The sequence below is a fragment of the Pelodiscus sinensis genome, chromosome 14, assembly GCF_052426305.1.
Source record: "Pelodiscus sinensis isolate ZL-2025 chromosome 14, ASM5242630v1, whole genome shotgun sequence".
Lineage (NCBI taxonomy): Eukaryota > Metazoa > Chordata > Testudines > Trionychidae > Pelodiscus > Pelodiscus sinensis.
Genome location: NC_143065.1, coordinates 11,239,859 through 11,515,595, shown reverse-complemented (window position 1 = coordinate 11,515,595; position 275,737 = coordinate 11,239,859). Strand labels below are relative to the sequence as shown.

Here is a 275,737-nt window from a genome sequence, read left to right as displayed (position 1 = left end):
AGCTTTAATGCAGGCTCTCCAATTTAGGGGAGGATCCCTGAACCTCGTGGGCCACATCCGGCTCACAGCTCTGACTTTCCCCACCCCTGGAGTAGGTGGACGTTCTGTAGTCATAGATTTTAACCAGAAAGGGACTGTTCTCATCTAGTCTGAGCTGTGTTACGCAGGCTCCAAGACTTTCCTGAGTTAATTGCTGTTGGAACTAGTTTCGGGAAAACCTCCAGTGAGTGTTCACACGGGACTCATACCAAACTAACTACAGAATAGCTATTTCAGTGAACGTCCACATGGAGACAAGCCCCAACTGTGCACGCCCCTCCCCCCCCCCTTTCACCTTCGCCACTTGGTGTCTCCTGATCTGATGCACAATGCGCTCCACACTTCTGGCAGTCCTGGCCTAATTCATGATGGCCAAATTGTGGCTCTGACAACAACTTGGGGTTCGTTGTGCATCTGAGGTGGTTAATGTGGCATATGCAAAAGGATGGTGTTTGGAACAACAATGCAACTTGCATCACAGAACAGGGGCTCCAGTGTTCAGCTTCTTAGCAAGCACTCCAGCAGATGTTTATTCTCCCACAAAAAGCATTGAGCCTTGCAATTTTTCTCATCCCAGTGCAGGGTAGAAAGTCAACAGTTCTGAAATGTTTCATGAAGTGAAAGTCCAAAACCTTCATTGTGGGGCAAACTAAATTGTTTTTTATTGTGACCATTTTAAAAAATTGTCAAATATTTTATTTTGGTAAATAAAACACCAACAAGGGACATTCTGACAACTTGAAACGCTCTTCAGTTCTACAAACTGTAGATCGATACAAGCTGGTGAAAAAAATTCAGGTGAATCCAAGCAGCATTGACTGAAACTGAGTAAAGAGGATGCTTTCGGGGGGTATACGCCACATCTACCCTAGTGGCCGAAGAGCCAGGCTTCTTGAACGGTGTGTGGTGTGTGAGCTTGATGGTCTATCCACTCACTTCACGCTGACAGTTTATGAAGCTGTGATGTCAACCAATTAAATTTGGGAGTTGTTGCTCTAGTCTTGCCTTACCCCGAGTGCCCGCAGTAAGTACAAAATGCTGCCCGAGCATGTAACACCATAGGAGCGGCTATACCCTAACTCTGATCTGAATCGGGATGCTTATTTCTGAAAATCTGGCTGTACCGGTCACCTAGCAACACGGCAGGGGAACTTCCTGTTGTATTTAGTCTGTGGCTAATGAGCCTATGAAAAGCTAACTTAGCTAGGAGGTACAAGGGAAACAAATTAGTCTCTCCGTCTTCATTGGAGAGGGGGAAGAGGCCACCGCTCTCGTGCCCCAGAGAAAATAAGGGGGAGAGGGGAACCAAGGTTAGGCAGCTTGCAGTGCAGTTTCGTACATGGCCCCAGCAGCCTTGCTTTGGGATCGCTCTGACGGCTTGCCAACAGGTCACTACCAGAGAGTGGGTCTCTGTCCGCGTAGTAGCGAGCAGTTGATGTCCTCAGTGGGACTCATGTGCTCTACAAACCTTCGGGCCAGCCAGGGCCGTCGCTCCAGGGTTGCAATGTACGCGAATGGTCAGGTGAGGGATGGGAAGTGCTTCTCCCCCACCGTGAGTGAGTAGAGAAACCAGAAGCTTCGTGCAGAAAAGGCAGAGAGCACAGAGGCATAGGTGGAGAGCGGAGAAGAGCAAGTACCACGGCTCAATGCCTTGTGTGCCATCTAGGCCAAGGGTACCAATTTACCTGCTTCGCTGGTTTCATTGCAGCACTAGGGCTCGGGGCCTGTGCTAGCCTATGCTGAGGTACGTTGATAATTCCTGGCTTTTAAGTGACTTGGTAATGGATAATTTTACCCATGCCTAGTGAGGGGAGGGGGAGTATCGGTTACTTAATATAGCAAAAATATTTCAGCAGTCTCCTAAGGGTAGTAGGCCATCTCAGCCTGCTCACAGTGTGTTCTCAGACACCCTTCCTCTCGCTCTAGTCCAGCATTTCTTAAACTGGGGGGGTCTAACCGAAAAGGGGGTTTTGAGGCTCTTGTGGGAGGATGTGGGGTCATTACAGAAATATTTTAAATGGGGAGCCCAGCAAAATTCTGTATCCCTACTCTAGTCTAAGGCAATTGGTTCATTTTAGGTCCAGGGTTTGGGTGCAGGGCTGTAAAAAGAGGGTGCAGGGTGTTGTTTACAGGCCGCTGTATACATAAAAACTGGACTGTGCCTTAAATAAATCATTCATTTTTCAAAGATTAACAATGCAGGTAAGTCGCTAGCTGAGCATCTAACATTTTAAATAGGTGAAGCGCAGGGTTTTAAATGTCAGTCCAAATCTTTAAAGCAGAGGCAGGGGGCCTTTTTTGGGTCAGGGGCCACTGACCCCCAGAAAAATCAGTTGGGGGCTGCACACAAGTGGGAAGAGTGATCAAACCTCTGACTGTGGCCCCTGACAGAGGAGAAAGACCCTCCCCACGTTCCCCTGGCACACCAGAGCCTGGGGAGGGGCAGGCTAGTAGATTTCGTGCGCACTAGCCCGCAGGGCAGCAACAGGGGACTGGAGCACCAGCATAGGCTCCCTGATGGTGGGGGGGGCCCTGAGCCTCGGGGGGTCCAGATCCAGGCAAGCTGCGGGCCGCATCCGGCCCCCGGGCCTGAGGTTCCCCACCCCGTCTTAAAGGGACGCTGCTCATGCACAAATCGCTGCGTGTTTGACTTGCTGCGCTCACAGACAACACCCGCATTCGCTGCGGCGGCAGGAGCCCCCCATGAGATCTCCCCTTCGCCAGTTCGCGTCCAGCCCCCCCGGCCAGCCGCCTTCACCCTGCCCCCCGGCCCTGCGCCCTTGCGCAAAGCGCCCCGCTGACAGCAGGGACCGAGCCGGGGCCCACGCGCGTACGCGGGGCCCGTGGGTTCGGCTCCCGCGGCGGGGCCTCGCTCCGGGTTTGCTCCCGCCGGGGGGGGGGGTCTCCGGCTCCGCTCTGGCCCCGGGCGGGCGGCCCCTTTAAGGGAAGCCGGAAGCGGGCGGCCGGCCCCGCCCGTCGGGGAGCGGGCCGGGATGGCCGGGGCGGGCTGGGCGCCGCCGCGCCTGGCCGACTTCATCCTGACCGAGCGGCTGGGCAGCGGCACCTACGCCACCGTGTACAAAGCCTACGGCAAGGTACCCCCCCCCCCCCCGCGGGCCCCGCCCCCCCTCGCGGGGAAGGGCCGAGGCTGGCGGGTGACGATCCTGCGGCAAGGCGTTCCCCTGTTCTCCCCCGGCGCGTCGGGGCTCTCCGCCCCCGCGAGGTTTCCTGCTCCAGCGCCCCCCCCCCCCCTCCGTCCCATCCCTAAGCCGGGCAGTGCCTAGGCTGGGAGCGACCTCAGGAGTCATCCAGTCCAGCCCCCCGCCCGAGGCTGGACCAACCCCAGCTTGACTCCTCCCTCCTCTTGCCCCCCACCCGCAGCGCTGCCCCCTTGGCCGCTGTGGCTCCTCTGGGTTCTGCTGCCATGTGGGATGGTCTCAGGAGGCCTGGCTGATGCGGGGTTGGATCCTACATGGCCCCATTACCACAGTGTCTGTGCACCCCTCCTGCATGTATTTATTGCCACACCCCCGTGGGGTCTGGCCATGCCATTATCCCTAGTGAATGGGGGGGGGGGCGGCACTGAGGCACAATGACACTCGCTAAGGGTATGTTGACACTGTACTCTAAGCCTGGGCTCTGCAAGTCCTGCTTGCACCCCCTCCCCACATCAGTCTGACTTGAGCCAGCAAGCTCTGGGGATCCAGGCCTTGGGCGGGATGAGGTGTGAGGGTGGGGCGGGCCCAGCAGAGGGAGGGTGAGTGGAGGGGTCAGGGAGGTGAGTCAACACTGTGCCCTTGTAGCCAAGAAGGCTAATGGCATATTAGGGTGCATTAGGAGGAGCATTGCCAGCAGATCCAGAGATGTCATTATTCCCCTTTATTCGGCTTTGGTGAGGCCACATCTGGAGTACTGTGTCCAGTTCTGGGCCCCCCACTACAAAAAGGATGTGGACGCATTGGAGAGGGTCCAGCGGAGGGCCACCAAAATGATTAGGGGGCTGGAGCACATGACCTACGAGGAGAGGCTGAGGGACTTGGGTCTATTTAGTTTGCAGAAGTGAAGAGTGAGGGGGGGGATTTGATAGCAGCCTTCAACTTCCTGAAGGGAGGTTCCAAAGAGGATGGAGAGAGGCTGTTCTCAGTAGTGACAGATGGCAGAACAAGGAGCAATGGTCTCAAGTTGTGGTGGGAGAGGTCCAGATTGGATATTAGGAAAAACTATTTTACTAGAAGGGTAGTGAAGCATTGGAATGGGTTACCTAGGGAAGTAGTGAAGTCTCCATCCCTGGAGGTGTTTAAGTCTCGGCTTGACAAAGCCCTGGCTGGGTTGATTTAGATGGGATTGGTCCTAGAGCGGGGGGCTGGACTTGACGACCTTTTGGGGTCTCTTCCAGTTCTATGATTCTATGATAAGGGGATGGTTGGATGAAATAACATGATCTTGGTAACTAATTGACCATTCATTATCAGTTGAAAATAGGTCAATGGAGGGATGATAGGAGTTGCTATAGGGAACTTTCTGGGTGTCTGGCTGGTGAGTCTTGCCCACATGCTCAGGGTTCAGCTGATCGCCATATTTGGGGTCGGGAAGGAATTTTCCTCCAGGGTAGATTGGCAGAGGCCCTGGAGGTTTTTCGCCTTCCTTGTAGCATTGGGCACAGATCACAGCTGAAGGACTCTCTGCATGTTGGGTCCTTCAAAGTATTTGAATGCTTCAATATCTTTGATATAGGTGAGAGGATTATTCTAAGAGGGGTGGTTGAGATTCTGTGGCCTGCACTGTGCAGGGGGTCAGACTAGATGATCATAATGGTCCCTTCTGACCTATGGGCCTACCTAGTGTGTTAGCATGGCAGGGGGCTCCCCGTCTAGCAATTGTAAACCCAGGTTCACAGTGCAGTGTGAACGCACTAGCAAGGGCTTGAAAACAAGGAGTCCGTGAGCCGGTGTCCTACAGACCTGGGTTTCCAGTGCCATGTAGACAGACCCTCAGTGACTGCTCACCGTTATGCAGGAAGCCTGGGGGGGGACAGGGATTTGAACCCAGGTCTCCGTGTAGGGTCCTAACCACTGAACCATCAGTCCTCAAAACATCCCGTCATTGCATATGCCTCGTGCATGAGAAGGCTCCTGAGGCCCAGGGCTAGTGCCCAAGATGGTTAGTGGTGCTACTGTCTAGTGAAACACGCCCCCCGCTCTGGGGTTAAGGCTGAGACACCGTGTCAGTGGCAGGTGTTTGAGTATCGGGATGGGTGTTCTCGGTATCTCGAGATCCCGTGGGAAGCTTCTGGATGTTGATTCCCCCCCCGCATGGTTCCCCTTCCCTTTCCAGAAGAACACCAGGGAAGTGGTGGCCATCAAGTGTGTGAACAAGAAGAGCCTGAACCGGGCATCGGTGGAGAACTTGCTGACTGAGATCGAGATCCTCAAGACCATCCGCCACCCACATGTTGTGGAGCTGAAGGACTTCCAGGTGAAGAGCCGCAGTGCCAGGGCAATGGGGAGGAGTTGTAGAAGAAGGGGGGGGGGGTTGCAAGGCTACTGGGGGTCTCCAGCTTTCTAAGGGTTTGGAGGGGTCCTGGGGGGACGTGTGACTGAAGTGTTGGAGCAAGGGGCCCCCTGAGCCAACTCCCGGGCTGGCTCCATGAACCAGTTGGCAGGAGGCACCTGACCAATGCTTGGCCACATACTTGAGCCCGGTGCAAGCCCGCTGGCTTCCATGGTAAGTGCCTAGGGATCCAGGCAGGCAAAGGCCGGTGCCCCCACCTAGGAGTCCCTGTGCTGTGACACATGGCTACAAGCTAACCCAGCCCCTGTCGGCGGGATGGACTGTGTGTGTGTCTTGCAGTGGGACAGTGACAACATTTACCTCATCATGGAGTTCTGCGCTGGGGGGGACCTTTCCCGTTTCATCCGGATGCGGAAGATACTCCCAGAGAAGGTGGCGCGGCTCTTTCTGCAGCAGCTGGGTGAGGGGACCCCCGGCCCACCCCTCCCGCTGGCCCTTGGCTGCAGAACCGAGTCCTTACGGGGCTAGTTGCAGCAGCTTTTGCGAAACTGACTAGAGTGGCCCTGTGCTGGAATTCGTGCAGGACTCTAGTGCGATCCCTCTGCTCCTGTGACGCATGCCCAGGGATCCTGGATGCCGGGGGGAAGCAGGGAGCACGTGGATGAGGGTGGGGAAGCAGGAGGACTTGGGTGGAGCTGTTCAAGGAAGTGGAGTTTTGGAGGTGGGGCAGTGGCAGCAGCAGCAGATTGGCATGGGGATATGGGTGGTGGGTAAAGGTAGGTCTGAGGGTGGGAAGCCCTGCCCCTTTTTCTGAGGCTCCGCCCCTATCCTGCCCACCTCCCACACTACAGGGAAGTGGGCAGCATGCCGCACCCCCGTCCCAACACAGGGAGGGCAAGCGGGTGCAGGGCCTAGCCTCCCGGGCCTGGAGCACAGGGAGGGCGGGCACCCTCGGGTCTGTGACACTCCACCCTCAGGACGCCTACAGCAGGTGTTCTGGGGGCGGAGCGTGGGCGGGGCCAGATGAGCGGTTTGAGAAGGAAAAGCCTCCCCCTGCCTAGCATACCCCCCACCTCTACATGGGGATAGTGCTGTGCTGGCCCTTCCAACTCCACCTGGGCCTGTTTGTCCTACCAGCCTGGGCCCTGAAGTTCCTCCACGACAGAAAAATCTCCCACCTGGACCTGAAGCCTCAGAACATTCTCCTCAGCTCCCTGGAGAATCCTCATCTCAAGCTGGCAGGTGGGTTTGGAGGCGGGCAAGGGGCTGCGGGGCGTGTCAGTCCCAGGCCTCGCTCCCTGGGGGAGTTGTCCTGCTGATGAAGGGCTTTGGAATCTGGTGCCCGTGTAGCTGATGGTCCCCAGGAGCCTGGAGGTGGGTGGATTTAAGGGGAAGGGAGGTCTCCGATCCCCAGCGGGGATGGGGCAGAGCCCCGGTTTCCCTGTCTGGAAAGGGAAAACCCCTTTGTGGGCTCTGCTGAGTCCAGGTGGCCGCGTGCTAGCTCCCTCGCGTGCTGACCTCCAGTTATGGGGGGTTGCCTCCAGCTTCCGTTTGACCCTTGGATCCTTTGCCAATAAGGCGCCTGGTGGCGACTCTCCAGTGTCGCTGGACTGGCTCCACGCAGGCCAGGGTGGTAACCGCCAGAGGCGCTCTGGGTCCGGGCTGGATCGGAATGGAATGAAAGGCTCCGTGTCTCCTGACCTGTCCCCTGAGCCAGCCGCCCCTAGAGAGCTTCTAATGCGGCCTCTCACGTCCCCTTGCCTGTCCCTCCCCCCTTCTTTCTGCTCCCCGCAGACTTTGGCTTTGCGCAGTACATGTCTCCGTGGGACGAGAAGCACGTGCTCCGAGGATCCCCGCTCTACATGGCCCCCGAGATGGTGTGCAGCCGGCAGTATGATGCCCGCGTAGACCTGTGGTCCACAGGAGTCATTCTCTATGGTGGGTTTCCCTGCCTGTGCACTGGTGGGTGACGGGATCGGTCTGTTTGCAGAGGGCGGATTCGTCGGCCTTTGCCTTCTAGCTGCCTGTGCATCACAGCAGCACCTGCTGGAGTCACGGCTCTCGTAGCGTTGCCATTACGCACCTTGCATGCAGTGCTGGGCAAACCCCAGGAGATCTGAAGTTGTCTAGATAATCTCCCAGAGCTGGGCAAAATGCAGCCCAGGGGCTGGATCCGGCCCACCTACCACTTTGATGCGGCCCATGGACTTCATCTGGCTGCTTTCTATTTCTATCCTGCTGCCCATGCCACTGAATTTCCAGGCAGCGGCTTAGGCAGCAGGATCCTTTTAAATGGCTCCTGGCCACAGTGCTACCCTGACAGGGACCAGAGCCATGGGCCCTTTAAACAGGCACAGCAATCCTGCACAGCTGCCAGGCAATACGGTAGCGGTGGGGCCGTGAGCCCATTGCTCTGTCTTTAATTCAAAGCCTTCGGCCTCAGACAACTCAGGAAGAACTGGGCTGCATGGAGACAAAGGCCCAGATCTGTGAAGGTTTTGTTGATTTCAGTGGAAGTTAGTTGAGCCCTACAGGTTTGCAGAGATCCACTTTATAGCCGCAGGCCTGTTTGCAGAGCGCGGACTAGATGTGGATACAACCCTCCTTCCCCCCAAAATATAGGGCTGTAGGAGGATCAAGGTCTAAATAATTTTCCCAAGTCACCCAGAAGGAGGGAGTGTGTGGTAGAAGCAAAAACGAAAGCCAGGTCTCTTGGGGCACGTCTACACTAGGAAATTATTTCAAAATAACTATATTTGAAATAACTCCCGAAATAACTATTTTGAAACTAGCTTATTCCCAGAGGAAAGCAGGAGCACAGATTTCAATATAACCAGCCCGTTTCTTTTTAAATAATGGGGCTTGGTAATGTGGATGCTCTACTTATTCGTTTGAAATAAAGGCAGGTTATTTTGAAATAAAGTCCTAGTGTAGACCAGGACTTTAGACCCAGTCCAGTGGCTGAACTATAGAGACCCAGTCCAGTGGCTGAACTATAGAGACCCAGTCCAGTGGCTGAACTATAGAGACCCAGTCCAGTGGCTGAACTATAAGACTGTTAGAGAAGAAACAGGAGACCCAGGAGCGGATGGGGTAAAAGAGACAACCTACACACGTTTCCCTCGGACATTCAACACAATGTCCGACTGTCAACAACCTGGCAGTAGTCAGAATCTTTTATCTATTTTAGTACGTTAAGTCACGTGTCTAGCACTACTTTTCCTAAAGCCTTATTTAGTAATGTTAACTCCCATGAATTGAATATTAATAAGCAAATAATGAATACAATTATACCCATCCCTAATTACTATTTACAGAATTTCTAATTGAATCAACACTTTTCTACTGCAAACTAACAAATCACAGAGATTACAAGGAAGTTGACCCTAAAGATGTTATGCAGATCCCATGAGGATAAGCTAGAGACACAACAAGGTAGAGCAGCCCGGTACTTATCTGGTTTCCTAGGCTACAGAACAGATAGAGAGCAAGGTTATATATATCAAAACATAATACTGGTCTCAACCAGACCCTATCATCCCAAACTACAAAACAAAAGGAAAAAACAAGTCCAAGGGCAGTGCCTGCTGTGGCTGAATTCTTAACCTCCAATGCAAAAAGGCAATTCCAAACCTATTGATTTTTACACCCCCCCCCCACCCTCACAACAAAGACCACCTAAGGTCATTGTACGAGCCCTTCCATTAGAAACAGCCTTGGGGAGTCTTCAGAACTTGGGGTGGGGGAGGGGATCACTCCATCTCCCTTCACCAGATGCCCCCAAGTCTGAGCTGCATATCTGTGCTGAATGAGGCAGCCGCCGCACCCCGCATCCTGTACGGAAGGACTCACCCGCCATGTTTCTTCCACCTCCCAGAGGCGCTGTTCGGGAGGCCGCCATTTTTCTCCAAATCATTTGCTGAGCTGGAGGAGAAAATCCGCAGCAACCGCGTGATCGAGGTAACGCCGCTGGGCCAGCCAGGGTGTCTCAGGGCAGGGTGGAGGGGGTGGTACCTGAGCATGTGGAATGAGGACTGGCAAACTGGAAGTGCTCTGAACCAGCTGAAGGCATCGTTCGAATGGAACAAACTAGTCAGGGCAGGCAAAACCCTGGTGGCTTTCTCTGCGGAGCCTGCCCGGGTGGCAGGAGCGAGTGTCCCTCGGGCGCAGACAGTCCTTGCTGATGTAGATTTGCTCCGTAGGTTGCTTCTTCCTGCAGCACTGTGTGGTCTAGAGACCTCGGCCTGCAGTTCGGGCCTGAGAGAGAGGGCTTCAGGGGGAAGGAAAGGGCAGACACGGGAGAAGAGCAAACAAGCCATATAAGACCCTGGAAGGGGAAAACAATAGACAGGGATGGGGAGGAAGCTGAGGAGATGAGCCAGTCCCAGATGCGTGGGAAAATCATAGAAACAATTGATCTAAGGAGGACAATGACGGGAAAGAAACAGTGTTTGGTCAAATTTGGTCCAAAATGTAGAGTCTGTGTTTAAAATCCCACTGAAACCTTTCTACCAAACCTAAGAGCCGTAGAAATATTTCTGCGAGGTTAGAAAAACTCCTTCCAAGGGAAGGAGGGATTTAGAAACCAGCAGCGTTCCCAGGAGGCACCTGCAAGGTCAGCCGCCTGGTGCTTGAAAGTGAAACTGACTAGGATCAAAAGTGAAATTGACTCTAAGCAGAAGTGGAAACAGCTGATCTTGTATTGGCTGAGCAGAGAAAAAGGTCAAAGGTAGTTCAGTGTGGAGTGTCAGAATCCTCTTCATAAGCTTGGGTGTAACCCAGGGAAAGGCAGTTGGAACAACCTGCAGTTTTTTGGCTTGACGACCTCCAGTTTTGCCAGCCCGGAGGGTTTAGCACTAGGGGTGTTAAATAGCAGTTAGTAAGCTAATTGACGGTTCGATAAGTTGATAAGGGGGTTTGCTGTGGCTCTGCCTTTTAAATGTAGTAAGAGCTGCCAGGCTTGCACTGGCTCCCCCACTGCTCCTCTGCCTCCCTTGCTCCCCTCTCCCCCCCCCGCAGAGATGGTGCTGTGGGGGACTGGCTTTTAAGCCGGCTCCTCCCCCCCCCCGCCTCCCTCTGTATTAGAGGCAGCAAGGAGCAGGGGGAAGCGACTGGTTGAGTAGTGACTCGACTAATCGCTTACATCACTATTCAGAACACACCACTTGCGCCCAAGAAATTGTGAGAGGAGCTTGAAAATCAAGAGATTGGTAACCCTAACACATGCTACGTTCTGTTGGTTTCTTTCCTGGTTTGGATGACTTGACACTTTCAAGCTTTTTTTCCTCCCCCACCGAAGGGCTAGGGCTTTTTGGGTTTGTTTTTTTAATAAAATGAAAGTTTAGCTCCAGGAACTGGGGCTTTACAGAAACACCAGCTACGGGAGTTGGCAAAGCTGCTGTCCGAGTCTGAGCGCGATCTCGCCGCATGTGGTCTGTCGGACCGGGCAGCGTTCAGCTGGGTCTTGGAGTTGGAGCAGGCTGCAGGCCTGAGTCCCTGTAATCAGCCCTACACACCTCAGGATGGCTCTGCCTAGCAGGGACGTAAAATCCCATTTGATTAGTTAACCCCTGAAAATGTACATTGTCCTCAGTGGGCAGGAGGCTGCTCCTGCCCCTGCTGGTGAACAGTAACTGCTTAACTAGTTAACCATTAACATCCCTACTGCCTATTGCTCCTCAAAGCAATCCCCCATTTAAAAACCAGACCAGTGCCTGTCCTCCACCTGTGGCAGGCAGAGACGTGCCTGGCTTTGCCGGAGGGCAGCCCGAGGGCTTATAACGCAGCAGATCTGTTCCAGGCGAAGCAGAGTGCCCCAGGGGAGGGAAATGACTCTCGCAGGCAAGTCACATGGCTGTGGCCACAGGAACCCGCATGGAGATGATCTTGTCTCCCCTTCCTGTGCTGCCCATCATCTGGAGGAATCACAGTGCGTTTCCCCGGCCGCCTCGACCGGCCTCGCCTCGGTGCTGGGCGGAGTCCAGCTGTGCCCCCTGGGGCCGTCCAATGGCACCAGGCAGCGCTGCCCTAGAGGGGCTCTTCGGGACAGCTAGAGAGGGGCAGGGATCATCCGCCCAGCCTTTCTGCTGCTCGCCCGCCTGCCCCATCTTGTGCCTCTGCCATCCACTGGCAGGCCTGCGGTCAGCGGGCCGGTGGGTGAGCGAGGCCGGGAGGGGGCTGCCCAGCTCGAGGAGAGTCCATGCCCAAAGCAGGGGGTGGCACAGGGCCGGAATGCCCCCCCTCCTCCCTGGCAGATGTGGACTCACCTGGACCCAGGCAGATGTGAGGTTCAGCAGCATTGTGTCTAGATAACTAAAAGCCCCAAGAGAGGGTGCAGCCCGGCAGAGAGTGGAGCCCCTGTGCTTGGCCCCGAGCTGGCGGGGGCTGATGCCTGCGGAGCCCTGGCATTGCAGGGAAGGAGCAGCTGTGTCCTGCTCTGTTGCTGGCTCCAGGGCCCCCGCTGCAGGCCTGGGCTCTGGGGCCCGGTGTCTGCCTCCAGCACCACTGCGAGGTCGTCGGGCCCTGATCCAGCAGCCTTGGGGCGACACATCCAGGCGTGAGAGGCCATCGGTGGGTGGGCAGGGGAGGACTGGCTGGGAGATCTAGGGAGCCTCACTGGACCCCCCTCCCATGCAAGGGCAGAGGTGTCTGCAGGGGTGACCCTCGCTCCTTCAAGCTGGCCAGGCCTCAGCCATTCCAAGGCACCGTGGGCAGCTGCCTGTTGCCTCTCTCTGCTCCCCAGCTGCCCAGCCGGCCCCGGCTTTCCCAGGAGTGCCGGGATCTCTTGCAGCGCCTCCTGGAGAGGGACCCGCAGCAGCGCATCTCCTTCGAGGAGTTCTTCGCCCACCCCTTCGTGGACATGGAGCACATGCCCAGCTCCGAGAGCCTGAGCAAAGCGGTGAGTCTGGGAGGTTGCTCCCCCTGGCACCACGGTGGGGTCGCAGACCCAAGCCTGATCTCTGTGAGGCTGCACAGACCCTCACCCCTTCCCCTGCCGCCTTCTCTGTGCCAGACCGCCCTGGTCGTGGAAGCTGTAAAGAAGGATCAGCAGGCAGACCCCGCGGCGGCCCTCTCGCTCTACTGCAAAGCCCTGGAGTATTTTGTCCCTGCCCTACACTGTGAGTGACTAACCCTGTTACTCCCCCATCTGCCTCTTGTTCCCCCGTGGCTGGGCCCCATCAGGACGCTGCCCCCAGCAGGCACTGGAGACAGGGGCAACTGGCTTCATTGTAAAGATCCCCTCCCCGAGTCCCTTTTGAGCCTGGGATCTGGGAATGGTGTGGGGATTTGGGGTTGCTTTAACACTCTGGTTTGGAGGGCAAATGGGAGTATTTAGAGTGTGGATCCTCCCACCTCAACCCCGCCAGGTCTGGAGACTCACCTTAAGTAAAGGAGCTCCATGCGGGCCAAAAAAGGCCAGGGCACGGGCGCGGCTCCCTGCCCCCCAGGTGTCCTGGAAGGGGGGATGCCACGTGCTGAGGGTCAGTAGACTTAGGGGAGACGCTCTGGGCCGGGGGCTGGCACTGTCAGGGTGAACGCTGATCACGTCATCTCCTGCAGATGAAACTGACGCGCGGAGGAAGGAAGCGATCAGGTCAAAGGTCAGTGTGAGAGCAAGGTTGGGCCAGTGGTTAGGGAGCTACCTGGAGACTTGGGAGACCAGCGCTCAAGTCCCTGCTCAGCCAGACTCCATGTGACCTTGGGCCAGGCTCTTTGCCTCAGTTTCCCCAGCTGCACAGTGGGGGTAATAGCACTGCCCTACTTCTTGCGGGGGGTGAGGATAAATACACGACAGGCTGTGAGATGCTCCGAGTGAGGAGGAGGGTGGAGCGATTTCCTTAGCTGGTTGGATGGGCTGGGTGAGGCTGGCAGGGGAGGTAGGTTGGATGGGTATGAAGGGGAGGGAGTAGCTGGGAATTAAAGGAGGGCTGGCCAATGGAACAGTGGGCCCAGCATTATCTGTGGGTGTATCTGGCGATCTGGTCTCCTGCTGCCTCCGTTCTCCTCCACACCCCCTCCTGTGAGAGCCAGCGACCAGTGCTGTGTCCTTGGGGCCAGCCGGACAGGGGGTAACGTGCCAGGCACCTCAGGGCTTGCGGCTCCAGGCCTTCCCCTGCTTTCCTCAGGTGGGTCAGTACATCTCGCGAGCGGAGGAGCTCAAGGCCCTGGTGACGTCCAACAACAAGACCCTCCTGCAACAGGGCAGCCCCACCCGGAACATCCTCCGAGGTAACGCCCTGCATGGGCCGAGCCACCCCAGGGATGGGCCCAAGACCACTTGCCCCGGGGGGGGGAACGACACCGCATCTAGGCTGTACCATGTGACCAGGGGCTTGAAAGGGGGAGAGAATGCTGACTCCACATGGGAGGGCGGGGCTTGCAGCGATGCTCCTAGCGGATTGGCTGCTCCGTCTCCCCTGGCTTTGCAGGAGTGAATCCGAGTTTCCCTCCCTGGTGGTGGGGTATTTGGCCTCACCCCTTCTTGGGAAATCTCCTTGCAGAGATGGCCAGGGACAAACCCCGCCTGTATGCCGCGCTGGAGGTGGCCTCGGCAGCCATCGCAAAGGTGAGTCCTAGGGGACAAGGCGGTTGGGGGGTTCTGTGCGTGGCCCACGAGATGTTTGTTTGCCGGTGCCCACGCTCAGGGTTGCCGGACTCCGCTGGTTTCCATCCAAGGCGGTTTTTTCCTATCTGTACAGCTGCCGTGACACACACGTCGCATGAGGGCAGGGGAAGGGAAGGGCGTGGTGATTGCACACAGCAATGGCTGTCCGAGCTGGGCTCTTCTGCGGTTCAGTCGGCTCCCGCTGCCAGCGCCAAGTACGCGAGCGCCGTTGGCAAAGCTCCTCTATCCCGGGAGACCAGCTTGCAGCCCACTGAGGTGGAGGCCACTCATATGGCCCACTCACTAGCCTACGTTGGCTGGGATAAGGGGAGGGGGTGGTTTGTCCTGGAAAGCAGCACAGTGCCGGGAAATGGCTATCCCTCCGAGCCCCCGGGCACATTGACGGTGGAGAAGGCTAGAGATGGAGTGAAGCCCGCTATGTTATATTAACAGGGGCCAAGTTAAAAATTGAGAAGGTCACTGCCTGGGAGGAATCGGGGGGCGGGCATAGACGGGTTATTGAGTAATAATGTATGCAGTGGCTATGTCATTCTCCCCATTTTACAGATGGAGAAACTAAGGCAGAGGTTGGTGAAAGAACTTGCCCAGAGTAACCTAGCGAGTCAGTGGCAGAGTCAGGAAAAGAACCCAGGAGTTCTAATGCCCAGGCCTCCAGCCAATAGGAAATAGTCCCTCCTTGTGACATCACCCACTACATCACTTCCTCTTGTCGAATTTGCACCAATGTCCAGCCTTAAGGGAACTGCCCTCCCGTATATTCCCTGCCTTGGGAAAACTGATCCGCCTCGCCTGCAGATCTCTTTCAGCCCATTGTCTTGCTGCCAGTTGTTCTTTCGTAGCAAACCTAGAGCAAGTGACGCTGTAGAAGGCACCAGTTGGTCCCTGGGCCACAATTGCTGGCTGGTTAAATGGTGGGTGGGGGGACTTGGTGCAGCAGCGGTTCTGTGTTGACTTCCAAGAGCCCTCGGCGAACTAGCAACCCAGCTACGTTTGGGAGAGGGGCAGAAACGGGCATGCAGAAGCCAGGCTCGTACTGTATTTCAAGCGCAGAGCTGCTGCGGGACCGCCCCCGGGACCTCTGTAGCTCTGCCCCCCCTCCCCCACTCCCGCACTGCAGCCTGCTCCCCCCCCCCCACCTTGCTGCCTCTGATACAGCAGCAGCGAGGGCAGGAGAAGCAAGTAGTTGAGCAGTCACTCGACTAGTCGCTTACATGTCTAATCTGACCCTGTCTGAACGTAACCTTGCTGCACAGTCTGATTTGTGTCCATCATTGTCGGGACTGGCGCAAGAGCGGAGACCCGCCTGCCCCGTTCTACCCAAGGCTCCCATTCAATCCAAGATGTAGTGGCAATGCACTAGAACCGGTGGGGGGAAGCAATGGCTCCCCTGTTACCTGCACACATTTCTCTATCCCCTCCACGCTGTAGGGACACACACCTTTACCCAGTTCCTAGGGCTCAAGGTGCAACCCTGTTAACTTACACACCCACCCGTACCCAATTCCTAGGGCTCAGGACGCATCTTCCTGTGGATTTTGCAGGATCTTTAGCCGCTGAAAGAGCCTCACACAGTAATACCCTTCTCCTCGCTTCACTGACAATTCCCAAACAAGCAGAATACACCTGCTAAGCACACAGTGTCATGCTCACCAATCCGGGTGCAGGCAGACCTCCCCTGTTGGCCAGGCAATATTAGTCTCTCTGGTCTTAGGCTGTCTCTCGCAGATGAGTTCTTCTTTTCTAGGTCTTTCCCCCTTCTCTTGGGCTACGTCTACACTGAAGGCTTTTTGCGCAAGAAGGACTATTCTTGCGCAAAAACTTGCCGGGTGTCTATACTGCACACGTGTTCTTGCACAAGTAAATTTACAGTACAGCGTCAGAAAACAGGGCTTCTTCCGGAAGAGTTATTCCTCTCCCCATGAGGAATAAGCCCTCTTGAGCAAGAGCTCTTCCACAAGAAGGCAGTGTAGACAGGCAACATTGATTTTTCTTGTGCAAGAAACCCCTATGGCTAAAATGGCCATTAGAGTTTTCTTGCGCAAGAGAGCGTTCACACTGCCATGGACACTTTTGTGCAAAAGCACATGGCAGTGTGAACGCACTCTTGTGGAAGACCTTTTGCACAAGAACCCGTGTGCAAAACAGTTCTTGTGCAAGAAGCTGCCAGTGTAGACGTAGCCTTGGTGTTTCTGGTCTTCTTCCAGCTTTTCTTTCCTTCTGCTTCTGTTACTTCCAATCTTCTTGGTTTCCTCCTTGGACCCCAGTTTATATAATGAAACCTGAGTCCTGTTTAGCTAGACCTTAACCAATTATTTTAGTATAATTTTACTAACCAATCATAACAAAATTACCTAACCAATCAGACCCCACCATCTTAATTGATTTACACCTAGCAAAATTAATTAGACAGCTTACAAACCAGACAGAGATCACACAGTCAAACGATGGGAAAGTGTAATGACAATGATCATAGAATGCGGATTCCACAACATTCTCCATTGAGAAGCAGTTTCTTGCCAGACAGAATGGGATGACTTAAGTTTTCTTTGCCCATCCTGAGAGCTGTTTCTTCGTCTGGTGACTGGGGGAGCGATCAGGACAAAGTCCCCTCCTCACAGCTTGGTGTGACCCTTTTTTTTAATACAGTTTAGATGGAATGTGAGCATGTGACTCCAGGTCTTCTAGCGAATGGCTGCTGCTCTTCAGTCAGGCTGCAGAAGGCGGCTTTGGTACAGGCCTTCCAACATGGCTACAGAAAAGCCGTATCGTTACACCCCCTGCTGGCGGCCCAAGCCCCTGCAGCTATAGATGCTTTCTTTTCATCAATGCAGCTTGGCGCTGAAGGACCCAGGTCTGATCCCTGCGGAGACTTCTGGTCAGGACTCCATACAGGGGCGGCCCGTGGCTATAGGCCGACTCGGCCGTCGCCTAGGGCGCTGAATTCAACGGTGCCCTGTGATGACATCATGTGGCGCCCAGGGCGCCCGATGATGACATCACCCCATTGACGGACATGCAGGCGGGAGTGCGGATCACGTGTTCCTCCTGGGACGCCAGCTGCTGCAGCCCACCTCAGGCCGCTCCTAACTCCATATGTACCTGGCCACTTTGTTACATGGTGTCAGGGTTCAGGGCTAGCTTCACCTTTAATCCCTTGTTCTGGCCAAGTGCACCCCCCCTTTGGTATCAGGCCTCTCAGCTGGGTGGAATCCCAGGAGTCTCCACTTGGACCAGATCTCAGCCGCAGACCCCCGGGGCCCCGCAGACCCTAGTGGGGTTGGCCACCTGCAGAGCGTCCCTTTGGGAGCTGTGGCTGGTGGGAAAACCAGAGCCTCAAAACCAAGTATTGCCCTTTCTCTCGCTGCCCTTTGCTCTGCTATGGAGACTGAACAACAGCTCGTTCCCATGCAGTCACTGAACACTAGAACTGGAAGGGACCTTGAGAGGTCATCAAGTCCAGCCCCTGCCCTCATGGCAGGACCAAGCACCATCTAGACCATCCCTGGCAGGTGTCTGTCCAACCTGCTCTTCAGTATCCCCAGTGATGGAGATACCACAACCCCCCGAGGCAATTTATTCCAGCGTGTAACCACCGTGACTGGTAGAAAGTTTTTCCTAATGTCCAACCTACACCTCCCTTTCTGCAGTTTAAGCCCATTGCTTCTTGTCCTATCATCAGAGGCCAAGGAGAACAATATTTCTCCCTCCTCATAACACCCTTTTAGACTCCTGAAAACCGCTCTCATGTCCCCCCTCAGTCTTTTCTTTTCTAAATTAAACAAGCCCAATTCCTTCAGCCTTCCCTCAGAGCTCATGTTCTCTCGACCTTTCCTCACTTTTGTTGCTCTTCTCTGGACCTTCTCCAATTTCTCCACATCTTTCTTAAAATGTGGTGCCCAGAACTGGACACAATCCTCCAATTGAGGCCTAATCAGCACAGAGTAGAGTGGAAGAATGACTTCTCGGGTCCGGTTCACCACACTCCTTTAAGTCCTGGCTTGACAAAGCCCTGGCTGGAATGATTGAGTTGGGGTTGGTCCTGTTTTGGGCAAGGGGCTGGACTCGATGACTCGAGTTCTCTTCTAGCCTTAGGGTTCTATGAATGCATCCCAGAATCAGATCTGCTTCCTTTTTTTGCAACAGCATCCCACTGCTGTCTCGTATTTAGCTTATGGTCCACTCTGACCCCTAGATCCCTTTCAGCAGGACTTCTTCCTAGACCATCACTTCCCATTCTGTATCTGCAAAATGGATTGTTCCTTCCTAAGTGGAGCACTTTGCATTTGTCCTTATTAAGCTTCATCCTATTGACCTCAGACCATTTCTCCCGTTTGTCCAGGTCATTTTGAATTATGACCCTACCCTCCAAAGCACTTGCGTGCTTATCTGTGCTGGCTTAGGTAGGCTTAGCTTCTCCAGACACCTCCGCTTCCCAGACTGGGTTCAGTCGGCTTCCCCGTAGCCCTGTGTCTGTCTCCCCCTGTGCTCCAGGGGTTCAGCTTTTTCCACTCCAAAGGTCTTTGTTTCCGTTTTCTCGTCTGGATTTCCCCCTCCGCTCTACCAGTCCAGGGGCTGTTAAGCTCCGCATGGGCAGAAGCAAACTTCAAAGGGACTTAAATCTGCATTGTCCCTTTAAGTGTCCAGGCATGGAGGGCTGTCAGACACATTCCTGCTTGCAGGGCCAATGAACGCCTGAACTAACCCTTGGAAATCCTAGAACAGCCACACAAACGGACTGTAGTAGCCATGAAATATTACAGGCATCCGCCTTTACACACACTCGCAGAAGCAAGTGGCCTGTGCTGCCAACTCTGTCCATTTGAGCATCTCTCTCTCCTTGGCTCCAGAGACTTTGATTCAATTCCTGACCTGCTGGGTGACCTCAGTCAAGTTATGCCACCACTGCCTGCCTCAGTTTCCCCATCTGTGAAATGATACAACCTTCCCTCTGTACAGTGCTTGGGATCTACGGCTGGTAGGGGCTACATATGTGCTCGGGACAGTCGCTGTCTGCGCTTTCTTGCCTGCGTGTCCTCAGCCACTGATGTACTGCAGGGCTGGGCCTGTGCGCTTGTCTGTAACCTCCTGGCGTCTCCGTTGCAGGAGGAGGAGGGCAAGGATGACTCGGACACGCTTGATCTCTACCAGCAGAGCCTGGGCGAGCTGCTGCTTATGTTAGCTGGTGAGTTACAGCCCGTGGCGGGGTTCTCGCTGGCCGTGCTGGGACCTCGCTCAGCCACGCAGCCCGGGCACACGGCTCTTCTGCGCAGTGCTGGAGGCTCACGCTGCCTGTCCTCTCTCCAGCAGAGCCCGTGGGCCGGAGGCGGGAGCTGCTTCACGCCGAGGTACGTCCCAAGGGGCAGCCGAATGGGGGGGGTCAGTTACCGGCACCCTTGTTTTTAGCATTCGCCTCCATCCTTCCGGCGAGGGTTGGTGGGATGACCCCTGGCTGGACACTGTGAGCCTGGGGCGAGATCGCGCCCCCCTCAGGGGTGTGGCAGCCGGTTCATTGCTGCGGGCGGCCTTCTGAGGAATGCGAGCCTGTCAGGAGCAATCCTGCTCTGAGCTCCTTGGCCACCGGCTAGATCAGCTGGTGGGGTGGAGCCAGGAGGCGGGGTGGAAGCCAGGGGAGGGGCTCGTGGTGGGAGCTCACCTGAGACAGCAGCTAGATCAGTGGTCCCCAATCTTTTGGGGCTGCCGGGCGCCCAGGGGTGGGGACGCCTATATGCTGCGCGCCCGGGGCCGGCACAACCCATGCATTGTGTGCCCGGGGGTGGGGCCGCCCCTGTGCCGTGTGCCCGGGGGCGAGGCTGGCCCCAATCACTAGGCGGGTGCACAGAAATGGCCTGGCGGGCACCGCGTTGGGGACCACTGCGCTAGATCCCTGCATCGGGGAAGATCTGGTGTGAACCCGGGCGGGAGATGGAAGGAAGCGCTTCCTGCCTCTCGGTTCTAGAACAGCCCCATAGCCCCCCTTCTGCCTCTTGGAGTTGGAGAGAGAAGGAGCAGCCTCCTCCCCTTCCCTGGCTTCTTCCTATGATCCAAAGCCCACAAACCTGGGCAGCTGCAAGGGCTGCGGGGCATGCTGGGTTGCCCCATGTGCCAGGCTAGTGCCCTAACCACTAGACAGCGCTATCTCCCTTGAACTAATCGAGCTGGGTTGGTCCAGATCGGCCTCCTGCAGATCCCAGCTCCTTCCCCACCTCCAGTCCCTGCCGGGCGACTCTCCTGAGGTTAAACATGTTGCGTTCTCCCAGGGAACCAAGCCTGGCTCCCGGCCGCTAGGCTGCCGGTCGTCCCCCACCTCCTGAGATGGCCGTTAGCCGCCGGCTCGGGCGTGGCTGTGACTCGGGTGGCGCCGTGGGGAACCGGGTGACTGACCGTGTGTGTTTCGCCCGCAGATCCAGACTCTTATGGGCCGGGCGGAGTATCTGAAAGAGCAGATCAAGGTACAGCGGGACCGGGGGTGGGTGGATTCAGCGTGTGGGGTGAGGGCCGGGGTGTAAGAATGGCCTGGGTGGGATTTGGGGTGTGGCTTGCTGGGCGTGGGCATTAGGGCTCTTTCCAGGTGCTGGGAGGTGGCGGGGGGGAGTTGGGGTGTCTGGGATTAGACAGCGCCCGGCCCCCGTGTGTGACGAGAACCCCCCTCTGTGTTCCAGATGCGGGATGCGCAGTCCATGGGCAAGGACATGCTGTCGGAGTCTGTCCGGAGCTGTGAGTGTGATGGCGCCTGCCCCATGCCGGGCCCCTGCCCTCCGCCCCTCCCGCTGGGCAGCACTTCCAGTCCCTCCGTGGCTCCACGCCAGCCCCCTCCCTTCTCCGCCGAGTTCTCACGGCTCTGTCTGCCCTGCTAGCCCCTCCCGAGGGGCTCCCGTCCTGCCCCTTCCCTCTGCTCTGCCTCCACCTGGAGCCCATCCTCCTCCCTGGCTAAGCCCCTCTGCTCACCCCATTGCCCGGTGTCCTGCCAGCTCCCACCTCCGTGGGACCGGGGCTGGGCTCCCTCCCGCTGCTGCCGTCTTCCCCTCCCTCCCTCTCCTGCCTGTGAACTCCCCCCCCCCCCCCACCACCGCCCTCCGACAGCCCCTCCTGCCTCTCTCCCTCCTCCGCCCGCCCCCTGCGGCTCTCACTGAGATGGCCCCTGACCTGCTCCCGGTCACTTCTACCGGCCTCTTCAGTGGGTCCCTGGCCCCACGTCCTGCCATCCAGCCTTGTCCTGGGCCCCCTCCCTGCTCCGTCCCTGGGCCAGCCCATCTGCGCTCAGGCCATCAATGGCCGGCTCCTTGCTGACAGCGTCCCCATGTGCCTCTGTTGGGCCCTGCATCCGCTCCCCCCCTCCCCCCGGACACCCTGCCCTGGGCCCCATCCTGTGTGGGCTTATCCTGTCCTTGGCCTGGGTCTGATCCACCTGCGGCCTGGCCAGCTCCTCGCCCCCATCATCCCCTCCCCCTTGCACCATCCCCATGGCCAGGAAGAGCCGCCTGGATGTGGTCGGGGCCTCTCTCCCCCTCCCCGCCCCCCAGCCATCCACTGTGCGGCTAGAGCACACACAATTCACTAGCCTGGGCCCTCGCAGGCGCTGATGTGTGAGGGGGAATGTGGGGAGTGTCTGTCTCCTTCTCACTCAAGGGTTTTGGGGTTTTTTTGGCTTGTGCGTGGCTCCCGACTAATTTTTCAGCAGTCCCGGACCCAAAAAAGGTTCCCCAGCCCCGTAAGCCTTCGCCCTGTGAGCTGCATGTAATCAGGGGTGGTAATGTGTGCCGAAGTCTTTGGGCAGTCTGAAGCAATAGCTCTTAGCGGTGAGAATTGCTCCCATTCTTTTCTGTGGGCCGTTGACTCTGAAACCTAATGGTGGTGCACGTGTCCCTGTTGTGAACTGGTAAGCTGCTGATCGAAGCTGCTGATCAATCTACTGTGAGTAGTATCTTTGTTCAGTGACCAGCAGGGAGCTTATTCTTCCAGCCTGACCCTGGTAGGAGGAAGAAGAAAGCGTACGCCCTAGTGTGCTTTGACTCCACGTGAGTCTCTGTGTGTGTGTGTCCATTTTCCAGGCCCTGTTTGTGCCTGCCAGCCAGGTCTGGGTCTTTGTGTTTTAATGACACCAGACAAATTCTTGGCCTCCTGTCTCGCCAAACTGTCCCCTCCCTGTTACTGGGCAATGTGTTAGTGCGAGTTGGTTGCTGCTCCCCACCCCAGAGGTGGCTGCATTTAATGGTAAATTGCACATGGATATGGTCTAGAAATGGTGTCTCTGGCCTCTGTTTGTCAGAGGCTGGAGAGGGACGGCAGGAGACAAATCGCTTGATCATTGTCTTCGGTCCACCCCTTCTGGGGCATCTGGCAGTGGCCACTGGGCTAGATCGACCTTTGGTCTGACCCTGTACAGCCGTTCTTATGTAAGTGCTTTAGGTTCCTTGGCCAAGGAAAGCCCTGCCTAAATGACAGACCATCTGTTGTCCTTGCCGGGTATTCTGTGAGGGAAACGGCCCCTTGCCCATCCAGCCGGGCCACTGACTCTCAGTGCAGCTCTCTTACTTGTCTGCTACTGGATCTGAAGACACAAGTGAAGACCATGATTTTTAGATGGACTCGAGTTTTCTCAGAGGGGCACCAGAGTTGAGACGCCTTTAAAGGGATGCTAAGTACATCTCCTCTGAAAATCTCATCCCTTTCGATGTGTATTGGGTCCAGCACCCAAACCCACTACAGATTGATTGAACCTCTCTAGTGCTGAACCAGGGGAGGTGGATATTGTCTAGCAGCATGACCAACACTTCCACTGCTTACTGGGCTCTTAGAAGACAGTTAGGCGTCAATTAGAGCTAAATCACAGCACAGACCACTGAGCGCCAGGACTGGTGGCTGTAAACAAACTTCATGGGACTGCAGGAAACTTGGCCACACTCTGGCTGTGTCTAGACTGGCCGCTTGAATTTCCGCAAGAGCACTGACGATCTCATGTAAGAAATCAGTGCTTTTTGTGGAAATACTATGTGGAAATACTAAAAGTCCTTTTGCCCAAAGCTTTTGCGCAAAAGGGCCAGTGTAGACAGCTCAGATTTGTTTTGCGCAAAAAAGCCCCGATGGCGAAAATGGCAATCGGGGCTTTTTTGCGCAAAAGCGCGTCTAGATTGGCACGGGCGCTTTTCTGCAAAAAGTGCTTTTGTGGAAAAGCGTCCGTGCCAATCTAGACGCTCTTTTCCGCAAATGCTTTTAACGGAAAACGTTTCCATTAAAAGCATTTGTGGAAAATCATGGCAGTCTAGACGTAGCCTCTGTGATCAGTGGACATCCGGCTAAGTAACATCACGCCGGACCATGGATGTTGCCGGATTAGAGAGGTTCAACCTGTCGTGACTCAGGAGATGCTCAAATAATGGTGTCTGTGGCTCCCATGTGTCTGCCCCCATGTTATTGGCGCCTCCAAATAGGAGGCTGGGCTTCCAAAGGGACTGCAGTCTTTCTGGGGCCCTCACCTCTTGACCCCTGCGTGCCCAGGCTGCTGCTCAGCATGTGGAACGGGGGCTGGGTTGTGGGCATTTAACATTGAATGGAGGAAAGTGCCCTTCCCTCTTTCCCTGCACTTCTGTCTCTTTCTCCTCCGCACTCTTCCCTGACATGCTGACAGAGGAAGGAGGTCAGGGGCTAATGGAACTTGCGAGCAGAGTAGGTTTTCGGCTGCAGGCCCTGTGCAGCCGCACGGGAGCAGATGGGGAACGGGGATTTGGTTTGTAATTGAGAAGGTTCCGATGGGTAGGAAATGAAGGGCTCAGCCCATCGCATTTGACACAAAAATCCTTCCTGGAGGCCCGGAGGGGGCTTTTTATGATGATGATTGTTTTAATCCTACATCCTTCCCGCGGTAAGCTCTTGAGCGCAGCCTAGGCGAGTGGGGAAGCCGGGGGATTGCGGCATGCCAGTCTGCAGCAGGCACGGTGCCATCAGCTGGGCTGTTCCAGCAGCAGCTGTGGGGCTAGTCCTGTGGGTCGGGCCCGCTGACCCCCAGTGACCGTCCACCTTTCTGTGCACAAGAGCTCTCTTCTCCCTCCCCCCGCCCCCAGGTGCATCTGATTAGCAATCTCCGGAGGGTGTCGCTGGGAAAGTGTCGCTGTATTAGAGGAGTATCTTCTACTGTCCACTCACACCCGTACGGGTGGATCTGGGCGTTGCAAAGTGGAAACAGAGAACTGGGGGCGAGGGTGGAGTCTTTCCCCGTCCCCTGGATCTCGAATGCTTAAGATCACTTGATTGTCGGCCCAGTTGGGAACTGACCAAACGCGGTTTCCGCCTGACGGGTAACTGCTTACATGTCCTGACGTAAGCTATTCTTGAGAACGGTCTCCGTATGACAGGAGCCTGCCTTCACGACTGACTCATGCTGCTTCGTAGGTAGCCTTCGAATCCAGTGGTCAGACACCCCCATGATCCTGTCACTCCTACAGGTGATCCCTTTGGAACAGGGTGTTGGGAGCTTGCCCTGCATGCAATGTACCTGTTCTCGAAGTTAAACAGAGTTCAGGGCTGGTGTTCTGTGGGAAGTGAATGTTTAAGGTCACTGAAAGGAAACAGCAGCACTGTCAGCTTGAAATCTTGTCAAGTCCTGCTGTAGCCCCCACTGCCACATGTTATGATTGGTTAATAATCACACCTCCCAGTTTCTCACACCCCACACCCTACCGCATGAGACTCCCAAAAAGGGAGGGAGTGACATAAACAGTCTGACCAAACAGGGTAAAAAGTGAAAGTGACTTCAGAATGTCCTGACAAAAGCACAAAGCAGAGAAAAAATAGAGAATGATATTTCTCTTTAATCTCTCGTTATAAGTAGCCTTGGAAGGGTTAGATTTGTATTGATAAATGTTAAAATGTCAATTTTTATCTCTCTCTCTCTCTCATTGACAACAATTAAAATTTACAGATGGGCAAAGTAACACAGCATGCAGCTTGAGAAATTATTAATGGGATTCCAGGGTGTTTACTTTGCATATTTGAATGTCATGTTGACAGTTTGTATTTTCACAGTTATAAAGCTTTAACTTTTTGAATCCACATCTGTTGTCTTTCAGTAATTGTCTGCCCTGCACTTTCCCACAGGTCTGACAATTTAAACTGATAAAAGTAAAAACAAAGCTGAAAACCCATAATTTTATGCTAGTGAGAACATTTTGTATAGATAAAACTCTTTTAAAGATCCTTTAAAATCAACATCTGTCAAAATGATCAAACAAATACAGTTGAATTCCAGCAAGCCTTGTTACAATGGAGAGGTCACTTGTAACGTAACATTTCTTACAACTGCACGTAAACCAGTGGCTGACCGAAGTGATGGTTTTTAAAGTCGATATCCCTTTAAATAAAGGAACGGCGCAGTGGCTTGTGTGGGTGGATCTTCCGGAGTTTCCAGGGACTGCTCGCATTGAGGGGCCTGGCAATCCAAACCCAGCCCCCTTGCACTTACATCCCGCCCCATTTCAAGTTCATAAGGGCCTGATCCGGTGGCCGTCCAAGCCAATGAGTCTCCGCTGTGGCTTCAACAGGTGGGGAAGGGAGAGTAAATAGGAGCAGCTGTCTCCACAGAGATCTGTGTGCTCGGGGACTGCAGCTTCCTTGGCTCACAATCCCCACAGTGCCTGGAAAGGAGTTGGCCGGGCCGTGACCTTGGGCGTGCTCTTCAACAGCAGAAGGGAGATCTGGGGTCTGATCCAACACGTGCTGAAGCCAGACGCTCATTCTCGCCTCTAGGCATCGGATCAGGTCTTTCGGGCTCTGCATTGAGCTAGGTGGGGCCCAGGCTGGAAGTGAGCTGTCGTAAAGGAAAGTGGCGAATTGCATTGCCCAAGCAGTAACCTTTGAGCTCCTAGTGCTCTGGCAGGACAGTCGTTCCTCCTGGCCATTGGTTCAATGCTGGATGAAGAAACACCGCAATTAGTTCATTCTAAAGGTTAATTGGTAAGCATCTGCCTAACCGGGTGATGCTTACTAGGGATGTTAACTATCTGGCATTTGTGTAAACATGTCGCCCCTTGAAATTTTAGCAGTGACACATTTACACGGGGGAGGGGGAGCCAGTGCTTGCGGGGTGCTGGCTTAAAAGCTGGCTCCCCAGGAGCGCTGGCTTCCGCCTGCCTCTGATAGAGGCAGCAGCGTGGGGAGCAGGCAGCTCCACGGGAACCAATACACATGGCTTAAAAGGCTCCCACCTCCTGATACAGAAGCTTATTGGTTAATTGTGTAGTCAGCTACATGTTGACATCCCTAATGCTTACAGGTAACCGGGGGGGAGGGCTGGAGCAGCTCGTTGCCTGCTCTGGGCCTGGATTGGGCCAGGGGCTGCTCCGATGGAAGCTGGGAGCTGGCCGCCAGCCCCAGCTGGGGGCAGGAGCCCTGCAGGCTGGGGGCTGTTCTAGCTGGGCTGGAGCGGTCCCCAGCCCGGATCCCACTTGGTGAACTGGTTAACTGCTTACTGGGGATTTTACATCCCTGGTTCATCCCAAAGGCCCTTAGTCAGTGATCTTTCAGGGAGTCAGAGTGGGAGGGAAAATAGAACTTTTCTTTCTGTTGCTCCCTGTCTTCCGAGCCCTCTGGCTGCAGCAGACTCAGCACCAGAGTGTCTTGCGCTTGGGTTTGCTTTAATTGGGATGTTGCTAAACCTGGTGGCAGGGAGGGGTTGCCCTTCCCCACCACTGTCTTCCGGGCTGCAAGCCCTAGAGATCAGAAAAGGGTGGGGTGTATCACTCTGTCCACTCGCCTCCCCCCACCCCCCCGAGCTCTGCCAGTTTCTGCTCCGTTCCTCGCCCTGGCACGGAGCGCGGCGAGGTCTGAGTGGCTCGGAGCAGCGTCTTTCCTGAGGGAGCTGGGCCCCGGGTTGTTTTTAAGGCAACAGCCGTGTTTGCAAGACAGCTCTTTCCTTGATGAGCAAAGCTGGAAACAAATGCAGCAAAGCCCCAAGTTGCATGGCACCTTGGTTTTAAACCATCCTTGTTGGCCAGTGTTTTCTGATGCTGCACTAAAAATCCAGCAAAAAAACCAACAACAAATGGTCTGATAGCACTTTATAAACTAACAAAACATGTAGATGGTGTCATGAGCTTTTGTGGGCACAGCCCACTTCTTCAGATGGTCGGAGTTATGAGTAGGGGATATGAAAACTTGAAATAAATAGGAGAGGGGGGAGAAAAAGGGAAAAGAAGGAAGGGTGTGTGAGAGACAAGGCATCATTAAGTATCTGGAGAATCGGTACTTAAACCTAAGCAGATCAAAGTACATAGATAGATGCTAAGACAGGAAGGATACCACTCACCGAGCTGTTAGCACCTTCAGTGGTTATGAAGTAGGTAGTGTCCTAGCCAGCCCATATCTCGATTGAGTCCATTAGCATGTATATTGAATTTGTGGATGAAGTGACGTTCCAGTCCTTCCCTATGTATTTGGTTGTGGAGCTGGCCTGTGACAAGACAGCACACGTAGAGCAGTCACTGTCTAAACTAGCACCATGAGGTCCTGATCTCGCTTGGTCTCTAGGCAGAACCGTAATAAACGTGATTAATTGCCAGGGAGTCCAGTAGCAAACAAATACTCTCTCACCCGTGGAATTTATTATTTTTGCGTTTCATGGTGTGTGACACCCTAGTGCCTGCTCTAGTTCACAAGTAAGTAAATCATCTTCTCTTCTGTCCCCCACCTTTGTTTCCTCTGTCTCAGCCTGTACTCTGCAGTGATCCTCAGGGACGTACGGACCCCCGCGGGATCGGGACCGCACCCACGGCGCTGGATATTGACCGATCTCCTTGGCACCAGCTTTCTCATCCGACTTCCCCTCCAGAGAGCCTGGGCGTGCGTAGCGGGCTGGGCGCGTGTGCTAAGGGACACACGGCTTATCGACAGGCCGTGCTACTGACAGAGCACAAGTTGAGCTAGAGGGTTCCACTGCCGTGCCCTGGATGGGGGATCTTTGTAACAAAGGGGTAGGTGGTGGCATTGTATATTAAGCAGACAGAGTTCTTTCTAAAGAGCTTTTAGTATTTAATGTCTAGGTGTAACCCTATTTCGGATGCTGACCCTGCCTGGAGAGCTTAGGGGTAATGGCAAGATTTAGAGCTTAGAGAGTTGATCGTACTAACGGGGCATTTGTGTAGAGGCCGTTAGGGCCCCCGGGAGGGATGTGATGACAAAAGGCAGGGCGTTTAGGGCTGCCTGTCTTAAGGATTCCCTCTCAGCTGCTGCCTCTTGCTGCTTCAGCCACGGGCGAGTCGTGGCACTGAAACGGGTTTCGGGGGGGATCCGTGGAAAGGGTGCGAGTCCCATCGCAGGCTGGTGTAAATGTATTTCTGCCCAATCCCCCGTAGTCTTTCACCCTGCCGTCAGGGGCTCTGGGACTGCCGCCTGGTCTGCCCGCTGGTCCCCTTCGTGGGACCAATATTATTTCCTTCCTTTTAACTCCTGCAGATTCCTGCCTCACCCCCCCACCACAAACGCTCTCCCTCTTGCTCTGCAGACCACGTGCTCCCCGTTCCTTTGGGCCATACGTCTTCCTTTCCCCAGCGCAGCCTTGTCTAGGATGTCTCTTACAATGACCCTGTCTGTGTGCAGCCGCTGATGTGCAGCAGCTCTTGGCTCTGTCTACAACCTGAGGGAAGGGACGGGGGAGGGATGTACAAATATAGCCGGCCTCCCGCGGACTCCAGCGGCCTGAGCTCCTCTTGTCAGGGGCATGGTGTCTTTCCAGGAATCAGCGACCGTGGACAGCACTCAGCACCTTGCATGATCAGGGCCCTTAGGATCTATGGAGGAAAATCTCTTAGAGCCTGATCCAAATCAAGGCACTTGCATTGACTTCAGGGGGTTTTGGATTGGGCCCCTAATTCAAGTATTGACTACTAGGCACCTTTAACGCTGGTAAAAGCTCTCCCCTCTCCCTCCCCCCGGGACTGAAATCTATTGACTAGGCTTTCATACATTGTTTAATTATTCAGGGCTCTGGGTTTTTTTAATTGGATCCCAATCTGACTGTTATATAGACGCAGCAGCAGCTTGTCGGTGTGAGAAATCCATACACCTAAGATTGCAGCTGAGTGGGTGGAAGATTTCTCGTGGGTGCTGGGGTCTGATAGCTGAGAGTGGAGGCAGATGTGCCAGGCTGTCCAGAACACACACCGGGTGCCAGATGGATCAGGATTAGAGTTGGGAGAAGAAACTTTTTTTTTCCTCCCCAGGCACAAATGCAGATGTGGCAGTGCAGTTTGTTTCTTGCACGTGTGCTGATTCTGCCAAATTGTTTTGGCCTTTAAAAAAGGAGGGAATGGGTTTGAAATCTTGAATTCCAGTCTGTCGGTGTGATTAAAACCGGGTACAAATCCAAATAGAATGTTTTGATTTTTGTCAACACAAACTGTCATTTGCCTTGGAACAATTTTTTGTTGACTTCCCCAGAAGGGCCAGTCAGCCGAAAAAAATCTATTTGCCCAGCTCTAGTGCTGACTTTAGTCCAAGGGTGGACAAATACTGGCCATGGGCCACATCTGATTCCCCAGCGTTAGCCCCTGGCAGGCCACCGCTGCTATATTTATCTGCATCTCTGCAGGTACGGGCAATTGCAGCTCCTGTTGGCTGTGGATCGCTGTTCCTGGCCAATAGGAGCCGTGTCCCTGTCCACATGACTAACCCTGATGAATTGCTGCTGTTTTATTCCCCTCCTCCCCCCCTCGCAGACTTATACTACACATGTGCCTTCATCAACAGATCTGTCAGCTCCCAGCTCTGATATCTCAAATCAGTCCATCCCTTCCTGGTTTTGAAGGAGAATTTTACTGTGTTCATCTTGTTTCCTGCCCAATCTCTTCCTGTAATACTGTGTCTCTAATCAGCATTGTCTCGGTCTGTAGCAGCTGTCCTGAAGTGACTGGGCAGAAGTTAAGCAAGCTAGGAGACCAGAAAGGGTTATTCCGACGCTAAGAGCATTGGTCCTAGTTCTGTGCACTGTATTGTCTCCAGGCAAATACGCCAGCTTGAATTTATCCTAATTTCCATGTCCTTTATTTCTGCCTATCTCTCTAGATCCTGAACTATCCCACACCCATTCTCCCTTGTCCACTGGGGGCTAGACGAGGGAGTCATTTGCTGTGGGGCAAATGGCGCAGTTACTCCTCTCAGACCTTATCTGCCCCTGTGCTCCTGACTTTTCATAGGTCTGTGTGTTCCATTTCCCCCTCCCCCACACCTTTGCAGGACACGATATAGTGACGTACAACATGTATGTCAGACTACATGGTGGTCCTCATGTTTCCCTCCCCCCCTCCCCCCCTTCCGAATGCTGCAGGCCTCTGAGCCTCACTCATGCACATGACAAAATTGGATTGAGATCCTAATTCCCATGCCCATACACCTGGCTACTGAATTGCTCAGCTCTGGCCCCTCTGCTGGGTTGGATTAGTTGATCATCAACACCTCTCTAGCACTGGCTCTTTCTGCTTGGAGCGGCTTTTGGTCCCAAGCCTGCCTGAGACCCTGATCACATTACGCCCTGTCTTCATGGAGGGATTCACACTGGTGAAGCTTAATCGAGTCACGTTCCTGAAAAGATGTGCCACTATAAACCCTGGTTTGCATCCGAACCACCCGAGGGCCTTCTAGAGCTGTAACCGTGATGTGAGATCAGGGTGAATATCCTTAATATTGGGCCTTTGGGAGACTCCTGTTAGAAGGGGCTGATCCTTTCCTCCCTGTGACAATCGTAAATATCACTGGACCCTGAAACCCCCAATGTTATTTTGTACCGAACTGGGGCTTATGTCCCTATGAACTGACTGGAACCTCATCTCTTGTTTCTGGATTATGATTTTTCTTTCGGTTGTTTGTAGAAGGCTGTAGCTACGCACGAGCTTCTCCGAGCCGCAGGAATCGCCTTTGGCTCTGTGCAACGTTTGTTTTGAATTTGGGGGGGAGAGCATGTGACTTGCAGTAGTTGCTGGCCAGGAAGCCAAGCTCCGGGAACGGGTCCGGCGCTGCATGGAGCGTATCTCAAAGGCAGCTGTGTTGAATGAGAATGTAATTTATTGTTGGCTTTATTAAATAATTTTCCAAATACTCCAGTCCCCATCATTTATCTGGCTGGACCCAGCCCCTGCTCTGCGACCTGGGAAGGGAAGAGTGAAGCCACCAGCCCTCATTAGCTTTTACACCCCTCTCCCCCCAAGAATAACCTTGCCAGGGGAACCCCTCAACCAAAAGCCAGCCTTGGGCACTTGTGATTTATCTATGTCCACTCCCCTCTCTCACCCCTCCAGGGAAAAGTCTAAGGACAGTCAAGACACTCAAACCAATATTCTAACTTTGCCAAAAAATTTTATCAAAATTGCACAAAAAAGACATGAGCTAAAGCTCAATTAGAAAACAAAGCTTTTACAATGTCACCGTTCTGTAGGTTGCCCCCTACTTTCTGTACAACACACACGTGCAGGAAAAATTCCAAACAATATACATATTCACAAAGTCTGTTTGCACGTGAGGCTTTGTGCGTATTAAAGGTGATGGGGGCCCCTGGAGGCAGACAGAGTGGGTTCTTGAAGTAGATCCAAAACATGAGTAACCCTTGGACCGGCTCAAACCTATGGGTACGTTTACACTGCAATAGAAGAGCCACCTCGTGGTTGGTTTGACTCAGCTGCCTTGGGTTCCAGGATTAACAACTGCAGTGTAGACATTTGGGCTCTATATCCCTGTGGGGGCAGTAGGTCTCAGTTTGGGCTCCATCCCAGATCCCAAAGTTGACACAGCCAAGCGCTGTCAGCCAGTACAGTCATTTTAGTTAAAACAAACAGAGCTGATATAGAAGTTAGGTGTAACAAGTGTTCCCTGTAAGCTGTGCACTGGGGTGGCCACCCAGGAAGATTCAAATGCTGCCCAGCTGATTAGAGCGGCCCCAGCATGTATTTCTACTGGTGGTGCACATCCACACATGCCTTGGTGCACAACACAAAATTTATTCCACTCACAAATGGAAAACGTTAGAGGGAACATTGGGTGTAATCCCTGCACACCTGGGGGAGTCGTCAGCATGCCTCTGTTCTAGTACATCAGTATGTAAGCCCCAGGGAATTCATCGTTTATACACACAGGGGTCAATCTGGAATCATTAGAAAGCTTTGGCCTACAAGAAACATGCTCCAGCAAGACAGTGTTTTGCAGCAGAGTCCCAGGGGGTGTGCAGGGAGGTGCACAGCACCAGCGCCTATGGTTAGTTACCAAGTAGACCTGCAGGCCTTGGCCTGATTGCTGTCCAGTTTTGCCAGGGGTGTGAACACTGTGCTCAAATTAATTTATACCAAGAAGTTCCCAGTCTAAGGACTCAAGAGAGCAGCAGAGAAGAAGCCAAGTGCTCAGCATGGAGGGCAAAAGGAAGCTCACATTCACCCTGGTCTATTGAATTGTCTTCCACCTATTTCCCTAGGTCTGCAATGGCCAAATAAGGGTGAGGGTCTGCCCACCCACTGATGGGCTTTTAACTTCCCTTCATGCCCAGGGCTGTCAGTCCCAGCAACTAGGCAGGTTCAAGAGCAGGTATTGCCATAGGCTGCTAGTGGGACCAACCAGCTTTTGGTTCATTCCCCCAATATCAATGCAAAACCTGAATTATTGAACCCATTTCACAGATGGGATAACTAAGGCTGAAAGGGGCCAGGCCTCACTGATACTGGATCTGGAAAATGGGCCTCTGCTAACTCTGTTTTGCTGCCCAGGTGCTTTGGAAGCCACTCTCCCTCTTGGTGTGCAGTTTATGGACTTTTGCTTCCCTTCAAGCGGTGACATGATGGGCAACAGAATCCAAGTCTCCAGATTCCTCATCTTTTGCTCTAAGTGGCAGGCAAGACTCTCTAGTCCTGACACAGCATGGCCAACTCATTCCCAGACTGTTGCCACTGTTTTAACATCTGGATCACACCAGACTCTAGACACTTTCATTTTTTGGTAATGGAAATGTCTAGTCCCCGTGGCTGGGTGTAAACGCACAACCCTTGAAAGACTCAAAACCCAAAGGACAAGGAAAAATAACTCCCTGTATTTTGAACCTCAGAATTTTTTTTAGCCAGTCACAATTTCTTGGAGCCTGATCTAGGAACCCTGAACAGCTGGGGCTGTGGGGGGATAACCTCCATCTCCTGCTTTATAATCAGGTGCCTGGGGATTTCCTGGCTTCTCCTGTTGCCCCTCGGGTGTTTGGAATGGAGATCTCCCCTCTGGGTGAATAGGTACCTGCACAGGTATGTGCCACACCTAAGCACGAGAATCGGGTGGGGATCAGGGCATTTTTAGATCCCTTAGCGCCCCTCACCCTCGCTCTTCTCCTGCAGCACAGTTCAGGGTGAGCCGGGTGCAGAGAACAGACGCAGGCCCTGGCTGGGAAAATGCTGCTACCGTGATGCAAGGGAAAAAGTCGCATCTCGGCCCCTCCAGCCACCGCTAAGTCCATGGGAGCCGCAGCCCGGGGAGGAACACGGGACAAGCAGTCGGAGGCCCAGGGCTGGGAACGGCGCCTCCTGAGGCCTTCTCCAGCGGCCAGCGACCCTGAGTGTCCGCCCGGGCCCTGTTCCGGGGCACCGCAGCCGCCTCCGACGCCTGGGGGCCGCTCCGCCTGGCCCTGCGCGCCTCGCCCGGGCCCCCTGAGTCAGCCCCGAGCAGCGCGGCCTAGGCCCCGGAGAGGAGCCGGAGTCCCAGCGGCAGGGTCCCCAGGGCCAGGGCGCGCCAGGGTGACGCGCCCCGAGGGCGGCCCCCGGAGCGCACCCAGGCGCCACCCGCGCCCGGCCCCTCGTCCTCCTCCCGCAGCAGCCGCTCCTCGTCCCGGTAGTCCTCGTCCGGGCCCGGCTCGGCGGGCGGCCCGGAGCACAGGCGGCCCATGTTGGCCTTGAGCACCTGGCAGAAGGGGCGCTCGGGGCCGTCGCAGACGCAGCGCTCCAGCGCGGGGCCCCCCGGCGCGGCCAGCAGCTGCCCCATGGCGGCCCGGCAGGGAGCGGTGCAGCGCCGCCCGTTGAAGAGCTGCCCGCAGCGGGCCAAGTAGGCGGCCAGCGGCTCCTGGCAGGCGGGCTCCTGCTGGCAGCGGAAGCGGGCGGCCGTGCAGCCCAGGCCGCTGCGGGAGGGCCGGGGCAGGCAGGGCTCGATGGCCGCCTTCAGCCGGCGGCAGCGCGCGTCCTGCCCGCACTCGCAGCGCTCCAGGCCCGGGCCGCTCCGGCTGCGGTTCAGCCGCACCAGCGCCCCGATGCAGTGGCTGGGGCAGCCGCCGGGGGGCTCCCCGCCTCCGGCCCCGCTCAGCACCGGCTCGCAGGCCGCCTGCGACTGGCTGTAGGCGGAGCCGCAGTCCGGCTCGTCCTGGCAGCGGAGCAGCGCTTCCCAGCAGGGCTCCCCCGGGGCGTCGCTGCCAGCGCGGCCCCAGCACAGCAGCAGCGGCAGGAGTAGCCACATGGAGCGAGCAGCGCCCCGGGCTCCATGCGCTCCAGCGCCCGGCTCCGCCTCCAGCCTGCGCGCCTACCCCAGGGCCCGGCAACAGCCGCCGCCTGCTCCTAGCGGGCCGGCTCCAGGTGACTCGAAGGACCCAGTGCAGGGGCCGGTGGCGGGTCCTCGGTCGTGGGGCAAGGGGCCGTCGGATCCTAGTCACCCGGTGGCACGCCCCGCTGTGCTGTGCACGATGGAGTCAGGCCCTCGGTTGCGCGCCCCCACTTGCGCGTTCTCCCCTGGTCCCGGTGCACTCCGCGGTCAGCTCCCCGGTGCGAAATGCAGGCGCTGCGCAGCGCTTCTACCACCCCTCTGGGTGAGGAACACAACCCGCCACCCCCCTCTCCCGCCAGCCCAGTGACGGGGAAAGTCTTTGCCATTCATCTTCCAGGCAGTTGCAGACCCATTGTTCCCTTTCCCCTCCTGTTGCAGCCCCTTCCCAGAGCCCCCCTCTACCTCCCCGCCCCCTTCCCCTCTGCTCTTCCAGTTCCTCCAGCTGCTAGTGTGATCTCCAGGCTTTCCCAGAGTGGGGCAGGAAGAGGTTCTCCTGGCTAGGTGCTGCAGAAACCCTGCACACTCACATTTCCCTAATACTCCCACACAGTTGTTCTTGCCATGCCTGGGGTGGGTCCCTTATGCTCAGGGGGTCTCCATTCCTGGAGGGCTAAAATGAGAATGACAGGCGGAGGCAGCCTTTTGCACTAGGATAAGTGCAAGCCACTGGGCGGTGGTGAACCAGGCCGGGCCGTGGTGACTGTGAACAGAGCCCAGACTAGCAGGTGGGCACCAGCTGGCTCTAAGGTGGGTCACGCTGCCATGCACAATTATGCTTCCTTCCAGGCCAATTGATTGTTGAGCCTGATCCAGGCAAATGTCCCTGGGCCTTGCCAGGCGCCTGTCTGGGGAGGACTGGCGACGCAGGGGTGTGCAAGTGAGCCCTGGGCCTGGAGAGGCCGGTAGCAGCCTGGGGGGGTTGCTGTGGATGTGGTAACAGAGCGTGAGCAAGCGTGTCTGCGGTGCAGAGCTGGTGTGTCGGGGGTGGTGGTAGCCAGGACTGTGGGGGGAGGGGCGAAGACAGGGCTTGGCTCTGGGTTTTAATCGCTGCAAGTAAAAGGGCTGAATAGCATTTTCTGGGCTGGTTCATTCCCTTTGTCTCGGGTGGGCCATGCAGCGAGCTGGTGCCTTTATGGCAGAGAAGATTGTTCACGCCTTGCAGGCTGTCAATAGGGGCCTTTTTCAGATGGCCTCTGTTTTACTGCCATTGCCGTGACAAAGCGCACTTGAGAGCCTGCAAAGAAGTGCAGTTCACTCCATTTCCCCCAGCTATTGAAATGGAAACGAACCTGATTTCCCCACCCTCTGGGCTTTCAGGAGGCAGGGGGTCGGGGCAGCTCCAGCCCCAGGATTCTGGCCAGCTGCACAATAACACAAAGCCTTCCTGATTTCCCTTGGGGAGTGTTGCAGGGAGGAGAGAGGAATGAAGACGGATTCCAGAAACAACCTCATCCACCCCCCCATCCATTAAACTAAAGAATCGGTCAGGACAAAAGGTCTGATCCTGGGAGGTGCTGAGAACTCTCCGCTTGGGTCCCAGGATGCTGCCAGCCATGTCACCAAAGCTCAGGGTTGCGTTTCCCTTGACGTCACACCCTGACAGCGCTTGTTGGCACCGGAAAATTCCATTGTGTCACACGTTCACCACGTGTTAGCACCTGGTGTAGCCCCGGACTGCTGTGCTTAGCACTGTGGCAACAGGCTGTGGTTAACCCGTGGCAAGCTGAGAGATACCAACTATGACCGTTCTGAGGCCATGCCGATGCTTCCCCTAAAGGGTTCAAATCCAAGTGTTACATCAGCTTGGGATTGAACTCAATCCGCAAACACACCACTGGGATTTTAGCTTGTGTTAATGTGTCACGTCTTTATTCCCAGCAGGCAATGCCAGAATGTTAAACCCATTACGTCCGTTCCTAAGATTCCTCAAGGCCGCATTTGGCCATGTAGCTGTCCGGTGCGTACACACCTTTAGGTGGGCGGGGAAGGTTTTTTCTTCATTGATTTGGATTGATCGCTTTAGTCATGAATGGCAGAATCAACTCAGACTCGTGGCTTCTGCTGGATTTTACAGAAAAACTACCCAGGAAATGTCATGAAGAATTATTTTCACTACTATAATTCTGTTTTTTCTATCCCTCCTGTAAAATTTCTTCCAGACAGGGACTCCAACCATTCAGGTTTCAGTGTGGGGGTTCTAGTGGATTATCATGTTCCCAGTGTGCTACTGGCCTAAAAAGCTATGAGTGAAGAGGGAAATCTCAGGTAGGTGCAGAGAAGGTATTTGACCCTGCATCTGGCTCTGGTGCTGCTGTGGACGATGGAGTCCAGTTCTGGTGCCCACAGTTCAAGAAGGAAGTTGATACATTGGAGAGTTCGGAGGAGAGCCAGGAGAAAATTAAAGGGTTAGAAACCTGCTGTACAGGGCTTGGCTCCAAGAGCTCAGTCTATTCATCTTGGCCAGGATTGGGCAAGATCTGGCCCACCAAGCTGTTTGATCCGGCTCATGGCTGCCCTGTTGAGCCCCTACCCCTGGGTCAATCGAGACCTGGAGGCAGGGGGGTGCGCGAAGTCATTCAGTCTTCAAAGCGGCTGGCGGCTCCCTCCCCCCTCTAGGACATGGTGCCTAGAGGCAGCCATCAACTATTTTGAACAGCAAATGCTGACTGGCCGTTCCCTGTAGGTACCACGTGCTCCTGGCAGGGTGAGGAGGTGAGAGACTATGCCTGCTCCTCTGCCCCCAAGCTCCAATTGACCTGGGTGGTGGGGGTGCAAGTGAAATCTCCTTGCCCTGCCAGGGGTACGCAACACCTAGAGGGAACCACCCCTTCCACCCAGGGCCCCGCTCTTTCTGGGGGCGGAGCCAGCCCTTCGACTACCGTACTTTAGCAAATATAACCCGCGGGTTATATTTGTTTATACAAACCCTGCCCCCCCCCAGGGTATACTTGGATGCGGGGTATACAAAACTTTTTTTACTCACCTGGGGGTGAGTGCGGCTGTGCGGGAACCGGGCGGCGAGTGTTTCTCCCGTCGCACCCGAATAAACCCCACCTCCGCGGGCTATACTCGTGCGTGGGGTATACAGGGATTTCTAAACTCAAATGGCAAAAACTGCAGGGTATATTCAGGTGTGGGGTATATACGCGAAAAGACGGTACCCACCATTTGTGAAGTGGCCTCCCTGCAAAAATGATTGCCCACCTCTGATCGTAGCAAAGAAAAGGTTCAGCGGTCCCAGGGATCCCAGTGCATGCCTGTCTCTGGGGGGAACAAATATCTGAGAACAGGCTCTACAATCTAGCAGAGAAAGGCCTGACATGATCCCGTGCCTGGAAGTTGAAGCTAGATGCTTTCAGACTGGAACGAAGGCCTACTTTTTAACGGTGAGACGCACCAGCCGTTGCAGCAAGGGTCATGGTGGATTTGCCATCGCCGGCTATTGTTAAAAGCAAGAACCGATTTTTTTTCTTCTAAAAACTCTAGAAATGATTGTGGGGGAATGTCTCTGGCCTGTGCAGAACAGAAGGTCAGACTAGATCACATGGTTCCTCCTGCCCTTGGCACCTAGGACTCAATTCTAAGTAATGCCTTTGACCAGAAACAGCTTTTCCATGCATGAATGACGGTAGGATGTTATGGCCTGACATGATGTACAGCACCGTGCAGTTAAAAGACTCTGGAAGCAGAAGGAAGGATGAACCAGACTAGGACTTAGGAAACGAGGGTTCACCTCCCAGCTCTTGTGGTATAAGTCACTTAGCACTCTGCCTCTATTTCCCAGCTGTAAAATGGGAATAACAGCCCTGCCCTACTCCACAGAGTGTAGGAAGGATAAATGCATTCAATATTATGAGGTGTTAGGAACTAGACTCATGGCCATGTAAGTACCATGATAGACAGATCTTCCAGGCTTTCTGACGGTACAAAGTGCCTCTTTTTAGCCTTGCTAAGTGATGAGATATTGGATCTGAAATCTGTTACTGGTCCAGCACTGAATATTACATGTCCCCGGTCTCAGGTTAGTTTCATTGTGGAGGAGGAGAAGGGGAATTTCACATTGCCGCAAAAGAAGGAACATTTCTCTGGCAGCTGATAGTTTTTAAATGGCCACAGCTGAGCTGCACAAGGGTCTTGTGCTAGTGGAGCTACACTGATGACTGAAGTCAGGGCAAATCTCCCATCTAGACAAGACCAGAAATAGATGGAACTGAGCTGAACTGAAGAATCTGGTTTCAGCCGAGCCTTTGTTACACACCCCCATGCACAGAATCTGTGCACTTCAAGGAGCTATAGTCCAGCTGTCCCGCAAACCAAACTTTGCTTGGTCTCAGTGGCATGGCCAACCTAAGAGGCATTTGAAAAATGTGAGGAGCATTCAGGTGTAAGGAGGACTTGCAAGCACACATCTGCCCTGGAATCATTTGCCTCCCACCAATAGAGTCGTTAGCAGCTGTTCTCTAAAAACTAAAACAGCTGCTCTTTAGCAGTTGAAAACTCTTGCGTGAGTGCCGGGTCATGTCACAGTAGAAGAAGATACAAACTGCATTAACATTGTTGTAGTGCAAAAAGGATTTTATAGCTTAGGTGGAATCGAAATCCACCCCTACTGAAAGACTGGGAGACAGATTCTTAGCTGGTGTAAATGGGTGTGGCTGTATTAAAGGCAATGGGGGTAAATTGGCTTTGATGGCGTGACGCCAATTATATCACTGGATAATGTCATCTTGGCAGGAGTGTGTGAGAGAGGTAGAAGACCCAGCTCTTTTGGAATCAACAGCGCTGCCTTGATTTCCACCAGTGGAGGATCTGGCCCGTGCCTTTTCAGGATCTGCTGCCCTGACCGAGCAACGTCTCAGGAGACATGGGAGAAAATGTAACTGACGCAAAGAAGAAATACGAATGTCTGTACCTGTAGAGGAGTGAGAGAGTTTCTTCCTCTCTGTGTGCACAGCATCCTGCACATGAGGCATGTAGATTGGGGCTTCTGGATGCCACCGTTATATACATAATTATTAATTAATGACCCATTTTTCTTTCCTCATTTCTGCCCACAATCAAGGAGTTGTTCGGATCTGTGTGTTTTTTCTTCTATTGTACAGCTGCACAAGGTGGCACATCTGCTTGGGGGGGAAGGGAGCGTGCGTGGCACGTGTGTCTCTAGTGCAAAAAAAATCCCAGTGTAGATGGGCCTAAGTAAGTTAAACAAATCAAACCTCCTGCTTCAGGGCCCTCAGCTTGCCACTAGGGGGATCAGGAAGGAATTTCATTCTCTGATGTATAATCGGCTACGTATGTTACCAGCAGGACTAGATTAACCACTAAGAACAATAGGCCCACGCCGAGGGCCCAGAACTCAGGCCATGTGATGATGCTAAAGCAAAGCCACCCAAGGCCCAGGCGATGGTGTGTCTAGGACCCCGTTTGCCTTAACCCCGCCCTGATGTCGAAGGCATTTTGCTTTTTGTGAAATACCATGGAGTGAAAGCTTTTGTGGTAGCCGTTCTGAATGCCAGTGAGATCTCTAAATGCTAAAAAGTGTGTCAGGGCAGTATAGTTTTGTAGCCAGTGACTCTCTGGCCGATGCCGGTGCTGGTGTTGAGAACCAAACGTGCACACGCATTGTTCTCTGCCTGAGGTGTGTGGTGGCTGAGAGGGAGCTGTGTGTTCAGACCGATAAGCCTGTGCAAGCCCTGGCGAGCATTTGCAAGACTTAACCAAGTCCATGTTACCAAGTAAAGTGGAAGAGGAACCCTCTGGGCAGGAGAAAGATTCCTCGGCTGCCTTTTGAATCCATTTATTCACGGGCTGAGGAGCACTGACAAAGCTTTGCTTTCAGAACACCCTCGGCAGATCCACAGACCTGGGACGTGTGTGCGGTCAGCACTGTGCACCTGAAAGCTAGGAGAGGAAACGGCTCTGGAATGTCAGTGGAAGTCATAGAATTGTAGAACTGGAAGGGACCTTGAGAGATCATGAAGTCCAGTCCCCTGCCCTCACGGCAGGACCAAGCACTGTCTAGCTCATCCCTGACAAGTGTCTGTCCAACCTGCTCTTAAATATCTCCAGGGATGGAGATTCCACAACCCCCCTGGGCAATTTATTCCAGTGTTTAACCACCCTGACAGTTAGGAATTTTTTCCTAATGTCCAACCTAAACCTCCCTTGCTCAGGTCCCTGATATGCTGCTGGAGGCCAAGGAGAACAATTTTTCTCTCTCCTCGTAACACCCTATTAAATACTTGAAAACAGCTCTCATGTCCCCTCTCAGTCTACTCTTTTCTAAACTAAACAAGCCCAGTTCTTTCAGCCTTGCCTCCTAGCTCATGTTCTCAAGATCTTTCATCATTTTTGTTGCTCTCCTCTGCACCTTCTCCAAATCTTTCTTGAAACGTGGTGCTCAGAACTGGGCCCAATACTCCAAGTGAGACCTAATCAGCGCAGAGTAGAGCGGAAGAATCATTTCTCGTGTCTTGCTCATGCAGCCCAGAGTCATGTTTGCTTTTTTTGCAACAGTGTCACACTGTTGACTCGTGTTTAACTTGTGATCCACTACTAACCCTAGATCCCTTTCTGCAGGTCTCCTTCCTAAACAGTCACTTCCTCTGCAGCTACCATGTGTTTAGGGTGAGAATAACAGGGCTGGTGTTCCCTGTGGCTCAGGTCCCTGATTTGCTGCTGGAGGCTTTCGATCCATTGTCTTATCTTCCCTGTGCTCCACTGGCTTGCCCAGCATAGGTGTTAAGTGGTGCCTGCCCCGTGTCATTATGTGACTCCAGCAGCAGTGTCCTGGGGTTCCTTGGCCAGCCTTGTGTTTGGGTTGCTTCCTCTGTTGATCGGGTGTGGGTGGCTTCTTTTCAGGTGACGTTGCTCCCTTCCTGGTGGGTTCCGAACCGAAGATACGCTGGGAGCAGCCTGCTGCTTGCGTGCGAGATACAGAGGTGGTCACCTCGTTCCCAAAAAAGATACCGAGGCATTAGGAAAAGTTCAGAAAATGAGGAGGGGTTTGGAATGGCTGCCAGACTAGTAGGTAGCAAGTTAAAAACAAACAAAAGGAAGTTTTTCTTCACACAGCGCACCATCAACCTGTGGAACTCCTTGCCAAAGGAGGTTGCGAAGGCCAGGACTTTAACAGGGTTCAAAAAAGAACTTGATAAATTCATGGAGGTTATAGGTCTATCAATGGGTATTAGCCAGGATGGGTAGGAATGGTGTCCCTGGCCTCTGCTTGTCAGAGGCTGGGAATAGGTGACAGAGGAGGGATCACTTGATGATTCCCTGTTCCTGTCAGACCACAACACCCCAGAAGAAGGATGATGGCGGTGCGCTTTGTGTAAGCCTGCAGGGATAATCAGTGTCACTGTGATCGCCTCCTACAGCTCACTCTGCCTGATCAGGCCTGTTTAGTGAGTCCGGTTGTTACAGAACCAGTCAAATGTATTAAACCCCGTACTCAGCCTTGAGGTGTAGTAGCCACCATCCCTGTCCCTGGAGGTCCAGACTCTACAGTCAGAGGCAGCCCATATGACAGGGTGTGTCTCTTGCAGAGACTTACAAGGCCCTACTGGAAGCCCCGTTCCCAGCATTAGGCAGCACTGCCTAACTGGGCATCTCGTTCTGATCTCCAGCTTGGTGGAGCAGTGTTGGAATCGTTGTTGAATTAAAGCCAGTCCTCAACGTGTGTGTGTGTGTGTGTGTGTGTGTGTGTGTGTGTGTGTGTGTGTGTGTGTGTGTGTGTGTGTGTGTGTGTGTGTGTGTGTGTGTGTGTGTGTGTGTGTGTGTGTGTGTGTGTGTGTGTGTGTGTGTGTGTGTGTGTCTGTAAAATCCTCCCTGGAGGTGCCAGCTCCAAAGCAGAAGGGAAGTTTACTTGCCACGACCTGTAATTTTTTGAGTGCTTTGCCTCTGCAGCGCCACCCTCTCCTGCCCCTCTTCCTTGGAGCATTTACTCCAGAGCGCAAGGTGGCGGAAGCCCCGCAGGGAAGGTGTGTGTGTGGGAGGGGCCTTCCCTCTCTATTTGTGCCAAACACACGGGCCCATAAGAAGAGGTTGAAGTGCAAGGTGGTCCCGGCCCCGAAGTACAACGTACTCAATACACTTGAAGAACGGCAGTTACTGGTACAGGATCTTACTCCCCAGAATTCAGACTTGGACTGGTTAATATGTAAAAGCCTAGATTCCATGGCCAGAAAGGATCGTCTCGTCCAACTCCCTGTATGACCCAGGCCAGAGACCTGCCCCCCAATGATCCCTGGAGCAGATCTTTGAGAAAAACATCCAGTGTTGCTGTATCAATGCAGACCGAAGGGAAGCAAGCCCCTCTGCTAGCCCTCCCCCTCCCCCAACCAAGTCCTGGCCACTCTGTGATGTGGTGGGAATGGACGAGAGGCCATGTCAGGTGCTGGCAAGAGGGGAGGCTGCCAGGCCTTCGCACTTCCTGTATCGTGACAGTCACAATGTGTCGCTTCAGCAGCCTGTGCCCCGGGCTGCAGAGGACGCTGCTCAAACCCCTTCCTCCTGACCCCTAGACACCCAGCCATGGGCGCCCGTCACCGCTCATTGGTGAACGGGCTAATGCTCCCTCGGAAGCTGCTGCCCGTGTGTCACTGCCCCCTCAAATCCGGATGCACGAAGCCAGGCTGCACTGTAACCCCCATTCCTCAGAACCTGCTTTGGAATAAAGGCAGCTTGTGAGTCGAACGGCGCCTCGGCACGGGGCTGTTGTCTTCCGCTGCCCCGCGGTGAATGTCAGCAGCCAAACGGAGCTGGCTATTTTTAAATCTGAGGTGACTGTGTCCTCTCTCAGTGTCACTAGACCTCGACGTCGTTTTGCAGACGAGTCCTGAGCGCCGACCAGCGTGGGCTCACAATTCACTCGCCCGCGCTATTAGCGATGGAACAGCGAGTGATATGTTGCTTGCCCCCAGAGCACGGGATTCCCAAGGCTGATGCAAATCGGCATCGGTCATTTGAGGTATTAGAAACAATTGTTTTGCCTGACGGAGCGTGGTGTGACACAGCGGCAGTTGCAGGCCTGTACGCAGGAATTTCTGGGAGGGTGTGAGCTGTGGGAGGGGCTGGTGGTTGCCCCACCTCTGTGGTCCAGCCCCACCCCCAGCCGTACTCCTCGGGGAGGGGGGCGTCAGCCCCAGCCTTCCCCCAGCTGGCTGGAGCTTGGGAGGAGGGTGGCTGGGACAACACACTGTCCCAGTCTCATGCTTACTCGGAGGACCATGGGAGAGGTGCAGTCGCACTCCCCCGCCTACAGGCCTGAGTTGTTCACTTAGTATGATGGATTTGGGCTTTCTGACTGACTGGAGTGCGCAGTTGTGCCATTCCCTAAGTCAGTCGGAGAACAGTGATTCTGTGAGAGTACAGTTCCTTTCAGCATGAACAACTCGAATTGGCTGACACGTGCGTGTGTGAGTGTGTGTGTGTGTGTGAGAGAGAGAGAGAGAGAGAGAGTACAGTTCCTTTCAGCATGAACAACTCAAATTGGCTGACCTGTGTTTGTGTGTGTGAGTACAGTTCCTTTCAACATGAACAACTTGAATTGGCTGGTGTGTGTGTGTGTGTGTGTGTGTGTGAGAGAGAGAGAGAGAGAGAGTACAGTTCCTTTCAGCATGAACAACTTGAATTGGCTGACGCATGCGTGTGTGTGAGAGAGAGAGAGAGAGAGAGAGAGAAACAGAGAGCACAGTTCTTTTCAGCATGAACAACTCAAATTGGCTGACCTGTGTTTGTGTGTGTGAGTACAGTTCCTTTCAACATGAACAACTTGAATTGGCTGGTGTGTGTGTGTGTGAGAGAGAGAGAGAGAGAGTACAGTTCCTTTCAACATGAACAACTTGAATTGGCTGACGTGTGTGTGTGTGTGTGTGTGAGAGAGAGAGAGAGAGAAACAGAGAGCGAGAGAGTACAGTTCTTTTCAGCATGAACAACTCGAATTGGCTGGTGTGTGTGTGTGTGTGTGTGTGTGTGAGAGAGAGAGAGAGAGAGAGAGAGAGAGAGAGCGCAATCCAGCTGGCAGACTGGCTGTTTCAGGTTCCATTTGGCGTATTTCTGTACTTCTCGTTATCAAATGATAGTGGAAGTCATCTCCTTCAGCTACAAAAATGACACGTCCTTCCTTAGAATTCATTTTGTCATCATTCAACTTTTGTTTTCTGGCTTAAATAGAAAATGGAGGAGAGTTCCTTGCCAAAGCTGCCATGTCTCTGGTTTTTGGATCAGGGTGGTTAGTTCCACCCCCGGGTTCCTCATTCGTGATCCCTAATACAGCTGTTGGCTTTTCACTCTGCTATCCAGGCTAGAATTTACTTCATTGGCCAGCCCCCTTCTCCGATTTGGACCCACATCTGCCTAGGGACAGTGGGCTTCTGGACAGATGCATTCTTAACTCCAGGTGGTTTCTTGCATTTTGGGGTTTAAAGAGCTTTCTGATGCTAGCATACTTGTCTGTCATTAATGCAGACATGACAGCTGCCCTGAGAGCTATCTGAAAACAGAATTAGGTCGATCAATTGATAGGCTACCATGGGGGTTGTTTTCAAGGTACTTGTATCATCAGAGAACACAATCTGTGGGACAGAAGGATAAATCTGAACCCAGATCTGGTTTAAAGGGGAGATGCAGTCATCAGCCGCCTCCCCCCATGTTTGATGATAATTGGCTTACAAATATGAATATGCATCACTCAAAGATGTTTTATGCAAAACAGGAAATGTAATAGATCAATTTTACAGTTACAATCTACTGAATCTGCATGTCCTATTTCTGTGCAGGTATCATTCTTGTATGTGAAGTTAGAAATATGAAGTGTGGATCTGTTGATAGTTCTACATGTGCTAAGGAGGCCCATCTAGTGATACTTCAGGTATTTAATGACTCAGTACCCAAGTCAATGACCTGTGAATAGTCTTGTTTGTCCTCTAAGCCCAGACTGTGATTGGTGCTAGAAAGACATGTAACCACATCACTTGGTATTGGAATCCATCTTGAATGTGGTATTTTTCTGTGGAGATGGGGGATGCCAAACAAAGGATTCCCACTCTGGGGGAAAGTCTGTTTAAGCAATGGGAAGTAATCAGCTTTTGTCTTCCGCTGGCATTTGAATCTGCCTGGCCCACCCTTTGAATAACTTTGAAGAAGCAGTAGACCCAAGTCAGAGTACAAGATCAGCTGTTTAGGGTGAGAATTTGCATGTAACAAGTTCCTTAGGGGAGTAGAACTAGCTAAGTATCTATTGTTCATTTAAATGTAATAACTTACTTTGATTGGTCTGTTTTCACTTGCAACCACTTAAATCCTACTGTTTATACTTAATAAAACATTTTTGTTTATTATCATGCCCAGTATAAATAATTGTTACCTGGGGGGAGCAACCACTGGGCATATCTCACTGTCACTAATAAAGGGAGTGGACCACCTTATGATCTTTCTCGGTATATCTATGCAGCAGGGCAAAAGTCAAATTAAGCTACACAACTACAGCTACATCTATAGCTGAAGTCGAAATAGCTTAATTCGGCTTTTGGCGCTATCTACATAGCAGGAAGTCAAAGGAAGAGCACTCTTCCTTCGACTTCCCTTACTCCTTGTGAAATGAGGGTTATAGGAGTCGAAGTAAGAAGTCCTCCAGCTCGACATTATGTTGAAATAATGGATTGCTATGTAGAGGCACTCTTTGGGTATGTCTACACTAGCCCCCTAGTTCGAACTAGGGAGGCTAATGTAGGCATTCGAAGTTGCAAATGAAGCCCGGGATTTAAATATCCCGGGCTTCATTTGCATCTTCCCGGGTGCTGCCATTTTTAAATGTCCCTTAGTCTGAATTCCGTACCCACGGCTACACGTGGCACGGAGTAGGTAGGATCTCTAATTTGAACTACCGGTACATCTCGTTCGAACTAGGGGGCTAGGGTAAACATACCCTTTGTTATTTCAAAATAATGTCACTTATTCTGAAATAACGCTGCTGTGTAGTAAGGATGTTAAATTTCGATTAATCAGCTAATTGAGTAGTCAATGGAATTTCCATTGACTACTCGATTAGTCGATAAGGGGGGCGCTCACTATCCCACTGTGTCTCTCCCTTTGAAATGTACAAGAGCCGCCCATGGCTCCTATACATTTGGAAGGGAGAGACCCAGCAGGTTCCCTGCCTCTCTCCCTCTGAAATGTACAAGAGCCGTGGCAGGTCGTGTACAGTTCAAAGGGAGAGAGGCAGCGGGAACCCAAGCCAGGAGCAAAACAGTCCACAATGGCACAGGTTCCCCTCTGTGCCTCTTCCTTTGAAATGTACAAGAACCGCAGGCAGCTCCTGTACATTCCAAAGGGAGAGGAGCAGCAGTGGGACCGGCACAAGTTGGACTGTTTCATTCCCCATTTGCACTGTTTCCCCACTGCCCCCTGTCTCCTCTGCCCCTCACAGAGACAGTGCTGGGGGGGGACCAGCTTGTGCTCCCCCCCCCTGCTGTCTCTCTCTGACAGAGGCAGCAAGGGGAAGGGAAGCAACTAATTGAGTTCCTACTTGACTACCCAATAAGCATTTGCTTATCGGGTAGTTGACTGGTTGCTTACATCCCTACTGTGTAGATGCCCCCTCTCCGTGTAAGTCTTGTACACAGAAGAAGATGGATTTATTTGGGGGTTTGCTCCCCTTTGGGGCTTGGTTTCCTGGGTGCTGCGCCCTGAGAACTGAGTCCTCTCAGTGCTGAACTAGTTTAGTGTCTGTGCTGCTCTGCAGGGGGTGGTAACCCCAACTCTGTGCCTTGTCTGGGGAAGACCGGAGGATGTGGGTGGGGGCGCCCCAGAGAGCAAGAAGGTATCAATGGCATGATCAGCACACCGGGGACTAACCCAAAGGGAACTGTGATTTCAACCTGTCACAGCAGTCAATGGCAATTCTCCTCCGGGTGTTTTCTTTCCACCAGCGTGGCTTGTTAAGCTAAGAGTTGCATGTTGCGTGGGACACCGGTGTCAGGTGTCCTCTTGGCTCTGCGATTATCCTGTGTCTGACCCTGCAGCCCCTTCCTGTGCTCTGCTCAATTGACTATAATCCACGGTCTGCGCTGCGGGGCCGCGTCAGAGGTCCCTGTCTGGGAAGATCCCAGTCAGCGTGCGTCAAGGCCCGAAGAAAAGCGTCCAAAATGTCACTGCGCATCCCGAAGCCAGTGACGTGCCGGGCCTGGCGGTGCAATGAGCATTGCCTTCTGCACCAACTGAGCAGTCCGCGGTGTGACAGCGCCGAGTCAGCCCAGGTGGCGGGCACGCTGGGCCCCTGTTCTGCCTGCGGCATCTGTCAGTCAGGATCACATCAGGCTCCGCAGCACAGATTCCTGAGGATGGAATAATAGACCGCCTGGATTATCCGGCCCAGAGCCCCCGCCCATAGCAGGACTAACCCCAACTAAATCATCCTGGCCAGGGCTTTGTCAAGCCGGATCTGTGATGGGGGGGGTGTCATAGACTCCTTGGGGGGTGCTTCCCAGTGTGCTGACAAGGCCGCTGACACTCACCTTCTTGCTCCCTGGGGCTTCTCACTACCCTGTACTGCTGGGCCAGCTCCCTGGTCTCCCCCAGCCATGGCACAGAGCTGAGCTCCCTGCCCCCCTCCGCACGCCGAGGCGCAGTGCAGACACCGGAACTCTTCAGGTCCATGGAAAATGCAGTTTTGGGCCCAACTCCATTGGATACCACTCCCCAGATGGGATCAGAGCCCCCGATGAAGGATTTGGGTGAGCTCCCTTTAACAGCGAAAGGAGGATGTGCACACGGAGTGCTCCCCCAGGTACCAGTTCTTTTCTCTGGGTTTGATAGTAAATAAAAGTGATTTTATGAAGCACAAGCAGCAGGACTGACGTGATCATGAGCGAGAACAGGCAGAGCAAAGTGGATTACAACCTTAAAATGACACAAAACGCATCGCTAATTCCGAAACGAAACCCTCCGTAGGGATCATTACAACCTCACCCTGAAACTGCTCTTCTTCCAGCTGAGCCTTCAAGCCAGGGACGTTCCCTCTCCCGGAGGCCGTTGGTTCATTCTCCTGGGAGTGCCTTGTCAGGCAAAGACAAAGAAACTCCCAGCTTCCTATTGTTTTATAGATGCCATCTTTCCATGGACAATTACTTGGTCTGCCCCTACCAGTTGGGGTGGACCTGTGACTTCCTAAGACCAGCCACGGCTATGATTTCAAGGACAAAAGAGGCTGTTTACATATGATTGCCCAGACATTGAGGCATCCGCCCATTGGAAACACCCTTGATGGCTTTCCTTTGCACATTTAAAATCATAGACCATTCCATACGTCATGTCTCTAACTTTACACACAGAAGAGTGATACATACACCAAAATAAGACCAACCCAGAACCTAATCTCAGGGGCTGGGTTAAGGCGCAGTGCTGTGTAGAGTTGCACCCTACAGGATACAAAAGCTACGTGCATTTAGGGACAAGTTTTTCCTTATTATTTCTTGCTTTGCAGAATCCTAGAATCTTAGGGCTGGAAGAGATCTCAGGAGATCACCAAGTATAATCCCTGCTCAAAGCAGGACCAACCCTGACTAAATCCTCTAGCCAGGGCTTTGTCAAGCTGGGATGTAAAAGCCTCTAGGGATGGAGACTCCACCACCTCCCTAGGAAACCCAGCCCAGTGCTTCCTAGGGAAATAGTTTCTCCTAATATCCAACCTGGACCTCCCCCACTGTAACTTGAGCCCATTGCTCCTTGTTCTGTCATCTGTCACCACTGAGAACAGCCTCTCTCCAGCCTCTTTGGAACCCCCCTTCAGGAAGTTGAAGGCTGCTCTCAAATCCCCCCTCACTCTTCTCTTCTGTAGATTTTATAAGCCCAAATCCCTCAGTGTCTCCTTGTAGGTCATGTGCTCCAGACCCCTAATCATTTTGGTTGCCCTTCGCTGGACTCTCTCCAACGTGTCCACATCCTTTCTGTAATGGGAGCCCAGAACTGGACACAATACTCCAGATGTGGCCTCACCAGTGCCGAATAAAGGGGAATAATCACTTCTCTAGATCTGCTGGCAATGCTCCTCCTAATGCAACCTAATATTCCATTTGCCTTCTTGGCTACAAGGACACACTGTTGACTCCTATCCAGCTTCTCATCCACTGTCATCCCCAGGTCCTTTTCTTCAGAACTGCTACCTAGCCAATCAGTCCCCAGCCTGTACCAATGCTTGGGATTCTTCCATCTCAAGTGCAGGACGCTCCACTTGTCCTTGTTGAACCTCATCAGATTTCTTTTGGCCCAATCCTCCAATTTGCCCAGGTCACTCTGGACCCTATCCCTGCCCTCCAGCGTATCTACCTCTCCCCCTGATTTAGTGATGATCTTACCCTCATAGACATTTCTAGGACTCTCATCCCCAGTCACCTGTTACTCCTGGTGTTATTATTAGCACCAAAGGGGGTTGCCCGATGATATAAAAGGCTGCTAAATGTAGAGCAAGCACCCTAACATCCCTGTGTTTCAGCCTGTGGATTAGTCGGCCATAGCAGGCAAGAAGGCCAAGTAATATAACTGAGTTTAAGACGAAGGGTGAGAGAGGTTAGATAATTTCATAGCTGCACAAGCAACCGTGGGATCTCCCTTAATTCTAAATAATCCTAAAGCGCTTTAGAAATGATAGATGCAGCAGAACTGAAACGCGGCCATCTGTGAAGTAGAGCGCAGCAAGCAAGCAGCACTCGGCACCCGGGTGAGAGGAGGAAAAATGTCACCCAGGGATAAGACCGACACCATTTCACTCTAATCAAAAATGCTGTGAGAGCTTTCCTAGCCTGACAGGTCAGAGAGGTTTCTAAATCTCATCCTAAAGCCGTCTGTGTGGCCAACAAAATCCGGTCCTATGAGGGGGCCATGGTTCACTGAAAACCAAGTTAACATTGCAAGTTCTTGCTTTAAGTCTTTAAGGAGTTTCCTGATCCTACCTGTAGACAAAGGGGCTCTGTAGCGGAGCTTGCGAGCTGGGTCTTTCAGCAAAGAGTCGGCCTACAGCCCGTAGAGGTGATCAGTGCTTCACTGCCTTATGGAGCAGCCAGCTTTGTCTCCCAGCTTTTGGTGCTTGCGTGCAACGGGTCCGGATTTCAAGACATAAAGTAGGGTATCCACCTACATTCCAGAAAGAGCATTGTATGTTTCTCTGTTTATGTGCCGAGAACGTCACAGATCCTGATTTTCAGGGGTCAGGAATCATTTTTGTCCCCAAATAAAGCATTTTCCAGGTGCATTATGGATTGGCTGTTGGTTTATTTTTAAACTATTGACTTAGGAAGTGGAAATGAATTTCCAGACTCTTGCTGGGTGAAAATCCGAAATGAAGCAATGATTGCAATAGAGAGCTGTTGTTTAGAGCCTTCTGTTTAACATGATGTTATTCTATTATTGAGTGAGCATCATTACAACACCAATGTCATTTCTAGAGATTTTATTAAACTGAGTGAAATCTCTACAGACTCATATTTAACAGGCTGCTATGTCCATCGAATGTAGGGGAGGTTGTTTATTTGCTTTTGCAGGTGAATGTACGTTGTCTGAGTACTGAATGATAGGCAACCAAATATTTTAGGGTCCATCTACAAGGACAAGGTTGAATTAAGATACGCAACTTTGGCTACGTTACTTGTGTAGCAGAAGTTGAAGTACCTTCAGTCAACTTCTGGCGCTGTCAACACTGCAAGAAGTCGAAGGGAGACCCCTCTTTCTTCAACTTCCCTTACTCCTCGTGAAAGCAGGAATACCTGTGTCGACTGGAGCACCCTCTCAGCTTGAATGAGCATGTCTTCACTAGACCTGCTCAGTCAAACACTGGAAGATCGACTGCGGCTGCTTTATAGTGTAGACCAGTGTTTCTCAACCACTGGTACGAGTATCCTTAGGGGTACTCGAGAGAAGTCTGGGGGGTACATCAGCACAACTGAAACTTAGAGAATTCTTGTTTTAAGTTTTACAGCGTTTTATTGTGTCTGAAAACTGTAGGTACTGCGGGTACTTATATATTTAAAGGGGTACTTTATAAAAAAAGGTTGAGAAAAACTGATCTGGACAAACTGGAGACGGTTTGAGGTAAATAGGATGACGTTTAATAAGAACCAATGCAAAGTGCTCCACTTAGGAAGGAACAATCCGTGTCACACATACAGAATGGGAAGTGACTGTCTAGGAAGGAGAACGGCAGAAAGGGATCTAGGGGTCACAAGTTAAACATGAGTCAATTGTGTGACACTGTTGCAAAAAAGGCAAATCTGACTCTGGGATGCATTAAAAGGAGTGTTGTGAGCAAGACACAAGAAGTCATTCTCCCGCTCTGCTCTGTGCTGATTAGGCCTCAGTTGGAGGATTTTGGCCAGTTCTGGGCACCACATTTCGAGAGAGATGTGAAGAAATTGGAAAAGGTGCAGAGAAGAGCAACACAAATAATGAAAGGTCTAGAAAACATGAGTTATGAGGGGAATGCTGAAGGAATTGGGCTTGTTTAGTTTAGAGAAGGGAAGACTGAGGGGGGACATGCTAGCAGTTTTCAGGTATCTAAAAGGGTGTCAGAGGGAGGAGGAGGAGGGAAAATTGTTCTCCTTGGGCTCTGATGACAGGACAAGCAGCAATGGGCTTAAATTGCAGCAAGGAAGGTTTAGGTTGGACATTAGGAAAAACTTCCTGCCTGTCAGGGTGGTTAAACACTGGAATAAATTGCTTAGTGGAGTTGTGGAATCTCCACCTCCAGAGATATTTAAGAGCAGGTTAGACAGACACTTGTCAGGGATGAGCTAGACGGTGTCTGGTCCTGCCGTGAGGGCAGGAGACTGGACTTGATGGCCTCTCAAGGTCCCTTCCAGTTCTAGTGTCCTACGATTGTATGATCGTTTTATCCCTGTTTCTCAGGGCAACAATTCCCGCAGCCTGATGCCCAACTCTGGATTTCCATAGGTGCTGCCCACCTAGGGAGCAAGCCCGGAAATTCTGGCGCCTCAGTGATTTAATGGTCCTTGCTAATTACACAACCAGCGCATTGGTCCCATTTGCCGGAGTGCTGCTCTTGCCGTCCTTCATCCTGGACTGGCTGCCGAGGAAACGCAAGGGCATGGCCATGAACCGGTGTCATTCGGTGAGCCCAGGAAGCAGGCGTCCCTTTCCCGGCTTGTCGTGGTGCTGACAGGGTGTAAGGCAGGCGGCAGCAGCCGGGAATAGGTCCCATGCTCTTCGGTGGCCTAGGGCAGGCTTAGAGATTCCCCCGAGAGTGTCGTCGTGTCTACGTATCTATGTTTAGCACCATTATCGGTTCCAGCCAGGATAACGTGCTGCTTTCTTTTCACACGACCGGAGGTCATATTGCCTCCGAAAATAAACCAGAGGCACATCACATGGCCTTGGCAGAGCTGAGATTTCAGAGCTACTGTTAAAAAAACAAACAAAAACCTGAACAGAAAGCAGAGAGGATAAAATGAAACAAGAGAGGCAGGAGAAAAGCAGATTGGAGAGAGACACGCACAGGACTAGATTTTCAGCGAGTGTGAATTTGCGGATTGCCACTGAAGGAATGTCTGTACACCAGCTGAGGCTCTAACCAAGAGGAGGGGAACATATGGCCCCGGGCCAAATCCGGCCCCCAGCTTGCCTGGATCTAGCCCTGACGGCTCCTGCACCCTCTCTCCCGTGCTCTTGGGTCCCAACCTGTCATGGCCTAGTCCAGCTCTTATAGCTGCAAGTGGTTGCTTTATTCATGTTCTTATTCTTGCTCCCTTGCTCCAGCGGATGGGGGCTGGCCAGCTGGCAGCCCTTGGGGTTGTCCTGCTCAGTACAGCCTCAGGCCTCACAGATTCGGCCAGGCTGCTCCTCCAAGGTGAGGTGGCAATTCAAGGTCTAGGCCCCGTTTCGAGGCTGGGCTTGCAAGTGGGGGCTCTCGGTGGCGCTGGGGAAGGAGGGGGGGGTGATGCTTATGCCTTTGTATGGTCCAACCATCCCCTTCTGCAGTTGGAAATCACAGTTCACCCTGATTCCCACAGATCAGGGGGCTGGACCTCTCACACGGGCGGCTGGTATGGTAGGCCAGAGAAGGCATTGCCTTCCCAAGCCGCCAGCTTGGCTCTGCCCACACTCCGCCCCCAGAACGCCTGCTGCAGGGGTGGAGTGTTGCTGCCCCCAGTGTCCGCCCTCCGCATACTCTGGGGAGGAGGGGCTGGAGCCTCATGCCACCCACCCTCCTGTGGTGCTGGGGGCGGGGCCTCAGCAGAAGGGGCGGGGCTGGAGCTTGCCTTTCCCAGCCCTACCTTCACCCACCACCCAACCCTCACCAAGACTATTTCAGATTTCCCTGCCTCTGCTGGCCCTCTATCACAGGTCGTTCTGATCCTCTGGACACGTGTTATACAGACGACTGGTGACAGGTGGTGCACCAGAGGCTAGAGTACCGTGGTGAGCAGCAGTCAAGATGCAGGGAGGTTATTAAGACTTGGACCCTTGTGAATGCCCTAGAGAAGGAGGAGCGCTCTTTGCCTCCAATACAGCCTCAGCACAAGGGGTGGAGTGACTCCAAACGGCAGACAGATACACTGGGGTGCCCAGGTTTCCCCGTCTAGGAACAGTGTGAACTCCCGAGAGGAGTTTTCAGTTCAGAGGACTGCTCAGGTTTGGACTAGGCCAGCTGCCACGGTCGTGGTAAATCCATGTTGTCAGATGCAACCTCTTCCCTGGCTGAGTTCCAGGCAGCTTTGCTTTGTTCCCCAACGTCCCTAGAACTTCCCTAGCTGAGTCCGAAGCTCACAAGCTGGGGGGGATGGTCCCTCTCACCTGGGAAGGCCAATCAGAGCAGATTGCTGGGGGAGATGATCAGGGCAGAAGTCAGAAATGATCGTTAGATCATCTAATCTGACCTCCTGTCCATCACAGACCATCAGCATCGTCCAACCACTTCCACCCCACGCCCAGTAACCGGAATGAAATCAACGTCGCAGCCCTTCGGGACACTAAAATAGAACCGGGACTGCCCCATAGTTCCCCACCCCAGCCTCAATGAGCGTAATGGCCTCAAAGCACCTTAACAATTTAAGAATGCTCCCCGTGCCTCAGTTTCCCCACCTGCAAAATAAGGGTAGTGACACGTCCCTCTCCCCCAAGGGTGCTGAGGTGTACACAAGCGCCGTCCTTTGAATGGCAGGTACAAAGCATTTGGGGCAGAGTTGCCTGGAGATTTAAACGTCACCCACCTGCCGCTGAGTTCAATGTTTTCAAAAGGGCTCTCGGTCTATTGCAGTTCACTGAGGCCGGCCTCAGACTGTGAGGGGGAAAATGACCCACCCTGTCCCATGCACCTTTTTGGATGGAGATATTGGCGAGAAAGAACTGCATAGAGATGTCCTGGTATTTATTCCATTGGTACCATAGGATAAGGAGGGTAGATAAGGGGTAGATAGTCAGACGACAACTTGGCAAGGGTACATCACAATGGACAGGTAGATTTCCCCCTCACTATATGGTGCTGAATTCTGCTCTCTCCTTCAAGGAACACGATTAACAGTCGGTCCCAGACTGTGGACGTGACATGGCAGCTGAACGTGTTTCCTGCAAGTGACGTTCCTACGCGGAAGGGCAATTGTGGTCTCAGACAACTGCACACCCACCAGTCCTGATCCTACTTCTGACCGGGGTGTAACGGCTCTGTGCCTCAGTTTCCCCCTCTCTAAAACGGGACGGATATAACTGGCCCCTCCTTTGCCGAGTGTTTGGCGAGGGATGCCTGAAAGCTGCTCTCGGGAGTGTTGTTTCTTGGTGGTGCTATGGATGTGGGGATTTCCCTGTCACAGCTTGTGCCTGGAAAACAGGGGATACTGACCATCGCCTCCGGGGGCTTTGCTCCAGGCCTGCGTCACCGCAACAGGAGGGAAGGCAGAGGAGGCGAGCGATCTGCTCCTCTGCAGAGGTCTGCATGCTCCCATTCACCGGCCTGGCTCCGTAACACACATCACATGCCTCTCTCCCTTCTGCGCGAAAATACTAAACTGGGATGAGGAACTCGGTCAACCAATGTCACAAGCGGGTTTAGATCCCACCGCAGGACTGGCGCCTGGGGGAAGGGCGGACGGGACAATGCTGCCTCCTGACTCTGCCCTTCTGCTGGAAACCACGCTTCACGAGAGGGACAGGACACGTGCATTGGTTTCAGGGAATCTAGGCCGAGCATGGGGGTAGAAAAGGTCTCCAACTCACACAGGTAAGGGTGACAAACTCAGTGGGTCTCCCACTGGCTAGTTTTCCTAAACCACGGCTGCCCCCAGACCACCCGTCGCATCCCTCCTCCCCCCAACATTACACGGTTAAGACTGGGGTGTTAGATCGAGGGAAACAGCCAGGTCACATGACAGAACACTTTTCAGCTGACTGCTTCAGGTCCTCCAGTGTGGCCTGGGCTTTATCCTTCAGGGAATCAAGGTCCAGGCTCTGGATATTGGTCAGCTGTCCGATAACAGAGTCCTTTTCCTCTTCCTCCTCATTGTCTTGCTCGATCATCTTGGCCAGCTCCTTCGGGAGCTCCACATCCCCTCCTGCCAGCTGGATCTGACTGTCGTCCGTTTCATTCTACAGGGCGAGACGGATCAAGGAGAAGATGAGAGTCAGGCTCGGGAACAGAGATAAGGGAAGGAGGGAACAAGGAGGAGAGGAAAGAAAACAGACGCCCCAGGTCAGCATTGTTCTTAATCACTTATGACTCAGGACCCCTGAATCAAACAGACTGGAGCACATGTTTCACTGTTTTGTTGAGTACTGCTGGATTTCAGCATATGCTTAACTTTACTCAGGTGCTTATCACTTGCTGAACAAGGACCAGACCCGGGGCATTAACACACTGATAAATCCCAGGACAACTGTGAAGGCACAATAGAGGGACAGGACCAACAGCTGCAGCAGAAAAGATTCATGAAAGAAAATTGTCTCTCAATTCCAACTGAAACCTCACCTCTAATAGGAGCTGCATGAATGAGGCAGAGAGCCTCATGAATCAATACAGGGGCATTCACTTTGGACATGTTTCCACCACTTGTGTGTTTATGGGAACAAACCAGTGATCCAACTACCTGGCACTAATATGGGTAGACGATGAATTTTAGCTTGCGTATAAGAATGCATCTGTTCTTATCCAGTTGGGTTATTGAAACAATATCAAATGACTGATCTGACCTTTTAAAACTAAATCAATCCAGGGGCAATTTAGAATATTGACAGTCAAGTCAGAGCATTCACAATAGCCCTTTTTGTTGTTAAATGAAACTAAGGAAACTGTGATGCTCTTGAATTATTCCTTGAACAAAGAAAGAGGCTGAATTATTGGAGATTAAATGGTTCCCAGTGAATCATTCATACAGCTCTATGCAGACATACCAAAGTAATGAAACAGAGAGGGAGACGGTGCCTGTTGAAGGAAGATGTTCTTACAACTCTCTTAATGAAATCAATGGGAGGTAGGCGTCGAAATACCTTGGAGGATCTAGGCGCAAGTGATTGACTTCAGCAGTTCCTTCTGATTTACTTTTTATACTGAGGGAGCAACCAAAACACTGGTGAAACTGACATCAGTGAGAGCGGATGCCCAATGGGGCTTTGCAGACAGAAAGCCATAAAGAGCAGAAGATGAGTGACAGTCCAGCAGAATGGTCACATGACAGACTGCCAGAAAAAAAAAAAAGCTGGACAGTTAAGCCTATTGCTAATTGCCACTCAGAGAGACGGCTTCCTTCAGGCCAGCTGGACAGGCGTTTGCCTAGCGAAGTGGTACTGCTAGCTGCTAGGCAACGTGTCAGGTTGCACTGTGGTATACGAGTCTGCAGAATTGGTATCGTATAGAATCCACCAGCCAGCCAGATTTAGAAAGAGGTCTGATTAATGAGTCGGAGAATTCATCAGCTAGAAAAATGTCATTGCTGTCAAATCAGGCACGTATCTGGTGGTCCTCACCAGGGCTGAAGGAGATGCTAGAACTGGTGCCGTTTCTCTATACCACATTAAACATGAATGGTAAATGGCTAACCGTTATCCAGTCTGACAAAAAAAACCATAACCGTCACAAAAAGAGCCATCACTAGACGAAACATTGGCTAATTTTGGCCAAAATTGTCAGAAAGTTTCTTAATACAATTGCTAGTGCAACTATGCGCTCAAACGAGTACTGGTCTGGGAAATATTTAGCCCTGGGTGAGAGAGGTGATGCATTTTCCTGGTTTTTTAGGCCTTTGGGTAATGCAAAAATCATTAGTCACACAAGAGTATGAGCCTGTTTCCACCAGGAAGTCCATTGATATGTTTGTACTTTTTAGCCTAGACTGATAGGGAGGGGTTTTTCTGTTTGTTGGTTTATAGTTTATGACTATTGGCTACTGTCGAATGATTCCTGTACTGGCAATTGATGTTAATGTTGTGCGTGCCGTGATGATGACGTATGAGGAGATGTTCTGCTCTCGGAGCCAAGGCGGAGCCTATGTTATGTGTGATAGAATCGTAAGACCATAAGAACGGCCATATTGGGTCAGACCAAAGGTCCATTGAGCCCTGTAGCCTGTCTGCCGACAGTGGCCAATGCCAGATGCCCCAGGGGGAGTGAACAGAAACAGGGACTCCTCAAGTGATCCCTCCCGTCACCCATTCCCAGCCCCAGACAAACAGGCCCCGTACATCCCGACCCAGCCTGGCTAATAAGTATGGATGGACTTAACCGCCATGAATCTAGTTATTTTTTGACTCCTGTTAAAGTCCTGGTCTTCACAACATCATAGAATACTGGAGCTGGAAGAGGCCTCGCGAGGTCATTGAGTCCAGTCCTCTGCCCCCACGGCAGGACCAAGCACCATGTAGAGAGAGGCGTAGGGAGGGGAGGTGGGGGGGCAGTTGCCCCCAGGCGCTGCGCTAGGGGGGCACCGGGCTGGGGTAGGAGCAGAGTGCACAGCCCCATGGGTCGCGGCGAGTAGCAAACCCGGTGCAATATCGTACTGTATGGAACTACTCCTTGTAGGAGTGTGCTACTTCTGGTAGCAGTTTCCTGTAGGAGCATTTCCTTACGATCGTACGAATAGGAAAATGCTACTGGTAGCACATTCCTATAAGGTAGCACCTTTCTACATTACATCCTACCAGTAGCACATTCCTATAAGGTAGCACCTTTGTACATTACATCCTACCGGTAGCACATTCCTATAAGGTAGCACCTTTGTACATTACATCCTACCGGTAGCACATTCCTATAAGGTAGCACCTTTGTACATTACATCCTACCAGTAGCACATTCCTATAAGGTAGCACCTTTGTACATTACATCCTACCGGTAGCACATTCCTATAAGGTAGCACCTTTCTACATTACATCCTACCAGTAGCACATTCCTATAAGGTAGCACCTTTCTACATTACACCCTACCGGTAGCACATTCCTGTAAGGTAGCAGCTTTCTACATTACACCCTACCGGTAGCACATTCCTGTAAGGTAGCAGCTTTCTACATGACACTGGTGTTGTCGGGGCCATGTGCTCCCTGTGCAATCAAGCCTCCAAGGCAGGGCCAGCCGGCAGAAGCAGCCACTTTAATGGTAGAGTTACCTGTACCTCCGGTGCCTGGCTCTACAGGAGGGAGAGGGAGATTAGGTTAGAGTGGAGGGAGGACAGGGGGGTGGGTGGGACTGGGGGTTCTTGGCTCTGGGGGAGGGGCATTGGGTTAGAGTGGGGGTATGTGTGCACGGGAGGGGCATTAGGTTGGAGCAGGGAGTCTGGGGGTGCCTGGCTCTGGGGAAGGGGTGGGTGCATTAGGTACTTATAATTTTTTTAAAAGGAGTACTTTATACTGCTCTAAACCAGTGTTTTTCAACCAGTGGTAGGAGTACCCTTGGGAGGTAATTGAGAGAAGTCTGGGGGTACATCAACACGACTGAAATGTGGAGAAAACAGAATTTTTGTTTTAAGTTTTACGCCGCTTTATTGGTTTTGTACGTTTTACACCCCAAAATTTCATCACCTGTCTGGTTACGATTAAGTTGTTTAAACAAATGTGTTGCAATGGGAGAAAAAAATGGTGTGTCTGAAAACTGTAGGTATTGGGGGTACTTATAATTTTTTTTTTTGAAAAAGGGGTACTTTATTTAAAAAAAAAAGGTTGAGAACCACTGCTCTAAACCGTTCCTTTTGGCCTCCCTGTTTCCTTTCTCTTTTGGTGAGTTGGGCAGTAGTTTTGGTAAAAATAGATCAGACTTTGTCCGCTCTACCTCGGCTGGTGCTGGATAATCCAGGCCTCAAGTCTAAGGGAGTTGGCATTACTGAGGTGATCGAGTCCCTCCAAGTTTTGTTGTGGATTTTCCAAAGAAAATGCTGGTGTTTTTATAGGTCACCCACATCTCCCAGTCATGGCAGAGACCTGGGATTAACGTGGCTTTCTCAACTAAAAGTCTTATATGTGTTTGGATGCTGGGATTGTGAACACCTGGCGGGGCAGTCTGCCAAAGGCAAGGCTGGCCTTGAATCTCGACAGCTATGGCTACAGTTGAATGGCTTGTGTGAAATTTGGAAGAGCAGCTCAGAGAGACCTCGCTCCTTTACTAAGGATAGAATTTCATGGCAGCCTGAAGGACAAAGTTCTCGTGGCAGACAGAAAGCCAGGCTTGCAATGTAACCTCAGCCTTAGGCTACTTATTGCTTCAAGTGCTTTCAAGAAAGTGAGGGTGATTCTCGTGCTGTGCTTTTGTTTTATTTAAAAGTTTTTCTGAGTGTTATTTTAGCAGGTAAATTAATCTCTTACATTCACTGAGGGTATGTCTACACTACCACCCTAGTTCGAACTAGGGTGGTTAATGTAGGCAACTGAAGTTGCAAATGAAGCCCGGGATTTGAATTTCCCGGTTCCACAAGGAGTAATGGTAGTTCGGAATAGGAAGCCTAATTCGAACTACCTACTCCGTGCCGTGTGTAGCCACGGGCACGGAGTCCGAACTAGCGGGGATTTAAAAATGGCGGCGCCCGGCAAGATGCAAATGAAGCCCGGGAAATTCAAATCCCGGGCTTCATTTGCAACTTTGGTTGCCTACATTAACCACCCTAGTTCGAACTAGGATGGTAGTGTAGACATACCCTGACATAGCAAAGGGTGTATAGGGGGGTAGTTTCCCCCGAGCACCACAGTAAGGACTAATTTAGTGCCTCTCCACTCCCCCTGTCATCCCTCAGCTTGCCTGCTCCTCCTCCACCCACCACTGCCAGCTGGAGCCTCCTCCCCACCTCTCTGCCCCCAACCCTACCCTCCTCCATCTTTTGATAGTGTGTGGGGTTGGGGAAAGACGTGGTACAAGCCCCCTCCTCCCCCGTCCTCCCAGGGTTGGGCTCAGCTGTGTGCCAGGTTCGGGGCCCTGCCACATGGTGGCAGTGTGTGTGTGTGTGTGTGTGTGTGTGTGTGTGCAAATTTTGCTTTTGCCCCCAGGCGCATAACACCCTTGCTATGCCTCTGCATCTAGATCATCTCTAACTGGTGTCTGTCTAACCTGCTCTTAAAAATCTCCAGTAATGGAGATTCCACAACCTCTCTAGGCAATTTATTCTAGTGCCTAACCAGCCTGACAGGAAGTTTTTCCTAATGTCCAACCTAGACCTTCTTTGCTGCAATTTAAGCCCATTGCTTCTTGACCTATCATCTGAGATTACAGAGAATATTTTCTCTCTCTTCTCCTTGTAACACCCTTTTAGATACTAGCAGTTTTCAAGTAGGGACAGATTTGTAATGTTACCCAAGGAACAATGTGTTCAGATACATTTCTGCTCTGGGAGAGCTAGAGAACGGATTTCTCCCAGCCCCTGAGGGATTGCAAAGCAGCACAGAGAGATGCTAACAAGGCGATGGAGATATTTGCAGTGTGGTCATGTGAATTCTATTGTGGGGTTGGGGTAACTGTAGCAGAAGACTTCTGAAGGAGGAGAAGCCAGATCTATATCATGCCCTGGTCAAGGAGTTGTGTACCAGACTGCCAGACTCTTCAGTGGTGTATGGTATGACTTGGCCATGGAGTAATCTCTCTACAAAGCCAGTGGGAAGGTGCTGAGTGAGCGTTACCTGACTGCACTTTTGGGGGCAGCTGTAATAGTGATGACAAACCAAATATGTGGGTTGCAGTCTGCAGCCACAGAGCTCCACTAAGAAGCTACCACCCAGCGCATGGTGCTGTCCCAGCTTTGAGAAAAGTTAGGGCCTGAAAGAATGACAGATCCCTGGAGCTGGGATGCCCACTGGGCCCTACCGGAAATTGCAGCAAGTTTGTGCATAGGCAGCGAGCGTGGCGGTCTGGGCTGCAGAGGAGAGAGGGGGGCCCGCTGTACTTCCAGACAAAGGGCGAAACTCAAATCATTTGGAATCTGAACGTGACCAACAAGAGCAGCAGATGACAGCACACGGGGCAGCTGCCAATTGTCAGCTGTTCTGCAAGCTGGCTGTGACGGCCTGGCGCAGAGATGAGGGTAGCCAGGGTGTATGACGTGGGAGCTGGCACCTGGCCAACGTGGATGGCTCTTGACGAGTGACCCGAAAGAGCAGCCCGATGGCTTGGCTGCAGGAAAATCTGTCAATGGTTCAGCCTCCTGGAAGCCCACATGAGCTGTTATTGACGTCATGGGGATTCTGACGATGGTGTTTGATCAGCCACGGATCGCGTGGGTATCCTAGCCAGTGGGGGTACGAGTGATTCACATATTTTTGGTGGCCCAATATATATTGAAGAAAAGGGGAATCCAAGATCCCCGTTCAAATCAGAAGAGAGCTGACCCAGGATCTTCCACAGCCCTGCTGCCTGCCCTAACCACGGGGCTAGAAGGGGCTTTTCATGCCAAGCTCTTCTTTTGGCCCTGTTTGAATATTGAATTCAAGTGGATCTGCTGCAACAGGAAAGACTGAAAGAGCCTATGGGCCATCTTGTTTCTCCTAAGGCAGCTAGAGGAGCTGAATAGGCCTGCTGAATGGGGGGAAGGTCAATTGCCCCGGGGCCTGGCAATTCAAAGGGGCAATTCAAAGGGGCTACCACCGCTGCGGCAGCAGTGCGGCTGGAGCCTGGAGCCCTTTAAATCTCTGCTGGAGATGCTCCACGCAACTCTGAGGGCGGGGGAAGGAGGGGTGCGCTGTGCTCTGGGCAGCGCTGAGGGCTGGCTGCCCAGCCCCGCCCCTTCCACACTAAGTCCCGCCCCTTCTGGGGCTTCAGTAGGTTAATCACTCCGGAGGCCGCACTTGCTTGGTTCTGTGACTATTGAATTAAAGCCCAGGGGCGCTCACTGTTCCAATTGCTTCGTAAGCTGGAAGACTTGAATGAGGGTCTCCAACGGCCTTGAAGAGCCCCAAACGCTCTGACACCCAGTGCGCCTCGTGGCAGCGTCAGCCCAATTCAGAGCTCAGTAAGGTGGAACAGCTGCAGCAGGGGCCGTGCTGCGGAACAGGTCAGGGCCCAGCTGTTAGGACAGTCCCTGCAAGGTCGGAGACCCCCGTTCAAATCCTGTGTTGTCAAGAAGCTGGGGATTGACCCAGACTCTCTCCCAGCCTGGGCAAGGACCCAGACCGCCGGCCAGCCGCACGAGTCTCACATGCTCAGGGCCTAGCTAATTATGGAACAGCTTCTGCCAGACAGGAACCTGCAGGAGATCCCCCATTCAGGGCTCTCGCTAAAGGGCAGCTCTCCAGCCAAATCCGAACTCGTAGAGGGAGGGGAATAGAAGCAGCATCTAGCACAGCCCATCTGGCTACCTCAGTTGCTGGGCTCAGGCTGTGTGTGGGGAAGCTGCTTCTCTCAGGAACTCGGTTGGGAGGTGGCAGATCCTTCCGAGTGAGCACCTCAGCCATTGAATTATTGTATAAGGGTGGCTGTTTTCCTTCCCCCCTCTCTCTCCCCCTCGCCTAGGCGGGCTCTTTGCATGGCTCCCAGATCGAGTCCCAGAGGGAAACTATGCACTGTTTGCCCCCAGTTTGAGACTTGCACTGGGCATGAGCAAGTTTCTGGTACTTGGCAGGTGGGAGCGGTGCCTAAACCTGGGATTTAACCTTGTTGGAGCCGGCTTTGTGGGCCTCAGTGCAGTCTGTGTGTCCCTGCTTAGTGCCTCTGACTCCCGGGCTGTGTCTGTGAAAAAGGGCTTAAAAGGATCCCCAAACTCTACCCCAGGTGCTATTCTGGGTCACCTCTCTGGCATACCTGTTCTCAAGCCAATCCTGCTCTGCACTTGCATTGCACAGCACTTCAAAATTAAACACAGACCCCTTCCTGGGAAGGGAACTGTATGCCTGGAACCCCTTGACCATGGCCCCAAATTTGCACCAGGCATGGTCCCCAAAGCCGTCTCCTAGCTTCCCAGGCCTGTCTGACTCTCTCTGTGGACTGCAGAGCGCTTTGGAAGTAGACTTTTAGGAGAAACGCTGCTGCAGCCCAGTGCTCCATGGCTGGCTGGCAACAGCAGCACTTTGTAGAACACTATGATGGTTGGATTCCTGGGCACCGGAGCTGGGGCTGGTCAGCACAAGGGGAGGCTGGCACGATACATTCCATTAGCTCTGCGCAAAAGAAAAGGGATTTCTTGCCCTCCCCTGAACAAGCGTGAAATGTCAGCTGTGGTGGCAGTAACCTAGTGGCAAGCTGTCTCATATATAAGCGTCCTCTCATTAGCCACATGCTAATGACTGGGTCACATTGTAGTCGGTGAGACTAAGACATTAATGATCACTTGAATATTGCATGCAGATGTGATCACCTCCGCTTTAAAAAGATTTTAACTACCTGGAAATCACTGGGACTGGTTTGGTGAGTGCGTATCACTCCGGCCCGTCTACACAGCAGGGCTTAACTCAAAATAAGCTACACAAATTGAGCGATGTCAATTGCGTATCTTATTTCAAAATAGCTTATTTCCAGTTTTGGTGCTGTCTACACAGCACTTCTTTCGAAATAGAGCATGTGTCCTCCAACTTCTCTTACTCCTCATAAAATGAGACCTACAGGCGGTGGAGTAAGAAGTCCTACAGCTTGACAGTATTTCGATGTTATGTTGAAATAACGGCTGGCTGTGTAGATGTGGACTGGTATTTAGAAATAATGTTGCTGTGTAGACATAGCTGAAGGGTGCTGCATTAGCCATTTTGTGGTTCATAGTTATGGGGGGAGGGGGTTATATAAGAGCACATGATTATACTTTGTTATATACACAAACTATCAGACAAGATTTTCTACACCCCTATAGCCATTAATGATCTATAGGCAGTTTACATTGTAGTCAGTGAGAGATTAAATCTGGCTTGAATACTGCATGCAGATGTGACCACCCCATCTTTAAAAAGATATAGTGGAATTGGAAGACTACAGAAAGTGCCAACAAAATGGGTTACAGTCACAGAACAGCTCCCATATGAGGAGGGATAAATAAGATTGGGAAGTTTGGAAAAGCGACACTCAGCGGGGATAGGATCGAGATCCAAGAAATCATGGCTGGTGTGGAGAAAGCAAATAAGGAAGTGTTATTTACTCCTCATAACACAAGAACTAGGGATCACTAAACTAAATTAATGGGCAGCAGGTTTTAAACAAACAAAAGCAGGTACAGAAATCTTTGCCAGAGGCTGTTGTGAAGGCCAAAGCTGTAACAGGGTTGAAAAAAGAACTATAGATAAACTGATGGAGGACAAATTGATCAGCAGCTTAGCACCAGGATAGGCAGGGACGGTGTCTTTGGCCTCTGTTTGCCAGAAACTAGGAATGGGCAACTGGGGATGATCACTCAAAAATTGCTTCTTCTGTTTATTCCCTCTGAAGCACCTGGCATTGTCCATTGTCTGGAAGACAGGGTACTGGGCTAGATGGACCCAGCATGGCTGGTCTTATGTTCTTACCATAAGCACTTTATACTTACAGTCTCCAGCAGAACAGATAACATCAAAATCTATGTTTTATAATTAAAGGGTAGGGCTCTTATTATCTGTGCATCAGAAAAATAGTCAGAAACACTCCCCTCTCCCATATTAGTCCATTCTCCAAATAGTGACAACTATTTTGATGACTTCCATGGTACAAATTAGCTCATACTGTCCTGTGTGACTACAGAGTTTTGGTTTAGCCTAAGAGCTGGCACGAGGATCAAACCCACCCACATGGAGCTAAATCTTTCCAAACCAGTACTACTAGCTCCAGTACATGGTTGCATTAACAATGGTAATTCAAAGCTTCCAGCCATAGTCCTGTATTTTGTTTAAAATTAGTGTTTCTCTGGCCCTTTTGGTGAGTTTCTGATCCCCCCCCCCCATTGGATGCCCCATAACCATAAAGGGATATAGAAAACTATGGTTTCTCCCTGATGGTTACCTCCTACTGCCCCAAATGGCTCTGGGCTGGCACACGAGTAGGGAGCCTAAGGGGCAGTAGCATGGGCTGCAATCGCAGTAGGAAGGCGTGGGGGCAGGGGAGAGGATGGGGCTAGAAGCGCAGGGTGGAAATGCTACGTTCCTGCAACTGACCAGAGCGGGTCTTAGTGCAACTCGGGCACGTTCTGAAACTGACCAGAGCGGGTCTTAGTGCAACTCGGGCACGTTCTGAAACTGACCAGAGCGGGTCTTAGTGCAGCCGGGGTGAGCGCGCCTCGCTCTTTACCTTGGGGAGCCGGTACTTGTCTCTAAAGTGGGTCCGGAGCGTGGCTCTCTCTGCTTTGCGCTGGGCGAACTGGGCGTCCCTTTCCATCCTGGAAACGAGGGGAGAAAACAACGGCGGTCAGCCAGGCTGCCCCAGCTCCGGGCGCCGGGCAGGGCCGGTCAGGTCACCCATAGCCGGCGCGCCCGCCCGCGCTGAAGGGAAGCCTGGATCCGACAGGGACAGGCCTGAATGCGCCAGATGGGGCTCGAAGGCTGCTCTCCAAGTCGCATGCGGCTTTCTCCACCTGAGCCCCTCTCTGCTACAGCCACGCCAGGGGAATACAGCACCGGCAAGGGAGCGAGTCCGGTTTCTGTTGCTTACGCATTATATTCCTAATCATCACGTAGCACACGGCGGCGGCGGCGGGAACCCCTCTGTGTTTACATTCCAGAACAAATACATCGAGGAATCAAACCAACTGGGGTCTGCGGCTCTTTTGGCCGGCGGTCAGGCCCCTCCTCACTTTGATTTATTTAATGGCCAGGAATTTGGAGGCTAGAAAGCCGGCTGGAAATGAACACAGCCAGGTCCGCGCTGCTTTTCAGCCTGCTCCTGTCTTCAAGTCAATCGCCTTTAACTGAGTTCCATTGCCTCTCTCGTAACCGGCTGTGACAATCCCTGCACGAGTCCGGGATTAATGGTTGGAGAAGCCAATGGGCTGCAGCTAAAGGGATTGGCGAAATTAAGAGATTAAAGACCTTTCAGGAAGGTGGCGGCAAGGGAGGGTCGCCCTCTGCGCTTGTCTTTGGTCAGGTGTGAAGGCTCGGAGTGTGCTGAAGAAGCCTAAATACAATTTGATCCGGATTGCGGTAGAGCTCGTGTGCACGCAATTTCCCAGTGAATTCTCAGGGCCTTCACCATGTATAAACATTCGTCCAAAAACGCAGGAACGAGGGACCCTAAAAGAAACTTCGGCGGAGAGCCCTAAACCCCCACACTCAATGTGGCCCAAGAGGCGAACCAAGCCCATCGCGCCGATGCGAAAACGGATTAAAAGATGATGGGTTTCATTCAAATTACATTTCTAACGTCCCCCGCGTTCCGCAAGGCATTGATTGCAGTTTCTCCCTCCTTTGCGTTTCCTTTGAAAGGGCGGCAGCTGTCAGCTCTGGGTGCAAACCAGCCACCCAGCCCAGGATCCCGACCAGCTCCCCGAATGGCCGCGCCGGTTCGCCGCTGGTTTCGCTGAGAGCAACTGCGCGTTTAAACCCAGGGTTGCCCCGGCGCTGGGGCACGCGCTGAAGTTAGTTCCAGCCCAGCCGCGCGCTCTGCAAGGGCGATTGTCGGTGGGTGTGCTGAATCGGGAACGATTCGCCTAATTCGGCGCAGCCATCGGGTTCGCTGGTTTACGCGAGGTAGGCAATTCAAATCCGGGTTGCTACAGGTGGAGACGCGGGGGGAACTTCCCCCTTCCAGGCTCCCTTTCCATTTGGGGGGGCTTCCTGTCCGGCACCTCGCCTGAGGGGCTGGCCAGGGTCCCATTGAGCAAAACCCGGCTTCTTTAGCGAACGCCTCTGACATTTTTGCTGGGATTAAGGGGAGGTCCCCACAAATCTAGCAGACCTGTTCACCCGGTTTTGTTTAAGCTGATCCCGGACTGGATCCCAGCGGGCAGCGGAGAGGGCGGGTGAAGGGCCCCACGGAGAGGGGGTAGCTGCCCTGGGGGGGGGGGGGGGGGTAAGGGGGCAGAAGGGCTAGCAGCACACACCGCCCCCTCCTCCGACCCCCCGGCACTTACTTTTCCTCCACAAGCTGCTTCTGGTATTCCTCGTACTCCTCGCGCGTCATCCCTTGGGCTTCGGCCGGGGATTTCTCCCCTTCGCCCTTCTCCTCTCCGCCCAGCCCCCCGGTGAGGTTTTTCAGCTGGCCGCCCACCATGGACTTCACCATGAACGCCATCGCGGGCCGGGCCGGGCCGGCAGGCGGACCGAGGAGCAGCGGGGTGGCTGGAGCGCTCTGCGGCCGCTGGGCTCAGACCAGCCCCGCTCCGGCTCCCATGGGTGTGCGGCTCCGAGCGCCTCCCTGCCTGCGCCGGGCTCAGGCACCTGGTTCAGCACCACAACGCCTGGACAGCTCCCGCGGGGCGGGGCGGGGCGAGGCTCCCTCCTTCTCCAGCGGACGCGCGAGTCTGAGCTCCGCTCGCAGCCTCCCCGAGCTTAACTCTGCCCCCCGCCCGCCGCCGCCCCACCCACCGCTCCCCTTGGGCGCGGAGGATTAACTTGTTTATCGGCGTGACGACACCAGACCACATGGCCCCAGCCCCAGGCTGCTGCTCGCAACCCCTCGGCTCCGCGCGGCTAAAGCAGGGGGCGCAGGACAGCGACGAGGCTGGGTCCCCCCCTCCCCCGGCTGCCTCCTGGCAACGAGTGAAGAGCTGGAGCTGCGGGAACCCTGCGGGAGAACCGGGGCCCAACGCGATCCCCAGCCAACGCTGCTGCAGGTCCCCCCGCTCCCTTATAGGGTTAGCATTGAAGCCGAGGGCCCTAGATTGCCCCACCACGACCGTGCTCACCATGGCGGCCAGGAAAGCTGCCACTGTTTGAATCCAGGGGCCGCTCAAACTGCATGGCACTGTGAACCCTCCCTCCGCCCCCAACGCGCAACCTGGGCAGGTCGAGTGAAGGCTGAGCCTGCTCCAGGCCTGTGCCCCGAAGCTGGGGAGAGCTGAAGTCTGAGAGCTCCAGGGCAGGATCTTAACAAGGTGGGGAAAAAGAGCTAGAAAAGCCCCTGGAGGATAGGGCCATCAATTGCTATTAGCCAGGCTGGTCAGGGAGGCTATTAGCCTGTGGCTAATTAGCCTGTCAGTCAGAGGCTGGGAATGGGTGACAGGGGACGTGATGATTCCCTGTTCTGTTCCCTCCTTCTGGGGCACCTGGTGTTGGCCACTGTAGGCCGACAGGACACTGGGCTGGAAGGACCTTTGGCCTGACCCAGGATGGCCGTTCTGCTATTCACCCTGGGCAATGGGGTTTGGACTTCAGCGTTGGCCTCGGGATGCATGTGTCATCAAGGATCACTCCCAGGGGAGCAGAGTCCTAGCTCAGCCTTGCTAGGCAGCCAGAGGGAGACACAGCCGGAGGGCAATGCAATGTGATGCACGCCCGAGCAGGCCATTTGGAAAGATGCGGGGGCAGGAGGGAAGGAGGGGGGGTGTAGACCTAGAGCTGTCTCAACGAGCCAGCCAAATCTTGCTGCCGCCGTTGCTTCGATGGAGACAGGGCAACCTTCAGAACGAATCAGCGGCTTCCAAGACAATGTGGTTTCCAGACAGCAGCTTCAGCACCATCATGAATGTAATCACCCTGGCCACACATCACCCATGGACTCCCACACGTCCACATGGGACACTGGCTCCCTTCCTGCAACGCTATTCCCTGTGTCAAACGGAGAACAGAGTAGGTGCCAGAGGTAGCAGGGCCTTGCCCCAAATCGATAACAATCAGACTAACATAGGTGCCAGCCAGGTCATTGAAGGACACAGAGAGCCCAAGTTATGTGCAGGAATAAATGAAGTCCCCAGCAGTGGGTTTTTCCTGATTTTCTCTGTTTAAAAAAATCCTTTCTTTATGTCCCCATCTGCCTTCTCTCTGCAGCGAGCGACTACAAGGAAAGCCCTTTCAAAGACATTCAGAGAACAGAGAGAGCACAGAGCTACAGTTAAAGAAACCTTCATTTAAAACCTCACTCAAAGGGAACAGGGAGGGGGGAAAAATCCCAGCTGCAGTCAATAGGAGTCTTTCCACTGCCTCCAGTGAATTTTGGAGCAGGCCTATAGTAGAGAGAGATACTTGAACCCAAAAGTGGGGAACTTACGGGCCCGAGGGCCAGATCTGGGCCCCGGCTTGCCTGGATCTAGCCCCCAAGGTTCAGGGATCCCACTCCAGCATCCTCCCTCCTGCCCAGACCCCATACCTGCTTCCCAGCAGCTCCCTCCATACATTGAACTCCTCATTTTTGGTCCCACCCCAGAGTGTATGGAGGGGGCCCACAAAATCTACTAGCCCCAGCCCCCTTAAGCTCTGGTGGACAAGGGGTATGTGTGTGGGGGGGGGGGGAGAAGGGAAGTTGCTTCTCACTTTTGTCCAGCCCCCGACTGATTTTTCTGTGGGTCAGTGGCCCCCCCAAACTCAAAAAATGGTCCCCATCCCTGCTTTAACCTAAAACCACATATGCTGTCATTAAAGTGCTCGCTTACGTCAGGAGGAGGCATAAGGGGGAAAATCTTTAGTTTCACTGTAAAAAATTTCCCTCCCTTAGTTGTCACACATAATAATCTTATTCCAGTCCCTCTGTTAAAGCTTCTACCTACCACAGTGTCACAGGCTTGGTGTGTGTGTTGTGGGTTTTTTTTTTTTTTTTTTTGCCATTAATGCATCTATAAAAAAACGCACCTGACTTCTGGTTGGCGTCATGGTGCTCAACCCACATTCCCTTCTCTCTCCAAACTATGTCACGACTGTTTTATTTTCAATAACAAAAACCCCGTTTGTGGCAAATCATACAGTTGCCTAAGTTTAAAGACAATCTCTGGAGATTAAAATGCCTGAACAGCTGTGACTCCACAGAGCATGAGGAAGGGGGAGGGGAAGCATCTACCCCTCCCTCCCCCTGGTATAGCTACTGGCAAAACTTTCTCTGTTAAAAATCTGATTTTTTTTTGCTTGAATAGTAATCTGGGATTTGAAGGTCACTCATTAACTAGCAGGCAAGGCACATTTAAGGACAGCGGGGTTTGGAGCTCTAATCAGTCATCGCTGTGCTGATGTGGCCCGATCTATGCTGGTTTTCTGACTAGCAATTTTGTGTGCCGCAATTTGCCACTGTTGATCTGGCCTCAAGGAGGCGGCGTTTCGATGAGGAGGGTCCCGTGCTATCTGAAAATCAGATCCCATTAAGGAATTTCATGTTGGGCCCCCCAAAATCTTTAGATAATTTCACAAAAAAATAGGTCCTTTTTTCTTACTGTAGGAGGCACCCTTGTCAGCTGTCCAGAGATGCTACGCAAACCATTGTCACTGGCTTGTGGGCAATTTTTCTCTGGCAGTAATGCCTAGTGGGCTCAGTCAGACACAGGGCCCCCATACAGCCTGTAGCCAGACACTGGCCCTGGTGTGGGGGTCTGACCCTCTAATCTACATGACCACATGTACAGAACCAGCACGTAACTTTGTTTTAATTTCCCCAGGTGACCAGTCCTTACTCCTGGTTAGGAAATAGCATTAGAACAATGGAGTCCCTTGGTGCTTTGGGGCTGGCTGCTGGCGATGTCCTACCCAGCACTGTAACGGCCAGGGCTGACTGGTTTCCTTGTGTGCAAATTACATTGCACAAAATCCAGGGTTGCTTATCTCCCCCCATGCTGGCCTAGATCCGTTATCATAGGCCAGAAACATGCCTGTGCTTATTGGGTCCTCTGGAAGAGACCTCAGAAATCATTGAGTCTAATCCCCTGCCCAAAGCAGGACCAACCCCAACTCAGTCATCAGTCAATGATGCACTCGTGGCCAATGAAAATGACTGATTAAGCAACAGTTTTGGAATCAGGTGGGCCTCAAACCAGCTGAGCTGTGTGTGACATGGGACCCAAAAGGGGGTTGGAGAGCGGCAAAGATGGTGGTACATCGCCTCTATCTCCCCCAACCCAATCCCAGGGCCTCTTTGACTCCTGGCTCAACTTCAAGCAGCCACGGGCTGTAACTGAGTCAAGGAGCTGGGTTTGTACAAGCCCCAGAAAGGGGAACTTTTGCTGCATCAGGCTTTCTAGGAACAGGTTTATAAACCCCGCTGAACTTGTCATTCGGTGGTAGCAAAAGAGCAGCAGCCGGAATCTACCTTCCAGTGGCTTTAATCACAGACACGTATCCCATTGCCCTGTCTTGTTTTGCACAGACCTGAGACTGGCTGCTAAGTCTGGACCTAGAGGTGAGGCATCCGTCTGGTACAGAAGTGCTTGACTCTAGGACTTTTGTTCTGGCCTCTTTCTGGCGTTGTTAATTCAAGTCAGACTCCAGCACTGAGTGGGGGTCTCCATACCTGGTTGAGTTCACAGTACGCTCATTAGAAATCTAGGGCATGTCAAACGCCCGGCTCTGCTTTAAAGCATCAGACGAGTCCTCCAAAAGCAGCCAAGAGGGAGCAGGGTCTAGCATTTGGAGCAAGAGACTTGGAATCGGGACTGGTTTTTCTTTCCCCCCAGCTGGATCAGAAGCCTCAACTAAAGCGTAGCCTCCTGGACTGAGAAACAAAACGAAAGAGCCATCGGGTGAGCTGAATTGCTTGGGCTGACCCCGTCGGAGTCAGGTGTCTACCTATGCTGAGAGAGCAAACCAGTTCCCAGGAAACCTCCATGGACGATGTGCAGACACAAACCACATTGCAGTGAACCGCAGCTGGCTAGGGATGTGGGTCAGACACAGATTAATTCCACCTCCTTCTGGGGTTCAAACGAAACAGCTCACAGCACTTCGACAATAGCACTCACTCACGGGCCTGGCATGAAGCGTCATTAGAAAATAACATTTGGGGTCCCAGCTTGCCCCTCCACCTGGCTCCACTCCACCGTCTGGATGCAGCTAAGCACTGGTAAAGGTGCGGGATAATTTATCCAGTGCAGAAGTAGGGGAGGGTGCTGAATGCCGCTTGCTCTCCTCAGTACTTATCTGCCCTCCGTCACTATAGTATCTGATCTCCACTCAATCTTTACTGGATTTCATCCTCCAGACCCCACCACAAGGTACTGCGGTTCTGCTGTTCCCATTTTACAGCAGCAACTGCCCAGATCCTCAAACATATGTACGCACCTAATGCCCATTGCACTCAATGTGAGTTAGGCACCTAAATATCTTTGTTAGTCTCAGTCTTCGAGGCTCACCTGGGATGTTTGTGATGGAGCAGGACGTGAGCCCAGTAGCCCAGTGAACGCTGCCACCGGCCAGCCATGCCGGGCCGGAGCAGCCTCAGCCCTGGAGGCGCTCGCAGGCCGGGCAGTGGGACCCCACCTCTGTGGCTGCGGTTAGCTGCTTTAAAACCCCTAACGGAAACCATATTCATGGCCTTCCTGGCCGTGCGGGGAAGCCAGGCTGCTGTGTTGCAGCCTTCAGCAGCGGCAGCGCCGGCCGGGCCTGTAGGCAGCTCTGGGAAGGCTGTGCCTTTCCTTGCCTACATCACCAGCCGCCCGTAACCTCTCGTCTTTCTGACAGGCCACATGTTCTCCAGCTCAGTGCCGCCTTTCTTCAGGCTGGGGACTGGGTCCCATTCCTTCGGATTAGAATACTGTCCTGGCAACAAGTTTCATCTGAGGACAGGAGGGGGGTCCTCCTCTCCTTGAACCAGTCAGTAAGGGTTGTGAGAGGGGATCAAGGCTCCTCCATCCCTACACCTCCCCTCTCAGCGTCTGCAGGAAAGCAGGCTGGCTGCTGGGGCTAGAACTCACATCCCCCCCGGAGCAAGGCCGGGGCTGCCCCATGGAGGACAGTGTACCATTCTCTTTTCTCCGGGTACCAAGCTGTTCCATAGCCACTAAATATATTCCAGTGAGCCTGAATCATCCTTCCGAGAGGACTCTAACCTGTAGTAATTAGATGTAAATCCTTGCATGACCCATTATATTAGCTTATGCTATATCACATATCTGCCTGGATTATAAGGAGAGGGATGAAACCTCACCCAGTGGACGCCAACCTAACACAAGCTGGCAGAAGTGAAGAGCTTCCCCTCTTCGTTCTGACATACGATTTGAATCAGAGGCAGGGCTGGGGCAGAGCCGGTTGCTTCCCAGGCATTTGCAGCTGAAAACACTGGCATTCAGGAGCCGTTCAGCACAGCGACGCGTAGAGATGTAGGGCTGGAAGGAACCTTAAGAGGTCATCTAGCCCAGCTCCCCTGCACAGAGGCAGCGCCAAGAAAACCCAGAGCATCCCCGGCAGGTGTGTGGCCAACCTGTTCTGAAAAACTCCAGTCATGGGATGGCACAAGCTCTACCTGCGTACGGGTGTCTAAGGAGAGCCAGCTCCGCCGGGCCATGAGGAGGGGATGAGAGACGTAAGTCAATAGGTCGTTGTTTCCAAAGGTCACACGCCACGGCTGCTCCGTCCCTGGTCTTTCAGCAGATGGGTGGTCAGACGCTGGATCTCAATGAGAAGCTGCCATTAGAACAGGAATTTAGAACCTGAAGCCCTAAGTGCTGCACACCCTGTAGAATAGAGGTGGGGAACCTCAGGCCCAGAGGCTGGATGCTGCCCCTGGCTTGCCTGGATCCGGTCCCTGAGGCTCAGGGGCCCCCCAGCATTGGAGAGCCCACATGGGACTGGAGCGCACAAAATCGACTAGGCTGCACCCCCCTCCCGCCCCCAGGCTCTGGTGTGCAAAGGGAATGAAGGGAGGGAGGGTCTTTCTCCTTCGCAGTTGGGGGGGGGCGCATCAGTGAGGGGTGGGGGTTTTGTGCTTCTCACTTGTGTGCAGGCCCCGACTGATTTTTCTGTGGGTCAGTGGCCCCCAACCCAAAAAAGGTTCCCGCCCCTGCTGTAGAAGTTAGTCTCTGGACGGCCCTTGGGAGCATCCACCAACTCATTTCAGCCGGCGAAGGGGTTCCTGAGTGGGGTGAGTTATCCGCTCAGTTATGTCAGTGCAACTTCACAGATGTCAAGTACGTTGCACCAGAGGGAGAAGTTTGTCCAAGAGGCACGTAGCACCATGTCCAGTGGCCTTGACTTCTCATAGAATCATAGAACTGGAAGGGACCTTGAGAGGTCATCGAGTCCAGTCCCCTGCCCTCGTGGCAGGACCAAGCGCTGTCTAGATCATCTCTGACAGGTGTCTGTCTAATCTGCTCTTAAATATCTCCAGTGATGGAGAGTCCACAACCCCCCCTTAGGCAATTTATTCCAGTGTTTAAACCCCCCTGACAGGCAGGAAGTTTTTCCTAATGTCCAACCTAAACCTCCCTTTGCAGTTTAAGCCCATTGCTTCTTGTCCTATCATCAGTGGCCAAGGAGAACAATTCCCCCCTCCTCCTCCTTGTGACACCCTTTTAGGTACCTGAAAACCGCTATCAAGTCCCCTCAGTCTTCTCCTTTCCAAACGAAACAAGCCCAATTCCTTCAGCTTTCCCCTCATAACTCATGTTCTCTCGACCTTTCATCATTTTTGTTGTTCTCCTCTGGTCCTTCTCCAGCATCTCCACATCTTTCTTGCAATGCGGTGCCTAGAACTGGACACAATCCTCCAACTGAGGGCTAACCAGCGCAGAGTTAGAGCGGAAGAACGACTTCTCGGGTCTTGCTCACAGCACTCCTGTTAATGCAGCCCAGAATCATGGTTGCTTTGCTTGCAATAGTGTCACACTGTTGACTCATGTGTAACTTGTCATCCACGCAGATCCCTTTTGATGTGATCTTCAAAAGCATTGGCCCCATGCCCATAGGAAGAAAAAGGAAGAGGCATTAGACGATGCTCACTCGCTCTCCTTTGGGCATTTCTGAAATCCATGGGGAGGTGTTTAAAGAGGTGGGTGCCAGTGTTTAGGCCTGGAACGGCAGGTGTGTGGAGTCATTCAAGGTGGGGAGAGGATGAGACCTGAATGCTGAAAAAAGGCAGATCTTTCAGGCTGGAGAAGCAACACTTACACAGCGGAGGTGACTATTTCTGGTGCTCAAGAGACTCACTGTAAATGGTGGAGCCGAGATCGTCAGCTGTGTCTACAGGCATGTCAGCACTGCAACATAAGCCCGGCGTTTGAACTCAGGCTCAACCCCCTCCCCCCACGTCTGTCTACTCTCCAATCCTGCTAATACAGGGCTTGTGGGAGCTCCGGAGCCTATAGAGGAGGAAGGTCTGAGCCGGAGTCAAGCTGGGATCCCGGTTTCAAGCCGTCTTGCTTTGCAGTGTAGATACAACCCCACTGACTCCTGCTCTGCGAGTCTGCCAAAAAGTATCCCCCAACCCTATGAGCTGTCTGTGTCCTCTGGACGGGCAGATTTATCAGACTGGCAAGTTCCTCCGCTCTGCACTGCAAAGAAACTTCCTCGGAGGGTGCAGGAACTCTGGTGTGCGGGTGGTTGGCCCTGGGCCCACATATTGTAGTGCAGACAGTGGAGCCCCTGGGTTCAAACGCTTCCTACCCTGGCATTACAATGGGAATAAATATTCAAGGCCCATGTTAACACACTCAGGGTCTGCTGACTTGAGTTCTGCTGTGGGACTTAGACTAGTCTAGACATACCCAGCCAACACTGTTCCCTCTAATTTTTCTGTGTATGCACAGAATAAATTTTGTGCTGTGCACTGAGGCCTGTGTGGATGTGCACCACCAGTGGGAACACATGCTGCCAGCGCTCTGCTAATCAGCTGGGTGGCACTTGAATCTTTCCTGGGTGGCCACCCAAGCCCACCGTGTACAGGGAACACTGCCTGCAAGATGCAGTAAAGCCACCATGTTCTCCCTGGCTTGGGCTAGCCCCTGGCATCATTTAGAGCAGCCAATAAGCTACCCTAGTTGGTGCCAACAGCCCAAGCAGCCATCCTAGCAGCCAGGCATCACCAGTATTCACCCCCACTCCCTTCAGCCACTGATGGCAGGAGCCAGCTTGCCTGTGCCACCCTGCACTGGTGTGAGTTTCCTACAGGCAGCCAAGCCAGCGTTGGGGCAGTGCAAAGCAGCCTGGACACAGGGCATTATCCTAGCAAATTCAGGCCCTACACAGGCATAGGTTCAGATGGGAACCTGCAGCCAGTCTTCTCCCTCAGGCGAGAGATAGGAGCACGAGGGTGGAAAAGGATGGACAAGCCGCTTTCGTACGGACACAGGAATGATCCGACAAAGCCGGAGCTCTGCAGGGACATTAAGGACGGAGCCCAGGACAGGAGTGTGTTCCATGTAGGCACAACATAAATATTGATTAGTGAGGCAGGAGGGGGAGGAGCAGCTGGGGAAAGTCAGCCGGGGTGAGTCACTTTCCAGCCAGGTTTTCCCTCTCTGATGGAGTGCGGAACCGTCCTACCATGCCCAGGCTCCTGTAAGTGACAGCAAACACCTGGCCCCCGGGCCAGTGCATTAGTGAGCAAGGAGGGTTGATAAAAGGAGGGAGCTAAGCAGGGACACCCTCCCCTCGAGGGGGTGCCCACGAGTCCCAGATCTTGCTTGCTGATGCTAAGTGGGCTGTGGTGCAGAGCTGCCCCACTGGGAGAACTCCCCGGTCTGCAGCCAGGCTGGGCTGCATGGTGACACTCGGCCCGCTCCATCCCCCCCAGGCTGGCCCCATTGTGACACATTGTGACTGGCCCACGCAGTCCAGCGGCATTACAATCATGTGTGGCCCATGGGAGGCATGTGGCCCATCAGGGGCATCCACTGGCAGGCTGCAAGAGTTTTACATTGAGCATCCACGATTTGCCATTCCCAGCCAAGGGGAGCTGCAGGAAGCAGTGCAGGCCACAGGGAGGCGTTGGCCGTCACTTCCCACCCCTCCCATTGGCCGTGAAGGGCAAAATTCAGCCACTGGGCACTCCGGAGGGGAGGGGGTGTGTCTGCAGCTGCTCCAGGACACAGTTCTCGAGTTCTGGACGTGGTGTGGTCTCGAGTTCTGGACGTGGTGTGCTCCAGCAAGTCTCGGAAATGGGGCTTGAGCGGTCATGTTTGCTCTGTGGACACTCAGCTGAACAGAACTCCGGTTTGAAAACACCCGGGGGATTTCGTACAACGTCTAACCCTGGACCACTTGTCTTGCCGGATATATTGCTCCTGGTGCAAACACTCTTTTCACTGTCCCGCACAACTGCAGTGGTAGAACACGAGGTCTCCACAAGGGACTTAATCCACACAGGCCTGTGCACATGGCTACAGATTCTTCTTCTAATTCTTTTTGTGGAAGAGGTTTTGCTGCGAAAAAGCCCTATATAGGAACCCTCCCCTTTTTCGAAAGATCCCTTATTCCTCAAACATCAAGGTTTACAGGATCTTGCAAATAAGGTTTTTTTTCTGACAGATTGTCCCGCCTACATGGGGCTTTTTAGCAGCAAAACCTCTTTCGCAAAAAGAATCAGCAGAAGATATGCAAATGAGCATCCATTTGCATAGCCTCTTCTGCAAAAAACCCGCAGTGTAGACATGAGGAACTCGATGCAGCAAAGACAAAACTAGTCCTGGAAGAGGGACTCTTCTCCATCCTCTTTCCGCTTGCCCCATGCTACTCCCCACCGCCTCTTTCCTCTCCTTCCCCCTACTCCCCCACCATTTCTTCCTCCCCGCTTGCTTTTCCCTGAGCGCCTACCTACCTCAGCGTGCACATGCCTAAGATTAAACGAATCCCATGCTTGCCAGCTTTCTCCGTCTGCTGTCTTGTCTAAGTTAACGGTGAGCTCGTTGGGGGAGGACTAGTCTCTTCCACCTTTAGAGTTATGTGCAAAATGCATCGATTAGTTTCTGTAGTGGACCCATTCCCGCCCACTCTAAGAGCCAGGCTGAGTGATGTGGCCCTGGCAGCTGAAAGTTTGGACACCCGCCGAGGGGCATGGACAGGGTGGTGTGGAGAGTGGGGGAGGGACAGCGCACAAAACCAAGTTCCTTTGAGCAAAGCTGCCATGATGGAGGCTGGTCAGGTCACGATGGGGTCGGGGTGCCAAGCCTTCTCCAGTGCCATCCCAGCTCCTATTCAGAAACAGGACCCAGCACCTTCTGGGGGCTCCCTTCTGACCCGCCCCTCCTGGCCCACACATGTCCTTGGAGACAGGCCGGCCCTGTGCCGAGCCCCAGGACCGGAGAAGACACCCCGCTAATGCTAACGGCAGCCAGAGGCCTCTGCGCTAACTCCTGCTGACAAAGTTTTACCCCTTTCAATGGGAGGAAATTCATTTAATTACAACAGCTGTCTGAGCAAGGACAAGCGGGCCCAGTAATCCGCATGGCAAACCGCCCTGGTTCCTTGCCGGCTTTCCAGCGGCTGCCTGGCCTGCACCCTTTGCAAATGGTACCCCCGGGGCTCTTGGCAGGGCACTGGGCACGCTGTCAGAGGCGGCACGCCAAGCGGGCAGCAATGAACTCACTGACATGACACACGCGAGCCGCACGCATGCACAGCAAGTGACACAAACATGTCCAGACAGACACACACAGCAGCAGTTTGAGCCATGTAAACAGGCACATGGGGGAACATGTGCTACCTAAATACCCAGTGGCAGAGAGCAGCCCCTGACCTCCGCAACACACATACACACACACACGTTTCCCCATAGGGGAGCTTTCCCTAGCTGTCTAGGTTCTTTGAGTCTTAGGAGAGCAAGAGGTGACCGTGACCTACCGGGAATGGCTCTGTACCTCACAGTAAAAATATCCACCCATGCGACGGGGCCACGTGGAGACATAGGAATGCCCAGACGCAGGCTCGATCGGAGAGGGCATGGCGGACGTGGCAGAATGAGTTTGACTGGGCCTAATTAGAGCCAGCCGTAGCTGCTGAAGAGTGAATAAAAATAATTAGGCAGGCAGATTGTGAGGGAGCCCGGTGAAATTTACAAGGTTTCTTTCCCTGGCAACCGTGGCATTCTTAATCCCAATCCACATCTATCGGAAACGGGGTGTGGGATCAATCCCAGCCTGTGCGTGGACAGCAGAAGAGCAAATGGGACCCAGGCCCTCAATGGGTTTGCAAGCCTAAAAAAGGCAGGCGCGGGGGGGAACAAGCAGGACAGAAGAAGCAAAAAGCTGCGAGCAATCATTACAGCTGGAATTTCTCACGGAACAGATGGGGTTTCAGACATGTATTCGAAGAGGGGAAGGGAGGGAGCGGGGCATGCATCACTTAGCAGGCTGTTCCAACCATATGGGGGCAGCACAGAAAAAAAAGCAAGAATTCAGGAAGGAGCGAATACAGGAGACAAAGGGGCCAGGCAGATCAGTCAGGTTAGGGAGCTAAAGAGTCGGGGGAGATGAGGGCAGGCATGGTGTCAGCGGTGGGATCCAGGAGAGATTGCCAGGGCAGGAGGGATGGAGAATTTTGCTGTGGCAACCGATGCAGAGATCCAAGAAGAGTGCAGGGGGGAGAAAGAGCTGGGATTTAGGGGAGGAAGGGTAGGAGGTGGGCAGACTGGAATAGTTGAGACAGAAAATAATTAGAGTAAGGACTAAAATCTTTGCAGCAGGGGTGGGGAAGAGACAGAGAAATCAATGGCCTTTTGGCAAAAGCCGGGATAGAAGAGGAGTCCAAGGCACAAGCCAGGGGGCCTAGAAGGCTGGTAATGATGCTGACGGTGATGGCAAAGAGGGATGTGAGAGCCTGGGGGGGAGGGGGGAAAGGGTGAAGTAAGGGCAAAACACCTGAGAGGAGATGGCAGAGAGGCAAGTGGAGATACCGGTCTAGAGAGGGAGCATGTGTTTGTCACATGCATTTAATTTGTTCCTGACTTTGCACTCTCGGCCGTGCCTGTCTCCAGGTGCAAAGTCAGCACAGGAGCCGAAGTGCTGGCACATGCGAGTAATTTTAGAGGCTCTTTATAAAAACAACAAAGCTCGTTGGCAGCCAGTGAGGTCAGTACAGACCTGACAGGATTTCTCCATGAAGCCTTTTCCGCTAGTGCCCCTTGCTACCTGGGATGGCAGGCAAAGGTCACAGGGAGGGGCACCAGGCAGAGGCCCATCTCCTGAGCTTAACACTAGATCTCCACCCGCTTCCTCACTCGCTAAGGGGACCTTAATGGGCTCGGCCAGGGGTGGGCAAAAGGGACTCCGAGGGCCGGATCCAGCCCGCCAAGTGAGTTGATCCGGCCCGCGGAGGCCCTGCTGCTTCCGCCACCCCCCAGGCCAATCAGAGTTTGGGGGCGGGGAGCATGTGAAGTCTCCTCCCGCCCTGCAAGGGGCTCCGCACTTAAAGTCAACAGTTGACTCTAAGCGTGGCGCTCCCTTGCAGGGGGGGGGCAGGGAGCCAGAGACTTCATGTGCCCCCCCCACCTCCCCAGGCCCTGATTGACGGGGGGAGCATGCAAAGTCTTCTCCCACCACCAGGGCACAGGGTACCTAGAGGGAACCGCCAGCTGTTCAGAACAGCTGATGGTTCTCTCTTGGAGGTTGTTGGGGGGGGGGGGGCACGGCAGGGAGTCTATCTGCGCTCTCCACTGCCTCCACAGGCCGGATCTAGTGGCCTGGCTGGTGGGATCCGGCCCGTGGGCCATATTTTGCTCAGCCCTGCTCTTAAGCAAAGTACGTTGCCATGGGATAAGAGGGACGGTCCATCATGGCTCAGTAATCGGTTAAAAGGCAGGAAACAAAGAGGAGGAATAAACTGTCCATTTTCAGCACGGAGAGCGGTAACTAGTGGGGTCCCACTCGGGTCTAGACTGGGACCAGTGCTGTTCAATAGACTCGTAAATGATCTGGAAAAAGAGGTAAACAGCGAGGTGGCAACATTTGCCGCCCACACACAATTCCTTGGCGAGTTAAGTCCCACATGGCCTGCAAGAGTGATCTATGTGTGCGGGCAACCAAACGGCAGATGAAATTTCACAGTAACACATGCAGCATGATGCACATTGGAACACACCATCCCAGATGTTGATCCAAAAGAGGCAGGGGGAGGAGGGCTACATTAGCTGCTACCAGTCACGCAAGAGACCTTGGCATCATTGTGCCCTGAAAACATCTGCTCAGTGTGCAGCAGCAATCGCAAACAGAATGTTGGGAGCCAGCTGGAAAGGGACAGGGAAGAGGACAGAAAAGATCATCATGCCGCTCGATAAAGCCATGATACACCCGCCCCTTGATCCCGGCGCGCATCTCAACAAAAGCTACCTTGGAGCTTGGAGAAGGTCGCAAGAAGGGCAATAAAAACATAAAGGGGATGGAACAGCTTCCATACGAGGAGCGATGAAAAAGATGGGGACATTTCCGCTTGGAGCCGGCGGGCTGCCATCAGTGATTGGGATGGGGGAGGGCTGGGGCTGGCGGTCTGAGCCAGAGTTGGGAGCCAGGAATCGGAGCCCAAGCTCAGAGCTGGAGCCAGGCGTCGGAGCCGAGAATCAGTCCTGGTTACCTGAAGAGAGGCAAGGCAGGTGCGGGAAAACAAGCAGGCACTATCGCACCCGTGGGTCGCCACTGATGTACTGCTGCTGGACTGAAGAGCTGGGTGGAAGGCTCAGCAGATCTGTCAGGCAGCCTACAACTGGCCAGCTGCACAACCAGCCCCTGCTCTGATCACGGCAATGTATAGTGATGGTGGCGGCAGGGTCGAATAGCTTAGATCTAGCTCCAGAATGGACTTGTGGGTCACGGTGGCCACCAGGTTCCTTGGCACAGCTGAGGATGTAGAAGGGGCGTGGCCTTCACAGTCACCCTCAGGTTTATATTGCATTGGAGCCGGTTGAGAGCAGCCTGTCACATCTGCCCGTGGAACAGACATCAGATCGGGAGGGGGGAAGGGGGGGGCTGGTGGACCTTGCTGACAAACTCATCAGACTTCTGCAGGAGGATGAAGCTAGAGAACAATAGCCTACAAATGTGATGGTGTTTCCTGGCTTACTGGGGAGGCGGTGGATTTGCTCTTGACTTGGATGGGATAACTTTCCAAAATCTATGCTGGGAGAAATTCAACAGCCTGGGCAGGCAGATCAGGCTAGATGGTCGTGCTGGTCCCTGCTGGCTCTGGAGCCTGTGGGTGCCCCAAAGGGATCCGTTGCTGTCCTCATCACACTCACAACTCCTGCAGCTCTGCACAGAGACAGCAACTGTTCTCTGATCTTATGCCTCAGGGCTTCCATCAGTCACTCGCAGGGGCATAAGAACATAAGAACGGCCGTACTGGGTCAGACCAAAGGTCCATCTAGCCCAGTATCCTGTCTGCCAACAGTGGCCAGCACCAGGTGCCCCAGGGTATGTCTACACTACCCCGCTAGTTCGAACTAGCGGGGTAATGTATGCATACCGCACTTGCTAATGAAGCCCGGGATTTGAATTTCCCGGGCTTCATTAGCATAAGCGGGGAGCCGCCATTTTTAAATCCCCGCTGCTTCGAACCCCGTGTAGCGCGGCTACACGGGGCTCGAACTAGGTAGTTCGGACTAGGGTCCTATTCCGAACTACCGTTACTCCTCGTGAAACGAGGTGTACCGGTAGTTCGGAATAGGCACCCTAGTCCGAACTACCTAGTTCGAGCCCCGTGTAGCCGCGCTACACGGGGTTCGAAGCAGCGGGGATTTAAAAATGGCGGCTCCCCGCTTATGCTAATGAAGCCCGGGAAATTCAAATCCCGGGCTTCATTAGCAAGTGCGGTATGCATACATTACCCTCCTAGTTCGAACTAGGAGGGTAGTGTAGACATACCCCCAGAGAGGGTGGACCGAAGACAATGATCAAGCGATTTGTCTCCTGCCGTCCCTCTCCAGCCTCTGACACACAAAGGCCAAGGACACCATTTTATCCCCTGGCTAATAGCCTTTTATGGACCTAACCTCCATGAAATTATCTAGCTTCTCTTTAAACTCTATTATAGTCCTAGCCTTCACAGCCTCCTCTGGCAAGGAGTTCCACAGGTTGACTACACGCTGTGTGAAGAAGCACACACAGGGGCCAGGCAAGATTGGTCCCTCAGATGAACAAAGGGCCAGATGATTGTTGAGGTTTGCTCTGCCAATTTCCTCTGAAGCCTTAAGATCCATCACTGCTGGAAATGGGACTCCAGATGGGGGGGACCCTCAAGGGCTGGGAATAAGGATGAGAGGGGGATGCTGCCACACCCCTTGACTGGAGGTGGTTTCTATCCTGGACAGTTTGGTTTCATGGCTCTCAGCACTCAGAGGAGAGAAAAATCCACCCCCGTGAGCTCTGGTCTGCACTAGGGTTTTATTTCAAAATAACCCCTGTTAGATTGAATTAAAACACGGAGCGTCCACACGACCAAGCCGGTTCTTTTGAACTAACAGGCCGCTTATTTTGAAATCTGGACTCGTGCTCTTCTCGGGCAAACACGCTACGTTTGAAATTGTTATTTGGAAATAGCGGGAGCGTGGACGCTCCGGTGCAGCTATTCAAAATAACGACTCCCCAGAGTCATTTGAACTCATGACTCCCCAGGGCTCTAAGTCGAGGTAGCGCGTCCACATTACCGGAGTCTGCCTCCCCCAAATTCCGAAGCTTCCCAGTAGTGTAGACATGCTATTCTGATTTTGTTAAACGGGAGTTCTTAAGTTGATTTTTCTAGTGTAGACAAGCGCTGAGCAATGTAGTTGAGCTGATCTAACACCCCATGTAGACAGCGCTAGATCCATGGTAAAATTCTTCCGTCAACCTAGCTACTGCGACTCAGGGAGATGGATTAGCTACAAGAGGGGTGGGGAACATGCAGCCCTTAGCTTGCCTGGATCCGGCCCCCAAGGCTTGGGGCTGCCCCCCCAGGTTTGGGGATACTTGCATGGGCACTCCAGCCCCCCGCCACTATCCCACCATAGGGCTGGAGCGCACAAAATCTACTTGTCTGGGGATCAGCAGCCCCTGCTGCAAAAAAGGTTCCCAGCCCCTGAGCTACAACCATGGGACACCCTCACCCTGGCTGTTGGGTCTACACTGTGCCGCGGCCGCCTTGCTAGTGAAACTGTAGCCCAATCAAATAAGGCCCAATACCCTTCATCAAAACAGGGCCAAAGGCAATGTCCTGCAGCAGGCAGATGATATCAGCCCGCAGTGTGTAAACAAAATAAAGGCCAGCTGACGGAAGCCCGAGGCCAGAGATTTGCCCGTGTACCTCTGCCAGGACTTGCGTCAGTAAGCGCGCCAGTGCATGTGGACAGAAAAGTGAGGGGGCAAAGCGTCTCCTGGGCTGGGTTAATGCTCCTTGAAATTGGGGGATGCGTTATTGAGAAATAGGAGAAAGAAGGTACGTTCTCGTTTGGAACCACACTGTGCAAAAGACAGCGGGAGCCTGCAAATGGCCGGGTAGCCACATCCACGGAGGTGGATCACCACGGCGCAGTGCTGCCGAGGCAAAGGCGGATACTGATTGTGTATCCGCATGCGTTGAAGGGGGGAGACCAGGGTCCAGAGGCAGTGCAGAGCAGACCAAGAACCACGGACGTGGCTAGGAGCAACGTCATTTGGAATCAGCTGCTCAAAGGCCTGATCGGGGAGATGTCGGAGGCGTGTGACTCCATATGCGCCTACTTTCCAAGACGGGGCAGCGGGGGAGGGCGCTGGGAGCTAGCAAATGTAGAGGATTTATATTTGTCCTGAAATCTGTGACTTGTTCTCTCCCAGCTGATAGAGCTGCCTGTTACCTGTGCTAAAGGAGGTGATTAACGCGGATAAAGGCAGATGTAAAAATATTTTGAGAGAGACAGACACACACACGACAGGGAAAGGGAAAATATCGTCTTATTTTTATCCACAAGGTGAAGCTGCCGTTGAATATTTTGCATTTTAAACATGTCAAGCATGACTCCGGTGGCGTTGACTAGAAATTACTTTAATCTTCATAAGCCCGAAAAGTAAGCCGCTTACGGACATGCAGGCTGCTGGAGCGAGGGATGAATTTGGGGGATGGAGGGGAAATATGGGGGGCTGGAGGTAACATCATGAGCAAATCAGACCCCAGTGTCCCAGACCTACCTTTCTGTAGGCCTGAGGAAGGCTGGGAGGGAAAAGGGGTAATCAACTGGAACCTGGACAGCCTCTTAGCAGGTTTCTGGTCGCTAGCACGGATCCTGGTTTCTCCAAGGAAGGGGCTGAGCTCATGGAGGACAGGAGAGCCTGGGAAGGAGGGGGTACCCCACTGGCCCCCTAGGGGAGTGGGTGTAGTGTGGGGAGAGCTTTTCTCTGTCCCAGGAGCAGTGCTGGAAGCTCTAGGCCTGGACAGCCCCACAAGGCCCCTCGGGGTCCTACCCCACACACCTGACCTCCCTGCCACAGCACCGGGGGCTGGGAGGTGGATGGGCCCCCCAGCTATTCTTTTCGGAGGAGCCCAGGGTCAGCCTGAGCGATTGGGAGCCACGCGGGGTCTGCTGCGGGGCCCCAGACTGTGAGCGGAAGGTATGGGGGCTGCACATGAGGGGTTTCCCCACCCCCGCTGCTCCAGACCGAGCCCCCGCACGGTGGCCACCCAGCTTGTGTCTCAGAGTTGAGCTGACCCAGTTTACCCCCCTCTGATCTGCCTGCCACCCCCCATCCTGCAGACGGCATCTTTCCAGGGGGCCAGCTACTCTCTCCCCTCAGCCAGAGCAGAGCCCCCATGAGAACCGCACCGAGGAGGCCTGGACCTCCCCCCGCGGCACCTGCGTGAGCCTGGGGGTGCAATGGGACGTACCCCAGGTCTGGCTGCACGTGGCACAAGCACCCTCCCATTCCCTCTGGGATCTGCTGCTGCGCCACCCAGGTGAAACCAACGGCCCTGCTGGGGCTTCCCAACCGTGCCAGGCGCTGGCCTCGTGCGATAAACAAGGGCCCAGCGGTCGCACGAGCCCTGCGCGGGAAGCACCCCCTTGTTTAGCTGCAGGGAAAGGGCAGGGCTGGAGTCCCGGCTGCTGGACCCTGCCACCCCCCATGTGGCCTGCAGCCCCAAAGCTGGGCGAGACAGGGGCCTTCTGTACCCGGGCCCTGCAGTGCCTGGGAGCCAGGGTGGGAGCAAGCTAGGACGTGTGAGAGTCACTCGCTCCTCCCCCCTTCTCAGCCCTGACGCTCCCCCGCACAGAACCAGACCCAGCCCAACTCTCCGAGACTCCCTGTGCCCCTCCCACAGAACCAGACCCAGCCCGACTCTCCGAGACTCCCTGTGCCCCTCCCACAGAACCAGACCCAGCCCGACTCTCCGAGACTCCCTGTGCCCCTCCCACAGAACCAGACCCAGCCCGACTCTCCGAGACGCCCTGTGTCCGCCCCCCACAGAACCAGACCCAGCCCGACTCTCCGAGACGCCCTGTGCCCCTCCCACAGAACCAGACCCAGCCCGACTCTCCGAGACGCCCTGTGTCCGCCCCCCACAGAACCAGACCCAGCCTGACTCTCTGAGACGCCCTGTGCCCCTCCCACAGAACCAGACCCAGCCTGACTCTCCGAGACGCCCTGTGTCCGCCCCCCACAGAACCAGACCCAGCCTGACTCTCCGAGACGCCCTGTGCCCGCCCCCCACAGAACCAGACTCAGCCTGACTCTCCGAGACGCCCTATGCCCCCCCCACAGAACCAGACCCAGCCCGACTCTCCGAGACGCCCTGTGCCCCCCCCACAGAACCAGACCCAGCCCGACTCTCCGAGACGCCCTGTGCCCCCCCCACAGAACCAGACCCAGCCCGACTCTCCGAGACTCCCTGTGCCCCTCCCACAGAACCAGACCCAGCCCGACTCTCCGAGACGCCCTGTGCCCGCCCCCCACAGAACCAGACCCAGCCCGACTCTCCGAGACGCCCTGTGCCCCTCCCACAGAACCAGACCCAGCCTGACTCTCCGAGACGCCCTGTGTCCGCCCCCCACAGAACCAGACCCAGCCTGACTCTCTGAGACGCCCTTTGCCCCTCCCACAGAACCAGACCCAGCCCGACTCTCCGAGACTCCCTGTGCCCCTCCCACAGAACCAGACCCAGCCCGACTCTCCGAGACTCCCTGTGCCCCTCCCACAGAACCAGACCCAGCCTGACTCTCCGAGACGCCCTGTGTCCGCCCCCCACAGAACCAGACCCAGCCTGACTCTCCGAGACGCCCTGTGCCCGCCTCCCACAGAACCAGACTCAGCCTGACTCTCCGAGACGCCCTATGCCCCCCCCACAGAACCAGACCCAGCCTGACTCTCCGAGACGCCCTGTGCCCCCCCCACAGAACCAGACCCAGCCCGACTCTCCGAGACTCCCTGTGCCCCTCCCACAGAACCAGACCCAGCCCGACTCTCCGAGACGCCCTGTGCCCGCCCCCCACAGAACCAGACCCAGCCTGACTCTCCGAGACGCCCTGTGCCCCTCCCACAGAACCAGACCCAGCCTGACTCTCCAAGACGCCCTGTGCCCCTCCCACAGAACCAGACCCAGCCCGACTCTCCGAGACGCCCTGTGCCCCTCCCACAGAACCAGACCCAGCCCGACTCTCCGAGACGCCCTGTGCCCCTCCCACAGAACCAGACCCAGCCTGACTCTCCGAGACGCCCTGTGCCCCTCCCACAGAACCAGACTCAGCCTGACTCTCCGAGACGCCCTGTGCCCCCCCCACAGAACCAGACCCAGCCTGACTCTCCGAGACGCCCTGTGCCCCTCCCACAGAACGAGACCCAGCCCGACTCTCCGAGACTCCCTGTGCCCCCCCCACAGAACCAGACTCAGCCTGACTCTCTGACACACCCTATGCCCTCCCCCACAGAACCAGACCCGGCCCGACTCTCCGAGACGCCCTGTGCGCCCCCCACAGAACCAGACCCGGCCCGAGTCCGAGACGCCCTGTCTCCCCCCCCACAGAACCAGACCTGGCCTGACTCCGAGACGCCTTGTGCCCCCCCCCGCTCAGAACCAGACCCGGCCCGACTCCGAGACGCCCTGTGCCCCCCCCCGCTCAGAACCAGACCCGGCCTGACTCCGAGATGCCCTGTGCCCCCCCCTGCACAGAACCAGACCCGGCCCGACTCCGAGATGCCCTGTGCCCCCCCCCCGCACAGAACCAGACCCGGCCTGACTCCGAGATGCCCTGTGCCCCCCCCTGCACAGAACCAGACCCGGCCCGACTCCGAGACGCCCTGTGCCTCCCCCCCCCACACAGAACCAGACCTGGCCCGACTCCGAGACGCCTTGTGCCCCCCGCTCAGAACCAGACCCGGCCCGACTCCGAGATGCCCTGTGCCCCCCCCACACAGAACCAAACCCAGCCCAACTCTGAGGCCCTGTGCTCGCCCTAGCTCAGCCTACTTATAATGCAGCCCGATTTCCCTCCCCCCGACAGCGCCTTCCGAGGCTGAACTCTGCTCCGCGCCGCTGGTGCGGCAGGCAGGAGAGAAGAGCTCCAGGCCACGGAATATTTGTTTAACACTGAATAATTCTCCCTGGCGGAGGGGAACTATTTTAAACCTGCCGAGCGCCGGGTGAGAACAGGCTCCGAACGCCGGGCGCCCCAGGCCCACTCCCCGAAGGAGACAGGCCGAGCCGCTAAAACCTCGGCCTCAGCCGCTCGGCCACGGCCCCCGTTCTGAGCGAGGAGCCGCCGGGCGAGAGGAGCGGGAGGGCTGAGGGGGGTGGGCTCGGCCTGGATTCTCCCCGTGCCGTGGCAGGAGCTCGGTTCCCAAGGGGCCACCGCTCGGAGGCGACAGAGAAGGGGGAATGGGCCTGGACTCAGACGCCGGGCCCAGGCCCTAGCGACCGTCACTGGGGCCCTGGCGACCGTGTTGCACTGGTGCAGCGGAGATGCGCCGAGGGGCTTGGGCCTTTCCCAAAGGCCTTCTGAGACCGCTATCTCGGAGCAGGCAAGGGCAGCCGCTCCAAGGGCCTCTCTTTGGAAGGGACCCTGGTCGTGTGCAGGGGCAACTGGCAGTACCTGTGGAGCAGAGGGGGCACAGGCAGGGACATGTGGGGGCACCCCACTTAGCAGTTCAATTACTGGCGGTGCACCTCCCACGTGCTACCAGGGTCACCTGTGGCCGAGTGACTGGGTGCAGAGCCCTGGTAACGGGTCCCCAAGAGAAGACCCCTGGGTCTTGTAGCACTATCAAAAGGCAGCTGATGTTCTCAGGATCTCCGCCCTGCGGAGCAGAGGCAGCCAGTGGAGCGGGTTCCATTCACAGCAGCACTGGCACCCACTGCAAAATCGGGATGTCAAACCTGCGACCTGCTTAAATGCCCGTTAACCATTTAACCAGGACCAGCCAGCATGGTTGTGGGATTCCACCACCCAGCCCCCAAGGCCCTCCACAGCTGGGGCTGCTCTGAGCTGGAGTGGCTGGCCACCGCCGGAGCGCACCACCAAGGGCCGGTTCACTGGTAAGCCTCCTGCTTTCTAGTCCGTTTAACATCTCTTCTTTGCGTGAGCAGGAAGGCACGAGCACACGGAGACCTCGTATGCAGACAGCTGCAGAAGTTCCATGGAGACATCTCTGCTCTGTGGTCCCTGTTGTTCTAGACTGGCTCCAGTGACCCCGTTTCCACAAGTACCAACCCCTCGTCCCACCCATTCCACTGCAATCAGCTAGCTCAGAATGGCAGCGCCTCCCTAGGCTCTGAAGTCAGCCTTTTGGGCTTGCTTAGTCTGCAGAAGCGAAGAGTGAGGGGGGATTTGATAGCAGCCTGCAACTTCCTGAAGGGAGGTTCCAAAGAGGATGGAGAGAGGCTGTTCTCAGTGGTGACAGATGGCAGAACAAGGAGCAATGGGCTCAAATTACAGTGGAGGAGGTTTAGGTTGGATATTAGGAAAAACTATTTCCCTAAGCAGGTGGAGAAGCACTGGGATGGGTTCCCTGGGGAGGGGGTGGAATCTCCATCCCTAGAGATTTTTAAGTCCCGGCTTGGCAAAGCCCTGGCTGGGTTGATTTAGTTGGGATTGGTCCTGCCTTGGGCAGGGGGCTGGATTTGATGGCCTTCTGAGGTCTCTTCCAGCCCTGGGATTCTATGATCTCAGTCACCTGATGGCCCTTGCAAAACCGGAGCCAATTGGCCGGCTGCTGGGAGGTACTGAGCAGTGGTCTTGACCATGGGGTTTCCTCAGGGTGCACTTTCATAGAATCATAGAACTGGAAGAGACCTCAGAAGGACATCAAGTCCAGCCCCCTGCTCTAGGCAGGACCAATCCCAACTAATCAACCTGGCCAGGGCTTTGTCAAGCTGAGACTTAAACACCTCTAGGGATGGAGACTCCACTACTTCCCTAGGGAACCCATCCCAGTGCTTCACCACCCTCCTAGTGAAATAGTTTTTCCTAATTTCCAACCTGGACCTCTCCCACCAAAACTTGAGACCTTTGCTCCTTGTTCTGCCATCTGTCACTACTGAGAACAGCCTCTCTCCAGCCTCTTTGGAACCTCCCTTCAGGAAGTTGAAGGCTGCTCTCAAATCTCCCCTCACTCTTTGTTTCTGCAGACTAAACAAACCCAAATCCCTTAGTCTCTCCTCATAGGTCATGTGCTCCAGCCCCCTAATCATTTTGGTTGCCCTCTGCTGGACCCTCTCCAATGCATCCACATTCTTTTTGTAGTGTGGGGCCCAGAACTGGACACAATACTCCAGATATGGCCTCACCAAAGCCGAATAAAGGGGAATAATGACATCTCTGGATCTGCTGGCAATGCTCCTCTTAATGCACCCTAATATGCCATTAGCCTCCAAGGCACACTGTTGACTCATATCCAGCTTCTCATCCACTGTAACCCCCCAGGTCCTTTTCTGCAGAACTGCTACTTAGCCATTCAGTCCCCAGCCTGTAACAATGCTTGGGATTCTTCCCCGTGGGTGCTGCAGGCCTGAAGTATTATACTTTCTGATCATCTGAATGTATCAGAGTTAGATGTTGGAGACGTGCTTACTGCCCATTGGGATGCAGTTTCATTCCGTGTGAAGTTGCCCTTTCGTCTCAGGGTAGGTCGCCTACAGCTATGCTCACGCAGGGAAACAAACCCCAGTGCATGCACACAGCAGTCTCATAACCACACAAAAACCTGCTGCCAGCTTGCTTTCAGGTCCCAGCCACCACACTGAAAACACCTGCAGGAGAGAACCAGGCCTTCGGGACTGGACCTCAAAGCGGAAACACAGTGGCTAGACCCCCTCCTTAACTAAGCAGCAGCTATTGCATTGTATTTACATTTATTGCAGCATTAAGCACTTACTTTGAACTGTCATTTCCTCTTGTCACCAGATTAGAATTAAGCGATAATAACCTGGCAGAATAAACTGGCTCCGGAGAGGATAAACATCCAGGCCACAGGCAGAGTGGTTTATCCATATGACAATGGGATTGTCACCAGGTAAGGCACCGTGGTGGTGTTCTTACCACTACTACATTACACGGGCTTCAGTGTGTATCTTTTCCTTCCATGGGAAGCACTGTGGGGAGCGGAGCAGCGCCAGATTAAGGCATAAATTAAAGCTACAGTTTACAGCCTCCCAAGGGGCCACTAAAAAATAAAAACCGACTCTGTTTTGCCAAAATTGGCTGATAAATAAAGGAGATACGGGGGGGAAAAGAGTCTCTCTGAATAGAGACACCAATTGTTCAAAAATGACAAAAATATACACACATCTGGAGACACAAATACACTTACCCTTCACGAATTATTCATTGTTGACAGGTGGGAGGCCAGGGCCGAGAAAAAACTCTCAGTAATTGCACTTGTAAAATTAGTCTTCCTACAAATACGCTCTCAGTCTCCTAAAGGCGCATGTTGAGGGCAAGCGGCTATGGGTAGAAATCTGTCGGTGCCTGCCTAGCGTATTGCGATCTAAGAAATTAAATTTACATTCAAATCCAAAAGAAAAGAAAAATTATCTCACTGCCGATAAAATGGTGAAAAATGTGAGATCATAGAATCCTAGGGCTGGAAGAGACCTCAGGAGTCAAGGCCAGCCCCCTGCCCAAAGCAGGACCAACCCCATCTAAATCAACCTAGCCAGGTCTCTGTCAAACTGGGAGTAAAAATCTTTAGGGATGGAGATTCCACCACCTCCATAGGGAACCCATCCCAGCGCTTCCCCACCCTCCTAAGGAAATCGTTTTTCCTAATATCCAACCTAGACCTCTCCCACTGCAACTTGAGACCATTGCTCCTTGTTCTGTCATCTGTCACTACTGAGAACAGCAAAAGCGACGAGGAGTCCTGTGGCACCTTATAGACTAACCGAAGTGTAGGAGCATAGTGTATGCTCCTACACTTCAGCTAGTCTATAAGGTGCCACAGGACTCCTCGTCGCTTTTGCAGATTCAGACTAACACGGCTACCCCTCTAATACTGAGAACAGCCTCTCTCCATCCTCTTTGGAACCCCCTTCAGCTAGCGGGAGAGGACGGAGTTGTGAAGCCATCCTGCCACGCTCATACTCACACGGGACTCGCCCACGGAGGGACGTCATGCATCGTGTCCCCCTGAGCTGGGAAGAGCCAGAGCGCTGCCATTGTTTGTTTACAGCCCGGCACACTCAGGCATGCCTTTGCTTCTGTACTCTGTCATGTCTCATGTGTGTGTTCTTCTTTTGATGGATCCCTACGGGCAATAGGGTATTTTAGTGCACACGCCGCTTTCTGTTTCATGCGCTGTTCCTGCTTCACATGATTGCATTTATTGGGGATCGTCTTACAGACTTGGGTCGAGTTGATCTTGAGAAGGGTAAATCTGCGATTGCTTCCCTCCCTCTCTTGACTTTCACTTCACTGTAGTTTCGTAGGATGGCAAAAGAAAACTCCCAACCACTCCTTGTTTCGTAGCAAAAATCGAAGCAGAATAAACACTTGTAAATATATGGTCTGTCTCAGCCGGATAAACTTTGTATTTCCCTAACAATTTTTTTTCTTCTTATGAAAACAAAGAGAAATTTCTTTATTTGTGGTGTTGAAAAAATGACAGAACCTCTTGTTTTGCAGGGAGCATGTCAAGTTTCAGTGTTGAGATATTCAGTGTCCTTTCTGTGAAAAGAGTAGTTACTAGTTTTGATGGTTACGGGGCCTCTCAGGTTATGTCTACACTGCAGGTTTTTTTTTTTTTTTTGCAGAAGAGGATATGCAAATGGTGCACTCATTTGCATATCTCCCTCTGATTATTTTTGCGGAAGAGGTTTTGCCGATAAAAAAAACCCATGAGATTAGCCAAGCGCCCATAGCCGGCAGCATGTGTTTTTACTGATGGTGCACATTTTCCCATACTGCCGTGCGCATAAAATTTATTCTGCACACTGGTGGAAAAAAATTAGAGGGACCATTGGTTTGACAGCCACAGGGCTAGTAGTCCACAGCTGGGCAGAGAGCTAATGCAGAACGGGCTGTGAAATGGCTATCCACTTCCGTGACAGACTTTGACGTTTTTGGTGGGCAAAAAAGGGCAGCCCTGGGGATGAAAATCAAACCCTTGAGGATGGAGGGGTGGGGGGTGGAGGGGTTTTGACTTGGCACTGTTTTGCCACAGGAATGGTTTGGCATTTCCAAACTGAAATATCCCCCTGGCGCCCCCAGCCTGCGAGGAGCCAGGCAGGTTTCCAGCAGCATCTCTGAAATTAACATGGTCTCACGGTCCGTTTCAAGCAGAACAAAACTGGCATTTTCTGATAGGAAAGCGGTTCCCTTGGGGAACGCCCCACCAGCTGGAATCTTTAACCGCTGCACGGAAGACCATAGCAATGCAAGAGACTCAGCCCTCCGGGGCACTGACCTCCTGCTCCTCCAAGGGGTCCAGGGAGCCAGCAGACACAGCCCAGGGGAGCTCTGCCTGGATGTGTGATCGAAGGGAGGAGCTGCACCAGGTGACTCCCTGAGACCATGGACGGGCCGTGGGTATTTAGGGTGGGGAGAAGTGCAGCCAGCGCCCGAGGAGACGGCTCTCGGGGAGCTGGAGAAGGGGCTGCATTCAGGTGCCCCAGGATCTGCCTCATGGTGCAAAGGGGCCGGGGCCAGGGCCAGGGAGGGGAATGAATGCCAAGTACACACCCGAGCTCACGGCTCCTTGGAGCCACCGGCTAATATCCCTAGTGGCCGTGGACCCAGGATGCTGCACTGACTGGCCCATTGGGACGCCGCACCCGCCCTGTAAGAGGTCTCACCACATGGGCTGGGTGTGGGACCCATTGGGGAGGAGTACGGGGGCCAACAGCTGTTTGCTGGGCACCGCTCAGAGGGCAAAGGGAGAGATTGCTGGATACTGAGGTTCAGGCTTGGGGCACAGACACTGCCTGGAAACCAGACCCTAAGCTTTGGGCTGGGCTTGCTTACGGAGGGGATGATGTGGGCTCAGTTTGTGTCTACTTCTGACCAGGGTCTGGGGTCACCATTAGATAAAGCAAGTCCCAGGCAGGAAGTCCCCAGACTTGGCCCGATTGCTGGCTCCACAGTCATGCAAGATCCCAGGATTTGCTACCACTGGGTAAAGAACCAATGACAACGGGGCCTGATGGGGCTTTGAGTGACACAGAAGCACCCCGCCCACCTCAGGGTGCCACACCAACCACAGTTACCTTCCCACGCCTGGCACTAGGCACGGGATCTGCCCCTGCGGAAGAGAGCAGATGAAGCTGCCGAGTGTCCCCTTAGGAAGCCACCGAGGGGGATAAAGAGGAGGGAGGGTGAAAACCCACCAGCCACCAGCTCTCCCCTTGTGCCCCAGGTCGGGCGCCACGTGCAGCGAGTGCCCTTTCGAGCACAGCTGGGCTGTTCCTCCCTTTGCACCCGGACCGCCCGCTCTCTTCTCTGGGGCACAGGGCCCGAGATTGCTCCTTGACTTGTTTTGGCTGCTGATTTCTCCGCTGGCCGCTACATCGCCGCACCGCTCCCTCCGCGCCCCACCCCCAGCTCTTCTCTTGCTTTGTGACTGGTTCCAGCTCCCACTCTGCTGGTGCAGGCTGCCCGTACGGTGCACAGCAAAAATTCCCCCAAGCCCTGTGTCAGGGACAGGCTGCCACATGCAGGATCTTCGGCGAGGCTTCCCCCAGACCGGGACTCCCTGCCGAGCCCGACGCAGACAGCGGGTAGGTGCATAGGGAGCAAGACCAGCCCAGGCCATCGTCCGTAAGGGAGACGGAAAAAGAGGCAGGAGTCCCCTCCTTGGAAGTTACTGAACTCACTTCATAAGGGGAAAAACCTTACGAGTTCAGGGCGGTTTGACTCTGGGGTGCGACAGGCCGTCGTGCAGAGACGTGCCCGCAGGCCGCCATGCGGAGACATGCACGTGGTGCCTCTGCATTTCCAAGCCTCACCCCGACCCAGCAGCCCGTGCTCACTAACAGCCGCAGGCACCATGTACTTCGGAGTCCTTAGGCCAGTCTCTAGCAGTGTATCTCGCTTCCCATCCTCAAAGACCCTGATGGACTAACCTTCACAGCACCCTGAGGTGGGATGTGGGGATGCCTGTGCAGCCCTCTTTCAGCGGGGAGAAGCTGAAGCATGGAGAGGTGAAACCCCCCCTCTTCAGAGAGCTTCAGGCTCCTAACTTCCACTGAAATCAATAGGCATTAGGAGCCTAAATCCCTTGGCAGATCTGGGGCTAAATGACTTGACCAAGGCTATCCAGCGAGTCGGTGACAGAGCTGGTGTTAGACCTCAGGAGCTACTTACCCTCCAACCCCTCAGCCACAAGTGGCAGAGCTCGGACAGAACTGGGTGGGCATCCGTGCAGGAAAGCAGGGTCCATGAGCCAGGCGGGGCACACGGTGGGAGAGCAAACGAACCAGAAAAGACAGTCACTTGGTTGTAAGTGATGTTCTTTGAGACGTGTGGCTCACGTCCATTCCACAGGGGGCGATTGCAAGCAGGACCCCTGGCAGAGTGTAGGACTTCAAGGTGGTGCTGACTAGCACAGTTCTGCCCAACCCAGCATCAGCTCTGGCCTGCTGGGCGCTGGCGTAGTGAGACATGAACATGCGAACTGGAGACCACATTGTGCCACTACAGATCTCGTGGATTGGCCCATGAGCCAAGAAGGTCAACGACGCAGCTTGAGCCCTAGTCGAGTGAGATCGGATGATGGCGGGGGGGGGGGGGGAAGGAAGGGGAGACCCTCGCAAGCCTGTAGCAGGTCTGGATATAGGTGATCCAGTGCGAAAGCCACCGAGCAGCTGCCGGCTGGTCCTTTGCTCTATCAGCAGTGGCCTCAAAGAGCAGTATCACTGTGCGGAAAGGCTTGGTCTGCTCTAGGCAGAACGCCAAGACATCCGCCGGGAGAGCCAGTGTGTCGTCCTTGGGTGAGCATCCTCAGAACTTGCCGCCTTGTTTGGGACGCGTCAAGCCCGACCGGGCAGGACTAACTGTGCCGGTGCTTGTAGCCCTTGCACTTCTTGGCAGGGGGCTCCTGGTGCGGCTGGCTACCGGATTGGGCAAGGGCTTGAACCGCGGGAAGATACAACTCCAGGGTCTTACACCTTGTGCCGGAGTCCGGCAGCCCGTGTAACTTGGAATCGGTCTGTTCAGCAAAAAGGGCACAGCTGGCCCCCCGGGAGGTCCCGGAGAGACCACTGAGCCTCCGAGGACAGACCGGAGAGGAGCAGGCAGAAGCCCGATGCCCTGAAATGGCCAATGCTGCTGAGTGAGCAGCCAAATCTGCCGCATCAGAAGCTGTCTGGGGAGCCACTTTGGCGGCCGCTGATCCCCCTTCCAGCAGAGCTTTGAACTCCTCCCTGGAGTCCTCCCAGAGCACCTCCACAAACTTAAGTCATGGGATCGTAGCCACCAAGCCCTCGTTGGCCATTAGCCACCCACATATATAGACTGGCAGGGGAACAAACCTTTCGGCCAAATGAGTCCAGTCTCTTGGAGTTTGTGTCCTTAGGCGCTGCGCCTGCCTCTTTTTCTGGTTGACAGCTGCCGCCATGAGGGAGTTTGGGGGCAGAGTGGGGGTAGAGGTAATCATGGTCCCTCACCGGGATAAAATACTTCCTCATCCCTTTTGGAGATGGGCAGGAGGGAGGAGGGGTTCTGCCACAGGGCCGTGATCTGTCAAACACCTTCATGCAAGGGCAGGATCACCAGGTGCTGGGGAGCTCAATACGTCAACTAGAGCATCTGCCCTGTGGTACCGGGTACGGGGCCTTGCAATGGCCTCTCACAGGAAAGCCAAAGTGGACGCCGGTGCCGACACATCTGTGTACTCCTGCGGGGCAGACTGTCGGCTCACTGGGGCATCCTGGCGTGGTGCCCGACCTTTCTTAGGTGGAGCATGCTGGCTGGGAGATGGCTGGGTTGAGTGAACCCCCCCAGGTTGCAGGGAAGCCAAGGCATTGGCCGCTGCCCTTTTGTCCATCTTGGTGGGTGCAACATCACGGAAAGAGGTGAGACCAGTGATGTTGAGACTTGACCCAGAGGTAGGGATTCCTGCTCAGTGCCGGCTGCTGAGGATTCCCCCTCAGTATCAAGGGACTCAGTGCAGGAGGGCCTCTGGGTGTCCGGTGCCTGGCAAGAGGTGTGGGCTTGAGGGGATCTGTCCAACCAGGATGAGTCTCTGTCTCAGTCTCTTAGAGCGTGGAGTGGGCTTGCGGGTCAGCGACGGGAACCTGGCGATAGAGGCCGCCCAACGCTCACTCAGTGCCAGGGCCCAGAACGGGACCTGGACCAGGAAAGGGAGCCGTGGCCTGAAGGCCTCCTTGACCACCATGGTTGATGAGATGGGGACCGGTGTTGGCGTGACTAAGACTGACAGTCTCGGGAGGGATACCAAGGTCTCTAGGAAACCAGGGACGGATCCCAGTGGACTCTGCAGCAGGCCTGGGTACCCCCCCCCCCATGCCTTCTGGGGCACCAATGAGTCCTGGCCCAGAATTGGGGGAACAGAAGGGTGCTTGCAAAGCCTTCCCCACCCCATTAGATGAGGCCTGGACTGTGCGTCAGGGAGGGCTGGCAGGATGGCGCTTTGAGAGGCAGCCAGGGCCGCTGGGATGGTGATGAACCTGAGCTTGCCCCTGGACCGTGTCACTACCTGAGCGGTGCGACTGGCACCACCAAGTCAAGATGTCCTGCGCTGCCCAGAGACGGTTTCTCCACATGCCAGAGGCCTTCGTTGCTACTTTGCGTCACTGGAGAAGGGCTTGGCCCCCGGTTTCTGAAGGGGCTGAGCTGCCCGCCATGGATCTGGGCTCTTCCCCCATCTTCCATTCCCCTTGCAGGAGGTAGGGGAGCGCCCCTCACCCACATCTTCTGTGCCGAGGTCCGTGAGGGGGAATGGTGCTGACCCGAGGGAACGCCCCGCCCTGAGGTCACAGCCCTCAAGTCCAACCTGGTCCCTGGCGCCATTAGGAGCCTCCAGGCCAACGTCGCTTTCTTCTTCCCTCCGAAGCTTGAAAGACTTGCCACCGCCGCATCATCGCTCACGTGCCCTTCGCACAGGCACCTCAGGTAGCTGCTGGGTGCCAACCGGGGGAGGCTGCTGGCATTCTAACCATGGGTTCGAAGCCGGGGACTAGAGCAGGCTGAGGCCAAGTCCCGTGCAGGGCATTGGGTTGACCACCACTCCTGAGGGAATTATCTGCATGATAATGGGCAGCAAAAACCCCCCTGCCCAGAGCACGGCCGCTCCGAGGCGCCGGCTCAGCGAGGAGCTGAGGGTGGCAGGAGCGCACGGCGCCCCTTATACACGCTGCAGGGGTCACTGAGGCTGCTCCCCTAGGGATAGTTTGAGGGCAAAATACCCGGCACCGGTGCATGTGGCGAGCACACCCCTCTAGCAGGGAACAGACACGAGCAAGCACTCGCGGAAGAAGCCACCTTCAGCCCCTGTGCAGAGGGTCTAGAAACCGGCTCTCCAGACCCTCTGCTGGAAACCGGCTCTCCAGACCCTCTGCTGGAAACCGGCTCTCCAGACCCTCTGCTGGAAACCGGCTCTCCAGACCCTGTACCTTTGCTGGAAATGAGCTCTCCAGGCAAGTACTGGGCAGGTAGAAAGACAGTGAAGATGGGAGAGCCCATCCACCCCGGTCTACCCCTCACCCTGGCCCTGTGGGGTAGGGATGGGGCTGGGTGCCCATGAATGCACTTCAGCAATGGAGCACAGGGTAGCAGTGGGTCTGGAGAGCCAGGGAGCAATCTGACGAGCATGTGGGGCTTTGTAGGGGGCAGGTGGGGATGGGACCGCCCTTCCCTTGGAAAGCAACATTTGGAAGCCCCCCTCAGGGCACCGTGCTGGGCTGCGGAGGCTGGGCCAGCAGGCGGGTCGCTATTAGTGCTCATTAGCGACGGCCAAATTAGCCGGAGCCAGGAACCAGTGAGCCATGGAGGAAGCTGGAGAGCAGGGCAGGGGAAGGGCCGCGCCAGGGAAAGAGATGGACCGGACCAGCCGACTAGGGGAACCCGAGCTCTGGGGGCCTGCAAGGAGACACCCCTAGCGCCTGCTGAGGCCCTGTGCGTAAGGGCTGCCGGGGAAGCCCTGGAAGAGGGTGTTACAGCCTGGCCGGGCCCAGCATAAGTGCACAGAGCCAGGCTCCCTAGCCCGGAGAGGACGGGGCGCTCTGCAGTAGCAGAGTTCAGGCCCTGTCTGGCCTCACACCAGCCAGGCAAACCAGCTTCTCTCTCCCTCAAGCGATAAAACCAAAAGGGCTAGGCCGGAGCGAGGCCTACAGACTAGATGGGCGCACAGGCCTTCGGCAGGGCTCGCTGGCTGCCAGGAGCCCAGGGACGCCTCAGCCAGTGGGGAAACTTTGGTCTCATAAGCAGGAGGCAGCTCTTGAGCCAGCGAGAGGCCCAGTGGTTACACTCCTATCCCTTCCTATCTCCTCGCGGCCCTCCAAAGGGCAGGGACCAGCCGCCAGCAGCAGCCCTGCCCAGACAGCGTTTGTCTTGTGTCTGAAGCATGTCAAATTTCTAGGTGGGTCAGCTGTGTCCCTTTTCCCATCACAAATGCACGTTGCATCGCACCCTGCATTCCAGAGAAAGGTGCAAGGAGACAAGCTAAAACCCGACCAAGCCGCAGGAGAGCAGGATGAGACAAAGCTGCAAAAATCCAGGCACGATGGTCGGCTCTCGCCACCCTCTGCAGCCCAAGCTGTGTGCTGGAGAGCAGCAAGGGCCACTTGGTCGGGAATTTTCCAGCTCAACGTTTTTTCCGTCACCAATAGCCAAACGAAACCCGCTGGGGAGAAAGGAGGGATGAAGCCACAGCTCCCCTTCAAATATGGGGTCTTTGGGGGGGGGCAGGAATCTTCCAGATGTTGGGGTATCCTCTCGCACTGAAGTTCTCTCTTCGGGGGAGGGAACTCCAGTCAGTAGGAAAAGAGAGGAGTTAGTAATGGGAGATTTGATCATTAGAAATGCCAGCTAGGTTTGCGATGACCGGGAGGATCGTATGGTGACTTGCCTGCCTGGTGCGAAGGTTGTGGATCTCTCGAGGCATCTAGATAGACTTATGCGTAGTTCTGGGGAGGAGCTGGTGGTTGTGGTACACGCAGGTACCAATGACATAGGGAAGGGTAGCAGAGACGTCCTGGAGGCCAAATTTAGGCTGCTAGGAAAGAGACAGAAATCCAGTTCTATGCACAGGGCCAGGTAGGCAGGCAAAGCTTCAGAGTCTCAATGCGTGGATGAGACGATGGTGTAGGGAAGAGGAGTTTAGCTTTATAAGGAACCAGGGAAACTTTTGGGATTGGGGAGCCTATACAGGAAGGATGGGCTCCACCTAAACCATAGTGGATCCACACTGCTGGCACTTAACATTAAAAAGGTCACAGAGCAGTTTTTAAATTAAGAGACGGGGGAAAGCTGATTGGTGCAGAGGAGCACGTGGATCGGACAGAGACATCTCTTAGAGGAGAGTCTACGGATAGAGATTCTCTAGCTTTTAGTCAGGAGAAGAGGCTGGAGGAGGATAATGTGTGGGCCAGATCAGACGAAAAACATTCACATAAAGAATCTGACACACCAGAAAAGGACAGACAAAAACAGTGACAAGTTTTTAAAATGCTTGTACACAAATGCTAGAAGTCTAAATAAAGAGGGTATGTCTACAGTACAGCGCTAATTCGAACTAACTTAGTTCGAATTAGTTAATTCGAACTAAGCTAATTCGAACTAACGCATCCAGACTAAAAAACTAGTTCGAATTAGTGTTTTGCTAATTCGAACTAGCATGTCCACATTAAGTGGACCCTGAAGCGGGGTTAAGGATGGCCGGAAGCAGTGCCAGCAGGGCATCAGAGGAGGACTTAGAGCATGGAGATGCTGTCTCAGGCTAGCCGAGGGCTATGCTTAAAGGGTCCCGACCCCCACCCCGGACAGACAGTTCTCAGGGGTGCCCCGCTTGCAAAGCAGTCCTGGCTTGGATTGCCCAGAGTACCCACACTGGGCACATCACAGCACTCGGCCATCAGACCGGCTGCACTTGCCGCAGGCTGCCATCTGGGGAGAGGGGGCAATTGGGGGGCTGCAGGAGAGCTTCCACCCCCAGAAGCCCGCAGAGCCACCCCAGTCCTCCCCATCGGGGGCTCGTACCCCATTCCTCCCTCACCTCCTTCCACTTACCCCTCCCTAGCCCCCCTTCCTGATGTACAAAATAAAGAAAACGTGTGGTCAAAAATAGAATCTCTCTTTATTGAACAAAACTGGGGGAGACTGGGAAAAGGAGGCGGGAGAGGGGAAGAGAGAGGCTGGGAGAGGGGAGGGCAACTAAAATGATCAGAGGTTTGAAACAGGTCCCATATGAAGAGAGGCTAAAGAGACTGGGACTTCTCAGTTTAGAAAAGAGGAGACTGAGGGGGGATATGATAGAGGTCTATAAAAGCATGAGTGGGGTGGAGAGGGTGCATAAAGAAAAGTTCTTCATTAGTTCCCATAATAGAAGGACTAGAGGACACCAAAATAAATGAATGGGTAGCAGGCTTCAAACTAGTAACAGAAAGTTGTTCTTCACAAAGCAAAGAGTCAACCTGTGGAACTCCTTGCTGCAGGAGGCTGTGAAGGCTAGAACTGGAACAGAGTTTAAAGAGAAGTGAGATCAAGTCATGGAGGTTGGGTCCATGGAGTGCTATTAGCCAGGGGGTAGGAGTGGTGTCCCTGCCCAAAGCTTGTGGAAGGCTGGAGAGGGATGGCACGACACAAATGGCTTGGTCACTGTCTTCGGTCCATCCCCTCCAGGGTCCCTAGGGTTGGCTGCTGTCGGCAGACAGGCTACTGGGCTAGATGGACCTTTGGTCTGACCCAGTACGGCCATTCTAAGCTCAGGGCTCAGGGTCCGGGGTCTCAGTGGACCACCTTGATTTTCATGCAAACCTGCTCCTGGGTGGCCAGGCTGGCAGCTCTCCTGCCCTAGACGGCCACTTTCCTGTGCCTAGTGCGGAGGTCGTGGATGAGGTCCACGATGTCTGCACTGGACCAGGCGGGTGCCCACCTCTTGCGGTCCTGGGCAAACTCCCGGGAGCTGCCAGCCTGGTCCCGAGAAGAGGGAGAGGGCTGGGGGGCATCGGGTGGCTGGCTCGAGCCGTGCCAGGTGCAGGGTCTGCTGGCTGGGTGCTGGCAGGCTTGCACGTGGCACGGGCACCGTAGCCAGCCCGTGCCCCTTTAAGGGGTCCGGGGCCGGGAGGGGGGCAATAGAGTTTCCCTGGTGTTGGCCAGAGTGGCCAACAGGGAAAGCTGGCGAGGGCTAGGCTCCCACTAGTTCGAATTAAGGGGCTACACAGCCCTTAATTCGAACTAGTAAGTTCGAACTAGGCTTAGTCCTCGTAGAATGAGGTTTACCTAGTTCGAACTAAGTGCTCCGCTAGTTCGAATTAAGTTCGAACTAGCAGAGTGCTAGTATAGCGCCTATCAAAGTTAATTCGAACTAACATCTGTTAGTTCGAATTAACTTTGTAATGTAGACATACCCTCAGATGGGTGAATCAGAGTGTCTCATGTTAAAGGAGGATACTGATATAATAGGCACCACAGAAACCTGGTGGAGTGAGGACAATCAATGGGACACAATCATTCCGGGGTACAAAATATATCGGAAGGACAGAACAGGTCGTGCGGGTGGGGGGAGTGGCACTATATGTGAAAGAAAATTTAGAATCAAATGAAGTAAAAATCTTAAATGAATCAACATGTTCCATTGAATCACTATGGATAGTAATTCCCTGCTCTAATAAGAATATAGCAGTAGGGATCTATTATCGACCAGCTGACCAGGACAGTAATAGTGACTATGAAATGCTAAGGGAGATTATAGAGAGGCTATCAAAATAAAGAACTCAATAATAGTGAGGAATTTCAACTATCCCCATATTGACTGGGTACATGTCACCTCAGGACGAGATGAAGACACAAAATTTCTTGATATCTTAAATGACTGCTTCGTGGAGCAGCTGGTACAGGAACCCACAAGGGGAGAGGCAATTCTCAATTTAGTCCTGAGTGGGGTGCAGGATCTGGTCCAAGAGGTAACTATACCAGGACCGCTTGGGAATAGTGACCATAATATAATAACATTTAACATTCCTGTGGGGGGAAGAACACCTCAGCAGCCCAACACTGTGGTATTTAATTTCAAAAAGGGGAACTATGCAACAATGAGGAGGTTAGTTAAACAGAAATTAAAAGGTACAGTGACTAAAGTAAAATCCCTGCAAGCTGCATGGACACTTCTCCAAGACACCATAATAGAGGCCCAACTTAAATGTATACCCCAAATTAAAAAACACAGTAGAAGAACTAAAAAAGGGCCACCGTGGTTTAACAACCACGTAAAAAAAGCAATGGCAGATAAAGTCATTGTGGAGAAACTAAATGAATTCTTTGCTTCAGTCTTCACGGCTGAGGATGTTAGGGAGATTCCCAAACCTGACCCATCCTTTGTAGGTGACAAATCTGAGGACTTGTCACAGATTGAAGTGTCATTTGAGGAGTCTTAGGAATTAACTGGTAAACTTAACAGTAACAAGTCACCGGGACCAGATGGCATTCACCCAAGAGTTCTAAAAGAACTCAAATGGGAAATTGTGGAACTATTAACCATGGTTTGTAACCTAACCTTTAAATCAGCTTCTATACCCAATGACTAGAAGATAGCTAACGTAACGCTGTCATGTTATTGAATTTTAAAGATCACTGCTACACCCATGGGGGGTAGCTGCCCCAAAAGTCTATACAAAGGGGGCCGTGGGAGCTGTCACGTGAAAGCTTATGTTCTGCTGATTCTGTATATGCTATTCATGTACTTGTATAATATCTGTATGTGGTGTTACAAATGTGTACTCTGTGTTGATGCTGGAAAATACTCTGAGAGCAATAGGCAAAGAATGTTCAGCTAGTGGCTATGCTAATTAGCAAGGAGACAATGAATCTCTAGGTGCCAATACACACCTGAGGAATGTGACTGATACCTACAAGCCAGCCAGGACATAATGGCCGCCAGCACGTGAAACAGATAGGTCGCTCGACCATGTGACCTGCTCTGGCCAGGAGGATGCTAGGAGAGGTATAAAAGTGCCATGTGGTACCCTCCATTTTGTCTTCAGTTCAGCTCTTGATCCCAGATGCAGCCTTGCAGGGAACAACGAGCCGGAAAGAACCATGGACCCATCCTGACATAGGATGTACACCAGAGATTTTTAAGATAGCAGTTTACAACATCTCTGCTAAGAGCCTGTATTGAGAACTGGGGGATTCGATGCATGCAATGTACTCTCCTTAACAACCTTACCCTTGGCTCAGCATCGTCTTGTGGGTAAGATCCAGAGTGTAAATTGATTGGGACCTGTGGCTGGTTTCTTGGGATTGGAAGAACCGTTCTGGGTAGGAGAGATTGGGTTCTAAAACCCCTCACCTGTGTGCAGGCCAGGGGCTGGTTGGGGCACAGGAAGAGTTGGGATGTCAGAGGGGTTTTGCTCATGAGGCTTCTGGCTGGCTAGATAGGCAGCTGAAGCGTTTTGTGTGACTGGTTTGTAACCTGTCTGGAAGGTCTCCAGTCTGGAGCTGTAAGGAGCCCCGAGTTTTGAGCAATTCGAGTTTTGAGCAATTGAGAGGACACCCTCAGCTATGCCCAGACCCGGCCTGGTCTGTCACAAACACCAATATTTAAAAAGGGCTCTAGAGGTGTTCCCAGCAATTACAGATCGGTAAGTCGAATGTCAGTATCGGGCAAATTAGTTGAAACAATAGTAAAGAATAAAATTGTCAGACACATAGAAGAACATAATTTGTTGGGCAAAAGTCAACATGGTTTCTGTAAAGGGAAATCCTGTCTTACTAATCAATTAGAGTTCTTTGCAGAGGTCAACAAACATGTGAACAAGGGGGTTCCAGTAGATATAGTATACTTAGATTTCCAGAAAGCCTTTGACAAGGTCCCACACCAAAAGCTCTTGTGTAAATTACATGGCCATGGGATAACAGGGAAGGACCTTTCTTGTATTGAGAACTGGTTAAAAGATAGGAAACAAAGGGTAGGACTAAATGGTAAATTTTCAGAATGGAGAGGGGTAACTAGTGGTGTCCCCCAAGGGTCAGTCCTAGGACCAACCTATTCAACATATTCATAAATGATCTGGAAAAAGGGGTAAACAGTGAGGTGGCAAAGTTTGCAGACAAAACTAAACTGCTCAAGGTAGTTAAGACCAAAGCAGACTGTGAAGAACTTCAAAAAGATCTCACCAAACTAAGTGACTGGGCAACAAAATGGCAAGTGAAATGTAATGTGGATAAATGTAAAGTAATGCACATTGGGAAAAATAACCCCAACTATACATATAATATGATGGGGGCTAATTTAGCTACAACTAATCAGGAAAGAGAACTTGGAGTTATCGTGGATAGTTCTCTGAAGTCCACGCGGTGTGCAGCGGCGGTCCAAAACGAAAACAGGATGTTAGGAATCATTAAAAAAGGGATAGAAAATAAGACGGAGAATATCTTATTGCCCTTATATAAATCCATGGTACACCCACATCTGGAATACTGCATACAGATGTGGTCTCATCTCAAAAAAGATATACTGGCATTAGAAAAGGTTCAGAGAAGGGCAACTAAAATGATGAGGGATTTGGAACGGGTCCCATATGAGGAGAGATTAAAGAGACTGGGATTTTTCAGCTTGGAAAAGAGGAGACTAAGGGGGGATACGATAGAGGTCTGTAAAATCACGAGTTGTGTGGAGAAAGTGAATGTACTTGTTCCCATAATATAAGAACTAGGAGCCATCAAATGAAACTAATGGGCAGCAGGTTTAAAACAAATAAAAGGAAGTTCTTCTTCACACAGTGCATAGTCAACCTGTGGAACTCCTTGCCTGAGGAGGCTGTGAAGGCTAGGACTATAACAGGGTTTAAAAGAGAACTAGATAAATTCATGGAGGTTAGGTCCATAAATGGCTCTTAGCCAGGATGGGTAAGGAACGGTGTCCCTAGCCTCTGTCAGAGGGGAGATGGATGGCAGGAGAGAGATCGCTTGATCATTACCTGTTTGATTCACTCTCTCTAGGACACCTGGCATTGGCCACTGTTGGCTGGATGAACCTTTGGTCTGACCCAGTCTGGCTGCTCTTATGAACCTGTTTTGAACTTGGGCTGTCTCACGTTGGCTTTTAACAACGCTGCGTTTGGGGCTTGTGGGGTCTGACGTTGATTTTGTCGGCGATACGACAAAAGGGTTTAACGAGATAAACGTCAGTATATCTTTTCTGAGATGAGACCACATCTGTATGCAGTATTCCAGATGTGGGTGTACCATGGATTTATATAAGGGCAAGATGGTGAGGCCGCATCTGGAGTATCGTGTCCAGTTCTGGGCCCCCCACTACAAAAAGGATGTGGACGCATTGGAGAGGGTCCAGCGGAGGGCAACCAAAATGATTAGACGGCTGGAGCATATGACTTATGAGGAGAGGCTGAGGGACTTGGGTCTGTTTAGTCTGCAGAAGCAAAGAGTGAGGGGGGATTTGATAGCAGCCTTCAACTTCCTGAAGGGGGTTCCAAAGAGGCTGTTCTCAGTAGTGACAGATGGCAGAACAAGGAGCAATGGTCTCAAGTTGTGGTGGGAGAGGTCCAGGTTGGATATTAGGAAAAAACTATTTCACTAGGAGGGTGGTGAAGCACTGGAATGGGTTCCCTAGGGAAGTAGTGGAGTCTCCATCCCTAGAGGTGTTTAAGTCCCGGCTTGACAAAACCCTGGCCGGGTTGATTTAGTTGGGATTGGTCCTGCCTAGAGCAGGAGGCTGGACTTGATGACCTTCTGAGGTCTCTTCCAGTTCTATGATTCTATGAATTAAAACCAAACTTTGCGGGTGATCAGAATCTGCCCGATTTTTCAGCCGGCAACGCTCCCCTGCTGAACAAATGTCAGAATCTTGGCGGGACGAGGAAATCTTTCCTGACCTCCCGTAGCTGCTGTTCGCCCCATGCCGCTGCCCCAGGAAGCAGGCTCACAAGACTGTGCTGGGCTGGGGAGACCCACACACGCGATTCCTCAGCAAGGGGGAAGCTACAATTTCTGCAAAGGACTGAGCAAAACCGGCACACGGAACCGGCCTTTACCCACCCCCTTCTCTTGCACACGGGACTATGGGCTAGAGCTGCTAGAGGTGGGTTCAAACCCGCACGAGAATCTCGCAAACTCACATTAGAGAGGTGGGAAAAGCTGGCCAGAAACGGGCAACGCTGGTTTGAGGGGGCTGGTGCCCCGGCCTCTGCAACAGGTGCCGCGGAGCCGGGGTTGGTGCACTTCTGCAGCTTCCAGCAGCTGCCCCCTTGGCCCTAAGTGCATCTAACCTACGCTCCGCATTGCACTTCTTGCTCACGCCCTGTAACCGACGTGCACATTTACACCCCAGGCAGGGTTTAATTATGAGTCAGTAGGGCTCAGTGGCTAGGGCCCCATATTTTTTGATGGGGGCCACTCCAAGATTTTGGAAAGTGGGCAAGGGTTGCTCTTTTCTATGGAGGGGGGGTGCGGGATCTGGATGGAGGTTGGGTGCAGAAGGGCGCTTGGGGTAGGAGCTGCGGTGCAGGAGAGGGTGTGGGGTCTGAGAGGGAGGTTGGGTGGAGGGGGTTGTGATCTGGGGCAGGGGCTTAGGGTGCAGGGTCCAGGAGGGGTGGGTGGGTGTAGGGGAGGAGTCTGGCCTGGGGGAGGGGTATGGGAGGAAGTGCAGGGGCTGGGAGGGAGTTGTGCCCTGGGGGAGCAGAGGAGAGGGGTGCAAAGGGTTTGGATTGTGACCTGGGGCAGGGAGTTGGGAAGGACGGGGGAGGCCAAAGATAGGTTGTGGCTGGGAGGCGTCTCCCGGCCGGCAGCCCTGCAGGACCCCAAGTCAGCCCCAGGCTGCTCAAAATGGCTGGCTGCTCCCTGTGGCTCTTCACACGCTGCCCCCAACCCAGCAAAATCTGTGCCTGAGGGTCCCGGCGGGGTGACCTGTAAGCCAGATCCAACCTGTGGGCTGTATCTTGCCTGCCCCTGTACTAGTCTCAACTCTACCTATGTCCATGGTGCCCAAGGTCACCAGCTGTGGTCCTCGTGCGAGGAGCAGGCTGGAGTCGCTGCTTTTAGTGCAAAGAACACAGGCGTGTGCCTGGGGCTCCGTTTGCCCAGCCGTGAAATAGGGGTCAAGGCTCCACGGTAAACTACTTCGCGAGCTGGGGTGAAGAGGGCAAGGTACAACGCTTCCCTGCACAGCCGACCCTTTACACACCCGCAGCATGTCCACTCTGGCTGTGCCAGGCGAGGCTCGGTTTGCACCCTTCTGACGAGGGAGGTGAATGGCTAATGGGAAAGGCCCCCCCCCGCCCACCCTGCCGATCCCCCATTTCATGGGCTAACCGGTTAAACATTTCCTTTAATGGGTTAATGGATTAAACAGGGTTTTACATCCCTGCTCCTGACCCTACACAAATCAGAAGGGAAACTGGTCTGGCCTTGTCAGCCAGACTCAAGACACAGCCTTTCATACGACTGTAGTTGGGGTGTTGATGTCACCATAAAACTCCCCCCACTTTGCAAAGCTCAGAGTTCTACAGCTGAGAGGAATTCTTTAAGAGGCCGGGTTTAGCAGGCCTGCGTGCCCGTTACGGGAACGGATTGGACAAGCTAAGCCCATGGCGGCCAGTGCCCAGGGTGGTCACATACCAGACCCGGGGCTTGACTTTCTGCCAACGTCTTCTCCCGTAACCTGGCCTGTGGCAGAGATGCCGCCCTGAGCCGGGAGGCAGAGAAAAACACCGGAGCAGCAGGGGGGTGGTGTGTCCGTATGGAATGGTTTTATTACAGTTTAATCTCACAGTTGGCAGCATTACATGAGAATAAAGCACTGGACAGGACTAGAAAAGGCCTCTGGAGATGGCATGCAAAACACTGCAACAAGTTAAAGCGAAACAATTCAACCGCCCTCTCGGGTGCTCAGTTATTTCACCTGCTCAGCACGGGAGTTTCCTCTTCATCCCTGGGGGCCAATTTGCTTCTTGCTCTTTTTTTTTTTCCTTTTTAAACCATTAAAAAAAACATGTTTTTCCAATGACAGTAAAAAATAAGAGATTCGTACTTTAGTAAAACCCCGGCGCTGGGCCGGGCCCTGGTTCCATGTGAAATCATACAAAATAACTCAGAAAAAAATAATCAAACCACCCCGAACTCAACTGACTTGGAAGTTTCTAAGCAATCGCAGGAACTGTGCGAGGAGCGGGGAATAACCCCCAACAATGGGACCCCCCCCGCATTTATCCTCCTCCCCCGCCTGGCTCCCCCGCCTCGTGTGGCGTCCGGCAGTCCCCTCGATCCTGTGGGCTGGAGAAGTGGAGACATGATCCCAGGGAGAAACAGAAGGTGGGCGCGAGAAGGAGAAACTGTGGGGAAGGCTCGGGGGAAGCAGGGGAGGAGGTAACATGCCACTACAGTATTAGGGCTCCCTTCCCGGTTTGGTGGTCACGGGGTCCAGGCGATGGGGGTGGCCGCCTCCCTCGTGCGTCGCTACCGGGCCCAGGCGAAGGGGCTCGGGGAGGCGCGCCCAGCGGGCGGAAGGGGAGAGGGAGGCAGGCCAGGGCAGGGAGCTGCACCAGTCCAATGTGTCTCTCTAGGATCGATCCGGGGTGGAGTGTCTGAGCAGGTCCAGCAGCTCGCTCAGTCCTTCTCCCCTCCCCCGCCCGGCCCGCCCCACCCCCTTCCTGCGCAGGGGGGCGGGGCCGGAAGGAGTGGGGGGGGGCGGGGGTGTCTCGAGGGAGCCCCGCCCCCCCGTCTCACAGGTAGAGCTCGTTGCCTTTGATATGCTCTAGCTGTTCCCGGAGCTGGAGGAAGGACGGCCGGATGCCGGGGTCCAGGTTCCAGCAATTTTTCATCACTTCGTAGACGACCTGGGGGCAGCCGTCGGGGGCGTCCATCTTGTAGCCCTTCTCCACGCGGGGAACGACGTCCTTCAGAGGCTGCGAGGGAGAGGGAAGCCGGGGAGGTGGCGCCTTAAACCCCTGCTGTCTGGGGTGCCCTCGATCACACCGGGGTACCCCCTGGGGAGCCCACCTTCCAGGATCAGGCCCCCAAGCACTAAGGCAGGGGTGGCCAACCCACCCAGCTATTCTCCCCCAAAAGTGCAGCTTGCGAAGCTGCTCCTGCGCCCCCCCCCATGGGCCCCGTCCCCAGTTCCCCTGTGCTCACTGGGGCGGCGATTAAATATGTGGCACCCAAGATGACGGGAGCCTGATACGGCCAAAAAGCCTAAGCTTGTTTCTTAAAGGGGCAGCCTCCTTTTTTTTTTTTTGGCTCAACAATTCTGGTGCGGCTCTTTGCATTTTTTCCGCCGCTGTTTCGGCTCTCTGTTAAATTCACTTGGCGATCGGGCTCTATGCCCAAGGCTGGCCCTTCACAATGGGGCCCCAGCAGGGCCTCTTGGAACTCCCGCCCCATAAATCCATCTCACTTCCAGCAAGCCGGGCCAGCCCGAAGCAGGGTGGGTCGCTGGGAGAAGGCTGCATGTCTCCCTGGAGGATGCGCCGTGAGTTCAGGGCCGAGCAGGTGGTGAGGCTGCGGTAGGAGCAGCCAGTTGAGTGGAGGCAGCTGGCAGCGTTGGTGGCAGTGAGGGGATGCATTCCGGGATCAGATTGAGCAGCAGGGAGGGGCAGAACGGGCAAGTTCCGAGGGGCTGGAAGCTGGACTTGGAGGGGGCGCAGGGCCAGGAAGGCGCTCTCAGCAGCCAATGAGGGGGGTCTCTATCCCCCCCAAACTCTGCACAGCTCCCAGCCTGGGAGAAAGGGGGAAGGGCTCATCCCTCTTTGGACCCCATGCCCAGCAATGCAGCATGTCCAGTAGGAGAGCCCTGCACTTCCAGAGGGACGGGCGCTGGGCTGCTCCAGCGAGCAGCATGAGGGAAAACCCAGAGCCTGCCCCCCAACCAGGCGCCCCCCAAGGTCAGAGCGGGGACAGCTCAAGCAACGAGGCCCAGGGAGGGAGGGGGGGAGGTCGCCTCACTTACAATTCTCGGATAAGGCACTCGCCCGAAGGAGTAGATTTCCCAGAGGAGGATCCCGAAGCTCCACACGTCCGATTTGGTGGAGAAATTCTGCAGGGGAGAGAGCCGGCCAGAGGGGTCATGCCTAGGGGCAGGGAGGGGCTGGCCAGCTGGGGGACCCAATCACGGCTGCCTGCACATGCTGGAGAGAGCGCCCCCTGCTGGGAGGAGAGGATAATCCAGGCTCCCCCTCCCCAGTTTCAGCAGCCAGCGGTTGCCCATTTATCTCCCCCTCGCAGCTCCCAGGCATCTGGGGGCCTCCTGCATAAGCTGGAGCAGCTTCCCCAAATCCACAGAGGAGGGGGGGTTAAGAGACTGAGCCCCCGTCTTCCTCCCTGGGCAGCAGCTTCCAGAAGGAGGGAGGAATATCTCCCTGGGGCCCCCGGTCCACGGACTCTGAGCTGCTCAGAGGCAGGACTGCTCTGCCCTCCCCAGCCCGGCACCCCCACAATCAGGTAAGCCCACGAGCCCCCCTCGTCACTAGGGAAGGGAGAATCTAGCCACATGGCTCGGGACCCTGCCCCGGCCCCCACTCACCTTTTCTCTAAGTGCTTCCGGTGCCGTCCACTTCACCGGGAGCTTCCCCGTGTCCTGCGTGGACGACGCCTCCTTCGTCAGCCCAAAGTCGCTGACCTTGGCGATGTTGTCCTCCGAGACCAGCACGTTCCGCGCCGCCAGGTCTCGGTGCACAAAGTTGTTGGCTTCCAGGTACTCCATGGCTTCACAGACATCTCTGGGGGGCGGAGCGTGGCAGCGTTAGGAACCCAGTGGCGCTCAGGGCCCACGTAGAGTAGGGGTGTCCCACCCCTGCTGGTGAGGCTGGAGGGACCCTTTGGGGATCAATCTGCCCCCACCACTCATTACATTCACAGCCTCCAAGAAGCCAGGCCACGCCAGCCACCAGGCCACCCTTGGGTCTGCCACTGACCCACAACTCAGCCCTGGAAACACACCAACCTGCTGCCAACACCCAGCTGGCTAGTGCGGGGGAAGAGCTCCCCACGAGCAGCAGGCCCCAGGCTACATGGCCACGACACAAGCTGTCCTGCTGATGGAGGAGACGGGACGCAAGGGGGCTGTACTGACTCAGCGGGGCCTGATGGAGGACAGTGCCAGTGATGGTGAGAGTGGGGGCAGATCAGATTTTGGGGGCCGATCTGGGGTGCAAGGAAGGGCCAGTCATGCACAAGAGACAGTCGGGAGGCACGGTTGGGATTCCTGGCACTCCTTTAAACCAAACAAAAGGGCGTTTTTCTTCACGCAGTGCACAGTCAACCTGTGGAACTCCTCGCCAGAGGATGTTGTGAAGGCTAGGAACTTTAACAGGGTTCAAAAAAGAGCTAGATAGGTTCATGGAGGTTAGGTCCATCAGTAGCCAGGACAGGTAGGAATGGTGTCACTAGCCTCTGTTTGTCTGGAAATGGGTGAGAGGAGAGGATCATGTGAGGATTATCTGTTCTGTGCCCTCCCTCTGGGACACCATGCTATTGGGTTCGCTGCGGGGCTGCAGGTCGCCGGACTCCTCTTGGAGGGCCACCGGGCGCTCGGGGCCCCTCGCAGGGGAGAGGGGATAAGCCGAGCGTGACGGTCCCCGCAGCTCGGTGCAGAGGCTCGGGGCAGGCGGCGAGCAGGTGGCAGGTGAGACCCAGCGTGCTGGGACCCGGCGGCCCAGCCGCATACTTACAAGCAGAACTTGAGCAGGCAGTTGCCCCCTAGCACAGACCTCCCTCGGGATCGTAGGTAATCGACGAGGCTCCCCTGGGGAGAGAGCGAGCCACAGGGCCCGTCAGAGCCAGCCCGCCAACCCGCCCAAGCCACGCACAGCCCAACGCGACACCCTTCCATGGTGCCGGGGGAGCACAGGGCTCCCTGCTCTCGGTCGGTCCCCACAAGGCACCAGGGTGCTGAGTTACTGCAGGTGCCATGGGGGGGGTTACTCCCCCGCCCCCCAGCGGCGCCCCCACTGGGATGAAGGCCTCCTGCCACCTCCCTGTGTTGCCTGGGGTCTCAGCACTGGGTGGCGATGCCCGGAGGGGACCAACCCCAAGCCTAGCCCTGGGAGGTGCCCATGCCAGGGCCTCCCATTTGTGCCCAACCACCAGGAACACCCCAGCTCCTTCCCCGCCCACGTGCCACGCAGGCCCCATCTCTCTGTGCCGACGCCATTCCCAGGCACTAGGAGGTGCCCGGGATCTGCCAGGAATCCCTGAAGCACCTTTCCCCGACGGGAGTGTCCGGCGGCACCTCGATCCCAGGCTGCCCCCGCAGGCCTCACCTTTGCCATGTACTCGGTGACAATATAGAGGCCGCTCTTCTCCTCCACGATCACCCCCAGCAGCTGGACCAGGTTGCTGTGCCGGAGCTGCCTGCAAAGCCGGGGGCGCGAGGTCAGAGCAGGGCCGGGCTGTGCCCCAGCGACAGCCGCCGGGCGAGCGGCGCTTCCCACGCACCCTCCATCACGCCGCGGGCGTCTCCTTCCGCCGGCTCCCCCCGCCCCACTGCCCTCGGCCCCCAATCCGCAGCCCCACGGGGAACCCATCCCCCCCACCGACACTCACGTCATCACCGAGGCCTCGGCCACAAAGGCCTGCGCGGTGGCATCGTGTTTAATGCACTTCACGGCGACCTTGTTGCCACGGTAATCGCCCAGCATCACGTCTGGGAGGAGGAGACACGGACTGAAGGCGCCTAAAGAATGTCACCGGCCCCCCCGTCCCGGGATCAGCCCCCCCCCCCGGCTGCTCCCTGCCCCGGCTGATTTCCTGGCTGGTTTGGGGTCCCGGCGCAGACCCAGGAGCCCCGAGTTCTAACCCTGGCCAGCCCGGAAGAGCTAAGCCAGGCTGCTGCGCTTGGGGGGATGGGGGGGGACTCGGAACCATCACGGCCCCCAGAGCCTCAGCTGGAGGGGCCGGGCGGGGCGAAGAGTTTGCAGCCGCCAGAGGCCGACTGGTTCCTGCTGCCCCCTGAGAGCATCACCCCTCAGGATGGGGGGAAGCCAGAGGGAGGCCTGGGTACAGCAGCAGGCGATTAGACCCCCCTCTAGGGAAGGGAGAGGGGACAGACCAGCCCCCCCCACCGCTGACCCCGACCCACCTCCAAACTCCCCTTTGCCGATGGTCTGCAGGAGCTTCAAGTCCTTCATGTTGAGGGCCCAGCCGCCTGCAAGGGAAGGGGGAGATGAGCAGGCAGCCTGCAGGGCCCCCCCGCCCGTCCCCGTCCCCCACTCCCAGTGAAACACTCACTCCTGGAGAACTCGTCCTGCGCCGCCACCGTCCCCTCCATGAGCTTGGGCTTGATGAGGCGCGTGCAGAGCCCGTCGGCGTCCGTGGTGTAATGCTGGGGGGGGGGGGGGGGGGGGGGGGAGGGAGAGGGAAGGAGGTGAGAGCCCTGCCCAGGCCTGATCCCGGCTCCGCCACTGACCGGCTGGGTGGTCCCGGGCCCCTTCACCCATCCGATGCAGGTCGGGGGCAGCCGATACCCCAGGGCAGGTCTGGGGCTCTAGGGAGGAGCCCAACTACAGGGGTGGGGGAAGCCAACAGAACCAGCGAGACTTACAATCCCCCTTCCTATGTAAGGAAGGGATGGGCCAGGCACGCAAGTGGGGGGCTGGCAGAGCGCGCCATGGGGCGAATGCCCGACCTGCCTCCTAGCTCTAAAATCCAGACTGACAACGCGCCCCTCAGACCTGACCACCTGCTCCGCCAATGCCCCCCGCCCTGACCCATAGCCCCAGCCCAGCCAACGCCCCCCGCCCTGACCCATAGCCCTCCCCAGCCAATGCCCCCGCCCTGACCCATAGCCCTCCCCAGCCAATGCCCCCGCCCTGACCCATAGCCCTCCCCAGCCAACGCCCCCGCCCTGACCCATAGCCCCTCCCCAGCCCAGCCAACACCCCCAGCCCTGACCCACAGCCCCTCCCCAGCCAACGCCCCCCGCCCTGACCCATAGCCCCTCCCCAGCCCAGCCAACGCCCCCACCCCCCCACCCTGACCCACAGCCCCTCCCCAGCCCAGCCAACGCCCCCCACCCTGACCCATAGCCCCTCCCCAGCTCAGCCAACGCTCCCCGCCCTGACCCATAGCCCCTCCCCAGCTCAGCCAACGCCCTCCGCCCTGACCCATAGCCCCTCGCCAGCCCAGCCAACGCCCCCCGCCCTGACCCATAGCCCCTCCCCAGCCCAGCCGCCCCCCCGCCCTGACCCACAGCCCCTCCCCAGCCCAGCCAACGCCCCCCGCCCTGACCCACAGCCCCTCCCCAGCCCAGCCAACGCCCCCCGCCCTGACCCACAGCCCCTCCCCAGCCCAGCCAACGCCCCCCACCCTGACCCACAGCCCCTCCCCAGCCCAGCCAACGCCCCCCGCCCTGACCCATAGCCCCTCCCCAGCCCAGCCAACGCCCCCCGCCCTGACCCATAGCCCCTCCCCAGCCCAGCCAACGCCCCCCCGCCCTGACCCATAGCCCCTCCCCAGCCCAGCCAACGCCCCCTGCCCTGACCCATAGCCCCAGCCCAGCCAACGCCCCCCGCCCTGACCCACAGCCCCTCCCCAGCCCAGCCAACGCCCCCCACCCTGACCCACAGCCCCTCCCCCTCCCCAGCCCAGCCCAGACAGCCCCCCACCCTGACCCACAGCCCCTCCCCGCCCCCCAGCCCCTCCCCAGCTCAGCCAACGCCCTCCGCCCTGACCCATAGCCCCTCGCCAGCCCAGCCAACGCCCCCCCGCCCTGACCCATAGCCCCTCCCCAGCCCAGCCAACGCCCCCCGCCCTGACCCACAGCCCCTCCCCAGCCAACGCCCCCGCCCTGACCCATAGCCCTCCCCAGCCAACGCCCCCGCCCTGACCCATAGCCCCTCCCCAGCCAATGCCCCCCCGATCCATAGCCCCTCCCCAGCCAACGCCCCCGCCCTGACCCATAGCCCCTCCCCAGCCCAGCTAACGCCCCCCCGCCCTGATCCATAGCCCCTCCCCAGCCCAGCCAACGCCTTCCTGCTCTGACCCATAGCCCCTCCCCAGCCCAGCCAACGCCCTCCTGCTCTGACCCATAGCCCCTCCCCAGCCCAGCCAACGACCCCCGCCATGATCCATAGCCCCTCTCCAGCCCAGCCAATGCCCCCCACCATGATCCATAGCCCCTCCCCAGCCCAGCCAATGCCCCCCGCCCTGATCCATAGCCCCTCCCCAGCCCAGCCAACGCCTCCCACCCTGATCCACAGCCCCCCCCAACATTATCTGCCCTGATCCATAGCCCCTCCTCAGCCTAACCAATCCCCCCTGCCCCAATCCATAGCCCGGCCCTGCCCCCAGCACAGCCAACGCCCACCCCTCCCCTCCCCTCGTTCCGCCCTGCAGCTCTCTGGGGCAGATAGTCTGATCTGTCTCCCCACATTCGTAACAATCGTTCCCAGTTTCCGGCCCTCGCTTCCCCCGGCTATTTGAGCCCTGCCGGTCCCGCGGAACAGCCGGGCGGGTTTCTGTGGCCCAGCCAAGTCCTTTCAAAAAGTTCTGCAATCAGCCAGGCATCTGCAGCACGCAGGGGGCATCCCCCCTCCAGGGCCTGGGGGTGGGGAAGGAATTGGCCGAGACGCCAGAGGGAAACCGTGGGTTCCGAATGGCGCAGTGGCACAGTCTGCCCACCAGGAGGCAGCACGAGGCCAGGCCAGGACCAGCTCGCCAGGGCATGCAGAGCAGCTGGGTCTCAGCCCTGGAACAAGGGTGAAACAGGCCACACGCCCACTGGGCAGATGCCCCCTGATCCGCCCCCACCTCCCTGTGCCTGCCGCAGTCCTGCCTTCTGGCCTCGAGCTGCTGGCCTGGCTCTGCCGCTCCAGGCGTTTGCTGGCTCCTGGGCTAGGCAGACCTGGGGGCTCTGCCCCAGCTTGGATTCTCCCACGTCCTCTCCCCTGCACCCCCAAGCTGGTGCCCAGTGCTGGCCTGCACGAGTCCCACCCTAATGCCCGCCCTGCTCTGGAGCCAGGGAGCTGGGGGAGAGGAGGGCGCATTTGCCATGTAGGGCACCAGGATCCTGCCCACCTCCCAGCCACGCTGGGGCTTTCCCCAGCCCTGGGAAACAGGCCGGAATCCCCCCTGGCTCCCGAGCAGCGCGCAAGAGTAACCAAGGGGAATCTCGGGCAGCAACTCGCTCCCCCGCCCCAGCCCGAGGGTGGCAGGAGAGCTCCCGCAAGGAGTCTCTTCGGGGCCCCGCCGGGGGACCGGCCCGCGAGGCAGGAAGTGCGGAGCAGGCCTGTCGGCAGCGTTATCAGGGCAGAGCCAGGCTGAGCTAACCGCAGCGCTGCGGGGGCGGCGTGGGGGCTGGGCTCCTCGGCAGGGGAAGGGCGGATGCAGTGACGTCAGTGCAGGCAGGCGGGGTCTGGCCGGTAGCCTGCACTCAGGGCTGGGGCCGTGGGAATCTCCCCCTGCCCCCTCCCCCCCGGGGCACTGAGTGGCAGGTCCTCTCTCCATAGAGGGACGGAGTCTCTGGGATCCCTCGGCCCGGGGATGGTGCGTGGGGCCACGGCTGCGAGATCGCCACGTGCCAGGGCCAGAGCAGCCTGCACGGGGACCGTGGCCCAGCACCAGGCTTCGGGCCAACTCCAGCTGCTAAGCAGGTGGCTGGGGCAGACTGCAGGGGGCAGGGGCTGGGAGCCCAAGCCTGGGCCGTTCCCAGGGAGGGCTTGGAGGCCTGGCCAGGCCGGGATTAGGAGAGACTCACCTCCACCAGCTGCATGAGGTTCTCGAAGTAGACCTCCTCGTCGATGCTGAGCTTGCTGGAGGAGTAGATGATGCGGTAATGCTCCACCTTCCCCTCGCAGCTCACGCACAGGGTGTAGTCGCCGGGGTAGTTGGTGCTCTCCCGCACCAGGAAGAGGCCCGTCTCCGGGGGGTACAGCAGCCGCTCCGCCTGCTCCCGTGTGATCTTCCCATGGAACCAGCTGGGGCGGGGGAGAGCCAAGGGTGAGGTCACTGTCCCCGGGCAGGAGGGGGCGGAGCAGGGGGCAGCAAGGGGCGGGGTTCTTCCAGTGCCCCGAATCCCGACCCGCAGCCCCCCAGTGTGCCAGCCCCCTACAGCTCTGCCAGTGCCCCCAATCCCAACCCACAGCCCCCCAGTGTCCCAGCCCCCTACAGCTCTGCCAGTGCCCCCAATCCCAGCCCGCAGCCCCCCAGTGTCCCAGCCCAGTGCCCCCACACAGCTCCCAACCCGCAGCCCACAATGCCTCAGTTTCCATCAGAAGCCATTTCCCAAGGGGCACTGCCAGTGTGGGCCTCACTCCAGCCGCGGGGAGGAGCTGGCGCTGCAGGGGGAGGGTCTTTGGGGAGCTACAGGAGGGCTGGGGCACAGAAAGAGCTTCCCAGATGTGCAGGGAAACGGCCCCTTCCCATCCGCTCTGGCCATGTCAAACATGTGTGATGTGCACGGTCGGCCGTGAGCAGGAACTCGCTTCCCTCCACGAGGTCTCAAACCTCCGGCCCCGGGGCCAAGTCCCAGCTGCAGAACAGCAGGCTACGGGGTGGCAGCATGGTACTGCCGGGCAGGAGGCGCTAGAGAGGGGGGCTTGCCCCAAGTCCCCTGGGGGAGCAGGGAGGGAGACAGTGGCAGGGCGTTTCCTGTGGAGTGGGGGGCAGAGCCTCCCGGGCACGGGGGCAAGCAGACGCTGGAGCTCAAAGGCCATCGGGGCTAGCCCGGGGCGGAGGAGCAGCCAGTGGCAGATTGCTGGCGCCCAGGCTGCACCAAACGAGCACAGATCCGGGGGGGCCAAGCAGCGCGAGAGCATCCTAAGCCGCGTGGGCTCGGGAGGCTGCTGATCTGCCCTCGTCTAGTGCTGTCTCAATCCCGCACGTCCCAGGAGGCGGGCGTGGGGGGGGGGGGTGCTTCCTCTGTTGCCAGGGAGTGGATGGCGGGACAGGGAGCAGCCTGCCGGGTGCTGGGAGCAGACCAGGGGGACGTCCAATCCCCCGGGCATTTCCCGCCGGGAGAGGAGGTCCAGAGCCGCTGGGCAGCCCTCGGCCAGGTCGACTCCAGCCCTGCTCTGCCCCGGCCCCGCTGACAGGGGTTAGCCACGGGCAGCGCCTTGGGAGCCAGGAAACACGGAGACCGACCCAGCCCCAGCTGGTGCAAGAACCAGGAAGCGCAGAAGCGGAGTCACCAGAATCCGAGCAGATCTCTTCATGACGGACCCTCCCCTTGCACAAGACGCTGCCCCCAACCCGCCCCCAGGGCCTTCCTCTATGTGTGGCGCCCGCGTCTGTGGCCTGCGGCAGCCATTCTCCGCATCCACACTGCATCGGATCCAAGCCCCACTAACAGCTCTTGCTAACGGGCGTGAGCGCCCTCTACTGGCGAGAGAGTAGACTCCACCTGCACGCCGCCCCCTGCGCCGGAAGGGACAGGACTAGGCGCGATCCCCGCAAGCAGCGGGGGGTTAAACAAGGCGAGGACCGGGCCACAGGGCTATGAAAGGGGGCGGAGCAGACACGTGGGGCAGCATCATGGGGCATTTTGCCTGGCGAGCTGCAAAAACGCTTCCAAATGTGGCCGCATGTCGCTTTGTCGTGCTTAGCACGCGGACAGCTGCCAGGGCTCTGCCAATGCTCACGGCCCCTCCCGAGACAGCGAACGAGATTCGGGTCAGTTTCACAGCTGTTCTTCGGAACCAGCAGTGAAACAGACAGGAACCGGGTCCATTCCCCTCTGCTGCTAGGAAAGCCAGGGGCCCCGATCCTGATGTATTTCTTGGCTGGCTCCCTCATGTCTCGGGAGCTTTACCCCTCTGGTTTGCAGGTCTCCAGTAAGTTAGTCTAGCAGCACTCGAATCATCAGTCCAGCCTCGCTCCAGATCCACCCGCCCAGGGTCACCACAACGCACCCCGGGCCCTATGTAGCAATTGGTAGGCCGGGTCTTGCTCCTAGTCCCACCCCTTCCTGTGGCCACTCACGGCATCAGACTGAGTTTGGTTCCAGATTTCACTCCTTCCCGCTTCTGGACGTAGTTGGCAGGGATGATTCCTTCATGGCCCACCTTGTTTTTGGCTTTGTACCAGTTGGGGTCCTGGGAAGGGAAAGCAGAAGTGAGTGGAGCCCCCCTGTGCCAATGCCACCCCCTTCATCCCACTTAGCAATGCAGTGCCACATAGTGCCTCTTAGCGGGGGGACTCCTGAAGACACTACGCAGGCAGCCACCTCTGGGGTGCCACGTGGCAGCTGTTTAACAGCTCACAGGAACGCTGCCCCAAAGTTTCTCAGGCACTGAAGGAAATGATAGCGTCCAACTGTGCCTGCGAAAGGATCATTTCAATGTCCAGGATGTGACCCCCAGAGGCAGAATTCGATCAAGAGGGAGGAGGTAGCAAGCCCATCCCTTGCAGAAAAATTCTCTGGCCCTTCAAATGAGCTGCAGCGTTTAGGGCCCCCGGTGTCCCTACAAGGCACTCGCCTCCCACTGGCGCTGGAAGAGAAGCACCTCCACTCCCCTGGAACGCAGCCTGCAGCGCCTCTGGTTTCCCCGGGGGCCCCCATCTCAGCACTCACCCCCAGCCTGACCCAGCTGCTGAGACAAGTGCCAGGGATGTTAAATATCAGTTCATTGAATAGTTGATTAACCTCATGAATTCTGATCGGTTACGCGACTATTCTACAGCCCCCAGGCGTGGGGTCGGCAGCCAGCCCGCTCTGGTCCCACTCTCGAGAAGCCCCCTGCCACTCCGGATCAGAGGTAGCAGCCGGTCCACGAGAGAAGCCAGTTTAAAACCCAGCTCCCGTCGCAGACCGGCTGCCTGTCGCAGAGCCAGCAGTGTGGGGGGAGAGCAGCCCCTATCCAGGGGTGGGGCTGAGCTCCTGGACCCGGTGTGAGCCGGAACTGAGCCGAGCTGCCTGCCCACCTGGCTCCTAATGCACTTTACATGCAGAGCCGCAGCGGATGTAGATCCCGGATCTAGCACGAGCCAGGACTCAGCCGGGCTGCTGGCTAACCTGCTAAAAAATGTACTGGCAAGGGGGAGGGGAGGAATGCGCATCGTCTACAGCATTTTGCTTATCGGTTCATCGACTCCACTGTCACATGCCACCAAGCACCCTCGTCGGAGCTGGGCCCAGGGCTCCGCGATCCAGAACCCTCCCTCTGCCGGAGCTCAGTGGAAGATTCGTCCCTCCACTTGGTGCTGTCTGCGTGGGCGCAGGGTCGGCTTTGCTCCGGCGCTGGGCTGGCCTTGGGGGTCCCCCTCTCTGCCCCCTCCTGTCACGGGCCTCTCGCACACTGGGGCCCCGGAGCCCGGACTTCCCTGCTCCTTTGCCTCCCTCCCAGCCCTTCCGGAGCGCTGGGAATCGGCCGACTCCTGCCCCATTCCCCCCCTCCCCGAGTTCCAATGCCTCAAAAGGGCCGGGGGGGAGGGGAGGAAAGTGGGGGGCTCTAGGGCCCTAGTACGAGAGAGGCATTGGGAGGGTTGCTCACCACCGGCCCAGCCCCACCGTCTCTCAGGACGAAGTCCCCACCAGACTGTCGTTCGCTGCAGACCCAGGTCTCCGGTGCCCCGGCGCAGTTCAGAGACACCCCCTGCTCTCTGTGGGGCCTGCCTGTGGTGGGTCCGAACACTATGTCCCAGGGCACCTCCTGAACCAAACCCGGGGCACCTGCCGGGTGGCAGCATCGCCTGCCTGGACTGGCTCACTCCTGGCAAAGTCTCACGTTCCAGCCCGTGGCCGCCTCCCGGGAGCTTGACTGAGTGGCTTACATTTCAGAGAGTTTAAATAACAATCCAGTTAATTAAAAAACGGCAGCTGGGTTTCCTGCCCCGGCCCCGCGGGAGCGGATCCAAGCAAGGCTCCGGCGGAAGGAGGGCACCGCGCGGGCGCTGGCTGCACCACGTCGCGCTGCAGCCGGACTCCCTCCGAGACCCCGAAGCCAGCCCATGGGGCTCCCCGCTGTTCACTTTCCAAGAAGATTCCCCTCCCCTCCCCCACCTCCTAGTATCTGGGCTCCCAAACTTCCTGCGTGCGTCTGACGAGGGGCGGCTCTTCCGCCCCTCCCTGGCGCGCAGGCCGGGCCCCGGGAGGGTGCCCCGAGATGGGGTGCAGCGCCACAATGGCTCCAGCCGCCTTCCGGGAGGGCAGCGAATGGCTGGCGCGCCCCCCCCCGCTTCCCGTGGCGGGGGGCGGGGCCGGTTACCTTGGTGACAGCCACGATGGTGAGCACGTCCCCTTTGCAGAAGGAGAGGTCCTGCTCCGCGGTGCCGTGGAAGTTGTACTTGGCGATGCACTCCGTGCCGGACGGCCACACGGCCTGCCAGAGGGACAGACAGACGGGGCCTCAGACGGGGACTGGACTCCGCCCCCGCCCGCCCAAGTCACACGTGGGGGAGATGGCTAGGCATGGCGGGCCTGCTGCTTGCCACAGGCAGCCCCCCCAGCTGGTGGCCGGGAGGTTTCATTCGCAAAGCCAGCACGGGCCAGGGAGCCGCCATGGCCGACAGGGCTCTGCTCTCTCTGCTCTCTTGCCGAGCCCCACGTCAGAGCCCCCCTATCCCGCCCGAGGGTTCCTGAGACGGAGGCAGAACACCCGGGGGGGGGGCAGACACACTGGGGCCAGGAACCAGGGAACCCTCCAGAAAGGAGCAGCCGGCACCTGACCCCAACCACGGGCCCCACCTTTGCCTGTCTCCCCTCCCGCCCCACACAGGCCTCAAGCCCCTCTGTCCCGACCCCCCCAAAGCACAGGCCATTACCTGCATTCCCGACATGGTCTCAGGCAGGTCCTGGGATCCAATCTCACAGGGGGGACACGTCACTGGGTACCATGAGACCTGGAAAAGGGACAGAGACAGGAGGTGCTGAGAATGATCCCAGGCACTTGTCAGACTACCAGCCCCGTGGGCAGTTCCAGAGCCTCCCTTCCCCCCGGAATAGCCATCTCATTCTTCCACACCCCGAGCAAGGTGGGAAAAATACTGCCGGACATCCCATAGCTCAGGGCGAGGTGGGACCAGTGTCCATACGGCAGCTCTCCTACCCTGGCACGGCTTCCCACACACTCTGGGTGTCTGTGGATGGCTCTTCTACCCTTGTTCCATGAGTCTTTCCCCTGTAAGCGCAGCCTTAGGGCCTGGAGGAGGGCAGCAGAGTGAAACTGACAGGCTTCCCCCAAGACAGCAGCCCTGAAACTGACCAGGCATATCAAGGACACGTTTATGCCTCCTGTTGGGAGGGCAGGGCAGATTGTGCCTGGCTACGACGAAAGTCCAAACTGGACCGTCTCCGCGACAAGGGATAAAGGGACACAAGTCAGATATTCGCAACAGTCACCCACAGAGACCTGCGGGGGAACATTTTCCCCAGCCGGGGCTCTCCCTCATGGATTTAAAGGCGGCTCATCTCTTACAAAACAATTTCAGGAATCAACTAGCGCGAAAGTCTGCGGAACTGGCCTTCGTATGCAAATCTGACACTGTCTCCCAGGGCCTGGACAAAGACCTGAACTGGATGGGCCATTATAGTCAACACCCTAATGACTTCAAAAGCTAAGTATCACTCTGAGCGTACTCTGTAAGCCTCATTTCACACGGACACGTTAACGGACAGGTTTTCCCCCTTCTTTCTCCTCCCTCTCCCCTCTTTCTGCTTGAATTTCAAACTGTGCGCCCCTTGCTAGGGAGGTTACATTTAGATTAATGGGCTAATTGAACAGTTGACACAATTTGCATTGACTATTTGATTAGTCGATAAGGCTGCCTCCGCCTTTGAAGTGTAGCCACAGTCCCAGGCCCGTAGCGATACTTCAAAGTTGTCTCCAAATTTCAGTAGCTGATGCACCCCCCCAAACTTCTCTCGAGTCCTCCTAAGAGTACTCGTACCACGGGTTGAGGAACACTGGGCTAGTGTGTCGACTATCCGATAGGTATTTGCTTATCGGATAGTCGACTAATCAACTAGTCCTTCACATCCCTACCCCTTGCTTCGTATTAATCATCTGAAGAAATGGGCCGTGCCCAGGAACGCTCACGACACCAGCGACACTTTTTGTGAGTCTCTACGGTGCCACAGGACCGCTGCTGGTTTTTAGGGATAGATGCACCCGACGACCCCTCGGAGGACTGTAAAGTTCTGCAGGAACAGCCGGCTCGGCCCTGCTCCCTCCCTTCTCCGCACGTGCCAGGAAAGCACCTTGCTGGCCCCCCGGGAGCAGGGGAGCGGGTTTTCCAAACGGCCTCTCCCACCGGCGGAAGCCAGGGCAGAAGATGCCGCTTTGCACACCACCGCTGCCGTCTCAGCACGAGCGCCAGGTCCCCGCCCCCGCCCTCGGTGGCAGGAGCCGAGTCTCCCCCCAGGCACCCGTGTGATTTGACAGAGCAAACAGGAAGCGGTTGGGCAGGCAGCCGAGCGCCATTCAGAAATGCAGAAGCCCGACCTGCACCCGAGCGAGCTGGGAAACCAACCGGGTTCCTCGGGGGGGGGGGGGGGGGGGGGAAGGTTCCCCCCCACTGCCTGGCTCTTGACAAAGCACTGGCTGGGTTGATTGAGTTGGGTTGGTCCTGCTTTGGGCAGGGGGCTGGACTTGATGACTCTTGAGGCCTCTTCCAGCCCCTGGCTGCACTGCATTACCACCTCGGTCCCAGCGCCGCGCTAACACCCCCCCCGTAGCGTATTTCACAGGCCTGCCGCCTCGGTTCTGCATCCCGATTCCCTGCCAGCGGGCGCTTGTGCGGCCGCTTCCAGGAGAGTCTCATGCTGCCTGGCCGATCAGCAGAGCGCCCACCGCTAGGTTTGTGTTCTTCCTCGGGGGGCGCTCACACCCTGGTGCACCCAACAAAGTTTACTCCACACACACGGATGGAAAAAGATTAGCAGGAGCATTTCTGCGTCTTGACCTGCCTCCACACTGCGAAATGACAGGCTGTGGGCAGGGCCTGGCCTTCGACCCGCAGGGGGTTCTAGGACCCAGGTCCTTAGTGCTTGCTGACCCACGTCAGAAAACCCGGGTGTGGATGGGGGGGGGAATTTGGGCTCAAACCTGAATATCAAGCCGGGTTTACAAGACAGCGGAGCCAACCCCTGACGTGCCAGCGTCGGTGCTACGGGAAGACTTTGCCAGGGGAACTTTCTAGGGACATTCCCCCAATAAACTGTTACCCAGTTTACCCGTAAGCCTTAGGCTCACCGGGCAGGTAACTGGTTAACCAGGCCAGGGCTGCAGCCACCCCCGATGAGGGCAGGCGGGACCCCGGCCCAGCTGCATGAAGTCCCAGCCCCATGCCCTGGGCGGGGGCTGACAGGATCGGGGCTGGGCAGCCCCCCTCTGCGGGATTGTGGTGAACCGGTTAGCTGCTTAACCGTGGGTTTAGCCACGCAGCTTGAGAGGGAACTCCGCAGGCGATCCCCGGGTGCCGACAGCAGTTCGTTCTACCATTCTCAGCCCCAGCCCCACTCCCCGGCACCAAGGGATCCCGCGCTCCCCCAGGACAGTCACACGGCCACGTCACTGCAATGACCACGCAGGCCTGGAGCCTTTGGAAGCAGAATCTGGGCCGGGAAAGTTATTCCAGCAGGGAAGAGCAGTTTTGGGGCCTCTCTCCCCAAACCCCACCCCAGTTACATGCAAGGAGCGGCGGGTGCTGGCACAGCGTCTAGGGCCCTTTGCCCCCGTCAGAGCATGTGTGTGTGTCAATTTCGTTACTGCCTGGAGGTGGAGTGATTCTCGTTAGTAGCATTAAAGCATCATCCAGGCACCAAATCACACCCCCAATCATGCGCTTGCAAGGCCAGGAGACATCGGCCCCATGGTTCACAAAGGGAAACTGAGGCACAGAATGGGAGCCCTGCAAGACTCTGCACCTTGGGTTAGCGACAGAGCCGGGATCAGAACTTGGCAGCGCCCGGCTTCCCACCCAAGGCATGAAGTCGCAGTGCCCCCGGCCCCTGCCAGGCCCCGCCCAGCCCCTCCTACCCCGCCAGCAGGGCAAGAGAGGAAACGGTGCATGCGCACCTGTTAACTCGGGGCTCGGCTGGCACAGGTACCCGGGCAGGCAAGGGGCAGAGGCAGCTGCCAAAAATGTGTCCCTGGAGCCCCCTTGCTCGTCTCCCCCCCCCACTCCCGATCTGGCAAGAGGCTCCTGAGGGTCACCAGCAGTCGGCCAAGGGAGGGCTTATCCTAGGCAGGCGGGTCTGGGGGTGAGAACCGCTGTGGCTTCACGGTGGCCTGTTGCCAGCTGTTGTGGTTTGCAGAGGACGTGCTGTTCTAAGCGGTCGCCCCCACCTGCCTGGTGACCAAGCCACAAGTGTCCCCCCCAGTTGGGTGACCCCCTTCCAGTCCCATTGCAGCAGTAGCTGGGGGCTCCCCGACTGAGATCCCAGGGCCAGGCCCTGCAAGGACACACAGGAAGAGACAGGTAAAAAGGGGAAGTGGGCCTGTGACGGCAGAGGCCTGGTCTCCTGAGCTCCAGAACAGAGAAACAGTGCAGGACTGAAGCCAGGAGTCCTGGCTCCCAAATCCCAGCCCCCAACCCCTTGGTGCTCTAACCGCTAGATCCCACTTCCCTCATGAAATCAGAGTGGGGACAGGCTGGGGGAGACTGGGAGCCAGGGCTCCTAACTACTAGGCAGTGCTGCCTCCCTGGAACATCAGAAAGGTTTCCCCGTGCTCCCTTCCTGGGCTGCCTGCCAGAGATGTGCATCTATCCTAACATCACTGCCCCCTGCATGCCCCCTTCCTGGCCCACTCCTGGGGGGCCCATCGGGCCTTTTAAAAAATGAATTCCAGAGACATTTGCTTTGGAAACCCAGCCACTGCTCCTGGCTCTCCCCGACATGAGCCAAGGCCCGTAGCCCCCCGAGCAGCATTCCCGGGTACAGCTCACCACGAGCTCCCGTGATCAGAGCACAAGCCAGAGAGAGGACACCCCTGGGGAGAACCGCATCTCTCTGGAGCCTGCGACCAGCCAGCACGGACAAAAGGAAAGAACAGGGGACTTGAACCACGGGGGTCAGAAGAGACACAACCCTGCTCTCTGAATCTGCTCAGAACAGGAAGGATAGCTTTCTTTGACAGGATGTCTTGTGGCGAAGGGAGAAGCGGTGGATGTGGTATACCTAGACTTTAGTAAGGCATTTGATACAGTCTCGCATGATCTTCTTATCAATAAACTAGGCAAATACAACTTAGATGGGGCTACTATAAGGTGGATGCATAACTGGCTGGATAACCGTACTCAGAGAGTAGTTATTCATGAGTCACAGTCATGCTGGAAGGTATAACAAGTGGGGTTCCACAGAGGTCTGTTTTGGGACCGGTTCTGTTCAATATCTTCAGCAACGATTTAGATATTGGCATAGAGAATATACTTACTAAGTTTGCAGATGATACCAAGCTGGGAGGGGTTGCAAGTGCTTTGGAGGGTACGGTCATAATTCAAAATGATCTGGACAAACGGTCTGAGGCAAACGGGATGAAGTTTAATAAGGACAAATGCAAAGTACTCCACCTGGGAAGGAACAGTCTGTGTCACACATACAGAATGGGAAGTGACTGTCTAGGAAGGAGCACGGCAGAAAGGGATCTAGGGGTCAGAGAGGACCACAAGCTAAATATGAATCAACAGCGTGACGCTGTTGCAAAAAAAGCAAACATGATTGAGATGCAGTAACCGGTGTGTTGTGAGCAAGACACGAGAAGTCATTCTTCCGCTCTACTCTGCGCTGATAAGGCCTCAGTTGGAGTATTGTGTCCAGTTCTGGGCACCACATTTCAAGAAAGATGTGGAGAACTTGGAGATGGTCCAGAGAAGAGCAACAAAAATTCCTAAATGTCTAGAGAATATGAGCTCTGAGGCAAGGCTGAAGGAACTGGGCTTGTTTAGTTTGGAAAAGAGAAGACTGAGGGGGGGACATGAGAGCGGTTTTCAAGAATCTAAAAGTATGTCACACGGGGGGGGGGGGGAATGGTTCTCCTTGGCCTCTGAGGATAGGACAAGAAGCAATGGGCTTAAACTGCAGCAAGGGAGGTTTAGGTTGGACATTAGGAAAAACTTTCTGCCTGTCCGGGTGGTTAAACACTGGAATCAATTGCCCAGGGAGGTTGTGGAATCTCCATCTCTGGAGATATTTAAGGGTAGGTTAGACAGACATCTATCAGGGATGGTCTAGACTCTAGACAGTGCTGGGTCCTGCCATGAGGGCAGGGGACTGGACTCGACGACCCCTCGAGGTCTCTTCCAGTTCTAGTGTTCTAGGATTCCATGGGCCAGCAGTTAGGACACAAGCCTAAGGGACCTGAGCCCTCTGCCACAGACTTCTGAGTGACGTTGGGAAAATCCCTTGTGTCTCTGTCACTTCCCCATCTTCACAAGGGCCCTGCCCAGCGGGGACGCCGCGAGGACAGGCCCATGTGAGACCAGGACGTGCTCAGATCTGTAATCAGACAGAAAGTGCAACTGGGCTTTCAGTTCTCGGAAAAAGAGGGCAGCTGAGAGCGCTCTCTCCTGTTCCTGGTCTTCATGCCCAGGGGAAGTTCAGTCCAGTTCAGTTTCACCCATCCGGTGTTACCAAACAAACGGGTGAGCGGGAATCAAAGCACAAGCGGGATAGGACGCTTGGCCCGTCACCCGGCATCTTCACCTATGTAAAAAACGGCCAACGATTCTTTCCTTTATTCAAGCTCTTCTAAAACATCAGAGATCACATTCCTCTGAAACCTACGCGCCGCCATGGGAAAAGCGCACTGAGATCACACCTCCGGAACTGACCCAGACAATAACCGTGACGGGACAGGTCACAGTTATTCAATGTATTTATGTGTGTTTTGGGCAGCAGCTGGGTTAGTCGATCTACATTCACTAGTGCAAGGCACTGTACGACACACCATGAGCCACAGTCCCTGCCCAAAGAGATCCTGGTGTAGCCACACACGGCTACATTTCTATCTCATTTTCCAGATGGGCCTCATTTTCCTGAACCCTAGAGAGATGCCGATGCTGAGCTCTGAAAAGCTGGGCATGATCTTAATTAATTGAAGGCTCATTACATGTTGGCAAGTGACACTGAAACACCCTTTTGGGATTCAAGGATTGTTTTTTTTCTGGCCCGGTCGCGCGGTTCCTTTTTGAAGTGCCAGCCCTGCACACATGAATGGGATCTGAGTCAGGCTGGGGTCTTCCAGCTCACTCCTCGCCAAGGACTAGGGATGTAAAATCCTGTTTAATCAGTTAACCGCTTACACGGGACCCGCCCCAGGCAAGGGGCTGCTCCAGCTAGGCCAGTTAGTTAACCCGAACCAGTCACGCTTACCAGTCAACTGGTTACCCATTAGCAACCCTACCAGATTGGTCAATTATGTGTCAGTTGTGCAATGTTGCAGCTGATGCACGAGGTTCCAGAATTCTGCAACAGAAGAGAATCCTGCAGAAAGGGTTCCGAATTCACGCACAGTAGATCGGGGGAGGGACACGCTAAGGGAGACGGGGCTACTTTTCAAAACATTTTTTTTCTGGCGGCTAGCTTGTGTCGCCAACTCCCACTTCAAGTCCAGATGCATTTGGGCGGCCAGTTATTGCGTGAGTTAAGAGATGGGAACTTAACTCTGTTGAAAAAGACGAATCCCAGCTGCTTTCAGATGGGACACAACACTAGTTTTAGGGGGCTATCTGTTCCTTAGCTAATGGCCCCTCCATTCACACAGGAACGGAAGGGGTGGAGAAAGAAGAGACTAGAAGATAACCCAGAGAACATTTAAGATCCCATTATTCCAAGGGCTGGCGATGATGATCCAGGACTCCTGAAAAGCAAAGAACCCCAGATTTTCAATGCTGTATGGGGGGGGGCAGATGAGGAAGGGAGAATTCACGAGTACTATTTAGAACCAGTCCAGAACTGTTCATAGCAAGTCCCAGAACCCCGAGTCCTAACGATCCCTGGAAAAACGGAGAAGTACAAAGCTTTGCACTAGCGACAAAAACCCGACCCACCCCAAACTAAAAATCGAGGCATTTACTTGGCCCCTACGATGTCTGCAAAAATGGGGCCAAACCCTCCTCTCTCCCATCCTTTGTCTAGTTGGATTCCAAGCTCAAAAAGACAAGGACTGTCTCTTACGAGGTGTCTGGGACCCCGATCTTGTCTCAGCCTCTAGGTGCTACTGGGCCAAGTCACCAGCATCCACCCAAGCCTGGCAGCCCTCAGCTAGGGTCCTGGAAGAGTGAAACTGACCAGCCGGCTGCCTCTACCTGAGATGACTGACAGGCAAAGGCGAAAGCAGCACACACTGAATTTTTATATCCTTCCGTTTTAACCATCTCCCCGGGGCTGGGGCTTGGGCGCATCAGGGGGTTTCCATTAATTTTACACCTGGCAGCAACACGTCACCGACACTTGAGAGCCTGTTACTGTCGGTCCAGGCGAGGTCAACGGCTCGGTGGGTTTAACCTTTCGCGACCCAGTGGAGGGCAAGGGGGCAGCCCTGCCCTGGCGTGAAGCTGAGAATGCAGCCCAGGGCAGATCCATCTCCCGGTCGGAGACAGCCACGGGGTGGCGGATGCTGAACTGGGACAGGACGGCTTCGCTGAGGCCCTGCCGCGGCGTCCCCAGCTGCGTGCCTGCAGCAGTGCGGAGGCGGACAAGACAAGCGGCACCCAGGTGGCTCCCGGCCGGGAAGGCGGCAGTGCGCCCTCTGCCAGCGTGTGAAGAGGTGACAAAGGGCGGCAGAAACGGGGGAGCACACGCAGCGGCAGCGAGGTTCTCCACCTCCGTATCCGGCAGCCAGACTCCCGCAATTCCAGGAGGATGCTGGTGAACTGGGGAGGTTCGAAGAGGAGCCAGGAAACTGACGCAAGGGTTAGAAACCTGCCGGCCAGGGACGGTCTCCCAGCGTGTGATCTATTTTGCTTCCCAACGAGGTGAAGGGGCGACGTGGTCAGCGTCTACAAGCCTCTCCACGGGGCGCAAATATTTACACAAAGGGGTTTCCCGCCTCGCAGAGAAAGGGGCAGGCCGGCGCTATGGCTGGAAATGGATAACCCCAGCGGGAACGACAATGCAACGTTGTAAACAATGAGGGCAGTGGATCAGGCAGGCAGCTTGCCAAAGGTTTGCCCCCACAACCGTATTTCTGCCAAAAGCTCTGCTCTAGGGATCGCTCGGAGGCATGGGTGGTAGGTGAAGGTAGACCTGGGGGAGGCAAGCTCTCCAGCCCCGCCCCCAACCCCACCCCTTCTGCCCAGGCCCCGCCCCCAGCACCAGAGGGGGAGGGCAGATGCTGGGGCAGCAACACGCCGCCCTCGCAGGTGTCCCAGGAGTGGAGTGTGGGTGGGGCCAGGCGGGCGGTTTGGGAAGGTAGAGCCTTCTCTGCCCTGGGTACTCGCCGCCCCTGCGTCCAGGTCACATTAGATCATCACCGTGGGACCCCGCGGCCTGGGACCCCGCGACAAGGAACCTGCCAGCGTCCGGGCGTGCCGGCATCCTCCTCCCGCATCAAACCGGCTGGGCCTGGCGCAAGCCGAGCGCCGCTGGCCCAAGAGCCCGGTGTCGGGCGCCAGCGTCGCTGGGATGCGCTCCCCAGACCTGGCAGCACTGTCTGTGCCAGCACCATTGAGCTTTTAGAACAAAGTGAGGCCATGGTGTCCCCTCCCGGGCATGGGCTCCGCAGCCCCCCAGGCAGGAGCGGAGCCGGATCCCAAGCCTTTGCCCCCGTGCTGGGGATTAGGGTTGGGCTCTCCCTTCATAGCGGGGCTGCAGTAAGCCACGTGTAAGCAGGCAGCTGGGGATGAGGTGGGGCTGGACAGGGAACCCAGGCCCCCAGTCCAGCCGCATTATTGTTACCCATCCACCACAACGGAACACCCCCCCCCCCGCTTGCAGTATGGGAGAATCCCCCCTCACAATCACCCTAGTCCAGTCCCAGGCGACGTTCCCTCTCATTTTTTCCCATCTGCGTGTGGAATAAATTTTGTTCTATGCACCCGGGCATGTGCACCACCCATAGAAACATGCTGTCAGCTGTGGGCGCCCTGCTGATCAGCTGGGCAGCACCTGAATCTCTCCCAGGGTGCTGCCCAAGTGCTCTGCGTAGAGGGAACACTTGTCCTAGGCCCACACAGGCCTGGTAGGGCCCCTCAGGGCAGACACGCCCAACAGACCAGGTCTCTCAGCCTGGAGGGAGCCATAAGGCACTGCACTGGTAAAATGGGAGGCTGTCCCCTACTGGCAGCAGCGAGAACTACAGCCGCCAGCCACTGACACTTTACTGCGCCGCAACTTTCTCAGTCAGCTTTGTTCTAATGGGCCAGATTTCACGGTTTGTGACATTCCCCGTGACCGGGCATTTGGTAGGGCCCTACCCATAACCGAAGCTCTCAACTGCCCAGGAAAGGGGAAGGCTAACTCAGATCAACATCAATACCCCACCCTCATATTTCAGACAGGGAAACTGAGTCACGCAGCAACATTCCCCCCCAAGACCATTTGCACATCTGGAAAGAGAATCCAGCTGCCCTGGAGCCTACCTCCCAAATGTGAAGCAAAACCATGGCCCGGTCCTCTCAGTGATGGCTAGAGGCAGTCTCCGGGGGGTACCCCGGCTGCCCCCCACTGTAACCTCAGAACACCTACTCCTGGTGGTCTCCTCTCTCCGACCTGGGCACTCCGGTGCATGAGGCTGATGCTAGAGAGGCAGCTGAGTGGGAACGGGATGAGGCAGCCTCAATAATTTGAAATCGCTCCCACGCTGGTGGCCTGGGGCCCAGGAAAGCTGTGGTCCCCAGGAGCAGCCGCTGCCTAGGTGCTTACGTGGGTCCCCTCCACTGCAGCATCCGAGCACTGCGGATCCACGATCCCTTTCCCCTCCCACGACTCCACGAGGCTCTTCCATTCCTCGCGCTGCCCTGGGGACGCTTCCCCCTTCCCGGCTCTGCCGGCACGTATCCGATCGCACCTGCCCTCCCTTGGCAGCTCTGAATCCAGAGGGTGGAGGGAGCCGGAAGGCACGGAACGGGCTTTTCCCAGCTGTTTCGCCTCTTCCCGTGCCACCCACCCCTCTGCCCCCGGCTGCTCTGCTCAGCGTCCCCGCCGCACGCCTGCTGCTTGAGGAGGGGAGTCCCCAGCCCAGCCAGAACCTGCTATAAATAAACACGGCGCTGGCAGGAATCCGCTCCATCGGCCAGACAGCTGGGAGCGGAGCTCCCCACTGCAGCAGGTGCCTCAGCCCGGGCGGGACGCCTGCTGCTGCTGCCAATCAAACAGCAGGGAAGCCAGCATCTCGAGTGCGAGCAGCCACGGACACGCGCAGCTTGTGCCGGGAAAGGCGGCCCTGGACCGCGGCAGATGGGACAGCGGCTGAAGCAAAACCGGGGGCTGGGCACCGGCTGGGTCTACTCGACCAAGCCCATGCATGGCTAAGGAAGATGGGCTGCTGGCGGGGCGGTAGGTACATGAGGCAGGGGAAGGCTTTGCCTTCCAACCACCAGGCATGGCCCCGCCCACACTCCGCCCCCCCAGAACGCCGACAGTAGATATACAGGGGGCGGAGTGTGGCTGCCCTCAGCACCCCTCCCCCCACCAGCATGCTGGGGAGACTGGGGCCATACTCCGCCCCCGCTTCCCATGGTGCAAGGGATAGGGCCTGGGCAGAAGGGGCGGAGCTAGAGGCGGGGCTATGGGGGCTCGCCTCCCCCAGCCGTACTTCCACTCACTCACCGCTCTGCTGGGCCAGGTTAAAAAGACTACACTACCCATCATGCACCAGACAGGGACTCCTCGCCATGTGGGATCACTCCCTTAGCCAGAGCCAGCCTTTCACGGGGCCCTGGCCGTGCACGGCTGCACTGGGCTGAGAGAGGCCCCCTGCTGCGTGGGACGTGGAACAATCCTCACTTTGTTCTTGCCGGCTTGCCCCCGGGAGCCGTCTGATGTCATGGGCCACAGCATCAAGCGAGCCTCTCTCACTGCGACCCGCGTGGGCCGGGCAGGCGGAGCGTGGGTGCCGAGCGGCAGACAGGTCGATTTCACGCAGTCCAGGGCGCTGGAGCAGGGAAATCAGCCCCGCTCGCAAATCTCATTCCTGGCCTACAACGGGCGCAGAACTTCAGAATTTTAAGGATCTACTTTTATAAGAATCCTGCTAAGTCACAACACCCGTCCCCCCCGGGGTGTATTTTATGAAGCACTTGAAGGCAGCGCCTGTGACACGCCAGACTCCAGGACGGATGCCAACTCCCACAGCTGGCCACAGCCTGCCAGGAACTGTGCCACACAGAGGGGCAGCGGGCGGGCAGGCAGCCTGCCGGGAGCAGAGGGCTGGCCTTAATTTGCAAGTGCAAACAAAGGAGCTAAGAAAATAAGCACCCTCAACATTTGCTTGCACTCTCATCTTCCTGGAGAGCAGCAAAGGATCCCAGCTAGAGCCAGGGGCAGCCCTCCCTGTGGCCTGCTCACAGCCTGGCTAGGAAATACAGCCACAAGCAGGCAGGGGCAAGCCAAGAGGCCGTCACCCAAGGGGTGTGGGCACTGGCTGGTGAATCAGGCGCTGCGGGTTGCTGGGGAGTCGCTCCTCTTTCTGTTTCTTGCCCCATCACTCTTTGCCCGGGTACGTCAACAGTTCATATGCCGCTGCTGCTACTTTTCAGCCTAGACGTTCCCCTTGGCATAGTTCATCCAGCTCCCTGAAAGGTGGCATGTCCTATAAGCTTGGGCCACCCAGGATAGATTCAAATGCCACCCAGCTGTTTAACAGAGGGCCCACAGCCAGCAACATGTGTATCTATGGGTAGTGCACATCTGCACATGCCTTGGTGCACATAATAAAATTTATTTCACACACAAATGGAAAAAAATTAGAGGGAACATTGGTGGTAGGTAATTAAGATGATGGAAGAATGTTTCCATCCAGCTCGGGCTGGCTACACTGGGGGGTTGGTTTGGCACAGCTCTGTCTCACAGCAGATTTTTCACACCCGAGATGTGTTGCTATGCTAAGGTAAGTGGCGACCAGCCCACTGCCTTGTCTGGCCTGTAAACTCTCTAGGCCAGAGATTTCCTCTCACTTGATACAGCTCCCAACACAATGGGACCCCCACGGAATACACACAACAACAGAGCTGGGGCAGGAGAAACGCAAGGGGGGGGGGGGAGAGATCGCAAATATATAGCGCGGGGGGGGGGGGGGCATATTAGACCCTTGGCCTTTCTGGGTTCTGAACGTCGCAACTCTCAGATGCCTGCTCCATGGCACTAACCGGAGGGCACCAGTACAGCACTGAACCCATCTCTCCCTAGCTTGTAACCCTAGACGCAATGGTGCCTTTCACCTGGTTTCTCTACTGGAAGCAGCAGGCAGGGGGGACCTCCAGGGGATCCAGCTATGTTCTCTTCTCTCCAAGAACTGGTTTGCCTCAAGCCAGCCACAAACGAGCCAAGCAAAGGACAGGTGCAGTAAGCAAACCAGGCCACCGGACTTGGCTGGTTTCTAGGGCCAGGCAATTAGAAAGTGCAGGTACCAGGAGAGCCCCTTCCATTTGATTGGCAGCAGTGGGGATACCTGAACGAGAAGCTGAGCTTGCTAAATCCCAGCTAGTCCGTGTGGAAAGTCACAATCTCCTTTTTTAGAACCCGATCAGCTGCCTCTCTCAACTGAAAACAAACACAACGGGTTCAACCCTCCCCGGGCACTCGGTTTACAGCAGGGATGTTACATTTCGATTAACTAATCAAATAGCTGGAAATCCCATCCACGACTATTCAATTAGTCAATGAGGACTAGCTCGGCCTGCTTTTGAAAGCTGGTCTGCCCTGCTGGCCATGGGCTCCACTCAGCCTTCCAACTTTGAAACGTACAAGAGCTCCAGCCGGGATTCTTGTCCATTCCAAAGTTGGTACGCCGCTGTTGCACCACTGCCTCCTCCCACAGAGCTGGTGCTGGGGGGAACCAGCCTTTAAGCTGGCTCCCCCAGTATCCCCTACTCACCCCCCCCCCCCACTGCCTCTTTGTGAGAGAAGCAACTAGTCAATTAGTCACTTACATCCCTAGTTTCCAGTTGATCTGAATTACCGAGACACACCAGAAGTGCTAGGTGCAGGCTTCACATCCAACTGTGTCTCCCTGGACCTCACCTGCATTAAATACTCCACTTAGGAAGGAACAATCCGTGTGTCTGTCTGTCACACACACACACGCGACTGTCTAGGAGGGAGTCCTGCAGAAAGCGATCTAGGGGTCAGAGTGGACCACAAGCTAAACAGTGTGACACTATTTGGGGAGCAAAAAAAAGCGCAAACATGACTCTGGGATGCATTAACAGGTATGTTGTGAGCAAGACCTGAGAAGTCATTCTTACGCTCTACTCTGCACTGGTTGGGCCTCAATTAGAGTATTGTGTCCAGTTCTGGGCACCACATTTCAAGAAAGATGTGGAGATGCTGGAGAAGGTCCAGAGAAGAGCAACAAAAATGCCTAAAAGTCTAGAGAACATGGCACATGAGGGAAGACTGAAGGAATTGGGCTTGTTTAGTTTGGAAAAGAGAAGACTGAGGGGGGACATGCTAGCAGTTTTCAAATATCTAAAAGGGTGTTACGGGTGGGGGGGTGGAGATATTGTTCTCCTTGGCATCTGATGATAGGACAAGAAGCAATGGACAAACTGAAGCAAGGGAGGTCTAGGTTGGACATCAGGAAAAACTTTCTACCTGTCAGGGTGGTTAAACACTGGAATAAGTTGCCTAGGGAGGTTGTGGAATCTCCATCACTGGAGATATCTAGGAGCAGGTTGCATAGAAATCTATCAGGGAGGATCTGGACGGCGCCTGGTCCTGCCGTGAGGGCAGGGGACTGGACTCGATGACCTCTCAAGGTCCCTTCCAGTTCTAGTGCTCTGTGATTCTATAAATGCCGCTCGGACCATCTAGACAGAGCCTGGTCTTTGGACAAAGGCTGCTCAGGGCCAGCTGAGGTGCACGTGGTCTTTCCACACAGAGGGCTGAACCAGATGGCCTCCCTGGTCCTTTCCAGTCCTACATTGCTAGGAGTCTGTGGTCGCCCACCCCCAAACACACACCTCCGCTCAGCCACTGGCCAGGGCGAGAGGCAGCGAGGAGACCCAGCAGCACGGAGGGAGCCGCCAGACGGAAGCCAGCAGCTGAGTGCCGCTATCAGAGGGAAGAGGAAGCTTGCAGAAAGCAAGGCAGAGGGGCAGGAAGGGCAAGCGACCGGGGGGAGCTAACTGGACCTCAGGCGTCACTTCCCCCTGCGAGTCCGTTGGCCCCGTCGATACAAGAGAGATGACTCCAAATCGCCGTGAGGCTGAAGAGGCTACGTGGGAGCAATGTGGACCAGCCGCCCTCCCAGCAGCTGTGGGATGGGGGCAGAGAACACCCTTCATTACGCTAAGGGTGGTCAACTCGGAGTAACTGAAAAGGAGTCGATAGGGCGCCTCTGCCTTTCCGATAGAGGCAGCAAGGGAGGCGGAAGCGACTAGTCCTTCACATCCCTACATTTTACAAATGGGGAAACCGAGGCACAGAGCCTGGCCCGTGGGAGTGGGTGGGGAAGCTGGAAATACAATCCAGGAGTCCTGGCTCCCGTGGCTCTGCCTTGGTCGGACAATGCCCCTTTCTCCGTGGCCGAGAAGATGCCGGATTGCTGTCCCGCAGGGTTTGGCTTGAATGAAACGGGGCTTTTTAAATACAGGAGTCGAGAACTTCACGGATTTTGTTTTTCATTGGGGGAATAAAGTGGAGACTTGGGGGGAAGGGAGTATGTTAAGTCAGACAGTGCTGGCTGGCACACGCCCACGAGACCGACCCTAAGAGCAGAGGGGCGTGGGGCCCTTAGGAAGTGGAAGGAACCGGGGTCCAGAATCACCCAGGTGTTAAATACAAGCCAATTCCCTCTCCCCGATGGGACAAAGCTCAGTGCACGGAATGGCAAGGAACCCCCCCCCCAAGCTGTGGGGGGCACAACACAACAAACCGGACTGCCCCAGAAATGCTGATGCCCCCGTCAGGCCGCCTGCTACAGGACTCTGCCCCCCCACACACACTCCCCCCCCCTCCCCCCGCCTGCTCACTCTGGCAGCTGGCGAGATGGGGAGCAAAGCAGCACAAAAATAGAAAAGTCTTTATTAATTGATGGCCCCTCCCAGCCCGGACGACAGCTGCTCTGGAGGGCTAAAAATATCAGAGAAAGGGGAACTGAGACAAGGGTCGCAGAGGTGGGGGGAGCCGCACCGCAGGGAGGAAGAGTCTGGAGACAAGATGCAGCCCTGTTACACAACGGCCCGGCACCCAGCTGAGACGCTGCTTCACTGCTCCGTCGGCTCCCCTGCAGCACCCGGCAGAGATCAGGCAGGGCCCCGGCCTAGCCAGGCACCAGCAACGCCCAGACGGGGTTTCTTCCTGCTACGGCACCTGTGCCCTACGTCACCGCCCGCGCTGCGGCACCCAGGAACCGGGGGGCTCCGTCGCCCGGGCAACCGCAGGCCGCGGACCCGGTGGCATCATCTCTGTGCTGTCGCCGGGACTGCAGCCTTGCGAGCCGGCGGCAGTTCCTCCACGGGACGCCAGCCCCACGCGCCGGGTCTCTGTGCGTGGCGAGGACGTGCTCCAACAGGGAGAGAAGCAGCAAGGGGAAGTGGGGGGAGACCCCAGACGTCATGGGGAGCGGGGAGAATGAACCAGAATCACTCAGGCAGCTTCTAGAGCAGTAGTGGGGAACTTCAGGCCCAGGGGCCGAATGTGGCCCCCAGCCAGCCTGGATCTGGCCCCTGAGGCTCAGGGCTCCGCCCCAGAACTGGGGAGCCTGCCGCCCCACCATGGGGTTGGTGCACACAAAATCTACTAACCTGGCCCCCCAGGTTCAGGTGCGCGAGGGAAACGTGGGGAGGGTCGGTCTCCTCAGTTAGGAACCCCACCAGTGACAGGGTCGGCGTCTCACTTGCCTGCGGTCCCCGACTGATTTGCCTGTGGGTCAGCGGCCCCCAACCCAAGAAAGGTTCCCCCCCTCCTCTCGACTGAGAGTCGATCGCCAGGAAATTCTCCTGGGCCGCCCTGTACCGGCAAGGAGCCTGCACACCTTAACCTACCACGCAGAGCTGGTGCAGCCGCAAAGCACTTATCTCGGGGTGGGGGATCGAAGGCCTGGGGGCCAGATGTGAGCTCTGGGTTGCCTGGACCTGGCCCCCCAGGTTTAAGGCCTCTCCCAGCATCGGGGAGCCCGCAATGGCACACCCAGCCCCTCCCCTGACTGACTGTTCCGTGGGTCAGTGGCCCCCGACCCAAAAACGTTTCTCCAGCCCCAATTTACATGAACCTGCCTGTACGCCACCTCGCAGCGCTCCTGAGAGGGCAAGTAGAATAGCCCCCGTCTGCCCCGGGGGGCAGAAACCAACACACAGAGGAGGCAGTGGCTCCTTCTCTCCACTGCCACCAACCCCCCCTCGAGTCCTGGCACCCAGAGCGGTTCTCACCACTAGACAGTGCTGCCCTCCTGGCGAGCAGCCATTTGGGCCAGTTCCAAAGTGCTCCAAGGGCCCAAGAGGCACCAGGACCTGCCCCCATTAGACCCTCCAGCTGGAAGGCTCCAGTCCAGCTGCCACCAGCCTGGGGGTGCAGCCCCTCTCCACCCGGAACGAGACCCTGCCCAGCGCTCTCGGGAGATACCAATCACAGCGCCAGGCCCGGGGACCCGAACCTGCTGCCTGGCTGCGCTCAGAGCCGGGGGGAGGAGCCAGGCAGGGGGGAGGAGCCAGGGAGCAGCTTCACACTCACCCTCTCAGCCCGGCCACTGTCTTGGCTCACGAAGGGGCCACAACTTGAACGCAGCAGCTGCAGGATCTGCCCCGCCCCCACTATCCAGGTGCCTGGTGCTCACCTGGGCTAGTGGAGTCCAAGGGCTGGATTTTTTCAGCGGGAGAGGCCGGAATTTCAGCAGCCCGGCTACCAAATTCTCCAGCCCCAGAGCTGGGTTTCCAGCTGGCTCTGCCCGTTCGCAGGCTGGCAAGCGGAGGATCTCCCCTCCGAGGGCCTGACAGCAGGCGTGGGCGATTGGAGAGGCAGGGCGGGAGGGGGGGTGAGTCAGGACACAGCCCCGATCTCAGCACATGGAGAGGCCACGCTCACTAAGAGCCAGAGCGTGGGGCACCCCCGAGAACTCCAGGGCCAGCAGCCGCCGAGGGCGCAGATGGAAAGGGACCGCCGGGGGGAAAGCCGGCAGCCGGAGGAAGGCCGGCCGCAGCCATAGGTCTAACGCAGAGGCCCAGTGAAGGTGGCCAGACAAAATGGCAGAGTCAAGCATGATGCGACTGCCTGATGGAGGTTTGTTCCGTTTGTTTGTTTTAAACCTGTTGCCTATTAATTTCATTTGGTGACCCCTAGTTCTTATACTGTGGAAATAAGAAAATAACTTTTTCTTATCCACTTTTTCCATCACACTCAGAAAAACTCAAATGTCTGAGAACAAGGACAGCAGAGCCTTAACTGTGCCTCACCGCCCACATAGCCTTAACTCTGCCCCACTGGACTGCCAGTGCCACAGGGCATTAGGGGCATGTGCTGCAGTGCCGGGCGACCTGCCCCAAAGAGGAGGAGAGAAGGGGTGTAACCGCCAGGGAGAGGCAGGCACAGGATGCGCTGTTCCCAGGTATCTCCGAGTGGAGAGCCACGGATCTGAGCTCCCAGGGACACAGGCCGTGGGGGGCCACAATGCTCCTGGCTGCCCCCTGACGCAGGGAGAGCGCGGCAGGGATCCGTCCTGCTGCTTGGAAGGAGAAGGGGGATTTAGCCGTGATTAAAGGAGCTCGAAGTCTTCGCTGCTTGCCTGGGTGGGGGCATCAGGTAGGAGGCTAGATGGGCACGTAACTTGGATGCAAAAGGATGGAATCCACTCTGAGGGGCTTGTTAGCTGCTGTGGTGAGGCAGCCCCATGGCTTGGGGCCCATACCGGGAGGGGGACAATCCCGCCCTGAGCCTGGAACCCGACCCTGCTGCCCTGATGGCTCTTTTCCACCAGCAAGTCATGAGGAATTCAGGTACCTTTGAGGGGGGACGGGGGGATTTCCCAAGCATCCCGGGTTTGCTTCTCCCCTTCTCCCTGTCCAGTCGCTCAGCAGGGGCCAATGTCACCAGAGAGAGCCTATTAACCCATCACTGACCTCCCAAAGGGATCTGCTGCATGGGCAAGGCAGGAGAGCAGCTTTGGGGACTGGCCGGAGCCACCAGCTACCCAGTGCAGCAGCTGGCAGATAAAGGAGCCACGGGCCCATCCCGCTGGCTCGCGACTGGGCTGTCATGCAGCAGCCAGGCAGAGGACGGGGCACTGGGAAATACTCAAGGACAGTGGAGCAGGGTTCTGTCTCCTTCCAGGCCGATTGGCATGGCAGGGGGCAGGATAGGGAGAAGGGAAGTATCCATCCTAGAAATACAGAGAATGTACAAATTCTTCACCAAGCAACACACCTGGGATGCCAGACACTGGGCGGGAGGGGACATACCTCAGCCCGATCGCTGTGCTCGGGGCTGTACAGACACAGAGAAAGAAACACCCTTGTTTCAAAGAATCCACAAACTAATCCTGAAGTCAGCAGGGCTCTGTGCAGGCTCACCTCGCTGATCTGGGAGGAGGCGTGGGACCCAAGCTTGCCGACATAACGTACAACCCCCCAGGCCACTAAAAACAGAGGTGGGCCTGTTAACCTCTGCTAAAACCTTGACCTCGACTGGCAAGCTGTCGGCTTAATACACAAGCTCCCCGCTCCAGCACTGGCCCCTGCCGGCTACCGAGTGCTGAAATACAAACTGCCCCCTCTGCGCTGGGTTTTGACATGCAAGCGAACCGGTGTTTAAAAAAAAAAAAAAAATCCACCATTTTCGCTGCTGCAGACCAGCCCTAGGCCTGGAACAAGCGGTGCAGCATCTCAGCCGCTGAATGAAACGAAAGGAGATTCTCTGCATGTCAGCGAGTGGAGGGAGACAGACTCAGAAGAAGTTGTTTTCAGTATTTCAATGTCTCCCCGCTACCCTCAACCCAAGAATAGCAACTGCCAGAGCCAGCCCAGACTTACTGGGGAAAGGGAAGGGGCAGATGGCTTCAGCCAAGCTACTGAGCATGCTCACATTGTGGGAGCATGCTCAGTTGAAGCCAACCAGCAAATGAGGGCAGGGTGACCCTGCATGCGCCACCATGGCTCTCTGGCCTGCATGGCTTTTCTTTGCAGCCCAGTTCCAGGATTTTTCAGTGCTCATTCACAGCCCAAAGCCCTTCGTGTACAAAGAGGCGAAGTTGCCCCTACCGCAGCCTCCTAAGAACGGCCAGACTGGGTCAGGCCAAAGATCCATCTAGCCCAGTATCCCGTCTGCCGACAGTGGCCAATGCCAAATGCCCCAGAGGGAGGGATCACAACAGGGAATCCTCACGTGATCCCTCCCCTGTCACTCACCTCCAGACAAACAGAGGCGAGGGACACCATTCCTACCCATCCTGGCTAACAGCCATTGATGGACCTAACCTCCATGAATCTATCTAGCTCTTTTTTGAACCCTGTTAAAGTCCTGGTCTTCACAACATCCTCTGGCAAGGAGTTCCGCAGGTTGACTGCGTGCTGAGTGAAGAAAAACTTCCATTTGTTTGTTTTAAACCTGTTGCCTATTAATTTCATTTGGTGACCCCTAGTTCTCATACTGTGGGAATAAGAAAATAACTTTTTCTTATCCACTTTTTCCATCACGCTCAGAAAAACTCAAATGTCTGAGAACAAGGACAGCAGAGCCTTAACTATGCCTCACCGCCCACATAGCCTTAACTCTGCCCCACTGGACTGCCAGTGCCACAGGGCATTAGGGGCATGTTCTGCAGCTGCCATCACTGCGTTGCATGCAGCTAGATTGCATGGTGGAGAAATTAGCTGGAGATGCTTGGAGAAGGTGCTGAACCCCCCTCTCCCCGACACCCGCGTGTGATGACGGGGATGCAGGTCTACCTTGGGAAAGGCAGGTGGCCTCCTTGCAGCAGGGTGTGGTGTAGCAGGCAGCAAAGCGCAGTGGTTCAAGAAAGTCACTGCAGGCTTGGTAACTGACCAGGGGGCTAACTGGGTGACCCCTAGAGATACAAGGGGTGCCACCTCTTCTGGTGTACTGAGACCAGGGAGTGAGAGCACAGCAGTGATGTGGCACTCAAAGTGTCCTGCCATTAGGGTACAATTAGCCAGGTAACTGACATCACGCTGGTCAGTTACTTCCAGTGGCCTTGCAGCCAGCCTGCGCCCTCATGTTCCACCCCCAACCTCCTCGCTGTTATGTGCCCCAAGACAGCTGAACTCCTCGCGCACTGTGAACGCCAGTCACGCTCCTCCCGCATCATCTCGGCTCCATTTCAATCAGCTGTGAGCCAGATTTTAGCAGCCCCAGCCTCCAGATACTCCGGGGAGTCCTTAACTTTTCCCTTAACTTGCGCCACGTTAACTCGATAAGGAATCCATTCAACGGCAAAGCAATACGTGCCAGGTTGGCACTAGGGATGGAAGAGTGTAGTCGATGAACTGAGAAGGAAAAGCTGATCAGTTAATACTATAGACTGCACACTTCCCTCCCTCATCACCCCCGCCAGCAGCCCGGCTCAGTTGTGGCTCATGCCAGGTCTAGAACCTACTCTTGCTGCACCTTTGCATGTAAAGTGTATTAGGAGTCAGGTGGGCAGGCAGCCCGGCTCAGCTCTGGCTTGCACCGGGTCCAGGAGCTCGGACCCGCCCCCCCCCCCCCCCCGTTAGACAGGGGCTGCTGCCACCCCACGCTGCGAGGCAGCAGCACTGGGTGACAGGTAGCCAATCCACAAGGGGAGCTGGTTTTGAAACTGGATCCCCTTGTGGACCAGCTCCCTCCGGGCACGGCATGCTGCCTCTGATACACTGGTTGCCGGCCCCGCCCCCACCCCCGGGGAATACAGAATAGTCCACTAACCGATCAGAATTCAGGAGGTTATGTGACTATTCAAGTAACCGATATTTCACATCCCTTGCTGGAACCAGCGTAGCCACAAAGGACTCGCCCAAATTTCAACCCTCGCCCGTAATTAAACGGATGCGATTTTTTGTCCCCATGCTTCAGCCACGGGTATAAAGTAAACGGATTCCCCCAACACCGCAGAGGAATCGGAGCCACACCCTGCTTTGGAAACAGGCGGCCTGCAAGCAGCTGTTCTCCAAAAAGGGCTATTTGAGGAGCTTGGTGTTTTTTTAAATAGTAACCCACAGACAAACTAAATATAAGTCACTGGAGTTGCTCTATTTCGGTGCGACCCGGCAGCCACAGCAACCTAAACACGGCAACGCTACGAGGTGCAGGAATGAAAACGGACCCACCGAGGGACCACACCCACCCAAGCAGCCGCACAAACGCAAACTCCACCGCTCTCTCTCCAATGCCAACATCAAGGGCTGATCTTCAGCCGGGGCTATGCCTAAAACCCAGCCTGGTCTAGATACAGCGCTCAGGCCTGGGAAAAAGCCCACCCGTCGTGCAAGGTGGTTAGGTCGACCGACCCCCTCGTGTGTAGACGCAGCTGGGGTTGAGCACTTCTTGGAGGGCTGAACTAACGACACTGATGGAGAAGCCGTTGTGTCGAACAGGAAGCTGGGCCGCTGCAGTATAGACACGTCCTCATAAGAAGGGCCAGACTGGGTCAGGCCAGAGGTCCATCTAGACCAGCGGCCAGTCTCCCGACAGTGGCCGACACTAGGTGCCCCAGAGGGAGGAAACAGAACAGGGAATCATGTGATCCGTGCCCTGTCACCCATTCCCAGCCCCAGAGAAACAGAGGTCAGGGACACCCTCCCTACCCATCCTGGCTAATCAGTATTGACGGAACTACCCTCCATGAATCAATCTAGCTCTTCTTCGAACCCTACCTCCATGAATTGATCAAGTGAAAAATACTGCAGTGGAACAGCCATGTCAGTAAAGGCCGGGGGAGGGCGGGGGGCACGGTTTACAACAGAGTTATGTCAGTAAAACCCCTCCTCGAGAGACAGGTACAGTGGGGTAAAAGCACTTGTGCTGGTCTAGTTTGTTTTAAGGATGTCATCGTGTAGCCGGTGAAACGATGAACCAATAAGTGGATGCTTATCGGTTAACGCTACCGGCTACACGCATTCCTCCTCCCGCCCCGGCAGCTCTGCCAGTATGGTTTTTAGAGGGCTGCCCAGCAGCCTGGCTCACTCCCGGCTCGCGCCGGGCCCGGGAGCAACCCTCGCTGCGGCTCTGCAGGAAACGTCATTTAGGAGCAATTGCAGAGCCACAGTGGGGGTAGCTCCCAGAGCCGGGACCGAGCCAGGCTGTATGCCCGCCGGCTCCTAAAATACTCTTAGTGCAGAGCTGCAGCGGGGGGAGTTGCCAGACCCGGCGTAAGCTGGGACCGAGTGCTTGCCGTACTCACCCTTATCGATTCATCGCGTCGTCGACAGCACGATTAACGAATGACACATTTCTCGTTTATTCCTCTCGCCCAACAGGTAAAAAGCTACGCTGGCAAAAACGCCAGGGCAGACACTGCTATGCAACAGAAGAGCGTCCGTGGCATGGTTTAAGGCAGCCAGAGAGCAGGGCTGGGGAAACTAAGGCCCTGGGGCTGGATACGGCCCCCGGCTTGCCTGGACCCTGCCCCCTATGCCTAGGTGTGGGAGGGAAATGTGGGGAGGGTCTGTCTCCTTCTCAGTTGGGGCCACATCAGTGGCAGGGGGCGGTTTGTTTTGTTTTTGCTTCTCACTTGTGTGCGGCCCCCCAACAGATTTTTCTGTGGGTCCACGACCCTGATCCAAAAGAGATCCCTCCGCCCGCCTTAAAGGCAAAGGCCAGATAGGAAAAACAGACCATCCTGTGTGAGCACCTGCCAATCACAGCCGCCAACCTCAGCCAGGACCTGCCCACGAAACCCAGCAATGGCAATTATCGTCCTCCAGGAGCCAAGACTAGTCTGTGCCCCGGCAGAGAGGAGGAAGGACCCAGGTGCACCAGTGCCTGCTAGGAAATGAAGGCGTGAGATGTACTCAGACAATCCTAGCAAGTGACTGACACCCACATGCTGCAGAACAAGGCAAAAATCCAAACTGTCACTGCCATTTTGACCTGGGGGAGGGGGGGAATCTCCAGTTTTAATCATGGGGGGTCCCTTGAAAACAGACTTAACCCCGCAGGGTGCCTGGAACGACTACGAGCAACTCCCCTTTTATTATTTGCACTGCAGCTTCCAGCCCCAGCCTGGGTCGGATCGCACGGCGCTAGGCGCTGTACAAACACAGAACAAAGAGTTCACTGTCTCTGAGGTTTCGTTCTTTCCCTAACTAGTGCTGAAATAATGTGGCCATTTAAATGCAGCCCCCGTGGGTGGGGGCATTAGCACCCAGAGGCAACGCTGCATGTCCTTGATGCCTGCAGGGGTTAGGCACGCAACACCTTTCAGGATCGGGCCCTACAGCAAGGGAAGAAGGAAGAACATGGGGGTGCACTAGGGATGTAATCGTGTAAATGATTCACCAACAACCTAGGCTTATTGGTTGACGTTCACAGTTACACGCAGGCTCCTGCCCTGCTCCTGGGGAGCCGGATGCCACCCCCACGCTGCTGCCTCTGAATTAGATGTAATAGCATGGGGCAGCAATGGGGAGCCAGTGAGCTCTGGGAGCAGGCTTTAAAGCCGGCTCCTATCACACGCTGGCTCCCGGGGAGACTGCTGCTGCTCCATGCTGCTGCCTGTCGCTGGTTCCCCGGGAGCTGGGTGGCAGGTGGGAACCACACCGCACGTAACCACTGACATTTTTCAACAGTTACTCAGTTACACACATTTTCACATCTCTAGTGTGCACGACTGTTGCTGCACAGGCTTGTAGATTGTTGCTTGGTGAGACAGGTAAGCTGCCAGGTTAAGGGGAGACCCTTTCCAGACTCACAAAAATTTGGGTGGCCTTGCACAAAGATTACATACGAACGGCCATACTGGGTCAGACCAAAGGTCTATCTAGCCCAATATCTTGTGCGCCGACAGTGGGCAATACAAGATGCCCCAACAGGGAATCCTCACCTGATCCCTCCCCTGTCACCCACCTCCAGACAAACAGAGGCTAGGGATACCATTCCTACCCATCTCACTAACAGCCATTGATGGGCCTAACCTCCATGAATCTATCTAGCTCTTTTTCGAAAAGTCTTAGCCTTCACCGCATCCTCTGGCAAGGAGTTCCACAGGTTGACTGTGCACTGAGTGAAGAAAAACTTCTGTTTGTTTTCAACCTGCTGCCTATTCATTTCATTGGGTGACCACTAGTTCTTATATTGTGGGTATAAGTAAATAACTTTTTCTTATTTGCTTTTTCCACACCAGTCATGATTGTACAGAGCTCTATCCTATCCCCCTTAGTCTCCTCTTTTCTAAGTTGAAAAGTCCAAGTCTTTTGAAGCTCTCTTCATATGGGACCCGTTCCAAACCCCTCATCATTTCTGTTGCCCTTTTCTGAATGAATGAATAGATCCATTCTATTGGAAACAGGGGATGGGGGGGGAGGAAAAAATCTGAAAGAGCTGGAATTTCTTCCCTATTCCAAGAGCCAGGCCATTCTAGCCACCAGGCTGTGTGCGCCCCTCTATGGATCCCATGCAAGTTTCAGAACACCTGCACAGTGTTGGATTGCATGGATCTCCACTGGTCTCTGTCAGCCCGTGCGTCTGCAGTAGCTGAGGTCATGGCAGGGGGCAGGCCGAGAGCGATCACTGGTAAACAGGCCAGCCCCATGACTTTTAAAGTAGCAGCAAGGGGATGATGTAAAACCAGCATCTTTTCTGAACAAGGTCACGCCTCGTCAGTGCTCAAGGTTACAGCCACTTACAGCTGGGCCCAAAGTAATTTTGAACAGCAAGGTGGAGAGGGGACAAGCTTCTGTCTGCAGCATCTTTCTGGCGGGAGACCGTGCACAAGCTATAAGAATGGCGACTTGAATTTGCAAGTGAAAGAAAAAGAAAAAAAAAAAAACCAACTCTGCCAGCCCTGCAAACTCAACTTGAGACCTCAAGCCGAGCAGCCCTGAACCGGAATCATGTAGGCACCACTGCTGCGGAAGCCTTTTGCACAGAGACAAACTGATCTGTGACTGCAAAGATCTTCACTGAGGTTACGAATCTAACCACACCGGCATCAGGAAATGAAAAGTTAAATCTCCCATAGCAGCACTGAACTCCCACGCTGCAAGTGCTAAATATATTCAGACTGGCCTGTTTGTGAGGGTTTTTCCCTGATTTTAGGCTAATTATGGCTGATTTTTAGGAGGTAAAAAAAGCTTTTTTCAGCAGTTTTTTAAAGTTAGTTTCTTTTTACGTCTGTCAGTCAGCCCCCCCCCGAAGAAACCAATTCTCCCAGAATATCTCGTAGTCAAGGGGATTTCAGGAGCTTTACTCTAGCTTGATCTGAACTACAAAGTCGAGTTCATGTCGGGCATCTTACATCACGCCAGCATCTCTACCAGAACGCTGCTTCTGCCCAAGGAAGTGGCCTGTGACTAGGATGTTCACTGTCGACTTTGTGTAGAAACGTGTAACTGCTTGAATTTTTAGCGGTTACACATTTGCACGGGGGTGGGGGTGCAGGAGCTGGTGCTCCTCACAAGCCAGCTCCCTGCAAGCACCGGCTCCTGCCCCTCTCCCCCGCTGCCTCTGATAAAGAGGCAGTAGCATGGGGGGGGGGGGGGAGGACAGGCGGCTCTGAGAGACCAGTGCTCAGGAACAGCTGGCTTAAAAGCACTGGCTCCGGCCTGCCTTCCCCCCTCCCCCACAGCCTCTGAAGTAAGCAGCAAGGGGCGGGGGGGATGGGGTAGACAGCTCCGCAGTTTAAAAGCTGGCTTCCCGCGTGTATCTTCTCCTCCTGCCCCCCCTTGTACTGCTGCCTCTGATAGAGCAGCAGCAGCGTGGGAGGGAGGAGAGACAGGCAGTTCCGCGGGTGCCAATACACACGGGCATCCGGCTTAAAAGGCAGCTTGCCGCATGTACGGCTCCCACCTGCCCCCTTCACATTGCTGCCTCTGTGGGATGCGGGGGGGGGGCGCCCACCTCCCCCCTCGGGGGTGCGTGCATATAGTTATTAGCATTAACTGATAAGCCCAGGCTCCTTGGTTAATTGCTTAAATAACTATACGCCAACATCCCGACCAGCTACACCGACATCATAACTCTGTGCTTAGGTCAGTGTAGTTAGGGCAATGCAGTGGCCCTGTATACACTGCCTTCCTTACACAGACTGCTGGTGGTCATTCTTGTCAGTTTCAGGGCTGCTTCCAGCTCAGAGCAGCAGATGGGTCTCACCCTGGAGCCTTGAAAGGGACAAGAATGTTTAATTTCACCGCTGACAGGTTTCATCCCATGAAACTGACCAGTGCCTGGCTCATAGCTCAAGCTGTTGCCCCGGGGTAGGCAGGAGCACCAGCTGTGAGCCCTACATGGCTGTCCATGCCCAGCATGCCCCATTTCACTCAGTGAAAGCACTCCTGGTGAGGACGCGCTCCTCCGGCACAAAGAGAGTAGCCTGGACACCCACCACCGATTGAATTACAGTGGAGGCTGGGTGACCTAAATGAAACTGACCTAATTTCATAGTGCACATGAGCCTTGTGTGTACTCAAGTAGCAGCCACACACCAAATCCGGCTAACATCAGAAGGTGTGGCTAAAAATGCCAAACAAACCCTAAAGCCCAAAATAAGCCACCAACCCCACATGCTTTGCTTGCTGAACAGAGGAATGAATAGAGTCAGTGCTTTTTTTGTGATGGTACTGCCCGGTATGTAGTACCAGCACCTCCAGTCAGAGCTCAACAACTTTTCCCCTGGAGTACTGGCACTTTTTTTTTTTTAAACACACACAAAGCACTGAACAGAATAGAATGTGATATATATCTATCTCATAGAACTGGAGGGGACCTTGAAGGGTCATGGAGTTCAGTCCCCTACCCTAACGGCAGGACCAAGTACCATCCCTGACAGATTTGCCCCAGATCCCTAAATGGCCCCCTTAAGGATTGAACTCACAACCTTGGGTTTAGCAGGTTAATGCTCAAACCACTGAGCTATCCCTCCCCCCATGTCACCTCACTTTACATACTTCTAACAGCCTCCCAAACAGCACAACAGTTCACAGGACACAAGAACTTACACAGAATTAGGGATGTTAAATTTAGATTAATGGGATAATGGAATAGTCAATGCCATTTGCATCAACCATTCGATAAGGGCACCTCCGCCTTTGAAGTGTAGCAACAGTCCCAGGGCTGTTGCTACACTTTGAAGTCGGAAGCGCTGCAGGGAGCACGGGGCCAGCGGGGGACTCAAGTAGTCCCCGGCTGGCCCCTGCGGTGTTTCAAAGGGGCAGCACCGCATGGAGCCCAGAGTCAGCAGGGGAGTCCCCAGCTGACCCTGGGTTGCACGTGGTGTTTCAAAGCAGCAGTGTCATGTCTGGCCCCGGGCTCGACTTGGCGCTGCTGCTTTGAAGTACCCCCCATTCCCCCCCCCCCCCCGCTGTCTCTTTGATAGTAAAGACACAACCTCATAAGAATGGCAAGTGGGGGGGAGCAACTAGTCGACTAATGTGTCGACTGTGCGATAAGCATTTCCTTATCGCAGTGGTCCCCAACGCGGTGCCTGCTGGTGCCATGGCGCCCGCTGGGGCATTTATGTGCACCCACAGAGGGTATGTCTACACTACAAAGTTAGTTCGAACTAACTTAGTTCGAATTAGTTAATTCGAACTAAGCTAGTTCGAACTAACTCATCTAGAACTAAAAACTAGTTCGAACTAGCGTTTTGCTAGTTCGAACTAGTAAGTCCACATTAAGTGGACTCTGAACAGGGCTTAAGGATGGCCGGAAGCAGTGCCGGCAGGGCATCAGAGGAGGACTTAGAGCGTGGAGATGCTGTCTCAGGCTAGCCGAGGGCTGCGCTTAAAGGGTCCCGACCCCCACCCCGGACACACAGTTCTAAGGGGTGCCCCGCTTGCAAAGAAGTTCTGGCTTGGAGTGCCCTGAGTGCCCACACTGGGCACATCACACCACTCGGCCATCAGCCCGGCTGCACTTGCCGCAGGCTGCCATCTGGGGAGAGGGGGCAATTGGGGGGCTGCAGGAGAGCTTCCACCCCCAGAAGCCCGCAGAGCCAGCCCAGTCCTCCCCATCGGGGGCACGTACCCCATTCCTCCCTCACCTCCTTCCACTTACCCTTCCCTAGCCCCCCTTCTTATTGATGTACAAAATAAAGATAACGTTTCTTCCAACATTGACTCTGTCTTTATTGAACAAAACTGGGGGAGACTGGGAAAAGGAGGTGGGAGAGGGGAAGAGAAAGGCTGGGAGAGGGGAGGGCAACTAACATGATCAGGGGTTGGGAACAGGTCCCAGATGAAGAAAGGCTACAGAGACTGGGACTGTTCAGCTTAGAAAAGAGGAGACGGAGGGGGGACAGGATAGAGGTCTCTAAAAGCAGGGGTTGGGTGGAGAGGGTGCATTCAGAAAAGTTCTTCCTGAGTTCCCATCAAGAAGGACTAGAGGACACCAAAGGAAAGGAATGGGTAGCAGGCTTGAAACTAGTAAGAGAAAGTTGTTCTTCTTGACAAAGCAAAGAGTTAACCTGTGGAACTCCTTGCTGCAGGAGGCTGTGAAGGCTACAACTAGAACAGAGTTTAAAGGGAAGTGAGATAAAGTGATGGAGGTTGGGTCCATGGAGTCCTATTAGCCAGAGGGTAGGAGTGGAGTCCCTGCCCAAGGTTTGTGGAAGGCTGGAGAGGGATGGCACGAGACAAATGGCTTGGTCACTGTCTTCGGTCCATCCCCTCCAGGGTCCCTAGGGTTGGCCGCTGTTGGCAGACAGGCTACTGGGCTAGATGGACCTTTGGTCTGACCCAGGACGGCCATTGTAAGCTCAGGGCTCAGTGTCGGGGGTCTCAGTGGACCCCCTTGATTTTCATGCACACCTGGTCCTGGGTGGCCAGGCTGGCAGCTCTCCTGCCCTAGACGGCCACTTTCCTGTGCCTAGTGCGGAGATCGTGGACGAGGTCCACGATGTCCGCACTAGCCCAGGAAGGTGCCCGCCTCTTGCGGTCCAGGGCAAGCTCCCGGGAGCCGCCAGCCTGGTCCCGGCAAGAGGGGGTGGGCTGGGGGGCATCGGGTGGGTGGCTCTGTGCCGTGCCAGGTGCAGGGTCTGCTAGCTGGGTGCTGGCAGGCTTGCACCTGGCACGGGCACCGTAGCCAGCCCGTGCCCCTTTAAGGGGTCCGGGGCCGGGAGGGGGGCATAGAGTTTCCCTGGTGTTGGCCAGAGTGGCCACCAGGGAAACCTGGGGAGGGCTAGCCTCCCACTAGTTCGAACTAAAGGGCTACACAGCCCTTAGTTCGAACTAGCTAGTTCGAACTAGGCGTTAGTCCTCGTAAAATGAGGTTTTCCTAGTTCGAACTAAGCGCTCCGCTAGTTCGATTCAAATTCGAACTAGCGGAGCGCTAGTGTAGCACCTATTAAAGTTAGTTCGAACTAACTTTGTAGTGTAGACATACCCAGAGTGACCAGGGCCAGCCCAAGCCATTCTTGTGCCCCCGGGTGCCCGGCAGCCCCGCCCCCAGGTGCCCGGCAGCCCCAAAAGGTTGGGGACCACTGGCTTATCGGAGAGTCGACTAGTCCTTCACATCCCTACACAGCATAGAACTAGGCCCCCAGTAGGGATGTAAAATAAGGTTAATAATGTAACAGAAATGCGGGCTCAGAGCGATAAAGCTTAGGCTGCTCTGGCCGGCCCCCTAGGGCTGGAGCAGCCCCTGGCCAGGACAGGCAGAGAGCTGCTCCAGCCACTATCGGTTACCCAGGACCCGTTAGCCTCACTTGTTAAGGGGGAGACTTACCAGTTAACCTTTTACATCCAAATCACTGGCTGCTGCTCCAACACAAACTCCCAGGGCTCGGCAAACCACCCAGCCCCACGACAAAGAACCATTTGTCCACCAGGAACAAAAGTAGCTCCTATCGGGTAGTTGATAAAACCTCTCGATCTGGTTTTTGGGGAGAGGGGTTATCGCTGTTTTAACACTGGAGTGAAACTCCTGGGCTGGCCTTTTTCAGAGCCCCCCAGTGCTCTGGGGCTCTGCTGCATCAGACACCTTGGACAGGCTGGATTTTCTGGAAAGACTGAGCAGCCGGGGCCTGAAGTCTGAGCTGGAAAGACGGCAGAGCAATTAGCTAGCGGAACCGACTCCCAAGGGACAGGGTGGATTCTCTCGCGGCAATGTCTTCAGGTCAAGACGGGTGCCTTTCTGCGTGACAGGTCCAACACAAGCCACTGGGCTGAATACGGAGAAATAGGGTGAAATGCGACGGCATGTTTTAGATCACACTAGATGAGCTAATGGCCCCTTCTGGCCTTTAAAAAGTTATGAATTATAAATCTACTAGAAGATTTACCCAGTGTTGTTTTTTGGAACATAAAATGAACATGTTCCGCTCTACTCTGCGCGGATTAGGCCTCAGTCGGAGGATTGTGTCCAGTTCTGGGCACCACATTTCAAGAAAGATGTGGAGAAATTGGAGAAGGTCCAGAGAAGAGCAGCAAGAATGATTAAAGGTCTAGAAAACATGAGCTATGAAGGGAAAAAAACTGAAAGAATTGGGCCTCTTTAGTTTGGAAAGGAGAAGACTAAGAGCAGACAGGATCACAGTTTTAAAGTATCTAAAAGGGTGTCATAAGAAGGAGGGAGAAAAATTGTTCTCCGTGGCCTCTGAGGATAGGACAAGCAGCAACAGGCTTAAACTACAGCAAGGGAGGTGTAGGTTGGACATTAGGAAAAACTTCCTACCTGTCAGGGCAGTTAAACACTGGAATAAATTGCCTAGGGAGGTTGTGGAATCTCCATCGCTGGAGATATTTACGAGCAGGTTAAACAGGCACCTGTCAGGGATGGTCTAGGTGGTGCTGGGTCCTGCCATGAGGGCAGGGACTGGACTCAATGACCTTGCGAGGTCCCTGCCAGTTCTAGTGTTCTGTGATTCTATGTTGTAACACGTCACTGACCCAGAGGAGGAAGAGCGCTCTAAAACCCTTTGGTGGGCGGCCCTGGAACTGCTAAGGAGATGGAGGTTAGGTGAGCAGCGTGTCATGGCCTGGAACCCCACTGACCCCTAGACCGAGCCGGCATGTAACAGCCCAGATCCCCGCAGGGCGGCCACCATTAAGGCCCTGGGCCAGGACACGGTGGAGGGATCAGTGGGGTGGCAGGTTCCCCCAGTGGGAGTAAAACCCCTGCACTTGTCGGCTCTCTGCAAGGGAGAAGATCTGACTCCTGCCTGGCCAGGACTTGAATGGACTGCGTTCTGCTGCACCGCCGGGGGTAGCCATTTGTTGCCCTGACCCAGGGCTGTGCCTTATGACGTTGGCCTCTTGACCTGTGTGTGTGTGTTAACCCCTTATCTGTTTGCCCCACCCTGACCCAGGGCTGGGCCCTACAAACGATCTCTCGGTCAAAGTCTTGGCCGAGGCACCTGAGGGAGTGAGCAGGGCTGCCCGCTGACAGTGGACCCTGTACACGCACCGTGGACATATGTCCAAGCTTTATGTAAATCATGGCTCTGGGGTGAGGTTGGCGATGAGGGGTTCAGCATGCAGGTTACCGCAAGAGGAGAAGACTACGTCAGCAGGCACGGCCGAGGGAGGGGTGTTCCCTGGCTGAGATGTGTCCAGGTTCATCTGCCCTCTGTGCTCCCTCACCAGAGTAAGGAATGCAGCAAACCTCACTCCCGGATAAAGGTGAACAGCCAGCAATGTTCCTGTATGAATCGGGAGGGGGAGGAGGGGATGGCTGAGGTCCCCTCCGACCTTCCTATAGGGTGCCTGGGGGGGGTGGGAAGCTGGAGGAATCCCAGGCTGCCCCCGCCCCAGTCAACCCCTTTCACCTGCCTGGCGATTCATCTCTTTTCTGTACAATTTTCTCAGAAGCAATCCCATTCTAGGCACACCCCATTTTCCTGCCACAGCCAAACCCGCACCTTGCTCTAAGCGACAACACGAGGAAGCTGCGCACTGAATTTGGTGGTCCTAGCTCTGACTGTTCAGGAGTTCCTAGACAACCAGACAGCTTCACTCTCTTCGATATATATTAGATGGAAATCCGATCCTGTCTCCCATTGGCTTACCCAAGAAACGAGGCTCTCAAAAATCACCGTGGAAAATGGCCCGGCACCTGATACATCCAAGATGAACATGTCAAACGCACTCGGCATTGTGGGTTAATGGGATTTAAACACAGACTTCAACGGAGCTCAGCCCGGCCAGGCTTGATCCCGCCTGAAAAGCTCGTGATTGAACATGTGCGCGCTGGGCCCAACCCATGTGGCTACGAGGACTTTCACTTTTGTGCGGGTGTTCTAGCTTGGAAGCCTAATTCACCACCACGTAGGGGTTTTGCGTTTCATGTCCTGGTGGTTGTTGCAACGGAGAAGACAATAAGAAAAAAAAGCCACCTCCGTTAATGACAGAAATCTGGTACTGGGAGGTTGCCTGTCACCATTCGCTCTGCTCCAGACACAGGTGTGCCCTCACCCTCCCTGCGGCCCTGGGCTCACGCCACAAACAGGGAAGCAGCATGCAAATCTAAGAGCTGAATTACTGCCAACACTTTGCCTGCCGAGCGGAAGATCTGAACAGGGAGCAGGTCTGGCAATTTTCACTCACCTCTTCGGGTACGTCTACATTGCAATGAGGCACCCGGCCTGGCCGACGCTGGTTTGCAGGCCTGTTTCGCTGCGGGGCAGACGTTCCGACTCATACTGCAGCACCAGCTGCGGGACCCGCCTGCCTTTCTAGCACACACCAATGGTCTGTATTCCCCTCCCTTCCCCCACGCCTGCCTCTCTGATGGCTGCAGACCAGAGCCCAGAGAGCAGCTAGGATAGCTGGAAGGAACACAATCCGCCCAGATCCCCCGAGATTCTGACTGCTTTCAACTACTGGATCTAATCTAATTGACTCCGCTATTTTCTGACATCCCTTCCGCCCAAAGCAGACTCTCTTCCCAGCCCACTCACTGCGATCCACAGGGCAGCAGCTGTTTCTAGCTGCTGCTAGGACACAGATAATTGATGCAGAATAGGGTTTTTTGGGGGGAGGGGAAGGTAAAGGGAGAGACAGGGACATGGAGGGCCAAGCGGTTGGATTACCAGCTTGATTAAAATTGGAGCAGCATCCCCCAGCCCTTCTGCCGAAGCTCCGAGCTCAACAGTCTCAGAGACACAAGTGCTGCTGGCCGGCTTTTGATGATGTAATAGGCAGGGCCCTGCCTTCTGAGCAGGTACAGAAACTGGAGCACTAGGGGGCGCTGTGCTGCCGGGGGTAATGCTTTCTGAAGACTTAAACCTGCACTTAGAACAGAGGTTCTCAACTCGTTTCTGTCCATGGACCACCAGGCCAATCAAAAAATTTTCGTGGACCACCTCCAGCACATGTAGCACAGGGCGAACGCCACAGCAACTGCTCAGCATGACGGCGGCAGCTACACTGATGCTCAGAGCCTCAGACGGAAGTTACTGGCAACACAACGCGGTTGCATCCTAGGTGAGGCTATGGATGATGCGCCGCGTGCTTGTGAACACGGCGTAAAACAGCCTCACACCGTGTGACTTTGGACAATGTTCCCGTGGACCACTGAAAAAGTCAATGGTCCATGGACCACCAGATGAGAACCACAGACTTACAATCACAGAACCATAGAACTGAAAGAGACCTTAGGAGGTCAAGTCCAGCCCCCTGCTCTAGGCAGGGCCAATCCCAACTAAATCACCCAGCCAGGGCTTTGTCAAGCCGAGACGTAAAAACCTCTAGGGATGGAGAGTCCACCCCCTCCCTAGGTAACCCATTCCAGTGCTCCACCCTCCTCCTAGTGAAATAGTTTTTCCTAATATCCAACCTAGACCTCCCCCACTGCAACTTGAGCCCATTGCTCCGTGTTCTACCATCTGTCACTACTGAGAACAGCCTCTCTCCATCCTCTTTGGAACCTCCCTTCAGGAAGTTGAAGGCTGCTATCAAATCCCCCCTCACTCCTCTTTTCTGCAGACTAAACAGACCCAACTCCCTCAGCCTCTCCTCATACCCTGTGATTGGTAAGACCTCGGAGCACTGTGTAAAAGAGATCATCCAGGCTCCTGCCTAACACTCCCCCTATACAGCAAGGGGAGGGCAACAAGGAAAGAGTAAAAATGTTTGCATTGGAAAACCCAGTACTGCGTCCTTTTGCGGGCGCAAGACTAGGGATATAAGCGACTCGTCGACTCTCCGATAAGCAGAAGCTCATTGGATAGTCATCACGCTAGTGGACTAGTTGCTTCCCCCCCTTGCTAGAGGCAGCAAGCAGGACAGAAGGGGTGCTTGAAAGCAGCAGTGCTGTGTGGAACCTGGAGCCAGACCCTGAGCTCCACACAGCGCTGCCGCTTTGAAACGCCACATGCAGCCCAGAGCCAGCTGGGGAGTCCCCAGCTGGCTCCTGGCTCCACAAGGAACTGCCGCTTTGAAATGCCGCAGGGAGCACAGGGCCAGCAGGGGACTGGTTGAGTCCCCCACTGACCCCATGCTCTCCACAGCACTTTCGCCTTTGAAGTGTCGCAACAGCCCCAGGGTTGTTGCAACACTTCAAAGGCAGAGGCACCCTATCGACTAATCAAACAGTCAATGCAAATGGCATCGACTATTCGATTAGCCCATTAATTTAAATTTACCATCCCTACTGGGGAGATCTGGCTTTATTTCCTGCTCTGACACATCCCTCGGCAGAGGGAGTAAGTGACTTGCCTCATCATAGCTATAACCCTCCTCCCCTTCTCCCGTTCTTCGTCTGTCTCGTCTATTCAGACTGTAAGCTCCCTGCGGTAGGGTCTGGACAGCGCCTAGTACGCTGAGGCCCTGGAGCTTTCAGCCATCAGAGAACCCCCTACAGAGTGGAGACAAATTTAAACTTGCGTGAGGTTTATTTATTTATTTATTTATTTTTTAAATCATTGATCTGTGCCAGGCCAAAGCCTTGCAAAGCCAATCTGAAAGTCTGCGCTACCACAATGTATTATACGGCTAGTTTATCAACGGATTCGTTTGTACACGCTTTATTTATTTACTTAATGCCACTCCCGTTAGGTACCGCAATTGAATCTTACAGGAGCAGCATACCGAGGTTACCAACATGAGCCCAGAATAACAGAATTTCTCTCGACATATTCATCCTCAGACACCCTGTGCGGCAGGCTAGTGCGTTTGCCTCCTTCCAAGGATGGGAGAAACCGAGGCGCAGACAGACTGAGAGGACGTCTGCATTGCAAGTGAAGGTGCGACTGTAGCACCGATAGCCAGTGCGAATGTGCCTTTCATCTATCTAGCAATGGTGACAACAACGGAGAAGATGTGGCAGCATTGACTAGAAACAGAGTACTTACCCATGCTCACTTGTACTACTATCACACCTTCACTTGCGGTGTAGAGGGGACTAAGGGGTTCAGACCCAGCTTCTGAACAGGGAGCATGATTAACCATTGGAACAGTCTGATCAAGGGACCAGTGGATTCTCCAGCTCTAGATATTAAGTATCTAAAGGGGTGTTACAAGGAGGAGGGAGAAAACTTGTTCTCCTTGGCCTCTGAGGATAGAACAAGAAGCAATGGGCTTAAACTGCAGCAAGGAAGGTTTAGGTTGGACATTAGGAAAAACACCCTGCCTGTCAGGGGGGTTAAGCACTGGAAAAAATTGCCCAGGGAGGTTGTGGAATCTCTATCACTGGAGATCTTTAAGAGCAGGTTGGATAGATATGTACCAGGGATGAGATAGACGGTGCTTGATCCTGCCGTGAGGGCAGGGGACTGAACTTGATGACCTCTACAGATCTCTCCCAGCTCTAGTGTTCTATGTCTCCGAATCTGGACAGCACGCTTTATTGGAAGAGATGGTTTAGCCCAACACAAATTACTGGGCTCCGTTCAGGGGTAATTCCCTGGCGTGTGTGTGTTATATAGCAGATCAGACTGGATCTAAAGGCCCTGCTGGCCTTAATCTCTATGAATCCGAGTCAGTCTGTTTGTGGGACAGTGGGGTACAGAACCTGGGTCTTCCCAACAAAGTCTGGATCACGAAGGCCCTGATTTTGCGAACGCTTCAGCATTTAATCACATGAATTGTCTCACCGATTTCAGTGGGAGTACACGGGTGCTTAAAAATCAAGCACGTACAATACACACTGGCAGCATTAGGGGCTACAATTGTGTGTGTGTTAAAAGCATCTCACAGGCCCAGAAAATCTGTCATTTTCAAAACAAAAAGTTGGCACCGTTACTGGGGACTTTGAAAATTTCAGTCTGTGAATATATAAAAAAGCCAGGACCCTGACGTTAGGACGTTCCACTGGTGTTTAGATACCGACGTGCTTTTGAAAATAACACTGTCTACAACACGTAGGAACAAGAGTCCCTCTCGGACTTCGGTCTGCAATCCTCAGGAAGAAGCACAGCCTGCTCAAAGCCCTGCGCCTTCTTTGGTTTGTGGAAGGCTCAGTGTATCCGAAGAGGATCTCGATGACACACATAGTCCAGGCTATTTGCTTCTCAAGGCTGTGCTTTCATGGATATGTTTTTCACACCAAGGCAGTTAATGGGGCCTTTTCCACTTGCACACTGAGCAAGTAAAGTGTGAAACTTCATAACAGAAAGAAAAACCTATGTAAAACCAAAAATCCCCCCTCACCGTTAGCATACAAAACAGCCACATCAGCCATTAAGACTGTAAAGTAGAAAGAAAGACTGAGGAAGATGTATTTAAAAATGTGATTTAAATAAAAAATAGATTTCAGTGGAAAAAACCCCACATTTTTAAAAAAAATCACTTACAAATAATTTATCAAATTTTTTATCCACCTCAAGCACAGCACCTCCTTACTGAAGGGTGCAGATCATCACTTTTAGAACTAGGTAAGTACCATCTAATAGAGCGGCTGCTGGAAGAACTGTAACCCCTGTTTTTTTATTCATACCAGGAATTACTCTTTGGCTTGGGCTCTGAGTTTGCTCCCCACTAATGTCCGAGGTATTTGTAAGGAACACGGGTGTGTCTCGAGAAAGTTTCTGCAGTCTTCTAGTCTTTTGTATGCTAATTTACTGCAGTTGGGCCAGCATTCCCCTTTCAGTTTTACCGGCAAAAATGCGTGAAGAAAGTGAACGTAAAGCTGAGAGGCAATTATAAAAACCATGTTCTGTCCTGCATTTACAGCAGAAGTCGGATTATCCGAACTCCACGAGTGGTCCAGAACTAAACTCCACAAGCCAGAGACTCAGAGACATTCACTGCACATTTGGAATCTTTTCTAACACATGTGAGAAAAATCCTCATCTGCTCATTGAGATTCTGCGAGCAGAGAAGGCGGCAAAATGTCCTGAATAAGCCCTTCATTAGGAGTTATTTGCTTGGATCAAGCTGCTTTACCACATCATAACCTTCACCGCACGTGCTCGGCTCCCGAAGGGCTTCACGCTTTGGATCGCGTCAGCCACACTGAATTTCCGACGGAGGATGGATGCCGTTTATAAGGACACAGCGACACAGAGGCTAAGTCGAGACTTCAGGCTTCTCTCGGAAGAAGCTTTTCCGGAAGAGATCTTCCGAAAATACTCCTTCCGAAAGAGCACGTCCACACTGCCAAATCGCATCGAAAAAGCGATCTGCTTTTTCGAAAGAGAGCGTCCACACTGATTGGACGCTCCCTCGCATGTAAGCTGTGATTACTATGGACGGAGTGGCCACCAGGGTGTCTGTGCTTTTTCCAGGAGGCCTCTTCTTTCAAAAGAAAACTCTTTTCCCAGTCCACACAAGCCTTTTTCTGAAAGAGCTCTTTTGGAAAGGCAGTCTTCCTCGTACAACGGGGATTACCACTGTTGGAAACACCCCTCTGTTCTTTCCATTCTTTTTCGAAAGAACACGATTGCAGTGTGGATGTAATTGAAGTTTTTTCAGAAAAATGGCTGTTTTTCCGAAAATACTCTGTAGCGTAGACATAGCCCGAGCGAACAGTTCAGGAGAAGGGAGGAACACAGGGTCCAGCAAAGGGGGATTTTAGGCAGGAACTGAATGACCCATTTTCTTAGAAAAGAACCGAAGGGACTTTGAGTATCCCCCCCCCACACACACACCTCCCGAGGACAGTTGGGACGACCCAGCGTGGCTGTGGTTCTGTTCTAACCCAGTGGTCCCCAACCTTTCGTGGCTGCCGGGCATCCGGGGGCGGACCGTTCACGCGCCGGGCATCCGGGGGCGGGTCCATGCATGCGCCGCATGCCCAGGGACAGGGCCACCCACGCACCCTGCGCCTGGCACCGCGCATGTGCTGCACACCCAGGGCAGGGGCCGCCCACACGCCCTGCACTTGGAGCTGGCACCGTGCATGTGCTGCACGCCCGGGGCAGGGGCCACACACGGGCCCTGTGCATGGGGCTGGCACCGCGCATGTGCCGCATGCCCGGGGCAGGGGCCGCCCATGCACCACGCGCCCAGCACCAAGCATGTGTGGCGCGCCGGGGGCGGGGCCAGCCCAGATGTTTCGGTGGGCGCACATAAATGCCCCGGCGGGCACCGCATTGGGGACCACTGTTCTAACCCCAGGGCTGTGAATCTCAGAGTCCGGGCCTATGGAAACAGGCTTGTGCCATGGGGCTACTAGAGCCAGTGCGGACATGCTCAGATGGGAATGCGACCTGGGCGCTCCTCCCCTGCTGCCAGGGATTCCCAGCGGGAACACCCACTTTTAGCCCTGTGGCAGGGACCCACGCCCGGGGACCTGGGCACTGAACCTGGCCACCCTGGGAATTTTGGGAGGGTTTTGCTGCAGACATACAGCCATGATGGGCAGAACATGGCTCTCCAGCCCATCTCTAAGATGGGGGTCTCTCGCTATACGGCGCCCCCTGACATGCCGCTTGGGAACGGCTTCTGTACTGCCAACGGAAAGAGCGCCACCTACTGACTGGCTGCAGCAGCTTTATTTTCTGCCAACATCTCCCTCCAAGCCGCTGCCCCAGACAGGACTCCATTTAGCTTACAAGCCCTGTTTGCAGACGGTCGCTTTTCCTTTCCACGTTTTATAACTGCGCTTTCCTCTCTAGATTTATTTGCAGGCTGCAGCTTGGCTCAAACCCTGACTGAGCCATTCCATTTTCAACCCCGCAGCACCGAATTTCGGGGGGGGGGGGGACAAAAGGGGAAACGGCAAATTTAACTCCAAGATCAGAAAAGGCTGCAGCTTTGGGAAGCATTAAATGGAAAGATCAACCAACCATTAGCCCCCTCTTAGGCAATTAAACCTCCCCAAGACAGTGGAGCACAGACAGAGTTTGCCGGCTAAAGGATCAGAGAGGAAAAAGAGAATCTAGTTTAGTTCCATCACTGCTCTACAAGGCATATGGCCCGGATAGACCCTGCAGCCATGGCTCTGAATTCCCCTATTGCTAATGGGGTAGTGCCACTCCCCAGCACACGGTTAGTCACCCTCCCCACCAAATCCCCATGAGAATCTGCAGTTTTTTCCCAGTAAATCAGATTTTACCCTGCACTGAAGCTTTGAGAGCCACTTCCCCAGAAGTTAAAATTGCAAGCAAGCAAGCAACCAAACACAACACAACAGGCTCATCCGTCCCTGCCCTGTGTGGTTCAGCGTCGGCTTTCGACAAAAATTTTCCCCACATATCTGGCCCTGCTATTTTTGGGCCTGCCTATGTGGGAGACTTGGGAGCTGTGGATTCTGCCTGTGCTCATGTTGGAAATTCCTCTGCCCTGGACGCTGGATGCAGAGGAGGCGAATGCAACCCACAAGGCCCTGCTGCAGAAGGAAGCCGGGATACAATCACAGCATGAAGAGGAAGTTATCGACCTTTCATCTTGGCACGTTGCTGTGCCAAAGACAGCGCCAGCTGCTCTCTCTCACCCACCCAGGGAGAACATGACGGGCAGTTGGATCCCGGAGGGAACAGTCCTGCCATAAACCTGTTGTGGCTGTGTGTGGGGAAGCAATTCACGCTTCAGCAGAGCAAATGCATTATCTGCCGGGCACTTCAGCAGCCTCAAAACGGTCCCTACTACTCCCTGGGAACGGATTCCCTGCTAGTGAAGGGTTGACGGCCCTGGAGGGCAAAGTCCAAGAACAGGTGCAGCGCGGAGACTGGCAGAGCAAACCTCGCCCTACAGAACCGTCCCCTGCCTGTCTCTCCGAGCTGTGGAGGGGAACTTGGTCTCCATAGCCCGTTCAGGTTCTTTGCTGGTACGAGACAGCTAGGCAGGAGGCCAGACGTGACATGGACACCGTAAGTGGGTTTGAAAGAGAGGCAAGACATCTCCAGGGTGGTGGTGAGGGGGGGGGGTGGAAGAGTCAGGTTGAGAGTGGGAAGCTAGCTCCATCCTTAACATGGGGAGAGGATCTAGCTCCACGAAAAGGGGGATTCCCTCCAGAGGATGATGAAGACAGTGGTGCACACCTGGGATTCTCCTTGGCCCCTTTGCTGTCTGCTCTGACCAGTTGGGCCTAAGTAGCCACAGCACATCTGGGGAGCCACTTCCAAACTGAACTTCAACTCACCTCGTATCCCAGCAGCCTCTCTAGCGGATCCAGCATCCGTACCAGCTAGCAGGGATTCTCTGGCCTGCAGGACGGGTCCAAGCTCAGGCCAGTTCACAGAAAGACCCCCCCACTGATCTCAGCGGGCACTGGATCAGGCCCTCTGAGAGCAAAAGGAAACAGGCGATTCCCATCAGCACTGCAGAACCGAACTAGCTGCTCTTCAAGATGCGGGTGCCCTTGTGGGATGCTGCCAGCCCAAGGACAGCTTTGGGAGGGGAATCCCTCAGCTCTGCACCCTCTCACTGTGTTTAAAGCCCACTCATAGGTATATGTCCATATATGTATATATATGTGTGTGTATATGGAGATGGAGATATACCTACCTCATAGACCTGGAAGGGACAAGAAGGGCCCAACCATAACAAAAATATAAAGATAATAAATACTTGTAAAACTAATCCTCCCTACTAATTCTGCGCCACAGCCCAACATTATTAAGATGGAATATTTTAGCTTTAACTTTTCATCCTTGGTTAACTGCTTGCGGTGGCTTGGAGAAAGATCAAGGCCATGTCAGTTTTACTTCCCAGTTTTCACTCACTGTCCCAATCACTTTCCCCTCAAATCCAGGCCAAAGCTTTGAGCTTTGTCCCCTGCAGAGCTCGCAACGCAAACACCGCAGAGCTGAGAACCGGACTATCAACAAGGGCAAAACTGACAGCGTGGGCCAGCAATCGCGGGCAAGTTGCTTTCCTGCTCAGGGCCTCAGTTTCCTCACCTGTAAAATAATTATACTAACCTCCTTTTCCAAGGGCTCTGAAAGCAGCCGACTAAAAGTGCTAGACCACGGCGAGGCATTCTTATGTATTGTCCAACCCTTGGGAAAAGCAAACAAGCGGGCAGAGCGAAACACTCACCGAGTTCTAAAAGCTTAACAGTCTTGAGAACTTTCAACAACACAGGCACCACGGTTATTTATGTTGTTTTCATTAATATGTCGAGAGGCATGAAGACTTCCTGCCAGGCTCGATTTTACAGCTCTCCTCTTCTCCCCCATTTTAAACCAAACAAGTCTAAAGTCTAAACTCCGCTGCCAGTGCTCTGTAGTATTTGGGGGCCCGATTCTCCTCCCACTGACTCCAGCATAAAGAGCACCCCTGGGGCAGTGGATTGCGTGGGTAACAGAGGAGGAGGCCCACAGCGGGAGACCAGCACGGCTCGGACCCCCGCATGCTCCACATAACAGTCACACCCGAATTGGAGACCTAGGGAGCAGATGCCACGAGAAATTTATTTTGCACGTTCCCGAGCCAGCTCCCCCCGCACCCGCCTTCTCGAGGATCTGATATTGCCCCCACGACCTGCACTTTTAGCTCCAGCGTTAGCGGCAGCCTTGTCTACATTTCCAGACTCTTCCCAGCTCCCGCTGCCCAGTCCCTGTTTATAACCATCTGACGTTCATGCAAACAATACGAGCCTTTGCTGGCCTCTAGCCACCTTTCTGCCCTCTTGATATGGGACTGCTGGGGGGCCCCAACGAGTCCCCCAGGCTCCCACGAGTTGCTTGAGGATTGCGTTTCAGCCCTTAGTGCAGCGGGAGCATCCGCAATGCTAGGGCAGCAGAGAGCGGCTTACATCAGTTCTCCGCTGCTCCCGTGCTAGGGGAATTTGGCCCTGGCTTGCAGCTTAGATGCCCCTGCAGCAGCATGCCGAACTTGGGGCCAAATCAGCCCCACCATGCACACATCTGGACAAGCCAGCGATCACACGGGACGGGGGATAGCAGAGGGGACTGAATTTATATCAGAGCCCGAGAGAGTCACTTGCAACCCGTGTCTCACTAGATCCTCAGCTACTCCCAGGTAGCAGCTGCGGCCTAAAGCACATTTGCTACCTGCACCCACACAGCGAGGTGGAACCATTTCCCTCCGACGCAAGGACCGATGGCTACATCCCCTACGATTCGACTGCTGTTTGGTGTTCTACCGGGGCCGGCCGGCCATGGGTGCCCTACCAGCGCATGGGGGGCCGCGGCAGGCTTCTCGAGGGACGTGGCCTGTCAGGATCAGGGGACCCCAGTGCTCCAGGAGCTGCACTGCCTGCCACCAGACGCCCATTGGCACCAAGCTAGAACCAGTGGGCTCTCCTTGTGCCACGCTGCTCAGTCTCTGCAGATTGGAACCGACCGAACTGGGGCGGCCTGCCGGCACGACAGCCCGAGAGGGGACCTGTAACCCACCCCAGCCTCTCCCTCACCTCCCGTTTCGGAGCTACGCTACTCAGAGCGGCAGAATCTCCCCGGGGGGCAGTCCGCTACCTAGGCATCACAATCACAGCCGGCCACGATTACCCCTTGAGGACGGTCCGGCTGGTAGAACTCCGGGGGCTGCCCCTGCATGCAGGCTGCCCCAGTGAGGCCCCGTCAGCAGCTCCTGAAAGCATCAACCTGCCCACTGGAGCTGGGGCTGTAGCGTTGGGCCTCCATGCAGTGCGGAGTCTCTGCAGCACAGGGCCTAGCCAGCAGCCACTCAACACGCCTGCATTATTTATGACTGTTAAAGGTGAGAGGGGAGAGGCGGGGTGGGGGAGGGAAACTTACAAGCCCAGAGCAGAAGCAGGGCAGCATCTTTGGTTACATAACAGAGGAGGCGCAAGGAGCAGAGAGACACAGGACAGGGGAGAGGGGGATGGGAACCAAGAGGAGCAGGGCGCCTGCCGCAAGGGGAAATCCTGCCACGGCCGAGATGGCACCGGGAGGCGAGCAACCACCAGCCCCACCGCCCGGGTGGGGAAGGGCCCATTCACATGCCAGCCCCAATTCACACCTCTGCCGCAGCCACAGGGGAACCGGCTCCAGCCAGGAACGGGGCAGCCTTTGCTGAATCCGGGCCCTCGCTTTGACTGGCGCTGGTTTCGTGACCCCAGGGCAGGACAAAGTGCCAGTTTCTTCCACGGGGGGAGGGTGGGGAAAGGGGGCGCGGCTGCCAGAGGATTTCATTGGAAGCTTTGTCCACTCACCCAAACAAAAGCTGGGCAAATCCTGGGGAACGATCTACACCCGCGGTGTCCACCACGCTAGCCACATGGGGCTATCTGGCCGGTTGAGTGGCTAGTTCGCTACAGACGCAGCCACTAGAGCGGCTGGTTGGACCCCACAGATCTACGAGCTACCCCCGCTGGCTGGAACAGGCTGCGTGCTGCCACCGCCGGTCCTACCCTTACAGAGAGTCTGCGCTGAAGTGTCCTGTGCCCTCCCAGTGCCACCGACAAACGCCTGGCATGGATCGGCGAAGGGAGATCGGTTAGCCAAACACTCCCAGGCCGCAGCCCTCCCAGGCTGCAAAACTCTGCCCTCCAGGACCATTGCTCGCTCCCAGCTGCCAGGAGGAAGGAAGGCGCAGGGGACTCCTACTCAGGGGCTGTCCAGGCACCGCTCTGGCTGTGGATAAAATAGACTGAAACAGGCGCCGGTGCCAAGGCGTGGGGAGGGACCCTTAACCGAGCCAGAGGGAGAGAAGAGCCGTCTCCCTCTCACCCTTAGGCTACAGCCCCTGGCACTCTGAAAGCAGGGTTATTTGCTGCTCTGTCGCTTGGCTGCTGTGAACCGGAGTTCTTCCACACCGGTCTGCAGCAACCACAGACAGTACACACCAGACGCTGCTGAGAGTTGGGTGTGGGGGGGTGCGGCCCCACAGGGGTGGCATTGCGGGCTAGCTACCTCCAGGCCCTGCCCCTTCTGGGAGCACTGTGCCAGCCTCCTCTGCCACCCCCCCTCCCCCAGGGGCCCGGCAATGCTGTCGACTTCCCTGCTTCCACACCACTAATTGTTCCAGGATCTGCCTCTGCTGCCGCGCATCAGTTTTCCCAGAGAATCAGCACCGAGAAACTGACCCGCATGTCACTTTCACCACTTCTCAGAAGGTTCTAACTAGCAAGGGGTAAAACTGACCTGAGTTCTGTGTGTTTCAGACTGCTGCTGGGCACAGCGAGGAGCAGCAGCAGATGCACTAGCACCGTCTTCCTGAGTGTGACAGGCAGACCACACTGTATCATCTCACCCTGGGAAGATTCTTCCTGAGGGAGAGACTTTTTCTTTGGCCCAAAAATGTAACTGCTGTGGGAAATGATGGTGAGGCCCACCTCACTATCAAGATAACACAGCCTCCTTCTCAGGGACCATGGGGTTTGTCTACCCCTGAAGCCAGCCGACTTCAGCATCAGAAACTCTTCCTAATAAGACAACCTAAGTTTCCTCTCTCTTAAAGAGAGACTTGACTCTTAGAAGCAACCACCCAAGGAATCACATCCGCTCTGAAAGATTGTATCTACCACTGTAAAAAAAACCCCACCTACAATTACCATAACTGAAAGCTCAGAGTGAAAAATATGTTTTTCTTTTAGCTTGTCAATGGGTTGGCAGTGTGCACTTAACAGCACTTAGGGTAGATAGTCAGTTTCACTGCTTCTCTCCCGTTGAGTCCGTTTGTGAGGGCCTGTCAACACAACTAGGGTGAGAAGAAAGGATTTTTTAAAAATGTCCTTGTAAAACCACAAAAATCTGCACTCGGGGCAAGTAGAGGACCTGAAACCGTCAAACTCGATTTTATGTCCTCCAGGTACTGTCTGGGATTTTGCACTTTACCTTCGACGCACACTGGAATAAACTGCACTTGCATACTCATGTTTTTCACACATTTCCCTAAGCTACCCCCTGTACCACCCCAGGTATTTGTAGGTGGGCATCATGTTCTCAGCTCATTGGGTTCATCCTTAGCGTGCACGGTCTTAAAAATCAAAGAGCTCAGGTGTCATTGGTTTAACGTAAATTCATTAGCAGTTCCGTTAAATGGATGCACAAATGCTGAGGCGCAGACCAATCTTGAGGTTTAGAACTTTCCAAAAAGCACAACGCTACGAAAGCCAGGAAACTGAACCAAAACTGCACCTTGAATTCACCCAGCTCCGGCTGAGAGCTGCAGCTCAGACACGACCTAGGGCTGCCAAACACTATCCGGATCTGCAGCACATGAGAGACAGAGATGGCTCTTTGTTTGGTACAATTAGTCAACCCATCAGGTGCCAAGGAGGTTTTTCGTTTAAATTTTCTTTTATTCCCAGCTTAACACTTACCAGTAACCAGGCCCCCTGAGCTAGGAGAGCGAGTCAGCCGGCCAAAGAGGGACCATACTCCTGACAGCTGACACAGGTCAGTAAAGAATCTACTGTGTCCGCTGTGTGTAAGTTCCATTTTCTGTTCAAGCTTTCAGTGGCACTGCACAAGCGGTGGGAACCGTCGAGGCACTAGTAGAGACAGGCACCCGCTGGAGTTGGAGCCACCTACACCTGCTCCGACTGATTCCAGGCAAACTGCTACAGTCATTAGCCAGTGGTGGCAAGCTGTAGCCAGACCCTGCTCTGCTAGTGCCCCCAGGTTGGCGGAGCTGAACTCGAACACAGCCAACCGCAGTGCAGACACAAAGCGTACATTGGCAGTGGCTGGACAGGGACACACGCCCCCCGAAATGAACACGATTCACGTGCGGAGCCCAATTCCGCCCTGGGGCAAGCGGGTGCAGCTCTCTCCAAGTCACCCGCTGGCTTTGCGGCCTCGGCAATTGAAGGCATCACTGTGCCTGCTTGGTAGGTGAATAGCGAGCTTCCCCAGGGCAAACCACCAACACGCCCAGTTTCCATTGCTTCTGTAGGGGTGGGATCCCATTTAACCTGTGGCTGTTTAGGGTACATCTACACTGCAAAGTAAGCCCCTGCTCAGACTCAGGGTCAAGCCCAACCCCCCTTCGATCTACCCACAATTCTGTCTGATTTGGGCCCAGCCTCCAGGACCTTGAAAGGGTGGAGGGTTTGAGCCTGAGGCCTGAGGGTAAGCCTCCTCTATACACCATCATTTTGCAGGGTGGATTCAGTTTGATCCCAGGCCCTGGAAGACTCAGGTCCTGAGAGTCTGCTAATGCTATCCCACAATCCCATGGGACAGCATCCTTTGTCCTTTCTATCTCAAGACTGGCCAATCAACTGTCAGGAACAGAAGCAAGTCCCTCCCCTCTGATTCAAATACAGCTACTTGATGTTTAATCTAAAAAAAGGGGGCAGCAGTGAGCAATTTGACAGTAGGGCACCTGCCCCTTGGAGCTGGGCTCACACCACCTCTTCCTTTCTCTCTCCTTCAGCTGCTCAACAATTTTATAGATCAAGGAGTTGGGGTTGTTTTTTTTCCAATTGAGGAGGTAACACAGCCAACAACAAAACTGATCTTAATTAAATTCAATTAGCTCCTTCATCAAAAAGAAAAACTTCCTTTTGTAGCAGGTTTAAAACCAACAAAAGGAAGTTTTTCTTCACGCAGCGCACTGTCAATCTGTGGAACTCCTTGCCAGAGGATGCGGTGAAGGCTAGAACTTTAACAGGGTTCAAAAAAGAGCTAGATAAATTCATGGAGGTTAGGTTCATCAATGGCTATTAGCAGGGCTCGCCGAGCCTCGGCAAGCCGCGCATGCGCAGATCACCCGAACCCGGCTCTTCCGGGGTGTAATCTACTCACCACAGGCGAGTAGATTACATAGATTGTCGAGCCCTGGCTATTAGCCAGGATGGGTAAGAATGGTGTCCCTAGCCTCTGTTTGTCTGGAAATGGATGACAGGAGAGGGATCACGTGATGATTACTTGTTGCGTTCACCCATTCTTGGGCAGCTGGTATTGGCCACTGTCAGCAGACAAGATACTGGGCTAGATGGACCTTTGGTCTGACCCAGTCTGGCCGTTCTTATCCCACAATCCCATCCCACACTTAAAAGTTGTGACCACTTCCAGATAGGTGGCCTGCTGGTTCAAAGCCTGTGATGCCATAGAACCTGAGGTTGTGATCCTGTAATCGGAGCTGCATGGACAGACCCGTCGATGGGTGGGGTCCTGCTGACTACTGCAGGGTCCCTGATTCCTGTCCCGAGTGGGGATCTGCACAAGTGGAAGGATCCACTCATATAGATCCGAATGCGAGATGCCCAGGGAATACCAAAGGTATTAACCCAAAACACGTAACCCTACACTGGGGGGGGGGGGTCAAAAATCCCTGCACCAACGCTCCATCCCAACATAAATTTGAATGAGCCAAGAGATAAGCCTTTGACACACAGAATTAATGATGGAAAAATGTGACAAGAAGAACACACTGAATCTAAACACTGCTCCCATTGAGTCTGGTGTCCTAGCTGCTGCATACAATATGCTCCTGGAGAGCTAGGCTTGACACACAACTGGGGATGTGTGTGGAGCAAGGAACAATTTCTTCCCAATTCCTGAAGTAACTAGCTTATACCATGGAGCATGAAATGTGATCGCTTCTCATTGGGAACCTTGCATAGTAACAGGACAGCAGTCAGGCAACTATCCAGCCTGGTTTTCACCCCTACCACACCACTGGGCTTTTTGACTGCCGACCGACAGCCTCCAATGCCACTGGCAAGCTACACTGCGTGGAGAAACCGTTCTTTTTGCCTGATCTAAAGCCCCTTGGCCGTCACTCGGAGAGCCCCTTCAACCCGTTTTGTAAGGTGATGGTAAAGTTTACCCCGGCCCCTTCTTAACCCTAAATACCTCAGTCAAGTCTACATCCCACTCCCCCCAAAGCAGGCGAAACACTAGATTTTTTTTTTTTTTTTTAAGAAATCTCATCACAACTCATGTCTCAGGAAAGCTACACCCGGAGCACCAACAAAGGCAGCACAGCTGCCCATTCGGGTGACACACAGTAATGGCCGCTAGAAGGGGAATGGCTCTGCACTGGCAGCAAGGGCAGGAACACAGACCTGCTGCTTGTCCTAGAGCTGGACTGCTCAGTTTGCAGTAATATGACTCACTTCTTGGGGGGGAAGGAGGGGAGGGAGAGATCCACCCTCTCCCCATTCAGTAGCTTTGTTGTTTTCTACAATGTGGATGTCAATAGCTAAGACCAGCGAGCGCTGTAGCACCGCTCTGTCTACAACGCCAGGCACGTTAGGTGACAGCAGCAGCGTCCCAGGCATGCTATGCCAACACGTACTTCAACAGAGCCAGGAGTTCCAGGGCCCAGACGACTCAGAGCAGCCTAGGGGCCCGGATCCCCACCGGCAGCCCCGACCACATGAACCTGGGGTTCAAATGAGCTCTGCATAGGCACCCCGTTCTCTGGGCTCCCAGGCTCAGCAGGGAAGGAAGAAATGAGTGGCGCAGGATGAAAGAGCCCCCATTGTTTCAGCTGCTGTCCTCCCATGCACCATCAGAATGGCTGCAAAGAGAGCGCCAGCCCAGATTGTCACCCTGAGAAGCTACAGACAGGGATGGGCAGCCATGGAGAGCCAAGGTTTTAGCCAGCAAACCTCCCCTTTCCCGCCCAGGCAGTCAGAAGCCACCTCAGGCTGCAGAGGAAACTTGCATTTGTTTGGGAGGGAGGAGTAAACCGGTCACCCCACCAACGAGACTCCCAACCCCCAAGGACTGGGGTAAGAAACGATGGACAGAGCTTATCCCTGCCGAACACACCTGGTCAAACCCACCATGGCTATGGGACGCAAGGCAATTGTATTGGGACGGGAGGGGGTATAGAGAGCACAGGCCTAGTACAAACCCGAGGGTGACTGAAGCCTCCAAAGACTTAACGTAATGTGAAAAGTCATTTTTCTGCTGGTCTCCCCATTTGACAACCGGTGACAAACGGAGTATGGGAGCCCCAGCTGGTACATCATCCCTGAGGACACGGCCCAGGGACCCCCCCCTCTCCCCGGCCCACCAGGGCTTCTCGCCTTCTGCGAAGCCCCAGATGGCTGTATAGCTGGGCCAGAATCAGACAGCAAGGACTATAACCAGAGCTAGTCACTCCCAGAGCAAGGAGTGACAGAGCTCCCAGGGTTCTTCACGCCCACCAAAGGAATGGAAGTTGGGGGAAACTATGATCCTGGCGTAACCCTCCCGTTGCAGCCTGAGGGGCTGTAGAAGAGCAAGGGGAAGGATGCAGCCTCCGTCCCTATAGTAACCATTCCCATTCCCATCCCCCCCTCCCAAGTAGGAGAGCATGGGGGTCTCGGGTGCTCACCTCTCTCCAGGCTCCGAGCTGCCTTCGGCTCCGCTTCCCTGTCGAGGAGCCGGCTTCTCAGCGTTTGGCTCAACCAGCTACCTGGTATTCCATGCGGCGAGGGGTCCCTGAGCGCTGCTAGGCCGGGGACGGAGGTGAGGGGAAGCGGGAGAGGTACAAAGGGGTGGGATGGGGAGGGGGTGCTCGGATAGCAGCGGGGCAGGAGGGATCGGGGAGAGGGGGTGGGGAAGAGGAAACAATGTAGCAGCGGACGACGGGAGGATTCCAATTTCGAACGCTGCCGGCTTCCTTGGAACGCGGCGAGCGTTCGATCCCGGAACGCTGCAGCTCCCGGGGTTCGGAGCGCGCCGGGAGCAGCGCGGCGGGCACGGGAGAGGAAGGGGGGTGGAATCAGCCCACTACCGACCGGAGGGAGCGGGGAGGTCCTGCGCGATCCCGGGGGGAGGGAAGCGAAGTGAAGCGGTGCGGTGAGGGGCGGGCTCGCTCTCTCCCCCACCCCGCTCCCTCTCCCTTTCGGGGCTTAGCCGGGAGGGGAGCTCGCAGGGCCTGGTTTCTGGCGAAAGGAAACGGAGCCCGGCCCCGAATTCGTCCGCCTCTATCACCGCGCCTGCGCCGCCGGGGCTCGCCCTGCTTCTTGGCGACTCAGGCGTGGGCAAGGACGGTGCGCCCCCTGCTGGGCATCCCGGCTCATTGATCCGGCGGGGTGGGGGGAAGGGGACTACACATGGGACCGCGGGGGGAGGGGAGTTCAGTAGCAAATAGGAGAGGGCAACTGGTTTGAAACTCCTAGCTGGTGGTGGGAGGGGAGGGGTGGAGTGGCCATGTTTCGTCCTGCGGGCTGCCAAATGCTTGCTGCGGGGCCTGATGCTTGGGGAGGGCCTTGTGACGTGACGCTGAATCACGTTCACACCAGACTTACACAACCCCAAATTGACTGAATCCATTTCCCCAACTACATCCGAATCCTGGTGTCAGGGCACCTTCTAGACCAGTGTTTCCCAATTTTATTTGGCCATGGAACACTTTTCAGAATTTCAAGGAACCCCTAGAATTGTCAAGCAAAAAAAAAAACAAAAAGGGAGGGAAACCCACCAATGCATGAAAATCACATTCCTTCCCCAAGACCCCACCCTTCTGAGGCCCCATCCTCTCTGTTCCCCTCGTCTCCATCACTTGCTGTCCCCAGCCCTTATAGGTTCTCATGGGGTTGAGACAGGAGCTTCGGGCTCTGGGGTGGGAATGAGGGATTTGGGGGTGCGAAGGGGTGAGAAGTGCAAGCTCTGGGAAGGAATTTGGATGCAGGAGAAGGGGATGCTGGCTCAGGAAGGGGGCTCCAGGCTGGGGAGTGCTGGGCTCAGGTGGAAGGTTGGGGTGCTGAGGAAGCCACAGGCTTGTGGATGTGAGGGTGCAGGAGTTTGGGTTGGATATGTGAGGGGCTCAGGGCAAGAAAGCTGTGAGTATGACGGGCTCAGGACACAGATTTGTGATGTGTGGATGGTGCAGGAGTGTTGTGGCAGAAGACTGAGGATGTGGGGATGCAGGAGTTTGGGGATGTCAGAGGCTCAGGACAGGGGGTTCCAGTGTATGATAGACTCAGATTTGGGGTCAGGTGGTGCAGGAGTGTTAGGATGCTACAATGAGATGGGGGTTTGGCCCCAATTGGGGCCTTGTTGACCAGGCTTCATATTGAAATAAAATATTATGTCAAACTCAAAAGGTTTTAGCATTGTCTTTATTTATGAGAGGGGTGGGGAGCCTGTTTTGAGTCGAGGGTCACTGACCTACAGAAAAGTAAGTTGGGACCACACAAGTGAGATGCAAAAAAACCCCTCCAAAACCCCCAAGCCTCACTAATGTGGTCCCAACTGTGCTGGTAGGGGCAGGGAACAGGGTGCTAGTGGGTGCCGGGGCCGGGGAGAGGTTGCTGCTGGGTGGCAGGATTCTGGGGTCAGGGACAGGGTCCTGGAATGGGTGGCAGGGTGCTGGATGTTGGGGTGGGTGGCAGGGGGCTGGGGCTGGGGATAGGGTGCTGCTGGGTGCTGGGGTGAGTGGCAAGGTGCTGGGGCCAGGCCCAGGGTCCTGGGGTGGGTGGCAGGGGGCTGGGGACAGGGTGCTGCTGGGTGCTGGGGACAGTGCTGTGGGGGCAGGGGACAGGGTACTCGTGGAGGGGTTGGGCAGGGGACAGGGGCAGCCGGGACCAGTACCTGACAATCCAGCAGCACCTCTGAGTTCCAGAAAGTGTGCGACTGCACTTCCCCTCCCCAAACAGCTGACGTGCGCGATGCCTGAACAGCAGGGGCTGTACCACTCCAGCAACTTGCTTCCACGATGCCATCCTGCAGGGGGGAAGGTGCGGGGAGACCCAGGGCAGAGAGCGCTGCCTGCACAGTCGGAGCTGAACAGACCTGGGTCTCCTGACCTCCCCCACCACCGCACAGAAAGGCCGCGGAACTAAGTTACCGGGTGCCCCAGCCCCAGCTGTTCAGGCAGTGCACGCCGGCTCCTTTGGGGAGGGGAAGTGCTTCCCTCCCCATTGTGGGTCACGTGGGGTCACCCCTGTCCAGAACCCCCCTAGAGTGCTGGCTGGGAGCAACTGTTCCTCTTTGCCCCCGCCTCGCTACGCCTCTGCGTCGCCAGGGAGGAAGGGGAAACAAGTGTGCTGTTTCTTTAAGAAGCCGGCTAGCCGGTACTCTCTCTTTCAGAGGGGTTGGGGGAGTGCCAGCTCATCGCGGAACCCCTACTTTCGCTTCGCAGAACCCCAGCGTTCCGTGGAGCACCAGTTGGGAAACACTGTTCTAGACGCATCTCAAAACGCAGTGGAGCCATATGGAAGGGCTGTAATCTTGGTGGAGCTGCTGCTTGGAGAGGTGTGTTCTCATTCTGTCCCCACGTGTGAGATCAGCTATTCTACAGTGTCAGTGACATGGCCTCCTGGTGACTCAGCCTGGTCTTCTGCCCAGCCTGGATGGTGGCAGAGTGACTAGATCAGGCTGAAAGGAAGAAGTGCGTTCTTTTAGCTAACTAGTAATAGAGATGTGGCCGTGTTAGTCTAGTCTAGCTGAAACAAAAAACAGGACTATGCAGCACTTTAAAGACTAACAAGATGGCTTATTAGGTGATGAGCTTTTGTGGGCCAGACCCACTTCCTCAGATCAAATTGTGGAAGAAAATAGGCTAACTGGCCGTGGAAACAGGCATTTCTAGGTACACCTGCTACTTGAGTGTCAAGGCTTCTTGCTCATTGTTTTTATTGTAGCAACAGGAATGGGAGGCCAGATTGTGCTAATCTCTCTCCAAACATACCAAAGGCCAGCTCCAATGAGCATAATAACAGGCCAGGGAGGGGAGAGGCGAGGGTGCAACACACAAGCAAAATATGTGATGAGTCTAGTAAGGTAACACCTCGCTCTTCTAGTGATTAGCAGTCTCGGAGTGCTTATCACAATGGAGTCCTGTTCATGCCCAGGCCCTCGGTGCTACTGCAAAGGCAAATTATAATCGGATATTGTGGCGCCTGCCGTTGGCAATCAGGTCCATCAGCGAGTAGATACCTATCTCCACAGCTGATGTCACTGCTGCTTCTATTTCCTCAAAGAACTTCTCCCTTCCTACCAGTATCATTTCTGTTTTCCCTGCACTGAGCCCTGAGCCAGCTTCACTTCTCACCCACATACTTCCCTCCCTGTCACTGCCCACAGCTGGGGCTCATGCTACATTGCTGCCTGGCATCGTGTAGGGTAGACGGAGGAGCCTCCTGGCGTTTCCACTGCTCGTTCTATCTCCAATGCGCTGTGAAAGCAGGAACTCTTGTGATCCGTAGGGGCTGCCGCATCATGTCTTGCTACAGCGTTGCAATGCATTGCACCGGCCGGCAATATATTTCAGGGCCCTTTCCAAGCCTAGTTTCCAGGACATGGGACTGCCTTTTCAAAATCAGGAGAAGCCCATCAAAATCAGGCCAGCCCACCCGATAACCTGGGCTCTCAGCTCCGAACATCCTCCACAACCAGCAGCAAAATCCAAAAAAGTTACAGTCGCGTCTCATCCAATGCCCAGAGAATCATCTGAGTCTGAAAAGAGCAAAGCCTGAAGCCATCTCACCCTGGGCTGCATGCTCGCCCTAGCAGCCTGAGATCAGGCCAGGTCAAGATTTGGGATGTGAAACTGCCAAGGAAGAAGTCAAAATGCTGTGGGACAAGGGACTGGCAATTCATTTGGGGGTGGGCTGGGGAATTCCTTCGATTCGTTACTGAACAAAAGCCCCAGCCGAGTGCTAAGGGCAGCGTGCAGCTAGAGGCTTTGTTTTTTGACGATATAAACCCAAGCTTCTGACCCCATGTAATCTGTAAGGTTCTACAGAGCCCTTTGTAAAATTAGCCCTGTTAGCCCCATTGTTCTGGCCAAGCTGCACCTCAGCTAGTACGCTGTGACACCCTAAATCCCCACACTATGGCCCACAGGCCACATCTTGTCCACGGACACATTTTGACCAGCCTACTGAATCCAGAAGCATTACAACCATGGGAGGCATGTGGCTCATCAGGGGCATCCGCTGGCAGGCTGCAAGAGTTTGTTTACATTGAGCAGCCACGATTTGCCGTTCCCATTGGCTGTGAAGGGCAAAATGCAGCCACTGGGCGCTTCGGAGGGGAGGGGGTATGTCTGTGGTTGCTCCAGGACAAGGTTTGGTGAGCGACAGTGGTCTCGAGTTCTGGATGTGATGTGGTCTCGAGTTCTGGACGTGGTGTGGTCTCGAGTTCTGGATGTGATGTGGTCTCGAGTTCTGGACGTGGTGTGGTCTCGAGTTCTGGACGTGGTGTGCTCCAGCGAGACTCAGAAATGGGGCTTGAGTGGCCGTGTTTGCTCTTTGGACACTAAGCTGAACAGAACTCTGGTTTGAAAATGCCTGGGGGGGATTTCATACGTCTAACACTGGACTACTTGCCTTGCTGGATATATTGCTCCTGGTGCAAACACTCTTTTCACTAATCCTGGAAGAGGGACTCTTCTCCATCCTCTGTCCCCTTTGCCCCATGCTACTCCCCACCGCCTCTTCCCTCTCCGTTGCCCGTTCCCTCTACTTCCCCACCATCTCTTCCTTCCCGCTTGCTTTTCCCTGAGCTCCTACCTATCTCACCGTGCACACGCCTAAGATTAAATGACTCCCACGCTTGCCAACTTTCACCCTTTGCTGTCTTGTCTACGTCAACGGTGAGCGCTTGGGGGAGGATTAGTCTCTTCCACCTTTAGAGTCATGTACAAAATGTATCGATTATTTTCTATAATTGACCCGCTCTGGCCCACCAGAAGACCGAGTGATGTGACCCTGCATCTGAAAGTTTGGGCCCCCCCTGAATTCTGTACAGATTCAATGCAGGAAATTAAAGAAGGCTGTCACTTCCTGTTATAAATTGCAACATACTCTTGCTGAGTACTATGGAACATGAAATAATACATGTGTGTTGTTTGCATATCGGCTTTTAAATTGTGTTGCACACCGCCTGTGTTACAAGCATTATATATGTATAAAATTATTATGTACAGAATTGTTTTACTGGTGTGATGAGAAATAAACACAGTGTGGCTGCAATCTGGGAATTTAAATGAAATAGTTAAAGGAAATAACCTAGATTTGTCATAAGGTCAGGTTAAAAACGATGAACCAAACACTGGAATAAATTGCCTTGGCAGGTTGTGGAATCTCTATCACTGGAAATTTTTACAAGCAGGTCAGAGAAATACCTGTCTGGAATGGTCTAGATAATATTTAGTCCTGCCATGAGCTGTGGGAAGCTGTGTGGATCAGGACAATGCTTCTCGCAGCTCCCATTGGCCGGGAACAGCGATCTGCAGCCAATGGGAGCTGCAATCGGCCGGAGCTGTGGGGGGTGCAGGTAAATATACTGGTGGTGGCCAGCCAGGGGCTAACCTGAGGAACCAGATCCAGCTTGCGGGCTAGTATTTCCCCAGGGCTGGCCCAAGCCATTCGTGCGCCCTGGGCCCCCAGAGTGCAGCACCACCCCCGGGAGTGCAGCGCATGTGCAGCCTCATGCCCAGAGCATGCGTGGCCCCGCCCTCGGCACCCAGCGCATGCGCGGCCCCACCCCCACCCCCTGCTGGCGCATGTGCGGCCCCACCCCCACCCCCTGCTGGCGCATGTGCGGCCCCGCCCCCATGCGGTCCAGCAGCCCCACGCGGTGCCCCCTACAATGAGGTGCCCCAGGCGGTAGCCCAGTTAGTCCGTAGCTTGGGCCGGCTCTGTATTTACCCACCGCTGGGCTGAGTAGATGATTGTAATGGTTCCTTTTGGCCTCAGAGTGTCAGAGCTAACGAGCAAACTGTGAGCAAACTGTTTCTGGATTTTCCTGCATTAACGAAGAGGTGCTCGACAGGACTAGCATTCCAGCTAATCCACGCTGAGGTCCCTGAGGCTTCTAGCTCCTTGGGCAAGTGGGAGAGGAGAGAGAGGTACTGCCAAATCAACATCATCGGCCGGGTTAGGGAAGGCCTCTTCCCACTCAACAGTGACCTCCCCTGGCCAATGAAGGAAGTTCTGGCAGGTCCATCACATCATAGAATCCTAGAGCTGGACGAGATCTCAGCTGTCATCCAGTCCAACCCCCTGCCCAAAGTAGAACCAACCCCATCTAGGAGGACAAAGGCCATGATGACTTGTTTTGTGGGGCTATGAGGCTATGACCACTCCAGACAGGAGTGGGAGAGCCTCATCCTATAGCAGTTAGTTTCTCCCTGGCTGTGTCTACACTGGCACCCTTTTCCGTAAAAGGGATGCTAATGAGACACTTCGGAATTGCAAATGCCGCGGGGGATTTAAATCTCCCCCGCGGCATTTGCATGAACTTGGCTGCTGCTTTTTTCCGGCTTGGGGTTTTGCCGGAGAAAAGCGCCAGTCTAGACGGGATCTTGCGGAAAATAAGCCCTTTTCTGGAAGATCCCTTATTCCTACTTTCAAATAAGGGATCTTCCGGAAAAGGGTTTATTTTCCGCAAGATCCCATCTTGACTGGCGCTTTTCTCCGGCAAAACCCCGAGCCGGAAAAAAGCGGCAGCCATGTTCATGCAAATGCCGCGGGGGATATTTAAATCCCCCGCGGCATTTGCAATTCCAAAGTGTCTCGTTAGCATCCCTTTTACAGAAAGGGGTGCCAATGTAGACACAGCCCCTATGTTTATTATTACAGCATTATTATTATTTATTAAATCACTAATGTGTATTATAGTAGCTCTTGGAGACCCTAGTCAGGATCAAACCACTATGCTGGATTCCCTACCAACATGCAGTCATATAGAATCCTTGAACACTAGAACTGGAAGGGACCATGCAAAGTCATCAAGTCTAGTCCCCTGCTCTCATGGCACGACCAAGCACCATCTAGCTCATCCCTGATAGATGTCTGTCCAACCTGCTCTTAAATGTCTCCAGTGATGGAGCTTCCACAACCTCCCTGGGCAATTTATTCCAGTGTTTAACCACCCTGACAGGCAGGAAGTTTTTCTTAATATCCAACCTAAACCTCCCTTGCTGCACTTTAAGTCCATTGCTTCTTGTCCTAGCCTCAGAGGCCAAAGAGAGCAATTTTTCTCCCTCCTCCTTGTGACATCCTTTTAGATATTTGAAGAATATAGTCCCGGCAGTGTCGCATTAAAAGACACTGAGAGTCGGATTGGGTCCTTTCTGACTAAGCAAACACATTCCAAACTTCCTGGTTGTGGCATAATAAGGACATGTCAAGGAACCAGTCAGTCGACTCCGTTTCCCACAATGTATTACCAGGGAGTGGCAAAGAGCAGTAGAAATATCAATGCCTGCTGCTCTTCCCCAACCAGCACACAGCAGCCAAAAAAGAAGTAAAACCAGTCCATGAGTCTATATATACGCTTACAATTACACGCACGCAGAGATGGGCGGGATTGTGATTGGGTGATCAATCAGCCAGGCTTCCGGCAGTGCTAGAGCAAAGCTGAAATAACTCCAGCAGAAATGAAAATGACAAGTCTCTGGTTGTGAGTGTGTAACCATCAGCTTCCTCTCTGGCCAGGTGTTCCCGCCTTTCAGAAAAAGGAAACAGACAAAAATGCTGCCTCCGCTGTCGCTGAGCAACATTTTTGCATATCATCTACTCCCCGACACACCCCTTTGAACAGCCCCTGCAGTCTGTGGGTTCTGCAATGGGAGCTGAAGTCAGATCAGAAGGCAAAAGCACACCGAGATTATTTTATAGAGGGAACTTCTACATCTCTGGCAGGGCCAGAATCTGACGCAGGATGAGCACTGTAGAACGGACAGTGCAGTTAAGCACTCCAGCGACTGAAAATGAGACTGAGCCAAGAAAAACTTAAAAAACAACGAATAGTCTTGCAACACCTTAAAGACTAACAAAACGTAGATTAGTAATAGAGAGGTAGCCATTATAGTCTGATTCTGGTAAAACAAAAGGAAAAACTATGTAGCACTTTAAAGACTAACAAGATGGTTTAATTGATGATGAGCTTTTCGCTTCCAGAATATGATCTGAGGAAGTGGGTCTGGCCCACGAAAGCTCATAGGGTATGTCTACACTACAAAGTTCACTTGAACTAATAGCCGTTAGTTCGAATTAATTTTCATAGACGCTACACAGGCAAACCGCTAGTTGGAACTTAATACGAACTAGCGGAGCGCTTAATTCGAACTAGGTAAACCTCATTCTACGAGGACTAACGCCTAGTTCGAATTAAGTAGTTCGAATTAAGGGCTGTGGAGCCACTTAATTCGAGCTAGTGGGAGGCTAGCCCTCCCAGGCTTGCCCTGGTGGCCACTCTGGGCACCACCAGGGAAACTCGTCTGTCCCCCTCCCGATCCCAGAGCCCTTAAAGGGGCATGGTCTGGCTACGGTGCCCGTGCCAAGTGCAATCCTGAGAGCACCCAGCCAGCAGACCCTGCACCTGGCACGGCACGAGCCAGCCACCTGCTGCCACCCAGCCCTCTGCCTCTTCTCATGACCAGGCTGGCGGCTCCCAGGAGCCTGCCCGGGGCCGCAAGAGGTGGGCGCCCACCTGGTCTAGTGCGGACATCGTGGGCCTCATCGAGGTTTGGGGGAAGCTTCCAACCTCCGCACGAGGCGCAGCAAAGTGGCCATCTAGGGCAGGATAGCTGCCAACCTGGCCACTCAGGAGCAGGTTTGCATGAAAATCAAGGTGGTCCAGTGAGACCCCGACCCTGAGCCCTGAGCTTAGAACATAAAAACATAAGAATGGCCGTACTGGGTCAGACCAAAGGTCCATCTAGCCCAGTAACCTGTCTGCCGACAGCAGCCAACACTAGGTACCCTGGAGGGTATGGACTGAAGACAATGACTAAGCTATTTGTCTCGTGCCATCCATCTCTAGCCTTCCACAAACAGAGGCCAGGGACACCATTTCTACCCCCTGGCTAATACCACTCCATGGACCCAACCTCCATGAATTTATCTAACTTCTCTTTAAACTCTGTTCTAGTTCTAGCCTTCACAGCCTCCTGCAGCAAGGAGTTCCACAGGCTGACTATTTGCTTTGTGAAGAAGAACTTTCTGTTATTAGTTTGAAGCCTGCTACCCATTCATTTCATTTGGTGTCCTCTAGTCCTTCTATTATGGGAACTAATGAAGAACTTTTCTTTATGCACCCTGTCCACCCCACTCATGCTTTTATAGACCTCTATCATATCCCCCTTAGTCTCCTCTTTTCTAAGCTGAAAAGTCCCAGTCTCTTTAGCCTCTCTTCATATGGGACCTGTTCCAAACCCCGTATCATTTTAGTTGCCCTTTTCTGAACCTTTTCCAAGGCCAAAATATCTTTTCTGGGGTGAGGAGATCACATCTGTACATAGTACTGAAGATATGGCGTACCATAGTTTGATACTTCCCCTCCTCCTTCTTCCCCTGGCTTCCCCCTTCCAGCTCCCTCCTCCCAGGTTTCCTCCTCCCCTCTCCCACCCTCTCTCTTCCCCTCTCCCACCTCCTTTTCCCAGTCTCCCCGAGTTTTGTTCAATAAAGAGAGTTTCTATTTTTGAACACACGTGTCCTTTATTTTGTACATCAGGAAGGGGGGCTAGGGAGAGGTAAGTGGAAGGAGGTGAAGGAGGAATGGGGTACGAGCCCCCGATGGGGAGGACTGGGGTGGCACTGCAGGCTCCTCGGGGTGGAAGCTCTCCTGCAGCCCCCCGATTGACCGCCCCCAGATGGCAGCCTGCGACAAGTGCAGCCGGGCTGATGGCCGAGTGCTGTGATGTGCCGAGTGTGGGCACTCAGGGCACTCCAAGCCAGGACTTCTTTGCTGTCCCTCATCGAGTTAGACAAGCAAACGGGGAATCCCTGAGAACTGTCTGTCCGGGGTGGGGGTCGGGTCCCTCTAAGCACAGCCCTTGGCTAGCCTGAGACAGCAGCTCCACGCTCTAAGTCCTAATCTGATGCCCTGCCGGCACTGCTTCCGGCCATCCTTAACCTCGGTTCAGGGTCCACTCAATGTGGACATGCTAGTTCGAATTAGCAAAATGCTAATTCAAACTAGTTTTTAGGTCTAGATGCACTAGTTCGAATAAACTTAGTTCGAATTAACTAATTCGAATTAAGTTAGTTCAAATTAGTGCTGTAGTGTAGACATACCCATATAGATGGTATCGTGAGCTTTTGTGGGTACAACCCACTTCTTCAGATGTTAGAGACGCAGCTCTACCAACCGCTTTCCCGTTCCTTTCTGCTAATCTGTCTGGCAAAATATGAAACACAGTCATAAGACCTATGAGTCCATGTAATACTTGAGCGATTATTCTTTCTCATAACTCATACATAACTGAAAACAGGATTTGTCTACAATATTTATTTACTACATTGGGAGGAGCGAGAGGCTGAGTCCAAGATGACACCCAGCTCACGGCGGTAAGTGACAGACCGGGTGGTAAAGTTGTCTACATTAATGCCCAAGGAAGGAGGGAGAGGGGAGAAAGATGCGTTGCTCTGTGTTGGTTGTGTCTGAGCTAAGCTGATGGCTCAACATCCAGGAGACCAGCTGAGAGATACATTCCTGGAGGTTAGGTCCATCAATACTTATTAGCCAGGCTGGTGTCTCTAGCCTCTGTTTGTCAGGGGCTGGGAACAGGGGACAGAGGAGGGATCATTTGATAGTTCTCTGTTCTATTCATTCCCTCTGGGGCACCTGGTGCTGGCCACTGTCGGCCGACAGGACACTGGGCTAGATGGACCTTTGGTCTGACCCAGTCTGGCCCTTCTGTTCATATGAGAAGTGGGTCTGGAGTGGAGAGGTAGATCTGTGAGTTGTCAGCAAGGATATGATACCTGAATGTGTGTCTGCAAATGAGATGACCCAGAGACGTGCCAAGAAGTTGCTTAACTAACACTAACTTTGACTGACCCTTTATCCCCTGCCCAGGATAGCTGAGGCTTTGAGGCCTGGAAGCCCACACCCTGCCGGTGCAAGGTGCTCCCTCATTCCTTCCCTTGGGTGTCACCCCACCGTGCCTCTCCCCTGGAGAACAGCAGCAAAGAACCCACGAATTATCTGTGTGCTGCCTGAAGAGTCACCTGCCCTGGGGGCCTTCCTAATGGCAGCCGCAGGTTTTAAAAGAAGCAGGAATCCCAGGCTGCAAACACCAATATTTGGCAGCTCACAGAGCCCAGGAAGATTTTTTGCAGGCTCAGTGTAAACGCTTGCAGATGTGCTGAGCCCTGGGTTGGACCCACAATCAGAAATCAAATCCTTTAAGCTCCACCCCGGCTGCCTACCCTAATGGCAGCACTGTCAACAATGTGTATCAGCAAGGACCATCTGGATCACTTTAGGCTGAAGGACTCATTCACGCATGGGCACCAGCCATTACCCGACCACCTGACCATGATGTCCATGGTGCCTGGGCAGCATCTCTAGCTGGTCGTTACATGCATTGCTCAATACAGGCCTCTGAAGAGATTACCCAGGGGCTTGGAAAGCAGCTTGCTGGGAAGGAACTGAAGTTGAGTTGAGAATTGCATTTTGGCTTTGGTACGGCCTTCAAAGCCGCACCAGCTCATAGAAAGACAGGACGAGGCAGACACAGCCTGCCCGCTGTGCCAGGCCACGCCGATCGCTCTGCGCAGAAAGCCATGGTCAAAGCGAGGGGCAAAAAGTGTACGCGGGAGAACTCAGCTGCAGAAGTTTGAGCTGGGAGCGGAACGCCGCGATCCCAGAAGTTGGGGGCAGCGCCGATCGGGCTGTCAGAACTGGGGTTCGGAGTAAGAGGTTGGTCGAACCCAAACCTCACCCCCAGCTCCTTTCACCGCTGCAGGAGGATGGTCAGGATTCAAGCGCCAACATCCACATTGTCCCTACAGTTTGGGTTCCAAAGCCAGGAAGGCCTGGTATTCTCTGTGAAGGGTGGGATTTTCATCAGCCGAACTCCACCAGCTGTCTCAGGGGGTTTCACCGCTGCCTCTGCCCAAGCGGAGTTTGAGACCCAGGGTTATTAGGAGAACCCAGTGACAGGGCAGCGAGAGACTCCCACCCAGGTTTCTCAGGGCTTTGTGACACTTTTCTCCGAGTCCCTACCGTGGTTGAAACATCACATGCCTACGTCGCTTCCAAGAGTCAAAATCTGACTGACGGCCATTGACTTCAACTGGAGCCAGGGTTAGCTGCCGCTTCATGGGCTCACTAAGATGTCCGGGGGGCATGACCTCCCTCCATTCTGTATGGCTGGCCGGGCGGGATAAGGGATTTTCTGGAAGGGAAGCCTTGTAGCTTTTTCTCTGCTGTCACCTGAGTGCATGGAATAGAAACAAATTGAGAACCACTGGGTCATCACTCTCTCTTAGTGGCACTTACACCACGGCCAAATCTCTGTCCTCTGCCGGGGACAGTGTCCCCAGGTGGCCGGTTTAGATTTTTACTGGTGAGTTGAGTTTTCTTTGTCTCAGCTGACAGTTTCCTGGTGGTCCTTGGGCGGGGCGATATCTTTCCTCCTACAAAATCCTTGGGCGGTGACTAGGGACGGGGAAGCTCCTTTTGCCTCACTTCAGAGCCAGGCAGACACTGTGCGCATGCAGGCTGGATTTGATCACCCACGTTATCAGGCTCATAGGCGCTAAATCATCAGAAAAGGAGGAAAAGCCAGAGCCGAGTATGGGCAGAGTGAGAATTTATTCCAGTGTTTAACCAAGTACAAAAAACAGGGAAAGAAACCAGCCTCCACTCCCTGGCCTTACCCTGCGGCAAGGGGGTGTCATTCCACCCTCCTGGGGAGTCCTTGCACCCATGTAAAGGAGAACCAGGCCCTTTGTAGCTACAGGGCCAGGCCTAAAGCCCAGCTGGGTAAATAGGGTCCCGCTCTCAGGCACTTAGATCCCTTGATACTGCTCCGACAATGGGCCTGGGGGTGAAAATGTGCAATTGCCCCTCCCTCTGGGTGAGCCCCTCCTCCCCACCATGGCTTTGGCTCCCATTGGAAGAGCCCCCTGGCCTGTACCTGCCCTGCTGGTGCCCAGAGCCTCCGGGCAGCTCTCAGGCCCATCGCCCATCCTGGCCGGGGGTTAATGTAGCACCAGCATCCAGGCAAGACTGGAGACTGTGCACAAGATTTGGGGATGCACAACATCTGGGGATGCAGTGAGGACTAGGTGGCACTGGCAGAGCTGGGGGGATACAGTGAGGACCGGGTGGCACTGGCAGAGCTGGGGGGATGCAGTGAGCACTGGGTGGCACTGGCAGAGCTGGGGGGAGCCCTGGGGGGTGCAGTGAGGACTGAGTGGCACTAGCAGAGCTGAGAGGGATGCAGTGAGGACTGGGTGGCACTGGCAGAGCTGGGGGGATGCAGTGAGGACTGGGTGGCACTGGCAGAGCTGGGGGGATGCAGTGAGCACTGGGTGGCACTGGCAGAGCTGGGGGGAGCCCTGGGGGGTGCAGTGAGGACTGAGTGGCACTAGCAGAGCTGAGAGGGATGCAGTGAGGACTGGATGGCAGTGGCAGAGCTGGGAGATGCCCAGGGGATGCAGTGAGGACCGGGTGGCACTGGCAGAGCTGGGGGGATGCAGTGAGGACCGGGTGGCACTGGCAGAGCTGGGGGGATGCAGTGAGGACCGGGTGGCACTGGCAGAGCTGGGGGGATGCAGTGAGGACTGGGTGGCACTGGCAGAGCTGGGGGAAGCCCTGGGGGGTGCAGTGAGGACTGAGTGGCACTAGCAGAGCTGAGAAGGATGCAATGAGGACTGGATGGTAGTGGCAGAGCTGGGAGATGCCCAGGGGATGCAGTGAGGACCCGGTGGCAGTGGCAAAACCCAGGGCCACTTCAAAAATTTCTGAAGTGGCCCCCAGTCAAAAATTATTGCTCATCCCTGGAGCAACATGTGCTGAATATCAGGACAGAGGGAACCATTCTGTCGCCCAGTGCGTAGACATGCGCCCTGCAGGCTGCAACAGAGGGTCTGCACGGAGCGAGGCCATTGGCCCAGGCAGCAGCAGATAAATCGAAAGTAGCCAGATACAGTCCAGGGGCCAGATCAAAGTGGTAGGTGGGCCAGATCTGGCCCCTGGGCCCCGGCTTGCCCAGCCCTGATCTACATCATCCCTGACAGATGTCTCTCAGGGAGCTGTGGTCTAGCCTGGCTTCATATGAAGCCACTGGCAGTGCATCTGCTTACATCAGGGCTGATTTTGGCCCTTTGGGGGTTTCCAAGTGAGTAAGAGCTTCCGTTTTTCTTCTCTTCTCTCTTATGGGGGGAGCATCAGGCAAAGTTCCCTGACAGTCGGTGGGGTTACACCAATGTCGGAGCGAGGCCCCAGGTTTGGGTAAAATGTCCGGTGCTGCAGAGTGATCCCATTCATCTGCGAGACAGCCAGCCAGCCTGTCTAGGGGAATGATTTACAGCTCAGGACGTAAGCACCAAAGGGTTTGCTACGGGCCAGATCCTCCGTGGGGGAAGCGACAGGATAACTCTGCCGACGGCCGTGGATCTGTGCCCGCGTACCCCCGCAGAGGCGCTGCCCCCAAATCCCCTCCCGCACGGTTTTGTGGTGCCTCCGAGCAAATGGTTTTTTTTCCTGGTGTTGCACAATGGACTGTGGAAGTAATGACACATCTCCTAAGGCCTGGCAAAAAAAAAAGCCTGCGATTGAGGTTGCGGGCAGTGGTGTGGCTGGGGCCAGCTTTGCTTAGCGGCCTTCCCACGGCGACACGGCAGCTTCTCTCCTCCCCCTGGCCCGTGAAGACTCAGCTTTACCCAGCTCCCAAACTCCTGCCTGACGTGAGTCTCGGAGGTTTTCCAGGCCGATCTTTGGCCTTCCCCTGCCCTTCCCCCCAGCAGGGTTGTTACTGCTGCAGCTGGCTCCAAATGACCATCCAGTCCAGCCAGAGGCTTTAACAGTTTCCTGGGAGGGGGAAATTAGCGACTTCAGACTCAAAGGCTGACATGGGCTGCACAGTGTTTGGAGAGGGTCTCAGGGCGCTTCCCGTGAGCCGCGGAGGCCGCATCAGAGCCACAGCGATGGAGTGACACCAGGGATGACGTAGGCAGGGTCTCGCCACCCTGGGGGTTCCCTAGTGCCCCGAGTCACATGCCTAGAGGAGCAGCTCAGCTTTAGGGGTTTTAAAAAAAAAATGATCCTAGCTAAGAAATGCTTGGAACTGTGACCCACGGCACTGCCCGGCAGAGAGCCCGGAAAGCCGGTGCTCAGGTGGCACAGGATCAGGCAGTTTTAGGAACCCCGGCAGCTGCGGATCCAGGAACAAACTAGATTTAACTCCTCCTTGGTCTTTCCCACAGCGAATCTTGTCCTGAGAATAAAATCCTGACAGTAGAATATTCCTGCCCAGGACCCCGGCCACATGCTTACGGTGAGTCATGTTTCAGACCAGTGCAGGAAATCAATAACTGCCATCCCTGGGCCAGAATCAGCGGCATTAGCCCAGAGGAAGAAGCAGCGCATTTGGGACACCCCCCAGTGATGGGTGGAGCAAAGCAGAGGGGGAGGAGTCAACAAGGCCCCCGGGCCTGAGTGGCAGAGGGGTTGGTGGGTAATCAGTAAGGACAGGGAAGTGGAGAAGGCTAAGGAGGGAAGATGTGATCAGTGTCAGGGAGAGGGCGCAGTGCGGGTTGGATGGAGGGTGGCAGGTCAGGACAGAGAAAGACCCCACTTCCTGGCCCACCCAAGGGACGAGGAGAGCAAGGGGAGGAGAGAGGCCCAAACAGTGAGTGACTCCCTGGTACGGTGCTGATACCTCGTAACTCACTAGGCCTCTGGCAGAAGGAGAGGCTGGGAAGTTCCTCGTGCAAAGCACAAGGGTCTGCAACCGTTCCCACCCAAGCAGCAGCGCTGCCGGGGGTAGAACTGCCTCTCCCAGTGCAGCGTTGTGACCTGGGCATGCAGCCCCCGGAGTGGACAGCGTATCGCTCCCTGCTCTGTCGGGAGCCCCCGGAGCGGACGGTATCTCGCTCGCTGTTCCATCGGGAGCCCCCGGAGCAGACGGCGTCTCGCTCCCTGCTCCGTCGGGAGCCCCCGGAGTGGACGGTGTTTCGCTCCCTGCTCCGTCGGGAGCCCCCGGAGTGGACGGTGTTTCGCTCCCTGCTCCGTCGGGAGCCCCCGGAGCGGACGGCGTCTCGCTCGCTGCTCCGTCGGAAGCCCCCGGAGCAGACGGCGTCTCGCTCCCTGCTCCATTGGGAGCCCCTGGAGTGGACGGCGTCTCGCTCCCTGCTCCGTCGGGAGCCCCCGGAGCGGATGGCGTCTTGCTCCCTGCTCCATTGGGAGCCCCTGGAGTGGACGGCGTCTCGCTCCCTGCTCCGTCGGGAGCCCCCGGAGCGGACGGCTTCTCACTCGCTGCTCCGTCGGGAGCCCCCGGAGCGGATGGCGTCTTGCTCCCTGCTCCATTGGGAGCCCCTGGAGTGGACGGCGTCTCGCTCCCTGCTCCGTCGGGAGCCCCCGGAGCGGATGGCGTCTTGCTCCCTGCTCCATTGGGAGCCCCTGGAGTGGACGGCGTCTCGCTCCCTGCTCCGTCGGGAGCCCCCGGAGCAGACGGCGTCTCGCTCCCTCCTCCGTCGGGAGCCCCTGGAGCAGACGGCGTCTCGCTCCCTGCTCCGTCGGGAGCCCCCGGAGCGGACGGCTTCTCACTCGCTGCTCCGTCGGGAGCCCCCGGAGCGGATGGCGTCTTGCTCCCTGCTCCATTGGGAGCCCCCGTAGCAGACGGCATCTCGCTCCCTGCTCCGTCGGGAGCCCCCGGAGCGGATGGCGTCTTGCTCCCTGCTCCATTGGGAGCCCCTGGAGTGGACGGCGTCTCGCTCCCTGCTCCGTCGGGAGCCCCCGGAGCAGACGGCGTCTCGCTCCCTCCTCCGTCGGGAGCCCCTGGAGCAGACGGCGTCTCGCTCCCTGCTCCGTCGGGAGCCCCCGGAGCGGACGGCTTCTCACTCGCTGCTCCGTCGGGAGCCCCCGGAGCGGACGGCGTCTCGCTCCCTGCTCCGTCGGGAGCCTCCGGAGTGGACGGTGTTTTGCTCGCTGCTCCGTCAGGAGCCTCCGGAGTGGACGGTGTTTTGCTCGCTGCTCCGTCAGGAGCCTCCGGAGCGGACGGTGTTTCACTCGCTGCTCCAGTGCCTTGATTCTCTGGCCAGTGCAAACACTTCTGATCCATCTACACTGGGAAAATTAGGGCCCAGCAGTCTCTGCTGGTGTCACTCAGCCCAGAGGTAGCAAATTGGCACTTTTGGGGCTGGCCTGGTCCAAAACCGAGCTGTAGAGAGCAGGACACACGAGGGGCAAACCCCCATCCCCAGTCGGGCTACACCCCCCTTGTGGGCAGCAAAACCTGCCGCACGAGCCAGGTGGTGGCAACCTGCCTGATCACACTTTTCAGCCCTCCCTCGCCTGTGTGGAATAGGGGAGGCGCTCCACCCCAGACGTGGCTGCATTTCCGCGGCAGGGGAGTGCTCCCTGTGGCTGTCCAGTTTGAGAAGGCCTATTGGGAGCCTGCAGGGGGGGGAGGGGGGGTCTAGGAATAGGGGTGAGGTTATGGAGACTTGTCTCGCCTTGGGCTTGGTGTGTGAGAGAAGTGACAGGGCTCCCCCTTGTGGCCCAGTCGGGCGCTACTCACCCTGGGCAGCATCCCTGGTAGCCCCTCCCTGGCAGAATCAGCCAGGCTCCACTGCCCACGTCTCTGATCCTGCTCATCCTTGACCTAATCTGGCCCTTCTCCTTTGACTCCGCCCCCGACCTGGCTGCAGGTGTAGCGGGGAGGGGTTCTGGGGAGGCACAGGCCCTCATTAACCCTCTCCTAGCCACAGGCCGACCCTCTTTACCGTCCATGCGTGGGAAACACCCTTCTCGCAAGCTGGGGGTTGGGCAGAGCTCGCCAACCTCGCAGCTTCTTCTGAGCACAAACAACAGCTCAGCTCCTCAGCGGGCGGCACTCAGCACGGCCCAGGGCAGAGCCTGGCACCCGGCGAGTTACTCCCCCAACCGCAGATCAGCTCCCCACCCCACAGCAGAATCCTTTAGCGCCCCAACCTGCAGCTGGGGAACCCTACGGCAGCATGATCCTGCCAGGCAGGCCCTGCCAGCTGCAGCCTTGTCGAACGGCGGGTTTCAATCCCATCCTCTGCTCTGCCACAGAAGCCACATGGCTGCGGGGCCCCGCTAAGTCCTCTGCTTTCTGTTTCAGGGCAAGCGAGGCCACCCCGGTCCCCAAGGGCCACCGGTAAGAGCAGAACTTGGCAGCCTGGATAACCTGGAAAGCGAGGGTCAGAAACCCCCTCCTAGGGCACAACCCCCAACCTCTCCCTCCCCCCCGCTGTCTAGCTCCTGGGGAAAGTGGGTGTGAAATTCAACGGGCTGATTTGTTAGGACTTGGCCCTGCTGTGTGGAGGCCAATGGCTGCACAAGGGGCCGGGCAGTGAGATGCAAGCCCCGGGGCTCGGAGGAAGGATGTAAGGTTAGCGGGGCACTGGGTGCGTCTCACAGTGTCTCCAGCTGGCATAAATCCTAGAATCCCAGGGTTGGGAGAGACCTCAGGAGTCATCAAGTCCAGCCCCCTGCCCAAGGCAGGACCAATCCCAACTAAATCAACCCAGCCAAGGCTTTGTCAAGCTGGGACTTAAAAACTTCTAGAGATGGAGATTCCACCACCTCTCTAGGGAACCCATCCCAGTGCTTCACCACTCTCCTAGTGAAATAGTTTTTCCTAATATCCAACCTAGACCTCACCCACTGCAACTTGAGCCCATTGCTCCTTGTTCTGCCATCCGTCACCACTGAGAACAGCCTCTCTCCATCCTCTTCGGAACCTCCCTTCAGGAAGTTGAAGGCTGCTATCAAATCCCCCCTCACTCTGCTCTTCTGCAGACTAAACAAATCCAAATCCCTCAGCTTCAACTTGTAGGTCGTGTGCTCCAGCCCTCTGCTGGACTCTCTGCAGTGTGTCCACCTCCTTTCTGTAGTGGGGGGCCCAGAACTGGACACGATACTCCAGATGTGGCCTCACCAGAGCCAAATAAAGGGGAATAATCACTTCTCTAGATCTGCGAGCAATGCTCCTCCTAATGCACCCTAATATGCCATTAGCCTTCTTGGCTACAAGGGCGCCCTGTTGACTCATATCCAGCTTCTCATCTGCTGGAATCCCGGATCCTTTTCTGCCGAACTGCTGTTTAGCCAGTCGGGCCCCAGCCTGTAACAATGCCTGGGATTCTTCCCTCCCAAGGGCAGGACTCGGCACTTGTCCAGATTTCTTTTGGCCCACTCCTCCAATTTGTCCAGGTCACTCTGGACCCTTCCCCTCCCCTCCAATGATGTCGCTTCATTGACTTGACTGGCCAGCAAAGATCCCTCTGAGCAGGGACCTTTCAGTTCGCCCGTAATGAGGCTGGGCCCACAGGGTCCAGCCGCCTCGAGTCCACCCATGAGCATCAGCAGCCACCCCACACGGGCCTGTTCTCTCAAAGTCCCTCTTTGAGGTGGGAGTGGGGGCAGCAGGTACCTCGCAGCATCCAGCCAAGCAGAGTCCTTGGGAACAGATCTCTGCTCCCAAGGGTGCATGGAGGATGGCGGCTTCTTCTCCTTGCAGCCTTTCCTGCCACTTCCCTGAACACAGCTTCCGATCAGCGCTGAGCCATTGTTACCGGTGCGCGTCAGGGGCCGGGGCAGCTGAACCCTGGCCCAGCTAGCCCCTGGGACAGAGATCTGTGCTCATCACATGCTTCTCTGGCCCTCCCAGCTCCTTTGCCATCCTGCTCCTGAGGATGGCCAACATCAGGAATGACATCCCTGAGCTGCAGGAGAAGGCGTTGGGCCGGTGCTGGAGGATGGAGTTGGAGATGCTGCCTGCCAAGCGCCAGGACTCTGACATGCATGAATGGGGGTCCAGCCAGGAGGAGCCATGGCTGAGACCCATGCACTCAGGCACATGACTGGGAGACCCACATCTGCTCCCTGCAGCTGGACTCAGGAGCTGCTTACGCCCCACAGACAATCCATGGACACATGATGCTCCAGGGACGTTCTGTGGTGGCCACATGCTGCAGCTGATTGGTCCCCTCTGGCCAGTCTGATCCCTCATCACAGTGCCCGTCCGGATCAGAAAGTCTATTTATTATGAACATTAAATGTTATTTTTTGCACACTAGACAGAAGGGGGATGGGAGATTGTATCTAGCTGCTTTTCAGTCTCCTAGAAGAAGATGGGATGTTCTCGTGGTGCGGGGTGGACTGGAAGCCAGCAGGCTTGCACTATTCAAGTATTTAATTCAGTCTGACAATCGACTTCTTCCAACTGTGCTGCTTTGAAGAACTGGAGATGGGGAAGGACCGGCAGGCGGCAGCTCCCAGGTGTTCCTGTCACTGAATGAAACTGGCTCTTTGGGGGCTGCCCCTCTGGGGTCTCCTCCTAAGAGGTGACACAGTGGGCCTGATTCTCGGTCCAGTTTTACACTGGGGTCACTTGATTTCCATGAGGTTGCTCCTAGTGCACGCAGGAGACTCGGGTGCGAATCATCTCAGCCCCTGCTGATGTGTCCGTGGGAGACTTCGATCCAGACTTCAGACCCGACCCTCGGTGTGACCCCTTCTCCATCCCTCCGTCGTGAGGGCAGCGCCTCACAGAGGTCAAGGAGGCTGCCACAGCTGTGGCAAAGCGAGCTAGGAGCTTCAGCTCAGGCAACAGAAACATGTGGTCAGATCCCCGGACACAAGAGAGCCAGAACACAAAGGGCATCCAGAGAAAGTTCCCTGTACAGGCTGGGTTCTCTTAGCTCGGGGAGCAGATGGGATCCCTGGGCTTTCTGCTGAAGGAATTGTAAGCACCCAGGGCCAAATGAATCGATGCCACTGTCGTTTTTGCACCCTTCATCTTGTACATTACACAAATCCGGAGCTGGACTGCATGGGAGGAGGTGAGTGGAGGCTTCCACGGAATGCCATTGCCAACAGGCTCCAGTAGGGGGCAGTTGGTGTTTTGAAATCCGCTCTAGCCAGGTGGCCCAGAGACATGGGGTATGTCTACACTACCCCGCTAGTTCGAACTAGCGGGGTAGTGTAGGCATACCCATGGAGACTCAAGTGACTGTAATTGACGCAGAAGTCTGGTCAGGTGCTTGGGGGTGCAGAGGGCAAAGGCGCATGGAAGGATCCCTTTGTGCCCTCGTCACATTCAGGCTGGAGGTGACGCAAGCGCTCGGCAGCTCTCCGAGGCCTTCTGCTAAGGACCCGGGTGTTGTGCCTCTAGCGGGGGAGTCGAGAAGCCAGTGGTGGGGCTTGGCCAGAGACGGGGGATGTGGCGGGGAATGGGGGGGTGGGAGGAGCCCGATTTGCACCTGACGTCTACATTGTTATTCTCCATCGCGCCAAGAGGGCCCGAGAGAGATCAGGCCTCCAGCATGCTAGGGGCTGTACAATCCAATCGCAGTGACAGCCCGGGCCCTGGAGAACGGGGAGGGCAGGGGTGCCAAGGGGGGGGAGGGTGTGACTGCCCACCCCTGCCACAGCTGAGCTGAGTCTGCAAACCAGATCTCCTGATTCCATCCTAGCCCCAGCGCACGGTAGCTGTACTAATGCAAACCTTGCACTGTGGCTACTGGAGGGGTTTGCACTGATCCAAAGGTCTAATGGTTGGTGTAATTATGGAGAGAGGGTGTAAAAAACCTGCTGTAAGCTTGGTCTCAGGGTATGGACGGCATTTACTAGGAAATTAAAGATAAATCCATTTAATACTTTAGGGCTACGTCTAGGCTGTGTCTAGACTGGCCAGTTTTTCCGGAAAATCAGCCGCTTTTCTGGAAAAACTTGCCAGCTGTCTACACTGGCCCCTTGAATTTCCGCAAAAGCACTGACTTCCTACTGTAAGAAATCAGTGCTTCTTGCGGAAATACTATGCTGCTCCCGTTCGGGCAGAAGTCCCTTTTGCGCAAAGCTTTTGCGTAAAAGGGCCAGTGTAGACAGCTCAGATTTGTTTTCCGCAAAAAAGCCCCGATGGCGAAAATGGCGATTGGGGCTTTTTTGCGCAAAAGCGCATCTAGATTGGCACGGACGCTTTTCCGCAAAAAGTGCTTTTGTGGAAAAGCGTCTGTGCCAATTTAGACGCTCTGTTCCAAAAATGCTTTTAACGGAAAACTCTATAATAAGGGATAAGGGATCTTTCGGAAAAGGCTTTATTTTCTGCAAGATCAGCATCTAGACTGGCACTTTTTTCCGGCAAAGCTCCGTGCCGAAAAAAAGCGGCAGCCATTTTTATGCTAATGAAGCAGGGGAGATTTAAATCCCCACTTCATTAGCAATTGCGATACGTCTAATTTACATCCCTTTTACGAAAAAGGGATGTAGTCTAGACGTAGCCTAGGAGTTTTAAATTGAGAGTCAAAACCTCAGATGGTGTAAACAGCAGACAAGGGAACTCTGCTGATTTTCCCCAGCTAAGATTGTGGCCCTGTCTGTCCAAGGCTCAAATGATCCATCTTAATGTCTTCTCCCTGTTTTTAATCTAATTTACATACTATTAAGCCCCGCTCCCTCCCACTGCCACACTTGGCATCTTCACAATCTGTAATGCAGTCACCCTCACAATCCCCCCTAGGGGGCTGGACAGTGTTATCAGCCCTTTTGTACCAATGGGGAAACTGAGGCACAGGCAGGCTAAGCTTAGTCTTCACTGGAGCATTAACTCTGACTCTGACCCATGTGTTCTCCCTACCCCTCCTCATGCCCACCTACAAAGCACTCTGGTCTGTGTATGATGGTGCTTTCAAGCCAGAAGCTGGCTCTACTGGGCCAAGGGCCAAAGCCTTTTTCACTGGGGCTGGTAACTCCCCACTGCAGCGAGGATGCAGGCTAACCCACTTGGAAGCAGACAGGCCTCTGGTGCCTTCCCACAATTCCCCACACACACACACACCCAGAAGGGCAGACAAGTCCTCCCACAATTCGCTGGGAAAGAATCAATGAGCCAATCAGCTAAGAACATGAGATGTGCCCCCCGAAGACCTAGCACCAGGTGGATTAGCAGTACCAAAGCGAGCACAGTAGCATTGGCAGGACTTTGCAGTGGCTACTCCTAGGCTGGCTAGGCTGACCCATAGGTGCCAGTCACCTGGATTTAATCTGCAATGAAGACAGACAGATCCCTAAGTGACTTGACCAAGGTCACAGAGGATGCCTGTGGCAGGGAGGACATCAGACCTCAGTCTCCCAAGCCACCAGCTAGTGCCCCGATCACTGGGCCATTTTTCTCCCCTTAGGCCTAGTAGGGAGATGAAATTGCTGGTGTCAAATGGGGAGGGGGGGTTGGCCCCTCTGTGGGAACCAGGAACTCGTGTCGATGTGAGTGAACTGTGATGGCTGAGCTAAAGATGCTAAGGCACAAAGAGATTTTACCGGGCCTCCCTGCTGGCTCCACTGGCACTGATGAGTAAAATCACATCGGGTCATTGCTGTGAATGGGAGCAGGAATGAGCCCAAAGTGCTTGGCTTGGGGTGCTTGTTGAAGAGCCCACAAAAGAGCAGCTCCCGAACAGCACAGCCGTGAAAGCGTGCAGGTGCCTTTCGCCCGCAGCCCGTCAAAGCCTTGTCCTGTCCTTCGGAGTCACGCGCCACCCTGCGAACCAGGATGGTGCCAGCGCTCCCGCCTTCCAGGGAGAAATCAAGGCACGGGCCAGCTAAGGGACTTGCCTAAGGTTACCCAGCAAGTCAGAAGCAGAGCAGAGCACATTCTTGCTTCCTGAGTGTCTGTTGGGTCCATTAGACCCTGCCAGCTCTGCCAGGACCTGCCTGCAACTCCTCGATGTGGGTCTTGTGAGCAGAGATCGCTGAGCCGAGAGAGGGCGCCAGAACCCTGCTGGCCCAGCCAGCTCCCAACTTTTCCCCACGAGCAGTTGATGTGACTGGACCGTGGCCTGGGCAAGGTTTTCTGGGTGCCTCCCCGTCGGGGTCCACATGTGACAAGTGTTCAGTGACGCCTCCTGGGAGACAAGAGGGTAAAGGCGACTCCCCTTTGCACCACATGGAGGGGGGCTGCGGCTGGTGGCCCCCAAAAGCCATGTGATGGAGGGGCCACAATCACCCCCGTGGCCTTTCTCCCTCCTACTTCCCCCTAGGCTGTCCTGCCCTCGCCCCCCTCCCCTCTGGGGCACACTCGCTCCCTGAGAAATTCACCAAGGTCGGCAGGGCCAGGGGTCCCGCCATCCGCGCCTGCAGTGTCATTTGCGCAAGGGCAGGTGGAAAGCCTGTGCCGAGAGACAGAGGAAAGACAGGTGGGAGGCAGCTCTCCCCAGGTAGACCTTTGCGTGCAGGAAGCGCTTATCGACTCATCTCCCTTTCTTTCCTTCTTCACCTCAGGCCAAACTCCAGCCTCACGCTTTCTCCGCTTAACGTGGCCCTTAATTGCACCTCTAATTACCCCATGCAGCCAATCAAAGCGCCGCCTCCTCTCCAGAGGGCAAAGGAAGATAACAGGGCCTGGCGCGGGCCCAGGGAGAAATGTTAATTATTACTAGACACCAGAAACAGCCCAGCCGCCAGATGCATGAGAGGAACTCGGTGGCACAATGGAGCTGCAATCCGTGCGTGGCCCCTTCCGTGCTGTCAGCTGTATCCCCGCGGCACGGCCCAGCCCCGCCCCCGCTAAGCTCAGGGAGAAAAATGTCTCCCTGTGCGAAGCTAGAACCACAAAATGTAAAGCCGGATCCAGATGTCAAACCCTTCTCTGTGCAGAGGTTTGGTGTGGCTCAAATACAAAGAGGAGCCAGTCGGAACATTTGGGGCTGGATGAGGAGAGACTAAAAAGACTGGGGCTTTTCAGCTTCAAAAAGAGGAGACTAAGGGTGATAGGACAGAGGTCTAATAAAATCCTGACCGGGGTGGAGAAAGTGAAGAAGGAAAAGTTATTGACTTGTCCCCATTACGTAAGAACTAGGGGGTCGCCAGATGAAATTGGTAGGCAGCAGGTTTCAAACAAACAAAAGGAAGTTTTTCTTCACACCCAACCTGTGGAACTCCTTGCCAGAGGATGTGGTGAAGACTAGGACTTCACCAGAGTTCAGAAAAGAACTAGATCAATTCACGGAGGTGAGGTCCATCAATGGCTGATAGCCAGGATGGGTAGGAATGGGGTCCCTAGCCTCTGGCAGAGGCTGGGAATGGGTGACAGGAGAGGGATCACATGATGATTCCCTCAGGGGCGTCTGGCATTGTTAGAAGAGAGGATCCTGGGGCCTTTGGTGGGCCCCAATATGGCCGATCTTATGATGCAGTTTTCGATTCCAGTTCCCCTCCTCCACACACGGTCACAATGAACCAGATCCGTGCGTGGCATAAACTGCTGTAGCTCCATTGACTTCAAGCCCAATTTACACCAACCGGGTGGGTCTTTCTCCAACCAGCACCCTAGAAGCCCCGGAGCACGTCCTCATTACAGAGTGTAGCAGGTTGAATAGCGGATGGAAACTGACCGAATGGAGGCCAACGAGTCACCCGGGGATTGTCATCAGCCACTCACATGGCTGCAGAAGCAGGAGAGACTCTTTCTGTGGCTCTATCATCAAGCACTTGACCAGGGTACCAGGGTCTGGTCTGCTCCCGGCAGGGAGATGCACGTCAGCAGGACTAGCGCTAACTGCCTGGGCTCCAGTGACTTGGCATGTGTGGCAGCGTTGGAGAGCGGGCATGGATGAGCATCCAAAAGATCAAACTTAACTGGGCCGCTCTGGTCTTGGCGTCAGGCTCCGATCTAGAGTCTGTCGGCCACATGCCCCCGGAAGGCTTCTGGACGGAAATGGATTGATTTGTCAAAACGGACCCGTTCTGCGGGGAGGTTTAAGTTTGAGGACTCTCCAACTGATCCCCATCTGCCACCCATGGCCTGAGGTCCTGCTCATCCCCTGGCAAGTGGATGGGACCCAGGAGCCTGGAATTTGAAAAGCTGGAGAGGAGTCACCCTTGTAGCCAAGAAGGCTAATGGCATATTGGGGTGCATTAGGAGGTAGGGTTGCCAGGTGTCTGGTTTTGAACTGGACAGTCTGGTATTTGAGCGTTCTGTCTGGGAAACAAGTTGAGAAAATACTGGACATAGAAATGTCTCGTATTTTCTAATTAAGTAAGTTGTGTTATTATCATGAGTATCAGTATGTAGTTGCATTCTGCCTGGCTGGTAGACACGCTTACACTGCGTGAGTGTGGCTATCAGCCAGGCAGGACGCAACTACACAGTAGAGAGGAGGGGGGCAGGGGCGGGGGTTGGGAGGGGATGGAATTTCCCGGGGCTGGACTCGCCCGTGTGCCGTGCCAGGACCGTGCACAGGACGGGCAGCACCTCGGGATCTGCGTGCGCCCGGGCCAGCTCCGCTCCCTGCCAGCTGGTTTCCCCTGCCCCCCGCTCTCTCCTCCAGCCAGCCCCGCTTCCCCTGACCCCCTCCCGGCCAGCCCTGCTCCCCACCAATTGATTCCTTCCCCTCCCTGATCTCCCCGGCCAGCCCCGCTCCCCACCTCCACTCCCAGCCAGCCCCGCTTCCCACCAGCTGGTTCCTTCCCCCGATCTCCCCCAACCAGCCCCGCTCCCCTCCCCACCCTGCTTATATTCAAGGGGCAGGCCTGCAACTCTGCCAGGTGCTTGCTGAAGAAGCCCCCCCTCCCGCCATTTCTTTCCACGTCGTGTATTTTTTCGATTAGGGTTGCTGTAAGGCTAGTGGGAGGCAAACGCCAGGCGCGCTGGACCTAGGGAAATCGCACGGATCAGCTAATAGCACGGAGGGTTCTTCCGCACCTCTGGCAATGTTGCTAGTCCTCGGGAAGGATGCTCTACAGCAGGGGTCACCAAGCAGTCGATCAGGATCGACTGGTAGATCTTGGCGCCTCTGACAGGGGATCCTGACCGGTTTGGCCAAGAGGCTGTTATCAAGGGCTGGCATTTCAGCTGCCCTTCCCCCCACTGCTGCGCACCTCCTGCCTTTGCCCTGGTGCTCCCCCCTCCTGCTTGCGGTAAGGGCAGGGGAGGGAGAGGAGGGTGCCCCCTCCCACCCTGTATCATATCTCCATAGAGCAGAGAGGGGGCACAACAGGGCTTGGGAAGGAGTTTGCTGGCTGCTTTTGGGAGTGGTGCAGAGCCAGGGCAACAGGGAGCCTGCCTTAGCCCCGCTACCCAAGAGCCACCGGAGGTAAACAGGGCCCAGCCGGAGCCCACACCCCGAATCCCTACCCTAGTCATGAACCCCCTCCTGCACCCCAAGCCTCCTGCATCCAAACACCTTCCCAGAGCCTGCACCTAGACCCCCCTCCGGCACCCCAACAGCTTGCCCCAGGCTCAGCTCAGAGCCCCTCCCACACTCCCAATCCCTTAATCCAAGACCTGAGGCTGCACCCCACCCCTCTGCCCCAGCCTGTGGAAAGGGAGGGAGGACGGAGTGAGCAGGGGCCTCAGAGAAGGGGCCCAAAGGATGCCTAGCAAGGGTGTTTGGGTTTGAGGAAGATCCTGGATTGCGCTTCAATTCAAAAAGTGATCTCATGCTTCCAAAGGTTGGGGACCCCGGTCTACAGAGTCACCCGAGGCCCCGGCCAGTCTAGCAGCAGAATCAGCTTAGAAAAGGGCTCGGCCGGTCTTGGTCACCCCTGCATTTCGAGCACCTCGGAGCCAGGAGCGGTTCAGCCCCTTGCAGGCCTGGGATCTGGCTTCAGAGCTCAGACAGCTGCGGTGTTGAGTTTGGGCCTGGGCCCGGCCCTACCCGGAAGGAGAAGATATTCTGGGAAAGACAGAGCAGTAGCTGCCAGGCAGCATGTGCCCAGCTCTGCCCTGCTGGCCTCCAGGGCGTGCGCGAGACAGAGAAGCGGCGCCCTCTGAAGCGGATGAGTGCAGAAGCGATGGGAGGCTGGAAGGAAGAGGAAAGCTGATGGGGAAGGGGGGAGGGAGAGCAGTTACTGTCAGCACCTCATCGCTTTGCGTTACACAGAACTGACGGGTGTGAGGCTGCATTGACACGCACTCGAAGATGTCGGGACGGTGCGTGTGTGGAAACACTCCAACATGAGTTACTGAGGATTCCCAAAGAAAGAGGAGCCAGCAGGATTAGCTCCTACCTGTTCAGGAGGATCAGCTGCTTAGCCAATGTATCCTTAATCACACGGGCAAACCCCCGGAGGGCTTGGAAGCCCGCAGAGGCTCAGGCAAGTCCGGGGCTGCCCATGAAACGGAGCCAGAGCTCTGTTTATTTACTTAGCACTAAATTTCCTTTTCGGTGTGTTCGACAGACATTAAGGAGCTTTTCTACACTTGCCTACAGGAGGAAATGACAGACAGGAGAGACCGTCAGGAGAGAGAGGGATGGGACAAAAATCCAAGCTGAGGTTAGACACCCTCTCCGCCCGGTGCAGGGTTCCCACCCTCTGCGTGAGGCAGGAAGTCAGACTGCAGGTTCTGAAAGGCCCATTCTGGTCCTAAAAAAATAAGAAGACACCCATCCAGAGCTTTGAGCAGTAGCCAGTGTTAACCCACAGCCATCTCCTGGCGAGCAGGAAGCACCAGGGCCTTCTGTACCCATGTGCGGGATACACAGCAGCGTAGCGCACCTGAAAATTTGGGGCAGCCTGGGTCTTAGTGTCCACCCACCTCTTCCTCGCCTTGTTCTGTGGCTCTGGAGAGGGTCTAGTTCACCTAAAAGCCGGCCAGACCTATTAGCAGGCTACGGACCCTGTGAAAGAGCCAATCGAGCGGCAAGGAAGCCATTTAACAAGTGTTTGCCCACCCCAGGTACAGACTCTCCGGTGTTATTTACTATGTCAGTCAGCAGGTTCCTTGCGTAAAATGCTGACGTATTTCATCAGGGTGTCCGTGGAGGTTCTAAAATCCCACCTCTAATCTCCCCACACAGAGGGGCAGCGGTTTGACAGTACTGCAAAGGACCCCAGAAATCCTTAGGGGACCCTGCTCCGCTCTGGCTCTCTCGTCTGCATCCTCCTAGCGACTGAGCCATGCACCAGGTCGCTCCGCACTCCCCCATTCTGGGGTATTCCGAGTCTCTGTGCTCCCAGCGACCCCGGCAGCCTTCCCAGACACTGCCCAGCTAGCGGCAATAGGGGAACCCAGGCCTGCCTGCTCCTCTGGGTTGCAGGCCAGGGACCCTACAACATGCTGAGGTCTGTTCAGGCCTCAACCTTGCTGCTTCCTACCCCAATACTCCCCCCTCTTGGGTTTGTGAGACTCTCTGCTCTCTCTTCCTACAGGCTCCTGCTCTTTATAGTGCACCACTGTCCCCAAAACTTCTCCCAGGGTATGTCTACAATACAAAGTTAGTTCGAACTAATGGACGTTAGGTCGAACTAACTTTCATAGGTGCTACACTAGCGCTCCATTAGTTCGAATTTAATTCGAATTAACGGAGCGCTTAGTTCGAACTAGGTAATCCTCATTCCACGAGGATTAAGCCTAGTTCGAACTAGCTAATTCGAATTAAGGGGTATGTAGCTCCTTAATTTGAACTAGTGGGAGGCTAGCCCTCCCCAGCTTTCCCTGGTGGCCACTCTGGCCAACACCAGGGAAACTCTACTGCCCCACTCCCGGCCCCGGACCCCTTAAAGAGGCACGGTCTGGCTACGGTGCCCGTGCCAGGTGCAAGCCTGCCAGCACCCAGCCAGCAGACCCTGCACCTGGCACGGCTCGAGCCACCCACCCAATGCCCCCCAGCCCTCCCCCTCTTCCCGGGACCAGGCTGGCGGCTCCCGGGAGCTTGCCCGGGACCGCAGGAGGCGGGCACCCGCCTGGGCTAGTGCAGACATCGTGGACCTTGTCCACGATCTCCACACTAGGCACAGGAAAGTGGCTGGCTTGGGCAGGAGAGCTGCCAGCCTGGCCACCCAAGAGCAGGTGTGCAAGAGAATCAAGGGGGTCCACTGAGACCCCCGACCCTGAGCCCTGAGCTTACAATGGCCGTCCTGGGTCAGACCAAAGGTCCATCTAGCCCAGTAGCCTGTCTGCCGACAGCGGCCAACCCTAGGGACCCTGGAGGGGATGGACCGAAGACAGTGACCAAGCCATTTGTCTCGTGCCATCCTTCTCCAGCCTTCCACAAACCTTGGGCAGGGACACCAGTCCTACCCCCTGGCTAATACCACTCCATGGACCCAACCTCCATGACTTGATCTCATTTCCCTTTAAACTCTGTTCCAGTTCTAGCCTTCACAGCCTCCTGCAGCAAGGAGTTCCACAGGTTGACTCTTTGCTTTGTGAAGAAGAACTTTCTGGGTATGTCTACACTACAGAGTTAGTTTGAACTAACTTAGTTCGAATTAGTTAATTCGAACTAAGCTAATTCGAACTAACGCGTCTAGAACTAAAAACTAGTTCGAATTAGTGTTTTGCCAATTCGAGCTAGCATGTCCACATTGAGTGGACCCTGAACAGGGCTTAAGGATGGCTGGAAGCAGTGCCGGCAGGGCATCAGAGGAGGACTTAGAGCGTGGAGATGCTGCCTCAGGCTAGCCGAGGGCTGCGCTTAAAGGGACCCGACCCCCACCCCGGACAGACAGTTCTCAGGGGTGCCCCGCTTGAAAACCAGTCCTGACTTGGAGTGCCCGGAGTGCCCACACTGGGCACATCACAGCACTCGGCCATCAGATCGGCTGCACTTGCCGCAGGCTGCCATCTGGGGAGAGGGGGCAATTGGGGGGCTGCAGGAGAGCTTCCACCCCCAAAAGCCCGCAGAGCCAGCCCACTACTCCCCATCAGGGGCTCGTACCCCATTCCTCCCTCACCTCCTTCCACTTACCCTTCCCTAGCCCCCCTTCCTGATGTACAAAATAAAGATAACGTTTCTTCCAACATTGACTCTGTCTTTATTGACCAAAACTGGGGGAGACTGGGAAAAGGAGGTGGGAGAGGGGAAGAGAAAGGCTGGGAGAGGGGAGGGCAACTAACATGATCAGGGGTTGGGAACAGGTCCCAGATGAAGAAAGGCTACAGAGACTGTTACTTTTCAGCTTAGAAAAGAGGAGACGGAGGGGGGACAGGATAGAGGTCTCTAAAAGCAGGGGTTGGGTGGAGAGGGTGCATTCAGAAAAGTTCTTCATGAGTTCCCATAAAGAAGGACTAGAGGACACCAAAGGAAAGGAATGGGTAGCAGGCTTGAAACTAGTAAGAGAAAGTTGTTCTTGACAAAGCAAACAGTTAACCTGTGGAACTCCTTGCTGCAGGAGGCTGTGAAGGCTACAACTAGAACAGAGTTTAAAGGGAAGTGAGATCAAGTCATGGAGGTTGGGTCCATGGAGTAGTCTTAGCCAGGGGGTAGGACTGGTGTCCGTGCCCAAAGTTTGTGGAAGGCTGGAGAGGGATGGCACAAGACAAATGGCTTGGTCACTGTCTTCGGTCCATCCCCTCCAGGGTCCCTAGGGTTGGCCGCTGTCGGCAGACAGGCTACTGGGTTAGATGGACCTTTGGTCTGACCCAGGACGGCCATTGTAAGCTCAGGGCTCAGGGTCGGGGGTCTCAGTGGACCCCCTTGATTTTCATGCACACCTGCTCTTGGGTGGCCAGGCTGGCAGCTCTCCTGCCCTAGACGGCCACTTTCCTGTGCCTAGTGCAGAGATCGTGGACGAGGTCCACGATGTCTGCACTAGCCCAGGAAGGTGCCTGCCTCTTGCGGTCCCGGGCAAGCTCCCGGGAGCCGCCAGCCTGGTCCTGGGAAGAGGGGGTGGGCTGGGGGACATCGGGTGGGCGGCTCTGTGCCGTGTCAGGTGCAGGGTCTGCTGGCTGGGTGCTGGCAGGCTTGCACTTGGCACGGGCACCGTAGCCAGCCCGTGCCCCTTTAAGGGGTCCGGGGCCGGGAGGGGGGCAATAGAGTTTCCCTGGTGTTGGCCAGAGTGGCCAACAAGGAAAGCTGGGGAGGGCTAGCCTCCCACTAGTTCGAATTAAGGGGCTACACACCCCTTAATCCTCGTAAAATGAGGCTTAATCCTCGTAAAATGAGGTTTTCCTAGTTCGAACTAAGTGCTCCGCTAGTTCAATTTAAATTCGAACTAGCGGAGCGCTAGTGTAGCACCTATGAATGTTAGTTGGAATTAACGGATGTTAGTTCGAACTAACTTTGTAGTGTAGACATACCCTCTGTTACTAGTTTGAAGCCTGCTACCCATTCCTTTCCTTTGGTGTCCTCTAGTCCTTCTTTATGGGAACTAATGAAGAACTTTTCTGTATGCACCGTCTCCACCCAACTCCTGCTTTTAGGGTGTGTCTAGACTACAGGGTTTTGTCGACAAAAGCTATACTTGCGTCCACACTGCCTTTGAGTTATGTTGACATAATGTCGACAAAACTCAGCAGTTTTGTCGACAGTGGTAAACCTCATTCTACGAGGAATAACGCCTTTTGTCAACAGAGTTCTGTCAATAGAAGGCATTATTGCATCTACACTGTCCTTTGCGTCCACACTGTTATGTCTACAAAGCGGCTTGCTTTGTCGACAGAACTGGATGTAGTCTAGACGCTCTACGTCGACATAAGTTTTGTCAACAGATTCTGTCGACAAAACTTATGTCGATGTAAGCCTGTAGTCTAGACATACCCTTAGAGACCTCTATCCTGTCCCCCCTCCGTCTCCTCTTTTCTAAGCTGAAAAGTCCCAGTCTCTTTAGCCTCTCTTCATATGGGACCTGTTGCAAACCCCTGATCATTTTAGTTGCCCTCCCCTCTCCCAGCCTCTCGCTTCCCCTCTCCCACCTCCTTTTCCCAGTCTCCCCCAGTTTTGTTCAATAAAGACAGATTCCATTTTGGAAGACACGTTATCTTTATTTTGTACATCAAGAAGAGGGGCTAGGGAAGGGTAAGTGGAAGGAAGTGAGGGAGGAGTGGGGCACGAGCCCCCGATGGGGAGGACTGGGCTGGCTCTGCGGGCTTCTGGGGGTGGAAGCTCTCCTGCAGCCCCCCAATTGCCCCCTCTCCCCAGATGGCAGCCTGCGGCAAGTGCAGCCGGTCTGATGGCCGAGTGCTGTGATGTGCCCAGTGTGGGCACTCAGGGTACTTCAAGTCAGGACTGCTTTGCAAGCGGGGCACCCCTGAGAACTGTCTGTCTGGGGTGGGGTTCGGGACCCTTTAAGCACAGCCCTCGGCTAGCCTGAGGCAGCATCTCCACGCTCTAAGTCCTCCTCTGATGCCCTGCCGGCACTGCTTCCGGCCATCCTTAACCCCGCTTCAGGGTCCACTTAATGTGGATGCACTAGTTCGAATTAGCAAAACGCTAATTTGAACTAGTTTTTAGTTTTAGATGCCTTAGTTTGAATTAGCTTAGTTCGAATTAACTAAGTTAGTTCGAATTAGCGCTGTAGTGTAGACGTACCCGCAGAGACTGACTGCAGGCTACAGCTCCTGGGCTTTATAGATGCCCCAGCTGTTCCCACACAGGTGAGCTCCCCCTAATTAGGGCTTTCCTCTCAGCCTTCCACATTATTTGACCCATCTGACCTCCATTAACCCCTTCAGGGTGCGTGTAGGGAGGACACTGGAGATACAGTCTCCCCGTTTGGCAGCAAACCATTGTTAGCGCATGCTTCGGCCCACAGCTGGTCAGCAACAGGAATCAGGAAGACCCCCCCCCCACACACACCATGGGACTGCACTGTGCTGACCACTCAGGTGCATCCAAGTGGACTCCCACATTTCTCTGATGAATCCAGCATTGTCCAGGTTCTGATGTAGGATCCAGGGCTTAATTTGCACCAGGAACTGCTACGGCTGAGCCTGGGCTTGTAATTCTTTACAAATGAAGTGCTGGCTACAGCAGGGGTGTGGACTAGGTGACCTCTCAAGGCCCTTTTCAGTTCCGTGATGCTGTCGTTAATTCTGTTTCCCCTGGCTCCTACCTTCTATTCTATGTGGCTGATTTGTTTACTTCTTCATTGTATCTCTCTGTTATATTCTGGACATGCTATTTCACTTTCAGAATATGATCCAAGGAAGTGGGTCTGGCCCACGAAAGCTCATCACCTACTAAACCATCTTGTTAGTATTTAAAGTGCTACGACTGCTTTTTTGTTATACACAGTGGCTATGTCTACACTGGCATGATTTTCCGAAAATGCTTTTAATGGAAAACTTTTCCGTTAAAAGCATTTTCGGAAAAGCGCATCTAGATTGGCAGGACGCTTTTCCGGAAAAGCACTTTTTGCGTCTGTGGTCAATCTAGATGCGCTTTTCCGCAAAAAAGCCCCGATCGCAATTTTCTCAATCAGGGTTTTTTTGCGGAAAACAGAACTATGCTGTCTACACTGGCCCTTTTGGGCAAAAGTCTTTCGGAAAAAGACTTTTGCCCGAATGGGAGCAGCATAGTTTTTCTGGAAAAGCACTGATGATTTTACATTAGATCGTCAGTGCTTTTCCAGAAATTCAAGTGGCCAGTGTAGACAGCTGGCAAGTTTTTCCGGAAAATCATCTGATTTTCCAGAAAAACTTGCCAGTGTAGACACAGCCAGTGTGTCTAGACTGGCCAGTTTTTCCAGAAAATCAGCCACTTTTCTGGAAAAACTTGCCAGCTGTCTACACTGGCCGCTTGAATTTCTGCAAGAGCACTGACTTCCTACTGTAAGAAATCAGTGCTTCTTGCGGAAACACTATGCTGCTCCCGTTCTGGCAAAAGTCCCTTTTGTGCAAAGCTTTTGCGCAAAAGAGCCAGTGTAGACAGCTCAGATTTGTTTTGCGCAAAAAAGCCCCGATCGCAAAAATGGCAATCAGGGCTTTTTTGCGCAAAAGCGCGTCTAGATTGGCCACGGGCGCTTTTCCGTAAAAGTTTTTTTTGCGGAAAAGCGTCCGTGCCAATCTAGACGCTCTTTTCCGAAAATGCTTTTAACGGAAAACTTTTCCGTTAAAAGCATTTGCGGAAAATCACGCCAGTCTAGACGTAGCCAGTCAGTAAACCCACATTCATTCACTGCAGATGGCTTTGATTTCATAGTCTGGAAAAGTAGAAAGAAAGAAAGAAAGAAAGAAAGAAAGAAAGAAAGAAAGAAAGAAAGAAAGAAAAAGAAAATTATAAAGTCTATATGAGAAAAGTAGAAGTGAATCTTGCCCTATAACAGGGGTGAAGAAACTGTTTTTGGGGTTGGGGGCTGCTGACCCATAGAAAAATCAGTCAAGCTAGGGACGGCAGGGGGGCTGAAGTGCCAACATGGGGGAGGCCCTAAGTCTCAGGAGCCTGATCCAGGCAACCCAGGGCTCGCATCCAGCTCCTGGGCCTTCGGTTCCCCACCCCTGCCCTGTAAGAAGCTCACTCCTGAAAATGCCCCTTTAGCCCTGCCTAGCAAACAGGCAGGCAGATTTTGCACACGTAAAAGGAGCAACCTCACCTTCCCCAGGCGGAATCACAGGTACACGCTCAGCAGAATGGACTATTGGTCCATCTTCCAGACAGGGTGCTCACCCTCTCCCCCAGTCTTGATTGCTACCCCCTCTCCTGCAAGGGCTCGATTTTTCATTTGAACACCCTGTTATTGTTGGTGGTATCTCACCTATCTTAATCGGAGCCACAGTGTGCTAGGCACTGTACACAGACCGACCGTCCTTACTCCAAACACCTCACAGTCGGCAGAGACATGACAGGCAAGGGCAGTACCATAATGCCTGGCTAATAGCTGGGGAGTGGCAGTACAGAGAGATGGACTGACTTGCCCAAGGCCACACAGGAATCGGTGGCAGAGTCATTAATTTAACCCACCTCTCTGAGTCCTGGTAGGTGTGTGTGTGTGAGCGAGTTTATTCTTTACATTGTAGATTTCCATCAGGGACCCATTGTGCTAGGCACTGGCCCAACCCATAACAAAAAGCCACCCTGCCCCAAAGGGTTGATATTGTCTGATTGTCAGGGACCAGGATGTGGGTCATCTGGCCTAGTGGTTAGAGCTGGAGCCTGGCCTAGTGGTTAGACCCAGGAGTTGGGGCCTGGGCATTAGAGCCGAAGACCAGAGCTAGAGTCAGGCACTCGGGGAGCCGGCATGAGGAGGCAAAGGGCCACAGGAGACTGGGGTGGGACAGGAACAAGCAGACGCAGGGCTGGAGACGGGCAGGGCACACGGAGTGACTGCCGTCGTAAACATAAGCAGCGAGCAGCTGCTGACCTGTTGCGGCTGCCGAGCTCAAACGCAGACCTGGTGGCTCCTTGCAGCCAATGGGGTGAGTCGGCCACAGCCCAGCTGGGCTCATTCCCCAGCCTTATTGGAAAGCCTGGGAGGTGGGCGGGCACAAGCCTGCCCACTTCTAAAGGCCCCGCCCCCAGCCTTGTGGGCAGGGCCACTGGACTTGGGATCCAAATGGTTCCTTGGGACAATTCATAAAAAGCAGAGCTGGGGGTGCAGGCGAGAGGTTCAAAACGAGGGAACTGGAGGGGGGTACCAAGCAGAGAACCCCCCCGCCCAGCGCCCACTGTCTAGAGAGCCGGGGGCCTAGAGTAGCAGGACTAGGTCCCACAGTCACAGAGCACCCCCGGCCCAGCATCCTCCTCCTGGGGCAGTAGTTGGCGGCCTTGGCCAGGAGGCAGACGAGGAGGCCCCATGACTTTTCAGGGCCACGGATGGGGTGTGAAAAAGTGAAGGGTGTGAGGAGCAGGAGGTTCTGGAGGAGCCAGAAAAGGGGCTACAGCCTGGCAGACTCGAGACAGGCCTGCGCCAAGTCTCCCGCACGCCGCAGAAGGGGCAGGCAGAAGGGGGGTGAACCGTGCCAGGCACACGCCCGTGCTCATGGCTCTGAGCAGGTGCCGCCCACTGATGTCCCCAATGGGCCGTGGGATCGGGGTGGGAAACACGCCGGCCCACCAGGGTTCCTCACCCTCCACGGGTGCCACAGGGAACGACTACACAGCGGTGCTATTTCGGGATAACGTCCATTATTCCCAAGTGGCGTTCTGCCCGTCTTACACATCACGCCCGTTATTGTGAAATACGTTCGAAATAGCGGGCTTCTTAGTCCGGCTTCCTGTAAGCCTCGTTGTACGAGGGTGAAGGAAGACGCCGGAAGAGCGATTTATTTGGAAATCCGCACCGTGCAGACAGGGCCAACTTTCGAAATCCGCTCTTCCGAAAGAGACGACGCAATTCGCGGAGCTCAAATCGTGTGGCTTACTTCGAGGCCCGCGCGACTGAGCGGAGGCGCCCAAGTAGTCCCACCATTCGGAGTCGGGGCGGGACACGAGGCTGAGGAAATGGAGCATGTGGCACTCAGGCATGTACAGCTGGTCCCTGGGCGCGGTTTGGAAACAGACCAGCTGCAGATCACGCAGCTGGCAGGGTTCCAAAGGGAAGGAAGTCAAGGGGAGCCCTTGGAACGAGGGCCTGAGCAATAGGACCGGAGGGCTTGCGGTAGAGGGGGGTGGGGTGTACCCTCTGGCAGGGCTCGCTGCAGGAAATCGAGATGGGGTGCAACAAGGCCGTCCTCACCTCCTGGAGTGTGCACGGGATGGGGGGGGTCTGATGGGCAGAGACCCCACGATACGGGGACAACCCAGCCCCCACCATCATCGTCCAGGAGGTCTCCGACCTTGCTGGTTTCTGCCTGCCTGACCCTGCTGAGCAGCAGCGGAGCATCTGGGGAGGAGCAGGCCTGGCTCAGCACAGCCTGCCTCACTCGCACCCCTCCTCCAGCCAGGTGAGCCGCTGGGAGGAGATGGGCTCCTTTTCGGCACGTAGCGGAGCGTGAGAAGGACCTGGCGTGCCGGGGAGACGGGGTGGCGTGCCCAGCCGCACTTCCTCCCCCGGGGCTGGGTAGAAATCAAAGCCGGGGACACACACGCAAAAGGGTGGGGAGCTCTTAAGAAAGCTGCTCCATGGGCAACGCCCTGGGAGTGGCGTTTGCCAGGCACGGCCCGCCGCCTGCAAGCTGTGAATCAGCAACCCGGCGGGCGGCCCCAGCAGGGTGGGAGAGGGCGGCAGGAGAGGCTGCCAGGCAGGTTGTTCCGTGGGCCCTGCTATGGAGAAAAGCACTGGACACCAGGGGTCTGTCTACACGGCCCAGCCTCTGGCCCCAGCCCCACTGTCGTCCACACACAAAGCAGCCCAAGTCGCAGCCAACACCAGGGCCTGGGTCTTAGGACTCTGCTGCGGGGGGTGGGGGGGGACTGGAGTCCTGCTGTGACGCGCAACCTGGGAAGCCAATGGCCACGTTGGGCCCTAGGAAAGGTGGAGGGGCCGGCTCTGCGCTCCTGGAAGGGGCGGGGCACAGCTGGAAGGGGCCCCAGCCTTCAGCGCCACCTTGGGCATGCAGTGATTTAAAGGGCTCCAGGCGGGGGCAACGGCAGCCAGGAGCCCCGGGCCCTTGAGAATCTCCACACCCATTGCCCCCTTGGTTCCCCTGTCAGCGGGCCTGCTCGGAGCCCAGCCCTGTGCTTCTGCAGCTGGCTCAGAGGGGCTGCGCTGCCTGGACGCATTAGCAAGACTCGGGTTCCCAGTGCAGCCCCGCTCTGATCCCTAGATCCCCGTCTGCAGTACTTTCCTAGACAGTCATTTCCCATCACTGGGCCAAGACAGGGCCTGGGGGAGGGACGCTTCCAGGAGAACAACCAATGCATTTATTTATTTCAAGCCCCGGACAAAGCAGCTGGCAAAGGGCTAAGATCCTGGATTACAGCAAACAGAGAGCACCTGGGACGTGGAAGGCCTCTTTGTAGCGCTGCATCCCAAGCCATCAGAACCTGTCCTCTGCGGGGCTGGTGGAAGGAGCGTGGGTCCTGAATGGGCTGGTATTAATCACAGTGTCTAGAAACCCCACTCCCAAATCAAGGCCCCCACATGCAAAGTGCTGTATAGACAAGGGGGGAGGGCTAGCTAAGTGGTTTGCCCATTAGCCAGCTTAAACCCAGGGTTGTGAGTTCAATCCTTGCAGGGGGCCATTTAGGAATCTGGGGCAAATCTGTCAGGGATGATACTTGACCCTGCCATGAGGGCAGGGGACTGGATTCCATGACCTCTTCTAGCTCTATGAGATAGGTATAAAGGGAAGAGTTTCTGCCCCCACCTACAGCTGGTAAATGAAGCAAATCAATAGGGTAGCTGGGAGGTAGTGTCATAGAAGAATTGTGCATGTTCCTAGCATGAGGGCAGGGTTATCTGCACAGATTAGAGGAGTGGGCCAAAAGAAATCTGATGAGGTTTGACAAGTGTAGAGTCCTGCACTTGGGATGGAAGAATCCCAAGCATTGTTACAGGCTGGGGACTGAATGGCTGTTCAGCAGAAAAGGACCTGGGGATTACAGTGGGTGAGAAGCTGAATATGAGTCAACAGTGTGCTCTTGTAGCCAAGAAGGCTAATTAGGAGGAGCATTACCAGCAGATCCAGAGAAGTGATTATTCCCCTTTATTTGGCTCTGATGAAGCCACATCTGGAATATTGTGTCCAGTTCTGGGCCTCCCACTATAGGAAGTAAGGGGACGTATTGGAGAGGGTCCAGCGGATGGCAACCAAAATGATGAGGGAGCTGGAGTGCATGACCTATGAGGAGAGACTGAGGGATTTGGGTTTATTTAGTCTGCAGAAGAGTGAGGGGGGATTTGATAGCAGCCTTCAACTCCCTGAAGGGAGGGTCCAAAGAGGCTGGAGAAAGGCTGTTCACAGGACATACCACACTAATACCAACCCTGGAACTTTCCCTTGCAACAAACCCCGGTGCCAGCTTTATCCACATATTTACTCTGCTGACACCATTATTGGACCTAACCATGCCAGTTACAAGATCAAGAACACATATTCCTGTTCATCCAGAAATATAATTTATGCCATCACGTGCCTAAAGTGTCCATCTGCTATGTACATTGGACAAACGTCTCAGACACTTTGCCAAAGAATCATTGCACACAAAACAGACATAAGACTCGCTCACAGAGAGAAAGCTGTTGCCTGCCATTTCAGCCAGACTGATCATTCACTTAATGACCTTAAAACATGCATATTGCTTCAAAGAGACTTTAACTCCAGACTTCAACGAGAAGCTTCAGAATTGTCATTCATGCTTAAATTTGACACTTTACGTATGGGTCTTAACAAAGATGCTAATTATCTCACCCATTACAAAGATAGCTTCCCCTCTCTATCACTGTTCACAGTAGTGACGGATGGCAGAACAAGGAGCAATGGTCTTAAGTTACAGTGGGGGAGGTCTAGGTTGGATATGAGGAAAAACTATTTCACTAGGAGGGGGGTGAAGCACTGGGATGAGCTCCCTAAGGAATCTCCATCCCTAGAGGTTTTTAAGTCTCAGCTTGACAAAGCCCTGGCTGGGTTGATTTAGTTGGGATTGGTCTTGCCTTGGGCAGGGGGCTGGACTTGAAGACCTTTTGAGGTCTCTTCCAGCTCTATGATTCTATGAGCAAAGGGATGTACATGAAAAAGGCCGATGGAGCAGGAGGGAGGGGCCAGACCGAGGTATGTCCATTTGTCCTGGTATCAAGGAGGGTGTGACAAAAACATCCTGCCGCCTTCATTCCTGCCTCGTTTTTTTTCCTGTTGACCCATCCTGCCACCTATCCCCCACCCCAAAAAAACCACACACCTATTTCCCACCCCATCGTTTGACAGGCAGCAAGGTCTAGTGGGCAGGGACGTGAAGGACTCCTAAGTCTGGCTTGTAAAGGAAGATTCGTGCCGGAAGAGAATCATGCCCCTATGAACACACTTACATAGCGCTCCCCTGGCCATTCAGGAAAAGTTAGGTCGGCACAGGTACCGTCTTACCGTGGAACTGCAGCCGCGCTAAAGAGGCTGTACCGCTTTAAATACACCAGTATTGTTCTAGCACCGCCACTTAGACAAGTCCTAGCGCCGCTCAGAGTTGCCCGTCTCCGCAGGCCCCGGCAGAGAGGAAAACCTGGAAAGGACTCTTGCAGATTGTAGACTTCTGGGCTCAGGAAGGAGCCTTTGGGCTTGTAACTGCTCACACTGCTGTAGTACCTCCTGCTGGCCAGTCTCGGGAATGAGCTCTCTTCCAGGCCAGAGCGCCCACCTCTGGCAGTGTCTCCCCTGAGTCACCACCTGTCAGGGCCCCATTCCCTCCCAAGTGCCCTTTTTCCTGGGTGCTGCCCCGCAGCAGTGCCCAAGTTCTGTTGAGCCCCGACTCCGGAAAAAAAAAGGATTGGGGGAAAGCTACTGAGAAAAAAAAGAGTCACCTGCCTCTTTAAGGGCAGCCATTTTGAACTCTGTTATTCTCCGCGGCACACCTCCGACTGCCTCGTGGCACACTGATGTGCCACAGAACACAGTTTAAGAAACACTGGTCTAGCCCCTTCTCACAGGGGCAGCCTGCCGTCGGAACTGGCCACTCACCATTGGTAAGCAGGATTGGACTTGCTACCTATGCCTGCTCCTCTACAGTCCTAGTAGCCCTGCAGGCCCTCAGCCTGGGAGTGAGTCAGGCCCGACTTCCCCAGCAGTGCTCTGTCCAAGGTACCTCTGCCTAGCCGGCAGCAAAGTCCATCTCCCTCCAAAGCCAGAGCGAGACTGAGCTCCCTCAGGCTGGCCACCTTTTTATACAGCCCAGCCAGGCTCTGATTGGCTACCTCAAGCCTCCCCCTCATTGGCTACTGCCACAGTGCTCTCCGAGGGTTGTTTAACCCCTCATTCCTCAAGACAGGGCAACCACCCAGTTACAGGGCATTGCAAGCCTGGTCTTGAGAACTGTGCTGCGTATCCAGAGTGCCGTGGGAGCCGTCCGTGCTGCCCCTCTGGCAATCAGCAGAGCCACAGCAAGGAGGGCTGCGTCTCCGGGACTCAGGGCTACCCTAGCCCAAGCACTGTGATCCGGCTGCTGGGATGGTGGCTGGGCAGAATGGATCCCTCTCAGCAGAAGATCCAATCGCTGCTGAGCTACTAGGGGTGTGGTTGTAAAGTACAGCAGCACTCCCTCCACCAGACGTAGGATTAGCCCGACCCACGTGCCCTCTGGTGTTACAGGCCAACAGAGCTACAAACCCCCAACCTTCTCCAGCAAACCAATGAGTGTCTCCAGTCCAAGGGCCAATGGGAGCTGAGCACCTTAATATCCTTAAAATACCTATTAAATCTGTCCCTAAATGTGCATCTCCCATCCCTGGGACCCCCCGCCTGGCCTGTAGTGTGCACCTCCCATCTCTGGGACCTCCCGCCTGGCCTGTAGTGTGCACCTCCCATCTCTGGGACCTCCCGCCTGGCCTGTAGTGTGCACCTCCCATCTCTGGGACCCGCCGCCTGGCCTGTAGTGTGCACCTCACACCCCTGGGACCCGCCGCCTGGCCTGTAGTGTGCACCTCCCATCCCTGGAACCCCCCGCCTGGCCTGTAATGTGAACCTCCCATCCCTGGAACCCCCCGCCTGGCCTGTAGTGTGCACCTCCCATCCCTGGAACCCCCCGCCTGGCCTGTAGTGTGCACCTCCCATCCCTGGGACCTTCCGCCTAGCCTGTAGTGTGCACCTCCCATCTCTGGGACCTCCCGCCTGGCCTGTAGTGTGCACCTCCCATCCCTGGGACCCCCCGCCTGGCCTGTAGTGTGCACCTCCCATCCCTGGGACCCCCCGCCTAGCCTGTAGTGTGCACCTCCCATCCCTGGGACCCCCCGCCTGGCCTGTAGTGTGCACCTCCCATCCCTGGGACCCCCCGCCTGGCCTGTAGTGTGCACCGCCCATCCCTGGGACCCCCCGCCTGGCCTGTAGTGTGCACCTCCCATCCCTGGGACCCCCCGCCTGGCCTGTAGTGTGCACCTCCCATCCCTGGGACCCCCCGCCTGGCCTGTAGTGTGCACCTCCCATTCCTGGGACCTCCCGCCTGGCCTGTAGTGTGCACCTCCCATCCCTGGGACCCCCCGCCTGGCCTGTAGTGTGCACGTCCCATCCCTGGGACCCCCCGCCTGGCCTGTAGTGTGCACCTCCCATCCCTGGGACCCGCCGCCTGGCCTGTAGTGTGCACCTCACACCCCTGGGACCCCCCGCCTGGCCTGTAGTGTGCACCTCCCATTCCTGGGACCCCCCGCCTGGCCTGTAGTGTGCACCTCCCATCCCTGGGACCCCCCGCCTGGCCTGTAGTGTGCACCTCCCATCCCTGGGACCCCCCGCCTGGCCTGTAGTGTGCACCTCCCATCCCTGGGACCTCCCGCCTAGCCTGTAGTGTGCACCTCCCATCCCTGGGACCTCCCGCCTGGCCTGTAGTGTGCACCTCCCATCCCTGGGACCCCCCGCCTGGCCTGTAGTGTGCACCTCCCATCCCTGGGACCCCCCGCCTGGCCTGTAGTGTGCACCTCCCATCCCTGGGACCCCCCGCCTGGCCTGTAGTGTGCACCTCCCATCCCTGGGACCCCCCGCCTGGCCTGTAGTGTGCACCTCCCATCCCTGGGACCCGCCGCCTGGCCTGTAGTGTGCACCTCACACCCCTGGGACCCCCCGCCTGGCCTGTAGTGTGCACCTCCCATCCCTGGGACCCCCCGCCTGGCCTGTAGTGTGCACCTCACACCCCTGGGACCTCCCGCCTGGCCTGTAGTGTGCACCTCCCATCCCTGGGACCTCCCGCCTAGCCTGTAGTGTGCACCTCCCATCCCTGGGACCTCCCGCCTGGCCTGTAGTGTGCACCTCCCATCCCTGGGACCCCCCGCCTGGCCTGTAGTGTGCACCTCCCATCCCTGGGACCCCCCGCTTGGCCTGTAGTGTGCACCTCCCATCCCTGGGACCTCCCGCCTGGCCTGTAGTGTGCACCTCCCATCCCTGGGACCTCCCGCCTGGCCTGTAGTGTGCACCTCCCACCCCTGGGACCCCCCGCTTGGCCTGTAGTGTGCACCTCCCATCCCTGGGACCTCCCGCCTGGCCTGTAGTGTGCACCTCCCATTCCTGGGACCCCCCGCCTGGCCTGTAGTGTGCACCTCCCATCCCTGGGATCCCCCGCTTGGCCTGTAGTGTGCACCTCACACCCCGGGACCTCCCGCCTGGCCTGTAGTGTGCACCTCCCATCCCTGGGACCCCCCGCCTGGCCTGTAGTGTGCACCTCACACCCCTGGGACCCTGCACCTGACCCTTAGAGTGCACCTCACACCCCTGGGACCATTAAGAAGCCTTCTGGACGCTGTATTGAAGAAAGGTGTGTGCAATGGACTCAATCCCAGACAGCAATGCGTCGGGCAGAACAGCCAAGCGTAAAGCAGCATTTGCTGAGCTAGCTCAGCCCGTCCCTTGGCAGGAAGTCCAGGGCTTAGGAGTGCACCGCAGACAAGAGTCCCCCTGGAGGAAAGAAGAGGGAAGGTCGGGGGGCTGTGCACTTGGTAGGGGAGGAGGTTTGGGTGGGGCAAGGGGTAGGTCAGTGTGTTGGTGTCTCCAGGCTGCATTTCACCTTGATTGCAGGGTTATCGGGGTGGCCCAGAAGTCCAAGGGACGTGGGAACTCTGTCTAATTACCTCACCAGAGTGTCTAAGCACACAGACACCATTCAGCGAGGCACAAGAAAGGCCCCCATCCCACACAGCTTGTGTCTGGGTCACTGGGTTGTTTCCTTGTCCCAGGAAGGCTCTTTGCTCACTCACATGCCACCCCGAGTGGGCAGAGATCACCATGAGAACGAGTCGAACCAGGCATTCAGGGCTCACGCAATGCGTGCCGCTCCAGGGACTCAGGGCCTGTCTCGCATGTCCCCCGCCAGGCCGGCAGATAGAGCCAAGGAGGCCTCCTTTCACATCCTTCCGTCCGTCACTCAACATGCATTGCGCTTGAACAAAGAGGAATGAAGCAACACAGGGGAATGTGGAAGGAAATAGCCCATGACTCTAAGGAGATTCCAGACACAAAAGAAAGAATTCACATCCCTTGCTTGCTGTGTGTCACGCAAATCTAATCTGAACCAGTGGAGGGAAATGCTTCATACCTGGCAAAATCAAAGCCCAGGTGCAGCTGCTGTGGTCTCTGTGACAGGCTGGCTCACAGAGATCCCCTTGGGTATGTCTACACTACCCCGCTAGTTCGAACTAGCGGGGTAATGTAGGCATACCGCACTTGCAAATGAAGCCCGGGATTTGAATTTCCCGGGCTTCATTTGCATAAGCGGGGCGCCGCCATTTTTAAAACCCCGCTCGTTCGAACCCCGTGCAGCGCAGCTACACGGGGCACGAACTAGCTAGTTCAAACTAGGCTTCCTAGTTCGAACTCCTCCACATGAGGAGTAACGGTAGTTCGAACTAGGAAGCCTAGTTTGAACTAGCTAGTTCGTGCCCCGTGTAGCTGCGCTGCACGGGGTTCGAACGAGCGGGGTTTTAAAAATGGCGGCGCCCCGCTTATGCAAATGAAGCCCGGGAAATTCAAATCCTGGGCTTCATTTGCAAGTGCGGTATGCCTACATTACCCTCCTAGTTCGAACTAGCAGGGTAGTGTAGACATACCCTTTGAGATTGTCCCTGGATGTGCTGAAATAACCACTGAGCCTGCCTACCTGCCTGCTGGGGCATTCCACCATGCTGTGTTACTGAGCCAGACAATGGCACAGAGCTTGGGTTGGCTGAAGTTAGACCTCTCAGCTCTGGAAAGGCTCAATCGGCGGGACCTGGCACAGCCCCAAGTGGAACCAGAAACCCAGATAAATCCACCTCACGATGCATAAAATTGTATACAGAGCAAACTCATAACTTGTTCAATCCCTTTATCAATGAAAAGGAGAGATGCACAGTTGTTGTCCCTCCTTCCCCCCACCCCGCCCCCACCCCCACCAGGTAACAATTATTTACCCTGGACTTATTATTAAACATAAATGATTTTCTTAAGTATAAAAAGTCAGATTTAAGTGGTTGCAAGGGATAGCAAACAGGTCAAAGTAAGTTACTAAGCAAAACAAAACATGCCACTAAGCCTAACACTCAAAGAAACTTGTTACATGCAATTCCTTACCCTAACAATAGTTTTAATCATCTTCTCTCATAAGATGAGAAGCCTTCCGACTTAGGCCTGATCCTTCCCTCTGTTCAATCATAGATGTTTCCAGCAGTCACCGTGGGTGGTAAGCAGGAGTGCCTGGCATCTAGCATCTAGGGCTGCCAGGTATCCAGTATTGACCTGGACAGTCCGGTATTTTCACCTCCTGTCCGGTAAAAAAATTCAGAAAATACCAGACACCTAAAATGTCCTAAAATGTCCAGTATTTTTTAAAAAAATTTCCCTGCCAGGAGGTGAAAACACTGGACACCTGACAACCCCTACACACACTCAGCAATTGGGCCCAGCCTCTGGCCCCATCCCGAACCCCCCAGACCTCTCCGCTTAGGGGAGCTGACTTCTTACTCAGATCAGGAAAACAAGATGGACAATGGCAAAAAGGCTCAAAGGCCATGCTGTTTTAGGGTTTCTTTTTTTTTTTTTTTTTCTTAATAACTCTCGGAGGTCCTTTTTTTCTCTCAACAACTTTGGTCTCCCCCCCCCCTTTTTTTTCCTCAACAGAATTTTTTCTCCAGTGTTTTGGTTTTTTTTTTTTGGTGGGGGGGTGTTTGATATTTTTGGTTAAACCCTACTGGCAGCCCCTGTAATTTGGTTTCCCACCATTATATCCCTGTTGCCAAAGGCAGGAAATCTTTGTGTCCAGTTTGAACTTTTCACACTTCCGGTGGAAAAGTACAGCCTCCTAAATGGGTTCCAGTATCAGGTGACCCAGTCACATGTCTTGGAAGGACCTACCATAGTCCAGGCCAGTGTTCCTGCTAAACTGCCAGGCAGCACAGCTTCACAGATGATTGATCAGCCTTGTCCAATCAGAAAATCAGGGGTCTGTGCAGGGATCTGACTGACTGGGTGGGGCTGAGTAATCACCTGTGAAGTTGTGCTGCCATGTAGCTTAGAGGGAACACTGGTTCAGGTTTACAGGAAAAGCAAGACTATTCACAGATCATTGTCCTGAGTACCAGGCCATTAAGTTCCTTGAGTACCACTAGTGGCCCTCACTTTCTATAGATCAGTAGACAGATTTATATGTCATATTTCTAACTTCAAACACAGGAATGGTACGTGCACACCAAATACACACATTCAGCAGATAACTTTTCTATTATATGTTATGTTACCAGATGTATTTTGCATAAAACATTTTCCACTCATGCATATTCATATTCATCAGCATATTTCCATCCAGAATATGGGGTGCAACATCACAGTCTTGTCTACACTGTCCAGGATAGATGGTGAGTGGGCAGTGAAAACAAATGTGCAGCCTCCCCCACACACACACACACAAGTGTTCCCATCAGATGGAGCAGCGCTGGGGGTTAACAGAGATGCCAATGCAAACCAGTTTGAAAGGGGTGACCCTAAGGAGACCCAGAATTCTTCTTCAGTGGGGAAACACTGAGATGGCTTCCCTAGGGAGGGGGTGGAATCTCCATCACTAGAGGTTTGTAAGTCCTGGCTTGACAAAGCCCTGGCTGGGATGATTGAGTTGGGATTGGTCCTGCCTTGACCCTGAACTCAACGACTCCTGAGGTCTCTTCCAGCTCTAGTCTAGGATTCTAATATTGCCACACAAACTCCTCCATCGCACTGCAGCTGAACCTGCATGGGGACAGCCCGATGGGCTGTGTTACTTCACTCAGCCCATTTAAAGACCAGCCTTAGGCATCCAATGTCACAGCCTTCACCATGCCAGGAAAAACCAAGGACCCTTTGTAACTAAACAAAGTCTTTCAGTTCCCTTATTAAGTCCCCATCCTGCCAGGTGCCGACTGCCCCCAGCTCCCCCCAGCTCCCAGGGATCAGAGGTCACCTCTCCCAGGGATCTGTCCGAATCTCCCCGCGTGGCAATTCCCAGTGACGCTGAGACAGTGCAGAAGCTTCCAGCCCAAGGGCACAGAAGAGCCAGGCATGCTGGGATGAAAGGCCTTGTGCACTGGGGTCGCTGTGTGACTTCACTTCCCCAGTAAGATGCCTTCATGGAAACCAGTGGGCACCCCAGGAATTGTCCCTGGCCCTCTGGGTCAAGAGAGGCAGGCTCCGATCAGCAAGCAGCTGTGTTCTTTGGAGGGAATGAGCCTCGCATGACCACAGGTGAGAGAAGCAAAGCCCAGCTCTCAGCAGAGGATGCAGGAGTCAGACACCAAGAGCTGACCCAGTGAGAGAGCCGACGCCCAGGACCAAATGGGGAACCTCCAAAGCTGCCGCATCTGGGGCTACCACTCCATGGCTGTAACTGACTCCCCTCTGTGCCAAACCCCACCTGTAGCACACACTCACCTCTGGCTTACACTAGCCTCCAGCATGGATGAAGAGGTTTGAAGGTACGTCCCAATCATATGCCCCCCACACTAGGTCCATAGCTTCCTTGGGCCAGCTCATGATGGGAAATGTAGGGAGTGTAAAGGGCCAGAACTGCCCCTGGTGTGAATTCCCATCACTCCTTTGAAGTTCCAGTGGGGCACAGAGCCTGAGAACTCCTGGGCCATGTGACATGGGTCTTTCCCCAGCTAACAGGTGGGGGCAGTCACCGCAGACACCCATCGGTTGCATTAATGGAGATTGCCTATCTCCTAGAACTGGAAGGGACCTTGAAGGGTCATTGAGTCCAGTCCCCTGCCTTCACAGTAGGACCAAGCACCATCCCTAACTAATTTTTGCCCCAAATGGCCTCCACAAGGATTGAACTCACAACTCTGGGATTAGCAGGCCAATGCTCAAACCACTGAGCGATCCCTCCCCAAAATATGGAACGTTTTGTGGTTTGGGGCAGAGCCCCTTCATGTATCGTAACATAAAATACCCCACTCTCCTTTAAATTGCATCCCCTGTGTGACGGGGTACCAGAACCCTGCACAACCCTGGTGAGGGTCCTGAGTGAGGATGGCAGGGGGGTGATCCCTTCCGACCCCACGCCAGGAGAAAATCCAGTGGCGGAGACTGATCCGCGGAGTGGCAGCCCATCCGCTGGTTGCACATGCTCCTTGGATGCTGGAGGAACAGATGCCGGCGCATGCGCAGGAGGGAGCGGGCCCATGAGTGACTGCGGGGGCGGAGGAGACGGGAGGAGGCAAGATGCCGGCGCATGCGCAGAAGGGGGTGGGACATTCAAAAGGAAGACAGGACGGTGCAAGGAGGGAAGGAGGAGAAGGCCGGAGAGGGGGGGAGCTGGAAGCTGGTTAGAGGCATTGACGAAGGAAAGGCAGGGCGAGCGGGGTAAGGAAATAGCCCAGGGCGGGTGGCTGGAGCACTGCTTGCGGGCTGACGTGTTACAGCGGTTAGCCCCATCAGCCAGGTGGGGGGCGGACAGGAAGGACACCCTCACCTTTGGGCCCTGGGCTGGGGCCTGGAGAGAGGGTGGGCCCAGGCCCTCCTCACACCCCACTCGGGGCAATAACCTAAAGAGGAGCCACGACGGCCCTGAGCAAGGAATCGCTGCCGAGTAATCCAGGGAAAAGGAAGAGGGCAGACCCCAGGGGGAGTTGGTCACGCCCCTTCACACCCTGCAATTAGACACCTTCAGAAACCTCCCTCTAGACACAATCATGCCCGTACAGCATAAGTAACCAAACACCGGTCATCTGGCTGGAGCTAATGCACCACAACCCTGGGGCTGCTAGACTTAGACACTTTTATGAAAACACACTATGAGCTGAGCCTGTACAAAATGTGGAATGGTTTGTGGTTTGGGGAAGAGCCCCTTCATGTAGCGTAACATAAAATACCCCACTCTCCTTTAAGATGCGTGTTACTCTATAGCCAAAGGGCCAAATTCTGTTCTTGTTTACACCCATGCAACCCCAACTAACTGAATGAAGACAAGGAAGACTTGGGGGCAGGGATACAATTAATTTAGGCCCCAGGTCAGCAGTGCACTTGAGTATCCACTTAAGTCTAATTGAGATCAGTGAGACTTAAACACAAGCAAGCGTAACTGTGCTGAGCTGGGTTTTAATGCAGCGGCAGGATGGGGAATTCTCATTTCCATCTTCATTCTGTTTCGGCTGAACAAGTCAAACAGAATTAGCCAGCAGCCAGCCCCTGCTGCACCTTGGGAATGTCAGAACTGTTTTATCTTTGCAAATTTCTATCATCTCCAATAAATCTTTATTATATTCACGAGGCTGCAGTGGCTCCCTCTAGTGGTCAGATGGCAACCCCGAGGTTTGGTTTGCGTCTTTTAAATGCTGTGCAGTGACTAACGTTTCTGGCTTTTGCACTAAAATCTCCAGGTACAAGTCAGGATGGGGGTTTCTTTTCATGGAAACCCTCGCTAGGTTCATATTCTTTTGTCCTCTCTGTGCTGCAGAGAAATGCTTCCTCAACCTAACCAAGATACCGGATCAAAAGTATTTTGTGTGGACAGAGAGCCAAGCCTGAAGCAGCATACGCCGGAGTTCCTTTCACTGCACTAGCCATAATAGAAGTCAGTTTTTCGGAGTAAAGGGCCTCTTCTGCTAACATCCGCTAACCCCTCCAAAAATGCACCTTTCAGCAAGATTCTGGACCTCCATACTTGACCTGACACCACGTGGTATGGCCTAGAGCAGCAATTCTCAAACTATGGGCAGGACCCCAAAGTGGTTCATGACTCAGTTTAATGGCCCTGCCGAGGCTGATCTTAGACTTGCTGGGCCCAGGGCCGAAGCCCCGTGGACCAAGACTGAAGCCAAAGACTGAGAGGAGCCGTGATGGCAGTGTGCTGTCATCCCTGCTTTATGGCTCAGAAGCGTGGATTGGCATAAATATACTAGGTGCATCTGGAGACCAACTACCTTCTACATCAGGGGTGGGCAAGATTTTTTTCCAGGGGACCCTACAAGAATCTGGAAAGTGGTCAAGGACCGCACTCTTCCATGACATTAATGGAGGAGGTGCAGGGTCTGGGATGGAGGTTGGGTGCAGAAGGGAGAATGGGGTCTGGGAGGAAGTTTGGGTGAAGGAGGCAGTTGTGACCTAGGGCAGGGAACTGGAGTGCAGGGGTTTGGGATGTAACCTAGCGTAAGAGGGGATTGTGATCTGGGGTGCCAGATCTGGGAGGGGGTTTGGGCGTATATGGAGTAGCGGGGCAGGAGTGGGAGGCAGAGGGTTGGGGGAAGAGAAGGGGTGGGGTCCCAGAGGCAGGTTTGAGCCAGGAGACTTACCAGCCAGCAGCCAAACCAGCCTGCCTGTAGAGCTAAAGGCTTACAGAGCTTAAAACATTTCTGCCTGCTTGGCCATGTGCTTGAGTGAGTAACTGAGCAGGAGGGTTGTACTTCGTGGCTGCCTGTTATTCAAACAGCTTCAGTGGGAGAGCTGAGTTAGTCAGTAACTGGGAAAACTTTAACAATAGTCTTGCAGCACCTTAGAGACTATCAAAACATGTAGATGGTATCATTGGCCACTTTCTGTCCAGAAACCAGCCAATGGGATTCTGCTGGGGATGGAAGCAGAGTCTAAATCTCCCCCTCTCCCCTCCGGACTCAAAGAGAAAGCACCCTGCAACCACATTTCTGAGCAGAATGTGGGGCTGTAGGGCAAGTAGGGGACCTGGGGCTCCCCACTTTCTCCATGGGCCAGATCCAGTGGCTTGGCAGACCGGATCTGGCCCACCAGCTGTATTTTTCCCAAGCTTGTTCTACATGATGTGCCAGCATAGGAATCCAAAACTCAAGTGGGAAAACAAGATTCCAAGCTCGGAGAGACTAGAGCAGGCAAGACTGGTGCACTTAGAAACCATGAACAAGAGCAACAGGTTGCAATGGCCCGGCCATGCCAGGAGAATGGGAGGACAGGAGACCATATCCCCGAGAATATTTTGTGCTGTGAGATTTGGCCTGGCAATAAGGAGCAGGGTCGCCCTTTACAGCAGTACCACAGTCCATGCAAAAATGCTGTGGAATGGCTCCGCTGCAGTGTAGAAATCTGGGAAGCGTGTGCCAAAGCCCATCCCGCCAGGAGGAAACATCTGGCACTGGGTGCAGAGGCGGAAGCAAAGGGAGAAGGAAGAAAGCAGCAAACTGGGATCCTGGATTCCCTCTCAGACAACAGCTGGATGTGACATTTGTCCCAAGGTGCATCGCTCTCAAATTGGGCTTGTCAGCCATAAGTGAATTCATCGAGCGCCTGATTAGATCTCTCACACACTGTAACGTATCAGGCCGGTCTGGGCACTGCTGAGAGCGTCAGATCAGGGCGAATTGCTTAAAACCAGGGCAACCTACAGCCCAAGATTGGGGTTCTCCTGTATAAGACACCAAACCAGTCACACAGAGCACTAAGCCTCGCAAGCAAACCTCCTCAGACACCCCAGCTTTACTTGTGCCAGAACCAGACCTACACCTTACACACGTGAGAGGTTATAAAACCCAATCTCACCAACTCCAGACAGGTTCTCCCAGTCCCAAAGGACCAGCCCCCGTCCCAGGTCAACTTATATCTTAGATCTTGCCCCAAAGAGCTCGCTGGGCCAATCCTTTAGAATCTAAAGGTTTATTAAAGAACAGAAAGGAAAGGGTTGCGAGTGAAATTGTTAATGAGAATACATGACAGACATCAATCACCAAGTTCTTGATGCAGGCTCTTGGCAGAGATGCTACAAACTGCCAGCTTAAACATCTCTGTTGTCCATCCCGTATCAGGATGGCTCAGCAAATCCTTCCTGGCTCTCTGTCCCTAGCGAGGATGCATCTGGAATCAGGAGCAGGATTGAAGACAAGATGGAGACGGCCTCATGGCACTTTTATATTCCTGGTGCCTCCCAAACTGGAGCTGGTCACATGATCAAGCGACCTGTGGGTCTTACATGCAAGTAGCCATGATGCACTGGCTGGTTGGCAGGTTTCCAGACGCCTCCCTCAGGTGTGTGTCGGCCACTCTGAGAGCCATTGTCCACGAAGCCTTGATAATTAGCACAGCCATTCATTGGAGAATCATCCCTCGCAATAGGCGGTCCAGACCCATTGTTCTCTCCCAGACAGAAATCATTTGAAGTACAAGCCCAGAGCCCATTTTCATCACTCCACATACAAAAATCATACAAGTATCTGAGTCATGCACATAGACGCGGCAGAGCATAAGCTTTCACTGGACTCCTCACATGGCCCACTTTGTACAGAATTTGGACCAAACACCACCCATGGGTGCAGCAGTGACCTGTCTGCTCACATAAAAATCCAATAACGTGACACACACATGCCTTGATCCACTTTGGCAGGGGTAGTTGCCAGCGGAGTTCAGGAGACAAGCTCGCCCACGAAAGCTCATCATCTAATAAACCATCTTGTTAGTCTTTAAAGTGCTACATTGTCCTGCATTTTGCTTCTCACGTAAGAGGGGGCCCGGGCTAAGGGAAAGTTTTAACTCCTGTTGCTAATAACATTTAATGGTGTCCACCAGCTGGGGAGAATGTTTACTAGGGATTCTGCTCTCAAATACAGCTTCCAGTTGAGCAGTGTTGCCTAATGGATAGAGGCCTGGACTAGGGGGCTACGTCTAGACTGGCATGATTTTCCGGAAATGCCACATTTTGCTGAAAAGCATCAGTGCCAATCTAGACGTGCTTTTGCGCAAAAAAGCCCTGATCGCCATTTTCGCCATCGGGGCTTTTTTGTGCAAAACAAGTCTCAGCTGTCTACACTGGCCCTTTTGTGCAAAACTTTTGCACAAAAGGGACTTTTGTCCGAACGGGAGCAGCATAGTATTTCTGCAAAAAGCACTGATTTCTTACAGTAGGAAGTCAGTGCTTTTGTGGAAATTCAAGCGGCCAGTGTAGACAGCTGGCAAGTTTTTCCGGAAAAGCGGCTGATTTTTCAGAAAAACTGGGCAGTCTAGACACAGCCAGGATGTGACTGACTAGTTGCTTCCTTCCCTCCTGTTGCCTCTATCAGAAAGAGGCAACGGGTGCAGGGGAGAAAAAGAGGGTGCTTCAAGGCAGCACGCCGCATGGAATCTGGGGCCAGACCCAGGACTCCAGGTGGTGCTGCCACTTTGAAATGCCTAGCTAGAAGTACTGGGCTCCTCGCAGCGTATCAAAGCAGCAGCACCGCACGGAGCCTGGGGTCAGCTGGGGACTCAGAATCCCCAGCTGACCCCGGGCTCCCTGCAGCGCTGCCGCTTTGAAAAGCCCCAGGGAGCCTGGGGCCAATGGGGGACTGCTTGATTCCCCCGCTGGCCCCAAGCTCCCCGTAGCACTTTTGCCTTTGAAATGTAGCGACAGCCCTGAGGCTGTTGCTACACTTCAAGGACAGAGGAGCTCTTATTGATTAATTGAATAGTCGATGCAAATTGACAAGCCTAACCCTCTGCACTGTCATAGGTGAGACTGAACACAAGGATTAGTCGTGAATTATCAAATCAGTTGTCCCAGTTCCAATAGGGAGTTAGTTGCAGCTGAGGATCTGCCTCCTAAGATGTCTAGGGCCTGCACAATGAAAGCCATCGTGACCTTTGGGAGAGGGTTAGGTTCCCGCTTAGCAAAGGTCTTAAACACATGTCTAACTTTAAGCACATGGGTGGTCCCGATGGCTTCAACGTCTGCCTCCTTATAACAAACAGCCATTCATGGCATAGCGTTTAGAAACAAGGAATTCAGTAGAGAGACCCAGCAACCGTGCAGCAAAGCCACCACAGCTGTGGGAAGGAGCCAGACTACCCTGGAACGTCTGCTGTGAGTCTACCACTCGGGGTGACAGAGCTAGATAACAGAGAGGCAGGACAAATCAGTAGAGCAGTCCAACGGAAGCGATATTGGGTCCACTGAATCTTCGTTTATGGTCCTGAGGGGTAACATTCAAATGGGATCTTCCCGTCCTCCCTTCCAGGGTCCAGTGACTCACTCTGAACTCTGGCGTGGGAGGCGCTGCTTAGCCTGGAAGTGCTCACACCTCTTGTGCTTCATGGACAGGCCATACAAAGGCGTCATGTCCACCTCCTCCCCGTCGGAGACGCTGAACTCCAGCTGTTGCAGCAGGGTGGTCAGGAAGAGGAAGATCTCCCACCTGCCGATGGTCTCGCCAATGCACCTCCTCTTCCCCAGGCCAAAGGCCAGCACCTTCTCACTTTCCGCCTTGTCTACTTCCTTCCCCCCGGCACTGAGGAAACGCTCGGGGTTGAAAGCGGAAGGTTCTTTCCAAAGCTTCCTAGAATAGTAGAGCAAAGCTCCTGAAACGTCCATTCTACCACTGCCTGGGGGGAGATGCTGGAGGCCAGGGGGGGCAGCTTGGAGGGGTTTCAGGCACAGCTTCAGACCCAGGCCTAAGACACATTGCCGCTTAGATCGCTTGTAACTGTGGTGTCCGACCAGCACACTAGCCACATTATTCGTGGTGAGGCAACTAGCCGCACTCAACTGGCCAAATAGCCACATGTGGCTAGTGCGTTGGACACCACAGCCTTACAGACATGGTTTTAATCCTCTCTGGTGTCCCGGTTAATGTTCTCATTATCTCCTAACAATCTAATGATCCCTTTCTGAACCCTGCTAAGCAGCCTCACTAGCATCTTGTGGCAACGCCTTCCCGGGATCGGATGTATATTTCACAAGCCACGAGGCTCGAAGGAGCCGCTCTGGACACCTAGTCTACTCTCCTGTGTAACAGGCCACAGATCTTCCTGCAATTAATGCCTCTCTGAACGACAGCTGATCTCACCAATAAACATCCTGCCCTAATTTATCAACTGACTGGAAGGGAGAACCCAACCCTGGGGAAATTGTTCCAATGATGAATTCCCTCGGTTAAAATTAGCGCCTGATTTCTAGTCTGAATGTGGCCAGTGTCAGCTCCCTCCCTCCACCCCCCGTTTCTTGTACCTTTGCTGCTAGATTGGAGAGCCCCCGCTATCAAATTGCTGCTCCTCAGGTTGGTCCTTACAGGCTGCGATCAGGTTTTACATGTGCTGCTTTTTCTGGTGCGGTTGACAACTCCCTTCCCGCTCTGGCATAAGAGGGTGAACAGCATCACCCTACCATGCCTACACCCTGCCGTGTCCCCCACCTGGTCAGCTGCCCTCTAAACACAACAATCCCAGCCTCTTCAGTCTTTCTGCCTCTACAAATCTTTCCAGCCTTCTGACCTTTTCCCCTTCCCTGGTTCTGGACCCTTCCTATCCCTGCTGTACCCTTTAGGAGATGGGATGACCAGCTTTGGACCCAGTATTCCAGGGGAGGGGCATCACTGATGCAGGGAATCAGAATTATCATCCCGATGTTTCCTACGTGGGGAAACGGATGGGGAGATTTGCTGTTAGGTATAGACCAAAATGGCTAAAGGGCAGTGCTAATTTCCTTATGCCGGTCAATTTCCACATGAGCAGCTCTCTGTGTATTCCCCATCCCATCCCTCCTACACCAGAGATTCTGGTTTGAGCTCTGCTGTCTCTGTGTGATGGTTTCCTTTGGGCTGCCTGCAGTGATGCCAGGCAGAGTGACTAGTTCCCTATGCAGAATACAGGACACCTGGTAAAATTACTCGTCTTCAAGAGGATTCAAGGGCAATCAAGCAGAACTATGCAGTACAAACCTTCAAACTAACAACTGCACGGAGCCTCTGGTAAGAAGAAATATTATATAGCTCAGAACGTCAAGGCTTCAGGAGTCACAGGAGGAGGAGTGACGCACATTCCCCTCCCCGTCCCTCTCCCCCTCACACACACACTCGGGGAGAGGTGACACACACTCCCATACACCTGTCTCACACAGGAGCAGGGCCGGTGGTGGCCAATTGACTTGATCCTCCCTTCCAGGCACTTTCTGGCTTCCATGCCTGGCTGGTTCCCTGGATGCACCAGCCTGTTCTGGTACCTGGCACTGAATCTTCCTAAGACAATGCATGATGGGGAACCATGCAGGGTCACATCCCCCGACTCCCTGATGTCTGTTTATAAGAAAAATTCGGGGCACCCGGAGGAGGGCTTAAATCTGGGCCTGTCCCTTTATAAATGGGACATCTGGTCGCCCCATTCCCAGTTCTTTTTCCTGTCTCGCAACAGATTTCTCCCTGATCCGTTCGTCAGCAAGGGCTGGGGTGCAAACCAAACCTACATACACAGCAGATCCAGGCGGGAGGTTTGCTGGGGACCTGGGCTATCTGTGCAGAGTTTGTTTCCCCCAGCAACCTACCCATAGCCCTTGGCACCCCACTTCTAACACACTCACCGCTCCCCTTCCTGGCCATCTCTGTGTCCTCTCACAACAGATATTCTCAGTCCGGTGGAGAGTGGGGAAAGCACAGAAACTCAGCAGGGCCACCTCATCTAGGTTTGGGGTTTTTGATGCACTAGGGGAAGGGAACGTTCCCTTTTATTTGCTTGGAAAGTGGCTAGTCCCTCATGGGCCCCGCCATGCACACAGCACCGTCATGATCTGTGTACCTAAGCACCAACCAACCTTACAGCAGGTACACAGGAGTTACGTGTGTTGTGCAGAATAAACAGGGGCCGGCACATCGAGCTGGATGGATCGCAAGCTAGCACCCCGTCAGGACTCTGCGGGTACTTACTCATCATGATTGACTTGCCACTGGTTGACAAATACACAGAGGTCCTTTGGGATGTAGTAACCATTCAGGACTGTGTCTTTCGTTGTGCTGCAAGAAGAGAGCATGACACTTCGGTTTAAAAAGCCACCTCTGGGTTCTCATAGCAATCAGTTTCTAGTCCCATTTGAGTCCAGATTGGGCCCAGAGGGAACCACTTTCCTGAGCGTTATTGTATTTTCTAAGGGCACGTCTACACTGCAGGGCAAAAGCTGAGTTAAAGCTACACAACTCCAGCAACGTCAATTGCATAGCTGAAGCCAAATAGCTTCATCCGGCTTTTGATGGCGTCTGCACAGCAGGAAGTCAAAGGAAAAACTCTTCTTTCAACTTCCCTTATTCCTCGTGAAATGAAGGGTGGCAACGTTCTGGCCGTGCCCCATGGGTCTGGCGATACTATCAGCCTCAGAGGCTCGCAGTAGTCTTGTATACAAGCCCTTTCTCTTTACAGGAGGCAGGGTCCACAGCTTAGCGAAACAGACGCATCATTGGCTAGTCCATGGTTTGGGGGAGAAAACCCCTTGATAGGCCTTCTTGGGACAGGCCCTGTGTTGGCAGGGAGAAGGTTTGGGGGGAACCTGGGCCTACCCACTACTCCAGGCTCCGGCCCAAGTAGCAGCAGCCATCAAGGTTGTTTTTCCTTCCAACTTGCCAGTTTTTTCCCTGAGCCACTTCACCAAACAACCCCTCCAAAATGTCTCCCTCTGGTACCTGTTCACCAGCTGGTTGCTCACACACAGCTTCTTCTGGTTCCTCCCTTTTCTCCTTCCGATTGGTCACTCTTTGTCATCCCCCTCTCTTTACCTAGGGGAGGCCTTTTAAAGCAACTCCCCTGGCTGTCATTGGCTGCAGGTGTTGAATAACTTGCTTGAGGGAGCAATCTAGTTAATTAGCCCTAGGTGTTTTCCTGCCTTCATTGTATTGCAGCAGGCTCCAGTAGCTCTGGAAAGCGAAAACCCAGGGCCGCCTTATCCATTAGGCACAGTGCCTAGGGCCCACAATACTTTTAGGGGCACACGAAAATGTTTTAATTTCTTTTAAAATCAGAAGAAAAAAATGAACTTTTAGGGTCGAAGAAAATGTTTAATTTTTTTCTCACATCAGAAAAAAAAAGAAACTTTTAGGGCCCACAAAAATCTATTAAATTTTGCCTAAAAGAGAAAAAAAATAAAATGTTGAAGTATTTAAAGTTATATCAAAAATAATTTTTAATATTTTTTTATGGAGGAAAAGGCCCACGAAGGCAAAAGTGCCGAGGGCCCACAAAAGTCGTAGGCTGCGTCTAGACTGGCATGATTTTGTGCCCTCTCCGGCCCTCCTGAGCTCTTCATTGGCCTCCAGCCCCACGTACCTTCCTGACCGCCTCCCCCTCGTCACCTGAGCCTGCTGCATGCATTGCAACCGGTCCCCCTCCGAACCGTGCCAAAGTGTCACCTGTACACACTCGTGCTTCACACGCTGCGCTTCCCCACCCTCGTGTCCCACTCAGACACCAAGTGGCCGGACCTCCTACCGCAAATAGAGGGTGGGGAGCCCTGGTGGGCCAGCCTCTATTCCACCTTGATTCCACGGCCCACTGGAGACATCATCTGGAGAATCCTTCACGGTGCAATGAGCATGGGCATGTACTTGGCGCAATTCACCCCTGTTCCCAACACTTGCCCCTTCTGTGACATCACATGAGGGAGACCCTGGCCCTGGCACACGTCTACCTCAAGTGCTACAGCCCCTCTTTCGGGTCCTCCAGAACCTCCTGTTGAGGTTCTGGCTGCACTTCTCCCCTCACCTATTTATTTACGCACACTCCATTCAGGGCACCGCAAACTCACGGGACCTCCTGGTCAACCTCCTCCTGGCCCTGTCCAAACGGGCAAGTTACAAAACCAGGGAGCAGAGGGAGGGGCTTGTGACTGTGGGGCCTATTTCTGTTCCTGCCTCCGCTCATGCATCCGGGCAGAGTTCCACTGGGCGGTGGCCGCCAGCTCACTCAAGACCTTCGAGGGGCAGTGGGCGATGGCCAGGATTCTCTGCTCGGTGTCCCCATCCGGTTCCTTTGTTTTAGCCCTTTGACCCTCACACCTGTCCCTGTTTTCTCATTTTTTGTCCCACGTAATTAGTTGTTTTTCTGGGCTCTGTGGACCCTCCCCATAGGCTGGGGGGAGGTCCTTTAGATGTGGGAGGGCTGGCGCCTGCCTACCTCCTGGACACCAAATAGGACCAGAGTGTGACAGCCTGCTGGCTTAGGTCTGCCACAAAGGGTTACAGAAGTCAGAGTAAGATGCTGTTATTTCAAAATCATTTTGAAATAATGGGCTTGCTGTGTAGACACACACTTTGGTATTTCGAAATAACGCTGCAGTGTAGACATAGCCCAAGGGTTGGGTTTTTGCCTCGCTCCCATGGTGAGGACTGTCATGGTAGCGACATGGTGAATAAAGGTACCACACAATGTGTTACGCCCCTAAACCCTCTCTGCATCCCTAGCATGTACCAGTGAGGAATGGTGAAGGGCATGAAGGTGGAATGTCTGAACATCTCTAAGATAAAAGCTTCTGTGTAAGGCAGCATGGGCCGGTCTGACAGTCTGGGTCGCCTCTCTCTGCCAACGGTCTGATCTACAGGTTAGAAAAAGGTGGAAAAGGATGGTCGGAATCCAGCCTTCGGGGGGGGGGGGGGCGAGGGAATGTTTGAACTGGGACTGAAAACATGCATTTACCTAATTCTTCCTGAATCTTCTTCTGAACATCCGGGTAAGACACAAGATACATGAGGCTCCAGGACAAAGCTGTGGTCACAGTGTCAAAACCTAGCAGAGACGAAAGACAGATACTAGATGAAGACTGGCCAAGGGAAATTTACAAGCCCCTGGCATTAGGTGGTCAGTGGATTTTCCTGGACTGCACCCTGGTTTGTGCCCAACTCCAAAAGTTGTGATAAGAAAGTTCCTAGTTAAGGGGTTTTATGTTTGATCCTGATGGGTGGCTGTATTATTTCTGTTTACTACTGAGGCAATTTCAAGAGAATCAGTGTGGTTTCCCCAGTGTCAGTGCTGAATCAAGACTAGGGATGTTAAATGTCGATTAATCAGCTAATCGAGTAGTCGATGGAATTTCCATCGACTACTCGATTAGTCAATAAGGGGGCGCTCTGCTGCGCTTCTGCCATTGAAATATACCTGAACTCTTGTACATTTCAAAGGAAGAGGCACAGCACTGGGGACCCCGTGCCAGTGGGGGACCATTTTGGTCCCCACTAGTGTGGGTTCCCCGTTGCGCCTCTGCCTCCCCCCACGGAGACGATGCTGGGGGAAGCCGGCTTTTAACACCGGCTCCTGCTCCCCCTGGCTTGGTGCGTCCGTTACAGACACACCAAGGGGGGTGGGAAGCGACTAGTCAACTGGATAACCCAATAAACGTAGGCTTGTCGGGTTGTCGACTCGTCGCTTACATCCCTAATCAGGACCAGTGTTGGTAAATAGGGGAACAAAACTCTCTGTTGGGAACTTCATTTCCCCGATTGCTGTCTTCCTACAAACTCTTCCTCAAATGTAGGAAGTCTTCGGGGGTTGTTCCTAGTAGGCATGAGAGTGAAATAATGCATATGATCTCTTTTCTGCTACTGAGAGCAGCTGAGAGTGTTCTTATTGGGGGGGGAGATAAAAAAGGGGCTAATATTTACCAGTTTATTGAAAGGCAAAAATAGAAAGTGGAATAATGAGGGCTGTTCTTACCGGCTCCAAAGAGGTCATTGACCAGGTTGACAATTTTTTCCTTCGGGAGCTGAATGTTCGCATTGGCTTCCACTTTCTTCTCCTGACTTTGTTCAATCAAGGAGTCCGTGATGTCTCGGATGCTGCCCTGAGAGAGGAAAGTCCAGAGGAAGATGGCATGAAATTCCAGCCTGCTCGGCAGGCAAACCGAGAACAAACCAAGAGCAATCTACTGGTGAAGGGACAGTGTGCTGAAAATCCCACAGGAGTGTGAGTCAACGTTCCTTCTAATTGTTTCCATATGTGTGCGGAATAAATTTTATGTGCCCCAAGGCATGTGCAAATGTGCACCACCAATGGAAACAGATGCTGCCAGCTGTGAGCACTCTCTAATCACCTGGGCAACATTTGAATCTTTCCAAGTGGCTGCTCAAGTGCACAGCTTACAGGGAACCCTGGTGGGAGTAAATCCCAGCCGTGACAGAAAGGGGAGGTCAGGAGAGTATTTTCTTCCCCTGTGATCAGTCAGTGACATTTCACCAAGCCATAAAGCGAAGGAGATGGGAATACACAGGCAGGAGTGCAGGATGCCCAAAGAAGCCTCTTTTTGGGAAATAAAAGACAAAGGTGCTAAGCAAAGGAACCCTCAGCATGTGTCTAGAGAGAGAAATTTACTGGTATAGAAACTAGGGTAACTGCTATCCTACAATAGATACAAGGCAGATGCATTTGTAAAATTCCTAGGGTAATACAATGCTATTTTGGCTACTCAGGTTGGCAAAAAAGCAGCATAATCTCCATTCACCCAGCCCAGACTCAAGTGTCCTCTGTGAATTGAGGTCAGCGCTGCTCAGCTGTGTGTCATAGACCCTGTATGGCTAACAATGACTGGAGAGTCTGCTGCTGCTCAGTCGGCAGGGCCCTGTGAAATTGGCAAAAGGTAACGATTCTATCCTGCTCTTTCAATGAAGTGTCATGTGGCCGTCACAGTGACGCCAGCAGGTGCCCCGTGGAGTTGCAGCTGTGCAGGAGCTGAAGGGCACAGGAGGGAAGCGCATCTCAGCTCGGAGCAAGGCCCCCACGCCCCCGCCCAGACTCTTACCTTCTCAAAGCTCACATCGTGCTCCTTGACCATGTCCTGCAGCAACCTGAGGAACCTCCTGTTGAATTCAATAAACTTCTTCATGGTGCGGCTGGGGAGACACTGGAGCACGGGGATGAAATCGGCGAGGTTGCCGGAGGAAGCCACCTCCGTGAACTCGTGCGTCACATTCACAATGTTGAGCAGCTCCTGGTCCTCGTGGCTGTAACGCTTGCCAAAGCACATGGCACAGATGACGTTGGCCACAGAGACCACCACATACCGGTAGGGCTCAAACCTTTTCTTCTCCTCCATCAGCTGCAGGAACTTTCTGACGAGGTAGTCGGCTTCTTTGGAGACGTGCTCCTCAAGCAGGCAGGTGGACGAAGAGTTGGGGCTGGGGGAGACAGAGAAGGTCTTCAGGGCACTCTGGGCCAGTTTCCTGCGAGCTCGCCACACCTCCCCTGAGTCCGTGCTGAAAGTCAAGCTCTGGCCGTCCGCAATGAATCGGAAGCTGTAGAGATCAGGGCGCCCCATGAAGTCTTCCGCTTGCTTCACCAGGGCTTGCTTGAGGGTGTCCAAGCCACTCAGCACCAGCACGGGTCGGGTGCCGATCCGGATCTGCATCACGTCGCCATACTCCTGGCTCATCCGGGTCAGGGTCAGGTGTGGATTGCTCCCCAGCTCCAGCAGGTTGCCGATGAGGGGGTAACCCCGGGGTCCTGGCAGCCTCTTCAGCCCCTGGGGGAGCTGCTGCCGGAAGGATCGGATGACCAGGGAGATCAGACAGAAGACAGCAGAGGCAATGAGGATCCCGGCAATGGAGATAGTGCCTTGGCTTCCCGCCAGGGACATGGCAGCCTCCATCTTCAAGGCCCTGAGTAGCCTGGGAAAATGAAACCAAAGGAGAGCAATGGGCATCTCATTTCCTCAGACTGGACTCCAGACAGGGCCATGACACACTCTGGCCTCCTTTCCAGGAAATCCCTTCTTCCGAAGCCCTTCCCATAGGCTGGCCGTGAGCAAGGCTCCAGCCCTTTGACCCTAGAGTTGCTCATCTGCTGTGACTTTCCTCCTACACCCATTTGGGGTCTCCTAGGACACAGCCCAGGAGCCAGAAGATCTGGAGCCAAACCCTGGTTCTGCCACAGATTTCCTGTGGAACCTCAGGCAAGTCACTTCACCCTCCCACCCCTCCACCCTGAGCCTCGGCTTCTCATTGGTCCCATGGGAATAATCACACTTATTAGCTCAGAGGGGTTGTGGAGCTCAGTCGATTAGCTCAAATGTATGCGACACTCTTGGAGACCCGCAGGAGGGAAAAGCTTTAGAACGTTTCGCTTGCTTCGTTGTGGAGTTGTTTGGGTGACACGCTCCTGCCCAGAAGTGAGGAGGAAATGAAAGGGCAGCTTGAAATACACAGGACCCCTCCCCGTTATCTGAACCTTCGGTGAAGTGGGGGAGGGAACTACAGCTCCATCATTATCCACTCTGGCCAGGGACTGTTCGGACTCAGAACACAGACAGTCTGGCCTAAGGGTCAGAGTCAGGAGCAGCACCAATGGTCAGAGAGGAGATTAATAGGCACTCATCTGGAGTGGGATATAGGGGCAGGAACCAGAGATGATGATGCTGAGGATAAGACAGGAGTGGAGCCGGGTCAGATGCAGGTTGCAGGGGAGAAGCAAGGAGCGGATGCAACAAGGTGCCTGCCTAACTGCTCAGACAATCCACCCATTCAGCTCACATTCAGTAGTGGATGGGAGCCAATCAGGTGATCCAGGATCTGTCTTGGGAGTCCCCTAGGACTTCCTGTGGGACCTGACTTTGCAGGGTCATAAGGGGCTACTATGCTGGTGTCCCTATGTGGCAGTGTCTGTAACCCCAGGCCTGGAGTCCAGACCCTTCCCTTAACAAGTTAGGGCCAGATCCTCCACAGGACTTTGGAGTTACCCCAGGATCTGGCTCTAACATTTATCCCCGGGCAGGGCTGGATTAAGGGGGGGGCTAGCTGGGCAGCTGCCCAGGGCGCCAACCTATGGGGGGCTCCTGATGGCAGCTGTAAGGGGCACAGCATGGCGCCCCTTAGAGCTGCCATCAGGCGCCGCACGCCTGGGGCCGGGGGCCACACAGCGCCCCTTAGAGCTGCAATCAGGCGCCGCATGCCCGATAGCAGCTGTAAGGTGCGCAGCGTGCTGGGGAGGCAGGGCCACACATGCGCCGTGCGCCCGGGGGCAGAGCCATGCATGCATCACATGCCCGCTGCCCGGGGTGCAGGAATGGCTCGAGCCGGCTCTGTCCCCGGGGCCACTCAAGTTGCAGCCATTATTCCTTGGTACCACGGTGCCAAGCAAACTGGTGGCTTGGACCCAGCGCTGCACTCCAGAAAGGGGGGATCAGTCAATTTTCTCTCCGTTCTGCCTTTTTCGGTAGCCATATTGTAAGGCCTAAAACCTAAGGCCTTCGTCTGCAGCCAGAGTGAAAGAGCAGCAGCCTTTAGCTGCAAAGCAGGGAGGGCCGGCCTCCCATTCCATCTAAATGGCATGCAAATAATGTCACACCAGGCTGCTTAGAAGCTGCCTCTGTCCTAATGGTCCCCACTGTCACCAGACTGAGAAACAGATCTCAAGATGGGTAGAGAAAACCTAGTGCAACAGCATTTCCTCTGGCAAGGAACCACGTCTCAATTGCTGGGGTTGTGAAACCCTCGCTCTGTGGGTGTGTCTAGACTACAGGGTTTTGTCGACAAAAGTGGACTTTTGTCGACAAAACTATACTTGTGTCTACACTGCCGCTGAGTTCAACAGAACTCAGCAGTTTTGTTGATGGCTGGAAACCTCATTCTACGAGGAATAACGCCTTTTGTTGACAGAGTTCTGTTGTCAGAAGGCGTTATTGCATCTACACTGTCCTTTGCGTCTACACTGTCATGTCAACAAAGCGGCTTGCTTTGTCGACAGAACTGGTTGTAGTCTGGACGCTCTTTGTCGACAGAAGTTTTGATGACAGTATCTGTCGACAAAACTTCTGTCAACAAAAGCCTGTAGTCTAGACCTACCCTTAGATTCTTGGCCCCATTTTCCTGGTCTTTGTCTGTAGGCGTGGTCTGGTTTTGAATGGTTTCTATCAGCTGGATAATTCATTGTGCAAGAGATAAGGATAGCTCAGTGCTTTGAGCATTGGCCTGCTAACCTGAGGTTGTGAGTTCAATCGTGGAGGGGCCATTTAAGGATTTGGGCTAAATCTGTCAGGGATGGTACTTGGTCCTGCTGTGAGGGCAGAAAACTGGACTTGATGATTTTTCAAGGTCCCTTCCTGCTCTATGGGGTAGGTCTATCTCCATATTTTCTAAATCAGCTAAGGTGTTGGGGTCTGATTGGCTAGATAATTCAATTACAATATGTTAGCAAAAGAATTGGGTAAGGTAGCTAAGCAGGACTTGGGCTTTACCATATAAAGTGGGGTCCAAAGAGGAGACCTGGAAGAACTTACCTCCAAGACACAGTCAGAGCTACCACAAATCCTTTGAAAAACCGTGCCATGCAGCAGACAGAATGAAGACAAGACTGACTTTGCCTGGCCAACAGGGGAAGTTCACCTGCCTTGATTAGGACTGGTGAGCATGATGAAGTGTGCTTAGCATGTGCATTTTGCTTGCTAATAAATAACGGGTGAGGCTATTTACTGGGTAAGGTTCAGCAAACACCCAGGAAGTTATGCCCTGAGTCCTTGGAATTGGGGTAAGGTTGGGTATTCAGTTAACAGGGTTATACCTTGAGCCCTAGGAATTGCATAAAGGTGGGTGCCCCTAGAGCTTGAGCTTGGGAGTGACAAACAACAAAGGAAGTTTTTCTTCACCCAGGCACAGTCAACCTGTGGAACTCCTTGCCAGAGGATGTGGTGAAGACTTTAACAGGGTTCAAGAAAGAACTAGATACATTCATGGAGGTTAGGTCCATCAATGGCCAGGATGATGGTGTCCCTAGCCGCTGTGTGTCTGGAAACAGAGGGCAGGAAAGGAACCATGTGAGGATTCCCTGTTGTGTTTCCTCTCTCCGGGGCATCTGGCATTAGCCCCTGTTGGCAGATGGGATACTGGGCTAGATGGACCTTTGGTCTGACCCAGCCTGGCCGTTCTTGTGAATTTTGTGCAGGTAACTAGCTGGGGGTATGTCTACACTACAAAGTTAATTTGAACTAACAGCCGTTAGTTTGAATTAACTTTCATAGGCGCTACACACACGAACCGCTAGTTGGAACTTAATTTGAACTAGAGGAGCGCTTAATTCAAACTAGGTAAACCTCATTCCACGAGGACTAACGCCTAGTTCAAATTAACTAGTTCGAATTAAGGGCTGTGTAGCCCCTTAATTCGAACTAGTGGGAGGCTAGCCCTCCCCAGGTTGCCCTGGTGGCCACTCTGGGCACCACCAGGGAAACTCGTATGCCCCCCTCCCGGCCCCGAAGCCCTTAAAGGGGCATGGGCTGGCTACGGTGCCCGTGCCAGGTGCAAGCCTGCCAGCACCCAGCCAGCAGACCCTGCACCTGGCATGGCTCGAGCCGGCCACCCGCTGCCACCCAGCCCTCTGCCTCTTCCTGGGACCAGGCTGCCGGCTCGAGGCGGGCACCCACCTGGTCTAGTGCGGACATCGTGGACCTCATCCTGCGGGAGAGCTTCCTGGTGGAGAAGGAGGAGGACTGAACTCTCCTTGCATGCCCCACTGGGGCCTTCTTCCACCCTCCCCCCCTTCCCTTTTCCCCTTCCTAACCACCCTTCCTAATGTCAAATAAAGACACCTGTTTTGGCAAACAACCTCTCGTTTTATTTAACATAAGTGGGGTGGGGGGGACGGAGGAGTGAGGGTGGGAGAGGGGAGGAGGAAACCTGGGAGGAGGGAGCTGGAAGGGGAGGGAAGGGAGGAAGGGAATGGAAAGCTCAGGGGTGGGGGTCCGGTTGCCTCTCCCATCCTGCAGCACTGCGGGTGCAGGGACCTCGGGGAGGAATGGGTGTGGAGGTTGGGGCAGGAGGGACGGGGGCTGTGGAGGAAGCAGGAGCTGGGGGAGCAGGGGGAGCAGGAGCAGGAGGAAGCGGGAACCGGTCGAGCAGGCTCTGGAGGTGGCCTCTGAGGGCATGGCCCTGCTCCTCCAGCGCCTCCAAGCTCCGCTGGCGCAGCCGAAGGTCCTCCTGGACCCAGTGCTCCTGGGTGAGGAGCTGGTGATCCAGGAAGCGGAGGTACCGCTGCTGGTACTCCTCCTGGTTCCTGGCTCTCCTGCTGGCCCGGGCGCGGGCGGCTGCTGCAGGCGGGGTGGTGCGCCCTGCAGGCCCAGGTGCTGCGGCTGTGGTGAAACAAGAGCAGCAGTCAATTCTCCCTGGGGCCCAGGTGGGTGAAACCCAGCCCCCCTCTGCAAGGCCAGGGCCCCTGCATGACACCCAGCTGCTGCTCCGTGGTGGGCAAGGCCCAGGCGCACGGTCCCTGGGCTCCCTCTCCCCCCAGCCCCCCGTACACATAAGGGGAGCATGATGGTACTCACATGTGGACGCCTCCCCGGCCTCGGACGACACAGGCGAGCGGCTCTGTGGGGTGCCTCGGGGGTCCTGGGTCCGGGGCAGGCTGCCGCCAGGCTGCTGACTCTCGGTGTCCTCCTCCTCCTCCTCCGTGTCAGGGAGTGGTCCCTCTGCCCTGGGGTCAATCACCACCCGGGGGGCAGGGACGGCATGAGCCCCCAGGATGCGGTCCAGAGCCAGAAAGTGGGGGCAGGCCTCTGGGTCGGCCCCTGGCAGGCAGGCCCGGGAGTAGGACTGCCGCAGGTCCTTAATCTTGCAGCGGACCTGCTCCCTGCTGCGGTGGTGGCCTCTGGTGGCCAGGCTGGCAGCCATGCGGCTGTAGACGGCCGCGTTCCTGTGGCTAGTGCGGAGATTGTGGACATTGGAGGCTTCCCCCCAAACCTGGATGAGGTCCACGATCTCCACACTAGACCACGCGGGCACCCGCCTCTTGCGTCCCCGGACAGGCTCCCGGGAGCTGCCAGGCTGGTCCTGGGAAGAGGGGGAGGGCTGGGGGGCATCGGGGGGCTGGCTCATGGGGTTTCAGGTGCAGGGTGTGCTGGCAGGGTGCCGGCAGCCTTGCAACTGGCACAAACTGTGTAGCCAGCCCGTGGCCCTTTAAGGGCTCCGGGGCCGGGAGGGGGGCAGTAGAGTTTGCCTGGTGTTGGCCAGAGTGGCCAGCAGGGCAAGCTGGGAAGGGCTAGCCTCCCACTAGTTCGAATTAAGGGGCTACACAGCCCTTAGTTCGAACTAGTAAGTTCGAACTAGGCGTTAGTCCTCGTAAAATGAGGTTTACCTAGTTCGAATTAAGCGCTCCGCTAGTTTGAATTAAGTTCGAACTAACGGAGCGCTAGTGTAGCGCCTATCAAAGTTAATTCGAACTAACGTTCGTTAGTTCTAATTAACTTTGTAGTGTAGACATACCCGGGCTTCCAGGACCTGGTGCCTGGATGCTGATGCCTGGTGCCTGGATGCCATGGAGGAATGAAATTGACAGGGAAGAAGAAACTGTACCTGTGTCATACCTGAGAAGGACTCGGAGAGCCCATAAAGCAGAAGAAAAGGAACCAACTCCACCTACTGACCACCCTGGTATCCTGCCAGGGCTGACAAGAGACCACATCCGACGTGCGGTGATTACACTCACACTCCTCAACATGCAATACCTCTTGCTGGGAAAGCACGCCTCACTGGAGAAGAGCTCCCCACCGGGGCGGCCCGTCCATACAGGCAAACTAGGTGGTCGCCGAGGGCACTGAGTTAAATGGGGCACCAAACGGTGGCGCAATATCATTGAGGGGTTTGGGGGGGGGGTGCCGATTGCATGGTTCGCCTAGGGCTCCAGTTGCTGGCTGCTAGTCTAGGGCCGCCCCTGCTCCCCACCTCACCCTGTCGCCGTAAGTCCAACCCACCCCTTCTGCAGAGCCAATATTGCGGGCGGCTGTGACACTGTGGAGTTAAAAGTGATCTTACTCCAAGGGTTTTCCTTAACTAAATTGGGCTCAATTCCACTCTCTGAATGAATGTTCATGATTTAGTATTTGCACTGCAGGAACCTGCCACAGCTGTAAGCAGGCTCCCATTGGTGTAGGGCTGCACAGACACACAGACAGACACAGCCCCTGCCTGAAGTTTCACACCTTTGAAACCAGACACGAATGTAACCAGATGAGGGAACTGGGGAGGAAGGACTGACTAGCAGAGCAAGGAGAAGATCACACTATAACATAGACTAGCCAATGCTTACTTGGGGGGCACTGAATCGTAACTAATATGATGATAGGACAGAGGTTGATATGTTTATGACTTGTGAAGAGAAAGTGAAAAGGAAAAGTTACTTACGTGTTCCCATAAGAACTAGGGGTCACCACATGAAATGAAGAGGTAGCAGGTATAAAACACACACAAAAGGAAGCTTTTTTTGTGCAACACACAGTGAACCTGTGGAACTCCTTGCCAGAGGATGTTGTGAAGACCAGAATTTTAACAGGGTACAGAAAAGAGCTAGATAAATTCATGGAAGGTAGGTCCATCAATGCTTATTAGCAGCGCTTGCCGAACCACGGCGAGTCCTGCTCGCCAGCCACGCTGTCCGACGGTCTGTGCATGTGCAGATCGCCCGAACCCGGCTCTTCTGGGTTACAATCTACTTGCCATGGGTGAGTAGATTGTATAATTTGTCGAGCCCTGATTATTAGCCAGATTGGGTAGTAATGGTGTCCCTAGCCTCTGTGTGTCTGGGGCTGGAAATGGATGACAGGAGAGGGATCACGTGATGGTTCCCAGTTCTGTTCACTCCCTCAGAGGCATTTGGCACTGGCCACTGTCGGCAGACAGGACGCTGGGCTAGATGGACCTTTGGTCTGACCCAGTCTGGCCGTTCTTATAAGTGGCATTAGTTGAAAAATAGGAGAGGGAGGGAAATTACAAATCAAATCAAACAACTACATCTCAGAAAACGTTCTCCGTTTTTTGGTCAATGTTTTGAAGCCAGGGAGACTTTTCAGCCAGCTCCGGTTACAAGCTAGTGTGTCTGATCTCAGCGCTCCAGGAATGCAAATGAGACCTAGCCATCGGAAGCTGGCTAATTTCTCGAAGGCTGCTCAGGAAGAGAGGGTGAAGGAGGAGGGATATGACTCAGTTCAGGTGGGTGTTTAGTGCCTGTAAGGAATTACAAAGACATTTGTGAGCCAAGTGGAGCAAAGCCTGGTTGACCAATGAGCCAGTACTGTGAAAGGTGAAGGTTTCTTGCACACAGAAGTGCATTGACTGATCTGTGATTAGTTTCCTGCTGTCTAACTCAGGACTAACCCTAAGCCCCGTTTTACCCCCCTTATGGAAAGATCCTGTTGACTTTATTCTCCAAAGATCTCCATCCCATTCGTCGTCCTCTAGGCTGTATTCCAAAAATATCTCTGCGAGAGAATTCTATAGGGGCCCCCCAAAACCTATAGAAACGCTCTCACTCTGCTAAATTCTGTTGGTTTGTACAGTAATTTTTTGAGCTCTCTTAGATTGCTATAGAACCCCTGTTGGTTTCTTCCCAGCTACGTGCTATGGGGCTTTTGCAAAAGGACAGCTGTGCTGAGATCTGAGTCTGTTTTCTGTCCTGAAAAAGCCCAAGTTCTCTGGGGCTTTCCATGAACAATGACAGCCTTCACGTCTGTTCCTAGAGCTGAATAGTTGGTGTTATTTGGACCCGGGGAATCAGAATACCAGCCAAGCTTTTCCAAAGGGACGAGTGGTTTTGGGTGGCTCCTGGTTTTGGGTGCCCGGGGGGAGAAAGAGGGGGGTGGTTTTCAGAGGGTGGGTGATCAGCATGGAGAAATTGGAGAAGGTCCAGAGAAGGGCCACAAAATGATGAAAGGTCGAGAGAACATGAGCTACGAGGGAAGACTGAAAGAACTGGGCTTGTTTAGTTTGGAAAGGAGAAGACTGAGGGGGGACATGAGAGCGGTTTTCAGGTATCTAAAAGGGTGTCACAAGGAGGAGGGAGAAAAATCGTTCTCCTTGGGCTCTGAGGACCGGACAAGAAGCAATGGGCTTACACTGCAGCAAGGGAGGTTTAGGTTGGGTGTTAGGAAAACCTTCCTGTCAGGGTGGTTAAACACTGGAATAAATTGCCTGGGGAGGTTGTGGAAGCTCCATCGCTGGAGATATTGAAGAGCAGGTTGGACAGACACCTGTCAGGGAGGGTCTAGATGGTGCTGGGTCCTGCCATGACGGCAGGAGACTGGACTCGATGACTCTCGAGGTCCCTTCAGTTCTAGTGCTCTAGGGTTCTTTGATGCTGAACATCCGTCCCTCTTTTGAGACATCTCAGATTGGGCTCCCGCCAAATGGAAGTCCCCAGAATGGCTTGGGAAACCCTCGCTCAGCCAAGTGCCCCTCTGAGAGAGACCCACCCTGGACAGCCACTTCCCACTGTCCCTGCACAAGCGGTTAAACGATCCCTGGCACGACTCCCCCTACAGTACCTGTGTGTCCCAGCGGAGTGACGGCGCTCAGCCTGCAGGGGCCGCCTGGCTAGATGTTCCTTGGGGATTGCGTGAAGAGTCTCTCCCCACCGTGTCTGGCGCTCGCTCTTCTGGACTATGACCTGGATCCTCCTCCCAGGCAGGAGGGTCCCTGTCAGACAGCTTTCTATGCCCCTCCCCTGAAATGTGATTGGCTGGCCATCCTGCTTGTATCCTCCGAGCCACCTGATGTGACGGAAGACCAAGCTACAGAACACGCAGCAGTGTCCATGTGCTGGGCCTGAGACCAAGCCCATCAAAGAATTCAACAGGGCATCTTGCCATTGACTTCAGGGACCTTTGGGGCAAGCCCTTAGCTGCATGGCTGATGCACGTTTCACCCTGAGCAGCAAAGGCAGGATGGGGACTAGAGCGTGTACCCTTTGGCCAAGAGGACCAGAGCATGCTCCTTACACCCTAGCCTGGACGCGGTGTCTCCTGTCTCAGGCGTGTGGCCACCTGCCCGAGACCCAGGCTCTCTGTAAAGTCTGTCCTCTCCTGAGGTGGGGTTTTGACTGGAGCCAGGGAAAACGTGTCCTCTGCCAGCCCAGCAGTAGCGGCTGGAGGGCTGAGTGAGCCGGGGGAGGGAGGGAAGCCAAGGTCAGAGACAGAGGGCGGGCTGACACAGAGGGGTCTGTAACCTGCCGTCCGGGCAGAAGGGTGTCACGTGCCAGGAACCCATTCAGAGGCAGCTCTCCCCTGCCCCCGGCGCAGATCAGGTTAACGATTGCCCAGGTTCGCGTGAGAAGCCATTTGGCTGGCTTTCCCCACTGCTCCCCCTGCAGCCGCACAGGGTGAGCTTGGGAGGCGGGTCCGAGGGGGAGAGCGGAGGAATTCGCTCCTCTGAACGCACCTTTGACACATGGCCGGATGCGGCATCGTGTGAGAAGGCAGCGGGGCCAGATAAGCAAGAGCTGCACTTTGGGAAAGTCCCGGGCAAGGTGCAACCCGCAGGGAGACCCTGGCTCCTCCAGGCCTCTCCCAGGCCGAGTGAAACCCCACTGCGGAGGCAGAAGCAGAGGAACACGTTCCGTACAGCAGGAGAGATTCCCACAGCACCCGGGGGTGGGGGGTGGACGTTGCAGGCTCCCGCTGCATATGGGGTACGGGTTCCATCATGGTCCCTGGCCTGATTCACCCTCTTTGTCTGGTAGGTCTATACTGGTAAGCCGCCAGGGGCATGGCGAGGGGGAAACAGAGGGGGAGACCTCCCTGGCCTGGCAGACATCAGACACTTGGAACCCCCACAGCTAGGTCTCCAGCATCTGCCCTCCACGCCTGGCTGTCTAAAAAACTGGGGGCGTCAAGGGCTGTAGCTTGGGACAGGGAATCAGCTGGGAAGAGGCCAGCGGAGGGGAGAAGGAATCTGGATTTTATGTGATGGAGAACTTACAGGAAACCCAGACGCATGAACTGCAGCCTATGAGTCAACTTTCTCCAGGGAAGCCCCTGACTTTGAGTGTCTCTGTATGTCGGGGGCTCGGCTTGAGACATCTAGGCTACGTCTAGACTGGCATATTTTCCGGAAATGCTTTTAACAGAAAAGTTTTCCGTTAAAAGCATTTTCAGAACAGAGCGTCTAGATTGGCAGGACGCTTTTCTGCAAAACCACTTTTTGTGGAAAAGCGCCCATGCCAATCTAGACGCGCTTTTCCGCAAAAAAGCCCCGATCGTCATTTTCACCTTCGGAGCTTTTTTGCGGAAAACAAATCTGAGCTGTCTACACTGGCCCTTTTGCGCAAAAGCTTTACGCAAAAGGGACTTTTGCCCAAACGGGAGCAGCATAGTATTTCCGCAAGAAGCACTGATTTCAGACAGTAGGAAGTCAGTGCTCTTGCAGAAATTCAAGCGGCCAGTGTAGACAGCTGGCCAGTTTTTCCGGAAAAGCAGCTGATTTTCTGGAAAAACTGGCCAATCTAGACACAGCCCTAGCGAGGGATGTTCTTGAGATCTTTAGGATGTAGGTCAGTGGTCCCCAAACTGGGGCCCGCCTCCCTTGGAGGGGGAGGAACATTTGGGGAGCACGGCAGCACCTGGGCCAGACCCCACAGGGGGCAGGAAGGGAGAGCCACCCATTCCAACTTTGCTGCAGCTTTGCCCCTGGCTCGAGCTCTGCCTACTCCTAGACATGGGTCCTGGCTCCCAGCCATGGCTCACGGTCCCTGGCTCCCCGTTCCTGCCTGCATCTCGGCTCCCAGTTCCCAGATATGCCCCCGCTCCCAGCCCCCGCTCCTGACTGCAGATCCAGCCTTAACCCCAGCTGCCCACCATGACTCTGGCCCCTCATCATCCCACCCCCAGCTCTGGGGGTCCAAGGAAGGGGAGTGTGTGAGCCAAACGTTTGGGGACCCCGGTGTGAGCTGTGTGGGGCAGGGACTGTCTGGCTGTGTCTAGACTGCATCCCTTTTCCGGAAAAGGGATGCAAATTAGACCTATCGCAATTGCAAATGAAGTGGGGATTTAAATCTCCCCCGCTTCTTTAGCTGCCGCTTTTTTCTGGCTCGGAGCTTTGCCGGAAAAAAGCGCCAGTCTAGACGCGGATCTTTTGGAAAATAAAGCCTTTTCCGAAAGATCTCTTATTTTAATAAGGCTCCAATGACTAACTCAGCTCGGGGCGGGGGGGGGGGGGGGAATCCGACCAAGATGCTGCACAAAGCCAGCCTGTTAGTGCAGGGTTCCCGCGGAGGGAGCCTTTCCGCACGCCGGCGCTCAGGTGCCCCTCGGATGCTGCCTCACAGCAGAAACGTGTCCCACAGCCCTTCTGCCTCCGTCCCCTTCCCCGCCACCAGGGAGAGCCGAGCTCCTCCTTCCCACCCTCTCTCAGCCTGGGATACTCCCAGGCAGAGTCCCCCCCCACGGCTGGCTCTGCCTCCTGCTGTGGCTTGGGGCTCTCCTCCAGCCCTCAGGCTTCCTAGGCGCCCCCCAGCAGCCCCTCGGAGAGCTCCCAGGCAGCCGTAATTCAAACCACACCCACCCACCCCACATCTCGTTCCAGTCTCACTTCCCTCCTGGGTTCTTCCCCAGCTCCCCATGCCTTGGACGGGACAGTGGCCAGAGAGCTGCTCCCCTGGGTCTGTCTGCACCCCAGCCCCCCCCCCCCGAGATCAGCAGGAAATGCCCCCACGGCCCCTGTGCAGGCCCTTAGTGGCCTTCAGCCTCTGTCCTCTCCCAGTTCCCTGCTCCTTAGACAGGACAGACACTCCCCCTGAGCCTTCCTCCAGCCCCAGCATCTCCCACACCCAGGCCTCCCTGCTCCCGGCCTTACTCGCTCCCTCCCTGGCTCCCAAGCCCCCTTCTATACCTCCTGATCACCAGCGCTACCCTGCCCTAGTCAGGCCTAGCCAGGGTATCCCTGAGCAGTCGGGAGCCGTTGGTTTTTCAACATTCTGAGTAACATGCAGGTTGAGGCTCCGGGAATCACAGGACTGTGGTCAAGGAAGGTCTGCAACAGGGGTGGGCAAAAGGGCCTCCGTGGGCCGGATCTAGCCCACCAAGCAGGTTGATCTGGCCCGTGAAGGCCCTGCCGCTCCCCCGCCCCCAGGTCAATGAGGGCCTGGGGGCAGGGGGAAGCGCACAAAGTTTCCTCCGCCCTGCCGGGAGCACGTGGTACTTCGAAGCGCCATGAGCTCCTGACGGGGCAGGAGGAGACTTCGTGCGCTTCCCCCCACCCCCAAGCCCCAGGTCTCTTCCCACCGCCAGGGGCATGGGTGCTTAGTGGGAAGGGAGGGGCAAAGGGGCTCCCCAACCCCAGACCAATCATGGTCTGTGGGTGGGGCAGCCAGAAGCATCGTGGCTCCACCCCTTCCATTTGAGGCCCCGCCCCTTCCCATGAGGCCCAGGAATTTTTGAAGTGGCCCCCGGCAAAAAACGATTGCCTACCCTTGGTCTACAGAGATCACAGGACTGTGGTCAAGGAAGGTGGCCACAGCCAGAGGGACCCTTTCGAAACTGAGGCAGAGTGCGAGGGTGAAGCCTGACTTGGTGCACGGATGGACTTATGGGGCGGCTGCTCAAATGTGTGATGCTCAAGCCAGACCTTGAGCAGCGGCACCTAAGGTGATGGGGACCCAGATCTTCAGTGGGGCTCAGATCAGGTGCAGGGCTGCTTTTGCGTGGCCCCTCTCTTGTCCATGGCAAGAGCAGAGATGTGTGTGTCCAGCCCCCAGTGGTGACCAGGGTCGGAAGGAGTCGAGCTGGGCCAAGAAGGCCCCGTCTCACCAATACTCCAAACGGGGCTCTGGCCATCGGACAGGGGAGGAGTGTGCAGAGGCCGACAGAAGGGAGGCGGCCAGTTTGCAGCTTGGGGGAAAAGCACACCCCAGGAGAGGGCTGGGGAGGACCCAGCTGGGAGGGAGGCTGTCGGGAGTCTGGAAAGGGAGCTGGGAATGCATGTTGTGGCAGACTGCGGAGCTGGGCCCGGTTGGGACTCTGGGGGGTGAGCGGCTGCAACTTCCCCCCAATCTGAAGAGTGCAAGGAGGCGGGGTGTGCTCCTGCCCCGCTGGGGATCAGCTGACAGCTGCCCCAGGAAGAAGTGGCTCACACTCCAGGCTTGTCCTCGTAGAGCCCTGGGCTGAGACCAGTGGAGAGGAAAGGGGCCAGTTCCCCTCTTGGGGCCTGTCTCCCTCCCTCCCACCTCTCTTTCCATCGGGGAGAACGCCAGAGCTCTGGGGACTGATGGGCCGGGGCTGCCCCCTGGCCAGTTGGGCTCTGAGTGAAACCCGCCACAGGGTGTCAAAGCTTCAGCGAGACCCTTCCTGCCTGGGCCCTGCTCCGACCCAGGTTAACGATTGCCCAGGCTTGCGTGAGAAGCCCTTTGGCGCAGTTCCCCCCCCCCCCCCCGTAAACAGGGCGGGATGGGGGAGGGGAGGCGGAGCGACAGGAGGGGGGCTGGAGAGATAGGGGAGGTGAAAGGGGCAGCACAGGGAAAGGGCAGGAAAGTTCATTCCTCCTGCAACCCGGCCTGCACTGCCAGCGCTGCGCTGAGACGGGACAGGTTAGCAGTAGGTATGCCGAGGGGAGGCCCAGGACAATGTAGAAAGCCTGTGACCGGCCTCCATCCTCACTCTTGGTCGGCCCTGATAGTCCCCATGGCTACGTCTAGACTGGCATGATTTTCCGCAAATGCTTTTAACGGAAAAGTTTTTCCGTTAAAAGCATTTGTGGAAAAGAGCATCTAGATTGGCACGGACGCTTTTCCGCAAAAGCACTTTTTGCAGAAAAGCATCCGTGCCAATCTAGATGCAGTTTTGCGCAAGAAAGCCCCGATCGCCATTTTCGCCATCGGGGCTTTTTTGCGCAAAACGGTTCTCAGTTGTCCACACTGGCCCTCTTGCGCAAAAGCATTTGTGCAAGAGGGCTTTTTCCGAACGGGAGAGTCATTGTATTTGCGGAAGAACACTGACAATCTTACATTAGATCGGCAGTGTTCTTGCGCAAATTCAAAGCGGCCAGTGTAGACAGCTGGCAAGTTTTTCCTTGTCAGGCTAGACGCAGCCCATGTGTCCTCAGCAGGCTTCCCCCCAGGCTGACTTGCCCTTGCTCGAGCCCAGTGAAATGCAGGGGAAATTATAAAACAAATCACCTCGCATATAAACATTGCACCGACACTTCACTTACATCTGAAGAAGTGGGCTGTGCCCATGGAAGCTCATGATCCCATCGACATGTTTTGTTCATCTATAAAATGTTACCAGCCCATTGGTTGGTTTTTAAGTTTACCCTGCACAGACGAACTTGGCTACCCCCAGACGCTTACATTTCAGGGTAATGAAACGGCATGACCGTTTCGTTTGCATTGACTTCACAGGTGCTTTTCATGCGGCCTCTTGTCAAACAAGGCAAGTATTTAGATGGGTTGATGTCCCCCGGGGAGGCCCTCTGAATACCCCAGGGGTTTGCATGCCCCTGGTGGAGGACCACAGCTGGGGGGCACTTCTTTCAGTGCATTTTGCCATCATCTTGTGACGAAAATGACATGCATTTTCTTTTTGGTCGGAATGGGCTCACGGCATTGCTGGACCACAGATGTTGCCGGACCAGAGAGGTTCAACTTATACCAGGATCATTGTCACCTCCTTACCAGCAAGTGGTTCCTGGGTCACCAGGGGTCTAGTTCTGTCTCCAGGCTGTGTATGTGGGAGGTTCAGAGCTGGGCGGGAGCTGCAGATATCATAAGAACATAAGCACAGCCGTACTGGTCCATCTAGCCCAGTATCCTGTCTGCCAACAGTGGCCAGCACCAGGTGCCCCAAAGAGGGTGGACCGAAGACAATGATCAAGTGATTTGTTTCCTGCCATCCCTCTCCAGCCTCTGACAAACAGAGGCCAGGGACACCATTTCTATCCCCTGGCTAATAGCCTTTTATGGACCTAACCTCCATGAAATTATCTAGCTTCTCTTTAAACTCTGTTATAGTCCTAGCCTTCACAGCCTCCTCTGGCAAGGAGTTCCACAGGTTGACTACACGCTGTGTGAAGAAGAACTTTCTTTTATTAGTTTTAAACCTGCTCCCCATTAACTTCATTTGGTGACCTCTAGTTCTTCTATTATGGGAACTAATGAATAACTTTTCTTTATTCGCCCTCTCCACACCACTCACGATTTTCGCCCCTCTCAATCCTACAACAGCAGCAGTTTCTGCAGCTCTGGTCCCAAGAGAACTACTGGGTTTGGCTTCCCACTCCAGATTCCCAGCGGCACTCCCTTTTGGCCCAGCTGCCCCACGATCAGGATGAAGGAGATCCTTCAAACTGGAGGGAGCAGCTTGGAGCTGCAGCCCCATGCACAAGGCTGTAATGCCACTCAGACAAATTCAGCCTGGTTAGTCCCCCTGCAGGACAACCCTAAAAGGTCCTGCAGCCCTGGAGGCCACAACACCTGGAGTGTGGGGAGCTACATAGTATATCCCCTGGGTGAGAAATACTCAGCCAGCCAGGTAGCTTTGCTGGTGACGACTGGCCTTGGCAATTGACAAACGGCTCCTGAGAACCACTGCTCCAGACCACGCCCCTTTTCTCTTCCGTTATTTTAACCAAGCATCTCAAGGGCAAGGATTTTATCCCCCCTTTCCATGTAAAGATTTGCAAGCTCTTCAACGGATCTTAAGAAAACACAGCTCCTGCCCCCAGAGATTATATCCTCAATCCCAAATGAAGGCAGAGATCGGGTTAGGAGACATGACCAAGGTCATGAAGGAAATGTGTGGCAGAGTAGGGGCCAGGCCTCAGATCTCTTGAATCCCAGGGGTCTGCTCTATCTTCTGGACTCAGAGAATAACTCAGAGGGGGACACCTTCAAGAGGCCAGGGAGCAGGCCTTTCTCCTCTGGATAGGCCCAATCAACCTGGTCCCATAACAGGAGAGAAGGAATCGGCCTGCCAGCTGGGCAGGGCAGGGAGGTGACTGAGCTGCAGATTCCAGGGCTTGCCAGTCAGCTGCCTGAGACTCCCCCTGCTAGGATCAGCCCGGCCTTTGTCTGGGGCTGTGGGGCAGGGAGCAGTGCCCAAGAGGAGCCCCGGGGAGGGGTCTGGCCTGGAGCAAGGCTGGCTAATAGCCCTGGCCCCTCCCAGCAGACGGTAACTCGCCCGCTGCCTTTGGCTCTGTCCCCAGGCTCGACGGGCCGCCAGCGCCACTGGTCCAGCGCTGGCCTCGTCCAGGACTTGCCTCTGACAAGGGCGCGGCCCCTTTAAGAGCGCCCCGAGCGTGACTGAGTGACCAGGGCTGAGTGACAGGTCACTAGGTTCTCACGCGAAACTCCGAGCCAGGGGCTGCCGCGGCGCCTACTTGCACGGAGCCGGCAGCTGCTCCCCCCCCCTCCCCCCATTCTCGCGGGGGGGGGGGCGATCTGTGCTTCCCCCCCCCCCCCCATTCCACGTGGCTCAGCTGCCCCGCGGGGGGCGATTGCTGCTTCCCCCCGGCAGAACGGTCCCTCCCCAGGCCAGGCTCCTGCTCCCAGCGCGGCGATCCCGCTCCCCCCGCCCCAGACACGCGTGGGCCTGGCGTGTCTCTCTCCCCGCTCCGCGCCTCGCAGGGCTGGGAGCCGGGCTCGCCCCCTCGCACTGGGATCGCCTGCCAAGCCCAGCTGCGCCTCCCCGGGTGTGACCGGGGTCCGGGGGCGTCCGGGCTTCCCGCAGGTTGCATCGGGGCAGCGCCCTTCCCACGGGGCAGCCGCCTGCCCCAGCCCCTCTCCCTTCTCACGCGATGCCCCGGCCTGCCAGCGCTGCACACCAGGCCTCCCAGTCCGGAGCGGCGCCCTGCCCTGCCCTCGGTCCCTCGGCCGCTCTGACTTGGCTCCCCGGCCCCCCACACCCAGTGCCCGAGTCCTGTTTGTGTCTGCACGGGAAAAGCGGGGAAACGCAGCCAACAGCTTCGCACGCGAACCTGGGCAATCTTTAACCCGAGCGGGGCCAGGGCCAGACGGGGCTGCCTGATACACTTTAACCTCCGGCTGCGGTCCGCATCCCTTCCCACCCCCCACCCACCTCATTCCTGTCCCTCGGCCTTCTGGCCCCGAGTCGCCGGGGAGAGAAAGGGACAAAACCCGAGACAACCCAACCTCGCCAGAAAGGCAGCCCCGGGGCCCTTTTCCATCTGCTTCTTTGGGGCGGGGTTCTCTGCGGGCGTTACAGTCACGGGGGCTGAAAGCCGCGGGAGGGGGGAGGTTTGGAAATTGTCTCCATCGGGGCGAGCATCTCGCAGGCTGGGATTAGTGCTTTAAACAGGACTAGGCAGCCCTTTAAAGATCCATTAAAAAGATAGCTTCCCCAATAATCACCCCTAAGATCATTATCTCATACATAGACACTAACCTCCCCCCTCAACCTCCCTCTGTTCTAAAATCTGATTTGTCAATGTTATATGTGTTCACTTTTTTGGAATTGTATCCCTTTGGTATCTATGGTCGTGTCAATTTTCTTCCACAATTTGATCTGAGGAAGTGGGTCTGGCCCACGAAAGCTCATCACCTAATAAACCATCTTGTTAGTCTTTAAAGTGCTGCATAGTCCTGTCTTTTGTTTCAGCAAGACCAGACTAGCAGGGCTACATCTCTATTGCTTTAAACAGGGCTGCGCTGCCCTGGCTGGTTAATTTCGTTTCGCCAATTGAGAGGAGTGACTCTAGACACCAGCTTGTTTCAGCCACAGGAAGCCCTGGTCAGTTTCACTGGGCACAGAATGCAGGGGGACCGAGTCACTGCGATCTCACATTCCCTGTTGGGGGGGGGGGGTTGAAATTCCGTTTTCTTGAGGAGCCTGCTCCCCACCTCAACTCCAGCCGGGTGAAATGCGGCAGGGACACCCGTGTGGCTGCTGTGAGGACGTTGCTGCAGATGTGCCCCGGAATTCAGGGTGGGTAACCGGATAAATCCACCCCCCTGTCCCAACCTGACAAAGTCCTTCAGATGGGAGACTAGCTTCCACCTCCCGCCTGTCATCCTGCCACTCCCGTGCAGCTTTCCTAGTCAGTTTCCCCCTTTGCATCTCGGCGGTGATCGCTGAGCGTCCTCCCCAGCTGCAAAAGTGACACTTGGGCCATTTCCAAATGTGCATCCCTTGTTAGCAGCAGGATCGCCCCTTGGCAGCAGCGGCCTGCCCTGATAGAAACTCCAGGAAGGGATATTTGCAGGGGAGGGGAGATGGGGAGGGTCCTGCTTCATTCCCCATTGAAGGAGAATTCCTGCCTGAATTCCCCCTAATTCACCCCTCAGCCTGGAACTTTAAGAAACAGCTGCTCTCAGGCCTTTGCTGCTGGAGATGCCAGTGTCTTCCGGGAGGAGCTAATGGCCATGGCTCAGCCTTCAGCCGGGAGGGATTGACCCAGGGAAGATGACAAAGAGATAATAACAGAGGCCATGGGATGTGGGCTATAATAACATCATGTCTGGGATGGGTCCAGAGACACCAATCGCCTACATATCATCAGGTCTCCTGTGGCTAATTGGTTGTTTGCATGACACTAGGGATGCATGTCATAAGAGAAACACAACACCCAATTCAGTACAAGACACAAGCGAACGAGAAGCGGAGCAAGCCAGCTTCTTCTACCAAGTTTCCCAGCCTTTGTTCTCCCTTGCTGGTTTCTTTTCAGGAATCAAGCCAATTTTAAGTCACAGGAGAGTGAGGGACCAAGGGATCCTGTCCACACTAAACCTTGCACTGTAACTACCCCAGGTTTGAAGTGATTGCATGCAAGATTAGGGCCAGACAGGTATAATATTTGCCTGCATGTTCAATATGGTTACAATGTGTTCATAGGGCTTAAAGCCAGAAGGAATGACTGTGCCCGTGTAATCTGACTTCCTGCGTGATACAGATCACAGAACATCCTCTAGCAATTCCTGTTTCTAGGCCAGCGACTTGTGAGTGGCATAGATAACCATGCCGTACCCGAGTTAAGATTTATGCCAGATCCCTGTTAGGATCCAAATGTGTTTGTTTAAAACAGCTCCCTGGCCACAATAGCCATTTAAATTGTGCCTGCTGCAGTTGAAAACAGTGTATCTGGTTTAGCACTGTCAGCTATATTCTGGAGCAAACAGATCAGCACCATGCAGTCTGGTTGGGGGGAAGTATGAGCTGCCTCCAGATCCTGTTTGGATGAAAGGACCCACAAATGCATCCATTTGCTCAGCCAGTGCTTTCACGGTTCTTAAAGATTAAGCTAGGCCTTAGCCTGCAAGTCAGCCTGAAACTTGAATTTTGCACCTGTAACTTCTAAATACTCCATCTTATATGCACGGTTCGTGGAACAAATGAATAGATTGTAGCTTGTATTTCTGAGAGTGCAAGCTCTCTCTCTCTCCTCTGTTTGCCAGAAGCTGGGAATGAGCAGAAGGGGAGGGATCACTTGATGATCGCGTCTTCTGTTCGTTCCCTCTGGGGCATCTGGTATTGGCCACTGTTGGGAGAAAGGCTACCGGGCTAGATAGACCTTTGGTCTGTCCCAGTATGGCCATTCTTATGTCCATGGCCTGCACACCACACATGTGAGAAGCAAAAAATAATAATAAAAAAAACCCCTCACTGATGTAGCCCCCACTGAGATGGAGAAAGACTCTCCCCTCAGTCCCCTGACATACCAGAGCTTGGGGGAGGGAGGGCCAGGATAGTAGATTTTGTGTGTTCCAGGCCCATGGAGCACCAGCACAGACTCCCCAAATGCTGCCCCCTGAGCATGGGGGCCGGATCCAGACAAGCTGGGGGCTGTATCCAGCCTCCAGGCCTGAGGTTCCCCACCTCTGCTGTATAGAGTCTTTGGGGAATTGGATAAGGCTTCTTGACTGTTTTCTGCAAGATCTACAAGGCTGTGTGGTTGCAACTGGTTCTCTTGGGCACTTGCTTCCTGCATTTAGACTAGTCATAAGTCCAGGAGGTGAGGGAAGTTACGGGGTGTCAGAGTAGGAACTATAAAGTTATTCAAGTGTGGGGCTGACAGCCAATACACAGAGTAGAGTAGTTACTACACTTCATAGTGGTCGCAGGCAGATGAAGTCACTTGTGCAGGAGGTTGAAAAGACCCTCTCCAAGCAAGCCTGTGGGCTCTGCACAAATCACTAGTGATTCCCAGGTATGAAAGGGCTGGGAAGACCTTGCAGGAGCTGAGCAGATTCCTCAGTGTGAGAGCGGGCACCTGGTGATGGCGGCGTGTGCCCCGTTCCAGGACTCACAACCAGTGTCCCCTGTCAGCCCTGCGTTTGTGCAGGGGCCCAAGAGAGATCCCACTGCTGCTCAGCTGATTCGCAGGAGCCCCACAGCTGGGTGAGTGTTTATCATGGTGGTGCACATTTCCACAAGCCGTAGTGCACACAACAAAATTTATTCTGCACATGGGTGGAAAAGATTAGAGGAGGGACATTGCTCGCAGCCCCAGGCAGAAGTATGCATTGAATGAAGGGGGAACTGCTCAGGCGGGTGGGGGGAGGGGCAGAAAGAGCAAAAGGCTGAGAACCTCTGCCCTCCAGCACTCTCCTCCTGCCCCTGAGCTGCTGCTAAGGGAGCCCCACTCTACCAAGGCTAAGGCCGCCTAAAGCCAGCTCCTGATTTCTGCATCCCAAAGCCAGGGCCCCTTAGGGGTAGCAAGCAGGACACTGAGCCGGGGCCAGAGGGGGCTGCTGAGCTTTGCTGAGGCTTCCGCTCAGGGTGGGGCCCTGGCTTCAGGCTTTCTGCCCTGGGCCCAGCCAGGGCGATGCGGGCCCTGCTTGCCCCCCCCGCCCCCCCCCCGCAACCTGCTTGCAGCCTCCCAGGGCCCCCTGGGGGAGAGCAGCTGTTGGAGGGGGCCCAGGTTTGAAGGCCCGGGGCGGCTCAGCTCCCAGCCTGGGATAGCAAAGGGGTGATATGAGGGGGGATCGGCCCCCCCTCCCCGCCTAAATCCGTCCCGAAGCTGCAGCAGCAGCTAGCTCCTACGAGCAGCTCCCGGCTCCTGCCAAGCGCTGGCGGCGCGGCTCGGCTCGGCTGCCGGGGTTAATGAGGACAAGTTCAAGGAATCTGCAGCCTTCCGTGCCAGGCGCCTGCAGCGGAACCTCCCGCACCTGAGCGCACCCTGCCCCCGAGCCAGCCCGCAGCCTGGGACCCTCCCCCGAGCCAGACCCTCCGCCAGAGCCAAACGCGCCTCCCTGGGTGCCAGCCCGGGGCAGGGGTCCCTGCAGGCCGAGCGGGCTGGATCCGCTGCAGCAGCCCAGGCAGCGAGCCCCCGGCGCGGCCTCAGGGTCCCAGCCCCTTGCAGGCTACGAGGCAGTCCGGGCGGCGGGACATTGCTGCCCGTCCAGGCTGGTGGCGGCAGTGGGATGGGGCCGGGGCCGGCGTGCGGGAAATGGGCTCGGGGGGTGCTGAGCGGAGAGCGATACCGGGGGCTGTCTGCAGACCCTGCCCCCTCCCCCGCCTGCTTCCTTGCATGCGAACAGGGCTCGCGTTAGCTCTTTACAGCCCCCTCCCTCCTAGCCCCCCCCTTCCCTCCGCGGCATCTGGGAGAAGAAAGCGGGCAGAAGAAAGAGTAACAGGGCGCGGTCCCTTTAAGAGCCCTCCCCTAGCGTGACTGGGTGACCAGGGCGCGACAGGTTTGTCCGGAGAGTGAAATCATTCGAGGCCCCTTCTCACGCGATGCCCCGGAGCCCCGGGGCTGCCCCCTCGTCCCCTCCCACTGCACAGCCCGGGGTGAGGGGAGGGGCTGGAGCGGGGCAGCCCCCTCCCGCCCCGCCTCCAAGGGCCCGGGATCAGGGCCGGGTGGCTGGCGGGGTGTTTGCTCCAAGCCCCCAGCCTCGCCCCTCTTCCGCCGCTTCGAAGCCGGGACTCCGGCTGAGCCGCTTGCAGCTGCTGCTCCGTGGGCCCGATCCTGCCGTCGCGGGGCGCCGCCCCCCCCCAATCTCAGTGGGACCCGGATCGGGCCCTGCCTTAGGGGGAATAGCTCAGACGCGCTCAGCGTGCGCTGCCCGCTGGGGGTCAATGGAACCCGGCCAGAGGGGAGTAGCCCCTGGCTGTGTCGCCAGTCAGCGCCTACCCACCTCGCCCGCCCCACGCGTGACCAGGGCCGGGGGAGCTTCCCGCAGGGATGGGGGGCTTCCGGCAGGTTGCCCATTCCTGCGGTCCCTGCTCATCTGCCCTTGCGCCCTCCGCACGCGAGGGTCCCTCCGGCCACGTTGCGCAAAAGGTGCTTTTGGAGCAGTGACCTCCCGGCCCCCGCCCCAGCTCCCCTGGGCCCTTCCCCAATCTCCTGTTTGCACGGGGCGCGTGGTGAACCGGAGCCAACGCGCTTCTCACGCGAACCTCACCAATCGTTAACCTGGCCCGGCTCTGCCTGGAAACCCTCTGCGCTGGGCGCGCAGCCCGGCCCCTCTTTCATCCCCCCCCCCCAGACCCACGGCCCCTGGCTCCTGGAGAGTGCCACGGGGTGGGTCATGTCCCAGGGCCAGGAAAACGTTGCCCTGTGGTGATCGGGGGCGCCACGCTGCACAGCCCTGGGGAGAAATAGAGCAGCGCAGGGCAGATGAAGGATGCGCTGTGTGTGGGGGGGGGGGAGGTTTGTGGATGGGGCTTCCCTCCCCTTCTCCCTTATGAAACTTTCCCTCCCCTTCTCCCTTATGAAACTTTCCAATTACGATCCCTGCTTCCCAAGGTTACTGCCTGGCCCGGGCATGTTACAGGCGCTTTACAGAACCACACGGGCTGTGGAACTGCCACTGCTCTTAATCTGCTCCGTGGCTAATTACCAGTTATGGCCTTGCTCGCGGGACTTTAGGGCTGGCTCCCAGACCTCTGCTCTAACCAGAAAGGGCATTTTCACGTCGGTTTTCTGCGTACCACCCTCCCCGCTCCGCAAAGGAACTGAGCCGTTGGGTGCAGGTGCGGCTTGTCTGAGCGCTGCTTCTCCCGAGAGAGCTCAAAGGACGAGGAGGGGTCTCCCAGCCCTGGGGGGAGGGTGGGACAGGGCCCTGTGGGGGGAATGGCCTGGGAGCAGAGGAGCGGGTTAGGAACTTCAGGGCTAAGGAAGCGGTGCCTGTACAGAGGTTGCCCGGAGAAAAGCTCTATGTGCCTACAAAGCGTGTGCGCAGAGCTTGGACCAATACAAAGGCTCCCCCCTTTCTCTCCCAAATTGCACCCCTCTCCTGAGTTCACAGGGGTCAGTGAGACTGCACTGGCCTAGGAGTGGCCCGTGGCGCAGCTGCCCCTGCACAGGGCTGATGGTGTGGAGGGCTAAAACTGGCTGGGTATTGCGCGCACCAGGGCGCATTCGGCACGCTTGGAAACATCCCTTGGAGCTCCCCGGAGCCCGGGCGCAGAGATACCCACCCTACAGCCTCCCCCTGCCAATAAAGACTCCCAGGGGCTAGTGAGCAAGGACCAGCCAGAGCCGAGGCTGGGGGATCCGGGTTGCCTGAAGCTGGACGGAGGCGCTAGCCGGGTTCTGGCACGGGCAGAGCCAACCTCGCCAGGCGCGCTCTCCAGCAGACGCAGCGCCGGAGAGCCCCTGCGTCTTGCCCTGGCGCCTCTGCGCTGGGAATCCCTGGCTCTCTCCAAGGAGCCTCTGGCGCGGGCGTGGGTCTGACCGAGCTTCTCTCCCCCCGCTATTGGCCTCTGACAATTTCTGCGGAGCTGATCTCTGCCCACAGGTCGCGCCTCTGTCCTGTCCCCTGCAACCCACCGCGGCGGGGAGGATGGGGAGGGAGGGAGCGGCCGGTCCCTCCTTGAGAGGTAGAAGCTCCTCGCACACTTTTGTCACGTGACGGGAGACGGCTCGGCCAATCAGGGCGCGAGGAGGTGCATATAAAGCCAGCAGAAAGTAGCACGCCAGGCAAGCTGCTGGCGAGGAGCACGTTGTGGGCACCGCAAACCCCAGGGCCTCTCCGAGTTGCACCCAGGCGCGCCCCACTCCTGAGAAGCGGTCTCCAAGGCAAGCTGCGCCGAGCATCCCGGACAGACGCGCAGGTACCGCAGGGCTGCTTCCCCCGCCTACCCGTCTCCGCAGTGCTTCCCCTGGGGTGCCAGATCCGGCGCCGTGTAAACGCTTGTGGGGAGGGGGGCTGCTAAATGTGGCTGCCTGGGGGCTTTGCATATAGGTAGAAAAATCTTTCTCTCTCCTCACCAAGGACAGCCCTTGTCAGGCGCTCCAATTACCTGCCCCCTCCTGCGACGCACGCTCGGGAGCGGAGGGAGAGGAATCTAAACCTGATCGCCAAAAACCAGAACGAAACCAAATAGCTGGACCGGTGCCCTATGTGCCTCTGCCTGTAACTCGCAGGGGACAGTTATAATGGCAGGAAGCCATGCACACAATCAGCAATAACTAAGGGCCAAATCGAGGGTCTGTCAAAGTTCTTAGCAAAACTTTTGTCCCAGGGCAAAAGGATGGAGTCCCTAAATCTCTTGCCCCTGGCTTGAGTAACTGGCTGAGAACCTTGTAGTTAGTGGAGTGTGGCTGATCTGGGTCTCTGTGTGTGGGTGTGTCATTGGGGCTCCCAGATGAAAGCTCTGACTGCTCTTCCTCGAGGCTTGGAGGAGTAAGGAATGTAGGATGGAGCATAATAACCCTTGTGGAGGGTAAAGGGGGAATAAATTGAAATCTCCTAGAAGGAACAAAAAATGGAGGCCAAGGGAAGTCAATAGTGTTTGGCAAAACTCTTCCCTGAAACCCCACAGATTTGCTTTAGATCCATTCAGATGCTCTGAGCTCAATGCCCCCAAGATACGATCCTTGGTTTCAGATCTTCCTCCACCCCTCGTGCCTTGGCTCTGCAGAGTAAATGTGTCTTCTCTGGGACCCGCTTGGCTCGCTTGCAAAGGTGGAAAGCTGCCACTTAATACTCTCCAAGTCTCCAACGATTTCCCTTCCCTAAACAATTAGGAACCAGTCCTGTTTGTGCATGGAGCCCATGCAATGATGGGCACAAATGTCTAATCTGGGGTGCCTGGTGACTTTAAAAAAATACCCACCCCCAAGAGAACAGACCCTTTTTAAATAGTTGACCCATCACCTCCTTGTCCTCTGTCATCTTTCTATTCAGTCACATGCTTCCTTCAGTGTGAACTAGGTGAAGGAAATCCCAGTCCAGATTTTTCCTATCTTGGTAACTTACATCTCTCCCTTCCATGGAAACATGAGGTGCACTCTCTTCTCCACCAGTCTTTCATGGGTGAATCAGTGACACTATAACCCACCCAGTGCTCTTTGGAACTGATAAAGTCCAGTGTATCTGAAACATGCATGCCTAAAGTAACAGGTGTCTGATCCCAGGTGTGGTAAGCAGAGACAGCTGCTCATTCAACGCACCCTTCTGGAGAGAGGCATGCAGGGGTTATCACAGACTCTTGACTAAAACTGCACTGGCCTGAAGAAACGGGGTGCGGTCTAAGGATGTTAAATAGCGAGTAATTTACTAGTTGAGTAGTCAATGGGATTTCCATCGACTAATCAATAGGCCCCTGCTGGGGATCTTGTACATTTCAAAGGAGGAGTGCATGTGCAGCCCAGGGCCAGCGGGAAGTCCCTCTGACTCCGAGCTGCACGTGGGTGCCAGCTCTGAAATGTACAAGAGTTGAAAAGCACCCTCATGGAGCCTGGACTCAGTCCCCCACTGACCCCAGACCCCTTGCGGCACTGCTGCTTTGAAATGCCCCGTGGAGCCCAGTTCTGTGTGGCATTTCCCTGGAACCTGGGGTCAGCTGGGGACTCCCCAGCTGATCCCGGGCTCCACATGGCGCTGCCGCTTTGAAATGGTATGGCAGGGTTTTTAAAGGGGCAGCGCCACACAGAGCCCAGGTATGGGCGCCGTGTGGTGCTGCGGCTTCGAAGTACCCCCTTCTCCCCCTTTTGCTGCCTTTATCTGATAAAGGCAGCAGGGGTGGGGGAAAATCGACTGGACTATCCAATAAGCTTTCACTTCTCAGATAGTGGACTAGTCCTTAACATCCTTAGTGCGGTCATACTAAGAAAGATCTTGGTAAGCCCATCTCTGCCTTGCCTATTCTTGGGAATCTTAAAAAACTGAGCTCAAACCCACAAGACTTGCATCCTGTGGTACCTTCAGAAAGACTAGGGACATCCGACTCTGTCAGGGCCAAATTACAACATGGGTAGTTACACTCTGCACCCCAGAATGTCCTCTTGGTAAAGCATCTTTTCTTTGTTCCCATAGTGAATGAGGGTATCCTACTGACAACCTATCAGGGAACCATCAGGTTCTGCTCCAGGCATTGCAATATGTCCACAACGGGGTTCTTTGGGGCTCTGAAGCAAAATCCTGCCTGTGGTGTTTAGATGGGCTGGGTTGGATGTCACCAGGCTGGCAGTGACCCATGACTAATCCGTGGGGCTGCTAACAGGGCCATCCTTCAGTGCCTGGAAACCTGCCTGGGTGAAAACAGCATACACCAGAGGGTCTTGATTTCACCCTTATGAGCCAGGTATAACACCGAGATAGCAGCACTAGGAGCTCCCTGTCTCTGTCTCTTGTGCTGCTGGAGTCACCAGCTAAGTGAGTTTCCCCAGTAACTCATCAGGTCCTTTACAGTGCACATAATCTCTTCTAGCCTTCCCTAGCTAATTCCCTCTACCTCTAACTGCGCCCCAGGGACTCTATCTAAGGGTATGTCTACCCAGGCATAAAACCCGCACAGTTGGCCTGGCTCTGCCGCTGCAGGCTCACAAGGCTGAAATCTTGCTGAGGAGATGTTTGCGTTTAGGGTAGAACATAGCTCTGGGACTGTGCAAGGATGGATGAGCACAAGGTCCCGCTCCATCCCAAGCCCGAATGTGTCTACACAGCCCGTTTTAGCTCCACATGCCTGAGTCCAAGTCAGCTGATCTGGGCCAGCTGCAGCCACGCAATGGGGCTGTGCAGGCATAAGTGAACAGGCTGCACCATGTACACTGCAGAGCTAGTCCGTGTCATTTGAGTGTGCCCGTTATTTCGAAATACAATGGGCTCGCTATTCTGACGTCCCTGTAAGCCTCATTCTAGAAGGAGTACGGGATGTTTCGGAATAGCACTCTATTTCAAAATAAGAGTCGCGTAGTCAGTGCCAAATTTCGAAACAAGCGATTTCAAAATTGCCTCAAAATAAGCAACGCCATTTGTGTAGCTCAAATTATGTCACATATTTCGAGCACCGGGGGCAGTGTAGACGCACCCTACAGCTGCTAATAGCCCATTGTCACAAGCATATAGTGTGGAAAATACTTTAGGATCCTTTTAAAGTCTTGTGTCTATAAATGTAAAGGGCTAACTCTTAGGATGACAGGAGCAAGATCTCTTGCCCTGGAAACTGTTAGGAGTAAAATCAATGCAGCAAGTTTTGTCTCTGATTATTTCAAGTAAGGCAGTTCAAACAGAACGTGTCTCTGGGAAGTAGATTTTGCAGAGACGTGAAACAGCCTTTTGAAAAGGACCGCGTAGGTGTGTAAGCTAGAGTTAAGGCAATGAAATTTGTCACTTGATGCAGCTACAAAAGTACTGTCTGTGGAAACCTGACAGTACAAGGAACATCTAATGTGTTGAAAGCAACACTTCAACTTCATATCCTATCTCTTCTTTAAAGCCCAAAGAGGGCAATTTTGCTGTACGTGTTTATAGATCTTGTGTGGGTGTTAAAAGGCACTGCTGTTCACAAACTCGGTGATTCAATAAACCTAGAATTGTAAAGCTGGAAAATCAGCGAGACACCTCCGATGTACTACTCAAGGGTACAGGGCAGCATATGCAGACTGCTAGCCCAATGTAACTTGCCTAAAGTTGTAAACAAGGTTTCTTGACTACAAGCTTTGTGAAGCGACCAACAGAATGTTGCCTTGTAACTTGATGTGCCTCCTGCTCTTTACCTCTTACCTTTTTTTGTTTTAATCTTAGGGTTCTCAGGGCCTTGAAGATGGAGGCTGCCATATCCCTGGTGGGAAGCCAAGGCATTATCTCTGTCACTGAGATTCTTGTCGCCTCTGCTGTCTTCTGTCTGATCTCCCTGGTCATCCGATCCTTCCGGCAGCAGCTCCCCCAGGGGCTGAAGAGGCTGCCAGGACCCCGGGGTTACCCCCTCATCGGCAACGTGCTGGAGCTGGGGAGCAATCCACACCTGACCCTGACCCGGATGAGCCAGGAGTATGGCGACGTGATGCAGATCCGGATTGGCACCCGACCCGTGCTGGTGCTGAGTGGCTTGGACACCCTCAAGCAAGCCCTGGTGAAGCAAGCGGAAGACTTCATGGGGCGCCCTGATCTCTACAGCTTCCGATTCATTGCGGACGGCCAGAGCATGACTTTCAGCACGGACTCAGGGGAGGTGTGGCGAGCTCGCAGGAAACTGGCCCAGAGTGCCCTGAAGACCTTCTCTGTCTCCCCCAGCCCCAACTCTTCGTCCACCTGCCTGCTTGAGGAGCACGTCTCCAAAGAAGCAGACTACCTCGTCAAAAAGTTCCTGCAGCTGATGGAGGAGAAGAAAAGGTTTGACCCCTACCAGTACGTTGTGGTCTCTGTGGCCAACGTCATCTGTGCCATGTGCTTTGGCAAGCGTTATGACCATGACGACCAAGAATTACTCAGTATGGTCAACTTGAACAATGAGTTCGGGGATGTGGCTGCCTCCGGCAACCCTGCGGACTTCATCCCAGTGCTCCAGTATCTCCCCAGCCGCGCCATGAAAATCTTCAAGGATCTCAATAAGAGGTTCGACACCTTTGTGCAGAAGATTGTTAAGGAGCACTACAGCAGCTTTGATAAGGTAACTGCTTGGAGGCGATTCATTTGCATCCGTTTTCCTGCCCTCGTTTGCCTTTCCTCATTTGCTTTCTGGCTCAAACAAATATTGCTTGAAGCTGTGATCGTGGTGATTGTAGTACATCTTCTCTCTAGCCAAATAACAGGTCTCCCATGGACACTTTGCAAATTAAACCTAATTATTTCTTATAAACTATCCGATTGCTATATTTTGCTCTCCCTACTAAAGACTTTTTCAGTGGATTATAACTCTTTAATCCAAGTTTCATAGCTGCTGTAGGACGCAAGATAGTCCTCTTTTGTAGCAATTATCCTCCACTGAGACAAATAGCATGATCTGTTCAATGACTGTAGGGGAGAAAAGCTTATCTGCAGTGTAAATCATGCTTCAAGTTCACCCTCATGGCTCACTTATTTGCCCTGGTGTTGTGGAATTTATTACCGCTTGCAACCTGTAGATGTTGCTATTTCAGGACCACATTCGGGACATCACTGACTCCCTGATCGAGCATTGTGAGGAGAAAAAAGTGGACGAGTCTGCCAGCGTTCAGTTGTCTGATGAGAAGATTGTCACCCTTGTCAATGACCTCTTTGGAGCTGGTAAGGACACTTGCATTCAAACCCAAAGCAATCTCAGCTTTTGCTGTCCCATTTCTGGTAGCTCTCATTTGAAGGCCTAAAAAGGCTGTTTCAGTTGGCTGTTAGGAACAGAGCAATCACATTTTTTCCCAAACCAAATGCGGGGAAGTTGTTGAATCCAGAGTCTTTGGCAGTTCAGTCCCCCTGAAGGCCTCTGTAGGAACAGGAGCTATACAACAAGTTCTCAGGAGACCATTGTGTACTGTAGTTTAGTGCTGACAATTCAGAGTGAGGGACGATAAAACTAGAGCTGAACTAACATTTTGGGTCCAAACACTTCTGAATTAAAATCATGGCACCTCCACGCTTTTGATGAATCTTAGCAGGTTGTTGATAAAAAAAAAAAAAACTCTTGCTAATAGCATTGCTACTACGAACATTAACACTGTTAACCTGGCTGAGAAATGATGAAAATCGAAAGTCTCGGGTAGCAAATTTCCTTTGACTTGTCTAAAAGATGACTTTTCTTTGTGTCTAACCAGGCTTTGACACCGTGACAACAGCCTTGTCCTGGAGTCTTATGTATCTTGTGACCTATCCAGAAATTCAGAAGAAGATTCATGAAGAATTAGGTAGATTCGTGCTTTCTGTTATAAACTTGCTTCCATGTCTGTCTGTATCGCAAAGGCTGGATTCCAACGTCTTCCTCCATTCTAACCTGTAGATCGGATCATTGGCAGAGAGAGGCGACCCAGACTGTCAGACCGGCTCACGCTGCCTTACACAGAAGCCTTTATCTTAGAGATGTTCAGACATTCCTCCTTCCTGCCCTTCACCATTCCTCACTGGTAAGCCGTCCTCATCAGGCCTGGAGTGTGACACCGTTTTTGTGGTGCTACTCTGTGCGACTGGGCTTCTGACTCAGTCTGCAAGGAAGGAGGCAAACACAATTATTTTACTGTTATCACTTTAACTGCCTCCTGCTATGAAGCCAAGCAAACTATGCTCCTGTAGGACTTGTGCAAAGGGGGCCCTCCAGCCTTGCATGGAATATGGGGGAAATATGCAGCTGCACATTTTAATTCATTATTCAAACCCTTCAGGTAGTGTCTGTCTATGGGATTAGCTCCAGTTCGGCAGCTGATGAAGCTGTGTTGCTAGAGAGGTGACTTTAGCTGGGGTTTGTATTAGGGATGTTAACTAGCAGTTAGTTGACTAGTCAAGTACTCGACGGAATTTCCATCGACTAGTTGATAGGCACTTCCGCATTCCTCCTTTGAAATGTACAAGAGCCCTCACTGGGGCTGTTGTACATTTCAGAGGAGGAATGCGGAACTCCAGGTACAGCCCAGGGCCAGTGGGAAGTCCTGCTGACTCCGGGCTGCACATGGGTGCCTGCTTTGAAATGCACAAGAGTCCCCAACGGGAGCTGTTGTGCATTTCAAAGCAGCAGCGCAGCATGGAGCCTGGGGTCATGCTGTGCTGCTGCTTTGAAATGCCATGCGGAGCCAGGGTCAGCTGGGGACTCTGCAGCATTTCTCCAGAACCCCCAGTTCCCTGGGGACTCCCCAGCTGATCCCGGGCTCCATGAGTACAGCTGATCCCAGGCTCAGCTGTGCGGCATTGCTGCTTTCAAGTACCCCATTTTCCCCCTGCCCTTGCTGCTGATAGAGGCAACAAGGGGGGAAAATCGACTATCCGACAAGCATTTGCTTATCGGATAGTTGACTAGACTTTAACATCCCGGCTGTGTCTAGACTGGCATGATTTTCTGCAAATGCTTTTAACGGAAAGGTTTTAACGAAAAGCACTTTTTTGCAGAAAAGCATCCGTGCCAATCTAGATGCAGTTTTGCGCAAGAAAGCCCTGAGCACCATTTTCGCCATCGGGGCTTTTTTGCACAAAACAATACCACGTTGTCTACACTGGCCCTCTTGCACAAAAGCATTTGCGCAAGAGGGCTTTTGCCCGAACGGGAGCAGCATAGCATTTCCGCAAGAACACTGACAATCTTACATGAGATCGTCAGTGTTCTTGTGGAAATTCAAACGACCAGTGTAGACAGCTGGCAAGTTTTTCCGCAAAAGTAACTGCTTTTGCAGAAAAACTTGCCAGTCTAGACGCAGCCCCCTAGTTTATACCTAAGCAACAGCATTAGCTGCTGATTGCAAGCTTCTAAATCCCACGTAGAGTTTCACTTCAGATCAGTATTCCCTGTAAGCTGTGTGCTTGTGCAGCCACTGAGGAGTGATTCAGATGCCACCCAGCTGATTAGCAGAGCACCCACAGCTGGGGTCTTTGGTGCACATTCCCACATACCTCAATGTACATAAAATTATTCCACACATGAATGGAAAAGATTAGAGAGAACATTGCTTCAGACCTTCCAGTTGGCCTCATGCTATACCTCTAACAGCCTTGCACTGTTTCTTAATGTTTTCTCTTCTTTGGGAGAAACGATGTCACCTGATCAGTTCAACAGGAATTCTTTGCCAGTATGAGTTTGACAGTTCTTAATTCCCCAGAAATGTCCACAATTAACATAGCAAGTACAGACAAGGAAGTTTGAGGAATGCAAATGAAAAGATGTACACAGTTCTCTGGAACTTGACCTCACTTAGATTCACCTGCAAGGGACCTTGCTGCGTTTTAAACTTGACAGCCCCTGTTTCTTCCAGCACAACGAAACCCACTGCACTGAATGGCTACTTCATCCCAAAGGACCTCTGTGTGTTTGTCAACCAGTGGCAAGTCAATCACGACGAGTAAGTCCATTCCATCCAAATAAAACCGCTTTTTGTCTATTTCCCCACCCTGCTGGGATCCAGTCTCTTGCAGACAGCAGCTAGATTATGTTTAACCTAGTGTAGGGAAAGTCATGCCTCACCGACCAGTTAGAATTCTTTCATGGAGTCGACAAGCATTTGATTAAGGGTGATCCAGTTGATATTGTATGCTTGGCTTTTCAGAGAGCTTTTGACAAGGCCCCTTCCTCACCAAAAGCACTTAAGGCAACCAAGTAGCCATGGGATAAGAGAAAGGTCTTCTCACGGATCAAACTGGTGAAAGGCTAGGAATAAATGATCAGTGCTCACCATACAGAGGTTAACAGCAAGTCACCCCACAGTTTTACTGGGACTTGCGCTATTCAACATTAATTAGGGAACTGGAAAAGGGGGCGAAGTCGCAAAGTTTGAAGATAATACAAAATTATTCAAGATAAGTCCGAAGCTGATTGAAAAGAGTTAAAGGCGTCTGTCAAAAAATGGATAAGTGGGCAATGAAATGGCAATACCACATCGGGGGGGGGGGGGGGAGGGGGAACATCCCAACTATACACCTACAATGACAGGGACTATATTGGCTGTTACCACCCAACAAAGTTCTTGGAGTCACCACAGAGTCATCTGAAAACTTCCATTCAGTGCACAGACATGATCAAAAACAAACAGGCTGTGTTTACACTGCACCCCTTTTCCGGAAAAGGGATGCAGATGAGAAGTCGGAATTGCAAATGAAGCAGGGGGATTTACATTTTCCCCGCTTCATTTGTATAAACACGGCTGCGGCTTTTTTCCGGCTCGGGGCTTTGCCAGAAAAAAGCACCAGTCTAGACGGGGATCTTTCGGAAAATAAAGCCTTTTCTGAAAGGTCCCTTATTCCTGATTTTAAGAGGAATAAGGGACCTTTCGGAAAAGGTTTTATTTTCCAAAAGATCCCTGTCTAGACTGGCGCTTTTTTCTGGCAAAGCCCCGAGCCAGAAAAAAGTGGCAGCCGTGCTTATACAAATGAAGCGGGGAAAATTTAAATCCCCCGCTTCATTTGCAATTCCGACTTGTCTCATCTGCATCCCTCTTCCGGAAAAGGGGTGCAGTGTAGACACAGCCACAGTGTCCCTTTTTAAGAGACCTAAGACAGAAAATATCATCATGCCACTATATACATTCCTGATGCCCTCATTCCTCAAATACTGTGTCTAGTTCTGGTTGCCCTATCTCAAAGGCACTAGTAGAACTGGAAAAGTTTCAGAGAAGGGCAAAAAAGATGACAAAACTAAAAAGATTAAGGCATTCAATCAATGGCTATAAAAATCATGACTGGTGTGGAGAAACTGAATAGGGAATGTTGAAACAACACAAGCCAAGGATCACCGAACAAAGTGAACAGACAGCAGATCTCCCCACACAGTGCACAACTAACCTACAGAACTCATTGCCATTGGATAGTGTGATGGCCAAAAGTAGAATGGAGTTAAAAAAAAAGAGAGGTTCATGGAGGATAGGCCCATAATGGATGGTCTGGGATGTAACTGGTTTTCCCAGGAAGATTTCAAAGATGAGACCTCAGTTAACTCTTTTGATTCCATTTAATGATTTGGTTTCCCTTCAGCAGAAACTGTCACTAACAAAATGGCTTAAACTCATTCCTGGTAGAATTGCATAAACTTGCAAGTACAGGACCCCAGATCTGAATGTAGCTGGCGCTGGGGTGAGCACTCACCCCCACAATGCCTCCTGCTGGGAATTAGCTCTTCAGCTCTGGAGCACCCCCTTTCAGCTGGTGGCTCACTCGCTGTTACCTATTTTCCCTCCACCTCTGCGTTAGGACCCACATCCATCCTGGACCATGGGGTCCTCCCCTCTGGGTACTACCCTGCCACACAGCCTGGGGCCTTTCCCCTCAGAAACCTCAACCCTCTACACCCACCTTGCCTCAGTGACCCCCCACCCCCCCAGTCTTCATCTAGCCCCTGCCTCAGGGGCAGACTGCAGTCTGAAAAGGCCACTCAGTATTGGCAAGGGGGTGGACCTGCTGCCTTTGCCTACCCTGGCTACCTCTCTGCAGTCCTAGTAGCCTCAGGCCTTGCTTCAGGCCGTGCAGCCTGGGAGCTTGCCTGGTCAGAGCTTCTCCAGCTCTGCCTGCCTTTCCTCAGCCCTGCTCTAAATCAGGAAGCCTCCAGCTTCCCTAGCAGCCAGGTCCCTCCTGCTCCACTGCTGGAGCAAGAGTGAGTCTGTCTGCACTCTTCCAGGAGCCTGCCTTTATACTGCCCTCAGCTGGGCCCTAATTGGCTAATTCCTGCCACAGCTGCTGGCTCTACAGCTCCGTGGCTCCAGCCCTCTCCAAGGGCTGGGTTTGAATTCTTGAAGGGCCACTTCAGGGCAGATGCTCTGCCACATTAGCCCAGACAATGTGGCTGTGTCTAGACTGGCCAGTTTTTCCGGAAAATCAGCCGCTTTTCTGGAAAAACTTGCCAGCTGTCTACACTGGCCGCTTGAATTTCCGCAAAAGCACTGACTTCCTACTGTAAGAAATCAGTGCTTCTTGCGGAAATACTATGCTGCTCCTGTTCGGGCAAAAGTCCTGTTGCGCAAAAGTTTTGCGCAAAAGGGCCAGTGTAGACAGCTGAGATTTGTTTTCCGCAAAAGCCCCGATGGCGAAAATGGCAATTGGGGCTTTTTTGCGGAAAAGCGCGTCTAGATTGGCACGGACGCTTTTCCGCAAAAGTGCTTTTGCAGAAAAGTGCTTTTGCAGAAAAGCACTTTTTGCAGAAAAAGCGTCCTTCCAATCTAGATGCTCTGTTCCGAAAATGCTTTTAACGGGAAACTCTTCCATTAAGCATTTCTGGAAAATCATGCCAGTCTAGACACAGCCTGTGTTGCAGAAGGCCAAGAAGATAAAATGGCTTGGTTGCAGTTGCAGTGTTCAAAATAAGGGCGCACTTGACTGATAACAGTGAGGTTGAAAACCATTGTCACATCAGGCATCTACTCTGATGAGGACTGTGCTGAAATGCCTGCTAGTCCTTCAGAGGTGGTACAATTGCTGTCTTCTCCTTCCATTTTAGGAAGCTTTGGAAAGATCCTTCCACCTTCAGCCCCGAGCGTTTCCTCACCATTGACGGGATGGAGGTCAACCGGGCCGAGAGCGAGAAAGTGATGACATTCGGCCTGGGGAAGAGGAGGTGCATTGGGGAGAACATTGGCAAGTGGGAGATCTTCCTCTTCCTGACCACCCTGCTTCAGCAACTGGAGTTCAGCATACGTGATGGGGAGAAGGCGGACATAACGCCTCAGTACGGACTGACCATGAAGCACAAGAGGTGTGAGCACTTCCAGATTCAGCAGCGCTTTGAGGTGAAGAGCTCTGAGTGAGCTCCCTGGCCTTCCAGCTAGGACAAGGGGATGGGGAGATGCCACATCACAGTATTTTGGCTTGTGGAAATCACCCCCCCAATGCTATGTTAGGGCTGACATGCCCTAGAGCGTCAGATATCACAGGCTGTGTTGACTCTGCATCTGAACTGACACAGTGGCGGTTGGGTCCTATCTGACTTGCACTTGCTACTGCCGTCTGCTGGCCTTCCAAGAGTGTATTGCAAACTGACCAAGCCTGCCCCGTGTACTCTGAGGAGCATGCCGTGTGGGGCTACCCGATATGTCACCTAGCTAGTGCCATCATGCTTACCTGCAGAAACAACAGACTTCGCAGATATATTTTGATCAGGTAGCTACTGATCTTGTGAGGTTTGATGCTGAGTTCTCTGCAAAACTGCTCTGGATGTCCCTGAGGTGCAGGCCTTTTATGATGGACACCTGGGCTACGTCTAGACTGGCATGATTTTCCGGAAATGCTTTTAACGGAAAATTTTTCCGTTAAAAGCATTTTCGGAAAAGAGCATCTAGATTGGCACGGACGCTTTTCCGCAAAAGCACTTTTTGCGGAAAAGCGTCCGTGGCCAATCTAGACATGCTTTTGTGCAAAAAAAACCCCGATCGCCATTTTCATGATCGGGGCTTTTTTTGCGCAAAACAAATCTCAGCAGTCTACACTGGCCCTTTTGCGCAAAAAGGACTTTTGCCCGAACGGGAGCAGCATAGTATTTCCGCAAAATGCACTGATTTCTTACAGTAGGAACTCAGTGCTTTTGCGGAAATTCAAGCGGCCAGTGTAGACAGCTGGCAAGTTTTTCCGGAAAAGCAGCTGATCTTCCGGAAAAAGTGGCCAGTGTAGACACAGCCCTGGGTTTTATTGTGTGCCTTAGTTTAGAATAAGCAATTTTGGCCCAAGTTTGTCGCTGAAATTAACTAGCTAGCTGTGGCGGCAAAATCGATATGAAATATAGAATTTAATGTACAACCTGTAATTGGAGCACACGTTACAACCATTCTGTATCCTCTCATAGACTAAAAGTTTTGAGGAGAAACATAACCCCAGTCTCTCAAATGGCTGGGGTTGAACAACTTTTAGTCTAGGAATAGTGAAACTTGCATTCTTTGCAGAAAGCTAGCTCATACCCATGCACTGCTTAAATCCTATTTTGAAGACTCGTGTGAACTTCAGTGTTGTAGGGGGGGAATTTCACCCGGTTTGTGGCTGGCCATCTAAATCTGCCCCTGGTCTACACGAGGGCTTTATTTTGAAATAACTCCACTAGGGTCAAACTAATAAGTGGAGCATCCACACTACCAAGCCTGTTATTTCGAAATCACAGGCCACTTATTTTGAAATCTGGACTCCTGCTTTCCTTGAGGAGTAATGTGAATTTCAAAATCGTTATTTTTGAAATAGCGGTAGTGTGGATGCTCCGGTGCCACTATTTGAAATAACGACCCCCCCAGAGGCATTCAGACTAATTACTCCCCAGTGCTTCCTGGGGCTCTAAGTCAAGGTAGCACGTCCACATTAAGGGAGCCTGCCTCGGACTAACTTCGAGGCTTTCCTGTAGTGAGGACATGCTATTTTGATTTTGTTATTTTGGGAGTTAAATTGAATGTAGTTATTTCAAAATCATTTCCTAGTGTAGACATGGCCTCATGGTAGCCCTCTCCCTGAAATATGTTAGACTAATAGAACATGCTCCACTTGTATGAAACATGAAAGTGCTGGGATTTGAGCATTTCCTTTAATACTTGGAATTTTTTAGGGCTACTTCAATAACCCCTGGTAAACAACCTGATACTGTTATACATGAATTAGAGGTCCTACTAGACCAGGTCCAGTAGTTTGACAAACTTCTTCAAAGTTGCAAGTTAAAATGGGTGAAAACAGAAGGCAGACAGTGAGGGGAAACTCAAAAGACCTTATTTACCTGCAAACTGTATTGCAGCTCTTTAAAACTAGTTGTTCGAGAGCATTTGTAACCAATGTAGATGTTCAGTCTGTAAAAGGTGAAGAGTAGGAGGGACAGTAAGGGGCACCTTTATACTGACAATCTCTGCAGCATTTCATATGTGCATCCAGAATGCTGTTATCACCACTACAAATACAAAGTGTATCAATGCTCACTGCATGCTTATATTGTACCTGGCTGAAATGTGATCTGTACAGAACAGTTTCATTTAACTGATAAAACATAGTTAAGAATCTCATGTAGACAATGTCTGAAATAAACATTAGCATGGGATGCTCTTGATTGTAGCCTGAGTCTGATTTTAAACACTCAGATTCTCTATTCTGAAATCCACCAACTGTTACCTCACTGTAGGAACTATCTTACCAATCAAATCAATGGGAATTTTGCAGTCCTCACTAAGGGTGCAGCTACACAGCACCCGAAATGCAAAATAAGATATGCAATTTGTGCTACGCAAATAGCGTTTATTACACTATTTTGAAATTCAATTCAATTTTGAAATTTGGTGTCTCCACAATGTCAGATGTCAAAATAGTGCATTATTTCGAGACATCCCTTAACCCTT

At 54.6% G+C, this 275,737-nt stretch overlaps 7 protein-coding genes across 10 annotated transcripts; 2 read left to right on the top strand and 5 right to left on the bottom strand.

Annotated features, from left to right (window-relative positions):
* The first annotated feature begins 2,977 nt into the window (after window positions 1–2,977).
* Window positions 2,978–28,030, top strand: ULK3 (unc-51 like kinase 3). 2 transcript variants are annotated; one of them, XM_089781960.1, is made up of 16 exons: window positions 2,978–3,134; window positions 5,374–5,514; window positions 5,890–6,010; window positions 6,688–6,792; window positions 7,345–7,488; window positions 9,428–9,510; window positions 12,293–12,448; window positions 12,563–12,668; window positions 13,111–13,151; window positions 13,677–13,779; window positions 14,052–14,116; window positions 19,280–19,358; window positions 19,484–19,521; window positions 20,578–20,625; window positions 20,836–20,890; window positions 27,875–28,030. In XM_089781960.1, the coding sequence occupies exons 1-16, from the start codon at window positions 3,033–3,035 to the stop codon at window positions 27,889–27,891; spliced, it is 1,404 nt and encodes a 467-aa protein (XP_089638086.1). In that variant the 5' UTR covers window positions 2,978–3,032; the 3' UTR covers window positions 27,892–28,030. The 2 variants fall into 2 exon arrangements, with proteins under 2 accessions (XP_089638086.1, XP_075753528.1); XM_075897413.2 differs by having other exon boundaries at window positions 19,481–19,521.
* A 2,534-nt stretch (window positions 28,031–30,564) lies between these two features.
* Window positions 30,565–35,085, bottom strand: LOC142818340 (growth arrest-specific protein 1-like). The gene has a single exon (XM_075897418.2). The coding sequence runs from the start codon at window positions 34,622–34,624 to the stop codon at window positions 33,854–33,856; it is 771 nt and encodes a 256-aa protein (XP_075753533.1). The 5' UTR covers window positions 34,625–35,085; the 3' UTR covers window positions 30,565–33,853.
* A 19,971-nt stretch (window positions 35,086–55,056) lies between these two features.
* CPLX3 (complexin 3) lies at window positions 55,057–68,615 on the bottom strand. The gene is made up of 3 exons (XM_006126272.5): window positions 68,122–68,615; window positions 66,345–66,432; window positions 55,057–56,296 (listed from the first exon to the last, which is right to left on the bottom strand). Exons 1-3 carry the CDS (start codon window positions 68,280–68,282, stop codon window positions 56,072–56,074), a joined length of 474 nt encoding a protein of 157 aa, XP_006126334.1. The 5' UTR covers window positions 68,283–68,615; the 3' UTR covers window positions 55,057–56,071.
* Window positions 68,616–110,115: 41,500 nt separating this feature from the next.
* CSK (C-terminal Src kinase) lies at window positions 110,116–174,689 on the bottom strand. 2 transcript variants are annotated; one of them, XM_075897427.2, is made up of 13 exons: window positions 174,033–174,689; window positions 124,083–124,160; window positions 123,527–123,640; window positions 121,302–121,414; window positions 119,080–119,299; window positions 115,614–115,707; window positions 115,465–115,530; window positions 114,930–115,029; window positions 114,647–114,737; window positions 114,056–114,129; window positions 112,909–113,104; window positions 112,336–112,422; window positions 110,116–111,292 (listed from the first exon to the last, which is right to left on the bottom strand). In XM_075897427.2, the coding sequence occupies exons 2-13, from the start codon at window positions 124,095–124,097 to the stop codon at window positions 111,110–111,112; spliced, it is 1,353 nt and encodes a 450-aa protein (XP_075753542.1). In that variant the 5' UTR covers window positions 124,098–124,160; window positions 174,033–174,689; the 3' UTR covers window positions 110,116–111,109. The 2 variants fall into 2 exon arrangements, with proteins under 2 accessions (XP_075753542.1, XP_075753543.1); XM_075897428.2 differs by lacking the exon at window positions 174,033–174,689 and adding an exon at window positions 168,896–170,191.
* Window positions 174,690–176,563: 1,874 nt separating this feature from the next.
* LOC102455397 (cytochrome P450 1A5-like) lies at window positions 176,564–246,383 on the bottom strand. Of its 2 annotated transcripts, none has more exons than XM_075897425.2 (7): window positions 246,226–246,383; window positions 236,725–237,589; window positions 235,644–235,770; window positions 234,630–234,719; window positions 234,405–234,528; window positions 231,878–231,964; window positions 176,564–177,022 (listed from the first exon to the last, which is right to left on the bottom strand). In XM_075897425.2, the coding sequence occupies exons 2-7, from the start codon at window positions 237,568–237,570 to the stop codon at window positions 177,013–177,015; spliced, it is 1,284 nt and encodes a 427-aa protein (XP_075753540.2). In that variant the 5' UTR covers window positions 237,571–237,589; window positions 246,226–246,383; the 3' UTR covers window positions 176,564–177,012. The 2 variants fall into 2 exon arrangements, with proteins under 2 accessions (XP_075753540.2, XP_006126335.3); XM_006126273.5 differs by lacking the exon at window positions 176,564–177,022 and adding an exon at window positions 226,856–229,519.
* Window positions 241,476–246,217, bottom strand: LOC149523581 (uncharacterized). The gene is made up of 2 exons (XM_089781959.1): window positions 242,236–246,217; window positions 241,476–242,040 (listed from the first exon to the last, which is right to left on the bottom strand). Exons 1-2 carry the CDS (start codon window positions 242,783–242,785, stop codon window positions 241,640–241,642), a joined length of 951 nt encoding a protein of 316 aa, XP_089638085.1. The 5' UTR covers window positions 242,786–246,217; the 3' UTR covers window positions 241,476–241,639.
* A 15,142-nt stretch (window positions 246,384–261,525) lies between the features above and the next one.
* On the top strand, window positions 261,526–275,452 carry LOC102455640 (cytochrome P450 1A5). The gene is made up of 7 exons (XM_006126274.5): window positions 261,526–261,681; window positions 265,599–266,463; window positions 266,933–267,059; window positions 267,581–267,670; window positions 267,763–267,886; window positions 269,717–269,803; window positions 272,884–275,452. The coding sequence occupies exons 2-7, from the start codon at window positions 265,618–265,620 to the stop codon at window positions 273,188–273,190; spliced, it is 1,581 nt and encodes a 526-aa protein (XP_006126336.3). The 5' UTR covers window positions 261,526–261,681; window positions 265,599–265,617; the 3' UTR covers window positions 273,191–275,452.
* The last annotated feature ends 285 nt before the right edge of the window (window positions 275,453–275,737 follow it).

Coding starts and splice junctions, on each gene's coding strand:
- ULK3 (XM_075897413.2), top strand. CDS start 3,033: ATGGCCGGGGCGGGCTGGGCGCCGCCGCGCCTGGCCGACTTCATCCTG. Junction 7,489..9,427: donor CACAGGAGTCATTCTCTATG/GTGGGTTTCCCT, acceptor TCCACCTCCCAG/AGGCGCTGTTCGGGAGGCCG. Junction 19,522..20,577: donor GGGAGCTGCTTCACGCCGAG/GTACGTCCCAAG, acceptor TTTCGCCCGCAG/ATCCAGACTCTTATGGGCCG.
- LOC142818340 (XM_075897418.2), bottom strand. CDS start 34,624: ATGTGGCTACTCCTGCCGCTGCTGCTGTGCTGGGGCCGCGCTGGCAGC.
- CPLX3 (XM_006126272.5), bottom strand. CDS start 68,282: ATGGCGTTCATGGTGAAGTCCATGGTGGGCGGCCAGCTGAAAAACCTC. Junction 66,433..68,121: donor AAGCAGCTTGTGGAGGAAAA/GTAAGTGCCGGG, acceptor CCTCGTTTCCAG/GATGGAAAGGGACGCCCAGT. Junction 56,297..66,344: donor ACAAGTACCGGCTCCCCAAG/GTAAAGAGCGAG, acceptor CTCGCCCTGTAG/AATGAAACGGACGACAGTCA.
- CSK (XM_075897427.2), bottom strand. Junction 114,738..114,929: donor GCCGAGGCCTCGGTGATGAC/GTGAGTGTCGGT, acceptor CCGGCTTTGCAG/GCAGCTCCGGCACAGCAACC. Junction 114,130..114,646: donor TCACCGAGTACATGGCAAAG/GTGAGGCCTGCG, acceptor CTCTCTCCCCAG/GGGAGCCTCGTCGATTACCT.
- LOC102455397 (XM_006126273.5), bottom strand. CDS start 237,570: ATGGAGGCTGCCATGTCCCTGGCGGGAAGCCAAGGCACTATCTCCATT. Junction 234,529..234,629: donor GAAGATTCAGGAAGAATTAG/GTAAATGCATGT, acceptor TCTAACCTGTAG/ATCAGACCGTTGGCAGAGAG. Junction 231,965..234,404: donor CCCTTCACCATTCCTCACTG/GTACATGCTAGG, acceptor CTCTTCTTGCAG/CACAACGAAAGACACAGTCC.
- LOC149523581 (XM_089781959.1), bottom strand. CDS start 242,785: ATGAGCCAGCCCCCCGATGCCCCCCAGCCCTCCCCCTCTTCCCAGGAC. Junction 242,041..242,235: donor GGCCGGGGAGGCGTCCACAT/GTGAGTACCATC, acceptor GTTTCACCACAG/CCGCAGCACCTGGGCCTGCA.
- LOC102455640 (XM_006126274.5), top strand. CDS start 265,618: ATGGAGGCTGCCATATCCCTGGTGGGAAGCCAAGGCATTATCTCTGTC. Junction 266,464..266,932: donor ACTACAGCAGCTTTGATAAG/GTAACTGCTTGG, acceptor TTGCTATTTCAG/GACCACATTCGGGACATCAC. Junction 269,804..272,883: donor TGGCAAGTCAATCACGACGA/GTAAGTCCATTC, acceptor CTTCCATTTTAG/GAAGCTTTGGAAAGATCCTT.